At 43.1% G+C, this 288,358-nt stretch overlaps 5 protein-coding genes and 3 long non-coding RNA genes across 16 annotated transcripts in view; 5 read left to right on the forward strand and 3 right to left on the reverse strand.

Annotated features, from left to right (window-relative positions):
* Positions 1-2,714, forward strand: part of CNRIP1 (cannabinoid receptor interacting protein 1) — an 11,403-nt gene extending 8,689 nt beyond the window's left edge. The window contains exon 3 of the mRNA XM_065589675.1: positions 1,207-2,714. Within this exon, the coding sequence (XP_065445747.1) occupies positions 1,207-1,371 (165 nt within the window). The 3' untranslated portion in view covers positions 1,372-2,714. The remainder of the gene's footprint in view (positions 1-1,206) is intronic.
* Positions 2,715-61,195: 58,481 nt separating this feature from the next.
* LOC101950556 (uncharacterized) lies at positions 61,196-80,334 on the reverse strand. Of its 2 annotated transcripts, none has more exons than XR_006176088.2 (3): positions 80,205-80,334; positions 71,353-71,567; positions 61,196-66,868 (listed from the first exon to the last, which is right to left on the reverse strand). It is a non-coding gene; the product is annotated as an uncharacterized LOC101950556 (long non-coding RNA). The 2 variants fall into 2 exon arrangements; XR_006176087.2 differs by having other exon boundaries at positions 61,197-66,512.
* Positions 80,281-169,152, forward strand: PPP3R1 (protein phosphatase 3 regulatory subunit B, alpha). Its single transcript, XM_024110190.3, has 6 exons — positions 80,281-80,515; positions 131,019-131,058; positions 156,857-157,033; positions 161,213-161,272; positions 162,533-162,717; positions 166,966-169,152. The coding sequence occupies exons 1-6, from the start codon at positions 80,513-80,515 to the stop codon at positions 167,011-167,013; spliced, it is 513 nt and encodes a 170-aa protein (XP_023965958.1). The 5' UTR covers positions 80,281-80,512; the 3' UTR covers positions 167,014-169,152.
* On the forward strand, positions 110,554-122,976 carry LOC135982551 (uncharacterized). The gene is made up of 2 exons (XR_010599951.1): positions 110,554-118,086; positions 118,140-122,976. It is a non-coding gene; the product is annotated as an uncharacterized LOC135982551 (long non-coding RNA).
* Positions 169,153-173,997: 4,845 nt separating the features above from the next.
* PNO1 (partner of NOB1 homolog) lies at positions 173,998-183,904 on the reverse strand. 3 transcript variants are annotated; one of them, XM_005308223.5, is made up of 7 exons: positions 183,680-183,904; positions 182,289-182,438; positions 178,732-178,815; positions 178,158-178,218; positions 176,413-176,530; positions 175,105-175,175; positions 173,998-174,324 (listed from the first exon to the last, which is right to left on the reverse strand). In XM_005308223.5, exons 1-7 carry the CDS (start codon positions 183,902-183,904, stop codon positions 174,257-174,259), a joined length of 777 nt encoding a protein of 258 aa, XP_005308280.3. In that variant the 3' UTR covers positions 173,998-174,256. The 3 variants fall into 3 exon arrangements, with proteins under 3 accessions (XP_005308280.3, XP_042713128.2, XP_042713129.2); XM_042857194.2 differs by lacking the exon at positions 178,732-178,815; XM_042857195.2 differs by lacking the exon at positions 175,105-175,175.
* Positions 179,950-182,282, reverse strand: LOC135982550 (uncharacterized). Its single transcript, XR_010599949.1, has 2 exons — positions 180,593-182,282; positions 179,950-180,337 (listed from the first exon to the last, which is right to left on the reverse strand). It is a non-coding gene; the product is annotated as an uncharacterized LOC135982550 (long non-coding RNA).
* A 227-nt stretch (positions 183,905-184,131) lies between the features above and the next one.
* On the forward strand, positions 184,132-200,402 carry DNAAF10 (dynein axonemal assembly factor 10). The gene is made up of 8 exons (XM_024110189.3): positions 184,132-184,320; positions 187,545-187,645; positions 190,815-190,945; positions 192,627-192,728; positions 195,533-195,648; positions 196,173-196,307; positions 198,079-198,176; positions 199,445-200,402. Exons 1-8 carry the CDS (start codon positions 184,132-184,134, stop codon positions 199,650-199,652), a joined length of 1,080 nt encoding a protein of 359 aa, XP_023965957.2. The 3' UTR covers positions 199,653-200,402.
* A 38,386-nt stretch (positions 200,403-238,788) lies between these two features.
* C1D (C1D nuclear receptor corepressor) lies at positions 238,789-259,719 on the forward strand. 6 transcript variants are annotated; one of them, XM_065589680.1, is made up of 6 exons: positions 241,769-241,890; positions 243,147-243,227; positions 252,294-252,440; positions 254,370-254,436; positions 254,888-254,943; positions 257,472-259,719. In XM_065589680.1, the coding sequence occupies exons 3-6, from the start codon at positions 252,294-252,296 to the stop codon at positions 257,646-257,648; spliced, it is 447 nt and encodes a 148-aa protein (XP_065445752.1). In that variant the 5' UTR covers positions 241,769-241,890; positions 243,147-243,227; the 3' UTR covers positions 257,649-259,719. The 6 variants fall into 6 exon arrangements, with proteins under 6 accessions (XP_005308277.1, XP_005308278.1, XP_065445750.1 ...); XM_065589677.1 differs by having other exon boundaries at positions 241,774-241,928; XM_005308220.5 differs by lacking the exons at positions 241,769-241,890; positions 243,147-243,227 and adding an exon at positions 238,789-239,067.
* The last annotated feature ends 28,639 nt before the right edge of the window (positions 259,720-288,358 follow it).

Below are 288,358 nucleotides of genomic sequence, written 5' to 3' on the forward strand. Positions count from 1 at the left end.
CCTCATACCCACATTTCAAAGACAACCTCCAAGGTCATTTGTGCTGGTGAAAATCTGCAGGACCTCAGTTGAAGTCAGTGGAGTAATTCCCACATTTACACAGGTGCAATTAAAATGATAATCTATCCTTGTACCTCTCATGCGAGCGTATTCTGCTGGTGTCTTGCAAGAGGTTGGGGGGAAAACATGAGATATTTCCTACTGTTGGAATTCCAAGTTATTATTACTGTAGCCCCATTCATTTCTAAATAACATGTTTAAAGTAATGTTAGTTCATAGACAAACGCCAAGTCCAATACAACTTGAAATCAATTCTCTTTCATTGTAATGGAACGTACCCAATCACTCATACTTCGCTATCTCCTAAGCAACCGCTAGAATATACTTTGCTATCTCCTAGCTTCTGTCATTTGTCCCTAAATTATGATTCAATAGCACATCACAATGAACAGTGATTATAGCAAAATGTAAGTGGGAGCCTCTCTCACTCTTGTTTGGTATAAAAATGTGGAATAGAAGCCAAGGAAAGTCTACAGATAGCTCACATAGTAATAACTTGCATTAATCTACAGATTGAATGGCACCGCAAATGAAAAAATAAGGTAACACTCGAGACTGCAGGCAAAGCAAAAAGGAGGAAATTCATTACGGTTAATTCTATGTACAGATCAAAGTACACAGGTAACCCACTAACCTCAGATCTCCTGGCAAGCACAGTACATTGCACAATGCTGGAAAACCACATCTCATATGTTGGCGATATATATTTCACACAATATGTATTTGGCATAATCACCTGCTTTCATCACCTCACCAAGTGTTGCAGGATCCTCATTTAAAGCATTATAAGCCTGATTCTCCACTGCCTTGCCCCCAGAAGTTACTTGCACTTACAGAAAGTGGGTATAAAATGGTACCTGGTCAGAATGGTATCACTTTCACTCACCTTGCACAAGTATAGATGAGTGGCAGAGGGACAAGGCAGGGGAGAATCAGGCCCTGTATGTACTACTAATTATGCTTAGGCACTAAAGATTGCATGAAGGATACTATGGCAACCTTGAAAGATCTTTGATTTTGCTACTTTGGGAATAACCCTTACATTAGTGTTTCACACGCGCAGTTTAGTTGGAGGGCACATTGCATTGAGGAAGAGGGGGAAAATTTAAGCTGCTTACTAACAACTTTATTCCCTGTCCTTCGCAGTTTAGTGACATCGGCACTTTTGAGACAGTCTGGCAAGTCAAATTCTATGACTACCACAAACGAAATCATTGCCAATGGGGAAACGCCTTTGGTAGCATCGAATATGAATGCAAACCCAATGAGACACGCAGTCTTATGTGGATCAACAAAGAGATGTTCCACTGAAGATGAGCAAAGTGGACACTGCTGGACAATCTTTTTTTTAAAAAATCTACCTTTAAACCAGCACAAAGCCTTAACAAAGGCATACTATACAGTTGCTTTGTCCCGCGTGGTACAAATAACATGCTAAATTATACATACAGTGGGTGCCATTAAACCTTGACACTTGCTACTCACAGTATTTGAACTTATCATGGCATCTGCAGTATTCTTCATCCTTGCAGTAGGGAATTCTGCAGGCACCTTGGTAAAGTAAACACTGTGATGCCAACAAGATGTGGATAATACCCACTAAACAGTATCACTGGATGTAATACCCTTGGTGAAATACCTTGCATTAGTAAAATTCAGATCCAACTTCATATTAGTGATGATTTCTGTATTTATATTTGTGTTGTCCCTAAAACATGCTCCATTGTGCAGTTTGTCTACGTCTTGTCATGGTAGACAGCAGAAGTGCAAGTTCTGGATGTTTGGACATTGGCTACTGCACTGTTGAAGTTGCGTTTTCATATTGGGAGACTCGGACATACTGAGTCTCCCTCTTCTGTTAATGTCGTAAAATATGCTGTGACTGGCTTTCCTCTTTTGTGAAATTTGGTAAAATGTCATTGTTTTGCTATGTTCCCCAGTTCCTGAAGTGATTTTTGAAAAACCAAGAGATACCATGAAAACCATTAGCATAACAAAACATACCGAAAAGCAATAAATCTGTGGTCTTAAAGGCATAATTGCACATCTATTGATGTTGCTGATACATATCTTTAGAGCATGTACACTGCTCTAACAAAATATAATGGTCACACCTAATGTTCTCTGAGTTCGTCGAGATTATCAGTTCCAGTGGTAGTCTCAATTTTTTAAGACTAGGAATATTGCTCAAACCAGTAGAATCTTTCAAAAGAAATGAATTTTTTGAGGTGTGATCACTGTACTGTACTAAAACCTCCAGACTTTCATATCAGCCAGAAATACTCATCTCTGAAGAAGGGCCCAGATCCTGCAAATGCTCACACATGTGACAGCAAAAGGACAGTCAAGTTGTAAGTAAAGTGCATCAGTGCACACTTGTGCATGAGTGTTGCAGGATCATGACTTAAGGTGCTAAACATGTAATTTCCAATGTTTACAGCTGAGAGGCAAAGGGGAACGTAGATTCAGATTTCTTCTTTCAATAAATAAAGCAGGTAAATTACTATACTGTCCCACCTTCGATCTCTGCTGGGTTAAGTTCTCTCTCTGGTATATTAGTTGTTCCTGTAATCCTTTGTGAATAATTTTTAAATCATGTCTGTAAATTGTAATCACAACTTTTGACCTTTTTAATAAAGGACTTGGAAATAATCTATATTTTTCTGAGCATGTGCCATCTAATTGGCTTCTCTTACTTTTGACTTTAAAGTTGAGTATAGGAATGAAGGCCAAGATTTTCAAAAGTGACTAGTGATTTTAGGCACCTACCTTGAAACATCTTTGGAAAGGACCTGACATAGAGGGTTGGTTTTAACATGTTCTGAAAATCAGGCCCCTTTAAAATGTCTCAAGTTGGGTGCCATAAATCACTAGTCACTACTGAGAAATTCTGACTCCACATGCTAGAACCCAGGCAGCGAGGATTGTCTTAGTAGTATGTACAGATACAGATTCCATATGAAGTTCATAAACAGAAGACAGAATTTGTCACCACCATATTGTGACATTACCCAAGGTACAATCTGTACTGATGAACAGCTTTATCACCTCAGTTCTCCAACCTGGGGTGCCTTTTACACTGCTTCGCTGTGAGAGTTACCACTCATGGTCTGCTCACACACAGCCTCCAACATATAAATGATTCCCAGTTACAGTGTATGAGTGCTATAGCCAACCACTGATGAATTACACTGCAGAGCAACATCAGCAAATTCCCAGTCCCATACTTTCCCCCAGAAATGTACATCTTGTAGTGCCGAGCTCTCTCCTGGAGTATACAAGCTCATATAAAGTCTGTCATTTTATTAATAGAAAATGATATGAACAAATCCTGTTATCCCAAATGGAGTTTCCCAAATACTTCAATCCAAACACACTAGTTTAGATAAAACAGTAAAACAAGCTTATTAACTACAAAAGATAGATTTTAAGTGACTACAAGTAACGAGGCATGAAAGTCAGAATTGATTATAAAAAAATAAAAGTAAGACGCAACTAATGCCTAACTTAACAAGTTAATTGAATTCAAAGAAAAAGTCTCTTTTACCACAGGTTTTAGAAATTTTACTGGTTGAATGTCTCTCAGTCAGGATCTCTCCCCCAGTCCAATGTTGCTTCCTTTGTTCGTCAAGTGTTGTTGATGCCATGGGTAGAGAGAAAATGAGGACTCAGTTGGGGCATCTGCTCTTCTTTCTTATAGGTCTTTCTTTTCTTTGAGAATCATCTCCAGCTGAGGTTCAGGAGACTGAAAGTCTGTGTGGACGGGAACCACCAGCACTTTCTTTGTTAAGATGTAGATTTTCACCTCACATCTTTTCTTGCCAAAGAATGGTTACTGTCCATTTGATTTTGTTGATTTTGCTGACACCTGGCTGAGGCGTTGGTAGCCTTTTGTCTCTAGAGAACTGGTTTGTGACTGCTCTCCAGATGTGGAATATGCCTTAGAAATATCATAGAGTAGAATCTTATAACTTTACATACAATGTTGTAACACATAGTTCACCAGGACAATTATGATTAGCAACTTATGAGTTTTCAAATGATACCTTATAAGACATACTTTGTACAAAATTGATCATAGTCCTGTAAAAGGGGTGAACATAGGGGTACAGACTGTCACACAAATAATTTGGGCAAGCCTAAATTAAGGACAAATTAAAAAGGGACATGGAAAAAGTGTTGGAGAGAAGGCTTTGGATTATTTGACCATGGGATGGTATTCCAAGAAGAAGGAGTGCTAGGCAGAGACGGACGCCACTTAATGAAAAGAGGGAAGAGCATCTTCGCTAGCAGGCTGGCTAACCTAGTAAGGAGGACTTTAAACTGGGTTCACTGGGGGAAGGAGACCAAAGCCCTGAGGTAAGTGGGGAAGTGGGATGCCAGGAGGAAGCACGAGCAGGAGAGCGCAAGAGGGGAGGACTCCTGCCTCATATTGAGAAAGCAGGATGATCAGCGAGTTATCTTAAGTGCCTATACACAAATGCAAGAAGCCTAGGAAACAAGCAGGGAGAACTGGAAGTCCTGGCACAGTCAAGGAATTATGATGTGATTGGAATAACAGAAACCTGGTGGGATAAATCACATGACTGGTTTACTGTCATGGATGAATATAAACTGTTCAGGAAGGACAGGCAGGGCAGCAAAGGTGGAGGAGTTGCACTGTATGTAAGAGAGCAGTATGACTGCTCAGAGCTCCAGTATGAAACTGCAGAAAAACCTGAGAGTCTCTGGATTAAGTTTAGAAGTGAGAGCAACAAGGGTGATATCGTGGTGGGAGTCTGCTATAGACCACCAGACCAGGGGGATGAGGTGGACAAGGCTTTCTTCCGGTAACTAACAGAAGTTACTAGCTCACAGGCCCTGGTTCTCATGGGGGACTTCAATCACCCTCATATCTGCTGGGAGAGCAATACAGCGGTGCACAGACAATCCAGGAGGTTTTTGGAAAGTGCAGGGGACAATTTCCTGGTGCAAGTGGTGGAGGAACCAACTAGGGGCAGAGCTCTTCTTGACCTGCTGCTCACAAACAGGGAAGAATTAGTAGGGGAAGCAAAAGTGGATGGGAACCTGGGAGGCAGTGACCATGAGATGGTCGAGTTCAGGATCCTGACACAAGGAAGAAAGGAGAGCGGCAAAATACGGACCCTGGACTTCAGAAAAGCAGACTTTGACTCCCTCAGGGAACTGATGGGCAGGATCCCCTGGGAGAATAATATGAGGGGAAAAGGAGTCCAGGACAGCTGGCTGTATTTTAAAGAATCCTTATTGAGATTGCAGGAACAAACCATCACGATGTGTAGAAAGAATAGTAAATATGGCAGGCGACCAGGTTGGCTTAACAATGAAATCCTTACTGATCTTAAACACAAAAAAGAAGCTTACAAGAAGTGGAAGATTGGACAAATGACCAGGGAGGAGTATAAAAATATTGCTCAGGCATGCAGGAGTGAAATCAGGAAGGCCAAATCACACTTGGAGTTGCAGCTAGCAAGAGATGTTAAGAGTAACAAGAAGGGTTTCTTCAGGTATGTCAGCAACAAGAAGAAAGTCAAGGAAAGTGTGGGCCCCTTACTGAATGAGGGAGGCAACCTAGTGACAGAGGATGTGGAAAAAGCTAATGTACTCAATGCTTTTTTTGCCTCTGTCTTCATGAACAAGATCAGCTCCTAGACTACTGCACTGGGCAGCACAGTATGGGGAGGAGGTGACCAGTCCTCTGTGGAGAAAGAAGTGGTTCAGGACTATTTAGAAAAGCTGGATGAGCAGAAGTCCATGGGGCCGGATGCGCTGCATCCGAGGGTGCCAAAGGAGTTGGCAGATGTGATTGCAGAGCCATAGGCCATTATCTTTGAAAACTCATGGCGATCGGGGGAGGTCCCGGATGACTGGAAAAAGGCTAATGTAGTGCCCATCTTTAAAAAAGGGAAGAAGGAGGATCCGGGAAACTACAGGCCAGTCAGCCTCACCTCAGTCCCTGGAAAAATCATGGAGCAGGTCCTCAAGGAATCAATTCTGAAGCACTTAGAGGAGAGGAAAGTGATCAGAAACAGTCAACATGGATTCACCAAGGGTAAGTCATGCCTGACTAACCTAATTGTCTTCTATGATGAGATAACTTGCTCTGTGGATGAAGGGAAGGCAGTGGACATGTTATTCCTTGACTTTAGCAAAGCTTTTGACACGGTCTCCCACAGTATTCTTGCCAGCAAGTTAAAGAAGTATGGCCTGGATGAATGGACTATAAGGTGGATAGAAAGCTGGCTAGATCGTCGGGCTCAATGAGTAGTGATCAATGGCTCCATGTCTAGTTGGTAGCCGGTATCAAGCGGAGTGCCCCAAGGGTCGGTCCTGGGGCTAGTTTTGTTCAATATCTTCATTAATGATCTGGAGGATGGCGTGGGCTGCACCTTCAGCAAGTTTGCAGATGACATTAAACTGGGAGGAGTGGTAGATACGCTGGAGGGTAGGGATAGGATACGGAGGGACCTAGACAAATTAGAGGATTGGGTCAAAAGAAATCTGATGAGGTTCAACAAGGACAAGTGCAGAGTCCTGCACTTAGGATGGAAGAATCCCATGCACTGCTACAGTCTAGGGACTGAGTGGCTAGACAGCAGTTCTGCAGAAAAGGACCTAGGGGTTACAGTGGACGAGAAGCTGGATATGAGTAACAGTGTGCTCTTGTTGCCAAGAAGGCTAATAGCATTTTGGATTGTATAAGTAGGGGCATTGCCAGCAGATCGAAGGACGTGATCATTCCCCTCTATTCGGCATTGGTGAGGCCTTATCTGGAGTACTGTGCCCAGTTTTGGGCCTCACACTACAAGAAGGATGTGGAAAAATTGGAAAGAGTCCAGCGGAGGGCATCAAAAATGATTAGGGGTCTGGAGCACATGACTTATGAGGAGAGGCTGAGGGAACTGGGATTGTTTAGTCTGCAGAAGAGAAGAAAGAGGGGGGATTTGATAGCTGCTTTCAACTACCTGAAAGGGGGTTCCAAAGAGGATGGATCTAGACTGTTCTCAGTGGTAGCAGATGACAGAACAAGGAGTAATGGTCTCAAGTTTCAGTGGGGGAGGTTTAGGTTGGATATTAGGAAAAACTTTTTCACTAGGAGGGTGGTGAAGCACTGGAATGCGTTACCTAGGTAGGTGGTGGAATCTCCTTCCTTGGAGGTTTTTAAGGTCAGGCTTGATGAAGCCCTGACTGCAATGATTTAGTTGGGGCTTGGTCCTGCTTTGAGCAAGGGGTTGGACTAGATCAGGGGTCAGCAACGTTCAGCACGCGGCTCGCCAGGGTAAGCACCCTGGCGAGCCGGGCTAGTTTTATTTACCTGCTGACGCGGCAGGTTCGGCCGATCGCAGCCCCCACTAGCCGCGGTTCGCCGTCCCGGGCCAATGGGGGCAGCAAGAAGCGGCGCGGGCGAGCGATGTGCTGGCCGCGGCTTCTCGCTGCCCCCATTGGCCCGGAATGGCGAACCGCGGCCAGTGGGGGCCGCGATCGGCCGAACCTGCCGCGTCAGCGGTAAAGAAAACTGGCCTGGCCCGCCAGGGTGCTTACCCTGGCGAGCCGCGTGCCGAACGTTGCCGACCCCTGGACTAGATGACCTCCTGAGGTCCCTTCCGACCCTGATATTCTATGATTCTATGATTCTATTCTATGAAAAAAACTTTCTTCCAATGAAGTTCTGTTAGGAAATTGATAGTTGTAAGACAACTTCTGAATAATATACAGTCTGAATATTGAGCTATATTCGGCTACTAATCTGTACTTCTACCGTTAGGCAAGACCTCATGTGTTCCATGGGTCTGCAGCAATGAAATTTAACACAGAATCTGCCTACCCAATGCCACAAAACTGCCCCAAAATCAAAGTTTTCATTAATTTTTAAAAAAATCTTTAGTCCTTTGGGTTGTGAAAAACACCTAAAAATCACTAATTCAGTGTCTCCCTGAGTTTTCAGAGGGCCTCAACCCACAGTACTGAGACTTACTAACTGCCCTATTCATCTCAATGGCTTAACCATGAAACTTACATTTTAGATGGCGATATCCCTGTCAGCATTTAAAAAAGAAATCTCTAGCTAACATGCCCCACATAATCTTTAACTTCCATGAGGCAAAAGCCTTAGCTGTCCCCTCCCCATGCTACTAAAACCTCCATCTTAACCCCACCCCACCCCAAACTATTTATATGGTGCAGTTCTGTCAGTACAAAAATCTACAATGTACTGAAAATTGGAAGTGTGAGAGCAGCATGAAATAAATGTAATATACAAATTAATAGAGACACTGTTGTACTGGCAGAATTAAAATGCATGCAATAAGCCCCTCCAATTTAAATAGCTGACATGGAATTCTCAACCTACCACCCCTAGTGGCAGAGAATCCAGGGACTGGTCAGAAACTTTAGCTCCAGTTTGCCATGGAGTACATTGCCCTTAGATAACTGGAAGTGCTCCCAGGGCAGAATCCTGGGTGCATGGCAGCAAAGTATCCATTTACCATAACATATTCTGGCTCAACACAGCGCTGACCACTCCTGGGCATACTCAGCTACAGTACAATGCACCAAGGGATCAGGGAAAGGGCCCCACTCACACTCGGCCAATGGGTGATACGAGCTGCATTAAGGGGTGGAGGGCTCATGCAAATAAACCTCCTGGTCCCTTCAACAGCCCTCTGTGGTACTCATGTTCTCCCCATCTGCTTCTGGGGCACTGAAGGCTACTGAGGCCCTTGGACTGCAGTACCTTCCACAGACCTTCTCTGGGCAGGCAGGGGTGAATGGGTTGGCTCTGACTGGGAGGGCGCAGATAAGATCACTGTATTCTGTCTCCCGCTCCACTGCTTGCCATTTAAATCTGGGGAAATTTGGCCTGATGGCCTTGCCCTATCCCTGTCTAACAGTGGACTAGTTTATGAATGTAGAAATGAAGAGCCTACCGCCCCTTCATGTCAACACAGAATAGGCCCAGAGCCTCAGCTGGTGTAAATCAACACAGCTGCACTGACTTTGGCTTTACAGAATGACTCAAAACCTAACAAGGGAAAAAAATGCTCCTGGTGAAGTAGATACACAAATTCTGCAGCTTCCTCTCTGAAGTTGTGATTTAGTGCATCCAAGACAACTCTGATAAAGGATTTTTTAAATCTTCCCTCATAGGTCATGCTTTTTAGACCTTTAATCATTTTTATTGCTCCTCTCTGGACTTTCTCCAGTTTGTCCACATCTTTCCTGAAATGTGGCACCCAGAACTGGACACAATACTCCACTTGCAGCCTAGTCAGCACTGAGTAGAGTGGAATAAATACTTCTTGAGTCTTGCTTACAACACCCCTGTTAATACATCCCAGAATATTTGCTTTTTTTGCAAGTGTTACACTATTCACTCATATTTAGCTTGTGATCCACTATGACCCCTGCCCTCCTGACTGCTGTACTCCTTCCTAGGCAGTCATTTCCCATTTTGTATGTATGCAATTGATTGTTCCTTCCTAAATGGAGTACTTAGTATTTGTCCTTATTGAATTTCATCCTATTTACTTCAGACCATTTCTCTGGTTTGTCCAGATCATTTTGAATTTTTATCCTATTCTCTAAAGCACTTGCAACCACTCCCAGCTTTATATTGTCCTCAAACCTTATAAGTGTACTCTCTATGCCAGTGGTTCTCAAACTAGGGCTGCCGCTTGTTCAGGGAAAGCCCCTGGTGGGCTGAGCCGGTTTGTTTACCTGCTGCATCCGCAGGTTCGGCCAATCGCAGTTCCCAGTGGCGGCGGTTCACCCCTCCAGGCCAATGGGAGCTGTAGGAAGCGGTGCGGGCCGAGGAACATACTGGCCGCCGCCGCATCCCGCAGCCCCCATTGGCCTGGAGTGGCAAACCGTGACCACTGGGAGCTGCAATCAGCCGAATGCGGCAGGTACACAAAGCGGCCCGGCCTGCCAGGGGCTTTCCCTGAACAAGCAGCGGCCCTAGTTTGAGAACCACTGCTCTATGCCATCATCTAAATCATTGATGAAGATATTGAACAGAACCAAATCCAGACCTGATCCCTGTGGGATCCCACTCAATATGTCCTTCCAGCTTGACTGTGAACCACTAATAACTACTCTCTAGGAACGCTTTTCCAACCAGTTATGCACCCACCTTATAGTAGGTTCACCTGGGTTGTATTTCCCTAGTTTGTTTATGAGAAGGTCAGGTGAGATAGTATCAAAAGCCTTACTAAAGTCAAGATAGACCACATCTACTGCTTCCCCCTGGCACCTATCCATAAGGCTTGTTTCCCTGTCAAAGAAAGCTATTAGGTTGGTTTGACATGATTTGTTCTTGACAAATCCAAGCTGACTGTTACTTATGCTGACTGTTACTTATGCGACATAACCCACAGCTATCTAATGCACTTAGTCATCATTGACTGGAAGCAAGGACGCCACAGAATCAGGAAAAATCTGGCCTTGGCTTAGGCAGACAGAAAAAAAACAGCTGAATCATATTACTAACAAGCACAGATTCATGAGAAGGGCAAGGGGTGGAAAACTGACCTTGGTCTGAGTACCTGTGTTTTCTAAGTTTCTTGCTGGAAGCTGCTTTGCTGATAAATAAAAATTATGAGTTCTTTTCTGTTGCTAGGGAAATCCCAGCCTCTTAGCAGATACTTTGAGTTATGCTTTGTTTTAAGTTAACTATAAAAAGATTAGAGAGTGTACTTTGAAGAAGTTTGGATTTTCTGCAAGCTAGGAGACTGGCATCAAACTCCCCAGCAACTAGGAGAAAGGCTGACCACCAGAATCCTGCTGCTGAATCCCTCAACATCTCCTCAAACTTTAGGTAACTATTTTTGCTCTAAGACTATTGCTATTTTAGGTATATGCGTCCTACTCAATAAAAACAAGGACTTTTTGGGTGGAAGCACTCATGTGTATACCAATCATTTATGAGATGGAGGTGCTGTGTCCCCCCCACTGATTTATTTCCTGACACCACCTGGAAAATAGTTACCATAGCTTTGGGTTCAGATAACTCCAGGTAACACACTGACATCACTAGTCCTGATCATACTACTAAGCACTTTGACATTGGTGGATGGAACGTACTACAGAAATGCAAAGTACTGTTCATTAGTTATGTGGTCTTGATTTTTCATGGGTGCAGGTTTTTGGGTGCAGGAAGACATGCTGTGGTGTTGGTTTTGCAAGGTTCATGCATGGTTCTGTGTGTAAAAGGATCTTCAGGAGTGAGGGAGCTACATACACAATGGGAGAGTTTCTTCTTTGCCATGGGATCTGATTAGAGTCAATTCTAGAGGCAGAGTTGCTCCCACGGAGCCAAGCTTTAGTGTTGAGCTGAAAGTCCCAGAGGAAGGGATTTACCTGCATACTGCTTGACCATCACAATTCAGGACTGGAGCATATGTGTAAACATGTGAGTGATTTTTCTTTCAGTGGGAAGCCAACATGCAGGGCCCTGGACTTCTCTTACCACTTGGCAAAGGAGCGACACAGATATCAGAAGAAGAAGCAACAGTTGTAAAGTCTCCACCCCCCAGCTAGTATAAATTAGCCTGATTTCTTTGACTTCAAAGCAGCTAATCTGATTTACACCAGCTGAGGTACGTATAGTCATACATCTTTAAAATGACAGGATGCAAAGTGAAGCTGAGTGATTCTGGAACCCCACAAAATGGCAGAAAGACAACTTTCTAACAAAGACTGCTCCCCTGAAAGACAATGTCATGAATATAAATGAGGCATCACTATATCCTTATTGTAACTAAAATGTTATCTGTGCACAAGAGGCTCAAATTTTTACATGCATGAAGAGGCTTGTTGCATTTGGTTAGCGGCATTTGAATGACTTGTTGTGGAGTACGTTGAAATGCCGCTACAATTCAAAGCTAAGTTATTTTGATCTTCTAGAATCTCTGTAAAACTGTAATTAGGGAAGAACTTTAGTGCTGTAAATGCTCATGTCTCCCACTGAGGATTTCAATGAGCATGACAGTTTTTAGAATCCTATCTTGACCCTGATTTTGTGGACACTTATGCACATAGAATCATAGAAATGTAGGGCTGAAAGGGACCTCAAGAGGTCATCTATTCCATCCTCCCACACTGAGACTGGGCCTACACCTTCCTTGACAGATGTTTGTTTAATCTGTTCTTAAAAGTCTCCAATGATGGGGATTCCACAATCTCCCTTGGTATCCTATTTCAGTATTTAACTATCCTTACTGTAACGTGGGTGGACAACGGAAGCGTTATAAGGACTTGCTGAAGGACAACCTACAAAAAATGTAATATTGGCATTGATACTTGGGAGACACTTGCCCAGGATCGCTTAAAATGCAGAGAAGTCCTACGTGCTGGTCCCCTGCATTTTGAACCTGCTCGCCAACAAGCCGAAGAGGACAAGAGGCGCAGGAGGAAGGAGAGACTGGTCTCCAGGCATGGTCAACAGCCTCCTGCTGAGCCTGAAAACATCTGCCCTCATTGGAACAGAACTTGTGGTTCAAGGATTGGCCTTATTAGCCACCTGAAGACCCATAACTCCCATGGAAGATAATCATACTCAGTAATGAGTGATTGCCCATCATCATCATCATCCTTATAGTTAGAAAGGTTTTCTTAATATTTAACCTAAATCTCCTTTGCTGTAGATTAAGCTGATTACTTCTTTTCCTATCTTCAGTGGACATGAAGAACAACTGATCACCCTCCTCTTTGTAACATCCCTTAAAATATTTGAAAATTTATCAGGTTCCCCCTCAGTCTTCTTTTCTCAAGATTAAAATCTGCCCAGTTGTTGTAACCTTTCTTCAAATTCAGGTTTTCTAACCCTTCTATCATTTCATCTAGACCACATTTCCCTGGTTGCTTTATGGGGGACTACGTCAATAGCCTTACTAAAATCAAGATATATCATGTCTACAGCTTCCCCCCAAACTCTAGGTCAGTAACCCTGTCAAAGAAGGAAATTAGGTCGGTTTGAAATGATTTGCTGAACTTAAAGTCAATGGGGCTACTCACCGGGATAGATCCTTAGCTAGTATAAATTATCATAGCTCCATAGACTTTAAAGTTTTAACTTGAAGTCAATGGTGCTATGACCATTTATACCTGCTTATATGGAGGATGTACGTGCTGTTCCATTAATAGGCTAAGTGGATAATTCCATTAATTGAGTGAATTCAGTCCAGACTCTGTACCTTGGTAGGTAGAGGACTTTGAAAACACTAAGGGCCAAATTTTCAAAGGGTGCTCAGCACCTACCATTGAGACTGTTAAACAATAATAGAATACCATTTATTTAAATATTATTGGATGTTTTCTACATATTTTCTACATATTCTATATATTTTCAAATATATTGATTTCAATTACAACACAGAATACAATGTGTACAGTGCTCACTTTCTATTATTTTTATTACAAATGTGTTCTCTGTAAAAAAGATAAACAAAAGAAATAGCATTTGCTTCGATCACCATTCTAGAGAACACACTTCCTTGAGGGTGACAGATTCTCCTCGATAACGATCCAAAGCAGTGCAGACTGACGCATGTTCATTTTTATCATCTGAGTCAGATGCCACCAACAGAAGGTTGATTTTCTTTTTTGGTTATTCGGGTTCTGTAGTTTCTGCATCGGAGTGTTGCTCTTTTAAAACTTCAGACAGCATGTTCCACACCTCTTCCCTCTCAGCTTTTGGAAGGCACTTCAAATTCTTAAACCTTGGGTTGAGTGCTGTAGCTAACTTTAGAAATCTCACATTGGTAATCTTTACATTTTGTCAAATCTGCAATGAAAGTGTTCTTAAATTGCACAATATCTGCTGGGTCATCCAAGACTGCCATAACATGAAATGTATGGCAGAATGCGGGTAAAACTACAGAACAGGAGACATTCAATTCTCCCAAGAAGTTCAGTCACAAATTTAATTAACACTTTTTTTTTTTAACGAGCATCATCAACGTGGAAGCATGTCCTCTGGAATGGTGGCCGACACGAAGGGGCATACAAATGTTTAGCATATCTGGCACATAAATACCTGGCAACACCAACCACAAAAGTGTCACATTCTCAGTTTTTGGGGGCTATATTGTAAATAAGCTGGCAGCATTATTTCCCATACAGGTAAACAAACTTGTTTCTCTTAGGGATTAGCTGAACAAGAATTAGGAATGAGTGGATTTGTAGGTTCTAAAGTTTTACATTGTTTTGTTTTTGAGTGCAGTTATGTAACAAAAAACCCTATGTTTGTAAGTTGCACTGTCACGATAAAGAGATTGCACTACAGTACGTCTATGAGATGAATTGAAAAATACTATTTCTTTTATCTTTTTTTACAGTGCAAACATTTGTAATGAAAAATAATAATGTAAAGTGAGCACTGTACATTTTGTATTCTGTGTTGCAATTGAAATCAGTATATTTGAAAATGTTGAAAAACATCCAAAATATTTATAATAACTTTCAATTGGTATTCTACAATTAAAGTGCAATGAAAACTGCAATTAATCACAATTAATTTTTTTAATCAAGTTAATTTGTTTTGTTAATCGCCTGAGTTAACTGCAATGAATTGACAGCCCTAATTTTAAAATATACCAGCAACACCCCCAATCAAACAGATCCGACAAGCCTCTCCTGAAACTTGCCCTCTGGCAAAAGTCTATGTAACAATATTGTATTTATAGGTGGGGCTGGCAGCATCACCTGAATAATGTGATCCCATTACAAGAGCCTGTTTACAGTTGTTTATAACTTGCCAAATTTTAACAGTTTGGGTTGAAATTTCCCATAGTGGCTGTCTGCCTCAGGTTGAGTTTGTTTAGGCTTTTATGAAAACGTCAGCCAAAACAGTTGAGTCATTTCCAATAATATGGATGGGAGGAAATACATTGTTTTAGCCATATTAAAAAATTCTGGTAACCTTTTCTTTGACATAATCCACTGCCCCCATGCTTTGGAGCAGGGTTTTGAAATCTGGGAGGAGGCAGCCTTTGTGTTACAGATGTGTGTTTTGCTGTCCCTATGAGAATCCAACAAAATTTGGCTAAATTCTAAGGAGGCTCAGTAGAATTCAATTTTTATATATATTCAACAGATCATATTGTTGTTTATTTTTAAGCATTTTTTTTATATTTATCAGTTTACATTTTCACAGTTGTGGGAAATTGAGAGAGGGGACCAGACAATAATTAATGATAATTATGAATAACGATTAATAATAATCATGTCAAACCAATCTAATATCCTTCTCTGACAGGGTAACAAGCCTTGTGGATAGGGGAAGCAGTAGATGTGGTATATCTTGACTTTATAAATGCTTTTGATACTGTCTCACATGACCTTCTCATAAACAAACTAGGGAAATATAGCCTAAGCGAATCTACTACAAGATGGGTGCACAACTGGTTGGAAAACTGTAGCAGAGTAGTTATCAATAGTTCACGGCCAAGCTGGAAGGCCATAACAAGTGGGGTCCTACAGGGATCTGTCCTGAGTCCAGTTCTATTCAATATCTTCATAAATGACAGAGAGTACACTTACAAAGTTTGTGGACGATAGCAAGCTGGGAGGGGTTGCAAGTGCTTTAGAGGACAGGATTAGAATCCAAAATTATCTTAAACTGGAGAAATGGTCTGAAATAAATAAGATGAAATTCAGTAAGGACAAATGCCAAGTACTACACTTAAGAAGGAATAATCAGCTGCACAAATACAAAATGGGAAATCACTACCTAGGAAGTACTGCAGAAAAGGAACTGGGGGTTATAGTGGATCACAAACTAACTATGAGGAAGAAATGTAACACTGTTGCAAAAAAAAGCAAACATCATTCTGGGATATATTATGAGAAGTGTTGTAAGGAAGACACGAGAAGTAATTCTTCCACTCTACTCAGCACAGATAAGGCATCAAATGGGGTATTGTATCCAATTCCAGTTACCACACTTTGGAAAAGATGTGGACAAATTGGAGAAAATCCACAAAAGAGCAACAAAAATAATTAAAAGTCTAGAAAATATGTGTAAACAGAGTCTGAATAAGCTCTCCCCTGACATCTAGTGGTGAGCTGTGGAAAAGGACTTCAGGAGCTGATCTCCAACCTGCCTAGGTGTTCAGCATGATGTGATTGCTTGCCCAAATGATCACTTGTAGCTGGTGTTGGAGCCCCTATCTCCTTGTTATTGAGGCAGGAGTAATAAAGAGTTGTTATCCTTGTTGTGTGAACCTAGGGCAGCAGAACTGTACCTGGCATACCCCAATGGAGGGACTCACCCTCAACTGAACAGCACTCGCTAGGCAGGGGACCTGGGTTCCACAGCCCAATGAGTAGAGAGAGTGTGAGGATAGGTACTTGGGTGGTGTGACCCTGTCCCTGTTTAAGGGCCCTAGACACCATCTCTCAAAGGTATTATAAAAGAGCCAATTTAGATGCAATTGAGAGTTTTACACACTACCGAGCTGAAATCACTAATACTTAGATCTAAGTATTAGACCTACTTTCAGACAGTGTCTCTGTTGCAAGAGACTGCCCAGCATGCATCAGCAAGAACAGCTTGTCAAAGATCTGGGTTCCTTCCATGCAGTTTCTACTCAAAAGACAAAATGCCACTCAAACAGGGCAGCAACTAAATCTCCCAACACTCCCTATGTTGGCAGCCAGACAGCACCATCCCTTCCCTCTTCATCTGCAAGGACTTATCCACTCCTCTTTAAAGTGTGGAACTTAAATAAGTTCAGTTCCCAGATGGGAGTGTCAGCAGGAGATACCTCTGAAGCCTGACTGTGAATTAACCTCAGAAGTCCCAGGTCAATGGCCAACTCATCAGGGTCTGGTCCTAGGGACACCAGTAGGTGGGGGGCAGAGTGTTTTGGAGGTTTCTGTCCAGTTTCTAGAGTTCTGGGTGGGTATGTCTACATTGTAATTAGATACCCCTGGCTGGCCCATGCCAGCTGACTCGGGCTAAGGGTCTATTTAAAACTGGAGCCTCAGCTTTGGGACCCCTCCACCTGTAGCCCAAGCCTGAATGTCTACACCACAATTAAACAGCCCCTTAGCTCAGCCCCTCACCCCTGAGCCTGAGTCAGCTGGTATGGGTTTTTAATTGTAGTGTAGACATATCCCTAATCTTCATCACAAAAACCACCAATTCATTTTGCACAGGATAAATAGCCACCAGGCAGCAATACATTTCAGCTTACACACACACATACGCACTCTGTATGCCTGCCTCTATTTCTGATCTGGAAAGAAGAAAATTAATGTAGTCCCTGTAGAGAAAACTGCTGCTTATAGTAGAGAATTAACCCTTAGGCCACAAAAGATCAGCATTCTGCACTGAGATCATGCCTGTTAAATGTCTTTTCATTTTGAGGGACACCCTTCTTTTTCAGACCCAAGGTCTTCTACACCCCACCCAAACTTGGGGCCCCTTCTAATGCTGAAAATCAGTCACCTCAGATATGAAGAATCGTGAAACTGGGGTTATAGAAAGAGTTACTGATGCTAAAGAGATGAATCCCACAGCATGCATGAATAATTCATTCTGCATGAATAATATCCCTTCTGCATGAAGAATATTATTGTGTTCATTCTGAGTCTTTGTCACGCACGGCATCCCACATTCGGGCCTTGGCAGTTTGAGATACCCAAGAATATGCCTCCTGATCCCCTCCCTCAGACACACACTCCGACCACAAGGCTTACTCCCGCCTTGCTTCAGTAACCTTCATCTCCCTGCCATTGCTAGAAGTAGAGTCCACCCGCACCTCCCTGAGCCCATAATAACCCAACTGCAAGCTGCAGGAGAGAAACCTGCCCCCCAGTCAGCAGAGCACCTCATGCTTCATGGCTCAGCAAAGAACGACTATGGGCTCCATGTCAGTTTCTTCCTGGCCCCTGCTGCTTCTGAGCCTGGATGAGGAGGCAGGAAGGAAGGTGCTGGTTAATATGCTTTTGACTAGTGTTTGCCATGGTACTAAGCAGGCTGAGGGTCTCTGTATATCAAGCCCCAAGCATTGTTTAACACTGGTTAATGTTGGACAGTGACAGAGTCATGTTAACACCTTTGACCTTTTGGGCCCATACAGTTCATCTAAATTAATACAACAGGGCCTAGAAGGACAGGCCCTACAGGCCTGATTGTTTCCAAATGTTCAAGTATGTTATCAGTCCTGGTCTTAGTAAGAATGCAGCCATCAGAAAGCAAGTCAAGGATTTAGCATGGCTGCTCCTATGACTGCTTCTTGGAGCAACTTGTCCTGGAACCCACCAGGGGAGACGCAACTCTTGATTTAGTCCTGATTGGAGCACCAGATCTGGTCCAAAAGGTTAATATAGCTGAACCACTCAGTAATAGTGACTATAATGTAATTAAATTTAACATCGGGGCGAGGGGGAAATGCAAAAGAAAACCCACCAAGGTAGCATGTAACTTCAAAAAAGGGAACTACACAAAAATGAGGAAGCTAGTTAGATGGAAAATAAAATGAACAGTCAAAAGCATGAAATGCCTGCAAACTGCATGGAGACTATTGTCAAACACCATAACAGGCTCAAACTAAATGTATACCCCAAATTAAAAAAAAAAACAGTAAGAGGGAAAAAAGTGGTTAAACAGCAGAGTAAAGGAAGCAGTTAGAGGCAAAAAAGCATCTTTTAAAAATCGAAATTTAAATCCTACTGAGGAAAATAGAAAGGACCATAAGCTCTGGGAAGTCAAGTGTAAAAGTATAATAAGGCAGGCCAAGAAAGATTTTGAAGAGCAACTAGATAAGGCCCACCAAACTGACAATTTTTTAAAAGTAAATCAGAAGTAGGAAGCCTGTAAAAAGTTGGTGGGGCCACTGGGTGATCATGGTGCTAAAGAAGCACTCAAGGAAGACAACGCCATTATGGGGACTCTACATTCATTTTTGTGTCAGTCTTCACTGCAGAGGATATGGGGGAGATCCACACATATGGGCCACTCTTTTTAGGTAACAAAACTGAGGAGCTGTCCCACACTGAGGTGTCAGTAGAAGAGATTTTGGATCAAATTGATAAATTAAATGGGACCAGATGAGATTCACCCAAGAGTTCTGAAGGAACTAAAATATGAAATTGCAGAACTACTAACTGTGGCATTAACCTGTCACTTAAATCAGCCTCTGTACCAGATGACTGGAGGGTAGCTAACTAAATGCTGATTTAAAAAAATAAAAAAACTCTGGAGGCAATCCCAGCAATTACAGGCTCGTAAATTTTATTTCAGTACCAGGCAAATTGGTTGAAACCATAGTGTAGAACAGAATTATCAGACACACAGATAAACACAGTATGTTGGGGAAGAGTCAACATGACTTCTGTAAAGGGAAATCACGCCTCACCAGTCTATTAGAATTCTTTGAGGGAGTCAACAAGCCTATGGAAAAGGGTGATCCAGTAGGTATAATACACTTGGACTTTCAGAAAGCCTTTGACAAGCTCCATTACCAAAGGCTCTTAAGTAAAGTAAACAGTCATGGAATAAGTAGTAAGGTCCTTTCATGGGCTAGTAACTGGTTAAAAGATAAGAAACAAAGGGTAGGAATAAACAGTCAGTTTTCACAATGGAGAGGGGTAAACAGCAGGGTGCCCCAAAGATCTGTGCTGTTCAACATTCATAAGTGATCTGGAAAAGGGGGTGAACTATAGGGTGGCAGAGTTTGCAGCCAATACTAAGTTACTCAAGATAGTTAAATCCAAAGCTGACTGTGAAGAGTTATAAAGGGAACTCATAAAACTGGGTGACTGGGTAACAAAATGGCAGATGAAATTCAATGTTGATAAGTGCAAAATAATTCATATTGCGAAAAAATCTCATTTATACCTATAAAATGATGGGGTTGAAATTAACTGTTACCACTTAAGAAAAATCTTGGTGTCATCCTGGATAGTTATCTGAAAACCTCTGCTCAATGTGCAGCATCAGTCAATAAAGCTAACAAAATGTTACGAACCATTAGGAAAGTGATAGATAATAAAACAAGAAAATATCATAATGCCACTATATAAATCCATGGTACGCACACATCTTGCATATTGCATGGAGTTCTGGTCACCACATCTCAAAAAAGATATATTAGAAATGGAGGGAAAGCAGAGAAGGGTAATGAAAATGATTAGGAATATGGACCAGCTTCCATACGAGGAGTGTAGGAATTTGTGGTCATCCCTTCCTATCAATCTTGGAGGGAGGCCATGCTCCCTAACTCTCAGGTCCCTCTCTATGCAAGGATTATCAGGGGATTAGTTGTCTCTAAGGCCCTGGCCTTCTAGGCAGGGCCAAGTGGCAGGTAGTCCAGGGACCTGGCTACAGGAGAGCAGAACATTATGGGTCTAGGGCCTCAGGCCCTTGAGCAGGGTGGAGCACCAAATGGTCCGTCATCCTAGCTCTGGTGAATGACAGACAAATGCAGGCCTCTTGGCTTAAGGTGGGGAGGCTGCCATCCCATGGGTGGTGTTGGCAGCAGATGGTAGGGAGACCCAGGCCCAACCTACTCCACCAGGTCCCAGCTCAGGGACTTAACAGTGGTGGATGGTTTCACCACTGGGTCAGCAGGGATCCAGCCAAAACACGCTGATCTGGATTCAGGTAACAACACAACCGAACTATAGTCTGGTGTCCCTAGGCTACTTCCTACGCTCCCCTCATGGTGTACCTATGTCTTGTAGTCATCCTCCGTTTCCCCAAGGTGCATGGCGAGCAGCAATCCCAGCAACTCCTTGGCGTCCCTGGCAGCAGACAGTTCTGGCAGCTCCTTCGGGTCCTTGGCACTGTAGAGGTCTCCATCAGGTTCAATGATGGAGCGGGCAGGAGGGCAGGAGGCATCTGTCTCCTCCAGCAGCTCCAGCCCAACTGAGCTGTAGGGCCTGCCTTTTATACTTCCTGTCCCAACCCTCTGCTTCCGGCAGGGCAGGTTTGGGTGTCCTGGATCCGCCCACCAAGGGCTGAGCAGGGGTTCCTCCTCATCAATCTTGGAGGGAGGCCACACCCCCTCACTACACAAGACATTAAAAAGACTGGGACCGTTCACCTTGGGAAAAAACATGATTAAGGGGCAATGTGATAGAGGTCTATAAAGCCATGAATGGTGTGGAGAAAGTAAACAGGGAAGTTGTGTTATTTACCCCGTCACATAAACATAAGAACTAGGCATCACCCCATGAAATGAATAGGCAGCAGGTTTAAAATAAATGAAAGGAAGTATTTCTTCACACAATGCACAGCCTGTGAAATTCATTGCCAGGAGGTGTGGTGAAGGCCAAAAGTATAATTTGTTTCAAAAAAGAATTAGATAAATTCATGGAAGATTAGTCCATCAATGGCTATTAGCCCAGATGATCAGGGATCTAACCCCCTGCTCCAGGTATCCCTAAGATTCCAGCTGTCAGAAGCTGGGACTGGCCAACAGGGAACAGATCACTCGAAATTCCCTTTGAAGCATGTGGCACTGGCCACTCTCAGATAGTTGCAGATATGCCCAGATGCTTCAGCAATTGATGAGTCTTTTTAAACAGAGAAATATACATAAAATAAATCAATACAGGGACTTTTTTATTATGGGTTCCCCAGCAAGAGCACAGAGTCAGCCAAAGCACAGGAGATCCCCGTGACTTTCTACATAGTAGCAATTTATGAGACCATTGCTAGCGTCTAGCATGAAGGTTTTAATATACATTGATTTGTTCCAGGTCTAATTTACATACCATCCACTTTGCTTCCTCCTCCTCTGACTAAGCAACAAAAGTTCATACAGAAAAAGGAAAAAAGAAGTAAAACAAAAGGTTTCAAAAGCAACAGATGTGTCAACTCCTAGGGAATGAGGTGACTGGAGATCCCCCAGCCCAAAAGAGCCCTGGGGTGACAATCCAGTTTCTTTAGGGGTTAACTTGAACAAATAACGGGTTCTGAATGCATAACTGGACCTCTCCATAGGGAGAACATGGGATGAAATTTAAGGTCTCCTGGGAAGTCTCCTGGTATTGCAGGTGAAAGTGCGTTAATCTCGTCAACCAAAAGATGTTGAAGGGAATTCACCTAATGGGCAATTTCAATATTTAGGGGACTCTCCGGTCAACACTTTGTAGTGTTACAGGCAATAACTAGGGCTGGTGTGGTGATCCTGGAAATTCTACTTCTCAGAAAATGGATGGAGGTGGAGGGATCCTGGGTACTCCCTATAAAAAGCAGGTGTAAGTGGGGATAAACCCACTGCATGGCCAAAGCCAAATGTGGTGGGACCTCTTGTTCCTACTGAAAAAGGAAAATGGCATCTAGGAAAATCTGTTCTTTTAGAAGAAAGGAAACTCATTAGTGTAGGGACCATGTAGTGAAAGGGGAAATGCTCACCAGGGCTTCCATTGGGGAAGTGTAGTGACTTGCATTGGTTCCTCTCTGTCAGCCTCAGAGGGAAGCTACTATGCCACCTAGCAACTGATAGCCAATTGACAGGGATTAGCATGGTAAGTGTCAGCAAAGAGTCTAGGGCCCTGGCCCATTGGGGTGAGGCAGGTCAACTGGCAGTCTTTAGCTCAGCTCCCTGGCTGGGGAAGACAGCAAACACAGTCAGGCTCCAGTCTTCTGGGCAGGGCAGAGCAGTAGCAGTCTATACCCCAGCTTCTCTGGCTGGGGCAGAGAGCAAACACAGACAGGCCATCCGGCCTAAGGCTGCCCCCAGGAGTGGGGTCAGTAGCAGGGGGACCCAGGCCCACCCATTGGGTCCCAGTCCAGGGCCCTACCAGTGGCAAATGGTCCTACCACTGGGTCAACAGGGATAATTCCAAAATCCACTGACTCTGGTTTCAACAACACAACCTGATTTATGTCTGGTTCCCCTGGGCAACTTCCTACCCCTACCTGGTTGTAGGGTTCTGTTGCTCGTGGGTCCTCAGTCTCCTCGGGATACTCAGCCGCCCCTGCAGCTCCTCGGGGTATTCATCTAGCAGCTGTCCTGGTAGTTTCTTGGAGTATTCAGCCAATGACAGCCTCAGCAGCTCTCCTCCCCGGAGATCCTCCTCCAGGGGAAGGGGTGGGCACACTCGGTCCCTGGTCCAGAGCCGAGCAGCAAGGCAGAGGCACCCAACTCCTTCTCTGGCTCCAACCCAACTGAGCTGGAGGCCCTGCCTCTTACACTTCCTGTTCCATCCCTCTGCTTCCGGCAGGAGCCCCGCCTGGCTCCGCCCACCAGAGGGCGGGTACCAGAGCCCAAATGAGTACGGAGGACAACTACTGAAAAACATCAGAGGGGTAGCCGTGTTAGTCTGGATCTGTAAAAAGCAACAGAGAGTCCTGTGGCACCTTTAAGACTAACAGATGTATTGGAGCATAAGCTTTCGTGGGTGAATGCCCACTTCGTCAGACGCATGTAATGGACATTTCCAGAGGCAGGTATAAATATGCAGAGTTTCTTGTCTGCATATTTATACCTGCCTCTGGAAATTTCCATTACATGCATCTGACAAAGTGGGTATTCACCCACGAAAGCTTACGCTCCAATATATCTGTTAGTCTTAAAGGTGCCACAGGACTCTCTGTTGCTTTTTAATGAAAAACAGGGACAGGACTGAGGTCATAGGGTCAAAAGCAGGGAGCCACAGGGGGACACCGAGCAGAGAACCCTGGAGAGCATCCATTGCTCCTTGAAGGCATCTAGAGAACCAGTGGACACAGCCTAGAGGAAGCCCAGATAGGTGACCTAAGGGAAGAGCAGAAATAGGCCCCACAGTCGCAGAGTACCTCCCCATCCAACATCCTCCTCCTGGTATGATGGACAGGAGAAGGTTGATGAGAATGTTGCCGGCACAGAGTGCCCGAGGACAGCAACAGTGGGGTCCGTTGCCCGGTGTGCTTCGCGCCAATGAACACACCAGGGTGGAGAAGCAATCAAAGTTTATTTGAGATCTCAAAGTGGTGCAAGGACACAGGCACGTCTCAAATCAAGCACACCAACATAAGCAGCCTTTGTCTTTTATACAGTTTGTAACTAAGCCTTTCCCTTCTTCCCCCGTCCTTTCTCACCCCCCCTCCATTCCCACCTCTCCCCCCTTCTCCCTCTGGCTACATTACACGACCTTGTCTGTGCAGCTTGTTCTCACTGTTTCTTTCTGCAAGTAATCTTGTCCCTCAGCTAGAAGCATGTAGGTTTCCCTTATCACTACTGCTTCCCAGCTGCTGGCCTGTGAGGTTAGTAAAGTTTAACATGCAGGGGCTTTGATTCACTTTGGCCTAGAGTGGGGGGGGCTTCATCGACTCTCAGGTCTTCCAACCCCCCAAGTTACCTAGGGTGATGCCTAGTGACACCAACAAGGAGGTCTCACAACTTTATGGGGACACGGATGGGGTGAGTGTAGATCAGGAGGTGTGTGAAAAGTGAAGCCAGAATCTAAGAGAAGGTTCTGGAGGAGCTGGAAAAGGGGCTGCAGCCTGGTGCACTCAGTGTAAATGTGCTCCAGGGTCTCCCTCGCGCTGCAAAGGGGCATGTCAGGGAGGGAGGTGAAGTACACACCCGTGCTCATGGCTCCGTGAAGGAGTCACCAACTAATATCCCCAGCAGGCCACAGGACCAGGCTGGAATATAGACTGGCCCACCGAAGCTCCTCACCCTCCAGAGGCCCCGCCACTTGGTGTTGGGGTGGGTCATGAGGATGAGGAAGTAAAGGGTATGGAGCATGAGCGTGTACAGCTGTTTCCTAGGTGTGGCTCATAAACTCATTGCTGGTCACGCAGCCGGCTTGAGTGATGCGGAGGGGGTAGCTGTGGGGGCTCGCGGGGCAGGGTCCTGATGGCGAGGTCCAGAGGGGCAGGGGTATGGGGCAAGCAGGGAGCACACTCCCGCAGGGCCCGCTCGAGAATGGCCTAAGAGGTGGGCGGTAAGTCTACTCCTGGAGTACGCGCCAGGGGACACCAAGAGTGCAAAGCCCCATGCAACAGCTGAGTACCAGGGAATCCAGCCAGTCCTCCCAGTTGTAGTCCAGGAGGTCTCCGATCCTCTCGCTACAGGAAGGCAGCTGCAGAAGCAGTTGACCAGAAAAGAGAAAGGCAGAGTTCAAATCAATATACAAAGGCAAAGTGTGTCAGAGTGGAAATTTTCTGTAATATTCTATATGAATACTGTGTGTGCCTCAGTTTCCTCTATATGCTGCATGGTTAACTAGGTGGTGGGCAAAGGCTCTTCACTCTCAGGCAAGCTATGACAAAGGTGTGAATGGCACCTAGCTGTCTTGGGTTTGGGGGTTCAGGTCAATGGAGGGTCTGTGAGGACAAAGGCAAATCCAGTGACATTTACTACCTAGCAACTCATGACCCTGGAGGGCCCATCCCCTCCACAGGAAGCCAGACATGTTTGACCAGCTGGACAACAAAGGACGGAGGAGAGGTGAGGTGGAACTGGTCTGGGAACTTGAACAAAATGGACAGAGGGGCAGAGCAGGAGCCAAGGGGGGGATACAGCTTGGCTGGGGCTCTAGGCAACCAGAATGGACCATGCTGTAACTGTTTTTTCCCTCCAGGCTACCCAAGGACTTTCTATGCTGTGTTCCAGACATCTAATTTATTTATTTAGCATTTGTATATTCGCTGAGCCAAGCAACAGCATTTTTAGTGGCCAAGTGGAGCTCTTGGAAAATTTGACTAGCAGGCACTCCTCAACAATATGTATCATTGTTGGATCTGTGTTGCAGCTTGGATTGTCTCAAAGACCTCAATGGTGCTGGCTGGCTGTACAGAGGCCTTGCTCACTCTGAAATCGATTAAGCAGGGCCCACTGATGACGCGAGGCAGGCAAGCAAACATCTAATAAACCCTGCTGTTTTCACAATGCTGGCTGAGAGTCACTGCAGCTGCTGAAGGTGAGAGTGGATTGCTCAATTTGGGTGTACAAGTCTCTCTCAGGTGTCCAACTCAGATCAACTCACTGAAGGGAGCTCACAGTATTATGCAGGGGTGCTGAAGGCTCCAAGGAGGCAGTGAAGCCAAGTGATTGACCCTAGTGAAAGAATGAGACCCTAAGGGGAGGGGTCTGGCACACTGAAGGGGTCCCCCCAGGGACTGTTCCAGAGCTGTTCCAGGGTACCGGACTTGTGGATCTGTGTTACAAAGGGAGATACAGAAAACACACAGGACACCTCAAGTAGGATTCACGGCATCTCTGTTCTATACTCCCCACTCTACTCTTCATTCAAATCCACCCTTGACACTCAAGGGCCGGCTCTAGGCACCAGCATTCCAAGCATGTGCTTGGGGCGGCACTTCTGAAGGGGCGGCATTCTGGCCCTTTGGGGGCAGCTCTTTTCAAGGGGTGGCACTCCGTTTGGGGGGGGGGGGTTGTTGCTTCAGCAGCAGCACTCCGTTTATTTTTATTTTTTTTGCTTGGGGCGGCAAAAAACCTGGAGCCGGCCCTGGACACTCATTTCTTCCATGAAACTACTAACAAACACCTAAGTAAGAAACGCTGCCATCCACCAACCAGACAAAAAACCCGGAAGAATTCTAAGGCAGAACAGATTTTTGATCTGGTTTGTGTCCACTTAGCATGTAAGCTCTTTGGGGAACGTCCTGTGTTTTGTACAAGGCTGACCTCACTAGTGGTGCTTGGTAAACCCTCTCCCTTACTGAAGAATGGGCAGAATGGGTCTTTTGAATTACGGCCATCTACTAGGAGAGGCTCAGGTGCATGAAAAGGCCAGCCTTGCCTTGTAAAAGAACTTGCTTACCAGTGCTGCTGCTCTGAGGAACCCCACTCACTGCAGTTGATGGCTAGGGTGGAAAATAAAACTTGCATAAGAATATTAAAGACACTTTAGAAATGGTGGGAGGGACTCAGGGGCCCCTTCTCAGTGAGTTGCCTTTACCTCCAGGAGCAGGTTTGGTTAATATGGATTTGTGCCTACAAACCTGCAACTGGTCATGTGAGAGCTCACTATCTGCTGCCTTTTGTCAATAATTAGGTAGATTTTCCAGAACATCCCTAAAGGATTTGCACCAAAGAGAAAATGATCTGGTGATGGCAGAAGCATGAAACCTGAGTACAGCGAGATCAGCCACTATGTTATGGTCAAATGTATATGGCAGAAGCCAGGGCCGGATTACTGCAGGAGCTTTAAAGGCTGCAGCCCAGGGCCTTGAGCTAAGGGGGTCCCGCAGGATGCGGCCTGCAGCTTCTTTTCATCCGGCTCCTTGAGCCTGTCACTGTAAGGCATATTTTCTAATCTCATATTTTCTAGTCTCATGTCTCTTCTCTCAACCCTATCCAATCCTTCTTTAATTGTGGACCTCAGAAGTGGACATAGTATTCCAGCAGCTGGGGAGGGCAAAACTGCTTGTTTGTCCAGTGTCCCGACCGCACATCGGTCAGGACGCGGGACAAACAAGCAAATATCGGGACAGTCCCGATAAAATCGGGACGTCTGGTCACCCTACCAGCAGCAGTGGCACCAGCGCCAGATACACAAGTCAAATGATGTCTCTATTGCTCCTTGAGATTCCCCTGTTTATGAATCACATTAGTTCTTTTGGCCACAGTGTCACATTGGGTGCTCATGTTCAGCTGATTATCTATCACAACTCAAATCCCTTGTTCAGAGTCCTTGCCTCCCAGAATAGAGTCCCCAACCTTGTAAGTATGGCCTACATTTTTTTGTTTCTAGATGAATACGTTTACATTTAGCAGCTGTATTAAAATGAACGCTGTTTGCTTACGCCCAGCTTATCGAGCGATCCAGACTGCTCTGTGGCTTGACCAGGGTTTAAATTATTATAGAGCATTTCCCGGAGCCCTGTGTCCTCTTCATTATTTACCACACCCCAATTTTTGTGTCATCTGCAAACTTTGTCCATGATGATTTTATGATTTCCTCCAGATGACTGATAAAAATACCAAATAGCGGAAGGCCAAGAACCAATCCTTGTGAGGCTCCATTGTAAACATACCCCGCTCAGTGATGATTCTCTATTTACAGTTACATTTTGATACTTGTTATCCAGCCTTTAATCCATTAATGTGTGCTGCGTTCATTTTACATAGTTCTAGTTTTTTAAGCAAAATGTCATACTAACTCAAATGCCTTTCAGAAGTCTAAATATATTGCATCAGCACTGTTACCTTTATCACCTAAACTTGTTGATCAAAAAAAATATCAAGTTAGTTTGACAGGATCTCAAGTATCAGGGGGTAGCCAAGTAAGTCTGTATCCACAAAAACAACAAAGAGTCCAGTGGCACCTTAAAGAGTAACAGATTTATTTGGGCATAAGCTTTTGTGGGTAAAAAAACCACTTCTTCAGATGCCACCAGACTTCTTGTTGTTTTTGACAGGATCTATTTTCCATAAAACTATTTTGATTGGCATTAATTATATTACCCTCCTTTAATTCTTTATTAATTGAGTCCCATACCAGCTGCCCAGGAATGATGTAGTCTTCAGACTGTAGTCTTCAGCCTCACAGACCCATCCCATTTACCATTTTTAAATACTTTCACAACATTAGCTTTCCTCCAGTCTTCTGGAACTTCCAAGACTTATTGAAAATCAACATTAACGTCCAGTGAGCTCCTCAGCCAGCTCTTTTAAAACTCTTGTTTGTGAATTATCTGGACTTGTTGGTTTAAAAATGTCTAACTTTAGTAACTGCTGTTTAACATCTTCCTGAGATACAAGTGCAATGGAAAGAGGGTTATGATCATCACATTCTATGTCCACATCATTTGTTATTTTCCCAAATACAGAACAGAAACATTTATTGAACACTTCTTCCTTTTCTGCATTATTATTAATTCTATCATTTCCATCTAGTAATGGACCAATACCATTTTTAGGATTCTTTTTGTTCCTAATATACTTAAATTACTTCTTACTGCCCTTAACTCTGTTCGCCATAGATATCCCCTTGTGTCCCTTTGTTTCCATTATCAATTTTCTACAACTCCTACCTTCTGATTTATATTTATTACTATCAACTTCCCCTTTCTATCAGTTCTATATTTTTAATTCTATTTTACAGCTGCCTTCACTTCCCCCTAAAACAGTTGTTTTTAACCAATATGGCCTTCTTCCTCAATTGTGAGATTGTGGCTTTTGGGGACATCTGGAACAGTGTTCTTAAACTCATTCTCAGTTATTATCCACATGTTTCTGATTGAATTCTTCCTCTCAGCTGATTTGGCTCATAATTGACTTTGGCTTTGTGAAAATGGCACTTTTAAAGCACCAAGTAGATATATTACTGGTCGGGACTTAATTCTGTTTTCACAGGATAAGCGTGATCAAGTCATGGTTGCTCGTACCTAAGCTGCCATTAATTTTAGTTCTGTGATCAGTTCCTCTTTATCTGTCAAGACAAGGGCTAATATAGAATTCCCATGTTGGATACAACACTTTTGAGCCAGGAAATTGTCATCTATAGAATGAGGGGGTGCTGCTGATGGAAACAATGTATTTTGCAGTACATTGGCCAAACTGGACAGTCTCTACGCAAAAGAATAAATGGACACAAATCTGACATCAGGAATCATAACATTCAAAAACCAATGGGAGAACACTTCAACCTCTCTAATCACTCAGTGACAGATTTGAAGGTGTCAGTTTTGCAACAAAAAAACTTCAAAAACAGACTCCAAAGAGAGATTGCTGAACTCGAATTAATATGCAAATTAGACACAATTAACTTAGGTCTAAACAGAGACTGGAAATGGTTGGGTCATTACACCAATTGAATTTTTTTTCCCCCATGTTAAGTTCTCCTCACACCTTCTATGGGTCATCTCGATTATCACTTCAAAGTTTTTTCTTCTGCTGCTACTGATAGCTCATCCCAATTGATTGGCCTCTTACAATTGATATGCGTACTTCCACCTTTTCATGTTCTATGTAGGTATAAATATCATCCGTCATATAATATTATTGTATTACAAAAGTGTATTGAATAAGGTCTTTATGAAAGCTGGTGACATGTTAGTCAGGAATATCATAGTGGGATATATGTATGTGTTGTCTGTAAAAAGTTATGTATATTGTGACAGACCCAGACCAGTGGGGTACAGGAGTCTGGTAGAGGGCAAATATACTGGTCACTGGATGAGTAGTTTTCTGTTCCCTGAGTGACCAGAGCAGGGACTCCACTAGAGTAATCAGGAACCTGCTAGAACCAGTTAAGGCAGGCAGGCTAATTAGGACACCTGGAGCCAATTAAGAAGAAGCTGCTAGAATCAATTAAGGCAGGCTAATCAGGGCACCTGGGTTTTAAAAAGGAGCTCACTTCAGTTTGTGGTGGGAGTGTGAGGAGCTGAGAGTGAGAGGGTGTGCTGCTGGAGGACTGAGGAGCACAAGCGTTATCAGACATCAGAGGAAGGTCCTGTGGTGAGACTAAGGAAGGTGTTTGGAGGAGGCCATGGGGAAGTAGCCCAGGGAGTTGTAGCTGTCATACAGCTGTTAAAGGAGGCACTATAGACAGCTGCAGTCCACAGGGCCCTGGCCTGGAACCCGGAGTAGAGGGCGAGTCTGGGTTCCTCCCAAACCTCCCAATTGACCTGGACTGTGGGTTCTTCCAGAGGGGAAGGTCTCTGGGCTGTTCCCCAACCCACATGGTGAATCTCTGAGGCAAGAAAATCCGCCAATAAGCACAGGACCCACCAAGATAGAGGAGGAACTTTGTCACAATATGTACTGGAAATATGTTCTTATACTATGTTTTGGTGGCAAAGAATAAACTAGCCTGCCTTGGAAAAAGGAATGTGGATTTATCTGTCTGGGTCAAGCTTTGTAAGCCATAGAGAATGAAAGTACATTTACATATAGGTTAATCAAAGCAATCCAGTTAAAAGGTGGTGGAGGAGACAGCTTAGTGAGCATAGCAGGGGACAGAGTCTGCACCGCTGGGAAGTCTGGCTCTTGAGGCAAAGACAATGGACTTTGGAAAATATAAGGGGAGCAAAAAGACAGTTATCCATCACTTATGAAACAAAGGGAACTGCACCTTCTCATTCTGCGAATGTTAGATCTTCTGACCAGGAAGGGCTGGGTATGCTGTAAGTGAGAAAGCTATTTAGGCAAAGACATAACTCACTAGAATTAAGTTTTAGTCACTCAAAAGCGTGTGTTTGTAACCATACCCCTCTCTTTTTCTTGCTTAGTATCACCGAAATCTCTGTTCTTTGTGAATAAACTTAGTTTTATCACAAAACCCTCTCAGTTCTGTATATTAAAGTTAGAGAGAGGCTTCAGCTGACAAACTATCGTGTGCACTGTCTCTATGGGGGCAGCAAACTTAATAATTTCTATGAGTGTCCAGTGAGAGGGACTGGACACTGCGGATGTCTCTGGGGAACCCGGAAGCTGGGGTTCAATGATTCTTATCTGCAAGGCAAAGTTAAGACAGGCAGCGTTTGCTGGTGTGGTGAACAGGCTGGTATGGCAGGCAGCAGACACACAGTTTAAGCCCCAGCAAATCTCATTCTTGCTGATGCAGAGCAGTAATAGTGGCTTATAGTTCTGGATGTCCTGAGGAGAGGGTCACGCTGCTTTATATAAAATAATTATTACAAAAGTGTCTGAGCACTTCTTTGTGGGGGAACTTGCATTGTACATTTATCATCTGTAGACTGTAACAATTCCCAAACAACTAGCTTTCCTCCAAAACTTTAGGAGTCAATAATTTGCAACCAATCTCAGAGATGAAATATTAATTTCCATCTCCAATGACCCTTTTTTCCTGTATTTTCACTATTTCAGTTCTCACTAGCTCCAGTTTAAAACATTACTTTTTCTAGCAGCAAAACTTCCTACACAAACTCTAGAAGCAATGCTCTTCTACCCCCGCCCCAACCATTTCCTAGCCCCTGCTGCTGTCTGTACTCCAAAAACAAAGTGAAAGCTCTGAAAATGCTTTTGGTTATACAGGTCTGTCGCATCTTACGCGCATTTAACATGCGCAATTTCAACTTTACACGGTCAACAAAAACAAAAAAAGAGAAAAATAACAATTTTAATACTATACCTGTAGTGCGGGCGATTTCGCCCGCCATTGAACTCAATGGAATTTTGGCTATACGTGGTTTTCGTTTTACGCGCTAACCACGGAACGGAACCCCCGCATAAGATGAGACAGACCTGTACCCAGTTCTCATCGGAAGGAACAATTCAAAACAATGAAACAAAAATCAGAATTTATTCTGGGCCACCACTAGGTGGCGATTATAGAAGGAGAGAAATCTCAAGCCAATAGGAACCCTGTACATTATTCCAAGGGTTTTCAAACTTTTTCATAGTGTGGATGTGGAGCATGTAATAATAATAGAGAGACCAGAACACCCATCTGATTCAGGATTGTGGGACTACTTCTCCTTCCACACATGATCACATAACATCCCCGTGGCAACTACAGTAATGTTACTTTCTTAAATGCTTTCATGGAAAAGTATTTGATGTCTTTGTAAGTTTATTTTAATTCAATTTAACAGCCAGAAAGGAGAAGCCAGTACAATGTGACCAGCCAGCTCTCCCCAGACCATCAGTGAGTGCTCCATGGCCCACAAGCAGCCTGCGGGACATTTTGAGGACCAATGAATTATTGAAAGAGCTCCCTATGCAGAACTCACACATTAATGAACTGTTTAACAGAATGCTTTCTCCAGGGCTACCAACTCTCATGATTTTAGTCCCTGCCACAGTGCTTCCAGCTATCACATGATTTCAGAAAAGAGGAGGAGCAGGGGTATCTCTTGTGGAAGGTAATATGTTAAACTTCAATGAATTCTAAGCCCAGCTTTTCTATTGACTGCTATTAATATTTCTGTTCCCTTCACAAACCTTATTATTAAACAAGGCTTCATACTGCTATTTTAGGTGAGGTTACTATTGTGCACCCATTTCACGGATAAGTGAGAGCTTGCTAACACACTGTGGCTCTGTCACCTTCTAGCAATGAGAGCACATAGAAATTTCAGCTTCTGCTTTGATACGGAGATCTTATTTCTTTGCTCAAGTGATAGCAGTTCATGTTTAGACATCCAGACGTGCCTGATGACCCAAGCAGCGGTGTTATATGTGACTAGACCACAGTTTGCTCCCAGAGCTAGAAAGAGAAACCAAGAATTCTGATGCCCAGCATTCCATTGCTATCTGACAAATGCTTGTGTAACATATACTTCTATAACAAGTGTATGTAACATGTCACTTGTGTAAAATAACTGGCACTGTGTGTGTTGTGTTGCCTTGTTTGAGTTGGTCCACAGAGAGAAAAAACACCATGCTTTCCCCTTCCCTCCTAGTTATTCCTATAGCTGATCTGGGTCTGGGCTCTGGATCTGCTAGTGTGAGTTCAAACCCTGCTAAGAAGGGGGGGAGGAGGTAGAATACACATACATGGATAAAAGCTCATGTAAGATCTCTGGCGTAGTTGTTGGAAAATACTATATTGCAAAACATCATATTTAGAAGTGTAACTTTAGCGTCCTCGTGGCCAAGATGGAGTCTGCTCTGCAGGCAGCTCTGGCCAAGAGAAGGCATGCGCAGGAATGCAGCAGGAGAAATCCCTTCCACCCCAGGGGCACCAATTCCAAACCCCCCAGAGTGAATACACCCACCCACAGGAAAAGTACAATAGATATAAGAAAGGGAGATATTTATTTACAGAGGGATGAGAGGAGAAATACAACAAGGGGAAATATAGGGGGAGCAGTAGAACAGGGTTGCATCCAAACCAAGGCCCCAAGGGCCCAGTGGTAGCACAGTCTGGAAGGGCAGACACTGAGCAATGTTCAGGAGTCCTGAGCAAAGTTCCAGTTCAGGGGTGAGTCTTGGGTGCTCCTGGTCATCTTCGGCGCCAGTGAACTTTCTCCCAACAAACCCCTCCGGTGCCCTCTTCTGCCGCTCTCTGCAAAGCCACACAGAGCGAGCACCTCCCCACTTAACTAGCTAGCAACCTCCCTCCTTGTTCCCATTGCAGAGTTACAAGCCCCAGTACTCACAGCCCCATGCAGCTCTGGGCAGCCGTGATACTGAGTCCAGATCCAGCCTGTCCTTCCCGGGTGATTCCTCCCTGGCACAGTGCTCCTCCTGGCTCCTGTCCTGGGGTGTCCCCGATCCGCCGCCCTGGCTTTCCCAGGCTTCAAGCGGGTTCTCTGCTGCTTCCTTTGCAAGGGCCCGCGGGCTGCTGCTCTCTCTCCCTCGAGCTCCAGAGCCACCCCCTGGAGATTCCCTCCTTTTTTCTCACTCTCCCCCTCCCCTCTAGGAAAAAGATTTAAATGGGCCATGCTCTCTAAACCCCAAAGGGGTTACAGAAGTGAATTTGAGTATCGTGTTAATATATGCTTTATCTTTGCATTGTTTCAGAGTAGCAGCCGTGTAGTCTGTATCCGCAAAAAGAACAGGAGTACTTGTGGCACCTTAGAGACTAACAAATTTATTAGAGCATAAGCTTTCGTGGACTAGAGTCCACGAAAGCTTATGCTCTAATAAATTTGTTAGTCTCTAAGGTGCCACAAGTACTCCTGTTCTTTTATCTTTGCATTGTTACTGTTCGTATTTTGATTAATGGGAGCTGTACCTCTAAAACCAGGTGGTCGCAGACTGAAGGCATGTTTGAGTTTGAGAGCAATGAGCAGGAGATTTTGCCCTGTTTCCAGAGTAGAAAACTTAACTCTAAGTTCCAAAAAGATCAAACTTGATTTAATAAACACTTCTTTCCAGAAGACAAGCCTCATTCTTATTATTTACAGGACTAAATGCCTCAGGATATTGCTAAGGAGCTATAGAGACTTTCACCTATCGGTCATCAATGTCAGTGACTGGGACATGGGCAGTCATGTCTAGTGACTGGATCAAGTGTCAATGCCCAGCGTCATAATCAGAGCCAAGGGTCCAAATCAGGTTACCTGGAGCAAAGCAGCAGCAAATGCTTTGAATAGCTGCTGACCTGCTGCTGGGCTTAAGAGTCAGTCTGGTGCCTCTTCCAGCCAATCAGGCAGTGTGATCAATTCAGCCTACTACAGGCCAGCTGCACTGGTTTGGTTTCCTGGAGACTGGTTCTGTTGCAGGCTCTGATTCCTGACAATCAGTGTTTATCCTGTTCAGTTTAGCAGAGATTACAAATTGTTCCTGTCTAATATGGAAGCTATCAAACATCCATGAGATGAGGTTAGTGAGTTCCAGTTCTAGCTCCCACATCACAAATTCACCACTGTGCTTTGCTCTAGATTAGAAGCTCTTCAGGGCGGGACTGTCTCTTATTATGTTTTGTACAGTGACTAGCGCAATGGAGTCTTGATCTCAGCAGGGTCCTCTTAGAAGAACTTCTGCAGTTGGGGCCAAAATCACCTTAATATAGATTTGCAAGAGTTAACAAGACTGTAATTGTCACATACTTACATATGTTGACCGGGGGAATTTAAAAATTCAAAGACAATTTAAACTCTCCTCTAAAAATCATAATTTTGGGACCAATCTTAGGGCATTTGGGGTCTGATTTATGACTTTTTAAACTTTTGGGTTTGGCAATACTGTTTCCCTACATCTCAATTAAATAAAAGCAGATGACTTTGAATCTACACAAGATATGATCTTGTCAATAAAGTAGAAGGTTAGGAGTCAAGAGACTTGGGTTCTATTCGCCGCTCTGACACAGACTTTTTCTATGGCCTGGGCAAGTCATGTAACCTATATTGCCTGAACTTCCCCATCTGTAAAATGAGGAATGGTACTTCCCAACCTGAAAGGGATGTAGTGAAGCTTAATTCATCAATGCTTTAAGAACATTTTAAGATCTCTGGGGGGAAGGGGGAAGGCACTATAGAAGACCAAAGTTTGTACAAACTTTAAAAAAATGTTTTGCTTACACAACTCATAAAGATCTGGTATTTTATATGTGAGCTTTTCAGGTTAGATAGTGCCTGTCTGTGGAATAGGCCCCCTTCATTATTTATTTATTTATTTTAAAAAATAGACTATAAACGTATCCACAGGATAAGCATTTAAACCCTGCGTTCTGCTTACACACTTTGCTAAATAGGCCTAGCGCCATATTAGCACCATACCTAATTTTTGTTAGAACGATTTCAGTGCTGAAATCTTAGTGCTGTATTTGGAAATTTTCAACAGAGAATGTGTTTCTACTTTGAATTTTGAGATGCACAAAATGATTATTTCCCAGCTGCTTTAAAGTCACAGAGGGTATGTCTATACCACAGTTAGACCCCAGTGGCTGGCCCGTGCCAGCTGACTCAGGCCTGTGGGTCTCAGGCTAAGGGGCTGTTTAACTGCAGTTAGATGTTTGGGCTCAGGCTGGAGCCCGAGCTCTAGGACCTTCCCATCTCCCAGGGTCCTAGAGCCCGAAATCCAGCCCGAGCCCAAATGTGTACACTGCAATTAAACAGCCCTTTAGCCAGGGCCCCATGAGCCTGAGTCAGCCGGCATGAGCCAGCCGTGGGGTTTTAATTGTAGTACAGACGTCCCCAGAGTTGGACTTACACTGCCTCAACTCATTGCAGAGGTTGTGTCTTCCACAGGAGGGAGCTTTTCTACGGCAAAAATGGCTGAAATTTTGAAAAAGTCCAAAATTTTTAGACTTTGTGATGGTCATCGTTTAGAAATGGTCTCTGAGTTGGAAATGGCTCAGAGGGTCTCTATTAGTGACAGTAGGGTTACCATATGTCCTCTTTTTCCCAGACATGTCCGGCTTTTCGGCACTAAAACCCCCGTCCAGGGGGAATTGCCAAAAAGCCGAACATGTCCGGGAAAATGCCAGCCAGGCACTTCCCCTCCCGCGGCAGCTCTGCTCCTCCCCTGACTCTTCAGCTCTGTTTAAGAGCCGGGCTGCCCGAGCGCTACCGGCTTCGGGCAGCCCCCATGCCTCCGGACCCTGCGCCGCCGGAGCCCGGGAGGGGAAGTGCCCGGCCGGGGGCGCAGGGTCCGGAGGCAAGGGGGCTGCCCGAAGCCGGTAGTGCTGGGGCAGCCCGGCTCTTAAACAGAGCCGAAGAGTCAGGGGAGGAGCAGAGCCTCCGGCCGCGGCGGCTCTGCTCCTCCCCGACTCTTCGGCTCTGTTTAAGAGCCGAGCGCTACGGGCTTTGGGCAGCCCCCATACCTCCGGACCCTGCGCCGCCGGAGCCCGGGAGGGGAAGTGCCCGGCCGGGGGCGCAGGGTCCGGAGGCAAGGGGGCTGCCCGAAGCCCAAGCGCTACCGGCTTCATGGTTTGCCGGGCAGCCTCCAGACCCTGCGCCCCTGGCTGGGCGCTTCCCCTCCCGGGCTCCAGCTGCACTGGGGAAGTGCCGGCCGGCGGCGCAGGGTCCGGAGGCAAGGGGGCTGCCCGAAGCCCAAGCGCTACCGGCTTCATGGTTTGCCGGGCAGCCTCCAGACCCTGCGCCCCTGGCTGGGCGCTTCCCCTCCCGGGCTCCAGCTGCACTGGGGAAGTGCCGGCCGGCGGCGCAGGGTCTGGGGGCTGCCCGGCAAACCGTGAAGCCGGTAGCACTCGGGCAGCCCTTTCCGCATGGCTGGGAGTGGAAGGGGGGAGGGGGCGAAGTTAGGGCGGGGAAGGGGCGGAGTTGGGGTGGGGCTGGGGGGTGGGGAAATGGGCAGGGCCAGGGCCCGTGGAGGGTCCTCTTTTTTTATTTGTTAGATATGGTAACCCTAAGTGACAGCCTGGGTCATATGGGAGAGGCCTCTGGTTTGGAAAGCATGAAAAAGACGGTTACTCACCGTTGTAACTGTTGTTCTTCGAGATGTGTTGCTCATATCCATTCCATTAGGTGTGTGCGCGCCGCGTGCACGATCGTCGGAAGATTTTTACCCTAGCAACACCGGCGGGTCGGCTGTGGAGCCCCCTAGAGTGGCGCCTTCATGGCGCTGAATATATACCCCAGCCGACCCGGCGCCCCCTCAGTTCCTTCTTGCCGGCTACTCCGACAGTGGGGACGGAGGGCGGGTTTGGAATGGATATGAGCAACACATCTCGAAGAACAACAGTTACAACGGTGAGTAACCGTCTTTTCTTCTTCGAGTGCTTGCTCATATCCATTCCATTAGGTGACTCCCAAGCCCAACTTAGGCGGTGGGGTCGGAGTGAGACATTGCTGTGTGCAAAACTGCTGATCCGAAGGCAGCATCGTCCCTGGACTGCTGCACTAGTGCATAGTGAGCTGTAAACGTGTGGACTGACGACCAAACCGCAGCTCTACAAATGTCCTGGATCGGAACTTGCGCCAGGAAAGCCGTCGAGGAAGCTTGGGCCCTCGTGGAGTGAGCGGTGAGGTGTGGTACTGAGACACCTGCCAGGTCGTAGCAAGTCCGGATGCAAGACGTAATCCAGGAGGATAGGCGTTGTGAGGAGACCGGTGAGCCTTTCATTCGGTCGGCCACTGCAACGAAGAGTTGCGTCGTCTTTCTAAAGTGCTTTGTGCGGTCAATATAGAAGGCCAGGGCCCTTCGCACGTCCAGGGAATGCAAACGTTGATCCTGGCGAGTAGCATGTGGTTTAGGGTGAAAAACCGGGAGAAATATATCCTGGTTGATATGAAATGGAGAAACCACTTTAGGGAGAAAGGCAGGATGTGGACGAAGCTGCACTTTATCCTTGTGGAAAACTGTGTAAGGGGGCTCGGATGTAAGCGCCCTGAGTTCAGAAACGCGCCTTGCTGAGGTGATGGCTACGAGGAAGGCTGTCTTCCAGGACAGGTACAGAAGTGAACAGGTGGCCAGTGGCTCGAATGGAGGACCTGTGAGCTTGGAGAGAACCAGGTTGAGGTCCCACGTCGGAACGGGGTGACGTTGTTGTGGGTACATCCGGTCTAAGCCCTTGAGGAATCTAACGACCATCGGGTTAGAGAATACCGAGGACGCGAGTTCCCCTGGATGGAAGGCCGATATAGCGGCCAGGTGAACTCTAATTGAAGATATCGCCAACCCTTGCTGTTTTAGGGAGAGGAGATATTCCAAAATGAGAGGGATAGGTGCGTGCAACGGGGACGTGGCTCGCTGTTCGCACCAACAGGAGAACCGCTTCCACTTGGCCAAGTATGTGGTCCGTGTTGAGGGCTTCCTACTGCTCAGCAGAATCTGTTGGACAGAGTGAGAACACTGTTGCTCTGCCTGGGTGAACCATGGAGCAGCCACGCCGTGAGGTGGAGTGATTGCAGGTCGGGGTGACGCAGCCGGCCGTGGTTCTGCGTGATGAGATCCGGATACAACGGAAGCGGGATCGGTGTCCGAACCGAGAGTTCCAACAGCGTGGTGTACCAATGTTGTCTCGGCCACGCTGGAGCGATCAGAATTACCTGTGCCTGGTCTCTGCGCAATTTGAGCAGTACCTTGTGGACCAGAGGAAACGGAGGGAAGGCATAAAACAGGTGGTCTTTCCAGGGAAGGAGAAACGCATCCGAGAGGGAGCCCGGAGCTCGACCTTGCAGGGAGCAGAACACGTGGCACTTCCTGTTGTCTCGAGATGCAAACAGGTCTATGTGGGGAAACCCCCACTTCTGGAAGACGGAATGTATAATGTCCGGACGGATAGACCACTCGTGCGTTTGAAAGGACCTGCTGAGCCGGTCCGCCAGAGTGTTCTGGACTCCAGGGAGGAACGATGCCGTGAGATGGATTGAGTGGGCGATGCAGAAGTCCCACAGGCGAATGGCCTCTTGGCATAGAATTGACGAACGTGCTCCTCCTTGCTTGTTGATGTAAAACATGGCCGTGGTGTTGTCGGTGAGAACTAACACACAGCGGCCACGTAGGAGATTGAGAAATGCCTGGCACGCCAGGCGCACCGCCATCAGTTCCCGAACATTGATGTGTAGGGCTAGCTGAGGTGCAGTCCACAGGCCCTGGGTATGGTGCTCGTTGAGATGGGCGCCCCAACCCAGAGATGAAGCGTCTGTGACCAGGTGCAGAGAGGGTTGTGGGGCGTGAAACGGCATCCCCTCGCAAACCACATTGTGATCTAGCCACCATGTGAGGGAGGTCAGGACCGAGTTCGGGATTGTGACCACCATATTCAGGCTGTCCCGATGTGGGCGGTATATTGATGACACCCAGGTCTGGAGTGGGCGAAGCCGAAGTCTGGCATGCCTGGTTACGTACGTGCATGAAGCCATGTGACCCAGGAGGGTAAGGCACGACCTCACCGTGGTAGTTGGGAAGGCCTTGAGTCCCTGGATGAGGCTCGTGATGGTGCAAAAGCGATTGTCTGGCAGGACGGCTTGTGCGCGTCTGGAGTCTAGAACCGCACCGATGAATTCTATTCTCTGGGTAGGTTCTAGAGTGGATTTGTCCTTGTTGAGTAGGATACCCAACTTGTTGAATGTGCGCACTATTATGTGGACGTGAGCGCGAACTTGTTCCTTGGTACGACCGCGTACCAGCCAGTCGTCTAGGTACGGGAACACCTGTATCCCTTGCCGACGAAGGTACGCTGCCACAACAGCCATACATTTCGTGAACACTCTTGGGGCCGAGGATAGGCCGAAGGGAAGGACTGCAAATTGATAGTGCACTTTGCTTACTAGGAATCGCAGGAAGCGTCTGTGAGGCGGGTAAATTGCGATGTGAAAGTATGCGTCTTTCATGTCGAGGGCGGCAAACCAGTCTCCAGGATCGAGGGAAGGGATAATGGCCCCCAGAGAGACCATGCGGAACTTCAACTTTACTACGAATTTGTTGAGTCCGCGCAAGTCCAAGATGGGTCGCAGACCTCCTTTGGACTTGGGGATGAGGAAATAACGGGAGTAGAATCCCCTGCCCCTTAATTCCACTGGAACCTCCTCTATGGCCCCCATAGCGAGAAGCGTAGAAACTTCCTGTATAAGAAGTTGCTCGTGAGAAGGGTCCCTGAAGAGGGACGGGGAAGGGGGGGAGGAGGGGGGGATAGAAGAAAACTGGATAGCGTATCCCCTCTCCACCGTGCGGAGGACCCAACGGTCCGAAGTTATAAGGGACCAAGCACGGTGGAAGTGGGAGAGGCGATCCCGAAAGGAGGGGGCTGGATCCTGGGGGATGACTGGGGCGCCGTCCTCGACCGCACCTTCAAAAGTTCTGCCTGGGGCCTGAAGGTGGTCGAGGTGGCCCCTGGTTCTGGCCGGGTTGAGGGCCGGTCCACCTTCTTCTACCACCTCGCCCTCGCCTCCGGGCCGAGTCTTGTCTCTGACGAGGCGGGGGGGGGTAGAAGCGCTGAGGTTGCGGCCTAAATGGCCTGCGCTGGGGGCCCACAACATGCATCCCCAGGGAGCGCATGATTGTTCTCGAGTCCTTGAGGCTCTGCAGGCGGGAGTCCGTCTTATCCGAGAACAATCCATGCCCCTCAAAAGGCAGATCTTGTAGGGTTTGCTGCAGCTCCGGAGGCAAACCCGAAACCTGAAGCCAGGAGATCCTGCGCATAGCGATGCCCGAAGCCAGGGTCCTCGCCGCTGAGTCTGCAATGTCCAAGGAGGCCTGCAAGGAGGTCCGAGCCACCTTCTTGCCCTCCTCTACCATGGCTCCAAACTCTTCCCTGGACTCTTGGGGAATCAACTCCTTAAACTTCCCCATAGAGTTCCAGGAGTTGAAATTGTAGCGGCTCAGTAACGCCTGTTGGTTCGCCGCTCTCAGTTGTAGCCCTCCGGCTGAGTAGACCTTACGGCCAAACAGGTCGAGCCGCTTAGCCTCTTTTGATTTAGGCGCTGCAGCCTGCTGGCCGTGGCGCTCTCGTGCATTCACTGATTCCACCACCAGTGAGCACGGTTGGGGGTGGGTGTACAAGTACCCATAGTCCTTAGAGGGGACAAAGTATTTTCTTTCCACCCCTCTCGCTGTGGGTGGAATGGAGGCAGGAGTTTGCCATATCGTATCCGCATTCGATTGGATCGTGCGGATCAGAGGTAACGCCACCCTCGATGGGGCATCTGCTCCAAGGATGTTCACGATCGGGTCGTGCACCTCCACTATCTCCTCCGCCTGCAGGTCCATATTACGGGCCATCCTACGCAGGAGATCCTGGTGAGCCCGAAGATCTATCGGAGGGGGACCCGTACATGAAGTGCCCGCCACTGCCTCGTCCGGAGAGGAGGAAGAGGATGCCTCCGGTGGTACCGGATCCAAGGGGGGGTCCTGATCCCCTTGCTCTTGGGCCGGGGCATCACCTGCACTTGGGTCCCTGGTGTCGGGTGGCGTGGACACCGAAGCCTCCATGCCTCCTGGCGGAGGCCGAGAGATGGTGGATTCTGGGGCCCTTCTAACCGAGTGACCCGAGCGAGAGGTCGATGGTATTGGAGCCCCTTGTTCTTGGTGGTATGCCCACGGGGTCCAAAACGACCAGTGAGATGGTCCATGAGATTGGTCCTCTGCCATCTCCTGCCAGTGGCCGAAATTTTGTTCATCGGCGCGCCCTTGAGGGGGGTATGCCGATCTCGACAAGTCCTCCGAGGAGCGAGACACCGATCTAGACGGCCATGGCGGTGCCGAGAGAGATGAAACCATCCCGGTGGGCTGCGGTGCCGCACGGTGCCGGTCCGGAGATGATCTATCTCCGCGCGGTGCCGGCGATCGGTGCCGGGACCGCGACCGGTGCCGATGACCTCGTCGGTGCCGGGAGTCGGATCTGGACCTCGACGAGGACCTGGAGTATGCCCGGTGCCGGGAGCGACCCCTCGACGTCGAGCGCCGACCGTAGCGGTGCCGAGAACTACGTCTCGACGTTGATCGGTGCCGACGATCATAGCGGTGCCGAGACGTGGAGCGGTGCCGCGAAGTAGATCTTGGCCGCGAGTACGACCGGTGCCGAGACGATATTCGGCGCCGGGACTGCGAGCGGCGTGGGGACCTGCTTCGGGACCTGGACCGGTGCCGAGGTTCCAGCCCTTGTGATGGTGGGCGCATCAAAGCAGGTTTCCCCCTCGACTGGACCGGGCGAGTCAACGGTGCAGTCGGTGCCGGTGGCTGAGGCGGTGCCGGCTCCGTGAGAGCTATTAAGTCTCTCGCCGCCGCGAAGGTCTCTGGAGTCGACGGGAGGCACTGTATCACCGCCGGCCTGGGGGGAGACGCTATTTGCACCGGACTCAACGGCCTCGGCGCCGGAGTCGACGGTGCCGGAGGCAACTGTTTCCGTTGCTCCACCGGTGGACGCGGCTCTACCCCCGACACTGGGGGAGCTGGCGTCTTCGGCACTGATGTCCCCGTCTTATGGGCTTTTTTATGCCCTGGGGATAAGGACCGGCGCCGAGGCACTTGCTGTGTCTGCGGTGCCGACGAGGTCCGGTGCCGGGGAGGCTTGTCTGACGCCACTCGCGTGGTCGTCGCAGCCGGTGCCGCCGGGGCACTGCGCACCGAGGTGCTAGGTGCCGGGGCCTTGCTCGTGGAAGGAGCGTCCGGGCTAAGAGCCGCCTCCATCAGAAGTTGCCTGAGCCGAAAGTCCCGCTCCTTCTTCGTTCTCGGACGAAAGGCCTTACAGATTTTACACTTGTCTGTCTGGTGTGACTCTCCCAGGCACTTCAGACAAGATTCGTGCGGGTCGCTCGTGGGCATAGGTTTAGCGCAGGAGGCGCACAGCTTGAAGCCGGGAGCGTTGGGCATGAGCCCGGCCCCGCGGCCGGGGGAGAAAGGGGGGAGACGACCCCCTTAACCCCCTGGACTATTTAGAACAACTTTACAACTACTTAACTAACTTACAACAAACTCTAAGACTATAACTATAACTACAACTATGATACAACAAGAAAAGCTAGGGAAAGTGGAGAACAGCTAAGCAGCGCTCCACAGTTCCAACGACCGTCAGGGGCGGTAAGAAGGAACTGAGGGGGCGCCGGGTCGGCTGGGGTATATATTCAGCGCCATGAAGGCGCCACTCTAGGGGGCTCCACAGCCGACCCGCCGGTGTTGCTAGGGTAAAAATCTTCCGACGATCGTGCACGCGGCGCGCACACACCTAATGGAATGGATATGAGCAAGCACTCGAAGAAGAACCAAAGAACTCCGTCTCAAGGAATTTACAAGATACACTGGTGACTGTTTCTCTTTCTTTAAAAAAACCAAAAAAACAAAGGCTCTGATCCAGTAAGGCACTTAAGCACATACTTAATGTTTTGCTGGATCTAGGCCAAAATGTGGAAAATCCATGCAAAACCCCCTCCACTAATGAGCTTGTTAATACATTGGAGAAAGCATTCTATCTATCTAATGGGTGTTTGATACCTGTATAACCTTTATAGAGAGCTTAAGTACTCAAAACTCAAGAAATATGAAAGTTGAGATTGAACATGCAACCTTAACTCTATCTTCTTGCATGCATGTGTTATGCTACCTCTTTAATATTGTGATCATACACTTTTGTAACACAATTGTTATGCAGGGGAGAAGCCTTTGGAATTTCAGCTCTGACACCTGATCCAGACAAATCTAGCACTTTCAGCTTAGTCACTTGAATCAAATTAATCTATCCAGAATCCAGATAACTAGCTGATTTTTTTTTTAAATGCTAACTCTGAATGGTAGAGCATGTCCTGAGGAGAAATTCAATTTCAAGTAATGAATCAAAGAATTAATGTCTGAATGGATGAAGTTTAACAAAGACAAATGCAAAGTGCTCCACTTAGGAAGGAAAAATCAGTTTCACACATACAGAATGGGAAGAGACTGTCTAGGAAGGAGTACGGCAGAAAGGGATCTAGGGGTTATAGTGGACCACAAGCTAAATATGAGTCAACAGTGTGATGCTGTTGCAAAAAAAGCAAACATGATTCTGGGATGTATTAACAGATGTGTTGTGAGTAAGACACGAGAAGTCATTCTTCCGCTCTACTCTGCTCTGGTTAGGCCTCAGCTGGAGTATTGTGTCCAGTTCTGGGCACCGCATTTTAAAAAAGATGTGGAGAAATTGGAAAGGGTCCAGAGAAGAGCAACAAGAATGATTAAAGGTCTTGAGAACATGACCTATGAAGGAAGGCTGAAAGAATTGGGTTTGTTTAGTTTGGAAAAGAGAAGACTGAGAGGGGACATGATAGCAGTTTTCAGGTATTTAAAAGGGTGTCATAAGGAGGAGGGAGAAAACTTGTTCACCTTAGCCTCTAAGGATAGAACCAGAAGCAATGGGTTTAAACTGCAGCAAGGGAGGTCTAGGTTGGACATTAGGAAAAAGTTCCTAACTGTCAGGGTAGTTAAACACTGGAATAAATTGCCTAGGGAGGTTGTGGAATCTCCATCTCTGGAGATATTTAAGAGTAGGTTAGATAAATGTCTATCAGGGATGGTCTAGATGGTATTTGGTCCTGCCATGTGGGCAGGGGACTGGACTCGATGACCTCTCGAGGTCCCTTCCAGTCCTAGAATCTATGAATAAGTGAAAATAAATTTGAAATGGAATAAAAAGAGAGGCTTTAACTAGGATCAAACATAGCTTGAAATACTTTGACAGTACAGTAATCAGCCATTGTATTAGTTTTCATAGTAACTACTGCTACTGCCGTCCCTTGGTGAATCTCTCTTTACATCTCAAAAATCAGTGATGCCAAGTCAAGAGGGAATAAGGCTTAAGCTGTACTGTTCTCAGCATCTATCAGCTAAGGGGGTTTACCTTCCCTTTGGTCTAGGTTCTATTCTATTGGGTATATTCTCTTCTTGATGCATGTGGCTCATTCTCATGATCACTAATGGGAATAACACCTGCACACAGAGGGAAGACTAGACCCCTGAGGTTTGCTATAGTAATAATTTCAAAATATCAGAGTAAACATATTTTGTATGTGAAGTAAAGTATGCCAGGGCACTAGCTTCCCATGTTGTTTATGAATTCATCATGAGTTTAAATATTTATAACCCCTTTTGGCTTCAAGCTGCCAGAGCCTGCAGTTTTCAGTTTTGTAAGAATTTAAAGCATGGCTCTACTCTGAATAGCAACGCTGTTGTTGTTATTCATTATTTATATATCCCCATTCAGGGATCAAGGCCCAATTGTGCTGAGCACTGTACAGACATGAAATAAAAAGACAGTCTCTGTTACCCGCACAAAATTCTCTGTCACTTGCACACTCTAGGGCATCCCACCTCTACCTAGTTCCTAGGGCTCAAGGCAGCATAACCTGGTTAATTTAGGCACCCCCACTCTTTCCCAGTTCCTAGGGCTCTAGGCGAAAGGCACTAACTTTACCCCTCTCTGGGCTCTGTTCCTCCGGGCTCTGGGTAAACACCCATTCCCTGTGGACTCGAAGCAAACACCCATTCCCTGTGGACTCAGGGTTTAATCTTTTGCAGGTTTACAGGGTCTTTTACCAGTAAAAGAGCCTGACACAGTAGTATCCTACTTAACCTCTATTTATTAACAATTACCCCCCAAAAATGCATACACTAAACATACAGTGCTCACCACTCCCAGTCCCAGTAAGGCAGATGAACTTGTCTTGATGGCCAGTCAGGATCAGGTCATCTGAGGGACTCCAGTTTCCGCACAGTGTTGAGGTCTGGCAGCTCTGATCATGGGGCCGTGTCCTGGAGTTGGTTCACAAGAACTTCCTTTTGGACCCCAGTTTATATAGTGAAACTTGAGTCCTGCGTAGCTGAACCTTAACTAATCTTTTTACTAAAATTTTACTAACCAATCCTAACATTTTGTAATAAAATTCTCTAACCAATCACACCCCACCACCTTAATTAATTTACACCTAGCAAAATTAATTATGTAACAGACAGAAACAATCAAAGAAACAGACAGAGATCATACAGACAAACAATAGAGAAGTGGGGATCATAAAGATAAAACAATAAAGAAATGAGGATTTCACAACCACAACTATTGATCAGGGCTGCCCAGAGGATTCAGGGGTCCTGGGGCAAAGCAATTTTGGGGGCCCCTTCCATACAAAAAAGTTGCAATACTATAGAATACTATATTCTTGTGGGGGCTCCTGCGGGGCCCGGGGCCTGGGGCAAATTGCCCCACTTGCCTGCCCCCTCTGGGCGGCCCTGCTATTGATAAGTGATTTCTTGCCAGACGAATGCTATCAAACTAAGGCTAGGTCTACACTACCCGCCTGAATCCTCTCCTTTAACCATCTTGAGATCTGTTTATTTATCTGATGATAGTGGGTGCTATTAGGACAGTGTCTCCTTCTTAACAGCCTGATATTACAGTGTTTTAATGTCATTTAGATGGAATGTGAGGATGTGACTTCCTCTTAGTTAATGGCTGCTGCTCTCTTAACATGGCTGCAGACAAAGGCCTTAGGCCTTACAATATGGCTACAGGAAAAGGCCTTATCCTTATATCCCTGCTCCCAAGATCTTACAATCTTGATTTATTACAAGTTGTGTAAAAATAGCACCTTTTTACACAACAGAGCTGTTCCCTGTGTGATGGTTGGAGCCCTTGGGAAGTCACCTGATGTGCTGAGCTACCACTGAGTCTACCCGTTCTGCCAGCATGTGCCCCCTTTTACCTGTCTTGCTGAGCCAGGCTCGTAAAACCTCGTCTAACACACACACAGGTAGGGCCACACCCAGCTGCAGATCAGCTCTGGGAAGACTCAGTTTAAGGGACTTGCTCCAGCACTCAGATGTCCACCTCCCTTGAAGTAGAGACCCCTGTGATATATTATATTCGCCTCTTCCCTCAATGTGGAAGAGGGTATGCATAATTCCCCCCCCCCCCTCCCCCAGTTAGAAATCACAAACTTGGTTGTATTATAAACCGGAAATAAATTTATTAACTATAACAGGTGTATTTTAAGTAGTTAAGGAGGTAGCAGACAGAACAAGGCAGATTACTAAGAAAATGAAACAAAGCATGCAAACTAAGCTTAATACACTTAAGAAACAGTTACATGTGAGTTCTCACCCTAAATGTAGTTCTAATAATCTTCTTCACAAGCCAGATGCCCTTCCAGCCTGGGCCCCATTCTTTCCCCCATTCAGTTTTAGTTGTTTCCAGCAGTCATCTTCGGTATGGTAGCAGGGGAGAACTCACGACCTCGGATTACCTCACTCCCCACTCTTGAATAGGATTTGCATAAGGAGGGAGTCCTTTGTTTCCTAGTTTGACCCCTCTTCCCTTACAGTGGACAAGTTACAAAAAGTCCCAGGTAATGTTTTAGTATCAGGTGACAAGACAACCTGACTCTGTACGGCCCTTTTAGCCAGTGTTCACAGGCTGACCCACACGTTCACAGGAAGACTAAGCTCTTTTACAGTCCACTGTCCTTGCTGATGGGCCATTCACCATGTCTGGCTTTTCCATTATTGTACCTGAAGTATTGGCAGTGGGCATCACCCAAAATAGTACTTTGGGTGATGAAATACAGATACATAGTCAATATTCCTAATTTCAGATACAGAAATGATTCAGGCATACAAATTGGATAATCACATTCAGTAAATCATAACCTTTCCAATAAAAAGCAACAGAGGGTCCTGTGGCACCTTTAAGACTAACAGAAGTATTGGGAGCATAAGCTTTCGTGGGTAAGAACCTCACTTCTTCAGATGCAATAACCTTTCCAATGATATCTCACATGAGCCATCTTGCATAAAGTATATCTTAGTTATGTCATATTCATATCATAAACATATTTTCATAAAGAATATGGAATGACCCATCACATAAGAACATAAGAACGGCCGTACCGGGTCAGACCAAAGGTCCATCTAGCCCAGTATCCTGTCTACCGACAGTGGCCAATGCCAGGTGCCCCAGAGGGAGTGGACCAACAGGCAATGATCAAGTGATCTCTCTCCTGCCATCCATCTCCATCCTCTGACAAACAGAGGCTAGGGACACCATTTCTTACCCATCCTGGCTAATAGCCATTAATGGACTTAACCACCATGAATTTATCCAGTTCTCTTTTAAACGCTGTTATAGTCCTAGCCTTCATAACCTCCTCAGGTAAGGAGTTCCACAAGTTGACTGTGCGCTGTGTGAAGAAGAACTTCCTTGTATTTGTTTTAAACCTGCTGCCTATTAATTTCATTTGGTGACCCCTAGTTCTTATATTATGGAAATAAGTAAATAACTTTTCCTTATCCACTTTCTCCACATCACTCATGATTTTATATACCTCTATCATATCCCCCCTTAGTCTCCTCTTTTCCAAGCTGAAGAGTCCTAGCCTCTTAATCTCTCCTCATATGGGACCTGTTCCAAACCCCTAATCATTTTAGTTGCCCATTTCTGAACCTTTTCTAGTGCCAGTATATCTTTTTTTTAGATGAGGAGACCACATCTGTACGCAGTATTCGAGATGTGGGGCGTACCATCGATTTATCTAAGGGCAATAATATATTCTCAGTCTTATTCTCTATCCCCTTTTTAATGATCCCTAACATCCTGTTTGCTTTTTTGACCGCCTCTGCACACTGCGCGGACATCTTCAGAGAACTATCCACGATTACTCCAAGATCTTTTTCCTGACTTGTTGTAGCTAAATTAGCCCCCATCATATTGTATGTATAGTTGGGGTTATTTTTTCCAATGTGCATTACTTTACATTTATCCACATTAAATTTCATTTGCCATTTTGTTGCTCAATCACTTAGTTTTGTCAGATCTTTTTGAAGTTCATCACAGTCTGCTTTGGTCTTAACTATCTTGAGCAGTTTAGTATCATCTGCAAACTTTGCCACCTCACTGTTTATCCCTTTCTCCAGATCATTTATAAATAAGTTGAATAGGATTGGTCCGAGGACTGACCCTTGGGGAACACCACTAGTTACCCCTCTCCATTCTGAGAATTTACCATTAATTCCTACCCTTTGTTCCTGGTCTTTTAACCAGTTCTCAGTCCAGGAAAGGACCTTCCCTTTTATCCCATGACAACTTACTTTACTTAAGAGCCTTTGGTGAGGGACCTTGTCAAAGGCTTTCTGGAAATCTAAGTACACTATGTCCACTGGATCCCCCTTGTCCACATGTTTGTTGACCCCTTCAAAGAACTCTAATAGATTAGTAAGACATGATTTCCCTTACAGAAACCATGTTGACTATTGCTCAACAGTTTGTTTTTCTATGTGTCTGACAATTTTATTCTTAACTATTGTTTCAACTAATTTGCCGCCTGGTACCGACGTTAGACTTACCGGTCTGTAATTGCCGGGATCACCTCTAGAGTCCTTTTTAAATATTGGCGTTACATTAGCTAACTTCCAGTCATTGGGTACAGAAGCCGATTTAAAGGACAGGTTACAAACCCTAGTTAATAGTTCCGCAACTTCACATTTGAGTTCTTTCAGAACTCTTGGGTGAATGCCATCTGGTCCCGGTGACTTGTTAATGTTAAGTTTATCAATTAATTCCAAAACCTCCTCTAGTGATACTTCAATCTGTGGACAATTCCTCAGATTTGTCACCTACAAAAGCCAGCTCAGGTTTGGGAAATCTCCCTAACATCCTCAGCCGTGAAGACTGAAGCAAAGAATCCATTTAGTTTTCTCCGCAATGACTTTATCGTCTTTAAGCGCTCCCTTTTGTATCTCGATCATAAAGGGGCCCCACTGGTTGTTTAGCAAGCTTTCTGCTTCTGATATACTTAAAAAACATTTTGTTATTACCTTTGGAGTTTTTGGCTAGCCGTTCTTCAAGCTCCTCTTGGGCTTTTCTTATTACATTCTTGCACTTAATTTGGCAGCGTTCATGCTCCTTTCTATTTGCCTCACTAAGATTTGACTTCCACTTTTTAAAAGGAAGTCTTTTTATCTCTCATTGCTTCTTTTACATGGTTATTAAGCCACAGTGGCTCTTTTTTAGTTCTTTTACTGTGTTTCTTAATTTGGGGTATACACTGAAGTTGGGCCTCTATTATGGTGTCTTTAAAAAGTGCCCATGCAGCTTGCAGGGATTTCACTTTAGTCACTGTACTTTTTAACTTCTGTTTAACTAACCCCCCTCATTTTTGGCATAGTTCCCCCTTTTGAAATTAAATGCCACTGTTCTTCCCACCACAGGGATGTTGAATGCTATTGTATTATGGTCACTATTTCCAAGCGGTCCTGTTATAGTTACCTCTTGGACCAGCTCCTGCGCTCCACTCAGAACTAAATCTAGAGTTGCCTTTCCCCTTGTGGGTTCCCGTACCAGCTGCTCCATGAAGCAGTCATTTAAAGTATCGAGAAATTTTATCTCTGCATTTCATCCTGAAGTGAAATGTTCCCAGTCAATATGGGGATAATTGAAATCCCCCACTATTACTGGGTTCTTAATTTTGATAGCCTCTCTAATTTCCCTTAGCATTTCATCATCACTATTACTGTCCTGGTCAGGTGGTCTATAATAGATCCCTAATGTTATATTCTTATTAGAGCATGACATTTCTATCCATAGAGATTCTATGGAACATGTGGATTCACTTGAGATTTTTACTTCATTTTAGTCTACATTTTCTTTCACATATAGTGCCACTCCCCTCCTCCCCCCCCCCCCCCGCACAACCTGTTCTGACCTTCCCATATATTTTGTACCCCGGAATGATTGTGTACCATTGATTGCTCTCAGTCCACCAGGTTTCTGTGATGCCTATCACACCTGTATGCACTCAAAGTAATAATTTCAAAAGTAAAAAAGAGTTTTTACTACTTTTCCCTTTTGTTATTACTTCAGAGCTGAAGCTATGAGAAAGAGCTGGATTTTATTATGTCTTGTGCTTCATCAACAGAATGAGGGCAGGTCTACATTATGGGGAAAAGTCGATCTAAGCTACACAATTTGAGTTACATTAGTAGCGTAACTCAAGTCGACATAGCTTAGATCTACTTACTGTGGGGTCCACACCGTGCTGGGTTGACGGGAGAAACTCTCCCGTCGACTCCCCTTACTCTTCTCTTTCTGGTGGAGTACCAGAGTCGGTGGGAGAGTGATCGGTGGTTGAGTTAGCAGGTCTTTACTAGACCCGCTAAATCAACCCTGGTGGATCAATCACCGCAGTGTCGATCCCACCGGTAGTGGAGACAAGCTCTTAGTTTCAACTGCAGGCCAAATGCTCTCTTAATTTACACCTGTGTAACTGAAAGCTGAATTTGAAGTCAATACAATCACAAAGATGCAACTAAGGAAAGGATCTGGTCTGCTGAAACTGAGTGTTGATATGTGCAAATAAGAGAACAGTTTGACTTTCAGATCTCAGGTTGGGTTTGCAAGGACTAGCAATTAAGGGGGAAAAGTGCTTGTAAACTGAATACATTTTATATAAATATAATTGAGACATATGAAACATGGAATCTCACAACACCATATTCAAAATCATTTTTCAGAGTAGAACTGGTTGTTTAATGTCCCATGTAATTTAGAAAACATGGAACTCATGGGCATCTTTCCCTAATTTCTGATGATTAACATTGCAAAATCATTATGTAAAATGAATTTAAACTGTGGCATGCTAAAAGGATACAAAAAACCAAACAAGGGCAGCATAGTTCCAGACATCACCATGTGAGCCCATCATATTATATTAAGTCAAGCTAAGCACCAAAGCAAGACTGCCTTGTTTGTATAGCTCTTAATAGGTCCCAGTGGGAAAAGGACAGCTGTGTAAAGCTGGATTGGTTATCCAATTGTTTTCCTCCATAATTACATCGGTTACTGATATTTCATAAATTGAAATGTCCAGAGGGGCAACAGAAGTTCAATTTGATTACTGATAAAGCGTGAACATCATAGTAAGCATATACAAATTCATCTTCATTGGTGGGATTTTGGTCTTCAGCTAAGCCCCTGTCTGAAGTGTGAAATGACGCCAAGTAAAATCCAACCCCAAAAGTCCATTTTGTGAATAACATTAATTTTTTTGTACAAAATCTGTTTGAACTGACCGAGTACAAGGACTTCTAAAAGAACCCCAATCAACTCAACACAAAGTTATCCATTGTGGCTTGTGATTTACAAAGAGCTTGTTTTGCCAAGCTATTGAACCCTGTTATAATTGGTTCAGAAGATAGAAACTAGTCAAACTGATTTTGTTTCTTAGTTGAAAAACAAAAACTAGGATTTTCAAAGCTGCCTAGGGGAGTCAAAATCTCTTAGGTGGCTTTGAAAATCTCAGTCTAAACCTACAAATACTTGAGTAGATATTAACCACAAAACAGAAAAAAATCATGACTGAGACATGATGTAACAATGAGAATTCTTTGATTTAATCCCATCTGTAACATTGACTGGCCAAGCCAATTAGGACATAATGTTCCAAATTGTTTCCTAAAATTAGGTATCTAAATATATAGCCTGATTTTTTGAGGTGCTGAGTATCTGCAGCTTCCATTGACTTGAATAGGAACTGCAGCTACTTTAGTGCCTAGGAAACTCAAGCTATATCCTTAGGAGCCTAACATGAGGCACCCAAACTAGAAAATTTCAGCTTTATATTCTGTACGGCAATTTCCCCACCTATACAGTGGCGATTATTCTTTTTCTCTTTTTATATATATATATATATATATATATATAGTATTTCTAAGATATCTATAAAAAGAAGAACAGGAGTACTTGTGGCACCTTAGAGACTAACAAATTTATTAGAGCATAAGCTTTCGTGGACTACAGCCCACTTCTTCAGATGCATATCCGAAGAAGTGGGCTGTAGTCCATGAAAGCTTATGCTCTAATAAATTTGTTAGTCTCTAAGGTGCCACAAGTCCTCCTGTTCTTCTTTTTGCGGATACAGACTAACACGGCTGTTACTCTGAAACCTAAGATATCTATTAGAGTTGGTTGAAAAATTATAATTTTTCAAAGGAAATTTAGGGGAAAAATTCAAAATTTCCCATGAAAATGTTTCAGACTAAAAACTGAAATAAACACCACAAATAAATAAATACATAATTTTTTAAAAATCAGTTTTCAAAAATTGTTTTCAGTAAATAATTTTGGTTTTCTAAAACCAAAGCACAACATTTTACTGAAAACCAAATTAAAACAATGAAATTTTAAAAACAAAACCCAGAATTTTGTACTGGAAATTTTTGGTTTCTGGTTTTTCAATTACAAAAATGGAAACATTTGACCATCATGCAAATTTTTAAGCAAAAATTTTATTTTGGTCAAAAAGTCACTTTTCATTTAAAAAAATGATTCAGAACAAAATCTGACAAGGTCTAATGTCTATCAACTTGATATCTAAGGGCTTGTTTACACTGGCACTTTACAGCACTGCAACTTTCTCGCTATGGGGTGTGAAAAAACACCCCCCGAGTGCTGCAAGTTTCAGAACTGTAAAGTGCCAGTGTAGACAGTGCACCAGTGCTGGGAGCTATTCCCCTTGTGGAGGTGGGTTTTTATAGCGCTCTCTCCCAGCGCTGGTGCCGTGACTACACATTGCTAGTGAAGATGTGCCCTAAGAGCCATATCAGTTTCATAAGGATGCCATAGAGAAAGCTAATTAATGCTGTAAAGTGCTTTGAAGAAAAATGCTGTATAATTTTTAAGTATCTTTTTTAACTATATACAATTTTAGAAACATAAACACTCAATTTGGCTCCTTTAAAAAACTCTCCCTGCTCTCTACCCTTATCCATATCCCACATTTGTAAAAACTGGTGGCTGGCAGACAGGACCCTAAATAAACTATATGTCCGTTCCTCACAAATGATCCAGAATACAAATTAATGTATTTAAATGTGGAGAACCAGCTCCTATGCTCCAATACAGGAGGCATAGGAGGCATAATGGAGTCCTGATTCAGGGAAGAGGGTATGGCAGAGCAGTACAGTAACCCTAAATGGCATGATTTAACCAGTCCCTACCAGCCCTGGTGGTGGTGTGGGGAAGAAGAGGATAAAGCTCGCGTACAACTACTTTTGCCTTTTTCCTGACCTTCAATTCCCCCACTCAAGTCCTGCACCAAACACGATTAATTGGGTCTGAGGATGACAGCTGGATGGGGGGAGGAATTGAAGGGGGGAAATAACCCAAAAGATCAGGTTAATGTTATTAAATTCAAGGTGCACTTGAGGATATGGAGAAATAAAACTCTACATATAGACTTTAGAACATAGAGATCTGTTCACTTTTATACATAAACATTCACATTATGCTTTAACATTATAACCACATGCATGATGCTTTGCAGAAGACAGCGCTTCTTATATTTTGAAACTCCCCAGCCGCTGAAACCTTCTAGTGTTTTTATAAACCAGTGCAACTTTATTTACGATATTTGACCAGCATGGCGAAAGAAAGTTTATACTACACTCTATTTGATCTTCCGCCATCCCTAGTTAATTTGCATCTGTGAAATATCAGTGTAGAAGCTAAATTATTCTGTAATTACTGTACTTTAAAATGTAACATTTACATATAAACAGAGGACAAAAAAGACTGTGGACTAGAGTGAAACTTAAAAGTAGGCAGTTCTACAAATAGAAGACAATATTAAAACATAGGTAGAATTAAAAAAATGCAATTAAAAAAAATTAATGGAATGCTTTTAAGTTCTGGGTATGCTATTGAATAAACTTGAAAATTATGTTCACAATCTTAAAGCAGAGAGGGCAGAAAATTAATTTTTTTTCGCTGTTTTCTCCCCAAGAATTCCCCAGACCCTCCCCGCCATGGTCTGACCCAAATTTCCTAGAAGCCAATGGGAGTCTTTCCAATAACTTCTATGGGCTTTGAATCAACTCTCTGAAGAACAATATTGAAACAAAATAACCACCACAAGGTCATTTGGTAACTAAAAAGGGCCATGTCCAGTACTGATGAACGGCTTCAAATCCCATTGACCTCACTGAGTAGTCAGTAGGTACTTGACAGGAGCAGGTACTAACTCTTACTATCTCTTAAATTCAAAGAGTGCTCAGTGTGCGTTTATCCCTCACTGGGTCAGAAATCTGGCACATTTTACCCACACCTCAGGTTTTTTCTTTGAGGCATGAAGGATTGAAGATTGTCTTATTACTGTGCCAATGGGTGATTTCCCCCCCCCCCTTTTTTACGTGCATAAAGGCTCACAATGGGTGACTTTGTGATAAAATTTGAGACTGGAACTATCTATCCACAGACCACGTAGATTGACAGGGCTAGGTGCGCCACAGCTTCCTGCCAGTGTGCCTTCGCCCTAATCTGATAGGACCACCTTAGCGGTTAGAGTGTAGTGCAGCCTCTATATCCATTCAGTTGTTGTTGGCCAATGAGATGGCCAACAACAACATTATTCTTGTTTGTCAAGGGTGCCAATGGTTTGTGATCAGTGGTGCAAGTAGAAATCGTTTCTTGCCAGTACTGCACTCATGGGAGGGACACAAGGGGGGGGGCACATGACCTCCCCACGTGACCCTCGATGTGACTCCTCCCTGCCCTGCCCCCAGCCCGGGGCCCCCACGCTCTCCCCATCCTTTCTAACACCCCTCTTTGTATATACAAACATCAATATACTTAACTACTCACTTTCCCCCCAAATATGTAGTATTCAGTCTGTTTATATGGAAGATGGGAGTTGGGTGAGGAGCCATTTCAGCATATGTATGACTTTTTAAAAGACAAATTTTAAATAGAACTGTATCCTAAACTGCTTTATGGTATTGTACCCAAACATTACATTTCAATGGGGGATTCAACTTCCTTTATAGGAACAGACTCCTGAAACTCTTACCGGCCCACAAAAGTGGTCCATAGTCATGCAAATAGTCCCATTGTCTTCAATGGGATTGGTCAAATGATTAAGGGTTTACAGGATTAGGTTCCAAGATTGTAAATTGTTCTGGATGAAACTGACAATGCCTGTGCTGTCAGATCAGAAGGAGCTTCGTTCGAATAAAGGTTGTCAGATATATGATAAGTCTTATCTCCGTTGCTAAGATGAGGAACATACTTTCAGCAAAGTTCTTGGCAGATTCCTGAGGCAGCTGGTTTAAGGCTGTCAGTGTCCGGCATTATAATCGTCACTTATAGTTCTCTCAGCCACAAAACTGGAAAATGAGGCATTTGTTTTCTTTGTTTTGCTGCTCCAGTTAACAAAATGCATGTTAGACTAGTTTGGCTGCAAAGAAGAATTCTAGGTACACTGGAGACAACACCTGATTCCCATCAGGCTGCCGAACTGGGCTGACATCAGAATCCAAACATCCTTTGGTCAGTGCAAGCAGAGGCATTCCTCTAATGATTTGGACTTGATGTGATGCAGTATGTGTGTCATGGATAATTCAGACCGATGGGGAGAATAGGGTGACCAGATAGCAAATGTGAAAAATCGGGACGGGACTAGGGGGTAATAGGAGCCTATATAAGAAAAAGACCCCAAAATCGGGACTGTCCCTATAAAATCAGGACATCTGGTCACCCTAGGGGAGAAACAGAATCAAAACACTGTTTAAACACCTTTCGTCCCCCCACCCCTCCCCTCTTGAGGACTCCTGACCAATGTAGCAGCACAATACATATGCTAACAAATTTAAAGCCTTTGTTTAAGTTTGTTAGCATATCTATTGTGCTGTTAAAGCCATATAAAGAATGAATGGCCCTCCATAGCCGCATTCTGCTCCTTTAAGGAGTGGAGTGTAGCTCCACCCCCCCGTATCCATTAAAAATCTCTTGCCGGTAATGCGTACTGGAGGGTACCGCCCTACTTGCACCCCTGTTTGTGATGTATAAACTTTGCCTACTGGAGCTGGACTGAGACAACCAACTCATTTCATATTGGCTACCACAAAAACTTACAGGCACTACTAGCTTCAAATTAATACCCTAGATGAAAAAAGAGCGGTAGAGCCCCATTCCCTGTACCAGTCTCTAATGGAACAGCATGAGAATGACATCTATTTTAAAATCCACACTGTACATTGTGACTTGGGACTGCAGTTTGTGGGTGTGAATAATTGTAGAGGCAGTATTTCACCTGCAATGTTAGGCAGATGCTGTGTAGGTAATTTAGATGTCTAAGCACTTGACTGTGCCCATAAATCAGGTACTGGCACAGGAAAATAGGCCCATAAATAAATGGGACTACTCACAGTGCACATACTTAAGCACAGTTATGTCTTTGCAGGACCAGGGCGTTTAATGTTAAAATGACCAAACTATACCTGAAACTAACACTGCATCATAATTTTACAGGAAATAAAATTAAGCCCTTCCTGTTAACATTTGAGGATAAATATGTTTTATAAGCTTAATCTGTAGAGTTTTGTTCAATAAAATGTAGTTATAACTCAGCTAAATAATGTACTATATTATAGTATTATACTCAATTTTAATACAGTAGTCCAGGAATGTCTAAATCTATTACTTGCTTACAAACATGCTACAGAAATAATTAAATATTGCAAGCGCTTTGTTGTAAAGGAAAGCTACATTCAAGGCTTCTCTGAAAGCAAATATTTTGGTGTGGGTACAAGAACATAAAAACACAGACAGAGTTGCAATGACTAACTGATTGGAGCAAAGGAAAACAATCTTTTGAAAGTAATGTCCTAATTTAAATATTATGTGGCCATAGTCACTGTATATAGATATCAACAAAAGCTAGATCAGAGTTTGAGAAGGGACATCAGTTGATTGTACTATTAAACAACGGTTTCCTTCACAACAACACGACTTCAGACTAGCCAGTGAAGTTACACAGCTCAGGAATACACTCTCTGGAGTCACAGAAATTAACACTATGAAATTAACCTGTTATGATCATCTTCTAATTCTGAAACTGACTAAATACTTGATCTAATGCCCACTGAAGTCAGTGGGGATTTTTCCATAGACTTTGATGGGTGTAGAATCAGGCCCTAAATGTTCAGTTCAGATAGGCACTCAGGCCTTGATTCACCAGAACACGTGTTTAAGTCAATCCCTGTTCAGCAAAGCATGCTGATTCAGTTACTAGGGTGAGAAGCATGGTATAAATGCCTAATTGGATTATCTCTTCAGGAAAAGAGTTGTCCCTGTTGTGGGCAGATGTTATTCATATTTTTAACTTTGTAAATGTCAAAAACTTATTACCCCTTTTAAAATATAAATGATCTTCACTCTATTGCCCATTAGCAAATTAATAAACATATTAAAACCTAAGGCCAAAATTGCCAAATGTGAGTGTGTCAAGTTAGGCACTTAAGATGAAAACTGAACCATTTATTTAGGTCTCTAAATATGAATTGAGATGTGTGGCTTTATGCATCCATTTTTTAAAGTGTGGGCCTAAGAGAATGTGTGAAAGAGATTACTGCAACTATGTTGAAATTTATGCTGGTTATATTTTAACACGGTTTCTATAAAAGCGAAGATAAATTCTGATACGAATAAAATCATCACACCCTTTTGATCATGATGTCTCTCAGTTGTAAATTATCATTATTTGTCATACACAAGCCAAATATTTTGCAACTGTAAGCTCTCACATACACTAAAGAGGAAATTCTCCAAAAACCCAAAGGGAGTTAGAGAGTCAATGGGACTTAATCCTTTAAACTCATTGGAAAATCTCGCCCGAAGTCATTAAAGATCTGAGGCCAGATTCTCAGCTGATGTAAATTGTTGTAGCTCCATTGATTTCAATCAAACGATGTCAATTTACACCAACTGAAGATCTGGCCCACAAACTCATATAGTACAAGTGACTCTTCTGTTTGCTGGGTGAACTGCCTGCCAATAAGCTTGTTATCTAGTATTTTCTTCTCTTTTGGTTCCTTTACCATGCCCTTCGCCATGGTATTTGTGCATGGAGTGGTTTGGCTGAATTTATTTATTTTTATAAAAAATACAAGCAAATCCAATTTGAAAACAGGACAATTTGAACCCAGGCAACCGTTCACCAGAACTATCTAGAAATGGTTTAGTTTAGGGAAATATTAAGTTAAGATTACACAGGGAAATGATTTCTAGGGCCGAATGTCTGCAGAGAGGAACTGCAGTGACAGAAGTCTTATACAATAACACTAAGATTATGTCTTTTAAGCAACAACAGGAGGAATATACCTTACAAAATAAAGCTCAAATATTGCCAGCTGATGAACTGCCTTATTTTATTCCATCATGATGTCACCTGAGAAGGCTTCTGTTGCAACTTTATTTTTTGCTAGAGTATATGTAGAATTTCACCTAGGGCCAGATTTAGTCCTGGTTTCTAAACTCTTTCACTTAATGTATTGTTTTACCCTATGAATGTATGTAAACAACTAATGGATTCACTGGTAAAGATTTAAGGTGAAATCTTGGCCCTATTGGCTTGGATTTCATCCTTAGTGTGAATTCCTCAAGGCAAAGACTCTATCTTCTGTGTCTTGTGTAGCACTGAATATGCTACCAGTATGCAACAGGTAATAATAAAGAACTAGTTGTACAATTTTGCACCAAGAAGTGGAATGTAATTGTGAACTTCTACAACAGTATGTCAAACTCTGTTAAGTGTCAGCATTTATACAGGGCCACATGCTGCCACCCTTATTCAAGTTGAATAGTACCTTTCAGTCAAGTAGTCCTAGTTTCTTCAGTGGGACTACACAGGAGTAGATTACTGCTCAGTGTGAAAAAGAATGGCAGTATGAGGACAATAAGAATAATGTCCACACATTTTTTCATTTTGTTTGATCCAAAGCAAAAAGTTTTATTTTTTTCAGTTTGCCAAAAAAAATTGTGGTTTTTGAATCAAACCAATTCCACCATCCCCACCCCCCATTTTTTGGAATTGCCAGCAAACTGAAAAATCAGTGTTTTGCCCAGTTCGAGCTGTGACTTGACCATTTTAAACTCCCATTCTATCCTACAACATGGGGCAGAATCTGTGACATAAACAGTAATACATGCAAATTTATGTATTCATCAGTCAAAATACAGGCTCCTGCATATTTGTCAGGCCTTCAGAAAACACAAAATAAGATTGGGTGATCAATACATATGCTGGGATGGGTTATTGCCCTAACTTATGGATTTATGATTGGTATTGCAATAGCACCCAAAGGCTCCAAATCAGTGGCAACCAATGCTTTAAACATTGATATGAAAGACTCCAAGAACTGCTGTTTTGATGATGGAGGGTTTTATTTTAATACCTCACTTGGGTCGCTTTCAGCCCAGGCTCTTCTCCTGTTAATATCCTCTATTGCTCTCTAGCACTTTCAGGCAGCTTGATGTGCTAAGTAGCATTTCCTCTTCAAAGGGCTGTTCCCCGGGCCACTCAGATCCGTTCAGGAACTGGAAGGCTTTGACAATGATGCAGCTCCGTGATCTGGGAGGATTTTTAAATGCTTATTATTCTCTGATAATCAGACAGATTTCATGCTCAGCTGCAGTTTTTGACCTGAGTTTAAGGATCATCTTAATCATAGTTTGGAGTCTGTCTTTCCAGGACACTTCCTTATTCAATTTCTCCACACCTGTCACAATTTTAACACCTCTATCATAGCACCTCTTAGTCATCTTTTTTCCAAGCTGAACAGTCCCAGTCATTTTAATGTTGCCTCTTAAGAAAGCTTTTCCATATCCTGAATCATTTTCGTTGCCCTTTTCTGTACTTTTTCCAATGCTAATACATCTTTTTTTGAGATGGGTGACCAGAACTGCATTCAGTATTCAAAGTGTGAGCATACCATGGATTTATATAGTGGCATTATGATATTTTCTCTCTCATCTATCTGTTTCCTAATAGTTCCTAACATTCAGTTAGTCAGATAGCTTTTATGACTGCCACTGCACATTGAGTGGATGTTTTCAGAGAACTATCCACAATGACTCCAAAATCTCTTTCTTGAGTGGTAACGGCTAAGTTAGACGCCATCATTTTGTATGCATAGTTGAGATTATGTTTTCCAATGTGTATTACTTTGCATTTATCAACACTGAATTTTATCTGACATTGTGTTGCCCATTCACCAGTTTTGTGAGATCCCTTTGTAACTCTTTGCCGTCTGCTTTGGACTTAACTAGCTGAGTACTTTATTATCTGCAAATTTTGCCACCTCACTGTTTACCCCTTTTTCCAGCTCATTTATGAATATGTTGAACAGTATTGGTCCCAGTACAGATCCCTGGGGGGATACCATTATTTACCTCTCTCCATTCTGAAAACTGAGCGCTTATTCCTACCCTTATTTTTTCTTTAAACCAGTTACTGATCCATGAGAGATCCATCCCTCTTATCTCATGACTGCTTACTTTGCTGAACAGTCTTTGGTGAGGGACCTTGTCAAAGGCTTTCTGAAGTCCAAGTACACTATATGCACTGGATCACCCTTGTCTATATTTGTTGACCTCCCTCAAAGAATTCTAATAAATTTGTGAGGGATGATTTCATTTTACAAAAGCCATGTTGACTCTTGCCCAACAAGTTCATCTATGTGTCTCATAATTGAGTTCTTTACTATAATTTCAACCAGTTTGCCTGGTACTGAAGTTAGGCTTACTGGCCTGTAATTGCCAAGATAGCCTCTCTAGCCTTTTAAAAAAAAATTTGTATCACATTAGCTATCCTCCAGTCACCTGGTACAGAGGCTGATTTAAATGATAGGTTACATACCACAATTAGTAGTTCTGTAATTTCATATTTGAGTTCCTTCAGAACTCTTGGGTGAATACGCCTGGTCCTGGTGACAATTTGTTCCAAAACCACCTCTATTGACACCTCAATATGGGACAGTTTCTCAGATTTGTTACCTAAGAATGGCTCAGGTGTGGGAATCTCCCTCACATCCTCTTCAGTGAAGACCAATGCAAAGAATTCATTTATCTTCCTTGCAATGGCATTATCTTCCTTGAGTGCTCTTTTAGTATCTTGCTCGTTTAGTGGCCCCACTGATTGTTTGGCAGGCTTCCTACTTCTGATGTACTTAAAAAAAATTTGCTGTTAGTTTTTGATTCTTTGGCTAGTTGCTCTTCAAATATTTTTTTGGCCTGCCTAATTATAGTTTTACACTTCACGTCCCAGACTTTATGCTCCTTTCTATTTTCCTCAGTAAGATTTTACTTCCAATTTTTAAAGGATGCCTTTTTGCCTCTAACTACTTTTTACTGTTTAGCTATGGTGGCACTTTTTTGGCCCCCTGTTTTTTTTAAGTTGGGGAATATATTTAATCTGAGCCTCTATTACGGTGTTTATAAAAAGTTTCCATGCAACTTGGAGGCATTTCACTTTTGGGAGTGTACCTTTTAATTTCCATTTAACTAGCTTCCTCATTTGTGTAGTTCCCCTTTCTGTAGTTAAATGCTACTGTAGTGGACTTCTTTGGTATTCCCCTCCTCCCCCAGGATGTTAAATTTAATTATCTTATGGTTGCTATTACCAAGCAGTTGAAGTGGCTGAAATTTAGTATTTGTTTATGCACTTCAGTTCCATTATTGCCCATAGATCCTCTTTTCTTGTGGTATCAGGAAGAAACAGATGTAAACCATTAACCCCTTCCTGCTCTGGGATTTCCCCTGTGGCTCGTATGTGAAGGAGAGACACAAGTTCAGCCTCTCATAAGAGGGAAAACTCTTCTCTATAATCTAAAACCTGTTGGTCCCCAGTAATTCCATTTTATGCCAGTAGGGAAAAGGAAAGGTAGTTGCCAAAAGGGAAAAGCATTCATAGGAAGAGTTAGTTTGAGGCTCCCAAACCTCAGATATGGTGCAACGCATCAGATTTGGTGAATTTCTCCAGACATTATGGAAGCTGAACAAGCTGAGGCATAGCCCATCCTGTGATAAAACCTGCTCTTTTGTTCAACTATGTCTGCTTCCAAGTAGAATCCAAGAGCTGTCAAAAGAGTCCCTGCCTTTGGGAATGGAAGATGGTAGAACATCTCGTGGCAGAGGGAGTATATAGATGTAGAAATCTTAAAGTAGCCGTAGAATCCTTCACTTTTTGGAGTCGGTTGTCAGTTTTTCCACTATATAGGTCTGAGTCTTAAAAATGCAGATCATCAATTATAGTCTCTACCTCTGTAGGAAGAGAAGACTTCAGCCATTAAAAATCTTGTCATGATCACAGCCTTTGCCTCTGATTTTGGAAACATTTTAAGTGTCCCTAAGTAAATGTTTTGCAGCCTTGCTTGCCCCTTGTTACATAAAATAGCCTTGGCCTTCTTGTTGGGTCTAGTCTATATAACAAGGTTTGGTTGACATAAGTTGCCTTGTGTCAACCTATGTGTGCATGGTCTACCCTTGAACTTGTCTCCTGCTGGCATAAATACCCTACATACAGTGACACGGTAATACCACTTCGCCGAATGGTGTTGAGCTATGGTCTACACAGTGTGGTTGATGCAGTTGGAGGTGACCGATGACAACCCTAGCAATCCTTTAGCAGCTATCCCATAATGACAATGACTGTTCTGGTTATGCTCGTGAACTCCACTGCCCAGGGGTTACACAGACTAGAAGCCATCACCCCATTTCAAGCCCCTGCATATTTTTGAAATGCTTTTTACTGATTGCCCATCTTGGCAAACCACACCAAGCAGCTCTCTCCCTTGTTGTATGCAACTGCCCAACCGACCATACCAGCTACATGCTCTAGCTACACCCCTGTCTGGAGTACAGGTGGCATTAGATCTCCTGGGCTGTGGGGAGAAAAGGCTGTGCAAGCACAGTTATGGATCAGTCATAGAACAGAGAGGAGGAGGAGGGACATGTGCTGGTGAGGATCCGGCTGTGCCACAAGCCAGGATCTTTTTGAGACTCCACCATAGTCTAGATCAGAGGTTCCCAAAGTGGGCAATACCGCCCCCTGGGGGGCTCTGGAACGATTCAGGGGGGCAGTAGTAGCCTCGGGTGCAATTGGGGGGCGTTGAATAAAAATAAGGGGGCAGTGGAAGCATAAAGAAAGAATATAAGAAAATTTTGAAAAACCATTCGTACATGTTTCATCTGTTGTGTAACATAGAGTTAAAGTTGTACTGATTACTTTATTTTCCAAATAAATTCACAAATTATAACCGATCAGGTGTCAAGTCCGCCAACAGCTCTTAACAAGCAAGTGTTGGCAGGCGAGCGTGTCGCGCATTGTCGGGAAGTCCAGCATGCATCGGCAGGAATATGTGCGTGTAATGACTTGTTTACAATACGATACTATAAATAGGCGACATGTATGAAATCTAATTTAGATTGTTTCTTAATTGTGTAAAAAGCAGTTAACAATACTGCAATAAGTATTTAAAATTTTTTATTCATATTCAATACCTTCGATCTTTACGGATTACGGATCACATACAAAGCAAATTGTATTATTGTTGTTTCAATAAAACAGCAATTTACACGTGAGTATTTTTATACATTTTCTTACATATCTACCGTACGTTTCTGTGTCTCTAGTGCTTACTAATAATAAAATCGTAGCAGGCTTGTGTCGGTACAGTACTATTTGAAGTGTACAGTCAATCTATTTGTCATATTTTTTATTACAATATTAACGAAAACGGGAATGAAATCGTAAAAAAACGTAACTATTAACATTTATATCTATCGAATCATCTGTGTTAATTGGTAAATAAGGCGTGTGTTAATAAGGAACAATTATTTAAATAAGGGCAAACTAAATTAAAACTATTAACTGATTTTTAATTGCATATTGATTATTTTTTAAATTAATTATTTCTTGATAAATTTAGTTTGATATTTGACAATTTAATATCAAATACATATATCTAATGCTGAGCAAAGAACAAAACCCAGTTTATTAGTTTCATTAGTATTTTAGTTTGGGTGTCTTTTGCCATCTTATGCAAAAACCACTGTATACCTGATGTCATGGGCGATATTCTAATAACACATCTTTCTTTACTATATTGTAGGACATAGGTAGAAATATAGATACATAAAAGAACGCAAATTTGTCACTGCATCTTTCTGTTTGTTCGCTTAAAGAAGGTAGATTTCCAGGGGGGCGCTGAGTAATTTTTTTTCTGAAAAGGGGGCGGTAGGCCAAATAAGTTTGGGAACCTCTGGTCTAGACAATCCCACCAGTTGAACACAGACGAGCCCAATCCAAGGGAAGGAACCTCAGATAAATGTGTGCAACATTCTCCCTTATGATGTGTAAATGTAAAGATGACACCTAGCCCAACCCCAAGTTAGTGGACACAAGTGATAGCTCAGTGGTTTGAGTATTGGCCTGTTAAACCCAAGGGTGTGAGTTCAATCCTTGAGGGGGCCATTTAGGGAACTGGGATAAAAATCTGTCTGGGGATTGGCCCTGCTTTGAGCAGGGGGTTGGACTAGACGACCTCCTGAGGTCCCTTCCAACCTTGATATTCTATGAAGTATTTACTTTTCATTGTTTTAATTATAGAAGAAGAGGTAGTGCTCTAAGAAACAGAGGTAGACTTGTGCGCTCTTCATTTCCGTGTAGGATTAGGCAGTTTATGTACAGAGGGACGTCCCTTGTATCCTCCTGAGAGACCTTGATGAAATCTTCGAGGTACCCTGTAATCCTCTCCCAAAGGCTTCTAGGGATGGCAGCCTTATTTCTTCCTCCATAGTAGGACACTTTCACATGCCCCTGAACAATGACTTCAGCAGGCAACATGGCAGCAAACGGGCTAATAATGGTTTGGGCAGCTTTGGGACACCAGCAGCAGCTGTGTTCTCTATGCCTTTGTGACCTGCAGGAGAGAGATACCAGCTAAAACCACCACCACCTTGGGAAAACAGTGCCAGTCCTCAGTGCTATTGTTCTCAGACCCAGGGAAACCAGGGCCTAAATTTGAACAATCCCCCCATTTCCCTGCTCCTCGGCAGCCATACACACCATGGCTGTCGCTGGAGAGTGGTGCTGTGCAGAAGTGCGCCAAAACTGAAGTGTCAGCCTTATTAAAAGCTTTGAGAGAAATAAGGTAATTCTGAAACTTATCTTTCGCTTTCCATTGTGACTGTAAACACAATATATGTCTGTTTTAGCTGTAGCTGGTGCTGTTGCAGCTTAGATGGGGGACCCTCCAGACCTGCAGAACACCTGACCCTGATGAGGAAAAAGAAGCTGATTAGGGGAGATATGCTCACAGAGCTCCTGCAAGCCAGTGCTGCATCAGACTGAAGAGAGAGCCCAGGGAGGGAATATAGCAGACAGCCTAGAGAAGGAAAGAGCACACAGGAGAAAGGCACAGGAGCGTCAGCAAGAAAAGGAGACGGAGATGCACCAGAATGTAATAGGGCTTCCTCGGGCACCAAACACAAACGCTGCAGCCTGTTGTTGACCTACATGTCTAACTGTTGCTGTCTCACCTCCCTTTGCAGTCAATAGAAAACTCCATTTCAGCAGCTCCCTACAACCCCCACCATTTCAGGTGGTGTCATGGGTTCCATCCTTACCACTCCATGCCATAGGACAGTAAGGAATCATACAATCAGAGTTAAAAGGGACCGAAAAGATCATCTAGTCCTGTGGCTCTGAACCTTTCCAGACTACTGTACCCCTTTCAGGAGTCTGATTTGTCTTGGGTACCCTCAAGTTTCACCTCACTTAAAAAACTACTTGCTTACAAAATCAGACATAAAAATGCAAGAAGTGTCACAGCACACCATTACTGAAAAATTGCTTACTTTCTCATGTTTACCCTATAATTATAAAATAAATTAATTTGAATATAAATATTGTATTTACATTTCAGTTTATACTATATAGAAAACCATTGTCTAACACCATACCAAGATACAGGATTTGTTGTGTCTAAACCATCCAAGACAGAGGGCTATCCAGCCATCAGAAAACCATAGCTTTACATATGCTGACATGTGACAGTTGGTATGTTTCGCAGAAATGGACATGAATGTCTTCTACAATTCTATTTTTAAAGTTCTGTTAGTTTACTTTTTACCTTCGCACTGTATTGTTTAATTGCATGTTATTTTGCACTGTTTTTAGTATCCAATATATTTTTATTTCTGGAAATAAATTCATCTTTATTACTTCATGTCATACTACCGAATGCTTAGCCCTATTCAAAGCACACATTAATTATAATAGAACAGGACCACACAACTCATAGGTTCAGTGAAAAACCATAACAAGTATAAATGTACAGTGAACAGTGCATAATGCATAGGTTCATTAACAGAGTGTGATATTCATAGAGATATACCAAGTAATACACAACTTCTAATGAAACTTCAGGGCCAGGTAGAGCACTGTTCAGCACAACGAATTGCTGTGGCTGACTGCTAATGTACTCTTCTGAGGCTGCTGTCATCTGCATAACTCCACGCTGAGCTCTTCTAATGGCCTTTGTGGCTGGCTGTTCAAAGGCAGCAGACAGCCGCTCCACTTCTGTTCTCTACCCCAGCAGCAACTCCCACTCCCCGTTGGCCTCATAGATATTATGCAGGACCCAAAAGGCAGCTGTAATCACTGGGATATTTTTCCTCACCAAGATCTATATTTAGTGAGTACATACTGCCAGAATCCCTTCAACCTACCAAAAGCACATTCAACAGCCTTTCTGCATCTGCTGAGCGAGTAGTTGAATCTTTCCGTGGAGCTCTCAAGGTGGCCAGAGTACAGCTTCATGAGTCAGGGGAGGAAGGAGTAAGGCTGAGTCCCCCAAGATCACCACTGATATTCAACATCAGCCATCTCTGATGGTAATCCACTGGTTGTGGAAAAAAGTGTCCTTGCCTGTAGCTACCTGAACAGTCCTGTGTTCTTAAAGATGTGTCATACACTTTCCCTCACCAGCCCACACTGACATCAAGGAAGCATCCCTAGTGATCCACCAGTGCTTTCATGATCATAGAAAAGTAGCCCTTTCTGTTGATGTACTCTGGGGCAAGGTGTGCATGCTATCTATCACCCCACTGCTACAAATCCATCCACACTGTCCTACATACTTCCAAGAGTCACAGTCCTACTTAGCAGTATACAATTAATGGTCCTACATACTTGTATGACAAAGGCTGTTACTGTGGATTTCCCCAACTCCAAAATGATTTCCCACGGACTGGTAGCAAAGTGGCATTGCAAGCTTACACACTGTGATCGCCACTTCCTTCTCAAATGTCAATGTAGTTCTCATTCTGGTGTTCATTCACCAGAGAGCTGGAGCCAGTTCAGCACACAGATCCAGGAATGTGGTCTTTTACATCTGAAAGTTCCGCAGCCACTGCTCATCATCCCAAACCTCCATTATGATGCAATCCCACCAGTCAATGCTCATTTCTCAGGCCCAGAAGCAGCATTCCACCTTCTGCAGCTGCTCTGTGGCCACCAACCTTGAATTATTTTTTGCTGTATCTCCTAACAATTTGTCCTCAAAGAAATAGTCATGTCCTGTTGTTGTTGATATACTTCATGTGGCTCTCATCCTGTGTTTGCAACATTCATGACAATAGTGCAGAGCTGTGCAGGCTCCGTGCTTCCGTCAGATAGCAGAGAACGAAAAGTACCACAGAGATTTTTTAAAAAAAAGCAAAAAACATGTGGGATATGGATGGCATTATGGGATCTTGACCTCTTGCTCTCAGCCCCTACCGCATGGCTCATGTGTACCCCACAATGCATTGTGAAAATTCCCCAAAAGTCATTGTGCCAGAGTGTGGCATACTAGAATACCTACCCATAGTGTGCTGCACTCTGCATCAACACAAGCACTCCTGGTGAGTGTGTGAAGCGCTGATGGAAACAACCAAGTATGCATGCAAATGAACCATATATTAACTGTGGAGGCTTTATTTTAATGTAACTTGCATCAACCAAAGTTTGTAGTGTAGACATGGCTCTGACCTCTTCAGCCAACTGGTCCAACTCAAGAGTAAGTTTATCCTGGATGGTATCTGAGGAGTATGATTTCTTGCCCAACAGACTGTCTTTTAGATATTTAATGAATTAGAGAGATTACCATAGAACCTATGATAGGATGTGGATAAATCTAACACCTTCTTTGGAACTTGATAGATGTGGTCATCTCTCTTGGAAGTGGGATGGATAGATTCAGTGCCAGCCTTGCTCTGGCTCCAGAATGTAATTGTTGATGGTCAGAGCCACCCTATGTGGTGGCTTGAACTGGAGAACAAGGCACAATGACAATTCCGGGTCAAGAGCTCCTGTCAGCCTCCATAGATTTGTGCTTATCACAGCATCCAAAAGACACACTGCTTTGTGGCTCCTCTGCCTCTGAGCCCCAGGGAAGAACCATGGTGCCAGGAAGATGAGTCTTTTGAGGACTCCTTAGGTCTCCCAGCTGAGCTTGGGGCCATGGGCAGCATGGAATTTAGTGACTGAGTCTACCCCTTCTGATCTTCAGAGCCATCTTGGGAGAACAAGACCTGGGTATCAAAGAGCATCTTGATGACAGCTCGCCCTTGGTGCCTGAAGCTGCCTTATGGGGTCTGGATGCAGAGTCCCTCCATATTGGGCCCTTCTATGCTGTTGAATCCTCGACTAGGTACTGACACTGACCAAACAAGACTGTAATCTCAACAGAATCCATCAGATGCTCACCACCAAAGAATGACATCCAGATTGCTCCCACAGGGTGACGAAGTTTGAGACAACTCTTAGGTCCAACAAATCTGACCGGTGAATGCTGCACATATTGAACACCTCTCTGAGGCAAAAGCAGTATCTGGTACACTCATCCATCACAGATATGGTCACATCAATAAAGTAGCACAGCTTTGAGCTGGTAGACTTAGCCTCCACCATCTCAAGAAAGAAAGGGGACTCTGCAGAGAATAGGATCTACAAGGACTAACGAAGCTTAAAACTTGGCAAAAAAATATTAAAAGTAAACTAAACTATAAAAAATAAAGAATTCCCTGTGCTGGCACCATCACCAAAAAGGGAGACTTATGGGTAGTAACAGACACCTTCTTACTGGCTATTGCAGTTAGAAATAAGTAAGTGGCATTTGGAGCAGTATTCCCATATAATTCCCTGAGCTGGAACTGCAACGACATAATGGGTGCACATGCAGCTCCAACATACAGTTCTATCTAGAAAATCACCAACTTGCACACCAGACCTAGAGTTGGGATCCATACAAACAAAGTTCAAAGAACAATGTATATTATTTTCTTACCACTCATTTTGGTCTCAAAAGTGAGATGCAAATATTATCTTTGAATATTTGCATGGTAATCACAGAAATAAGCAAGGTCATGTTGTCACGTGATTGTTGTAATGCTTTCAAAGAAGGTGAAATACTGCATTTTTAAATGGAAATGATAAGAATGCTGGCACTATGAATGGCGACTTGTAAACTATATAAGTGTTGAGGCCTTAGCAATCAAAATTATGGGGGAATGGAAGACTAGCATAGATTCACAAAATAGGCATGCAAATCCAGGATATTTACTATACTATATAATGGACAGCATTCATTAATGGGCATTTTAATATATTTCAATTTTGCTAATGAGGATTGCTACTATATTATACCAAAATGCCTTTTAATATTTCTCTCTAAGTCAATGCAGTACTTATTTTTCATTGATTTCCAATTAAGTTACCTGTTGGTATATCTTTATTGAAGTCAATGGGCTTCCATCAAATCAAATTTATTTTTACTAATTTCCATTATTTTGAATCAGTGCTAATCCACTGCTATTCTGGACATCAACTGCCTCTTCTCTATTTTATATTTAGATTGTCTATTCACTGGGTTCAGCAACTGATCACTCTGCATTATTCCACTTCAAATGGTTTCCAACTTCTCGTCCATTCCCTAGAAAGCAAAAGAAAGGGTTTGTTTGTTTGTTTGTTTGTTTGCAGTCTTAATTTTCTCCTTTTGGAATAGCTTCAACTCAGCTTCCATTGTGTTTCACAATAAACCAAAACTAAATGGTTGGTATTTGTCTCACTATCTCCTCCATAATTTGGACTGTCTGGAATTTAATCAGTCAGCTGATACAAGTAACAGTCGCCAGATCCTAAGAAACAAGATGAAAAATGCCATTTTAAAACTCAAATTGTTTTTTTTGGGGGGGCACAAGACTGTTGAGGAGCATCTATTGAAAGTCCACTAATGGTTTGCAGTGCAAGAGGCCTATCTCTGCTGTGTGGCCAGTTGTTGAAGGCTAAGATTTAGCATCTTGTGACTTACACTCAAGATAAATGGTTTATCACAACCAGAGTCCAAACACAACCACAAAATACGAAAAATAAGATGAGCCTCTGCAGGTAACACCTAAGAGCCTGGCTACATTAGCCAAGCACATTGGTGAAAGGACAAAGAGTGAATGACTGACGAAAACATTTGTCCTATCAATTTTAGAAAAACGCTTATGTTCCCTTCCTCTGTGATAGTACTAGGGTATTGAGAGACTCCCACAGTTCTTGGCACAGCTCTCCAGAACAGGTGCTTTTTGAAAATCAGCAAATTATAACTGGCTTCCTACCAAAGATGTGCAATCAATTACCTATTATTATAAGCTGATAGGCAAGTGAAGTGGTCACAATATTAAGCCACTATGCCACCAACAACCCAGTCTCAAGTTTCATTGAAAAACTCAATGGTTTCTCCAAAGGATTGTTTCCATATGTTTGTTCTATGGAACCAGCTATATATCTTGAGGTCAGGGCCGGCTCTGGCTTTTTTGCCGCCCCAGGCAAAAAAGCCTCCCGCTGCCCTCTCCCCCCCCCCCCCCCAGCGAGGCAGGGGAGGGCGCCGAGCCCGGCCTCGGGCCGCTCTCCCAGACCGGCCGGAGCGCCGGGGGGGAGGGCAGCAAGCCCACCGCGGCTCCGCTGGCGGCCGGAGCCCCAGGAGGAGGGCGGAGAGCCAGCCGCGGCTCCGCTGGTGGCCGGAGCCCCGGGAGAAGGGCGGAGAGCCCAGCCGGGGCTCCGTTCTCCCCGGCGGCCAGAGTGCCGGGGGAGGGCGGCGAGCCTACTGCGGCTCCGCTCTCCCCGGCGGCCGGAGCACCACGCCGCGCTGCCCCCCTCCATGTGCCGCCCCAAGTGCAAGCTTGGTGGGCTGGCGCCTGGAGCCGGTCCTGATTGAGGTGCTATACCCACACACAGCTATGGGGACAGGAGCGGAGGGTGAGAGGAGCACTTTTCTCATCCAATCGATTTTAGGCAATTTTGAAGTTGTGTTTAGGTTAGATACCTGCAACAGAAGCTGGTTAAAGGTTCTAAATAAAGATTCTTAAGATTAGGACAGGAAAAGGAGAAAGTGGGGGGTAGGTAGAGGTAGCAGGATGGATTTAGTGAAAACCCTGTGCAGCTAAGCCAAGTAATAGTTTCGTTAATATACCCCCATATATTTGGAACACCTATGTCCCCAGCATCCACTATGGTTAAATGAATCTGGAAAGGAAACTGAGTTTCCCCATTTTAAAAAAAGACATTTTAACAATGACCCTGACAACAAAACTGGGATATGTACCGTAGTCTACTAGCAGGCAACCTGTTGTAGATTAGGGTTGTCTCAACCTTCCTCTTCCCAAACTCTGGATAGAATTTACACAACCCAAAGACATTCACAGAGCAACCAGGAAAATATTAGGACAGACTAAAATTTTATTTCTTTCTGCCAAAAAGAACAGATAAAAGCTGATATTTGAGATAAATTTGAGCAACCTTTTATTTTCAAGTCCATTTGTGAATGCATTCCAGTCAGCATTTATACTGTATATTTAGATTTGTTTTATAATCTATTAATTTCACTTATCTAAATTGAATTCGTAGAAAAATGGCTTGTCAGTTTTGATGACTGAATGCATGGGAGCCGCTTTCTAAATGCACTGAGCTGTGGCTAACAAGCCAGCACCAATGTATACACCAATGTAACACCAGTGTCATTTCTCACTTCAATTAGCATATGCTCTTTCCCTGGGAAAATGCTGCCTTATATTTTAGCTGGTAGATAAAGAACAATTTCCTTCAAAGCAGTTTGCAGTAAGATGACTAATTGTTTCTTATACAATGGTAAAGGTGAACAGTAATGCTTACTAAAAATAACTGTAACAAGCCTTAAAAGCCAGTTACTGAGAACATGTATATTCTTTAAAATGACAGATATTTTAGAACATAACTGCAATGCCTCAAGAGTTCACCTGCTTCGCTGAGGAAAGCTGCTTATAGCCCTTTAAGGGTTGGAAGAGAAAATTATTTAATTAAATGGAGTCCCAGGCCCTGGGTTAACTGACAAGTGAATCCTCCAAGAGAGGCAGTTAGTGACAGTTGTGGTTGAGGTGTGAAGAGACAAGGTACAGGGTAAGATAGATGCCCTATTTTTATCCTGATTTTTGTTTTTTAACTGATAATCAATAAAACACCACAAATACCAAAAAACCCCACCCCAAAACAATAAATCAGAAATTGGTGTTTAACCAATAAACACAAAAACACTGGAAATATTTACTAGTGTCTAACTGCTTGTCTACACAGAACCATAATGCACACTATGGGGGTGCGATTTCTAAAGTGCACTAACATATTGTGCATTAATTAGTCTGTGTAAACTTTCCTGGTGTGCACTAAATGTTCCCTAGTGCTCTTTAATGTGGTGCTGTTTGAAACAGTACTACATTAAAGTGCACTAGGGAACATTACAAATACTGCTCCATTACAGCAGTGTATGCTGTAATGAGTAATGTATAATATACTATACATTACTCATTTCACTACAAAGAGAAAGCCCCCAAAAACATGAATTTTGACATTACATAAAATGTAAAAATTGCTAAAAAATAACCCCTCAAAAATGAAATACACACAAAAAAAATAGAAGCCCAAGATAAAAAGGATCTGCTCAGAACACAGAGGGACCGGTGTAAACAATGGATTTTATTAAAAGAAATTCAAAATCTATATACTGAAAAAATACCCCAAAGGAAGTTAATTAAGGACAAATTTCAGTTATGTAAGGAAAAAATAGTGCTAGATTCTAGTTAGATAAGCAGTCAGAAAGATTTATAGAGTAGTTTTAATTAAAATGGATATCCATGTTTTTCTGTTGTATAATTTATTAAGTTAAAGTTTAGTAGGCAACCTTTCTGCAAACTGCATCTTCACTATTAATGTTGCTGAGGAACCCCAGTGAGCACAAAGTTAACTTTAATTTTATCTGTGTGGATAGACATTTTGGTTAGAGGATAAAATACATACTTATTCTAGTTTGAACTGAAGTAATTATGCTGCAAAGAAAACTTACTCAGAGCCAAACAGAAAGTGTTAAGCAATGGAATTTTCTGAAGCTTGTTCTAAAAAAATATTTTAAAATAAATACATTTGCAAAAATACTACCCCAGACTGACATTCAGGCACAAAGGAACAATGAGGTGAAAAATATTAATGAGTACTATTCAGTGTTTAGTACAAAGTGTTACAAGTACCTGTACTACCAGTAAACACTGGTATTGTATTTTTAACATCTTATAAAAGAATGGTAAGTACACCAGAGAAAAGAAAACCACTAAAAGAACTGTAGGAAATAAGCAGGTAAAAATAGCCAGTGTGGCTCAATACACAATAGCATAATAGAAAGATGGTACTTCACAATTAGTTCATTTTAGTGTGTCCTCCCATTTGTCTTTGTGATGAAGAGCTTCTGAACTATTAGCTATGGATAAAAATGGGGGGGGGGGGGGGGGGGAAGTTGAGCTGTTTTGTTAGCCTTACTTGAATAAGGTTAAGAATTTTAACTTTAGTGCACTCTTCCTCATTACGCCATTTGCTTCTCTCTCATTTCATTCAGGTTGGGCAATAAAATTAGACTAATCAGATTCATTTTCAGTTACAGTCAGCATCTAGTCAATTTCAATTCCTGGTACTCACATACTATGTAGGGTTGCAGCATTAGGGTTGCAAACAGCAGAATTTTAAATTGAAGCTAATTTTTTTCCTTTGGAATTTTTAAGAGAGTCATGGAAACATCTCTACTGATCTTAGGTTTTGTAAAACAAGTTTGAGGCCTAAATTTACATGGCAATGCTGCCCCCGAGAAAGCTGTATTTGGAGTGCTAGCATCACTAGTAAAATCTAAGATTGTTTTATTATCATCTGTGTTATAGAGTTTGGATTAGTTTACAAGAGCACAGTTACACAAGCATACAGTATCTATAATCATGGCACAATGAATGTGTGACAAAATATGAACACAGTAACTCCCATACCAGATCAGACCAGTGATCCACCTAGTCTAGTACTGATGTTTGACAGTGGCAGGGCCAAGATTCTTTAGTCATTAAAGTACTTCTTGATTGTTTGCTGTTAATTTAGCATTCAGAAATGTGTGACTTTTTAAAAAGTGTTTCTTTCAATGTGCATTATCTTTCATTTATCAACAGTGAATTGTGTGTGTCACCATACTGCTCATTCACCGTTGTTAGGTCTTTGTCAGTTTCCTCACAGTCAACTCAAGCTTAGACTAACCTCCAGAACTGAGTCATCTACATTTTGTCACCTCATAGTTCACCATCTTTCTCAGATATTTCTAACAAATATTTAACATCATGCCTACTATGGAACCTACAGTACTCCACTGTTCATCTTTTGCCATGTTGAAAACTGTCCATTTATTCTTACCCTGTCTTTTAGCCAGAAGTTTCTAATCTGTGATAACACTTCATGTTTCACCCAGTGATCTAGTTTCCTCAAAAATGTTAATAGCCTCTTACAAGGGACAGCTGACTCTTAGTTCCTCTTCACTGCCTTTGCTCACTAACACCTGATTTCAAGATTCTAGTTACTTCTTGGAGAGTTGACAAGATGGCCCCAGGCACAAGCAGTAAGAGTGACCATGCGGGGCCCACTGTTCTTGCACTGAGTCATCAAGTCGTAAGCCAGCTCAGTCTCCCACTCAGATAGCAAGACAAGAGTGGGGGACAATTTACTCTTTTGATAACAGGCTAGAAAGGGATGAAATTCACAGTCCAGTTTGGGGACCTTGCTCTCAATTATAGTCTTGGAAATGATTAGCTTAGCCCTAAATTAAATGATTCCCCCTCCCCGCAAAAAATAGCTGTCATCCTGAATTTGGTAGGATTGATTTGCATTATCCCTGCAGGACATATGCACTGATCTGAAAGTCAGATGTCATAAAAAAAATCAAATGCCTGCAAAATGACATCAGTGTAACTGTTTCTGCATGACTATTCTTAAGGGATATCAACATGGTAATAGTTTATATTTATTCTCATATCTCTACCTCATTTATCAGAACCGTGTCATATTGTATTGATAGTCAACATAAAAAGTTCTGATCTGCAGAGCAAATGCCATAAGGTGGCAGCTATAACCTACAGCAGCTAAAGGAATGCAAAGTAAAGCCACTTTTACTTAATATTTCACTTTACCCTTCATAAAGTCTTTCCTAATAAAGCATCAGCTGGCCTACTTAGCACCTTATAGTATAAATAGATCATTTTCTGAGGGCCAATCTTATTCATACCAGCAGTCACTGTCCTAAAAGCTGGCCCTGAAAGGTTATTAAGGCTCCATTCTCTGTATTATAATGAATGGTGCTATATAAATGCAAAATAACTAATTTGTAAGCTCTTCAGGGCAGGGAATGTCACTTTGTAAAATGCCATATAAATGATAGTGCTATATAAGCACTTTTAGGCAGAATGCCACTAGTTAGATGATCCCTCACTGTCACAGATCTTGGGAGACAGACCTGTCCTTGCTTACACACAGCCCCCCAACCTGAAGCAAATACTCACCAGCAACCACACACCACAGAACAAAAATACTAACCCAGGAACCTAGGGTGACCAGGTTCAGGACACGGGACAAACAAGGAAATGCTCCGGTGCCTGGAAGCGCTCGCGCCCCCCCCCCCCCGCCCTGACTCCACCCCCTCCTCCCTCCATTGGCTCCCTCCCTGAATCCCCGCCTCTTCCCCAGGCTCACCATTCCTCCTCCCTCCACAAGTGCTGGAGGGAGGCCCGGGAGACGCAGGGGGAGCGTGGGGCCGGGGTGAGTAAGAGTCCGGCCTGGCCCCGAGCAGGCAGGACTCAGTTGGGTGGTAGGGAGAGGAGGGGGACGGCCCGCAGGGCCAGGTAGCGGCTGTTCTCCCCCCCGGGTAGCGGGACTCGGGAGCAGCCGCTGCTGCAGCTCCCACTGCCGCTGGGGGAGGAAGTGGCTGATGGCCGAGCTCGGCGGCTGCGGCTTTGGCGCCCGGGCCCGAACCCCCGGAGCCTGGTCCTGTTGTGGGGACCCAGCAGCGCGCACGCTGCGCGTGCCCAGCCCCTGGCCAATCGCATCTGGGCTGCTGCCCAGCTGGTGCAATCCCGTGGCGGCCCGGGGTGGAGGCATCGGCAGCCCAGGCCTGTTCGTTCCCCTGCGGGACCTGAGCAGGACGGGGGGGCTGATGCCTGCTGCCCCCACTCCGGGGCTGCCGTAGGATAGCACCAGCTGGGCAACAGCCCAGATGCGACTGGCCAGGGGCTGGGCGCAGCGTGCGCGCTGTTGGGTCCCCGCAGCAGGCCCAGGGGGTTCGGGACTGGGTGCCAGAGCCGCAGCCGCCGAGCTTGGCCATCGGCCACTTCCTCCCCCCGCGGCAGTAGGAGCTGCAGCAGCGGCTGCTCCCGAGTCCCGCTGCCCGGTGGGGGAGAACAGCTGCCGCCTGGCCCCGCAGGCCGCCCCCCTACTCTCCCTACCGCCCGAGTCCTGCCTGCTCGGGGCCAGGCCGGACTCTCACTCACCCTGGCCCCGCGCTTCCCCTGTGTCTCCCGGGCCTCCCTTCAGCGCTTGTGGAGGAAGGATGGTGGTTCTTCTTTTTTGGCCACGCCCCCCGGGTCACGTCCCCCCCGCGTCCAGATATTTGACTTGGGTGATCTGGTCACCCCACAGGAACGTATCCTTGCAACAAAGCCCGATGCCAACTCTGTCCACATATCTATTCAAGCAACATCATCATAGGACCTAATCACATCAGCCACATCATCAGGGTCTCGTTCACCTGCACATCTACCAATGTGATATATGCCACCATGTCCAGCAATGCCCCTCTGCCATGTACACTGGCCAAACTGGACAGTCTCTACGCAAAAGAATAAATGGACAGAAATCTGACATCAGGAATCATAACATTCAAAAACCAGTAGGAGAACACTTCAACCTCTCTGGTAACTCAATAACAGACTTAAAGGTGGCAATTTTGCAACAGAAAAGCTTCAAAAACAGACTCCAACGAGAAACTGCTGAACTTGAATTAATATGCAAACTAGATACCATCAATTTAGGCTTAAACAGAGACTGGGAATGGCTGAGCCATTACACACATTGAATCAATTTCCCCATGTTAAGTATTCTCACACCTTCTTGTCAAACTGTCTGAAATGGGCTATCTTGATTATCACTACAAAAGTTTTTTTTCTCCTGCTAATAACAGCACATCTTAATTAATTAGCCTCTTAGAGTTGGTAGGGTAACTCCCACCTTTTCATGTTCTCTGTATGTATTTATAAATATATCTCCTTGCTACATGTTCCATTCTATGCACCCAGTGAAGTGGGCTGTAGCCCACGAAAGCCTATGCTCAAATAAATTTGTTAGTCTCTAAGGTGCCATAAGTACTCCTGTTCTTTTTACTAGTTACCCAGTAGCTCAATAACATTAGCTTTGCATAATTAATTGTATTAAACATCAAGGACACACTGAAAGCACTTGGGTAGAAACAATACAGGTAAAATATTATTTGGGTGCATTTCAGCATGAAGACTCCATTGAAGTGTTACCATAACTGGTGGAGGGTGGCAGCCAATAACACAGGGGGGGGGGGAGGGATAGCTCAGTGGTTATCCCTCCTTATGTGCAGCTAGTGTGTGGCAGGGTAACCACCTCTGCAGCCCTTTTTGTTCATTGGATTCTCCCAGAAAAGGCAGAAGAAGCAAGATAAACCATCAAGGGGGCAGGTGGTGATGGTTGTAGAGACCGTCACTCTGTGCGGAATAGGGATTAGTCCTTCCCTCCCCCACATTAACCAGGACATAAAACAGCTCAAAAGGCAACGGCTTTAGCCTCAGGGTCTCTAAAGGGCCCTAGGCAGATCTGGGCAGGGACCAGGAAAGCCTCCCCTTAAGCAAAGAGGGAAAAGGGGGCAAAACAGTAGCACAGACTTCCCTGCCTGCAGGGGGCTCCTGCCCTCCAGCCGAGGGGGAAATGAAACTTGGGAAGGGGAGCTGGGTGTGGAAGAGGATTGGGGTCCGGATACGTGCCCCACCACGGCCCCTAGAGCGCTGCGGCACCACGTGGGGCAACAGGCCCAGGAGAACCAGCCCCCAGCAGAAACTCCCTCCACTGGCTACAGGAACCAGTGGCCGAAGTGACCCACCTTTCCCCCCCCCCCCCCCCCGTGAGGGCTAACCCAGATCCCGCCCGCAGCCTCCATTTTATACACCCCCACGTGACCAACCTCAAACCTCCTCCGGCTGAAAATACATGACGTCCCGCGCAGTCTCCCCCCCCCACGTATGTATGCAAATTAGCCCCTGTGGCGGGGGTGCCCGGATGTTGGCTGCTCCGCCCTGTGCTGCCGCTCTTCGCTCGCTCTTCTTCCCTCCCTCTCGGTGAGGTTGCGGGTCAGCGCGAGCCACTGCAGCGAAACCGTCGGCGGCAGCGCGGCGCGAGCGGCGGGAGTGAGCGGGCGCGGCGCAGGCGGCCACTGAGACCGGCACTCGGCGGATCCAGCTGCGGGGAGACTCCCAACACCCACCCGCCACCATGGTGAGCAGCCCCCGCTTCCCCTCCCCCGCCCGCCGAGCCCCCTGCACCGGGCCCGGCAGAAAATTCCAGACCCAGCCTCGTCCTGCGGCTGTGGGGCAGAGATCGAGAGGGCGCGGGGACGGCAACGGCCCTTAGGAGCCGCCCCCGTCCTGCTTCCCGTGGGACCGCCCCCCCCCCGCCGCTTATTCCCCCCCCCCAGTGCCTGGGCCGCCTTCAGATACCCCCGGTCCTCTCCCCGCCCCTGGGCCGCCTCCAGCGAGCCTCCCCCGCGCAGCCTCCAGAGACCCGTGTCCTCGCCCCCTCCATACCGCCGTGCTACCCCTGTCCCCTCCGTGCCCGTCCGCCTCCGGATTGTCCCTCCCTCCAGGCCCGCGCCGCCTCCAGGTACCCCCGTTACTCCCCCCGCCCCGGCCGCCTCCAAATACCTCCTGTTTTCTCCCACATGACCCCCCCCCAGTCTTTTCCTTCCACCCTGTCAGTAACAGCCCATCCCCCCGCCCTCATACCCCTGTCACCCCCCCCCTACACTCTCCTTCCCTTCTCAGCCCCTTCCCCTCGTTAGCGTGTATCCCCCCCTCCAGTGCTCATCTGCCTTTGTCCCCTCCACTGCCCCCAACCTCCGTGTCCTCAGGCCCCTTCCCGGCTTTGAACCAGCATTGAATCCTAGACTGCTGTTCATCTGGTTCCCAGATGTAGTCCTGCGTTTCTCTGCCATTGCTCAGTGGTGCTGTTCCGTGGTGGTGATTTTGCAGTCTTGCAGGGTGTTTTTTTTTTTTTTTTTTTGCTTTGGTGCAGCAGCGTTTGCTTTTCATGTGCAGACCCGGAAGGCTACAATGTACGTCGCCCATGGCAGGAGACTTGCTAGATTATACAGACTTTATTGCTCAGAGTTGGAAATCTTACAGTAACTGTAATCTATATGTATGTTTTTGGATGTCGTAAGAAGGTTCACAATATATCACGGTGTGCGTGAAGAGGTTGTCTTTTTAAAATTATAGCGATTTAAATTTCCCTTTTACTGCTGTAAAATTAATCCAGACATATGGTATCCTGTGCTGTAGTATTTTACGTCGACACTAGGGGTATCTCCCGCTTACCACTGGTGCCAAGAAATCAACGCCCTTTTTAATAAACATTTATTTTATCCTAAAATATCCGATACCCCTGGCTGCAGGGTGACTTCTGTCAAAGTTTCAGTTTTGGAATTGGGAAATGTATATAATTGGAGCTATTCATTCCCAGTTCTTCTTCCATTATGTGCAAAACCAGCTGTTTATCACCATTGCATGTTAAATCTAGCAGTGCGTGTGAACCAAAAATGGATTTCCTTTTGTTTTTATTTTTAAAAACACAATTGCCAACTTTCCTGTATACAGCAAAGCTATGGTAGAAAATTATGCTGCATGTTTTGTCTGATCTTGTAATTGCGCCTTTACCTTCTGTTAGAAATATTTTGTTAGGGAAACATTTTGAAATATTTAGAGGCTTGCTTTGTTTTGAATTGTGGTTCTGGAAAGCTACTGCTAAACATTTGAAATAGATAGGCAACACTAAGGCTATCAAATGGTTATCCCTTCTGTGTTCTGAAAAAGTGGTAGTAAAATCAGTACTTAAAAACAAAACAAACCTTTACTACTTGAAGCCATGTTACCACTGCAGTGCTTCCAGTTGTTGTACGTACAGCTAATAACTGAATGATATGTAGCTTTCATTACATTATAATTACAGTAATACATTAAAGCCAAGGTTATATTAGAAGAATTTCTTGAAGGTTTCTCTGATGCTTATTAATGTGCACAAATTGCAAGAAAGTTCATGAATGGTGAGATGTATTTTAGTGTGTCTGTGAAAGGTCTTTATACTCATCCTAACTTTCACTGCCTTGCTAGAAACTTTTGCCAGCATAGTCATATTGGGTGAGGGTGTCTTTTTTACGACATTTCTATACCAGCAAAAACCTTAGAGTATACATAGCTATGTTGTTAAAAATACTTTTGCTGGTATAGTTTATTTTGCTGGGGGAGCTAATATTATACACTGTACTAGGCAAAAGCACTTTATCATTTTATTTGATTGATTGATTGATTGACAGGATAAGCTGCATCTACACTAGCAGTCCCTGCAAACCTTTTCTGGTGTATACCTGACCTTTAAGTTTGAAATTTGGATAAAATTTAAGAATAGATTAATTTGAGAAATCAAGATCAGCATAATTTAAGCTGCCTTTCATTTTTAGGAGAAAAATGAATATACTTTGTGGTAATTTAGATGCTTTCACTCCAAGAGACCAAAGTCTTAATTTATATAAACTAAGATCATAACTTATTTTTCAGTTCTAACTTTTACTTTTTTTTTTTTTTTTTGTAATAGGATGATGGTTTTCGGAGTTTGAAGTAACATTTCTCTTGTGTTCCTGCAGGACCAAAGTACTGGCAGTTATAGTAAACGAGCTGAGGTGAATGTATTGTAGTGTGCTTGATAGGTAGATTTATTCTAAGATTTCATAGATATCCGGCCAGAAGGGACTGCTGTGATCATTTGGTCTGATCTCCTGCATAACACAGGCCATCAGACTTCCTTTCACATTTGACTTAGACTATATCTTTTAGGGGGAAAAAATCCAGTTGTGATTTGAGATATATTCTGAATATAAACATTAGTGAGAGTGAAAATAGAACCACAATTCTGAGGTTCATTGAATTTGTTAGTATAGCAGCTTATTTAAATATTTTTCTAATGGGCACCTAAATACTAAGGTGATGGGTGTATTACAGATTGCTTGAAGCAGTGTACACACTTTATTTAACAGAGTTTGATCTAGACAATATGGTCTAAGGGAAAAATTACTTTAATCAGAGGGAAACTTACTGGGGAGTTCTATAAAAGTAAACTATGTTGGTTTTGGGCAAACATGTTGTTGTGACAAGTTATTTTTGATAGCTCCTTGCCCACGGGGACATGGTTTTTCTAGCTAGTTTTGAGCTTTATACCCGGAGAACGGGAAACATCAGAATTATCCAGAAGTCTTTTAACTGGATGTAACATAATATATACATGCGTTTAGTGGGGAAAAAAAAATTCAGGGCATTGCAGCAGATTATTAATTTAACTCTTGCTTTCTGTAAAATCTGGACCTCATGATTGTCTACTCAGGGATTTTGCCTACCTTTCCACTGGAGGTGATGTGTCTACCATAGACCATCACTTGAATATGCTGGCTACCAATAGAAGAGAATCAATCGGGCGGGGGTGTGTGGGGGGCGTGTCTAGAGTTCATGCAGTGAAAAATGGTAAGTTTAAGTTATTAAGCAAAATAACCTTAGATTTGTGTGAAGGCAATTGCACTTTTTATCAGAGGATTCTTATTTTGAAGATTGCCTTTAAAGGGCATATTTTCTGAGTTTTGTGACTAGAAAGTAAATTTTGCAAAGGAAAGAAAATGAGGATTATGCTCTTTACATCATGATGTCCAGAAAAGGTATAAAGGCTTGACATTAAAAGAAAAAAAAGTCAGCTTGTTTTTTATATTAGAAATACGGATCCTTATCTAGACCAGAACATTTTAATGACTGTAGAGCTAACAAAATGGTGACATCACAAAACCAAGGAGAGTAAAAGCTGAGCTATTGAGGGAGAGGGATTTTAAGTCATTGTTTGAAACTCGTAACTTTTAACACTTATTTAGCTTCGATGGCTGATAAACATTTTGGATAAAGGAAGTCTTTGTGATTTAAACCGCTCCTTCAGTTAAGGTGTTAGCGGGCACAATAAACATCGGACTTCCCATAGGTTCTGCACCAAAATCAGGAAAGGACAGACTTGACCAGGGGTTCTCAAACTAGGGGTCGGGACCCCTCGGGGTCGCACAGTTATTACATGGGAGGTCGGGAGCTATCCGCCTCCACCTAAACCCTGCTTTGCCTCCAGCATTTATAATGGTATTAATTAAAAACACTTCTTTATATATTTTATAAGGGTGGGGTCGCACTCAGAGGCTTGCTATGTGAAAAGGGTCACCAGTACAAAAGTTTGAGAACCACTGGACTTGGCACTCCAGATATTTCTAAGGCTCAATGGGTATTTTAACATGAACCACAGTAATGTATGTTTCTGTAATGCATTGAGCCAGGCACTGTTTTCTTGCACTGTAGTATGAACCTTCTCATGATCGCTGTGTGTGCAGTAATGAAACAGTGCAAATGCACCTATTGGCACTGTCGACTTACGTTACATCACTATTCATCCACCATTGTAATTACTCTGCAGTTGCATGTCCTCACAATGCTCCTTGTGACGGTGGAGCGTGTCCACAATAGGTATTCTTGCATTGACAGAGAGAGCAGTGCGCCCTGGGTAGCTATCCCACTGTGCAACTTGCAACCATCTGCCACTGGATGTTCTGGGAAGGGTTTGCAGTGTATCATGGGGGTGGGCTAAGCGTCCTATGATGCAGTTTTCTCCGTCCCATCAATCCACGGGCTTCCTAGTACATTTTGCGTCACTTGTTAACAGATCCTGTAAACACATGGCTGCCATCTGTCAGAAAGCATGAATCTTGCAGTGCTCTCCCCCATATTTTGGTGAGTGTTATGAACGCATCGCGCCTGATCCTGCAGGATTTAATGAGCTGTGAATCTGATGATGACACCATGGTGTCTGCCCTGCTGCGTGCACCATGGACCGAAACCATTCAGGATTGCCATTGGCATTCATGGAGCATCTGCACACAGTGGACTGTCAGTTCTGGGTTCAAGAAACAAGCATTGAGTGATAAGATCACATTGTTACACAGGTATGGGATGATGAGCAGTGGCTACAGAACTTTTGGATGCGCAAAGACACCTTCCTGGAAGTGTGTGCTGAGTTCAGCCCAGCCCTGCAGTGCAAGGACACCTGAATGAGAGCCTCCCTCTCGGTGGAGAAGTATGTGGCAATCGCAGTGTGGAAGCTGGCAACGCCAGACTCCTACTGATCAGTTCCGAATCAGTTTGGAGTGGAGAAGTCCACAATGTGGGTAGCAGTGATGCAAGTGTGCATGGCCATTAATCGTTTCCTGCTATGAAGGACTGACACTCTGGGCAATGTGCGTGAAATAGTGGATGGGTTTGAGGCAGTGCGATTCTCTAACTGTATGGGGCAATAGATAGCACACATATCCCCATTTTGGCCCCAGACCATGTTGCGATGGAGTACATCAACAGAAAGGGCTACTTTTCTATGGTATTGCAAGTGCTGGTATATCATCGGGGTTGTTTCACTGATATCAACATGTGCTGGTCAGGGAAGGTGCATAACACATGCATCTTCAGGAACACTGGCCTGTACAGAAAGCTGCAGGCAGACCAGAAGATTTCCATTGGGGATGTTGAAATGCCAATAGTGATTCTGGGAGACCAAGCCTACCCCTTGCTCCCATGGCTCAGGAAGTCTTACACCAGCAACTTTGACTGCAGCAAGGAGTGCTTCAACAACAGGCTCAGCAGGTACAGAATGACTCTTGAATGTGTGTTTGGCCGCTTAAAAGATCGCTGGCGCTGCCTCTTTGGCAGGTTAGACCTCAGTAAGGAAAATATTCATGGTCATAGCAACCTACATTTATGAAGCTAAGGAGGAGAAGTTTCTGTAGGGGTGGAGTGTTGAGGTGGATCAGCTGGCTGCTGCTTTTGAGCATCAGATACCGGGGCTATTAGAGAGGCTCAACGGGGAGCTGGTCGAATCAGGGAGGTTCTGAAGAAGTATTTTGATAATGAGCCACAGTTATGTATGTTTCTGTAATGCATTGAGTCAGGCATTGTAATGATTGCTGTGAGTGCAGGAATGCAACAATGCAAATGCATCTTTTGGCACTGTCTTTGAATTTTAGCAGCAATCATCATATGTAAGAGACAAATAAAGATTCATTCACTTTCTATAAGTATATTTTTATTCAACAGTCATGCAAACATTTCTATCTTCTGGAAGGAACAGGAAAATTGAGCACATTTGCCAATGAGGCTCTCACAATTGGGTGTATGTCCAGCTGTCATTGTGAAACATCTCCCTTGGGGTGGAGTGCCCGGGGTACTGCAACGACCCTGGAATATGCGAGGAATGTGTGGGAAGAGCCTGGAAGGCAGTTCTGTATGGGCTGCAGGGGGAGGTGAGCACGGATGTGTTCCACCTGAAGTTCAATCAGGGACCTCAGTGTCAGTTCCCTGAGCTGCTTTATCATCTGCTCCTGCCCGTGTTTCCGATCCTGACTATCCATCCGCAGTTTGTCATTGATAGCATCTCTCCATGCTCTCTACTTGAAGTAGTTGCCGATTGGCACAGTAAAATTTCCTACAGTGGCGGAAAAAAGCAGCCCTCCCAAGAAACCTTCAGCAGAGGATTGCAGATTACTTCCAGGAAAGTTTCCTAGAGATCTGTGTGAAGGATTCCCGGAACATGCCGGTGTGCATAAAGAAACTTCCACAGGGCTCCTTCTGCCTAACTGCACAGGGGAATGAGAAGCAGGAACAGACTTTACCTATGTTGGTTATTTCAATCCCTCTTCTACCCTGATTAAAAAACAGAGCATTACCACATGTGTCCCTGTAGTATTGAAGCACAATGAGAACTTACCGGAGCTTCCCTCTCCTGCATCAGGTGTGCCCAAGCTGGAGTGCTGGGACTAGGTATATCCCTCTGGAGTCAAAAAGAGGCCCTGGCTTGCCACGCCACTGGATATCCCTGTTACCTGTCCCCCATCCTCCTCCAGTTCCACATCCTCATCCACCACGTCATTCTTGGGGTTCACTCCGCCGGCCACTGTCTCTAGACCCCCCCCTAACTATCCACAGGACTTGTGGAGGTGGGGTCACTGCCGAGGATGGCGTGAAGCTTCGTATAGAAGCAGCATGTCTTTTGTGCCACACACGAGTGACTGTTGGCCTGCCTTGTCTTGTGGTAGGCCTGCCTCAGCAACTTGATTTTTTTGCAAGCACTGCTGCATGTCCCTGTCATACCCCTTCTCCTCTGTGCCTCAAGCAGTTGGCCGGTATATACCAAAGCTGGAGTGGAGCTGTGACTGCACAGCCTCCTCTCCTCCACAGACCCAACAGATCCACCACCTCCGGTGTATTCCAGGCAGGAGCGTGTTTGCTGCGGGGAGCTGGCATGGTCAGTTGGGCAGGTGATATGTGAGCTCTCTACGCTGAGAAAACAGAGAGCAATTTCAAAAATTCCTACTGCTTTAAAAAGGGAGGAGTGCATACCTGTGTACCAGGGTGCAAGGCAGCAGAGTTGAAACCAATGACCAAAGCAGTCACGATAGGCATTTTGGGACACCTCCTGGAGGCCACTTAAGGCAACTTAAACAATGCAGTGTCTACGCTGAGACTGCGTCGCTCTAACTATGGTGCCCTAAGCTCTATGCCTCTAGTTGAGGTGGTTTTATTACGTTGGTGTAGCAGGAGAGTTAAACTGGTGGGAGGAGCATTGCAGTGTGTACACTTCCATAGTTAAGTCAATGTAAGCTGCCTTATGTTGACTTAACTTTGTAGTGTAGACAAATCCTTAGAGTAAAAAATTAGCAGAAAGTAACTACTTGTAATTCTTCCTCCTCACTCTTGCTTTTCTAGTCTTTATATATCCTAAAGAATCATACAAAAAAGGTGTGCGGGGAGACATGTCCAGTTATTTAAAAATCCTTTGCAGGTCACCTTCAATTTATGTACTGCAAATTTTAAAAGGAACTAACTTGTAAAAATGAAAGTTTTGTATCTTCCATCTAACTTCAGACATTAATTGGATGTCTGAGCAACACTTGTCTGGAAGGATTGTAGAAATGAGAGGGTTTTTTTGTGTGACTAGCATCCACGAAGCACAGTATTTTGTAACTTTGGTATGACTCACTTTTAGTAAATTTTTTTCTGTGGTTTTCTCCTATGATTCGTTGAGTGTTGCTGAAGAAAATAGCAAGAGAATAGTGAGTTAATGCAAATATTGAATGTAGGTGATAGGCAAGCTTTTTATCCATTACTCAAAATGCTTACAGGTTTCCTTTCTAGTGAAATAAAGCAAAACTTTTATCCATAGTTAATTTAAAAAAAAAAAATGGTTAAAAGCACTGTCCACAATTCTAATTTCAGTTTGGGGAGTCCTGCGTTCTTGATTCTCCTGACCCCTTTCTCTCCTTGACCCTACTTCTTGTGATCCCATTTTGTGAATTTCTCATGTAGGAGAGTTATAATTGCTCTCTATGATCACACTGTTCTTTGTTGTTTAGCAACCAGTTCACTTAGTGGTATGTGTCCCCATTTTTCTACCCTTTCTCTTGTTGGTTTATATGCATTTTTCCCCCCCATGCCTATTTATTTCTGTGCATTAGCTCTCCCCACAGAAAGACCCCAGAAGCAGAGATGGTTGATTGTGCTTTGCTTCCTACACACTAGTCCTTCCTCAAAAGCATCAGCAGGAGCAGGGAAAGCACTACTTTGCATGAAGCACAGCCATGATCAAACTCCTTTGCTTCTGGAGGAGTTCTGGGGGTGGGAGAAAAGATTGAAATGAAGGTTGAGGAATACACTGAGGCAGAGATCTATGTTAACTAAAAGAGAGAGAAATAGAAGTGCTGCTGCTCATTGGATGTATAGTTGAAAAAGTTCAAGCAAAATTTCTTGATGAAACAAATGGACTGTATTAAATGCGGATTCTTGATGATAAAGGTAAAAGGATGGAGAAGTAGTATTTTAGTAAATATCACAAAAAGATTTGTATGGAGTATAGTTGTAGCTGTGTTGGTCCCAGGAGATATTACTTCACCTACCTTGTCTCTCAAAAAGGTTTGACATTTATACCACTGGAATTTGAGAGATCTAATGCACTAGTTTTAACAGCTCTATTTCTCTTCCAACTACCATACAAACTAATCTCACAACACTCCTCTCATTTTGGTAAAAATTGTCCTCATTTTGTAAATGAGGAAACTGAGACAGAAAGGCTAAGTGACTTCTCCAAGTACATGGAAATAACTGTTATTCTTTAGGTGTTAACATTGTTATATGATCCTGGTGTTGAGATGCATTCCTAGCTCTGGAGGAAAAATAGCAATGCTAAACCAAATGGCCCAGTAAGAATTTGAGGTCTCAGAATTTACAAATCATGAGGACTAAAAATGCAACTTTTGTACCATTGGAAACCTCTTGTTCTCTGCTTTCCAGTGGGCAGGTGATATGTGAGCTCTCCACGCTGAGAAAACAGAGAGAGCAATTTCAAAAATTCCTATGGCTTTAAAAAGGGAGGAGTGCATACTTGTGTACCAGGCTGCAAGGCAGCAGAGTTCAAACCAATGACCAAAGACATGTGACAGGCTGTCAAACTTTAAAATAATATATTTCATACTACCATCTTTTTTCATTTTACATCCAACATGGCTACCCCGTAAAGTGACCACTTTCTTGAAAGACAAGATGTAGAAACTAGTGTTTTAAATTGTGTGAAAGCAATTTTGTATCCAAGTTGTCAGTAACCTAAAGAAATGATAACTCTGGAAGTTTAAGAGGTCTGTTTAAAAAAACAACAAAAACCAAAAACACCTTACTGAAGTGGGGAAAAAGCAGAGCTAGATGAAAGCCAAAAAAAGGTCTGATGTTTTGTGACCACCCATAGCTAGATAGACTTCAGTTGGACCAGTGACCTTTGCTGTTGTGAACCTGGAACAATGACTAGAGAATTTAAGTTCTTTCTGTCATAGTAGGATTAGATTTCATGATGTCATGGCTTCCAGTCTTGTGCTTGGATCACTGGGTCACACCATATCTTGTAGAGAATTTATGGATTATTTTGGTAACCAAAAGAAATAGATTGCATGATAGCGATAGAAATACTGAATATCAAGGCAAATTTAATTGATAAAAATGAATAAAGAGCTAAAGTGCAAATATTGTACCTTTGTTTTTACCAAAGTCTGTTAACATACATAATTTCCTAATGGGACTAAATTTACTTTATTCTGTGTGATGAAGTGAAAACAAGCATTTTTCTAGATTACAGCCAGAAGTGTCTTCATGAACAGATCAAGATTACATTCTAGGCATGGGCTGTCTGGGAGTTCTTGATGAAGATATAGGGCTAAAATACGTTACATAGGAATGAAAAAAGCTACCAAAAAAAGAAAAGAAAATATCTGTGCACCTCAATATTAGTGAATTAAAAATACTTTAAAAGTGTTAGCTGCCTAGTGTCTTAAGGTGAAAAAAAATTTCAAAACAAGCAAATCTTATGCATAATAAGAGAAGACAATATTTGCAGATTTGAGATATTGCAGTTTTCCTCTTTCATTCATGCTAACTTTAAGACCATAGAAATTCTCCTATCCAGTTGCCCAGCTTTTTGTCCAGTGTAGCTCCATAGTAGTTTCTCATATCAACTTGCTTCACACAGTTCCTTTTCCTTCAGACAAGAAACATTTAAAGTGGTCACCGTGTTCTTAACTGATCTGGAAATGCTGATATGCATAGCATAAGTATTCTTTCGCTTCTTCTGAACCTCATTTTTAACCATGTATTTTCTAAAACTTTCATCTATGGTTCATTTTTTCCTGTTCTTAGTGTTTTGTGCATGCAAAGTTTAATAAACATGGTTAATCTGTTTTTGAGTAAGAATGGAAAAAATATTCCTCCCAGCTAAAATGGTTGTTTTTGTAACAACTGGACAGCCAAAATTGTTGGGGTTAGAAAGCTAATTTTGGTGTTTATGCATTTCGCAACAAAGATAATTATTTTGATTTTTCATTCAACAGTTATAACCCATTAAATTTCATACTATGGATGCACAATAGAGATTGCACTGGACTTTTAATTGCACTTTTAGACTATGCAGCTAAGGAAGGCAGTGCTGTGGGTTAACATGGCTAATTTAACTGTGGGTTATTGACAGTTGCTTGACTGTATGGTTAGTTAAGGCTCTGCATCATGAATAGAGAAGAATCCTCACAATTATAAATAATACTTAATAACCGATAACCTCAAGTAATACTTCTATAGCTCTGTTAAAGAAATCTTGGAAACCCTTTGAATGCCTTGGATAACTGGCCAGTATTTCTCCTTAACAGCCAGCAAAAATCTTAGCTCCCAGGCTGCAAACAGGTTGTGCTAATTAGTAAATCAAATTTGTGAGGTATTTTGTGTGGATGGTTATTTTTAAGCCAAAATATTAAATGTAGCTAAACAGCCAGAGGCTAAAAACCCAAGTTAAGTAGGCATCATGACCATTTACAAAACTTTCAGCACGGTCAATTGGAAATTTTGACCTATGTAAGCATTATAGCATTGTGTCAGGTAAGTAAATCGTGAATTGAAAAACTCCAATTCCTATAAGCCACTGCCGTAGAATGATAAAGTTAGCTAAAAATACAGTGGTGAAAGGCCCACCAGCAAGGTCCATGGGCAAATGTCCTGCTGAAAAGCCCAGCTACTGGAGAAGGGATTTTACTGGGATTTCTTCCAGAATATAGTCTTGGGACCCAGTGACCCAGATGAGGAGGTTCATCTTTTACATCTGCCTTTGGTTAGATATGAGTATATCTCATTTAAATTTAAAACTCCACTTCTTCCCCCTCACCCATGTTGGATAGGAGGAGACCCTTGTCTCTTCTCCCTGCTTCCAGAACTTCCTAGCTGCTATGAATGGGGCAGTCCTCTGCTACTGTATCCACTTTCCATTTTCCCCACTTCCCAATTAATAACCCCACTGCGCCCCACTGATGTTTTTCCTGGCCTTTCCAGATAGCTGTGGCAGCAAAAGACTGACACAACTCTTGACAGTTTCAATGGTGACTGAACAGCAGCACTGAAACTCATTAAGTCTAGTCAGTTGTGTGTTTTCTGCTCAGCAAAGTTATGAACAGCAGCAGCAGTGCTGAAGTTGTCTTTCTAAGTCTTGCTGCATTCATTTTGATGGGATATATGGGCCCAAAGAGTCAAATATATTAATGTGACCCAGTCATTGTCCAACATTAAACAATGTTAAACAAGGTTTTGGGTTTGGTATACAGAGTGCTCCTGAGGGAATTGTGTGCCAAAAAAATAAAAATTCTGTACACAATATTTAAAAATTTCTGCAAATTGAATAAAAGGTGGAGGCTCTAGCATGGCAGTGGGGAGCACAGTCTATTGGCTGCACGGAGGTGGGAGATCACTCTGCAGGCTCATCCCCCTCCGCCCTCCCCGGACATAGACTTGGCTGTGAGGCTGAACCTGACAGTGCAAGGGCCAGGCCTGCCTCAGAAACACTCTGGGGCCCTGCCCCTCCATACCAGGTGTGAACAGGCAGGCTCAGCCCGGCAGGATCTTACTGTGGAGGGAGAGGATTCTGTGTGGGGGAATCTGGATGCACAAGAGCCCGTGAGGGGTTCCAGGTGCAGGGGCAATGCGACTCTGAAGGGGGGTCTAGGTGAAGGTGGAGCTTGTTGGGCGGTCTAGGTGTGGGGGGCTGGGCAGGGGGGGGTTCTGAATGCTGTTGGTGTGGGTCCAGGTGCAGGGGGCTCATCGGGGTGGTCCAGGTGCAGGGGGCGCGGGTTGAGTGTGGAGTGCTCAGCGGGGGGTGATCTGGGTGTAGGGGTTTGGATGCAGGAGGTGGGGCTCAGCATGGTGTGGATTTGGGAGTGGAGTGGTGAGGCTCGGCAGGGGGTTCTGGGTATGGGGGGGTCTGGGTGCATGGTGGCTGGGTGCATAGGCGCCGACTCCACAGGTGCTCCAGGGCTGGAGCACCAACTGAAAAAAACGAGTGGGTGCTGAGCACCCTCTGGCAGCCAGCCCCTCTCTACTCCCGCAGTGTTTCCTCCCTGCTTGCTGCCTCGCTGATCAGCTGCCTCCCAGCATGTACCACCTGCTGCAATCAGCTGTTTCGTGGTGTGCAGGAGGTTCTGGGAGGGAAGGGGGGGATGGGGCACGCTAGGGGTAGTGGGGCGCTTGGGGAAAGGGTCGGGTGGGGGTGGGGCCTGGGGCGGAGCAGGTTGAGCACCCCCTGGGCCCGGAGGAAGCCACCGCCTTTGGTTTGGTGGATGGGGGAGCAACTACTCATACAGTGACCCCTTCCCTTGTGGCTGAGGGGTGATGGGGGCAGGAAGTGGGGGTGGAGGGGGAGTGGAGAGCTTCCTGCAGCCAGGGAAGGATTTTGGGGGTCAGTCTGAACTGGACACGGCTGCTCCTTGTATGGGAAAAGGAAGTTCTGTCCTCCCCAGCCCAGCCAGGACTAGCAGCTGAGCTCAGTGCAGGATAGGAGCCACCAGATTGGGTGTCCCCAGCCCACTTCCCTCCCCCCTGGAGTGATTTACCTCTCTGCCGGCTGCTCCGGGCACCCAAAAGGACATGGTCACGCTGCTGGGGAGGGGGGCATGACCACTCTTGCAGCTTCCCTTTGCTTCCTCATCAGAAAGTCATATTTTTCAGGGAAGCAAAGAAATATGTGGGGGACATGAATTCTGCACATGCACAGTGGCGTAGAATTCCCACAGGAGTAAAGAGACCTCTCAGCTGCTTTAGTACTGTGGCATACACACCATTAAAATTGTTTTTATTCCTTCTATTTAAGATGCCGAAAAGATGGGGGGAAAACATTTGCAATGTAAAGTATTAAGTAAAGCTTTCATTTTAACAACATCCCTTGTTCCTCTTCCGTTAGCTGGAAAGAGATTTTATTAGGAGCCCCTTCCCTCGTTTGACAGTCTCCTAGATGATTATAATTGTCCATTTTGGGGAAAAGAAATTAGTTGAGCTGGCCTCTAGCTGCTGCTGTTACTGTTAAAAGTCAATCCTGTTTCATATTCGGTGGGTTTGGGATTTAGCCAAAGCAGGTGGAGATGGCAATGTCTTCTTGGCCTGGTCTGATCAGGGACATTTTTAGGATGAGGATGGCAAAGACCAAATGATGTCATGGTAGATCCCACAGTCCCAGGTGACAGAGAGGTTGGCATTCATGACATTAAAGTTTTTTGTAGTCGTTGTTGGCAGACATCTGCTGACTGAAAGAAGTTGTGTTCGTTTGGCCTCCGTTAATTTTTACCCCCAAAGTCTTTCTTTGAGGACCCCAAAAGAGAAGTGGTGGGCAGAATAACCCATCTCCTCATTATTTTCTTCTAGGCCTAATTAAGCCTAATTTCTGACACACACTAATGTTTTATTGATTTCTGGTCCCACACTTATCTTACCAGGCATGATCTTAACACATAGTCCTTAAATTTTATTAGTGGCCCTTTTGTTTGGACTAACCTAGTCTTTTTGTTTCCTCTTTCCCATTAACATTTATTGTTAAAAGTTATTGTAATCAGGGTGGATTTGTTTTAAATCAAATTGATTTTAGATCATGATTTAAATCACTAGTCAGGAAGACTCAATTTAATCATGGAATTCTATATAAAAGTGCTGTCTTGTTGGTTGTTATAACCTTAATACATATTCTTCACAACTCAGATGCAGGTTTCATTTTTAGAAAGTACACACTACATTTTTTAAATGATTTATTTTTAAAACTTTTCAGATTAATTTTACAGGTATATCAGAAAATGAATGATTATTTGGTTTTTTCATTTACGAAAGGTAGTTGAAGGAGGCATTTATGAAGTCATTGGGAGGTGAACTATCTCCAATTCAAAAGGTTGATCATTAATATTTGGAGGATTTTCTGGTCATGCTCTATTAGGAGGAGAACATCACCAGACAGAAATTTAAATTGTTTTATTTAACTAAAACAACAACGTTATGTATTCTGGATTTTTTTATTCAACAGCAAACATAATATTTTAACAAAACAAGCACGAGAATTTTTGAATTTACTTAAACATTCAAGTTTTTTAAAATCAGGGTTTTTTTTGGTTAAAATTGTTTAACTAAAATAGTTAAATGAAATATTTAACAAAAAAATTAAATTGACTGTCAGCCAGGCCAACATGAGAAACTTAAAATATTGGCTTCTGCAGCTAACTCAGTCATCTTCACCTTCGTTTTCCTATTTGTTCAATATCTGGAAATGAAAAACAAGCTTTCCTGCTTTTTCAGGTCCCAAACGATTTCTCAGTTTGGAATGAATTAGTCCAAAGGAAGAAAATATTCTTTCTACACCAGCAGAGGAAGCTACTGCTGTTAAAAGTGAGATTATCACTTCAACAGTCTCTGAATCCAAGTGCTTAAGTGACTTCCACCAGTTCACTGGTGTGACTCTGGTGACTCACTTGACTAGTGACTTATTTGCTACCGAGTGGGTGCAAAAGAGTTAACAAGCTGCTGTTGGGGCAGAGCAGGAGGCACAAGGGCTGTCTGTGTCTTTGATGTAGCTGTTTAGGTGGTATGAATGGGTCATTAAAGGACTTGCTGAAGCCAACCAGTATCAATGAAGGATTCATAAAAACAATGGGAATTCCAATGGCTGGGATATTCATGCCTTGTAACAAACAGCCAAGAGGAAGAAGGTTTTCCCCCACCTCTCTGCAGGGAAGCGGAGCCAAGACCCTGAGCTGGGAACAAAGGGAAAAGGAGACAGGTGGCTATGTTAAGAGCTGGCCTTTGGATAGATAGAGCTGCTCACGTCTGGGACTGAGAGACAAAGAGCATGTCTATACTACAAAATTAAGTTGATTTAAATTACGTCAACGTACAGCCACGGCAGTAATTAAATCCGTTTTGTATGTCCACGTTAGCTCCTGTCAGCGGTGCACGTCCTCACCAGAGGTGCTTGCACCAACTGTCATTGTGGGGCACGGACAGCTGGAGCCCCGCCGCTCCAGCTCTGTGGTGGCAGGGCTCCGGCTGTCAACTGTCAGGGGCTGTCAGCCAGAACAGTCAACACTGACACTGCATTGACCAGCTACACTGATCTAAGCACTACATTTCTCGCAGAGGTGGAGTTATTAAGTCCGTGTAGTGGGTGACTTACATGGGCGAGAGCAACGTTATAGGGTAGACGCTTACCGAGTTAGGTCAACCTAATTCTGTACTGTAGACCAGGTCAAAGGGACAGATACAGAGAGGAAACCAAGATGATTAATATAGCAACATAGCTCAAGGGAGCCCTGGTTTGGTCATTATTGGACTATTCTTCACCTTTGCTTCTGTGTGCTAACCTAAGAACTTCCCAGTGCTGTATTCCGTTTGACTAGGGCCAGGTATGTACTTCAGAATTAGATTGACCTAGCGATGTTGTTCGGGACTTGGAAAAATTTTGTACCTTGTCTGATGTAGTTAGGTTGACCTAACTCCCGTTGTAGACAATGGTAGGTAGACAGTAACTGCCTCTTGGAGATATGGATTAGCTACATTGACAGCAAAACTTGTGCTGCTATAGTGTAATATAGACATACTCTAATAAACCCTACTCTGTTTTGAAAATGCTGTTTGCTGTCACTGCAAATACCTGCTGAAGTGCATTGATTCCTGAAGGGGGCAGAAAGTCTGAACAGGCATCTATTTCAGTTGGACTCACTGGGCAGAGGTCACAGTGAAACAGGATTGTTGGAGCCTAGAGGCTCAGTCTTGGAGATGTTGAGGCCACATGGCCCATCCTTGTCAAAGAGTGGGATCCCTTGGGGGTCTTTCACACTGAAGGGGTTCTTCCAAGCTACTGTTTAAGAGCTGGTGGGTAGCTTTTTAATAGCCCTGTTATACAAAGCCACTGAATCAGTGTTAAGTATCAGAGGGGTAGCCGTGTTAGTCTGAATCTGTAAAAAGCAACAGAGGGTCCTGTGGCACCCTCTGTTGCTTGAATCAGTGTTGTATATAAAATGATACTCTTGAGCAGTTTAATTTAATGTTTAGGAGCTATCTAAGGTGCTTATCACTTTGGTATCTCAGTGTTTGTGAGGCAGGCTTCACTGTTAAAACTAAAGGGGCACCTGTGTGGTTCCTCTGGGATTTCAGAGATGAAAACTTTTTTGGGTCTGCTACTGAATCTAATGTCTTCCATGGTCAGTTCAGTATCTAGTGGAAACTAAAAAAAACTATTAGAGTTTGAGTCTCAGTGTGAATAAATTTGAGGATATTTCATCAAAAGGAAAATACACAGAGATGAAATACTAGTGTTTCCATAGAAAAACTTAAGTACAACCTGCAAAACTTTTGAAATATGTAATTTTGAATGCTGCTTTTCTTTTTGACTCAGGAAAGGAAAAGGCATTATCTTACTTTCTATGACAACCTCTTACTTGAAGTGGGTCTGTTAAAATGTCTTATCAGGACTTGTTTTTATAAATTTCCAATTGGATCTCAAACAAATGGCTGAAGGAATGTATAAAGTAATTTACCAATTTATTTTGAAACATAGATGTTCCAGATAATAGTTACAGAAGTTTGGACCTCTCAAATACTGAAGTGTATCAGAACACTTAATTCTTATTACCATTTGGAGTAGACTTAGAATGTGGACAGAGTATTGAAAATAGGATTAAGTATATGATTTCAGATGGAAGGAACATAATTTGGGTTAATGGGCAACTTTAATCTTGTAGTAGCCTGGTACATTGAAGTTCTGCTGAAACCAGGCACTCATTAGGTTTTCAATAAGAGTTCTAGATAAAGCATTTATATTTGATTTTCAGTATTAAATATTTAGACCATTACACCCAGAGACAAAAAAATAAGTTATAGTAAACCTAGGTTGTAAATTCTTTGGGACAGGGACCATCTTCCTGTTTGGGGTCCTGATCTTTGTTTACAAAAACAAACAAACACAAGCTGAATTTGTTTTAATGATAAAGATTAACTGAGAAAAAATACTGTTTCAAGTCTCAAGGATGCATATCCTTCAGTAGGAAATTTTCATATGAAAGCAATCTATTTTTGTGGTGTTTGTCTTTATGCAGTTCTTTGAATTTTAAGATTCTGGTAATTATAGTAACTGGAGCAATTTAGAACTTTGCAATGAACTCTTTTTCAGTACATTTAAAAATAAATTTAAAACATCGGCTTGCTTAGGTACAGTTACTGTTAAAAATTCAGTCCAAGAGTTTCTTCAAAACTGAGGATTTTGTTGCCTTGAAAAGGCTCTTGGAGCATTTTATTGGTTCCATAAAAGGTTGCAAAGCTCTTGTTTGAAATTTTAGATTTCTATAATCTTGATCCACCTATACTATCTCACTTAATGTCAAGGACTGTTTTCATACCTTGTGACTTAACTTTATCCTTTGCAGACTTAATTCTTCTTGCATCTTCAACCTGTATTAACTAATCCACAACTTGTTAGAGTGACTCTGCCCATGAAAGCTGATGTCCAAATAAATTTGTTAGAGTCTAAGGTGCCACAAGGACTCCTCATTGTTTCTGCTGATACAGACTAACACGGCTACCACTCTGAAACTTGAAATGGCTGACAGCTTTAGTTCCGATGAATTTATTTTCTCTTTGCAGAAAGGAACTAAGGCCTGGTCAACACCTAAAACTTGCGTAGCTAGATCAGCCTAACTCAGGGCTGTGAAAAATTTCACACCCTGTGCTATGACCTAACTCCCACTGTAGCTGCAGCTAGGTAGGTGGTCTTCTGTCAACCTAGCTACTGCCTCTCAAGAGGGTGGATATAACTTAGAGAATTTTTCACTTGACCAGAGCTCAAAGAGCCGGGAAGCGATGGAAAAACCCCTTCTGTCACTGTAGTAAGTAGTGCTTACGCTACCTTGATGTAGCTGCAGCTGTGCCTCTTAATGCTTGTAATCTGGACATACTCTGGGTGTCAAATCTATGTTAGCTGTTATGGAGAGCTTAGTTAAATAAATGTTAGAATACACACTCAAGCTCTCCTTTTTGCCTTTCATAGCTTCACTGTGCATGTCAGCCATTCACCTTTAGGATAACCCACTTATGCTTTCTGATTTGCTAATTCACATCATGCTCATGTCTACTCATGTGACCTCCCAAAGTCTTTCTTGAGCTTGTGTGTACCGGAAATCTTGTCTCTGTGCTGACAGACCTCTGCTGGCTTCCTGTCCACATAAGTTACCCTTTGCAAAATTCTTTGACATTCTCGGTAGGGCCTTAGTGCCAATGTTTCTCAACTACCTCACTGATCTTCTCTCTGTTAATCCTGTGTTGCTTTTTGTGATCTGCCTTTTCTGACTTGTGTACCCATTTTGTACCCTCCAGTTATAAGACTCTATAAAGCTTCTTTCAAAGAGAGCTCAAAATCCACCTTTTCTCTGCCTAATGTTAGTAAGCAGTCAACCATTTCCTTAAATAGGCACTCTCCATTATCAGCCCTTCACAACTCTTTCAGTTATCCTCACCTTCTTTTATCCTCCTCTTATAATGCTTTCATTGTTCTAACTACCGTGCATTGAAATGTATGAATTCCTGAATCTTAATTGTATCATGAATCCTGGGAAACAGCCTATATAAGAGGTGGGCAAACTATGGCCCGTGGGCCACCTGTGGCCTGCGTGACCCTCCTGCCTGGCCCCTGAGCGCCTGGCCCGGAAGGCTAGTCCCCGGCCCCTCTCCCGCTGTTCCCCCTCGCCTGCAGCCTCAGCTCACTACACCGCCGGCGCAATGCTTGGGGCGGCAGGGCTGTGAGATTTTGCCGGGCAGCGCAGTTGCAGAACCGCAGCCTGACCTGGTGCTCTGTGCGGTGGCATGGCTGGCTCCAGCTGTGTGGTGCAGCTGCCAGTCCTGGTGCTCTGGGCAGCGCAGCTGTAGCGCCGCCAGCCACCGGTGCTCCAGGCAGCGCGGTAAGGGGGCACGGAGCAGGGGGGTTGGATAAGGGGCAGGAGAGTTTGGGGTGGTGGTGGACAGGGGGCGGGGGTGTGGATAGGGGGTGGGGCGGTCAGAGGGTGGAGAACAGGGGGGGTTGAATGGGGGTGAGGGGGCAGTCAGGAAGGAGGGGGGTTGGATGGGGCAGCGGTGGGCAGTCGGGGCAGGGGTTCCAGGGGTCGTCAGGGAGAAGGGGTGGTTGGATGGGGCAGGGGGCCATCAGGAGGTGAGAAGCAGGATGGGTCAGATGGGGGCAGGGGCCAGGCCACGCCTGGCTGCTTGGGGAGGCACAGTCTCCCCTAACCGGCCCTCCATACAATTTTGGAAACCCTATGTGGCCCTCAGGCCAAAACGTTTGCCCGCCCCTGGCCTATGTGAACTGGCAACAGTAGGCACTTGACTCAAATGCCTGTAGGAGGTGAAAAAATCATATTTGCTTTAGATTATTGCCTGACAGTTATGTGTAATAGGGCTGCATCAATTTCATCTCTTTTCTCTCAGTGGTGCTATTTAGGGTCTGTGAGACACATTGGAAAATATCTATGCTGCCATGCCCAAGAAAGCCACAACCCTTGCAATTTAAAGGGATAAAAGCTGTGAACTATATTTAATACTTTGTCAATCAACTGATTTAATACCCTTTTAAAAAATGTAACTAACTAGAACTTATCAATTACCAGAAAGATCAAATTGGATATATTTGATTAATTTCACTAGTATTGTCTAAATATATTTGTCAAATAGTATTTTACAAACTATTAATTTTTTTAATATAATCAGTCAAATGTACACATTGATGAATTTCACAAGTATTCAGAAACAACATAATCAGAGAATAATTGAATGCTGTGCAACCAGACCTACTTAGTAGTAGTCTCTTACTTCTTTCCTTTCTTGTATTCACTCCATTTTTTCTTTCCTATAAATGGTTGTCCTCAATTGTCTGTTTTTTCTCTCTCCCTCCTCCCCTTATATCTAGCTAATGAGCTCTTTTCTTCTCCTACTGCTTTTCCTCTCGCCCTAAAAGCAGTTCTACCATACTTGTTTCCAAACTTATCAAATCAGCCTTCCTCTCTCTACTGCACCGGTCAATGCAATACTCTTTCTGCTTGGAAACTTCAACGAATACTAGACAGGATTAAATATACTTGATTAAGATTCATTTGAAAGATTGGGGCACCACTGTTCAAGGATACCACCTTGGTGATTAGCCTCACTCCTCTTCAAGCATCTGGAAAAGCATGGAAAGTTTGGTAGAGTTCCATCTAGCCTCTGGCTAGTAGGTATCTGATCAGTGTGGAACCCTCTCCCACCCCTCTGAGGCTGCAAGAAAGAAAATTTTTGTTTTGTTCTCCCCACCCAGAGCCCTATGGCTGCCATGAGTATGATTAGTGCTGATTAGGAGAGATCTACACTTCCTTCGAGTAGTGTCCCTCTGGGTGCTCCACTGTAGGTGCGCTTGCATCCCTGTACTGCTGATTGGAGAACTTTGGTAGTACTGTCTGTTTAGCCTGCACACGTGCTGTCATCCCTTGTGCCCTGCCATGAGGCTAACGGCACCCGCAGGCGAAACCCCCCTCGCCCCCAGTTCCTTCTCAACTGCCGCTGGCTAGAGATGGAGCCATTAGCAGTCTGTGATGGGTTGGATCACAGAAACCCCCTTGGGAGCTGCCACCCGATGTGCAAAGACTACCCCTGCTTCTGTTTTCCCTGCCAGCTCAGGACTCCAGCACCCCGTCTTGCTGAGCCAGACACTCCCATCTGCTCCAGCACAGACCCAGGGTCTGAATCACTTGTCCCAAAGCTGCAAGTTTACCTGAAAACAGCTCACAGAAGTGTGCTTGTCTTTAGCACTCAGATGCCCAACTCCCAATGGGGTCTAAACCCAAATAAATCCGTTTTACCCTGCATAAAGCTTATGCAGGACAAACTCATAAATTGTTCGCCCTCTAGAACACTGATAGAGAGAGAGAGACATAAATAAATAAATAAATGGAGATATCCATCTTCTAGAACTGGAAGGGACCTTGAAAGGTCATCGAGTCCAGCCCCCTGCCTTCACTAGCCAGGACCAAGTACTGATTTTGCCCCAGAGCCCCAAATGGCCCCCTCAAGGATTGAACTCACAACCCTGGGTTTAGCAGGCCAATGCTCAAACCACTGAGCTATCCCTCCCCCCCAATATGCACAGTTGTTTGCTCCCCCAGGTATTAATACATACTCTGAGTAAATTACTAACTAAAAAGTGATTTTATTAAATACAGACAGTAGGATTTAAGTGGTTCCAAGTAGTAACAGACAGAACAAAGTAAGTCACCAAGCAAAATAAAATGCGCAAATCTATGCCTAATCAAACTGAATACAGATAATCTCACCCTCAGAGATGCTTCAGTAAGTTTTTTTCTCAGACTGGACACCTTCCAGGCCTGGGCACAATTCTTTCCCCTGGTACAGCTCTTATTCCAGCTCAGGTGATAGCTAGGGGATTCTTCATGATGGCTTCTCTCCCCCTATGTTCTCTTCCACCCCTTTATATATCTTTTGCATAAGGCGGGAACCCTTTGTCCCTCTGGGTTTCCACCCCCCCCCCCCACTGGAAAAGCGCCAGGTTAAAGATGGATTCCAGTTCAGGTAACATGATCACATGTCACTGCATGACTTCATTACCCACTTGCCAGCACACACATATACAGGAAGACTAACAGGTAAACACAGCCATCTGCAGACAATGGTCCTGGTTAATGGGAGTCATCAAGATTCCAAATCATCATTAATGGCCCACACTTTACATAATTACAATAGGCCCTCAGAGTTATATTTTATATTTCTAGTTTTAGATACAAGAGTGGTACATTTATACAAATTGGATGATCAAACTCAGTAGATTATAAACTTTGTAATAATACCTTACAAGAGATCTTTTGCACGAAGCATATCCCAGTTGCATTATATTCACTTATTATCAAATCTTTATAAAATTATCCCAGTTACATTATATTCATTTCTTATCATGTTTTTCTAAAACCATATAGACTGCACAATGTCACACAGTCCACTTGTGATTGTTATCTTCGTTAGCATTTTAGTAGCTAGTTAATCTTCCTTCTTTGTAGTTGTAGATTTTCTTTTCTTTTTTTTTTCTCTTCAAAAATCAAACAAAAAAAAAACCCCTTTAATTTTCCCCCTTTGTCAGGGACCCCTTTTCCCAGCGGGGTATGCCTCGCACTGGGGCTTCAAGAAGTGCCCCTTCTGTAAGGAGGCCATCCTTGTGGCAAATAAACATTCTCGCCGCATACACTGTCTTGGGGAAGGCCACGTTCCTCAGAAGTGAGGTCTCATTCAACAATTTAAACCCATGTCTCAGAAGGACAGGGAACTGAGACAGAAAATCATCCTGATGGAGGCAGCCCTTCAGCCTTCTCTGGATCCGCATTAAGAGTCACCCAGGAGGCACAAATCTTCCCCACAACCCTCAACATCCTGGGACTATGTGTCAAAGAAATCAACCAGAGACCCCCCCCCCCCATGTAAGGCATCAAAAAAGAGAGCTGTGAGCCCCGAAAAAGATTGCCAGCATGCTCGTATTGTCAGTACAGAGACAGTCCAAGTATGGTACCCATAGCTTACAAGTCTGCAGTGGCAAGGTATGGTTGGTGCGCCTAAAGCCCTGATGGGCACAGGCACCAAGCCAACAGTACTGGGGGATAAGGACAGGAGCAGGGAGCATATCGTTAAGATGATGCTGTCGGTATGAGCGGGATCTTCGGCACTGTCAACTGAGAGCCACCCTTCACTAGAGTGCTCGGTACTGGTGAGATCCCAGACTCCCTTTGTACCACCATTAGCACTGGATCAGCCAGCATCAAAGGAGTTCTGGCACTCGAGAACTCAGGGTATCAAATATACCAGAGTCTCCCCTTCTCGGCACCGGGGCTCCGGTACCGAGTCTCTTCCAGAACAGGAGTCTTCTCCAGCACCGTGCCATGCACCTCCACTTTCTAGTGGTGACTCAGACAGTGAGCCAGAGGAGGTCGTCTCTCACCACTCCTCTCATGCTCCCTATAGTGCCAATTATCAAGGGGCTCCTCAGTCATACCCTCAGCCTCCTTCACCACCACCATAGTATGGCTAGCCATGGGCACGACCACCAGGCTCTATTCCATTGCCCCAGAGGCCACGGTATCCAGAACCTTTGAACCTCCAGAGGAGATCATGAAGGAACAGGAGGGTAGATTAGAGGAGGAAGTGACACCAAGAACCAACAGCTCTTCTTCCTTTCCAGACAAGGCAGTGATGCTCCCGCTCCCACCCCCCACCCCCTCTCTCTCTCCCCCCCCGCCCCCCGGCTGACAATTTTTAGCTTTTCCAGGACTTAGCTAAAAGTGTAGCAAACACCCTGCAGATACCCTTGGAGGAAGTAAAAGATACCAATCACAAGCACCTCAACATGTTACTCTCTTCTTTGTCCTCCAGAATAGCCCTTCCCATCATTGAGCCCTTCAGGACCCGGCCAAGACTATATGGCAGACACTTGCAAATGAGCCAATAAAAATATTATGTCCTGGTTAGGGAGATGGAATTCCCTTTTTTTGCCCTCCCTCTTACTCTATTGTCATGGACAAGGTAAATGCCCGGAACCAGCACCAAATGAGATACACCCCATGTGATAGGGATTGGAAATGCCTGGACCTCTTTGGGGAAAAAAGGCTTACTTCTCTGCCACACTGCAATTTAGAATTGCAAATTATCAAGTATTAATGGTGAAATATGACTATATTAATTATACAAAGCTCAACAATTTTATTGATCAGCTCCCAGAGTTACACTGTGACCAGTTCCAAGCTGTTATCCATGCAGGACAATTAGTGGCCAAAACAGCATTCTAATCAGCCCTTGACGCAGCTGACATAGCAGCCTGCTCTTTAGCCACTGCGGTGGTTATGTGATGAGCATCTTGGTTGCACCTATCTGGCTTCCCTAAGGAAGTGCAGATGACCGTAGAAGACCTTCCCTTTTGAAGGCACCAAATTGTTCCCCAAAAAGACTGACTCATCCCTCCATACCCTTAAAGATTCTATGGCCATTTTCCACTCCTTAGGGATCTCTACTCCTGGACTAAAAAGAAAGTTTAGTCCACAATCTCAACACAAATCCTATACTTCACAATTCCCAACCCAGCATTTCTGTAAGTTTCAGAGAGAGAAATCCAGATTCTCCAAATGTAAACCATCAGGCCCACAGCCTTCCACATCGCAACCATCTACTTCAAAACATCAGTTTTGAGGTGTCAACAGAACATTCCCCTCAGCCACTTCAGCTGACCAACCCATTACACTTATTTGGTTACCGACTTGCCCCATTCTGCAGCTGCTGGGAACATATAACATCAGACTGATGGGTTCTGGAAATCATCCACAATGGGTACGCCATTCACTTCCCCTCCCTGCCCCTCTCTCCCCGACAATATGCTTATCACAAGAGTCTATTATGACAAAAATAGATTTCCTCCTCTGGTTAGGAGCCATAGAACCAGTTCCTCAACATCTGCAAGGCAAAGGTTTTTATTATTATTTCCTGATACCCAAGAAGAAGGGAGTTTGGAGACCCATACTGGACCTTGGAACTCTGAGCAAATTTGTCAAAACTTAAAAATTCAAGATGGTCACACTATCAGCGAGTATTCCATCTCTGGAACAGAGAGATTTCTTTTCAGCCCTCGACCTACAGGATACCTATTTCCACATATTGATCCTACCTTTACACAGATGTTTTCTCAGAAATACCCAGAGTCAGGACCACTACCAATACAGAGTACACCCCTTTGGCCTCATTGGCCCAGAGAGTTTTCTCCAAGGTCCTCTCCGTAATGGTGGCTCACCTGTGCTCTCGGGATCATGATTTACCCCTACTTGGACAGTTGTCTCTTCAGAGCCTGCTTCTTCAGTGAGGCCCACTGGATTACCAAAACCACAATGGACTCGTTCATGGAACTGGGTTTACAAATCAACATTCAAAAATCAGCCTTTGCCCTTGTACAGCGCTGTAGTTCATAGGGACAGACCTAGACTCCTTACGGGCCAAAGTACTCCTTCCACAGCACAGGTTCCACGCCTTGAGCCATGCTCATAGAGACAGTCCAAAACAGTCCTTAAATATCAGCCAGACACTGCCTCCAACTCCTGAGGCATATGGCAGTGGGCACAGCAGTGATACCTCATGCCAGACTTCACATGCAGTGCCTCCCGATGTGGTTCAGCTCCGTCTACAGACCAAACAGAGACAGATTAGACAAAGCTCTGTCACTACCCACTAAGGTCAAAGACTCCCTGGACTGGTGGGAAAAATCCAACTACTATTTGCAAGGGGAGTCCCTTTTTGCCAACTTCTCCATTGTTACTTCTCACCACCAGCACATCCCTTATAGGATGGGGCGCACATCTAAATGACCTGAGAGCATTTGTCCCGGGGAGGCAAGTGGCCAACCATGGAGAATGTCCCACCACATCAGCCTCCTCAACTCAGGGTGATCAGGAATGTCTGCACCCGGTTCCTCCCACTGATCAAGGGAACATACACAGAAGTCTTAACAGACAATATGTCACGAATGTACTATGTAAATTGGCAAGGAGAAGCCAGGCACCCTCTTCCCCTCTACTTGGGAGTTCTTGTCAGGGATTCTGCGGTAGAGAAGGAACTGAGGGGGGTTTGCCCTCCCATGCTGGTTAGCCTCATGGCGGAGCACGAGGAGAGACAGCACATGTGCAGGCCTAATGGATACTGCTGCCAAAGTTCTCTGATCAGCAGCGCAGGGACACAAGCATGCTCACAGTGGAGCACCCATAGGGGGACACATCTTGAAGAACCATCATTACTGCACAAGGTAACTTCTTACCATCTCTTGGAAAAATTCCAGATTATTATACGGGGTGGGGGGGGAAGGATCAACATGTTTATATAATGAAAGTGCTTTTCCTTATAATACAGTTTCTCCTGCATTGGATCCGCTACTCTGAACAAAAATCATAATTAATCCGAATTTCTATCGCATCTAGAGGAGTGGAGGAGAGTTTTTTTCCTTTTGAAATTGAAAGTTCTTCCTGCTGTTACCTTTGCAGAATTTACCGCATCCTCCCATTGTGTCTATTTTCACAGAGGAGAGCATATGTTCTCTCTCTTGCTCTCTTAGAGCCCTTTGCAAGAGGTTTGTTTCCCTTGTGAAACAGTTCCCTCCCCCCTCAGGAGCTCTGTATTTGCAATAAAGTGCAGTGTTTGGGCAGACTCTTGCCACCAGAGGTTTTATCCTCCACTATCAGTATTCAGTGTCTTCTTTCTTGTTCATACAGCCAAAAGATTGGTGTCACTCCAAGGGGTATAGCAAGACACTTAACACAGACTTCTCTCTACTTCATCGTCATCGGCCCTACGTTAATCTTCAGCACTGCCAAACTGCTCCCCGTGAAGTTGCATAATTCCACAAAGCCTGCAAGCAAGTTCCTTGGGTGGGTTCCTGCCCAGCCACCATAAACTTCCATTTGTTCTGAGGTCTTTATTTTCACAGGTGCTCAGCACCCTAATTGGGGTCAAGTTATTAGGAGAGCTAAGATCCCATTTATGCACTAAGTGAAGTGGACAGATTTTCAAAAGTGCCAAGCCCCTGGTAGCCCTCATTGAGCTACTTGGTGCTGAGCACTTTTGAAAATGTGGCGCAAAGATTTTAGAATATCATGGTTACGCTAATTGGAGTGATTCATATAATTTGCAAACTGTCGTGGCCAGAATGTGCTGTCATGCTGTCAGATACAACTATTTGTTATAAACTCAAGTGAAGTGCTAGTCTGAATACTAGTACACTTGCCTCAATAAACAGAATTCATGTCATCCATTGAGATTAATAGAGAAACTTGTCAGTTCCCTGCTCAAACTTTGAGTTATCCTGTTGAGTTCAGTAGAAATCTTGAATGTTTTTTTGAGAAGGCAGCAGTTGCTTGCACTTAAATTAGTGCTTTAGCATAGCTGTTTTTCTCCCTCCACCTACTGTTTAGCACTGTTTTTTGGATTGGGATAAAGAACTGTAGCAAATAACTATTCTGTGATTTTGTGTACTGCAAAGAATTGGGTGCTGTATGTAGACTAAAGATGAATAAACTAGTTTAGGGAATATTTCAAAAAGCTACCAAAACTACTGTTAGGATCTGTTCAGATAATTAATCAGCATTTTTATACCATTTTTCACCTGAGGATTTCCTAGATCTCTACAAACACTAAGCCTCAGCACTCCAGTAACTCTCCTCTTACTCCTTTATCCCTTCTCTCTCTAAGGCCTTGTCTACCCTACAGGGTAAGTCGACCTAAGTTATGCTACTCCAGCTATGTGAATAACATAACTGGAGTCGACATAGCTTAGGTCAGCTTATCGCGGTGTCCTCATTGCGCTGTGTTGACAGGAGACCCCATAGGCACCAACTCTGTGGGTGCTGCGGGGCTGGAGCACCCACGGGGGAAAATTAGCAGGTGATCCACCCCCACCCCCTTCTCACCTCCTCCTCCCCAGAGCGTGCCACGTCCCCACTTCTCCCTCCCTGCACTTCCTGCCCCTCCCCCCGCCACCTAACAGCCGTTTGGTGGCACTTAGGACTTTCTGGGAGGGAGGAGTGGTGACGCGGTGCGCTCGGGGGGGGGGTCGGTAAAAAGGCAGGGAAGGGGGTGGAATTGGGGCGGGGATGGGTGGGGCTCGAGCACCCACAGGGCAGAGAGGAAGTTGGCGCATATGGGAGATGCTCTCTGGTCGACTTACCTAACTCTTCTTGGGGAGCTGGAGTACCAGAGTCGACTGGAGAGCACTCTGCTGTTGGTTTAGCGGGTCTTCACTAGACGCGCTAAATCCACACCTGCTGCATTTATTGCAGCAGCGTCTATATCCCTGCTGGTGAAGAGAAGCCCCAATTCTGAAGGTTGAGGGTCCAGCAGAAATGATTACCTCTAAGTTGAGCTCAGGTCATACTCGGCTGCTTTGGGGCTTTCTTGTGGCTTCTTAGAATAGCTACTTGACTCAGATGGCCCAAAGCCATTCACATTTTGCTTTTGAGTGCAAGTAGTTTGGTGGTGGAAGAGACCCCTGAGCAATGTAGGATGTAAATAGAGCATGGCAGAGACTACTGGCCAGCTGCCAGCCAGAGGGACATGCAGCTTCTCCCTTATGTTGACTGCTAAAGCCTAAGCACAGCTATGACTGAACTATGGATAATGACCAGGGAGAGAACTGGAGCCTTTATTTTTAGAGAAGTGTTAGAGGAGGAACAGTCCCTGTGGTAGTGCCACTAGGAGTGAGGAAACCCTAGAGCAGTGGTTCTCAGACTTTTGTACTGGTGACCCCTTTCACATAGCAAGCCTCTGAGTGCGACCCCCCCCCCTTTATAAATTAAAAACACTTTTTTTGTATATTTAACAGCATTATAAATGCTGGAGGCAAAGCAGGGTTTGGGTGGAGGCTGGCAGCTTGCGCCCCCCCCCCCCCATGTAATAACCTTGTGACCCCCTGAGGGGTCCCGACCCCCAGTTTGAGAACCCCTGCCCTAGAGCTTAATAGGTATTCAAAAGGCTAGATGCCTATCAGAACCGCCAACTATTTTGGCACATGCCAATCACTCTTAATAGATACATTAAAGCTAATAGTCTAGTGGAGGAAGCAAATAGATAGTCTTGTTCTGTGAGATGAGCTAAAACAGCTGTAGCATTTTTTAGTGCACTTGCAAAGAGCAACAATGCCAGAGTGCTGTAACAGCTTTAACCTGACTTGATCCTGACTATAATCCTAAATCCTGCAATCTCCTTTGCCTTGGTTCATTATCTGTGATGTCTGCAGTCTAAATGCTCTGTTCAAAAGGTATTAATCTTTAGTTGAATTCCTTCAGTACTGAAGGTCACTATTAGGGGTTTCATTTATAGAGAGCATAATAAACAAATTTAGGGTACTTTGCAGATGGTAACCCTTTGACAGCTGAAATCTTATATTACTAAGGATCAGTTAAAAACAAGCTTGTCTTTCCTGACAAAGGTTTCCTTTTTGCCCCCAAAACGTTTTGTAAGCCTCTTTGATTTTTGCTTCAGAGTGGTAGCCGTGTTAGTCTGTGTCAGCAAAAAGAACGAGGAGTACTTGTGTCACCTTAGAGACTAACACATTTATTTGAGCATAAGCTTTCGTGGGCTAAAACCCACTTCATCAGATGCATGTGGTGGAAAATACAGTAGGAAGATATATATACACAGAGGACATGAAAAAATGGGTGTTGCCATACTAACTATAACAAGAGTAATCAGTTAAAGTGGGCTATTATCAGCAGGAGAAAAAAAAAACTTTTGTAGTGATGATCAGGATGGCCCATTTCCAACAGTTGACAAGAAGGTGTGAGTAACAGTAGGGAGGGAAAAATTTCAGTTTGCAAATTAATTCCAATTCTCCAACTGGTTTTTGAACACTTTAACCTCCTTGGTCACTCGATTACAGACCTCAAAGTCTCAATACTCCAACAAAAAGCTTCAAAAACAGACTCCAACGAGAAACTGCAGAATTGGAATTAATTTGCAAACTGGATACCATTAAATTAGTCTTGAATAAAGACTGGGAGTGGATGGGTCATTACACAAAGTAAAACCTATTTCCCCATGCTAATTTCCCCCCTCCACACACACTGTTACTCACACCTTCTTGTCAACTGCTGGAAATGGGCCATCCTGATTATCACTACAAAAGTTTTTTTTTCTCCTGCTGATAATAGCCCACTTTAACTGATTACTCTTGTTATAGTTAGTATGGCTACATCAATTTTTTCATGTCCTGTGTGTGTGTGTATATGTGTATATATATATATATAATAATATATCTTCCTATTGTATTTTCCACTGCATGCATCCGATGAAGTCAGTTTTAGCCCATGAAAGCTTATGCTCAAATAAATTTGTTAGTCTCTAAGGTGCCACAAGTGCTCCTGTTTTTTTTATTTTTGCTGTTACTCAATACTAAGAGTTGAGATCCACATTGTCTCATGTGAGAGACCCTTGAAAATAAGTGACGTCTCCAAAAAAGGGAAGAAGTGACTGTTTATATGGAATGCTAACAACAACAAAACTATATTTTTAACCCATTCCTTGTAATTTTTTAGTTGTTAGCTTGCAGCTTTGAGATAAGATTACAGATAAAAGCTATTCAAGGAATGAGAAAACAGCTTAATTTAGACTTGTGTGCTAAGAAGAAACTCAAAGGAAACTAGATTTACAAATATTACAGAAAATGTTACAGCAACAAAGAATGTAGGATCAAATCTTCATCAGCTCTGTGCATGCATAGAGGAATCTACATGTTCATGCTTTTTTGTGCCCTAGAATGGGGTCTGTTATCCAAAGTTCTGTGGTTATGCGAGCAGGCTGACGTTGCAGTCTGTTTTTGGCTCATATGCAAATTTTGGATGTGGTCACAGTGGAGGTTAAGAGCCTTGGGTGTGCCATGCTAGTCTGTTTCATCTTCTAGAAAGCCCTGGCTGGCCAGATTGCAGCAAAGGCATCCCTTAGCTCTGTTGAAATGCATCATAAATAGGTTGGACAGCCAGACATCTTAACTGAATAAATCTCTACTAACCATTTTTTTTAAACAATTCACAAACCAAACTACCCATTATCCCCCATCTCCTAAAAAAAAAAAAAAGATAAGCAACATCTTGGTCTCACAGCTGAAAAAGTAAATAGGGGAAAGAACCTTAGTGAATGTTTAAACTAGTGACATTGTAGCTAAATAGATACATTTCATTATGTTAAACTTCCATCTTCCTACCCCCGCTGAAGAAAAAAATCCAGTTTACGCTTCTGTGGAGCTTTAAGTACCACTGATCCTACCTTCTCTGTTTTCTCCAAGGATCAGTCCTTTAGAAATTACTGCTATATAAGGAACAGAGAGGATGGGGAAACTGGCTAGGCAAGCACCAGTTCCCTTCACAGTTTGGCTCTAGTCACATCCATGAGAAGAAAAATGTTAATGGTGAGAAAATTTTCTCCGTATCCAGCAGCTTCAGACATCCTTGACCTTTTTTTTTCCTGGGTATCGATCTGGTTTGGTAAAAAGACCCCTTGAGTTTGTTGATCATCTCCTAGTGATGGCCAACAAACAAGTGTCCATTCTGATATTCCTAGATCTGGTGATTGCTTTCAGTACTGTTGATCACAGAGTGTTGCTTACTCCTTTGTGGTCACAGGCAAGAGTGGGTCGAGCTGTTTTTGAGTGGTTTTGCTCTTTCGTAGCTGAATAGTCCCAAATAATTGTATTGGGCCATTGCTTATAAATATCAATCTTGTGGAGTACTGCGGGGTTCCAGTTTATTGTCCTTGTTTCAAGTATATGTGAGGCATGGGAGCAGGGTTCAGTGATGAGACTTGGGCTACAGTGCTTTCAGAATGCTGAGTTCAGCTTTGTCACCATCTTGACTGACCCAGGAGGAGCAGCTGAAAGTTTGTCCCAGTGTCTGATGGTGATTGGGTGCTGGCTGAAGCTTAATCCAGACAAGACAGGTGATTTTTATAAACTGGAGAAAACAACCAGAAAATTTGGCAGAAGTTATATTTGCTCCTAAAGTTGATGGCATTCAGCTGCTATTGATAATCCAAATTTATACTTTGGAGGGTCTGGCTAGACAAACTGCTGCCTTTAGGAGATCAGGTAGCGGTCATGGTGGAGAATGTATTTTACCATCTGTCCCTGTCCAGAAGGATACAGCCTTATATTTTGAATGCACTGTATGTGCATTCAAAATATAAGGCTGTATCCTTCTGGATGGGACAGATGGTAAAATACATTCTAGGTTTAGAAGGTAGAGCTAGTCCAGAAGGTGGTTGCTAAGCAGAGGAATCATGTATAGAGCAAATGACACCTATTTTCTGATATCTGTATTGGTTACCTGGGAGCTTCTGAATAGATTTTAAGTTATTTTATGTAAATATAAAGCACTAAATTGTCTGAATTATCTGAAACTCCTCTTTTCCTGTGATTATAATACCACATATTCAGTCAGGGGGCACTGAAGCTAGATCCTGCTTGAGATAATAGAGAGGGGGCTACTGTTCTTCAGAAGGCTCTCAGGCTTTGGTATGTCTTACTGTCCTTGCTTCAGGATAGTGGATGGAAGGCAAATCTAGGCTCAAGATATTTACAAAACAATGTATTCCCCAACTTCTCTATGAATTAGGGAAATATAGTTGTCTTCTATCGATGAGAAAATTGAAGTATGTAATAATGACTTGCCTGTCTCACACAGGAAATCATTTGCAAATCTGGGAATAAAGCTAGGGTCTCCTGATGCCAGCTGTGCTTCAACTGCTCTTAGAGCAAATGTGGTGCACTGCCGGTAGCCAGTCTGCCCTACCTTCAGCCTCAGTGTGAAGACCTTTCAGGTGTCATTCTGAAGCCATGAATCTGAAGAATAGACTCTATTGTGAAGAGAAGATAATGTGGCTAGGATTAATTGGTGGTCAAACCTTTTCAATGCCATGTCCAGATGTAGTGTGGCACCCTCAGCAATCCTGTCGAGATTGTCAGTACTGTAGATGGATGATTGCCTGATTTCAGCCCCAGACTTCAATTTTATGCACTCATGGTATCCTCTTGTTCACTCACTTTTAGAGTCTACCACTGAAGTTACGGCTGCATGAGCATTTACTGCACAGCAAGTTAGGGAGTAAACCTAGAACACTGTATGTGCTTTGCACTCTGTCCACGTGGACCCTGCTGCTATGCACTAAAAATGGGTCACTGACATTCTGTTAAAGTAATGTGCAAAGTGTTTGCTTTTAGTGAACAGCAGCAGGGTCCACATGGACACTTAGTTTGTGTCACGCAGGAGTGCTCTAGATTTATACCCCAGCTTGCTGTGCACTGAGTTCTCATATAGAGAAAAAAATATAGTATTAGAATATAGAGTACACTCACTAAGTTTGTTACGTAATACTTGACAGGAAATGGGATACAATCTTACTCCAAGGATGATCTCGCGATCATTCTTCACAACTGACAGAAAAGGAAGAAGCAATGTCTTATTAAATCCTTCAAAACCATAAAGTTATAAGACTTTGTCAGAGAAGTGTACAAACATTTTTTTCAAGGTCTTTGATGGAAAATTGGAATTGTGGTAACAAGTTATTCTGCCTTTTGGTGACAGGATATTAAAAATAATACCAATTTTAAAAATACACCTTCAAACTTTTGTAAAATCCTTTTGTAAAATATGTGGCACATACAGGATAGTGTGGCAGGAATTTTTTATTGGCACTCAGCTGGGGCGATTTCACATGTGGCTGCTTCATCCTGAAATGGTGCTTGCACACCATGGGGCAGATCCTCAGCCAATGTGTAAATTGCCTAGGTCCATTGAAATCAATTAGCAACTTACGCCACCTGGGGATCTTCTCCCCTATGCTTTCTCACTCTGTCATGAGACTATGGACATTTTGTGCTGACGGTCTGGATGCCCCCACATGCACTGTACTTGTAATGGTAAGCAGCACTAAGTGAAATGTTCCGTAGGGAACATGCAAGTAGTTTATTCATTTAATAATCATTTAAGATTTTTGCATTCTTGGATATAAAATGTACTGCTAGGGTGTCTAGAAGAGTGGGGTTTTTAAGATGAAGGTCCAGCTATATCCCTGAATTTCTAATACAAAGGCATGAAAACATGATTGAACTCTGATGTGGGGATCATCCCTCAGCTTCTAACAATTGAGATCCGTTTCTTAAACATTTATATTTACTCCTTTTAGAGATACTTGGGCCATACTTACCAAACAAAGGGTACGTCTACACTTACCTCCGGGTCCGGCGGCAGGCAATCGATGTTCTGGGATCGATCCCGGAAGTGCTCGCCGTCGACACCGGTACTCCAGCTCGGCGAGAGGAGTACGCGGCATTAACGGGGGAGCCTGCCTGCCGCATCTGGACCCGCGGTAAGTTCGGACTAAGGTACTTCGAATTCAGCTACGTTATTAACGTAGTTGAATTTGCGTACCTTAGTCCGAAGTGGGGGGTTAGTGTGGACCAGGCCAATGACACTGTTATTCCAAAGTTATAGGTACTCTGTTAGATCGGCCAGATCAAGATCGGCCAGATCTTGAATTTTGGTGCCTCGATGGCTATAAATAGCATGTCACAAGTAATTGCTGTTCAAGTTAAACGCCTCACTCAGCTGTGCAGCTCACTTTTTGCTCGTTGCTCCTTGTGGATTTTGACACAAACTACATAAATACAATAAATTTCTTTATTTTAGCAGGCTAATGGGACACTTTACTGGCGATAGGTTGCTGTTTCTGTCCTTGCCTCAGCAATCTGCCAGAGCACCAGAAGAGAGAGTGGTATTAAGACAGGTTAATTTTGTATTTTCTGAGGCCTGCAACCCAGAGGCTTCAGGAAGGTTTTCAATCTTGTTTGATGTGGTTGTTCTTGCCTGTCAAGATAGGCCAGTCAAAAAAACTGAAAGGTTGTTTTTTTTAATTGGTTTATAAAACTGATCTGACTTCCTACAAAGAGCCTTTAAGAAGTTGGGATGTCTGAGGAAACTAAAGGCACAAACACTTATGTAAAACAATGTTGTTTTTTATTAATATGTAAACCAAATTTTTTAGTGCAGGCCTCCTTTTAGGCACTATAGTGGGGTCTGTTTACAAAAGCTACCCATCTTTCCAGGTGACTAGTGAATTCCTTCTTATTTTTAGGGAGACTTCAACTAATTTTGGCCTCACATGCAGATTTTGTAAAATCTGGCTTTTGCAAAACATACCTTCTTTAGGTGATATTTCTCTCAGGCAGTTTTCCTGTGTTCTATTTGGTAATGTATCTTTCACGTGCCGTTCTAACCTGAAAAGTGACTCTAAAAATGGCATCACCATGGGTGTCATGTTTGTGATTTTTCAGCTCCAATTTAAAAATAAAAATATTTTTCAACTAACACCGTAAACTTAACATAGGATCTGAAAGTCAAGATGTTTTTGTTACTTCCCACACACAATACAAATTGTGCAGGCCAAATTATGCCTTTGTTTACATCCATGTCACACCATTACTCTTCAGTGCAGCTGTACGCTGTACTTACTACTGATTTAATTTGAAGGCAGTTCAGCTGAGCTGTACAGATGTTACTAAGGACATAATTTGGCCTTTGAATATTTTTATGGAAAAGGGAAAGAACACAATTTGGCCTTCAATTCCCCATGGTGAGTTTGCAAAACTAGTAGCCTGATGAAAACAAATGTGCTTAAACATAGAACCCCAACAGATGGTCAGCATGCTTAAACCATTCCTTTTCTTCATTCTCTCAATCTTTACCCTCTCCAAATATGTCTAAATATTCAAACTGTAGAAGGGGGCCTTTGAGTCGCAGCAGGATTTTTCTTCCTCGTTAAACTGACTTGAGACTGCCTGCTTTCAAGAAGTACACACAGCATTGAGAATTAAGAAAATTAATTCCAAACTGGAGACTCCAATAGGGATCTCTTTTTTGGTTTGTTTTTGTTTGTTTTTGTATTTTAAATGAAAAATCTTAAGGGGGAATGACCTCCTAGAATACCATTGAATATTAATAGGTTCACTCTGTGAACCTGTAAACGAGTCATATTGCAGTTTTTTTGTAAAGATTCGATAAGCATCAGGGTTTCAATTTACTGAAGTTATATCAGTGCTCTTAAAAAAAAAAAAAAAAGCATAATCGTCTATTACTTTCTATGTAGTCCCTGTGGTAGCAGGATTAATTTAATGGATTAATGATTTAGCTTCCAATGGCAAATCCACATCCAAAGATCATAAATGTACGCACACTACTCTAAGATGCCACATATAATAATTCAAACATTCCTTTCCTATGTATTAGTCATATGACACTTCTGGTTTAGGGTCTCTTCCCTATGCCCTGTCATGTAAAATTCTTCAGTAACCTTTTGATGATGTTGAACCTTTAAGGGAAGCCCTTGAATGAAACTATTACAAAAATTTGAACCTTAAATTCAGCTTTCCTCTCAGAATAAACAGCCCCCTTTCATTCCTTTTATAACTTTAAGCCTAAGAACTGCTTCTCCTCCTAGTCCCATCGAATTGAGTTTGAAGATCAGTTTCTCCAACCAGTAGGAATAGTTAATTGGTTAATCTGCTGGTTAATGCATCCTAACAATCATAGGTGAAAAACCTGAGACTAATTTTAAAGGTGTAGATTGAAGGAATTCAAAACAAATTTGCCTTCCAGATTATTTTCAAATGTGCCTGATAGTTTACACAATGACTCTTAAATCCACTCCTTATCTCTGAGTACATTAGAAACTTGTTTATTGATACTGCCTTGGAACTGTGGACCATAAATGCCATTACTACAATGCTTAATATATGGTGTAACTTCATCTGAGTATAGGAGTACATTTATTATCTGTCTAGGTATTCATGGTACACCCATCACCATGGCATCCACCCACATTTCTTTGGTGGACTAATGAAACGGAGGAGGGAGAAACCTCTGTAGTTAAAAAGTGCCTGAGTCTGACCACTTCCTAACACAGGGCTGTCAAACTTACTTAGAGAGGGCCAAGTTTCATGTTTAATTATGATCCATGGTCTGGAATATAAACTCAAGACTTTGTATTCCCTTCAGTCTACAGCATTTTCTGCCACTGATGTTAATGGGAGAGCACAAAGAACAAGGGGAAAATACAGTCTTTAGGTAGTAACTAAAGGTTTGTTACTTGAGTCCTTTATTGTCATGTTGAAATTGTTACTTCTCCCCTTGGGCCACTGCTAGCTACTGCTGTCCTCTTTCTTCCCCACTGTCTTTTCATGATCTCCCTGTTTCCTGATTGTTATAAGGGCATGTCTACACTGCCCACGTTACAGCACGGCCATGGCAGCACTGAGACGTGGGCAGTGTAGTCACGCTTTATCGTTGGGGGAGAGCTCTCCCGGCAATAAAAAATAACCACCCCGAATGAGGGGTAGTAGCTTTATCGCCGGGAGCGATAAAACGACTAAAGTTTTAGCACTGAAAGTGGCAGTGTAGACACAGCCAAAGTCGTCTTTGTTCTCTCCTCTGCAGCAATTCTCACCACCCTGAGGGCTTCCCATCTCTTCCATCATTTCATCTGCTAAAATGATTAAATAGTTAATGCTGACATGATCATCGAGCTTCCTAGTTGGCACTTTAGGTAGTTCTCCACCCTCAGTGGTATTATATTGGGCTGTCTGCAGACTCAGGCAGACATCCATATGTTGGTTTACGCTAACTTTCACATTTGGAAGACTTTCTTCACAACCATGAAAGCTCAACACTTCAACAAAATCAAAGCTGAGATTTGGAAAAATATGAAAGTCATGTGAACCACATAAATATCTATCATGTAAGCTGGATCCGGATGATAGGTCATATATTTGGCACCCTTGTACTAACATCTTGGTTTGGGGGATAGAGAGGAAGGGAAACATTTTTGGAAATGTACTTTACAAGAAAAGGATCAGGATTTGCTGAGGGTGCGTATATAAATGAGAAATATGAAAGGACACCAAAATTGTGAGGCTGGGTAGGTACACCGGTAGAGAAGTAGTATGAGATGTCTAAATCAGTGATCTTATTGAGTTTGAGGGGATGATAGGGAGATATTAGAGATGACTTTATTCATTGTTTACAAGTCTAAGATGTAGCTTGTCAAGCAGTTTGTTAGCCATTCCCCTTAATTCTCCCCCACACTGTGTAATTTTAGAAGCAAGATTCAGGGCCTGGAGCCTTTCCTCTGCTTCTACAAATTGGCAGGATAGCAGAGAAAATAAGCTCCTGGGACAGTCTGTGTTTCATAGACCTATATTGACTATGCAGACCATAGTTCTCACTTCATTGACGTCAACACTTACGGCTAGAAAAATTCACTCGCCAATCTGGTGTGTGGGTAACTTTTCTGAGAGAGCCTGGGGCGCCTGAGCCATCAATTTCTGCAGATTTTTTTTTTTTTTTAAAGTGAAGTCTGTAGCCTTTATGATTGCAAGGATAATCTTCCAATGTGAACTGAAATTAAATTGATGCAGTGTTCTCTTCCAGAATCTGCAGACAGCTCCAGTGCTGCTTAAACTTTGCAAAGCAGTAACAGACCAAAACTAAGGCCTGGTCCACACTAACCCCCCACTTCGAACTAAGGTACTCAAATTCAGCTATGTTAATAACGTAGCTGAATTCGAAGTACCTTAGTTCGAACTTACCGCAGGTCCAGATGCGGCAGGCAGGCTCCCCCGTCGATGCCGCGTACTCCTCTCGCCGAGCTGGAGTACTGGCGTCGACGGCGAGCACTTCCGGAATCGATCCCAGAAGATCGATTGCTTACCTCCGGGTCCGGCGGTAAGCAAAGTGTAGACCTACCCTAAGAATACTACTACTATTCAGAACCTTGTGGTCAAGTAGGAAAACTGTCAATGTCAGTCTGATGCTTCTGCGGCTGCTTTGGAAAGACAGTGAGAAACAGCAGAAGCATGCACTAGTTATTGTGGGGGAAGAGGACCCTAGACAGTCTGGAGGAGATGTGGAATAATGAAGATCCACCCTTCATAGCAAAGGGAAGGCTTTTAATTTTAAGAGAGCAGGCAAAGTTTTTCTCTATTCCAGGAGCTAGAGTGTATGAGGCTTCTCATTTATCAGACATCTGCTAGCCAGAAGTTGATACAAAAGATGGCGTCCTCAGGTAGAATCAAGGGTAGAGAGCTCTAGTGGAAATCCCTGTCACTGGGAGTGGCAAGGTGACTGTGCTTCTTACGAAGGTGTAGCTTCTGGGTCTCATTAACAAAGGGGTCTTCCTGTGTAAACCCTCCCACCCAAAAGATTTCATGGTTTATCTGACTAATACGTGTCCAACCTTTTTGATCCATGTCTTATTCAGTATTCTAGCTCTGGATATGTAATACATGCTCTGAAGGCTCTCTCATTTCTCCTTTGTGTAATAGCTATTCCCATTTTAAATTCCCATGTGATTTCAGAAGGACTGGGATGGCCAAGCTTGATTAGCTTTGTTTGATTTCACTCCTGGGGAGACTTTCAGAGATCCAGATACGGTTGAGGTTCATAATATATTGGACTCAGTGTAAAATAGTCAAAATGATTTGGTACATATTTCACCAGAATCAGGAACCTAATTTCCTCAATAGTGTCTACAGGGTAATAAATAACATGCAAAAGTTAAATATTAAACATTGCAAGGCAACACAACACAAAATGTGTGGTATGAAGGATGGCGTTGTTAATGCATTGGGCTAGGAGGGTCTGCTTCCTCCTCTGTTACACAACTCCTGATGTCATTGGCTAATTATATTTAATCTCTCCATGTCTCAGTTAAATCATATGAATGTTGTGTGTTTAAATTTATTAACAAATTTATTAACACTGGTATGGTTGAAAAGTGTCACAAGTGCAAATGATTGTTACACTAACATTAATTTACAATTAACATTGATCTCTTTAAAACTTGTGCTATGGAATGTCTCTCAAAAAACTGGCTCTGCCCACATCTGTGTCCAGAATTACAAAAACCTTTAGCAACCTTCTGATCTGGATATTGCAAATAGTGGATTAAGCATAGATGATCTTTACATAGATATAAATATGGAATGGATGTTTTCAGATGTATACAGCCTTGTCTTCTAAGCATTTGTGTAAAACTGTCTTGTGGATCTGACATCTATTATGTACCTTATGAGAGCCATGATAACGTCAGTATACCAGTTGTAACAGCAGAAATTGAGGACAAACCTAAACTAATTTTGAGCAGATTTTGTTGAATATGTTTGTGATACAAATACTATATATATATAAATAAATGTAGCTAGGTGTAGGGCAATATTGCCTAATATATGTTGAGAGCATAACTCTTTATCAACTATAGAGTACAGTTATCAAACTGGAACAGAAAGCCTTGACTCGATATAGATATAAATATATATGGAAAGACCCAAAATAGGTCATGCTGACTAGTTAGTAATATTCAGCACAAAAACTGAGATGACTGACAAACCGGGGAGTGGATGAGGAGGGAGGAAAATGCCCTATATGCTGCCTGTTTCTCCCCAAATTATAGAAACTACACTCCCACTGAATCACCAACAGAAAACTCTAGAATAAAGCTTTTATAATTAGTGATAAGAAATAGGGAATGTCTCTGCATAAATCAAATGGATTTGTCAGCCTTCCCTTAATTGTACTGAGAGAAAATGCAGAAGGAGATAGCATTTGGGGCAGCTTCATTTTTCCCCACATTTGGAATACTCTTTATGTGCAGGATGTATTTATAGCCCTTTTTCTTGGAAAGCATAGATACTCTGCTAAAACTCCTCACCAAATAAAATTGACTGAATATACAGTTAAACTTTTTTCTCTGATTCAAACGATTGGTAATCAGCTCATTCCAAAAATGGTGGTGGTTTTTTGTTGTTGTTTGATTTTTTTTTTTATTTTTTTTATTTTGTGAAGTTCCAGCTCCTGGAATAGAGTGATTAGATGAGAATCATAACCTTTTTTTTTTTCTTTTCAAGAAGCTAAGTTTCTAGCCCTTATGGTTGCGGTGGAAAACTTGAAATGTAACCCTAAAGGGATGGAAACTAGAGGACAAATAAAATGAAACCATTTTTGAAAACTCTCAAGATTTTTGGGTGCTTTGGGTTGGCAATACCAAAAATGTTGCATTGGGACTTTCCCTATACAAATGCATTGGCACCCTAGTCACTCCATCTCCAATACAAGTCTGGTATATCATGGTATAAATTATACATCCACATTGGTATCCAATTTGTGTCTTACATGGTTTGTATTAGGAATAACAGCTCTCAGATCACTGGAAGCCTGGATATTTCTAGGAATTGTATTCTTATGGATTATTGATATCATGTCTCCAACTTTCCTCAGGTCAGACTGTGGCTTCTCTGTACTGAACAGTTTGTAGATTTTGGAAACCATATGATCAGATTTACCTGTGCTATTTCTGGGTTGGGTGATCAGAAATGTTGCCTAAAGATTTTCATTTTTCTTCCTGCAACCTCTTAAGTGCATCTTTACATCTGATGATCCAAATTCACTGTGTACCTTCTAGAATGACTTTAGATGTCCAGGTCTACTTACACCTTTTTTCTTTTCACTTTTGTGTGAATCATAATTTCCTGTTTTTAACTGCTCCATTAACCCACATGAGTGTGTGGGCAAATTACTGTGGATAGGACTTCAGGATATTGATATTCTTTGTAGTAATTAGTACCCAGTAGTTAGAGTACTGAAACTCGGTATAGCTCAGGGGTCGGCAACCTACGGCACGCGTGCCAAACATGGCACGCGAGCCGATTTTGAGTGGCATGCTGCCTGCCCGGTGAGAGGAGGAGGAGGGGCCGGAAAGCGCCACGCTGGGGGAAGAAGCGGGGGAGGAGGGAAGCTTGGCTGCCACAGGACCAAGCTTCTGCCTCCTGCCCCTGCCGGAGAGAGCGGTGGTGGTGGGGGTCCCGGCCCCCCGCCCCACTCAGCCCCGAGGGGGAGCGGAGCAGAGCCGAGCGGCAGCATGCTCGCTGCTCCGTAGGGCAGGCAGAGAGAGGTAGGGACGGGCCTTGGGGAAGGGGGTGGAACAGGGCATATCCCTCCCAGCCCCCTGCCATGAGCCGCTCAGGGCAGGGGGCTGGGAGCTTCGCCACGAGCCGAGCACCCCAGTCTTTTGCCCTGCACCTCCACACGCACCCCAGCCTTCTGCCCTGAACCCCCCCCCCAACACCCAACCTTCTGCCCTGCACCTCCACACACCCCCCCAGCCTTCTGCCCTGACCCCTGAATCCCCCCACACCCCCTTGCCAGCCGGCGTCCCGGCCACACACCCTGCTCAGCCCGCTGCAGGCCTAGGTGAACAGAACCCCAGGCTGGACGCGTAAGATCAGCATTTTAATTTAATTTTAAATGAAGCTTCTTAAACATTTTGAAAACCTTGTTTACTTTACATACAACAATAGTTTAGTTATATAATATAGACTTAGAGAGAGACACCTTCTAAAAAACGTTAACATATATTACCGGCACGCAAAACCTTTAAATGAAGACTCGGCACACCACTTCTGAAAGGTTGCCTACCCCTGGTATAGCTTTTAGAGGTGCTGTTGTAATTTTGCAGATTATCACTGATGTCTAGTTCACTTCTTGTCAGTCTGCATATAAATAATTTTTAAAGTTACCAAATTTTTATTCAAATTGTGACATGGTTCTCTCCACTCTTCATATTCACACACCATGGTAAACACATGGTTCCTAACTATGCAGGTGTTTGACTTCGCTTGTGATCAAGGCTCAAATACGAATGTTATGAATCGGGCAATAATGTCTTCACAGCAGTAACCAAGTCCAAGCTTTTAAAACCAGCCTGCCACTTCCTGCTTAACCATAGCAAGCCTCATTATGCCACTTTAGTACATGTTTTGCTGGAGAGTAGAAATCTTGTGCTAGTTATTACTAGACTACTTATCTGAAATGGCGAGCTCATGAGCAAGCAAAGAATATCCAAACGCATCTTGACTTGACATATCAAAATCTGAAACTGTTAGTGTGACCTGGATCAGTATCAACCATTGCCAAGGAAAAAAGGAGGCAGTCAAAATCTGGTATTGCCATGTGCAAGACAACCAGAGTCCTGGCAATTGTTTGGATCACCTGCTGCTTTTGTGAAAAATGTACAAGTTTCACAGCACCAGATTGGCATTTTGGTCCACTTCATAGTTGAAAGCTTTGATAACTACAACATATGGAAGATGAGATCAGAGGAGAAGAAAGAGGACTTTGACCATGACAGGTAGTGTGTTTAATCTTTAATTTGATGCTGTGGGAAGGGAGTTCAGGAAATAGAATGGGGAGGGGAAAACAAGTATTTTGCATTGGATTTTACATGTTTGTTGGTAGGACTACTAAGGGGGACTTGCCTGCAAGACTCATCCTTGATACTGGGCTGCTAACCTCCACTCTCCCTGAAACACTTGTCACTGCCATTGTTCTACTGGCAGTGGTGATGGGTGATGTCAGACACCTTTCATGTGGACCTGTTTATTGAATTCACCTGGAACTACAACCCTGCTAATATTGTAATACAAGATCCCCAGTCCTATTCCCCAAACAATGACATTGACCTGGTTTCCTGCCTCACTGATTTGTTGCACTTGCCAATGTTGCCTTTGGGAAGTGTGGAGATATATGTAGGATGTATTACATTCTGTATGTTGATATGGCCCCATGACAACATCCAAACACTACACATGAAAAAATTATAAACATCGATAGTAATATATTTCATTTATTTCAGTAGCTTCAATACAGTATATAAAAGTAGCAGCCCACACTGCTGTATTGAAGCAGCCAGTAATCCCAAGACCATTTGCTACTTGGTAAAGTAAAGATAAACTCACCTTGCTTTGGATCAATCTTTAAGCTGTTGCAGAGCCCATACTGAATCTCAGACCCCTACTCTTTACTTCATGCATCAAACTAATCTTAAAAGCCTGCTTGCCACTGGTTGAGGTAATTCACTGTTCTGGCCCATCAGTCTTAGGGCATGAACAGTTGTCAAAGCATTTAGTAGGGTGCCAGTTTGTATATGTAATCTGTCATACTTAACACCATTTTGGGGACAGAGAAATTTGGGATGGGGCAGCCTAAAACTTGCCAGGATGGTTATCCTGGTTTGCCTGCATTAAAAGGCATTAAGGTCAGAATAACTTTCATAATAGCATTTATAAAAGGAGAAAACTAGTTGAAAAATACTAGTCCATTAACATTTTATTTAAGCTTCTGAATAGTTTACACAGAAACTTGATGGTGCACGCAGTACAGTGCAGTAGGATGCAATAAAATATACGTACAACATTTTTTACAACATATGTTCTCTTGAAAGATGTGTCATACACAACATTTTGAGATAATCTTTCCTAGTTAGGAGACTAGATAACTGCCTATTGTCTCGGGAGTTTAATTTTTACCATTGTACCTGCCAGCTGTAAGGTTTTGCAGATTTTTTTTTTTCTCTTTGCTTATCTCTCTAGCTGTATGGGTGGAGTCTTTTCGAAAAGTCACCCGCGACTAACCTGCCTTTGAGCAGCATGTGCCAAATCATTTCCAAAAAGAGAGCAACTTGGGTGCCAACTCCAAATAACCACCTGAGGAAAGGAAAAAATCAAATAAGTTTTTGTAGATAATGTGCACAAGAGGAACAATAAGTGGGATGATTGAATGTCCTCCATAGGGAGAGAGGCCCAGCTGCAGAGGGGAAGAGAGACTAGAGAATGCATGTGATGTTTTAATTTATTCTTAATACTACACCTCTACCCCGATATAACATGACCCGATATAACATGATAAAGCAGTGCTCCGGGGGGGCGTGGGGGGGGGGCTGCGCATTCCAGTGGATCAAAGCAAGTTCGATATAACACGGTTTCACCTATAATGCGGTAAGATTTTTTGGCTCCCGAGGACAGCGTTATATTGGGGTAGAGATGTATTTTAGCCATGGTTTACAAAGCATTGGTTCATCAGAACATATTCTACCAGTTTGTCTACTTCCTTCATTCTTTCTATTGACTTCGCTTTTTGTGCTGCTTGTTACTCTCCCATCTTTGTACCTGATGAGCAAGACAGTATACTTATGATATTCACAGCTGTGAATTGTTCACATATGAATTGGTTTTATATTTTTTTATAAAACTGATTTGTCCTTTTTTCTCCCTGTGACAAGTTTCAAGCTGTATTTTATGGTTCAGAGATTTGTCACCTGTTGGAACTCAGGCAGTTGGATAAATAGTTGCACCTGGGGGCGTGGGAGTGAGCCACCCTGTGGATATATTGAGCTGTATCAGTTGTCAGGCTGGCATATTAGAACCCAGCAGGGCCGTCCTTACCCATACGCAAACTATGCAGCTGCGTAGGGCACCAGGAAATTTAGGGGCACCAAATTGCCCCAAATTTCCTGGTGCCCTATGCAGCTGTGTGCTGCTCCAGCAGCAACCCTGATCCCCTGGCCAGCTGAACCGGCCAGAAAAGCTGCCCCATCTCCACCTCTTCCCCATAGCCCCTGCTCTGCCCCAGCCCCGCCCCCACTGCAGCCCTTCCTCAAAGCCTCTGCTCCGCCTCAGCCCCGCCCCACTCCACCCCTTCCCCTGAGCAACATCCTGGGGGACTGCACCAGGAGTCGGGCACGGCCTGCACTCACCGGGCAGCAGGAAGTGGAGTGACCCAACCCGCTCCGCCGGCTCGTGCTGGGTAGTGGTTTCCCCCCTGCCCCCCAAGCCTGCTCCTGGTCTCTGCCCTCCCCCTGCAGAGGCCTGGTGCTCCCCCCCCACGCGACCCCCTCTCCCCCCCCCCCCCCGGTGGGGGGGCTGTGTAGGGCACCAAAATGACTAGGAATTATCCTGGAACCCAGTTACACAAAACATGGTTCTAGTGTGGATGGGACTCATTTTAAGCTAAATATTCACATTTTTGATAAACTGGAAAATCTTGCGCTGTACTGTACTGTAAGCATTGTCCCTTGTACTTGGTGGTACATTAGCCTCGAACTGTGGTAAGAGCTCCCAATTTATGTAGCAGTGTGTATGAAACAAATGAAGTGTATTAATAGAGCTGTCAGAGTACCGTAAGTTTGCTCAATACCTTTCTGCCCTTTTTTACTTGCATCATTTTAATTATCACCACTTTAAGCAGCCTCCTCCAAATACCCAGTTTTAACGGCAGTGGACCTAACGCTGGTAAATGATGTAGAAGAAGCTCCACATCCTGGGGTACTAGATGACTTGAGAAAATGGCAAAGAATTAGAACAATATAGAACAATAGTGGAACAGCTGTTCATTTGCCGATGTGAAAAATGTTGATGGTCTAACCCCTAGTGGCCAGGTGTCCACATAACAATGTGTAATATTTGTTGGTAGTCTTAGCATGAATAATTCAATTTTGTATTAAAATATGTAAAATTATACTTCTAACAATAACAAGTTAACCATTAAGAATACTGACAGTATGAATTTCTGATTTGACTGTTAAAAATATCAGACACTAAAAGTAGACCAAGCAAATTTGCACAAAGGACATGGATGCCCCATTGGAATTATAAACCTGTGAATTAACAAATGAAGAAAAGAACGCTTGCCACATTTTATTTAGATTTATAGTTCAGAATATTCTAGTAGTGCAGTATATTTTATAAAAATAGACGTCGTAGTAATATTAAATCTTACTCTAGCATCTGCCATTAACTCTTTGAGATGGAGAGAGCGCCTTTTTTTATACAGTGTATACAGTATGTAGATTAGCAAGGTTCCAGTGAAAGTGTTCCCTCAAGAAGAAAATATAATACCATGTGAAAAAAGCTCTACATTAATCTAATTTTCCTCTTGTGAAAGGTGCTCAATAGTATAGTATCTCATTCCAACTGTGAGGATGCCTTGCCTGATGCCAATAGCATCACACTTGGAAATTAGTCACAGCAGGGATTGAGAGAGAGAGAGAGAGAGAGAGAGAGAGAGAGAGAGTTTATACCCTCCATCCATGGACTAAAAAGCATTGACTCCATAATTCACTTTGCACTATCTGTGACTCCACAATGCTGAGTCTTGCCTCATCTGCACCTCTGCATATTATTGCTATGTTGTTTGATGGATAAAACAGAAAGAACTACTTATGTTATTGGCAGACCACTTAATAAAAATATATTTTAAAACCATTTCCTTTTGCATTTCAATATCAAAACAAGCAGCTATATTTGTCTTCCCTTTTTGGTTGAGGGAGAGAAGGTTAAAAAGTTGTCTTGTTTCAGCCCTAATAATGAGTCCGATTTAATATTTAGATTCTTGTAAGCACTTGTAATAAGCACTGAAATCGTATCTTATGGACCGAAATCCCCCCTCTTTTCCCCAAGTCATGAAGGAAGAAGTATGCACCTCAGCACCTGTTACATACAAGTTAGTTTAAAGGCTCCCCCCCCCCGAAGAAGAGGGTAGTTAGTTTGAAGGCCTTCTCTCCCCCCCCCCCCCCCCCTTGAAGAAGAGGGTATAAGGGAATAGAGTGACTAAATACCAAATGTAGCAGAAAGACCATTTTACTAGAGCTGGTCAAAAAATGCCAATTTTTCACAGGAAATTTTGTGAATATATGAATTGAATGGTATTTGCGCATTGGATATTAGCAACAATTAATTTTTAAACTATTACTAATAAGAATTAAACAATTAATTTTACTGTACAGTTAAAATCAAATTGATTAAAAAGGCCTGCTCCCAAGAGGAGAGAATTAATTTTCATTGTTTAGGCATCAGGTATTCTGGATTGGGGATCCCCCCACCTTTGTATTTGTCCAAGTCACAGGCTTACTGGGAAGAATATGAACTTTGGTATGAATAGCTTTTGCACTTACTCCTGAAAACCAAGATGAAGGTTTAAGATCTTTTTAAGAATGCACTAGACTTTTGGATTCTCTCAGGGAATGAACACTCAACACAGCATTAACAGATAAGTAATTAATTTTTAACTACCATATATTTTATGACATTTAGCAAATATTAGATATAAACTTTATATTGTGATTTACAATGTCTCTTGTCTTTTTCTAGATACAAAAGTTCCAGTTCAGGATAGGTAAGCACTCTTCTCTTTTCTCAATAGCAGTACCAGTTTCACAGAACATAACCTTGCTTAGTTGAAGCTCGTCTCCCCGCCCAGTCCCTCCAAAGTTTACCATACTTCTTCATGAAAATAATTAGTAAATATTTTTCATTGCAATTAGAATATGCACTTATATTATATTTACTCAATTTATGAATTCAAATTTCTCAGCACGTTATGTTCCTTTATAATACTTCCCTCTCATGTCTCAGAAATGTTTTATGTTTCTGTTGCCAGATTGATTTCTGTTGTAGATACCAGGAATGAATTTTGTCCTAATCTATAACGGGTTCAGAACAGTCTTTTAATGCATGGGTATATTATACCTAAAAGTCCACTGTTTTTTAATGCAACTTTCTCCTTTAATTTGCAGCCTTCCGGTCTGATGTTTTCTTACCACTTCATGCCTCATCCTTTAAGAGTGGCCTATCCGGATCCTCTGGTTCCTGTTTCTGCCTGTGTCGAGATTTTCTTTGGTTCTGTTTCCCCACATTCCCAGAGATCTCTTCTGCATCTTTTAGGCTTTGATTACTTATATTTTGCTCTTCACTTGTTTTCCCAAGTTTTATTGTGGTTCCATCAATGGTCTCCCATGTAGCACTGACAGTTCTGATGTTCCTGTGTGGTCCTTGCTAGTGAAAAATTTTTCTTCATGGAAGCTTCCCTGGAGTATGAGTCGCACTTCTTAAATTGTTTTCCCGGACCTAACTATCCCTATTTAAATTTTTATTCTGGTTCTTTACAGTATAAGCTTTAAATAGACATTTAGGGAGAAAATGAAGGATACATGTTAAACTGTTCTATAAAAATTAGATGGGCACAGAGTGCTTTCTAAGAAGACAGAGTGGGGAAAAATAGCAAATATATTGCTACAAAAAGGACTTATCTTAAGGAGGACACTCAGTATTTGTGAGATGTTTGATCCACCCCTTCCTCCTATTATTGACATGCAGTCACATTCCCAAGCCACTTGTAGGATTTCTTTTTCATGAAGAATTTTTGTGTGGCCTATGAGTGATCTTAAGTAGCCATTCTCTGCCAGAGTGCTGAACTGGTTGACCCTTCCCAATCTACACTATTAAAGAACACTAAGTAGACTAACTTTAAATTTATTCCATTTTCTGATAGAGAGCTCTTTAAAAACGCTGTCCTGAAATTATTTTTAAAAATCCCTTAAGTTTTTGTATATGGTTTTTTGTTTGTTTGTTACCTAGTTTGTTTATTAAAGCTCTTTACAGTTATCCGATTTCTCTCCTGCTAACTGACTACTGAAAAACACTGCACACGAGTGCTCAAATGCATGAAGTATACAAACTGGAAAAAAAAAAAAAACCCTTTTGATTTAGTAATCTTTGGTATTCTTGTTACAGTAGTTACATAATTTGTAAATATTTTTAAGTTGAACATTTCTAATATTGTTATAGCAGTAAGAATTTAAAAAAAATTAAATAAGTTTTGTATTCCAGTCTCACTCTGGTGTTACATAAGTAATAATACTTTGATGTGTTTAAATCCCAGTATTTTAAGACATTTCCAAAGAGAATAACAGTTTGTGTGCTTTATTTCTCCTATGAATGGATTTTGTGTGTGTGTGTGTGTGTGTGTGTGTAGGATGTGGGTGGGGCCTGTTCTGGTACTATCCCATTGTTCAGCAATGTAAGGTTCTCCATGTTAATACATTATAAGGACATGTATTCCTTTTTGTGAATCTAAAATAAAACTATAAAGCACCTATTGTGTGAAATTTGAATCATTTTAATATAACCTGTCATAAGCACTTGCACAATTAGCATGTAAAATGTGACTTAATGCTTAAGATATAGGTTTGGTGTTACTAGTCGCTACAGACCTCTTCTTGATTGCTGATATTTTCCTGGAAATAATGTTGCTATCCTTAACTGTTAGAAGTTCTTCTCTGCTGCATGGAAAACTTAACTTTTGTACCTGTTGGTAATGCAGAATTATGTATATAATAGTACACTGACAGTAATCTGTAATTAAAAAAAAAACAACAAAACACACTATACTGTTTATGGCCTCGTATTTGAACTTAAACGTTGTTAAAATTAGCTTTTGCTAACCTTACTTTATCACTAATAAAACTTCTTTGTATTTCAGGGAAATGAGGCAAGCTATCCTTTGGAAATGTGCTCGCACTGTAAGTTGATTATTTTTTTAAGTTATATTGTTGCAGCTAGAGGGGTGTGTGTGAGAGAGTGTCTGACTGAAGTATAGTTGTTGTCAGTCCAGGGATATTAGAGAGAGAAGGGGGTGAGGTAATAATCTTTTATGCTCCTTTTCTCACCAACAGAATTTGGTGCAATAAAAAATATTACCTCACCCACCTTGACTGACTGACTTTTCCCTTGTGTGGAAGGCTTGATAAAACCTTTCCTTCTGATTCTTTGTTGTTCGCTAATATTTTGTCTTAATCAGGGCGGGGACTCTGTGCTTGTACAATGCCTATCGTAATAGAACTCCAATCGTGACCATAATATACATGCTAACTAATAATAATTTGGCTGGTCAAGATAACCAAGCATAGAGAAATTATTTTCCAGTTATATTTTACACTAAGTGAAAAGTGACTTTAAAAAAAGGCCTCTATGCTAGTGTCTTTAACATGTTAAAAGAAATTCTTCTTCAAGTGGTAGTACACAGGTTTCCACTTGGGTGTGTGTGTGTGTGTGCGTGTGTGTGTGCCCAGCCTAGCTATACCCATAGGGGCTGTGCTCACACACTCTGGACTCTTAGCCACACCCTTGCTTATTTAAGGGCAGTGCTGCCCAATCCGATCAGTTGCTTCTCAATGCCCATGGCTTGAGTTGGAGTGCTCCGTACAGTTTTTATGTGACGTTTTGTTTCGCAGTGTCATCTGATATATTTATTTATTGGGTAGAGGAGTTAATTGCAGTTGATTTAGGTTTAGTTAGTTAGGATTTGCCTGGTGTGGTGCCCCCACTGGTGTTTAAACACTGCCCATTGTGTGGAGTAATTATCCCCAATAGTGATCCCCACACTCTTACTGTTTGTTGTCCCTTTTGGGAAGGGCACATTAAAGAAGGGTGCTTCATCTGCAAGAAGAGAAAGTTGGTGGCCAGAGACTTGCACTTGAAGCAGTATCTTCTGAAGCAGGCCATGAGGTCTGCTGTTGGCACTGGGGACCTCCATAGATCATCAGGCCCTCCAGAAGGCATCTAAGCCAGCAAGGCTGGTGGTTTGGCCAGTTTTGGATTCCTCTTCTGGGAGGAAGAGAGACCGTTCTTCTTCTGGTCCTTCTAGAAAAAGATCTCCTACAGTGGACTGGGGCCATTCCAAAGCTAAGAGAGATTCCTCCTCCTCCTTCTAAGGTGAGTGCAGACCAGCACTGTGATTGATCTGATACATGAGCTGGAGCAGGGCCATTTACCTGCTCTCTACTAGTGAGGGGAGAGTAAGTGGACTCAGTATCATTCACTCTGGTACCATTTGTGGGACTTCTTTTGAGTTTGGCACCTATGACATGGGTGTGGGCACCAATTGTTTCCATGCAAGTGGTATATCAGGCAGCATTGGACTTGCTTCCCTATTTGTTCCTGACTCTCCACTAGTTCAGAAACGTTCAGTTGTGGTGGTTTCTTCTGTGTCCCCGGCACTGTTTGGATTGGTTGCAGACTTGTTGTTACTGCTGGCACTATCTTCTGTGCCTTTTCCAGTTCAGGTGCAGAGTTGATATCTCATGCCTTTTTGGTACTGAGGGGCTTGTCAGTGCAGATGCTGTCTTTGGTGCTGTGATGACTCTGGTGCACGCTCCATCTGTGGGACTGATGCCAGCTTTGATTTCAGTATCAACATCTGCTCTGGTACCAAGTGTGAGGCCCCTATAAGTACTTGACTGCTTTACCTTTGTTGGTACTGATGCATCCTGTGTTCTGGACTTCAGATGAGGCTGGATACTTACTGGCCCTTCCAGGGGGAGGCTCCTCCATTGCCTGTGGACTACTTGGAATGTTCTTCAGGGTTGGGCTCCTCTCCCTCACCTTCTCGGTATCATTTTTGAAAGTTATCAAGACCTTGTGGGGATTACCATTAGTACTGAGATCAATACTGCTCCCATAGCAGGGGTAGCTTGGAACCCCTGGGATGTTGTGCAATAGGCCAGGTCTTAATCCTCTCCTCAGTCCAGAATGAGGTCACTTATTCTGCTAATAGCCTCCCCTCCTGAACCCTCCAACACTGCAGCCACAGATGCGGGTTGTTGCTCCTGCTGAACTGGTTCAGCCTGAGCCATTGTTACAGGCACCACAGGAGATGCAGTTGGCTCAGCTTCCTTCCTCCTCTTCATCACCAGACAACTCTGTGGTGCCAGATTTCTTCCTCCCCTGTATCTGAGGATTTTAAAAGGTATCAGGACCGCATAAGGTGCATGGCTTCAGCCTTGAGTGTATAGGGTGTATGTTCAGGAGAACACTGACAAGTTGCTGGATATTCTCCAGTCCTCAGCTTTAGGGAGAGTGGTTCTCTCCATAAATGAAGTGATCTTGGAACCTGGAATCTTGGAAGACGCTATGGAACACCCAGCGTCCTTACCACCTACAGCGAGGTGTACTCCTAAGACATACTGTGTACCTATGCACTGTTTTGAGTGCTTGTTCTTGCATCCACTGCCTTACTCTTGCCATAAAGGCAGCTAATGAGAGGTTAAGACAGGGGAGATATAAGGATACCAAAGGACAAGGACTCTAAAAGATGGGACTTTTGGGGAGGAAAAATTATTCTACCTCATCCTTACAAATCCGTATTGCCAAAGTATTACTCTGTAACTTGGGAAGCTATGGCAAAAATTACAGGTCATTTGCCAGAATCCTCCAGGGAAGAGTTCAAGGTTTTTGTTGCAGAAGGCCATCTAGTGGTAAAGACGTCACAACAGTCAGCTTTGGACATGGTGGATGCTTCTAGAGTTATGGCCTCTGCTATACAGGTCTTCATGATTGCAGAACTCTGATACAGCTCCTGATGTCCAACAGACGGTTGAGGATTGACTTACCCATTGATGGTAGATTTTTGTTTTTGGACAAAACTTACAAAACACTGCATTCCTTTAAGGACTTTTGAGCTACATTGCATTCATTTGATGTTTTTAACCTGGCAATAAAGAGGCGTCACTTCACGGGGCAACAGCAGCAATATCACTCCAACAGCTCTTTAAGTTGAATTATCCCTCTAAACAGCAGGATTTCTCCAGAAAGGGAGACGAGTCATGTAGGAGAAGGTCTTGTGGTCTCAATTTCAACCAGTCAGCCTGTCCTTCATTAGTGTCATGCAAGCAGTGAACTGGACAGGCTCTCCGTGGTAGACATTCCAGTCATCAAGCTTTGTCATTTTTCTCTTGTTTGGGGACAGGCTATCCCACTTCTACAGGTTAGAGTAATTAACGATGTACAAGTGTTAATCACTGTTGGACTGGGTTATGTTACTCAATTCCTGTTCAGTCCCCCTTCCCACCCTCCTACCTCTCCCTTTCCAGAGTGCCCCCTCATGAGTCTCAGCGCCTGCAGCAGGTTCCAGGCTCTCTAGGCTTCGGGAGCCATAGAGGAGGTTTCCCTTCAGAATTGAGGAAAGGGATCTACTCTTGGTAATTCCTCATCCCCAAGCCCAAGGGAGGGATGAGACCTATCCTCAATCTCCATTGTCTTAACAAGTACATCAAAAACAAGATTCTGCATGGTTACCCTAGCTCAGTGGTACTCAGACCTCAGTGGTTCAGGAGCTAAATTAGCAATCAACATTACCCAAAAGAGCCACAGTAGTGTGAATTCATTGTTTCATTTACTCCATTACTATATTATTCTCACAGCAAATAAGTTAATAACTTAGTGCAAGTTGATAACTTAGTCGGTTCATAACATAGCAAAAGTATCCTGATAGGTTAATAACGTAGATTGGTTAATAAAATCACACAGTGTTTTAATACCATGTGCTGCAAAGAGCCACTTGCGGCTTGCAAGCCTTAGTCCCTATCACTGACCTACCTACTGTTCTCCCTGCATTAAATCACGACTGGTTTGCCACCAACCATCTTCAGACGCTTACTTCTGTGTGTCTATTTTACCAAGGCACAGGAGGTTTGTGGTGACAGGTCAGTATTATCAATACATAGTGCTTCCCTTTGCCCTGTCCTTTGGCTGTTTACCAAATGCATGATGGTAGTAGCAGTGTGCCTCAGAAAAAGAGGACTTTATGTCTTTTCGTACCTGAACAATTTGTTAGTGAGGGGCAAGTACAGAGACCAAATAATCGGTCATGTCCAGTACACATTGCATCTCTTTTGATTGTCTGGGTCTGATTTTTGAACAAAGGGAGATCAGCATTAATACCAACATGTAAAATCAAGCTCATTGGGACCCTACTGGACTCTACAAGTTTGAGGCTGTTTCTGCTGAACAAACTATTTCAAACAGTTTGTCGCCTGTGCTTGTGTCCATTCCCACCCTTCAACTACAATCTGTGTATGTCTGAGATTGCTAGGCCACATGGGGGCATGCATTTATGTGGTCCAGCACACGACTGGTTTGTCTCCCTCGATCTTCAGGACTCTTACTTCCATTTGGCGATTTTTCCCAAGGCACAACAGGTTTCTGGGCTGCTTGAAGTTGGTATATCATCTGAATTGTTAGTCACTGGATGGCCTAGTGGGAATGCCGCCACTGCCCATCTTTGAGTCCTTAGGGAGGTAGACAGATCAGATCGATATGGGTGAGGGTGTTCCCTTTCCTCATCCTTCTCCAGTCAGGACCATAGGTACAGATGCCTCCATGCTAGTTGGGAAATTCATCTGAGGACATTGAAGGTTCAAGGTTTGTGGACAGAACAGGAAGCTTCCCTTCATATCCCTATCCTGAAGCTTTGAGCCATTTATAATGTGTGCAGAGCTTTTCAGGCACAGATAAATGACACAGTGGTACATATAGTCATCAACATCTCCACAATGTATTTTATGTAGGCCCTACCAAATTCCCGGCCATGAAAAATGTGTCCTGGACCGTGAAATCTGGTCTTTTGTGTGCTTTTACCCTATATGATACAGATTTCACAGGGGAGACCAGCATTTCTCAAATTGGGGATCCAAAACGGTGTTACATGGGGGTCACAAGGTTATTTTAAGGGGATTGCCACCCTGACTTATGCGCTGCCTTCAGAGCTGGGTGGCCGGAAAGCAGCAGCTGTTGGCCAGGCGCCCAGCTCGGAAGGCAGCACCCCACCAGCAGCAGCGCAGACGTAAGGGTGGCAATACCATACCATGCTACCCTTACTTCTGCGCTGCTGCCTTCAGAGCCGGGTGGCTGGAGCGTGGTGGCTCCTGACTGGGGGCCCAGCTCTACAGGCAGCAGCACACACGTAAAGGTGGCAATACCCTACTATGCCATCCTTACTTCTGCGCTACTGCTGGCGGTGACTCTGCCTTCAGAGCTGGCTCCCAGTCAGCAGCTGCTGCTCTCCACCTGCCCAGCTCTGAAGGCAGCTAACGCAAGCAGTAGCACAGAAGTAAGGGTAGCAGTGCTGCAACCCCTCCCACGACTCCTTTTCGGGTCAGGATCCCTACAATTGCAACACCATGACATTTCAGATTTAAATAGCCAAAATCATGAAATTTATGATTTTAAAATTCCTATGACCGTGAAATTGACCAAAATGGACAGTAGAGTCCTAATTATATGAACAAGCAGGGAGGAGCCTGCTTCAACCAGCTTTGTCAGGAGACCATACAATTTTGGCAGTTTGGCATCAAGGAAAGCATCATTCCCACAACCGTTCACTTATCAGTGGTCCAGAATCACTTGGACGATCACCTCAACAGGAATTTCTCACAAAATCACAAATTGTGTCTGAAAACCAGTGTGCTGACGTCTGTCTTTGTCAGCTATTTTCCTGTTTGTAACCAGAGATAACAAGAAGTGCCATCAGTTTTGCTCTCAAGTGGGTCTCAGTCTAGGCTCCTTAACCGACGGCTTCTAGCTGACTTGGGAATGGGCACTGATGTATATCTTTCCCTCGCTCCTACACATTCCTCAGCTTATTCTCAAACTAATGCCAAACGAATTTTCGTTGCCCCAGCCTGGTCAAGACAGTGTTGGTTCTCCAACTTCCTCTGTCTGTTGGTTTGACCCTCCCTCTGTTCCAAATATCTGTTCCTCTTTATCCTGACCTACTAACTGAGAACCAGTGTCAAGTTTGGGATCCAGCGCTAAGCAATCTGCACTTCACAGCTGCGTGGCTAGATGTGGAGAAATGCTGTTAGACAAGTGCTACTCTACAGTAGAAAAAACTCCAGTAGCGTGACCAATTTAAGCTCTTTTCAATTTAATCACTTGCTCAGTGGCTTCAACTGATGCTAACCTGCATTCAGGACATTTTGAAGTATCTGTTGCACCTTCAGTCCTCTGATCTATGCTTCAGCTCCTTGAGGGTCCACTTTGCTGTGATCTCCGTGTTCCATACTCCAATCCCAGGGAAGTCAGTTTTCTCAAACTCCATGGTATTGATATTTCTAAGGTGAATCATTCATCTTTTTCCACTGGTGAAAGCTGTGGTTCCTTTGTGTGACATTAATACTACCCTGGCTGCCGTTATTGGTCCTCTGTTTGAGCCCCTGGCAATTTGTTCTTTCTCCTGTGCCAAGATAGCTTTTCTTGTTGCTATCACATCTGCAAGAAGAGTAAATGAGCTGCAGCTTTAATGGCAGAGCCCCAGTATACGCAGTTTTTCAAAGACCCAGGGGGCCCTAAGACCTCATTCAAAATTTTTGCCTAAACTAGTTTCATGGTTTCACCTTCACCAAATAATATATTTAGCAGTATTCTTTCCTGAGCCACATTCAAATGAAGATGAGCAGTGGCTTCATGAGTTGAATGTGAGACAGTGCTTGGTGTTTTATTTGGAGAGGACTAAATCATTTCATTTATCACCTCACCTTTTTATCTCCTGTGCGGGTCTGGTGGTCTCTGCATAGACGATTTCCAGATGGATAACTTCCTATTTCACAGTGGTATTTGGAGTAGCTCAGGTCACACCTCGACAAAAGCTATGGGCTCATTCAACTAGGGCCCAAGCAACATTGATCTAATTTCTCAACAATGTTTCAATATTGAATATTTGCAAGGTGGCCACTTGGTCTTCCATACATACTTTTACCAATGTTATGCTACTATAGCTGTGTCTAGATTAGATGCAAACTTTGGGAATGCAGTTCTGCAGTCATTCCTTAAGTGGACTCCGAACCTACCTCCCACTGAGCCACCAGAGTTAAATACACATCTGCAACCACTCGAAGAAAAAACGGTTACCTACCTGTAATGGTAACTGTTGTTCTTCAAGATGTGGGTGCAGATATGTATTCTACACTCCACCTTTAGTCCCCTCTGTATTGGAGTCTCAACTCTTGACATTTGCTGTGAAAGAACTGAGGGGGGTTGGGGCGGCAGTACCCTTAAATAAGCAGGGGAGGGACTAATGTGGCCAAAAAGGGCACAAGTGCTGCCCTTACTGGTACTGCTAGACAAAGTTCTCCAGTTTTGGTGCACTGGGCACTCACACACCTGAGTGTAATATGCATTTGCATCCACATCTCGAAGAACAGTAGTTATCATATAGTGTAGTTGTAGCCTTGTCAGTCCCCGGAGATTAGAAAGATAAGGTGGGTGAGATAATCTTTTATTGGACCAACTTCTGTTGATGAGGGCTTGTCTTCACATACAGCACTACAGTGGTGCAGCTGTACAGGTGTAATGCTTTAGTGAAGACACTCCTGCGCCGACAGGATAGCTTCTCCCATCAGCGTAGTTAATCCACCTACCTACCTGAGAGGTTGTAGCTATCTTGGTGGGAGAAGCTCTCCCGTCAACACAGCACTGTCCACTCAGGAGTTTAGGTCGGTATAATTGTCGGTTAGGGGTGTTGATTTTTCACCAGTGATCTCTGATCCCTTTCTGACAAACGACCAGGTGCTGCTTTAATTCCTTTTGTGAAACTTCCAGTTCTTGTTTTGGGTCTTGTTTTAAATCCACCTGGCCATTTTTGTTTGTTACAAGCACCTCAATTATTCCACTTTGGGTCATTAAGAATACCAGCTCCCAATCTGTCCTTGGGAATGGGATCCAGTTCCAACACCAATGTTGCCTCTTTTCAACCCGAGCAGCTAGTCAATTTTTGGAGCCCTGGAGCCGTTCCAGTTGGAAGTAGAAACTGATGGAGTCTTGTATTCGCTTTGAAGCAGTCTTCATTATGTTCAAGGCATGTACAAAGTCCTTCTCCAAACACAGGAGGAACTAAGAGCAAAAGGAGCAGTTTCTTAGCTTGCCGCCCCAAGCCTCTTTAGCCAATACCAAACCCAAAAGTGCTCTCTGTAGCTTTCCTGACAGTCACCCGGTGCTCACAGGCTCCTGCTTGGCTTTCTTGTGTTTTGCCTCTGCCTCTCTGTTCTTATCTGTTCTTTGTGTTCCCACCCCAGTCCCACACAAAGCTCCTGGGCAAGTTTACCAATCCCCTTGTGTCTTTGATGGGGGGCTTCTAATTAACTCACCTTGACAGTTATGTTAACTGAAGGGAGTGTTCACACCCAATCTCAGATATTTGTGAACCAAGCAGTCCCCAGTACATTTCAGCATAACCGTATGTGTGAAAAACAACAACAAAAACCAGCTCATCTAGGGTATAGGTCAAAGGATGGCAAGCATTAACTAGTCGAGAAGGATTCATTTAATTCTACCTTCCATTTTGAAATATCGGTATTTTCAGCTGGTAAATGAGCATAGGATATAACCAGGTTCCTAATATTTGGCCTTTATTCAAAAATGAGATTTTTCTGCCTGAGAAGAAGCTACTAAAACTTAATACTAACTTATACTTTGTGAAAATTTTATTTGAATCGGGGTATATCAGGATATCAACATGAAGAAAACCTAATTTTGTACAGTACATTTTATTTCAGTATCTGAGACTAACATCTATTTTCTATACTTAAAAATTGTAAATGGCACATCTGAAACCATGAAAAGGATTAAACCATCTATGTGTAAGCATATGCAAGACAAGTGGTTGACTGCATTCTCAAGGGCATTGTTTTTTTTGACATTTGACCTCAGAATGAAATAGAGGCTGTCTTGGTTGCTCACTCTGAAACATTATATTTGTGCATCAGACGAGACTTTGTAGAGGTGAGAGCTTTGGTTGAAGGTCTCCTTTATTCTGAGATCTCTGCAGTCCATTCTAATGAGAAACTTCTATCTTAAATTGTTTATTTTTAAAATGAATTTCAGGGTATATTTTGTTCTCCGCAAAGCTGTCTTCTAGCAATGTTTTTGGTAAGATCCATGTTCATGTTGACAAATTTGAAAACTACAGAAATTAAGATTTTTTTGCAAAACTGCAAAACCTTATAGACCATTTAATGCCATTATCTTTATGCTGATATTTAAGAATGTGAAATTTAGGCTTCTAAATCCTTATTTAGGCACCTTAAGTGTCTGGATTTTCAAGTGTGGAGCACTCTTCAGTGAAGAAGTCATAGAATATCAGGGTTGGAAGGGACCTCAGGAGGTCATCTAGTCCAACCCTCTGCTCAAAGCAGGACCAATTCCCAACTAAATCATCCCAGCCAGGGCTTTGTCAAGCCAGGCCTTAAAAACCTCCAAGGAAGGAGACCTCCACCACCTCCCTAGGTAATGCATTCCAGTGCTTCACCGCCCTCCTAGTGAAATAGTGTTTCCTAATCTCCAACCTAGACCTCCCCCACTGCAACTTGAGACCATTGATCCTTGTTCTGTCATCTGCCACCACTGAGAACAGCTGAGCTCCATCCTCTTTGGAACCCTCCTTCAGGTAGTTGAAGGCTGCTATCAAAGCCCCCCCTCATTCTTCTCTTCTGGAGACTAAACAATCCCAGTTCCCTCAGCCTCTCCTCATAAGTCATGTGCTCCAGACCCCTAATCATTTTTGTTGCCCTCCGCTGGACTCTTTCCAATTTTTCCACATCCTTCTTGTAGTGTGGGGCCCAAAACTGGACACACTACTCCAGATGAGGTCTCACCAATGTTGAATAAAGGGGAACAATCACGTTCCTCGATCTGCTGGCAATGCCCCTACTTATACAACACCATCCTCCAGATCATTAATAAAGATATTAAACAAAACCGGCCCCAGGACCGACCCTTGGGGCACTCCGCTTGAAACCGGCTGCCAACTAGACGTGGAGCCATTGATCACTATCCGTTGAGCCCGACGCTCTAGCCAGCTTTCTATCCACCTTACAGTCCATTCATCCAGCCCATACTTCTTTAACTTGGCGGGAAGAATACTGTGGGAGACCGTATCAAAAGCTTTGCTAAAGTCAAGGAATAACACATCCACTGCTTTCCCCTCATCCACAGAGCCAGTTATCTCATCATAGAAGGCAATTAGGTTAGTCAGGCACAACTTCCCCTTGGTGAATCCATGCTGACTGTTCCTGATCACTTTCGTCTCCTCTAAGTGCTTCAGAATTGATTCCTTGAGGACCTGCTCCATGATTTTTCCAGGGACTGAGGTGAGGCTGACTGGCCTGTAGTTCCCCGGATCCTCCTTCTTCCTTTTTTTAAAGATGGGCACTATATTAGCCTTTTTCCAGTCATCCGGGACCTCCCCCGATCACCATGAGTTTTCAAAAATAATGGCTAATGGCTCTGCAATCTCATCCGCCAACTCCTTTAGCCCCCTCGGATGCAGCGCATCCAGCCCCATGGACTTGTGCACGTCCAGCTTTTCTAAATAGTCCCGAACCACTTCTTTCTCCACAGAGGGCTGGTCTCCTTCTCCCCATATTGTGCTGCCCAGTGCAGCAGTCTGGGAGCTGACCTTGTCTGTGAAGACAGAGGCAAAAAAAGCATTGAGTACATGAGCTTTTTCCACATCCTCGGTCACTAGGTTGCCTCCCTCATTCAGTAAGGGGCCCACACTTTCCTTGACTTTCTTCTTGTTGCTGACATACCTGAAGAAACCCTTCTTGTTACTCTTAACATCTCTTGCTAGCTGCAACTCCAAGTGTGATTTGGCCTTCCTGATTTCACTCCTGCATGCCTGAGCAATATTTTTATACTCCTCCCTGGTCATTTGTCCAATCTTCCACTTCTTGTAAGCTTCTTTTTTGCATTTAAGATCAGCAAGGATTTCACTGTTTAGCCAAGCTGGTTGCCTGCCATATTTACTATTCTTTCTACACATCGGGATGGTTTGTTCCTGCAACCGCAATAAGGATTCTTTAAAATACAGCCAGCTCTCCTGGACCCCTTTGCCATTCATATTATTTTCCCAGGGGATCCTGCCCATCAGTTCCCTGAGGGAGTCAAAGTCTGCTTTTCTGAAGTCCAGGGTCCGTATTCTGCTGCTCTCCTTTCTTCCTTGTGTCAGGATCCTGAACTCGACCATCTCATGGTCACTGCCTCCCAGGTTCCCATCCACTTTTGCTTCCCCTACTAATTCTTCCCTGTTTGTGAGCAGCAGGTCAAGAAAAGCTTTGCCCCTACTTGGTTCCTCCAGCACTTGCACCAGGAAATTGTCCCCTGCACTTTCCAAAAACTTCCTGGATTGTCTGTGCACTGCTGTATTGCTCTCCCAGCAGATATCAGGGTGATTAAAGTCTCCCATGAGAACCAGGGCCTGCGATCTAGCAACTTCTGCTAGTTGTCAGAAGAAAGCCTCGTCCACCCCATCCCCCTGGTCTGGTGGTCTATAGCAGACTCCGACCACGACATCACCCTTGTTGCTCACACTTCTCAACTTTATCCAGAGACTCTCAGGTTTTTCTGCAGTTTCATACCGGAGCTCTGAGCAGTCATACTCCTCTCTTACATACAACGCAACTCCACCTTTTCTGCCCTGCCTGTCCTTCCTGAACAGTTTATATCCATCCATGACAGTAATCCAGTCATGTGAATTATCCCACCAAGTCTCTGTTATTCCAGTCGCATCATAGTTCCCTGACTGTGCCAGGACTTCCAGTTCTCCCTGCTTGTTTCCCAGGCTTCTTGCATTTGTGTATAGGCACTTAAAATAACACATCCATCGTCCCTCTTTCTCAGTATGAGACAGGAGTCCTCCCCTCTTGCGCTCTCCTGCTTGTGCTTCCTCCCAGGGTGTTCAGCATGTTTGAAAATCCAGACTCTCATTTAAGGTGCCTACATAAAGACTTAAGGCATGCTCCGAAGCTCATTAAAGTTAGTGGAGTCTTTCTGAAACCTGATTTCAGTTAGGTTTGGATCAAGTCCTTAGTAACTTAACTTTAGGGCACACTTTTTTTAACGTTGGCCTTACCTTTTATGGCCATGTAATTACTGGTGCTATCGATGTCTAGCAAAATATCATTAACACAAGTTTTTTGAGAGACTTTTTATTTTTAAAAATATACAGATGTAAAATTCTTTGTGTCTGCATTTCTGAAGCGCCTATCACTGATTGGCATATGTGGACAGACTGCCAGCAATAAAATTGCATCTTTAAAAACATCATGGATTGGAGTATTGATTTTCCTCTCCTCGCCAGGGTGTTAAGGCCAGTCAATATGGCAAGTCACTGCACGGCAAGCCAAGATGTGAATCTATATCACAGTAGCTTGCCACGCAGTACTGTCCTATGTGGACACTTCTATAGTACCCTGAGAGCACCAGAGTGCAGTGTGCGGTAGCAGTGTCCACACAGGACAGTACTGCGTGGCAAGCTGGTGTGCTGTAGATTCACATCATGGTTTGCCATGCAGTAACGAAAAGCATTTAGTTGTCAGTTTTTTTGAACCACTATTCAGGATGGCCTCTAAGGGGCATATAGTAAGGGGGTAAGAGCCCATAGTATCCTGGGCCTCTGTAATCTCTACACTCCCTATCGCCATTTTAGAGGGGGAACCCATGTATTCTGCAATACTTACTAAGTATCTGAAAAGAGTATCAACCCCAAGTGTCTAGTACACTTCCATGGAACTAGATAATTCAAATGTTTTTGAAAAAGACATCTTTAGCTATTTATGGTATTCGTTCTAGGGCTAGCTTTAATTTTAAAATATCAATCCAAGAACATGCATTCCATTGCATTTCCATGGATTTATGTAAGAGCTTAGAATTCCCTGCAGCATTACATGTTACTAGCAAGACCTGTTTAATAGTTGCTTCTGGAATTTAACAAAACAGCTGCTTGGATGAATGAGGAGGCATTTAGTAATAATGTCTTTCTGTTAAGAAATACTTGAAATTGGAACTCTATTTAAAAAAATCCAGATGGTATTCTCAATGGCATATGAAAATAAACAGAAATGAATTGTTAATTTTTTTCTTTGCCAGCAGACTGCCTTTTCAAGATATCCATTTAAAATGCCAATATCTCTGTATGTGGAAATGCATCTCTTGCAATCTTAGAGTAGCAATGTGCAACTGATGGGTGGTACCCTTTCTGTGATGACTAGTAGTTAGGGGAGTCAGTTAAAGTTCATAGGGTTGGCATCGGCTGTACCTCCTCTCTTCACATGACATTCCTACTCTTCACCATTTCTCGATGCCTCTTGATGACATTTTGTATCAGAAAATGGATTTTACCTAGACCGGATTATTTCCAAAGAAAAACATTTGATGCTACTGTTAACCCACATTTTCTGCTTTTAAGTTTATGTGGATCTTCACTTCAGCTATGTAAGGAAATCTGGAACAACAAAGGTTACCTCTCCAGTGTGAGAATGCTGGCTCCAACCAGCACTCAAGGATACTCAAATCAATCCACTGAGGTACAGGCAGACTCTGCTTCAACTAATATAAATAAAGTTAATTTCTCCCTTACTGTTTCAGTTAGCTGTGGCCCAGCTTACTATTGTGGACCTTGGGCCTACCTGCAATAGCAGTGCCTGGAGCTGGATATTGCTCGCTTGTCCTTAGTTCAGTCAGCAGGCTCACTGGCAGCTACTGCCCCCATGAATCTTCATAGCTCCGAGTATCTTTTCCTCTGTCTCTGAATGGCCCACAATTCGTACTTTATCCGCAGATTTATGTTCTATGTGGTTGAAATGGATGACCTTTCTGAGTTAACTTCTAGGGATCTAGAAAACAGCTGGTAAAGATTCCATTCAGGCTCCCCCACTTAAAGGAGTCAAAAATGAACCTTACGGGAGGGAGCAGATTTCTACCAGGTATATAGAGAGGTTTTTTATAGGAAGGAGCAGTATGTGGTAGGTGAGAACCAGAAATACCTGTATATCTGTGGAGGAAGTCCAGGTGGGTGAATCTAGCCACATGGTTTCAAGAAGAATGGAGAAGAATATACCTTCATCGAAAGAATGAATAAGAATAGCATCTCAACTTTCTGGAGAGTGGTTTCGTTTCTACTGCTTGTGCAAAACAGGTTACACCACTTAAAATCTAATATGAAATGTGTTTGCTACCTAGTTCTATGACCTTTTCTTTTATGTAAATAGTAAAAATATGAAGTTAAACTGCTGGGCAGAGAATACTGTAACAAGCAGATGGCACCAAGAATTAAAGACAAACAGACCTGAAAATAGATAAAAACACACTTGATCTAGAACAAGTCTTACACTCTGCATTTTTTTCCCTTCTGTTTATTTTTTAAAAAGAGGTGTTGTTTAAAAATATTTTTTAGAATGTAAAAGCATTTCCAAGATGAGAACAAATTGATATAAATTGGCCATCAGGAAGTTTAGACTTGAAATTAGACAAAGGTTTCTAACCATCAGAGGAGTGAAGTTCTGGAACAGCCTTCCAAGGGGAGCAGTGGGGGCAAAAGACATATCTGGCTTCAAGACTAAGCTTGATAAGTTTATGGAGGGGATGGTATGATGGGATAGCCTAATTTTGGCAATTAATTGATCTTTGACTATTAGCGGTAAATATGCCCAATGGTCTGTGATGGGATGTTAGATGGGGTGGGATCTGAGTTACTACAGAGAATTCTTTCCTGGGTGTCTGGCTGGAGAGTCTTGCCCACATGCTCAGGGTTTAGCTGATCGCCATATTTGAGGTTGGGAAGGAATTTTCCTCCAAGGCAGATTGGCAGAGGCCCTGGGGGTTTTTCGCCTTCCTCTGCAGCGTGGGGCACGGGTCACTTGCATCATAATGGTCCCTTCTGACCTTAAAGTCTGTGACTCTATCTATGACAATTCATGAAGATTAAATATACCATTGGAATTTTCTATCACAATGTTGAAGAACACTGTTTTTGAATTTTCTGTATGCAGTGTTGTATCTAAATGAGGGTTAGGTCAGTTTCACAGCATTGCTCAGGTGTGGATTTTTCACCCCTAATTTCCTAGTGTAGACTAGGCCTCAGTGTCACAGCTAAATACAGGTTATTTAGCACAAGTAGTTCACACACATTTCAAGGCACCATTCGTATTTCAAGTGGCTGGTTAACACTTCTCCAGGCATAGTTGGCCTGTGGTGGTGGAAATACGTTAGATTTATGGCTTATTACAACAACCTATAACCCACTAACCTCACCCCATTCCCCTTCTTTCCCACCACCCGCCCCGCCTATGATTAGAGAGGTATTAACAGGAGAGTTCACCTTGAATGGTCTCCTGAAATGTATTAGCTACTTATGCTAAACAATCTGTTCCACCTTCTATTTAGCTGTGAAGAGTACATTTCCCAGACCTGAAGAAGAGCTCTGTGTAAGCTGGATTGCTTGTGTCTCTCATCAACAGAAATTGGTCCAATAAAAGCTATTACCTCGCCCACCTTTGAATTTTCTGGCAGTTTAAGCATTTTTTGTTAAATTTGAGCATGTGGAACAGAATTTTTTTATTTTTAAAAAACACTTGCTGAGACATGCAGTGTATAATTAACCTATGAACTTGCTGCAGGATATTATTGATGCAAATAGCTTAGTAATTAAAATGATTAGACACTTATATGAATAAGAATAGCATGTGCAGTTACGCTAACTGGGAATGGCAGTTATAAGAGTTTTATGCTTGAGGGCGTAGGCTGATCAACAGTTAGGATAATGAAGAAATTTCTCCACTCATATGGTTTAGTATTGCTCATTTGCCATGAGCAAGTACTGTATGTCATTCTCCCCATGCTTTCCTCTGAAGAATCCAGTATAAGCCGATGCCTGAATGCTAGACTGAATGCTGATTTGGTTCTGATATAGCAATTAATGTATTCAACATGGCACTTTAATCTATCTGCATTTATTAATCAAATTTTAAAATATAGCTTGAAAAGTTTTTCAGTTTAGGTTATAATCTCTTTGCTTCACAACTTGAAGATAATTGTTTTGGAACTGAGATTGTAGTAGCTATTTCGGGTACTAGCCCTATTGTTCAGCATCTGTAATTTAACCTGAATCCCAATTGAACTGAAATTTACCATACAATCAAACAACGCATATAGAAAAGGAAGTGGTATAGAACCTGTATAGAAAAGGGCTCTACACTCAGTAATAAGAAAAACATTTTTCAGAATGCTTCCAGGAAGGATGTTCCTGCTACTCCAGGGATCAGCAACCTTTGGCACGCAGCCCGTCAGGGAAAGCCCCTAGTGGGCTGGGCCGGTTTGTTTACCTGCCATGTCCACAGGTTCGTTCGATCGCAGCTCCCACTGGCCGCGGTTTGCTGCACCAGGCCAATGGGGGCTGTGGGATGCGGCGGCCAGCACATCCCTCAGCCCGCGCCACTTCCCACAGCCCCCATTGGCCTGAAGCAGCGAATCATGGCCAGTGGGAGCTGCGATCGGCCGAACCTGTGGACGTGGCAGGTAAACAAACCCGCCCGGCCCATCAGGGGCTTACCCTGATAGGCTGCCTGCCAAAGGTTACCGATCCCTGTGCTACTCATTTTTTTTCATCACAGGTTCATGGTATGTATAAACTATCCAAGAGAAAAACAGGTTCTGGTCACTCTCAGAAAAATTTTGGATCATATTTCCTTTGACAATAAGTTCAATCCCTTTATTTGATTATGGAAAGCAGACATCTCTTTTATGCAGGATGTCCCAAGGTACCCATCAGACATCTTGCTGGCTGAAGTTGTTTAGTTGTTTCAACGTGCTTCATTTAGCATTATCTGATAGAATTTCCTTTAGTTTTTTTCTCTTCCCCTGGTTTTTTTTTTTTTTTTGCTTTACCATTTTTTTTCTCCTAAACTGGGGATTGCCCCCAGGAAAGGGCATGCCCGATTCACCCGGGTTTAAGAGGTGCCTCGCCTGCAAGGAGTCCGTTCTGATAACGAGCGGGCATTCCCACTGTGTCCATTCCACAGAAGTATACCTTCTGTCATGAGCTAAACACCAGATCCCCCCCCGAAAAGGGAACTGAAACTAAAGCTGCTTCTCATGGAGGGAGCTCTGCAGCCTACGTCTGACCCGCAACACGAGTCTTCTCCGCAGCATTCCCTCTCCAGGCCAGTGTACCGAGGAAGAAATCCTCAGATTCTCCATGCAAGACCTCTAAAAAGAGAGCTTCAAGCCCTCAAACCTGAAACCAGAGGAGGTTAGGTCTCTTCGATACTAATTGCTCCGAAGGCATCTAAGCACAGTACCCACAGATTGCCAGGGTCCATGAGACAGATACCACTGGTATGTCTAAGGACCCCCTGGGCACAGGTATCGAAACAGTGGTACTTTCCGGTCAGGGACAGGTTTGGAGACTGTGCCACGTCTGGGAAGATGGTGTGGGTATGGATGCCCTCAGTACCGATGACTGTGAGGCAACCAACATCGGATCGCTCAGTGCTGCGAAGGTTGCCAGATCCCTTGGTACTACCGACTCAGTACCAGCAACCAGTGACTGTACCGATTACTGGGGCACCAGAGGAATTTAGGATCTGTAAGGACCATGGTGTCTGAGGTACCAGTCTCTCCTCTAATTGGTACCAGGGCTCATCATCAGTACTTGGTGGTGATTCCGCGGCTTGAGATGTACCCAACACCGAACCATGTACCTCCAGTCTCCGTATTGGCTCCACGTTTTCCAGTGAAGAGTCAGACAGTGACCAGGAGGAGGTCCTCTCCCATCACTCTCACTGTGGTTCCTCTTGCTACCAACCCCGGCCTTCCCAGTCATACCCTCGCTCTGGACTTAAGCCCACCTAGTATGACTAACCCTGGATTCAGTCCACCCATGCCTTTTCTACCAACTCAGTGGCCCTACCAAATTCATGGCCATGAAAAACGCATCACAGATCGTGAAATCTGATCTCCCCCTGCAAATCTGGTCTTTTACCCTTTTACCCTATACTATACAGATTTCACAAGGGAGAACAGTGTTTCTCAAATTGGGGGTCTTGACCCAAAGGAGAGTTGCAGGGGGTTGCAAGGTTATTTTAGGGGGGTTGCGGTATTGCCATCTTTACGTTTGCACTACCTTCAGAGCTGGGCAGCTGGAGGGGGCGGCTGTTGGCCAAGGGCCCAGTTCTGAAGGCTGCACTGCTGCTGGCAGGATGCTGAAGTAAGGATGGCAATACCATACCATGCCACCCTTACTTCTGCACTGCTGCCTTCAGAGCTTGGTGGCTGCTTACCGAAGGCCCAGCTCTGCAGGCAGCAGCGCAGACATAATGGTGGCAATACCATACTATGCCATGCTTACACACCTCAGCAACCTCATAACTCAGGGCAAATGGTTGCCCACAAAGGCAACTCTCTACATCAACCTCCTTCAACTCAGGGCAGTCAGGAATGCTTGCGCTCACTTTCTCCCACGGCTCAGAGGTACACACACAAAGGTTGTGACAGACGTCACATGCATGTACTACATAAATCATCAGGGAGGTGCCAGATCGTCCTCTCTCTGTGCAGAAGCACTAAAGCTCTGGAACTGTTGCATTTGCCACAATGTTCTAATAGCAGCAGCCTGCCTACTGGGAGTGCAGAACACAACAGCAGACAGTCTCAGTTGCAGGTTCTCACAAGACCATGAGTGGGAACAGAACCCAGCAGTACTTCACAATACTCCACATTCTGTCAATGGGAGACATAGACAATAGATTTGTTCGCTACTTACCTGAACAGGAAATGCCCATGCTACTGCTCCAGGGATGGCCTCAGACAGCACTTATTAGATAACGCTCTCCTCCTTCCATGGGACAAGGGCCTTCTTTACACCTTTCCCCCATTCCATCTGTTGTTGAAAGTCCTGTTAAATAAAAGAGAAAAAGCAAACATCATTCTGAGTGCTCTCACCTGGCCGAGAGAATGGTGGTACCTGTACTTGTCAGAGCTGGCAACGTGTCCACCAATCCCTCTCCAACCCACTCCTTACCTCCTCTTGCAGAACAAAGGAGACACTCTCCATCCTAACGTGCAGATACTCCGACTTAAGGTTTGGCTACTTTATGGGTCCAACACAGAGAGAGCACCTGCTCCGAGGAAGTACAGGAAGTGTTACTATACAGTAGGAAATTGGCTACCCATCGTACTTACCTACAAAAGTGGACTAGGTTTTAGGTTTGATGCAATTCCAGGCACATTATCCTGACATCTGCTACTCTCCCTTCAATGTTAGCTCTCAAGAAGACATTTTCTCACACCCGACTACAAAGAAATTCCTCAAAGGTATAATGAACCTCTTTTCCCAACCTAGATGCCCCCTTTCAACATGGGACCTAAATCTAGTTTTAAAGAGCCTGGCTAGACTACTGTTTGAACCTATGGCCATTTGTTCGCTTACACATCTGTCACTGAAGACATTTCTGGTGGCCATGACCTTGGCGAGAAGAATAGGGGAAATAGCACTTATGGCACACACACCCCTTTATAGTCTTCTTTCACAACAATGTTACTCTCAGGCCACACCCAAAGTTTATTCCTAAAGTGTACTCATCTTTTCACATGAATCAACCAATTCACCTCCCAACCTTTTATCCTAAGCCTCATCGTGATAACAGCTAGGCCATCTTGCACATGCTAGACGTCAGGAGAGCCCAGGCCTTCTACCCGGACAGGACAAAGACTTTTAGGAAATGTCCTAAGCTCTTTCCATTATTGAAATGTCTAAAGGCACAGCAGTATCGTCCCAGAGACTCTTCGAATAGATCTAAAACTGTATTAAGTGCTGTTATCATGTTTGCAATGCAGTGCCTTCATGTGGAATTCACACACACTCCACTAAGTCTGTTTCCTTCTCTGTCGCTTTCGTCAGGAATGGTCCCATCTCAGAAATCTGCAGGGCAGCCACCTGGGCATCTTTACATAGCTTCACAGAACACTATGTGATTAATGGGGACTCTACTTCCGAGGCTAGTTTTGGCTCTGCAGTATTATCCATAACAGACTCAACTCCGAAGCCCCAACCTTTCATTAGGGATACTGCTCAGGAGTCATCTACAGTGGAGCACCCACAGGGACACTACTCAAAGAAGAAGAGGAAGTTACTCACCTTGTACAGTAACGATGGTTCTTTAAGATGTGTGTCCCTAGGGGTATTCCACAATCCACCCTCCTTCCCTCTACTTCAGAGTTCTTGTCAGGGAGTCTGCAGTAGAGAAGTAACAGGGTGGTTTGCCCGCACCGTGCTAATTAGCTTCGAGACAGAGCACGAGGAGGGGAAAGCGCATGTGTGGGCCGAACGGACAAGGCTACTGAAGATCTCCAATCAGAAGCACAGGGATGCACATACATCTACAATGGAGCACCCCTAGAAGGACGCATCTCGATGAATCATCGTTACTGCACAAGGTAACTTCCTCTTCTTATTTCTAGGCCCTCTTAGAGGATGACTGCACTGAAACCACAATTTCAAAGAAGCTAGACTGTTTGGAGTGATCTTACCCTTTAGTACATCTCCTATCAGAAGATCTTGGGATGCTTCACTGGAACAAGGGAAACTGGTGGAATGACCATTCCTATCTGTCTTCATTTGTGACATAGTTCTACACTTGATTATTGATTATGTCACTATAACTATCCTGCTACTATAACTGATGACTATCCCATCTCCAGAATTATGCTGATATTCTGGATCAGACTATTTGCAGTTTTGCCTTACATCCTTGGGGGAAGGTGGGGGACATTGTTGTGTAGACTCAACTTTGTCTTGAGATTTCAGTATATGTTCAAGTTAAATGTATCAATTTCTCTCACCAATTACATTACATATTTTAGGGAGCATGGGATATGAAACTAGTTAGTTGCGTTGCATTTGATATTTTCCTGCAATTATAAAATAATTATGCTATTGTAATAATTGCTGCTTGTGGTAGTTGGTTCACTGATGTTCACACACCTATTTGCAGCCTGGCTTGGCAGTCTCTTCCTTATTTTTCACTTCTGTCTTAGACTTGCTCTTTGAAGGAGAACTCACTCAAGCATTTAACTTTCCAAGAACGGGGATTTATTGCAACTATTACAGATAAGTAATTGCCTTTTCTCCAGAAAGAAACTGTTCTCTCAAGGTACAGATTGCAGTAGATCCACACTTTTTTTCCAATCTTTCACAGAGTTTGGGTAACGTGTGTATTGGTTAATGCTTTGCGGTTTTCAATTGAAAAAGGAACTGAAAATTATGGACCCTAGAGGTTGTTGCAGCCCTTCTTTAGAAGTGAAATGTGTCACTTCCTGGGAGGGAGGGAATAGCTTGGAAAACTCCGTAGAAACCCTTGGAGAGTTCTGGCTTGGTTTAGGCTGGGATCATGGATTTAAGCATGGGGATTTACTACCACTTACACCTCTGGTGAGCAATTATATGCAAGTAATTACCTCTTTTCCCTTGACTGTACTTTTTAAGTCGTGTTATACAGGAGGTCATATTAGTTAATCATTATGGTCTCTTTTTGGCTCTAAAATCTGTGAATTTCTCTTCCATTGAAATACAGTATATTGTATTTCATTGGTGCATTGCCCTTTTTTCCTTACAAAAGCTCCATGATAATTTTCTCTGTTAAGAAATTTTGAAACAAGCCACAAGCATGAATGATGATTTTTTACTTTTAAAATAGTTTTCCCCTTCAGTCTTAGAAGGTCTATCTTGATGCTACTATAGTTAATACTTATCAAGAATGATTTTCTGGAGGGGAGAGAAATGGTTAGGTGGTGTCTGAATCTGCCAGAATTTTAAGAAAGCATGGAGGTAAATGTTATCAGATAGACAGTATTTCTTTGCACATTTTCTTCCCACCTTTAAGTGGACTTTTATAATACAACTGTTTTACTTTCATCCCTTCCCCTCTCTAAAAACTGTGCCTAACGTCTGTCACTTTAAGGTAAGTTTTTTGTTTTTTAAAGAAAGGTAGAAGGCATTAGTTGTTTCTCTGTCTTTTTTTCCTTAACTTTGCTTATTCAAATATTCTTTTTAATTTAAAATTTCTTATCACCCTTTCTGTCTGTATATTTGTTCTGGAGTTTCGAGGTTGTATTTACACTTTCTAGAGTTTTTCTTTTTCTGTCCTTTCCCCCCCATTGATTTAAAATCCCAGTTCTTGTATTTAGCCCTTTACCTGTAGCTCAGCATATTTTAGTGTTGCCAGTCTTCATATACAGTGGTTTCTTATGGGATTTTCTCTTGTGCTTTGTCAAGTATTTTATTTGGCTTTGAGGAATTTTACAGTTTAAATCAAGAATAGGGTGTGCACTTGTATGCTCATGAACTTTTTGTTATGAGTCAGTTTGTGCAAAATGTTTAAATGGATGTTCTTTCACATTTATTTTTTTGTTCTGGGGTGCCCCTTTCAGCACTTCAGATAAGGTTGAGCCAAGCTTTTTGTTTGGAGTCAATTTTTCAAAGTGCTGTAGATACATTCTCAGATTGGCCTGAAAGTTGCTGTGCCAGTTGAAGTCCTGGGATAGAGTTAGTGTTACAAATTTAGAGTCAGTTGGTCAAGGGGTTCCCAAGATACAGCACCCTCCCTCCCCTCCCTCGGCTTATTTTTAAACTGTGCTGGTTCTTATAACACTTTATTGCCCACAGATGATGGGGAGGGGCGTGCGGTTGGAACTATAGGCAGGAGCTAAATAAAATATGTATTGCTGTCTGCCCCGAGCTCAACTAGTGACTGACATTCCAAATAATTGATATATTGGTATATACAACATAGTTATTATTTTCTCTGAAAACCAAGCGGAACTTCTGTTGCTAGAAGCAAAAAGTTAGGGCTAGTCTACACTACCGCGCTCCATCAGTGCAGCTGCACCGCTGTAGCACGTCCTGGTGAAAATGCGCTATGCTGACGCTCTCCCATTGGCATAATTACTCCACCTCAATGAGAGGTGGAAGCTATGTCGACAGGAAAGCATCTCCCGCCGACATAGCACGATGTGGACGGCGCTTTAAGTCTGTGTAGCTTGCATCACTCAGGGGGTGACTTTTTCACACCCCTGAGCAACATAAGTGGCAATGTAGACAAGCCCACTATGAACAAAATATTTGATATACTGATATGGAGTGGGAACGTACAGTCATACCTTATCTGTGTATTTTATCAGAGGAATTGTTTTCTGTAACTTGGCCAAATGCCAGGAGTATTTTGCTTCCCCTTCCTAATCTGTTAAGCACCTTCTGCATAAGGGTTAGCATAAAGTGATCCAGGCTATTTGTGAGGTCCAGAGGGGTTTCAGTGTAGCTCTGCCAGCATTGTTTGCACTGTAGAGCTGATGAATAACGTGGTCTTGGCACTACTGTGAGGTGCTTTACTGTGCACGCACACACCCTAGATAGTGTTCATTCTAAGCAGAAGATCATGTGCAAGGGGGAATGCAGCATGCTAACAATCCAAAGCGTAATTAAATGAACTGGTGCTCAGAGCTGCTGTATTTACTTTGTATCTCTTGCCAGCTCCATGTGCAGGCAGCTGAGGAAGCAATATTCAGCATAGATAAGTACATAGATGCTAAAGTGGGTATTTAGCATGCTTTGGCAGCCCTGGAGGCAGAATCAGAACTGAACTGACAGCAGGGGGAAAATTCTATTCTTGAAGAGCCTGCCTTTTTTCCCCCCCCGTCTCCATAATTGCAAGCAGTTATCCATACTTACTGCTGCAGAACTTCACGATAAACTGTTAAATAAAAAAACCTTCGTTAAAATTCTGATCTGGCCAAGTTGGTAGGGACACCAGGTTGCCTCTCTGGACCTTGTTCTCACCCCCCCAAAGCCACCCCACACCTTGGCTCGGAGGTGCGGCAGCTGTGTCTACCCCAGCTACGACTGTCCTCTTCCAGGACTCGTATTGCTGCTGATGTAGTGACGCCCCTGGCTAAGTTGTCTGTGAAGATTTAAACTGGGATCTCTGGCTCTAAGAGTGTGGGTCTTTACTGCCTGAGCAAAAGGACCATATCTCTTGGCTTGGAGGTAGTAGTAGCCTCAAATCTCTACAGCTGGTCCAACCAATCGGGACACAGAGCTACACTGTGTTGGTGTATGGTACAAACTCCTTCAAATCCCCATACAGGCATCCACTTGTAATGATAGTGCTGGTTGGATTGTCTTTATGGATTGAATCCAAGACCTCAATCTAAAAGCATGTCCTTGTGCTAAAGGAAACCAGAAATTAGCAGACTCACAAGTCCTTTATATGGTACAGCCTCTAGATGGGACAAAGAGCCATATTTACTGTGGGTTATGCTGACAGGGCCGACAGGCTGGTAGATTGGAAGTTTTGCCTATTCTGCACACAGGGAGAAACCACATCTGTATGGCTTCAGAAGGAAGCTGTAGTGTGCCTAACTTGGGGAAAGGGAAATCATACATCTCAAAACTCTGCATTTAACTACAAAGAGATTTTAAGTGAGTACAAGTATAAGGCATTACAGGCAGAAATGGTTAAAAGAAAAATAAAGATAAAACACTTTCTAAACTTAACAAACTAGACTTGTTTCAAGGTACAGTTGTTACCACATGCTTCCAGCAACAGGGCTGACCAAATTTCAGTCAGGGTCTGCTCTCAAAGTTCATAGGCCGTTTCTTTTGTTGTCTTAGATGGAAAAGAGAGAGAGAGATCGGGAGAGAGAACTTGTGTTTTTGTCCCTCACTTTTGTAGTTCAGTCACCCTTTGAAATTGCATTTTTCTGAAGGTTACCCTGCGATAAATTTCATTCCCACTGTGAGCATGGAGACAGTCATTGTGAAAGAGGTTTCATGCTGTGCTTTGCTAAAATGCAGATTTTATCCTGAGTCTCTTAAAAGTCTATTGCAAGATTTTAGGTGGCAAAATTGCAGTGGCTTTGCTGTGGTCATCAATCTTTTTAACTTTCTATGGTGAAAACACCAAACAGAGTTCCAGTATGCTAGTAAAATATGACGAGTATGTTTTTTGGCATAACAAAATAGCACTACTACTTTCTGTTTTACATAAACTAATAAAAGAATAATTGCCTTTCTTTAAATATTACCATTAATGCTTAGTTTAATGGTAACTCTTAATAGTTTACTACTACGTATTAAAAATCATTCATGATTTTTTTCAGCTGTTTAAGGATTAACTATAAATGAAAGAAATGGCTGTGCTTTCAGATGGAACCAATGAACACCCTGCTAAAACCCCCTCCTCGAAGGTTCCTTGGTGTCAGATGCTGATTGGGAGTGCATCAGGCAGGCCCAGGCTGGGGGTTTCAGAGCTAGGAAGCTGCACAGCCAGCTGCAGTCATTGGTGCCAGAACACACCACGTGACCATAAATAAGAATTAGCTTAACATTATCAATCCTTTAAAATCTTGAGTCAGCATACAGTAGTTATACAGAGTCACAAGGTTGTGTGCTATGGCTGGGGCGGGGACAAAAATTGGTAAGTGGCTTTTGATAGTTTACCATAAAATTACTTTTTGAAAAGCTTACCATAAAAACGTTTCAATATAAAAAGTGTCTGCGATCATGGCTGTAGTATATAAGCTTTGCAGAGATGTATAACAATTGTGATACTGGAAGAGAAATATTGAATTAAATACATCAGAGCAAACATTATAATTAAGTAGCAAATTTGTACAGTGAAATCTTTCTGAAAGCAGTTTTTTTTTCCCCTTTAGTTGACGCAGATGAGATTAAGCGGCTAGGAAAGAGATTTAAGAAGCTTGATTTAGACAACTCTGGTTCTTTGAGTGTGGAAGAGTTCATGTCTTTGCCTGAGTTACAACAGAACCCATTAGTACAGCGAGTAATAGATATATTTGACACAGATGGGAATGGAGAAGTGGACTTCAAAGGTAAGATACAATGCTCTATAATACATGATGGCATTTTCTTAGAAGATCTAACTCTTGGAAACTGTTAATTTCAGCTCTGATGTAAAAAAAAAATAGAATAAATTTTGTAAGAGCAAAATAAAGTGTGAAATCCACTTACAGATTTAAGGGTGAAACACACTTATAAGATATTTTTATATATTAGAAATAGATACTAACAATTCCTGTGAATGTGTATATAAAATAGACTTAAATTTATTTATTCCCTAATGCATAACCCAATATAACAATTTCTGTTGGTTTAACTATTTTGTTTAATAATCTTTCTTACTATTCATATTCTTAACTTCACTTTCATCCTTGATATCCATTTTAGAGTATATTAGTGAAACAATATTAATCTAGGCATTCTAAAAACTATTTTCCTCATTAACATGAAAAAGACCTGATGGGTGGGAGAGAATTACAAATGTGTGGGTTCAGTTTTACTTAACTAAACTTTTAAGAGACATGTGGAACTAGCTGTAGCAATCTCGGAACTATTAGCAAGAGTCATAGAAGATGGGTAAGATCCCAGAGGATTGGAGAGGGGCAAACAAAGAGGACTCGAGCAATTATGGACCAGTAAAATAGTCTTGATGAAATTACTATAAGGTGATTGCAGAGCTGGTTGAAAAAACATACTTAACAAGTAGTTATCAATGGTTTGCTGTCAAAGTAGGAGGGAATATCTGGTGGGATTTCTGAAGGGGGTCAGTCCAGGATTTGGAACTATTCCATATTTTCATTAATAACTTGGATAATGGAGTGGAGAGTGTGTTTATAAGCCTTTCAGATTACACCAACCGGGAGAGGTTGCAATACTTTTGGAGGACTGTATTGGAATTCAAAAAGACCATGACAAGTTGGAGAATTGGTCTGAATTCAACAAGATAAAATTCAATAAAGATCAAGTGCAAAGTACTTCACTTAGGAAGCAAAAATCAAATGCACATGTACAAAATTGGAAATAACTGGGTAGGTGGTAGTACTGCTGAAAAGGAACTGGGCATTATAGTGCATCACAAATTGAAACGTAGTCATCAAGGTGATGCTGTTGCAAAAAAGGCTAATAGCATTCCAGGGTGTGTTAACAGGAGTGTTGTATGTAAGACATGGCAGGCAGGTAATTGTCTCGGTCTACTCAGCACTGATGAGGCCTTAGCTGGAGTGCTGTGTTCAGTTCTGGGCTCCACACTTTAGGAAAAATGTGGGCAAATTGGAGAGAGTCCAGAGGAGAGCATCAAAAATGAAGAAAGGCTTAGAAAACTTGACCTATGAGGAAAGGTTACAAAACTGGGGAAATTGAGTCTTGAGAAAAGAAGACTGAGGGGTGACCTGATAAGTCTTCAGATATGTTAAGGGCTGTTATAAAGAGGACTGCGATCAATTGCTCTCCATGTCCACTGAAGGTAGGACAAGAAGTCATGGGCTAAAATCTGTGGCAAGGGAGATTTAGATTGGATATTAGAAAAAACTTTCTAACTGTAAGGGTAGTTAAGTTCTGGAATAGGCTTCTAAGATGTTGTGGAATCCCCATCATTGGAGGTTTTTAAGAACATGTTGGATAAACACCTGTCATGCATGATTGAGGTCCTGCCTCAGTGCAGGTGGCTGGACTTGATGACTTCTCATGGTCCCTTCCAGCCCTACATTCATTTCTGTGATTCTATAAATATTTGGATCTAAATAGTTCATTTTTAATGAGAAATAAGTTCCAATTTTTTATAGCCTCTTAATAGGATTTTTTTCTTGGAATATTTCCTCAAGATTAAGGTATTACACAATTACTAAGATTAAGACTCTGTCACGGGTATTTTTAGTAAAAGTCAGGGACAGGTTGTGGGCAATAAACAAAAATTCATGGAAGCCGCGACCTGTCCCTGACTTTTACTAAAAATACCCTTTGGAGGGGACAAACAGCGCTGCTGGGGCTTGCAGCTGCTCCAGCCTCACTGCTGTTCCAGCCCCCAGGGGACTGACCTGGACCAGGATCAGGACCATCACTCCAGCAGGCCTGGGACTACTGGCAAGCTGTTCCAGGGGCCCCTGCTCTGGGGCTGGATGCTGCTCCGGCAGCCCTGGGCTGATGTCCCAGCCAGCTGCTTCAGTCCTGTCCCAGCAGAAGTCACGAAAGTTCCATAAAATAATGGAATCCCTGATCTTTGTGACAGAATCGTATCTTGTGTGTACATTACATCAGTACTAGACCAGGTTTCTTAGACTGGTGTGGGAATCTTTCCAGGATAATTTGCAACACCTTTGGGTTCCATACAACAGTCTCTTCTGTGACTAAAATACCTTGTATCTGATATTTTTCTATGACAGTTAGTTTAGATTGAAAATTGTTTTTCTCTGTAAATTACAGAAATTATAGAAGTATTGTATTTCTATTTAATAGTCTTTTTACCTGTAGTTTGCCACTTTTTCAAACAAAAAAGAGAGAATGCTGATATGACAAAGCAAAATCAGTCTCAATTGAATTCTAAAGTAAGTGTTAGAGAGCTACATTATTTAAAATGTTGCTCATTTAGAGGGTCAGGGGCTGAGTTATTCCAATGCCAAATTATCAGATTTAATATTTCTTTAATTTAGGGTCCAATCCTCAGAGTGGCAAGTTTTCTTTAACTCCCATTGAAATTAATGTAGGATTTTTTCAGGATTAGACTAAAAAGTCTTTTTCTAATTTTTCCTGTCTGATTAGAATTTACCAAATTTCAATGATATAGATATTTTGATCAATAAAATTTGAAGAAAACAGTAAACATGAAGTACATTCAAGCTGTTATAGCACAAGAGCAAAAAACAAAACCCAACTAAATTGGAATGTTTGAATGTTAAGACTATTTACCTCAACAGTGTCATCCTCTAAAACTATATAAACATTGCACACAATAATTGTCAAAGTACACTTGTTAAAGCGAGGGTACTATATTGTTCATGAGATTATGAACTCAAATAATGTGATTACGAAAAGCTGTAACATGATTTAGCACTAGTCTGATTTTTGTATCATAAAATGATGCAGTCATAATGTGTTTTGTGGCAGTGAATCTACTGTTGCCATCGGGCCATGTTTGGTGACTTACGTAAATGAATGGTAGTCTCAATCCAGTTTTTGCTGAACAAGTGGCCACCTCACAAAAAATATCATTGCTGGCACGCGTGTGTAGACACTGCAGGGAAACTTGCATTGCTTCTCCTGTTTTCTACCTACTTTTTTTTGTAGAGAAACGCATTTTCTGATATCCATCTAACATCTTTCTCAAACACAGGAAAAAAGTCACTTAAATCACATTAGTACAGCTGTATCAGATCTTCTGTTCACTCTACCTATACATTTACAAACATATTTTATTAAACCAGTTTGGTGATTTTATTGTTAAAATGAAAACTGTTGGGGATTTTTGCCAACAAATGGTAGTCAGTATTTCCATTCTAATGGTAGCCTTTGTACTTTTTTCTTTACTGTATTTTAACTACAAAATTCTTATTAGGTCAGCATCTTACCTTCCAGGACTTCAGAAAGTCCTGCTCTGGAGTCTGATCCTATGTACCTTATATCAGTAGTTCTTTTGATTCTTTGCTGTTACACATGTGAGTAAAGGCTGCAAGATCTGGCTCTGGGAATTGCATGGTTTTGGAGTTTGTTATAGTTTGAGTGTCATTTTGTTAATATTCACATTTATTTATAACACCCTTCTAAAAAGACTATTTATGTGCCTGTTTTATTAAAAATATGGTCACGTTCATGTAATCCAAGATGAAATTTAGGGCTTGATTTGAGATGAACTGAACACACCACAACTCAAATTGAAGTCAATAGAGTAGGCGTTTCAAGTCCTTATTTATATAAATTGTATTTCTTTGAAAGTCCAAGCTTTTGATTATTTTAAGTAAATTTTGATATATATTAGTACATTGGGCATGGTGTTTGGTTTGAGATGCTTCCTGCTGAAAGGAGCTAGAAATGCCTTCATAAGGATGTGGCGACACTATTCCTCCTTGAGGTAAGCTGTGTTCTAAGGACATTCCCAATAATACAGACTTTTTTTTTTTTTAATTTCTAAATATTCTGGTTTCTGTTTGCAATAAACAGGATTTTGAAAATATATATACACTACTGATTTGTAAATGCTTTTCCTGCCCTGTATTCTTCAGAATTTATAGAAGGAGTCTCCCAGTTCAGTGTCAAAGGGGATAAGGAACAGAAGTTGAGGTGTAAGTACTTCGATTTTTTTATGACCGCTTTTCTGATATTTTTCAAATGTAGTTTGCTTTTAACAAAACATTTTTCCTCCTGGGGTGCATGTTCTCTGACAGAAGTCTACATCAGGCAGGACAGGTGGAGACTATCTTGAAGGAGTTGGGACTCCATACCTCTTGAGGAGGTCACTGGCATCTTCACAAAAAGGCCTGAGCATGCTGCCTCTGCAGCATTGTTGCATTCCCTACTGAATGAACAAAACGAAGTCCACATCCTTTTTAGATTAAAGGAATTATGAGCAATGCACATCATTTTGCTTTTGACAGTATGGAAATCATTTGATTTTTGCTTATACAATAAAACAAAGAAATACTAAACTGTTCCTGCAAAATTTTGACAATGTATCTTTCAGAAGCATAATATGGTCAAACCTTTGCTTTTTCTTTTAATCCTTATTGCAATAATTAAAGATATAATATGGATGTAGGAAGGAAAGTTGTTACCACGAAATATTAAAAAACAACACTCCACCACCCCAGATTTAGACCATGTCCAAATGGCTTGCTGTAAACTGACCAATTGGGGTGTTGATTAGCCATGCCACAGAAGGCCATGGTTATGTCTGTAATGTGAGTGGCCCAGCTTATGATGCACTTCTTGTTTGCTGAATTCTTTTGTTGTTTGCTTAATGTTGTCAGTGTTAATGGAATACTTTTACACTCAGGGCTTGTCTACACTTCAAACATTACAGCGCCACTGTAGGACTTCAGTGTAGACACTACCTATCCTGACAGGGAGGGATGCTCCCATCGGCTTAGGTAATCCACCTCCCTGAGAGGCGATAGCTAGGTCGACAGGCGGATTCTTCTGTTGACCTAGCACTGTCTACATGGGGATTTAGGTTGGCTTAGCCACACCGGTCAGAAGAGTGACTTTTTCACATCCCTGACCAATGTAGTTAAACCAACCTAATTTTTTAGTATAGACCAGGCCTGAGTGTTAAAAAATCTCTCATACTAAAGGGTTAAATAAATTATAGTAGAATTGTTCACTGTTCTGTGTCTGATATAGTAGGATCCTTGTCTGCCAGGATTTATAAATTCATGATTAAAAATCAATGTGACTACAGAAAACACTGCAAAACCTTTTTTCTCAGTTGTATATATAAAATACATAGTTATGTATCTGCCTTCTGAGAAGTGTTCAGTCTAGTGGAAATTTTTGTTGGCAGGTCATATTTACTATTGAATTTTTCTTTAACTCGTTTTCTGCAGTTGCTTTCCGGATTTATGATATGGACAAAGATGGCTATATCTCCAATGGGGAGCTCTTCCAAGTCCTGAAGATGATGGTTGGGAACAATCTCAAAGACACTCAGTTACAACAAATTGTAGACAAAACCATAATTAATGCAGATAAGGATGGTGATGGAAGAATATCTTTTGAAGAGTTCTGTGCTGTAAGTATTCTCTAGGGAAAAATGTTGATATTTAGATTTACTAAAATTATATCTAAAATACAGTTTGACCTAAAGAGACTGGTTTTACCACAATTACAGTAACTCCTCACTTAACGTTGTAGTTATGTTCCTGAAAAATGCGACTTTAAGCGAAACGATGTTAAGCGAATCCAGTTTCGCCATAAGAATTAATGTAAATGAGGGGGTTAGATTCCAGGGAAATTTTTTTCACCAGACAAAAGACTGACTATCTATCTACAGACACACACACACAAACAATTTAATACTGGTACACAGTGATGATAATTGTGACGCTTGGTTGAGGTGGTGGAGTCAGAGGGTGGGATATTTCCCAGGGAATGCCATATTGCTAAATGATGAACTAGCAATTGGCTGAGCCCTCAAGAGTTAACTCTCACACTCTACAAGGCAGCAGGAATGAAGGGAGGGGAGACAGCATTGCAGACAGAGACACGCACCGTGTGTGTGTGTGTGTGTGTGTGTGTGTGTGAGAGAGAGAGAGGCGCATTTCCCCTTTAAGTACGCTGACGCTACTCTTAAGTACACTGCCTTGTTAATTAGATCAGCTTGCTGAGACCGCAGCTGCTGCCAGCAAGCTCCCTCCGTCCTGAGCCCTGTCATGTGTCCCCCTGTTCTATGGAAGATGGGGTAAGTGGGGTGCGGGGGGAACACCCTGACATGAGTCTCCCCCCTCCCCCCGCACAGCAAGCAGGAGGCTCCTGGGAGCAGCTCCAAGGCAGAGGGCAGGATCAGCACATGGCAGTGGGGGCAGGGACAGCTGAATTGTGGGCAATTGGTAGCCTGCTGGGCAGCTGCTGCACGGGGAGCGGGGAGCTGATGGGGGGGCTGCTGGTCCACCCTGGTTCCAAGCCCCCACCAGCTAGTTGCAACGGGCTGCTCTTCCTGCAAGCAGTGGACGAAGCAGGCGGCTGCCAAACAGTGTTAGAAGGGAGCATTGCACAACTTTAAACGAACATGTTCCCTAATTGATCAGCAACGTAACAACGTTAACCGGGACAACTTCAAGTGAATTGTTACTGTATATTTAAAATATGACTATTGCTCATATCTTACATGTCTAAGTAAAATTAATCATAAAATAGCTGACTGCATTATTCAGGATTCAGATGTTTCAATTTGACTAAGACCTGTCTATAGAAAAAATTATCAAAATATTGTGCTGCAAATACAGTGGATTAATTTTTGCATCCTTTTTGTTGAGATGTATAAAAAACGATTGAAAACTACCCATGCCTGGGAATTGCTGTATGGCAAAAGGGAACTTCTAGATCAGCGGTTCTCAAGCTGTGGGTCATGACCCCGTTTTAATGGGGTCGCCAGGGCTGGCTTAGACTTGCTGGGGCACAGGCTGAAGCCCAAGCCCCACCGCACAGGGCCAAAGCCCGAGGGCTTCAGCCCTGGATGGAAGGGCTCAGGTTACAGCCCACTTGCCTGGGGCTTCAGCCCCTCTCCCCCGCCTGGAGTGCTGGGGCTCGGGCTTTGCCCCCTCCACTCCCTAGGGCAGCGGGGCTTGGACAGCCTCAGGCTTCTGTCCCCCGTCCTGGGGTCAATGTAATAGTTTTTGTTTGTCAGAAGTAGGTTGTGGTGCAATGAAGTTTGAGAACTCATGTTCTAGATTGAGGAACCAGAAACGGGTGCCTTGGATTCCAGGCTTTCAAATGGTAGAAAATAGTGGTTCCTAAACCGTTTGTAGACCATTAATGGTCCATGGAAATTGACTGTCCTTGTTTCCAGCAGCAAAATTCATTAAAAGTAGATTTAAAATACCCAATACTTTTCTATAATTGCTTTTTCATCTAAAAAGTTATTATAGTAGCCACAGGGACAGTCCATGATCATGGATGGGAAGGGAGGTGCTGTTTATAAAAATGAATAAATGGAAGAGGTGCTCTGAAAGAGACTCTCAAAGATGTCATAGAGTTTAAGGCCAGAAGGGACCACCAGATGATCTAGTCTGACCTTCTGTATATCCCAGGCCACCACTCACAGACTAAACACAACAGCCAAAATGAGATCAAAGTAATACATCGCACAGGAGACTAGAGTATTATGTGCCACAGGCAGAGAAGAGGAGGGACCAAGATGCAACAGTGCTCGAGGCCCCTGCAATGGCAGGGAAATGATCAAGTGAGATCTATCCAGATAATCCTGGCAAGTGCCACAACCATATCCTGCAAAGGTGAAAAACCCATAAGGTCACTGCCAGTGTGACACGGGGTGAAATTTCTTCTCATCCCCTCAGTCAGACTCTGAGCATGTGAACAAGAATCAGCCAGCCAAGCACCTGGGAGAGAGAGAATGCTTTTGCTAAAAATGTCACAATTGAAGGTGTGGATGGAAATAATCATCAGAATAACTTGATTTTGTGGGATAGATACTTCATGTCCTGCAAGAGCTGGCGGTGCTATCTGTTTACTTGGTTGGACCAATATGAACGCATTCAGGACCAATAAACTATTCTAAGCACTGGTCCTAAAAAGTGATCAACAAAAATAATTAATTGAAGTCAGAATTTTAAAATTTATGTAATATAAAGCTGCAGTGCATTTGAATTATCGTGTGTCTGATAATCATGCCTTTGTAATTGGGGATTTTTATGCATATAACATGCTCACCCATGAGACTGAATTAACATGAGAATGTATATTTCTTTTTAAAAGGAAAGTAGTAAATGATACACTGAAATACAAGTGCTTTTTACAAAAACGTGCTGAGGAAAAAATCAAATGATCACACATGACAGTAAATATGTTATGTGTATTTTGATTTTATTATATTTAAATTGATGAGTATGGAGACATGTAAATCTGGATGGCTTGATGTACAATGCAAAAAGTATTGCGTATATGTATGCTCTTTGTATGAGATTATAGCTTCAGTTCAATAGAAATCATTCATTCCTCATTAAGTGTGGTGTATGGGTTGAGTGCAGATTTTGAAAACCTTTTCTCTTATAGTACTTGGAAACTTTCTTAAAGGATTAAAATCTCCATTTTTCATGCTCCTTTAATTAAGAAATGGCCACATGGAATTTTACCAAACTTAAAATATAAAATTTTTGTATTCTGGACTAAGACCAGCATTAGAAATACAATAAGGAGTAAATTTTCTGGTAATTTATTTGCATTAGTGAACAAGAGCTTAGAATGAATTCCCTTCTCAAGCATGACAACAGCAGTGCTGCCAATACATATTTAAATAGGTGATGTCTTTGTTGTTCCCTAACCTTTTTCACACTTGTATTGTCTTGTTCTCTACTCCTCCATTGTATATACATTGTCCTCAGCATTTCTTTTACAGTTTTTCTGCCCATTTCCCCTCTGCTGTTTGTTCTCTCTCTCCTTTCTTCAGTTTCCAATATGTGTGGGTTTCTTCCATGTTTGTTTGTTCTGGTTTTGTTCTGCTCCATACCTCACCCATTCCTTTCATTCCACCTCTCTCCATCTCTGCCTCCCCTCATGCCGTTGTTCTTTGATTTCCCCTCATTGATTTTTCTCTCACGTTTTGTTGATTTTGATGCGTCCTTTACCTCCACAATCATTTTTCTTTGAATTTCTTTCCCTTGTTTCGGCTACACACCTTTCCCCACTTTTCGTTTGCACACCCATTCCTCCCCTGCCTCCTTGTTTTTGCATCTTCCCTTAGTTTTCTGAACATGTGTATCCTGCTGTTTTTGGAAGCTCCCAAATACTTTTTGGCTGCTCCCCATATTTTTTGTGCAAGCCCCTCCTTTTACCAAGGATGCCAGTGGGCTTCACTGAGCTCCTGGTTCCTCATGTTGACTTCCAGAGATTTAATTTTCAATGATAGTTTTCCTATTCAGGAGGCTTGTGTGTATGAAAATCATAGCTGACAAATAAATTCAGAGGTCAGTATAAGTGGATCTAAGAGAGAATAAGCTGGTATGATTTATTCATTCTTCTGGGTCCCTCAGTATGTGAGTTGCACTAACATAGATTCTGTTACACGTAACCTACTTGCCATAACTTACCCCCCTTACTTGTGAATTTGGCCTGTTCAGTCTATGGAGTGTAAGCTGGTGTGGAAAGGCCAGAAAAGAGGGGCGCAGCAGAAAAAGCAACTGACTGGAGGTAGCAAGTTATTAAGAGGATGCAAGTAGAAGTATGTTTATCTGGTGTGCTGTTTAATATAATTTTACTAATTCTCAGTTCTCTTAACTTTAAATGTTTTTCATTGCCATTTCAGGTTGTAGGGGGCCTAGATATCCACAAAAAGATGGTGGTAGATGTGTGACTCTTTTTAGGGCACCACCCAACACTTTTGCTTTCTTCTCCATCTCTGAAGATCTGCTCAAGACGTCCAGCAACGCTCTCTGTGTATTTAAATGGAAGTATTTTTCTCTGTGAAGCCACATTTTCCAACATGAGCCTCATGAAGCCAACTAAGTGTTATTGAACTTTATTCTCTCAATAACTCAGTGTAGCACTTTAAAGTCTGAAGGACAGCAAGATGGAAAGAGCATATCAGTGTGGTGGAGAAAGGGAAGGGGTTGGCTTTTTAATTTATTTTTCTTCATCTTTTATAACAAGGAAATATCTATCTATATATATATGTGTGTCTATTTATATATAGATATATATGTAGCTTTCTATATGTAGTAGTTAGATGGGCTTTAATTTAATATACTTGATTCAGAAACAAAACTAGAGTACAAAGTGCCAAGCAGAACATTAACAGTTCAATATATGGATATACATCCTTACTTTTATTTCACACAGTTTTATATTATATATATATATAATAGAAGAATGTAAAAATTTAACAGGGTGTTAGGTCAACTGTTTTCCTTTTCCTGTGACTGTTCAGATGTTTCTATATATTGACTGGCTGACAAAGCATTGCTTCCTGTTAATTAACCTTAATTACATTTTTGTAACACAGGAGACTGTTTATTTATACCTGTTAATATATTACCAGGGACTGTCTCTCTTTGCTAAATAACTTGTAGTACAGCTCTGCTTAATAGTATGAGAAAATATAGTTTAATGCTAATGCCAAGAACTAGTCCTTGTATGCATATAGTAACTGCAGCATGCTTATATGGTCACTTCATTCTGTCACCTACTAACTGGGAGCAGTTGCATCTATTAAATAGCCCTAAGGATATATAAATCAGCTGTGAGATTCATTTCAGATACAACAGCTGAAGATGTTTGATGCATTCATGATTTCTCTTGCACTTAGCTTAATGAAATTTAGGATTGATATAATTGTGCAGGATTCCCATTTACTCATTTTATACATTACTTAGTGCGATTATAAAATGTTTCTTGCCACTAAATTTGTTTCAACCATAACAGTTTCCCCTCTGCATTTTAAAAAAGTACTACAGGTAGCATAAATAACTGGTAATATTTTATATATATCCCTATATCTATAGAGAGATATATGTATATAGGATTCATACGGGGGGGAAATCTTGTTAACCTATGCCATAGAGAAGGAGGAAAACTTCATGTTATCTAAATTTATACCTCTTCCTCTTCTCCAGTCCTTCAGTTGGAGAATTTTTTTTTCTTTCCTAGATTTGTCCATATCATGATTTCTAATGGATGGTAACTTGATATATTTGTGTGATATAAAAGTAGCGAGCCATGTTTTACAACTTTATATCATCCCTTCCCTTTTCTGCAATGGTACTATTGGCTGGAAGAAAAACACATTTACTAGATTTTTAGGATAGTACATCTTTGCTGTATAGCAGTTTTTCTATTAAAAATGTTTTATAATCAACAGTGGAAAGGACAGGTTGTATGAACCTACTTAAATGGAGCACCTGTCTGCCATAGCTGTTCCTTCAACTGAGTGCTGCACATCATGGGCTCTGTCTGTGAGAGAGAAATCCAGGTGCTTGGTGTCCTTGCATGACATGAAGTTTTGCATGTAGATCGAATTGAAATGTTCCTCTTGTTTACATAATTTGCATAATTTAAAAAGATAATGTTGCCAAACTTTGGTAAATGTTAATGTTCAAACCGAAAATCTCCACTACATGTAACTTTCTTCCTCTGGATCAGTACGTGGCTTATAATCCCAGCCAGTGGTTGTATCTGTTCCATTGTCAACTGCCATGTGCTCTGCTTCAAGGGGGAACTAGTCTTTTGTGAATTTTTTGTACATAAGTATTTGTTACAAACATTTTAGCAAATGCTTTCTATTTCTCTTACTTGCTTGTGCATATGTTGGCTGGCGTTCTAGAAAATAGTGCTATTGTTATTTCCTTATCGGGGGGATAAGGGTTTTTTTTAGTTTGTGTGGGGAAAATGGTTTATGTTGAATGTTTAGTTTTTCCTCTGCATGCTACATCATATGTTGTGGGAACTATAGAACCTTCATACTATATGAATAAAAAAATAAAATATTTGAACCTTGCCATAGTGTTCTAAATGTTTTTGTTGAGCTTCATGTCAGGTGGCTTTATTTTACCTTTTAAAAAATTAATGTTGCAGAACTAATTCCATAGTTGCTGTTATTCTAAAGAAATTGGTTACTAGCACTATAAAATTCCTATTGAAAGTGCTTTGAGTGTTAGAAGATGCAAGCTGTTAGTGGGAACATTGCCAGTGTTTCAAAGCCACCTGCTTTTTTTTACTGGGGCACATGACTTTATAAAGGTTATTTTTCTCCTATATGTTCATCTGCCAATCCAGAAGACATTAGGGAGACAAGGTGGGTGAGGTAATATCTTTTATTGGACCAACTTCTGTTGTAGAGAGAGAAGCTTTCAAGACCCACAGAACTCTGCCTCATAGGACCCACCTACCGTCATGGAGACAGCTCAACTAGCTCAAATGTTTTTTGGTGGTAAAAGGAAGCTCTAATTTAAATGCAAAGATGACAGGCATTTTGGAATGATCTTTGTCCTCAGAGGCAGGTGCACTATCCTCTGAAGAAAGCAGAGGGAAAACGCAGTTGTCTAGTTTCTCAGTACTGAAAAACACTCCCTTAGTCTGGGAGTGTTTTTATTTCAACCAAAGCCTGTTTATTTCACTGCTTTTGATGTCCCACTTCAGAAGAAGCTTCTTTTGGGGGCTAGCCCAGTATGGGAGGGGAAGGAGTGTTTTGTCCTTCAGTGTAGCACCCAATGCTAGCTTTACAGTAGCTTCCATTCACTGCACGCTTACCTCAGGAAAACTCCTGTGCAATGTAGCTATTTCTACTACTCTCAAAGTTAATGGTGTGTAAAATGGCAGGACTAAATTAGTCTAGCGTAATGCTTTCTTCCCACTTAACTAGCCTGCATTGGTTTGGGGCAAAGATGTCTGAGCCCTCCCCCCAAAAAGCAGTAGAAGTACTAATGTGTATAAAAGACAGTTGCAGGACAGACAGGATTGGGATGATGATTGACTATACAAGCCAATCTTCCGACTGCAACTTTAAATCACAACTCACCTAGATATTCAAACTATTAGTAGAGAAGGGGGAAACCCTAGTACACCTCTACCCTGATATAACACGAATTTGGCTATAATGCGGTAAAGCAGTGCTCTGGGGGGGGGGGGCAGGGCTGCGCACTCCAGCGGATCAAAGCAAGTTCGATATAACATGGTTTCACCTATAACGCGGTAAGATTTTTTGGCTCCCGAGGACAGTGTTATATCGGGGTAGAGATGTACAAGTTTGGTAGTGTTTTGGGAACGTGATAAATGGAGCAGGTGCCTGAAGTACAAGAATCTGCTTTTTCAGAGGTGCGCACACCTGCTACTAAGCTATTCAACAGGTTACAGCTGTTCATTTCTCTAAACATGCAGCAGGATTAACACCCCCAGCAGAGAGGGCTTTGCGTGATTTAAAACTGCCCCTCTAGTTGAAATTTTTGAGGGGAAATCTGCTGCTGTATTGATGTTGATGTGCTGAGCACCAGCAACTCCGCATACACTCAGTACCACTTCAAGCAGCATTTATTGAACTAAACCTTGTACAGTAGATCGGTTCACTGCTCTAGTTAAATTGAGCTGGTTCAATAGTACAACATTCACATATACAAGATTCAGGCAGGTACACGTCTCACTCTGTATGTCCATTCAGAAGGATGGTATAGGCCTGAAATCCCATTTTAAAATGTGTAAATCTTAACATGGAAGTGGTGTCTCTTTAGGATGCTCCATTTAACAGAAATCTCTCTTCAAAACACTTTATCACAATGAGTGACCTGTTTACATTGGGAAAGTATTTAGCAGTCTGCTTAAAGAGGAGGTATTTGGCTGGTTCATTGTAGGTATGAAATTCTAAGTTCTTCATTACAGGTAGGACTGGTAGCACTCCATTTGAAGTTTGCCTGACACTTCCCCATTTAAGACCTTAGCATCAGTTGTTTATATCTTTTCAGCCCAAACAGCTGAAGTTTGGCAAACTCCAATGGAATTATTTTGGAAGGTTTCATGCAAAATGGTTCAGCAGGTTTTGAGAACAAAGTTAGGGGGAAATACATTTTTCCCATATTTAAATTTTTTAGAATTTCTTTGAGAAGCCCTTGTACCCCCATACTTTGAGAATGGAACTGAAATTGGACCCAGTTATAAGCCTCTGAAAAATCTGTTTTCACATGGTCTGAGTGAAACAGCTAAAATCTTATCTGCACCCAGCATGCTCTATTTCCCCTGCTCCTACTGCTGACTACACTAGGCTGCAGGGGGAAAGCCACTTTCTTGGCAGCGTGGACTAGGGTTGAGCTAGGGCAGTGGTTCTCAAACTTTTTGTATGGGTGACCCCTTTCAGACATCTCCCTATCTAAATTAAAACCACTATTTTAAATGCTAAATTTATAACCCTATTTAAAATTAATGTACCTTTTCTCACAGCTTTTAAATTAAACATTGAATTGTTATAAGCAGAAAATAGAGAGCAGGGGAGTTTGGGGTGCTGGTCAGGGGGAACAGGGGGTTGAATGAGGGCAGAGGTCCTGGGGGGCAATCAGGAAGGAGGGGGGGTTGGATGGGGCAGTCAGACAAGAAGGGGTAGCATCAGGAATGAGAGGAGGGGGTTGGATGTGGCAGTGGGGGTCTGGAGGCAATCAGGCAACAGTGAGCCAGGGGGTGTGTGTGTGGATGGGGCAGGGTCCCATCAGGGAATATGGGGGAGGTTGGATGGGGCAGGAGTCCTGGGGGGAGCAGATAAGAGGTGGGGGCTGGGCCATGACCCTCTCCCCTAACCAGCCCTCCATACAATTTATGAAACCCAATGCAGCCCTCAAGCCAAAAGGTTTGCTCACCCCTGATCTAAAGCTTCCAACCCTGCTGATGGCCTGGTGGGGTAGTTAATATACCACCACTAGAAAAATCAAATTTGCTTTTAAAAATATTAAACATGAGTTAAAGCCAAGCACTCAAGTTAGGAAATTCAATAATGAAGCTTTCCACCACATATGTCCTGGTGGTCCCAGGGATCTTTCCTGCACAGTTGTGGGTCCCAGGAGATTGGTGGGCCCAACTGTGCCCCATGTTACCCCACTGTCTTCATTATAGTAGCTGGAATTTTCCCCCACATCTTAAACCAAGCTCTCAAAGTTTAAACATCAGAAGGGTCTACTCTCTGCCTCAATCTGTATTATGGGGATAGAGCCCCATCACCCCACAGGGGGGGGTTCTAAAAATAAGTTGTTTGTGAAGCACTCAATACTATAGCAAAAAGCCCATGAGGAAATTGTCTTTGGTGCCGGGTTTGAATGACATGCAGTAAATAAGGCTGCAGCAAACAGTGAGGAAACAAGTTATTGAATAGCTGCTCAATCAGACCCATTCATCATGTGCACTGAAGGAGTTCTGTGAAAAAGATTGTGATGTAATTAAAGGCATCATGCACTCTCACAAGGTAAGTAAACAATCCCCTTTTCAATCATGAGTTTGTGCCCTTTATTTTAATTCTTCCCTAAACACACCCCACTTCTGCCATATGCCTCCTTCAGGGGAGGTCTCCAGTACTGTACAGGTGTATTTTCCATCCTCTTCCTTAAATCACATTTTCTTTGACTGCAACTGCACACTGATGTCTTTATTAAGATGTCTACATCACCTGGGTCACTTTCCTGCATTGATTGATACTTTAGCATTCTGGAAGATTCGTGAGTAGTTTGCATTTACTGACACTGAACTTCATCCATTGTTACATATTCACCTTGCTTGGTCAAACGTCTCAAGTTCTTCTGGTCCTGACTAATTTAAACAACATCTAAATTTTGCTTCCTCACTACTTATCAGTTTCCAAGCAATTATTTATACAGTGAACATAAGTACATAGAGAACCTTGGGCCACACACCTGTTGTGCTTTCACTATGAAAATAGATTAAATGGTCACTTTTGTTATCTCCTAAACAGTTTTTGATCCATGGCACTATTTTGTCTTTCATCTTATGAGAAACTTATTGTTGGTAGCCTCTGAGGAACCTTATCAAAAGTTATTTTCCTTTGTAGACACCATGCTGGTTAATCTATGATTTTCCAGATAGCACTACTTTACTTGGCAAATTTGGTTAAAATGATAATTACAAGTACATACAGAAGACTTACTAGTCTATGATTTCCCACATATTGCCAGAGCTTTTTTTAAATACAGATACAACATTGTTACATTCCAACCTTCTGGAATAATAGCTGTCTTTAAATAAGATTATTAGCAGCTCAGCCATTTCATAGAAATATATCAGAAATCTCAGATATATACCACGTGGGCCTGGTGACTGCTTCACCAGTTTGCTCCAGTACCTGACACATTACAAGAAAGAAAATGTCCCCTGGCCATCATCATCTGCAGTAAAGACTGAGTCAAAGAAAGCCTAACCCCTAGACTCAAGATGGATGACACTATCCAGCAAGGTGTGTCTAGAGAACTGTACTTTTCCTGTTCCAGAATGTAACTAGGGCTACTAAACACTTGATACAGATCATACTGTACAGAAATGGCAACAGCTCATGTTCTGTTCTCTGATCACGTATACTATACTAAGTATCATGACAAGATTTTGGTCTGCTGCGACTATGCACAGGCCCTGCTTCCCCCTCCTCTCGGAATTGTATAAATAAATCAATGAAGGTGATGTACAACCAAATGAGTCAGACTGTTGCCACTGGTCCAAGAACAAAGTTAACACAATTTAAGAAATCTGAATGCATGAGTTTACGATGCTTCCTAACCAGTCACTTCCTTCAGAAACCAATGGTCCTGTTAGTCAGTATGCCTGCTTTAAGTGAAAGAGTCAATCAAATTAACCATACTTTTGATTAGTGATAAAGCATTAATCTTTAATGAACATACGAGGGTTTACATTAAATTACTTAAATATTGTGTCAAAAGATCAGACATTATGCCTGAATGAAAACAGACTGCAAAAGCAGCCCTACTTTCTTCTGAGCTTCCCAATCAAGTCGAAGGAGGCTGAGTAGAACTGGTGTTATTTCTATACACATTAGCTGTGTATTAAGATCTCCAGCCACAATATCTGTATACTGGATACAGAGTCCCAAATTAAAGTCCTGGGTCTTAGAATCTTTCAGCTGCTCTGCTCGCCACAGCTCTAATATTGCCATAGACTTTTGATGGAGGGCTTCCTGCAGAGAAGAAAGACAGACATTATAAAATGGTATTGACAGATAATCATTAGTACAAACTCTGCTGTAAGATTGAGGCTGCTTTTGAAACCTCAAGGTGTCTGCCTTACTGCCAAGATAATTTGCCGTGACTGACAAGAGGCTCGAAAAGAAATTATCAGCTTGTCAACAGATTATTAAGGAAACATCTGGGTAAAATATATCAGATTCCAATATAAAGGAGAAGATAGCCACTATGCTTTGGTAAAGCTTTGCAATTAGTTGCAAGTAGTATAAGTTTGCTGTTTACAAGTGATTTTTCTGCAGAAATCATTCCTAGCTGGAGATGAGTGTCCAATATGTAATTTGGCAAAGCTTGTGCTAACTTTTCATTTGATAACCCAATATTGTAAGAGTTTCAACTCATCTGTTTTAGCTAGTTCTAAACAACAAAAGCCAGAAACAGGAAGTGTCACTAGTGAGCGCAGCCCTCTGTGGATGTTCAACACTCCATTCCCTGCTCTGCTTAACGCACGAAGTTGAGAGGTACACACGCAGGGAGCGATTCTGCTATCTTTACTCTGCAACAATTGGAGTACCTAGGAGCAGAAGATCTTTCCCAAGAGCAGCAGTCAAGAACGAGGTGAGTAAATCTATGAGTTCAGATTCAGAATAATCCTCTGGCAAAAAAAAGTTAAGCCCTACTTAAAGTAGCAATGATTGCAGTTTCCCCTTAAATACAAATCTTACAACAAAGCAGTGTTTTTGCACAATGGACTGAGGTTAGTTAACAGGGCTTACCTAAAATGAGATTGCAAATGGCTGTTCGTGCCATCTTAATATTCTGAAAAGATCCTAAAATATGAATTTTCCTGTAACAAGGAACCAAAACAGTGTTATTTGGGAAAGGTTTTTGCCTTTAAGCATGTAGTTAATGTTGCGGTATTCAAGTGAATTTGAGATTCAAGAATTAACGCACTAGATCTTTGGAATCCATTTGTACTTTGTTGCCAGTCTTGCATTATTAATTACAACACTTGTAACAAGTATGACTGAGATGGTGTTTTCCTTTCACTTCATGCTACCAACAACGGGTGGAATCTCTGTCCTATAGTCTTTTCGGATACATAATTTATTTCCAAAGATGTTACGATTAGCTCGCTTGACGGTGCCAAGCTTGGAGAGGTCAAGATTTTGAATTGTTGTGTGATGAGAGTAGTTGTAACCAAGTTTGAAAGCAGTGACTGGAGGAGAAACTGATCTGGAAGTCCAAGACCACACTTCCCATTTAAAGACAGTAAGCATTCCAAACAATGAATAACTCATTGCTATCCTCTACCCTTTTGAATGCAACTTGTGCATGCTCACATTTGTAGACGCAAACTATATATCTGCACTCCAGCTATCACATGAAGATGCACCTTCCCCTGCATTTTATTTAGTGGGTACAACTTGCATCTACAAAAGAGAAGAGGCTGAACTGCCCTCCCTCTGGAAGCTTATCCTTTAAAATCTCCTCAAACATGGAAGCATTAGAACAAGTCCCCATCAACTTCCCTTCACCAGATCATTCCACTGAATAGCTCAAATTCAGCCATAGAGGGGGGCTAATTTGTGCTTGACTTTAAACATGTATTTTCATATTTTGAGCACCTTCCATCTTTATAACCAGAACATGGCTACCTGTCATGTGTACATTCTTTCAAATTTCATACCTCTTCACTGATACTGTTTGAGCTTCCTGCAATTTAGGAAACGTACAATTCTGGGGACACCATTCAGCTACCATCGGAACATATCTCCCCAACCCATTCAGCTTCCAGTGATGTTGCCTTAGATGCTGATCCTACTATTGGCTCCTAAGGAGCATTCCTCTTTCATTACCATGTAGGCCAAGAATTCAATCACTTTGAAGATGTTAGCATTCATTGGTTTGGAGAGCAAGAATCTTGAACGATCCCCATCATGTAGAACTGTCCCTACATTTACATGCACAACATGACATTCTGGGTTATTGCACAGAAGGAAAGAATCGATAAAGGATCAAATACAAGTTTTAGGAACCGCACATTGCCTAGAAATTAAATGTGAGAAGGAGAGTCTACTTACGAGTCAGCAAGAACTATTCGTGTCCTGGTTACATTTTCTATAGTGAATTTGGTTTTTCCACCTTTTCCTGCTATTCTTCCTATTGCTCTAGAAAGGTGATCTCCTTTCAAAGGCTTGACTAAAGCAGAAGGGAAAAAACTGCATTTCATTAGCCAATAGCAATATGTATTTCTATAGCAGCTTTTAGGGTCTTTCAAATCACTTTACAAACAGGAAACAGTTTTAAAATTCCTCTATGGTGATAGGGAAACACTACACAGAGATTATTTTATTCATTACAGTGGGACATCAGCTCACCCCAGAGGTAGCAGTGTTTCAGAGAGGAGTAATAAAGTGATCTCTGTGTAGGACTAACAGGAATCACTCCTCAAGTGGTTGGGGAACAAGGACCAATTCCTGAGTGAGTTGGGAGAGGATCAAAACAATTAACATGCTCATGTAGAACAGAACTGAAATTAGAAACATCCAGGGTCTTATACCACCCATATTCCTTTGTATCTGTGCACCTTCCATTAGTGCATTCAGCAATGTAACTAACATCTGTCAGTTGTGGTTCGTGTTCTCTCATCCTCTCCCCAGGGGGAGAACTACACATGCAGCGGAGTGCTAGGATTTATTTTGTTTTTTGTTTGCTGCTCCAATCGGCATTCGATGAGTGGAGTCAGGTGTGGGGCAGATGGGCCAAAACACAATTCTACTCCCCAGTCTAAAACCCAGAGCTATGGTATTCCCTAACAAACACCCAGAATGTCACTTTTCAAATTCACTACACACTTCCTCCTTTTGGCAAGGAGAAGGGTACCTACATCATTATTTGTCAGAAATAAGCAGCAGAGATTAGGCATACAGGCTTTCATAAACCAGATGAGAACTAACTTGACAAGTCTGATACACTGCTTTTAACACTGAACAAAGTGTTGATGTTTTAGGAGAAATGCAATTGTGCTACCACCACACACCTAGACAATTTTGTACCACTGTATGTAGGAGTAAAAAGTTCTTTCCTGACCCATAAGGTGAGCAATGTACATCCCCGAGGAGAATTACATGCTTTTTCAAGACTGCGCAGAGTGTTACTGATCATGTTATCCAACCTTTTAAAAAAAGATTGACCTCCCACAGCAGTGAACTACACTGGCTGACTACTTACTACAGGAAGCAATATTTCCACTACATGATTTTACCTATCCTAAATTCAAGTGAAAGGTGTCACACTTGCCTTTGAATTCAGAATCAGTTTTGCAATGCTGCTTATTTTTGCTAAATACCTCCATAGCAGATGTCGATTAACCCACGCAATGTTTTAAAAAATGCAGCACAGGTTTGCTGATTCTCACGTTCCTATTTAGACGCTGAACTCCTTGGGACAAGGTCTGTCTTATTTTGTACAGCATCAGGCATAGTGCCACTGCTCAAACACTACATGAGCCCAATAATCCTCATGACAAACTAGAATCACCCTACTTTTCAGCTAAGAAGTAACAGGGAGTGCTGTATTGAGGTCTCATTACTAAGGCTGCTGCTTTTGCAAAATACACTAGAGTAGTATTATCATAAATACGTGACAAATTCAGTTATACTACTGTCCAGTATCTCTGATTCATGCTGTTTGCTTATATACACTAAGCTGCAAAACAACTCATAATGGATCTCAAGTTCTACTGAATATTAAAGGCAATTTTCTTTTGGGCAGAGAACATGACACCTGATGCACTATTGAAAGTTTTGCAACAGAAGACACTTACCATCTGTAACTTCAAAAGATTCTAGAAATAGGTCATCTAACCTAACGAGAGCAAGAGCATCCTAAAATATTAAAAAGATTTTGTTATAACACTGTAGCATACAGATAGGAAAACATGTTTAAGGAGCTGCATCATAAACTACTACTTTTTTTTTTTTTTTTTTTTTTTTTTTTTAAACAGACACCTCTAAAGCTTAATTTAAAATGCATCAAATGGTCTGATGCTTCTTCAAAAAGTGAATCTTACTAAAAGTACATGAATATAAGCAAAATAGTGAATTCAAACAAACATCTATGCAAATATAGATCGATAGCTAGACAGACAGACAGAGACCAGAGATTCAACATATCCCTTCGGAGTGGTTTTGAAATAAAATGTTTACACAACACACACCCCTCCAGCTTTATAAAGGCAAGCTTACTGTACCATTGTGTTGGGAAACTAGAGAAAACCTATGCCCCATAACCAGCATCCCTGTAGCAAGCCTGCACAGAAGCCAGCAGGTTTCTATTATCCCTACTTATATCACAATTTAGACTAGGTGACCAGGACCACTTGGCTGCTGAAGACTCACCTCAACTTGAAATCCAAGAATAAATGCTTTCACAAAGTCAGCTGCTTTCGTCAGAGCACTTACATCTTTTGTCTCTTTACAAGTCTACATGATAAACAAATTAAGTTGCACATGAGAGAGAGATCAGGACTTGAGAAATTTACCAAACACCTTCTAGTCCAAGAACTAAGTAAACTCACCAGGCTGAAATACACCAGTTCCCCAAGCCAACCCCCTCCTGTCTGATCTATTGCTTGGGTCCAAAGACCCTGGAGTTCTGCTGAATTAGCACTGCCTTCAATTAATGCTGGCCCGCCACCATGAGAATTTATGTTGCTCCCCAGACCACTCAATCAATGCTGGGCAGCCTCTGTCCCCACCAAGTCAGTTTATGACCAAAGTCCTCTGCCAGAATGGTGGGGGACTGAGGTTTTCCTTCTCCTGGAACAAACCCCATGCCATCCTAAAACAGAGCTGCAAAATAAGAAGCAGGGAGGCACTAGACAGTTTGACAACCACCAGCAGCAGGCCCCATCTACCAGAGTATTGAGAACTTGTATGAACGGAATCCTCGCTAGCATCTCCTTCCAACACAGGGATGTGTGTGTTGGGATTCCTGCCAACAGCTGCCAAGGACTCGGGGGGGGGGGGGGGGGGGGAAGAGGAAGAGCCCACAATTTTGGCCAGACCAGATTGAGATTAAAGTTAATGATTGGACAACTATGAAATCTAACCTAGGGGATGTGGTGGATCTTCCATAATTTGAAGTCCTTAGATCAAACTGGATTTCTTTCTAAAGATATGCCCTAGATCAAATAGACATTATGAGCTTGATACAAATGTTGCTGAGTATGCTATCCAGGAGGTCAGACTAGCTCATAGTGATTACTTGGGGCCTTATCTACAAATTTATGAGACATCAGAATGATATGCAAAAATGCAGGTCTGGACAAGGAGATAGGACAAGGAGAGGCAGTTGTGAGTCAGCAGCATAAAGGAGATAGTCAAAGTCATAAAATATCTTAACGAAAAAAGGTGACCAACAACGAAGCCTTGTGTGACCTCCACCAAAATTTGGAGAGGAGACTAAGAGGAGGACCCTCCAATGAAACACTAGAGGCAGAGTAACACAGGAGGATAACCACAAAAGTCAAGAGCAAACAAAATTTCAAGAGCAATAAATTAGACAGCAATGAAGTCAGACAACTGGTCAAGAAAAATGAGCGAGGAGAACCTTGACAAATCTCATGGCTTGAAGTGCATCACTAAAGACTCTGGTGAGAGTGGAAGCTTTGTATTCTGGAGGCTTTTTTTCAAATCTCCTCCCTCTAAAGCATCAGGGATGGTCATGGCTGGAGATGGGCCAGTGGACAGGGTGGGCTGTGCTTGGAGGTGTACTGAACATTCCCTCTCAGGTAATTAGCTGGATGGTTTTTGCTCACTTGATCAGGATCTAACGGTTGACCATATGAAGGAATTCTCTCTCAAGTAAGACTGGCAATGGCCTTGCAGGTTTTTCCACCTTCCTCGGCAGCGTGTGGATGTGGGTCACTTGCCAGGATTATCTGGCCATCTCAATCATTTCCCTGCCACTGTAGGGGCCTCAGACATTAGGACAGACTAAGGCCTGGTCCCCACTAAGCCCCCACTTTGGACTAAGGTACGCAAATTCAGCTACGTTAATAACAAAGCTGAATTCGAAGTACCTTAGTCCGAACTTACCGCGGGTCCAGACGCGGCAGGGAGGCTCCCCCGTCGATGCCGCGTACTCCTCTCGCCGAGCTGGAGTACCGGCGTCGACGGCGAGCACTTCCGGGATCGATCCCAAAACATCGATTGCCTGCCGCCGGACCCTCCGGTAAGTGTAGACGTACCCGAAGACGCAGCTCTCTATGGTACATGGTCTAGGCTCCTATGGGCTGTAATCATAGAATATCAGGGTTGGAAGGGACCTCAGGAGGTCATCTAGTCAAACCCCCTGCTCAAAGCAGGACGAATCCCCAACTATTTTGGTCTAACTTCGATTGTTGGTGTATGCAGGGAGGTGTCAATGGCCTGTGACATAAAGGTCAGATTACATAATCTGGTGGTCCCGCCAGGTCTTAAAACTCTATATTAGAGTTTAGTGGGCAGAAACATGACTGGTGAGGGTCTACGATGGAAACAGAAGAACCCCACGCAGTGACTGCAAGGGAGAGCGAGTTCAGAGATGTAGGGGGAAGAGATTGGACAATCATTTGAAGGGGATATGGGATTAAGGTGGGCTTTTTTCCGATTTATATTTTAAAATTGGGGAGACCAAATCACGTTTGTAATGAGCATGGAAAGAACCAAAGTACCTGTTGGCAGGGTGGGGGGAGATAAGACAAAAAGGGCTGGGGATTCTGGAGCAGGTGGAGGAGGAAAGCAAACAAAGTCTCAGTGAGAAGCAGAATGTGCTAGGGGCTGACGGAGGAGATCATGCTGGATTTTAATCAGTGTTTCCTTTGTCGGTGGGAAACATTCAGTTTTTTAAAAAAAGGAAAACGGACTACATTTGTATAACATTTCAATATTGTTATCCTCAAGAGGGGATACCAAAAAGGTTAGTAATGCCTTCCTCTAATTGTTCAAACACATTCTACAGTCTCAAAAACCAGCAGTTTATAAATCTCCAATTTTCCAAATTAGATTTTATGTATATTACAAATAAGATCTATGACCAAGTCACAACTGTCAAAAACAAGACATTGTATAATGAAGACATTTGTGCAGGCTTATCTACTGTAAGTCGTGTAGTGGCTACTGTACTTGGAATAAGATTTACTGATCAAGGAAAAGTTACCAGTAGCTTCCACATTTCAACTCTTAAATTTGAAAATGTGGCTTTTAAAAATTAATCTAGAACACATCTTAATAAAAGTATTACAACATGCTATAAATATAGTTACCCACATATCAGGGGCTTAACACAAGCTTTAGACAGGCTGTTAAAAGTTGTTAAGCTGCGTAGGCAGTCAATAAGAATGTTAGTTATGGCTGCAACTATCACTTTCGATATCCCAAGTGACTTGAGCGTAGTCCATTAGGCAGAAGGAACACATGAGCTAAGTAATTATGGTTGCTTGTCTGCTATGATGAATAAAAGTCATTATGAGATTTCGCAGCCCAAAAAACATAACTAAAACCAATTACATATGTGTTATACAGTCTTAACTATTTACAAAGCATTGCATTCTGCAATCAGATCTAGTGGCTGGGTCTGTTAAAAAACTGATTTTCCCCTCTCCTTACAGTGATGTCGAATTAGAGCGATAAACAGCCTCTGGGTCAGTATTGCTAGGGGGTTAATGCCTTTCTCTAAGTTTTATTTATTGCTTTACGAGTAAAGTACTTGAGGATACAACTGTTAAGTTTTAGTTTGATCCCATATGTTTTACAGGGCTCCACTTTAGTTTCCTATAGCTCGTAAGTGGGATCTAGATAATTAATAAGTTTTTGTGCTACAAACAAATACAAGAGATAGCAAAAGATAAGTTTTCTAACTCAGCTGAACTGAGGTGCTGCATGAAAATGCCAGGAAAGAGCTTTCTCCTTACCTTGATTTCTACATTTCTTGTTTTTAAGTTAAATCTGATTTGAAGATGCAGGTGTTCTACAATAGGTGTGAATATTTTCATCCAGTTTTCTTTCAAAGGAGTATATCTGTTTGCTGGTACAGGAATTTTCCTCATTTCATCTTTTCCACTCTAGAAAGAAAAAAAAGTTTAAGCAGCACTAACCACCACTATGATCATTCTTGCCAAAAGACAGCCTATCAGAGTGCTCAATCATCAAATCATGCTTTTGCCTTGAAGTCACTATAACAATGAAAGAAAAAAGTGGTAGAGAAAAATATCAGAGAATCCAAAATTTATACTGCCAGAGCACTGAAAGAAGTTTTATAGCAATATTTTACTTATGATGGATGAGATTAAATATCAGTATTTATTGGGAAGAGGCAATGCCAAGGAACTGGAGAGTTATTATCAAGTCCTTCAACTTTTAAAAGGCTGAAACTTCTTGCTGCAAATGTTTCCCCATCTACTCCTGCTTAGTTTCCAGTGTTCTTCAGCTCCAAGTTAACAAGCTCATCTTCACTGGGGAAAAAGTGTGTGTGGAGATTAAACTTACTATATAGCTAAAGGGACACAGTCCACTAAAAAGGTCACACTTCTATCTAAAAGTGTCTGCCTATCATTCCTAATATTACTTTAGCTGAATGATAAAACGTTTGCTTTTTTCTAGTTTGTTTACTTTTTGCATCAGACAGCACACTACTTACTGGTCTCATTGTTTCCCCTGTATAGTCAAGGTCTCATGTTTGTGAGCAGAAACAAAGGAAACAAACCATTACAAAGGTATATAGCCGCAAAACCACAGAAGTTTGCCGGTGGACTCAAGACCGTATCTAGTACCTACAACTACTTTTTTCTGTCTTTTTTAAAGCTGATTGGCTTTCAAGTTAACAACGCCCCTTTAACAGGACCGCTTCTGCCGGCAGGGAGGTGAAATCTAACAAGGTCTCAACCATCTCCCCCCTGCCACACACACACATAGCGCCCTTATTTACCTTGCAAAAACAGCAGCACCAGGGCGACAGGGCACCGCTCAAACCTACTTCACTCACGTTTTATCCGGGTCCCAACCCCGCTACAACCCGGAGTGCTGCGCTGCCACACGGCTGGAGGACACAGCGGCGTGTCACTCTAGGAGCTCAGCCTACGGGCTCTGCACCAACAGGCCGGAGCCCTCGGCACGGCGGAGCTTTGTCCCCCTCAGCAGCCGGCTCGCTGACAGCGAACGGGAAATCGGTGGCAACGGAACGGGCAGCGCGGGGGCTCCGGGCAGCGGCTGACTCCGCCCGGCTGGTTCTAGCTAGACGGGCAGGGCCTGTCCCCGCCACAGCACCCCCGGAGACCAGACCGGGGCCCGGCACGTCCCGGCTCACCCTGAGCGCGTCCCCGGAGACGGGCGGGAAGTTGGGCCTCTTGCTGGGCCGGGGCTGCCCCGTGTCCATGCGGCTCCCGCCGCCCCCATCCAGCTCGGCCGCCCGCCGCTTCCGTTTGCTCCGCTTGGGGACCCTGATGAAGCCCCCGGCCTCCGTCGCGCTCTGGGTCTCCGGGGTCGCGCCGGGGGAGCCCCTCCCGGTCCCTTCCTCCGCGGGCTCCTCCATGCAACACTTCACACGTGCGGGCGGAGCCGGGCTAAGGGCTGACGCAGTCCGGAACCGCAGAGACGTCACTTCCGTCCTCAGGCCCCCATCACGGAACTCCCAGGAGCCCTCCGTGATGCCTGACCAGGAGGGTGCGCTGAGCCCCGGATGTGACCGTTGGGCCTGCGCACCTGGCATGTGTGTAGACACCACAGGCCGCGGCGGTTGGGGCGGCGCCGGCGCGCAGTATGTCGGGCGCGGGGCTGGAGAAGCCGCAGCTGATCACGCACGTGCAGCAGTCGCTGAACTACACCGTGTTCGAGTGCAAATGGGTCCCGTGCAGCGCGCGCCTCCTCTGCCTCGGCAGCGTCCCGCGCGGCACCGGCGTCATCCAGCTCTACGAGCTGCAGAGCGGCCGCCTCAGCCTGCTGCGCGAGGTGAGTGTCCGGCCGGCCCGGGGCCGCCCCCGGGGGCTGCCGCTCACACACTGACACCCCCCGCCCCACGGGAACCGCTACGCCTGTTTCCCTCCCGCCCCGCGTCTGTGTCTCTGCTGCTCTCAGGCCCATGGCTCTCTTATGGGCCCTTCTTTGTGGCCCCGTCCCCCGCCCCGTGAGCTGCTCTCTGTCCCGGCGGCTGTCCGCAGGCCCCAGGGCAATCCTGCTCCTCCAGCACACACGGCCCCGGCTCCGCGAGGCGTGGTTGCTATAGCAACGCGGGGGCACGCGCCAGCCCTGCGTGGAGTCCGCTGCGGAGCACAAGCCTGTGGCGACACCGGCCCGTCAGCCATCCCGGCCCCGTGCCGCGTGGAAGCACAAAACTATCCCCTGACTTTTTAAAATGGCCCCACCATGTAGACGTGGCCACTGCAAAACTGCAGAGAATGGGCCCACTTGTCTCTCCCCTCCAGACAGACGAAAGATGGAAAAGTTCTGGTCAGGCCATTCAGTCCGTCCCCCTGCGGTCATCAATCAGGGACACGAATTTCACTTCAGATGCTACATTTTAATGGCACCTTTTGGGTTTGTCTACACTGGCACTTTACAGCGCTGCAACTTGCTCAGGGGTGTGAAAAAACACACCCCTGCGCGCTGCATGGTGCTAGTGTATACACTGCACCAGCTCTGGGAGCTGTTCCCCTCCTTGAGGTGGGTTTTTTTATAGCACTGGTAGAGCTTTCTCCTAGTTCTCTGCCACGACTACACAGCCACGTTAAAGCACTGCTGCAGCCAGCACTTTAATGTTGCTAGTGAAGACATGCCCTCAATCTCAGATGACCCCAAAGTCAGCTGGTAAAACATATGTAGCAGTGAAATGCAGTCATCACTGGAGTGAAGGGCGGCAATCAAATTGCACACAGGATGCTTCTAAATGTGGATGGGGGAGGAGGGAGAACATTGCCAAGGTAAAAATGTAAACAGTAACCTTTCAGGCCAACTTTGTGTCATAAAAAAGAACATAAACCCAATTAAAAAACCCAAACTTTTAAGGGCATCTTTAAAATGCATCTACGTCAGTGACAGGTATTACATTGATATTTCCTAGAAACTGGTTAGCTTCATTTCTCACTTTGTGCTGCTGCCACAACAGCATACAAGCTATATGCATTGTGGGAGGGTGTGAAGAGATGGTGAAGGAGTTGGTACCACTGAGGCTCTTTTAAAATAGGTTTAAAATTTTCTTCCAAGCAACTTCAATGGCATTTAAATATCCTAGCTGTATTGTATAGAGTTCTTTTCTCCCCTCCCCCCATTAAACGTAATACATTAGAAATGTGAAAGGAACGTTTTAATTTTTCTCCTTTTAAAAATTAGTCTGACTTCTTGCTGTTCAATTCAGGATGGCAAAAACCTTCTGTCTGTAACATTTTTTTTTCTTGATTTGAGGCAAAATATTTGTTGTTGTTGTAATTAGAGTAGTATCTTCTTGCTGCATTTGGGGATCTCAAGGATTTTAACACACACCTTGCAGTAATGCTGGCTGCTAATTTGCTTTCTAAAATCAGCTCAGGTAGCTTTTTCTGCTGTATGTATATATGACTGTATTATCCAGTGCACTGTTCCTAATCGAGATTTTACAAATCAGACTATACTTTATTTGGATTTTAGACCAGGATGTGCTGCCAAAATTTTAACAAGAGCTCATATATTTCCACTTCAGCCATGTCACCTCCATACAAGAAAAAAAAACAATCCATATTCCTCCCTTACCCCCAAACTATAATATGCATCCTCCAGCCCAGTACTCTTTGACCTTAAATGCTTCTCACTAACTCGCTGAGGTTCCTCTGACTGGGTCCTCTACCTGTCATCTTTTCTGTTCATCAGTTGTGGGGGTGAGGGGGAAATGCTACCTCCTCTCTAAATCAATTTCTCTCCATTACTGTCTCACAACTGTGCACATAGCCAGGCTAATGATTTTGGGAATGTTATTGGGAACATACCCACATTTATCTGCTCCTCGTTAAAAGGAATTGGGGTGACTGGGCATCGTTAGGTTTCAACAGCCTCCTGTTATGGAGATGTAGCCTAGTTACACTGTTGCCTGCTCTCACGTTGGGAGGGTGCGATTTAAAGCTCCAGCTCCTGGATTCATGTGATTGTGGGAATCTCATCTTTAATTTAAAAACAACAACAAAATTCCTAGTGCTCTGGCTGTGGAGAAAAGTTTCAAAATGTGACCCTGAGTGCTTAAAACCCAGAGGGCAAATAAAAATAATAAAAATAATTAAATTTTTTTTTAAATCTCATCATTTTGGGAGTCTAATTCATGATTTTTGATCCATTGAGTTTTAATAATCTCTTCGCATCAGTTTATTTTAGTTAGACTTGAAAATGATATCTTTTCAAGTAAAATTCTCAAAACTTACTGTTTGTTTTAAAGGAATGCCGAAATTTTCCTTCATAAGGTCCACTGTTTGGCCATATAACTAAGGACTTTCATGAGTCCTCTCCACGTTGAGTGGTTGTAGGTATTCAGTCAGTAGCTACATGTATACATTGTTGATGACACTAGTTATACAAGGTTTCATCAATTTTAGGCACCATGATGTCTTTTTTAGGTGCACAGACTACTACATGGAGCAGCTGTTTTTTAAATTGAAGTAACCTTTGAGGATTTACTAATCTGCAGTAACAATAGTGCCTCAGTTGTATAAAGCGAGTTTAAGATCTACAGGGACAATAGTACATAAACTTTCTCAATTTATAGGGTTCTGTAGGGATGCAAAATAGAAGGCACACAAACAGTGTTGCTCCAGACTAATAGAAAGAATGGCTTAATTATCTCTTATGTTCATGCTAGCAGATCTCTGAGAAGAGCTAAAATTCCCTCTGCTATATATTTGCAAATCAGTAGAGACAACATCCTTTGAGTATCATTAGTGAGAGGGGTAGAGAGAAGGAGAATGAGTGATTATTTTGTTAGAAGCTCATTAAAATCAAATCCACACTCTGCAGTGATATGAAATTTTAAAATCATAGAATAAACTGAAGTGTGGTATAACTTTGTCAAATAATATTTCATTTGCATTTCATACTAAATATCTTATTGAAAGTTCACTGAAGCCTGCTAGTAGTGTGGCTTTCAAGCAGCTGCTTATCCATTGTGTGGTTTTGTTGAGATTTTTTTAATATGCTGACAAAAAATTTACCCTTTTTAGATTGAAAAGGCCAAACCTATTAAATGTGGAACTTTTGGTGCTACATCTCTACAGCAGAGATATCTAGCTACTGGGGACTTTGGTGGAAACCTTAATATATGGTAAGAATACTAGCTCCTCTCAGGATACCCCTTACTGTACATGATATACTTGAACTCACAGTTCGGGCCTATTGTATTTGCCCTATTTTTGTGTGTTTATCTGTTTTATAGTTGTGCCTAGGGACCCCAGTCATGGATCAGATCCCCTTGAGTGCTAGGCACTGCATATACACTCAGACAGAGACAATCTCAGTCTGAAGAGTTTACATCCTAAGTAAAACTATTGAACAAAATTAAGACAAAACACAATATTGTCGATTCATTTAAATCTTCTATCTCCAGGTAGCAGAAAGCTGTTCCTATTCCTAAAGGTTCCTCTTGTGGAAAAAGAACAGAAGTACTTGTGGCACCTTAGAGACTAACAAATTTATTTGAGCGTAAGCTTTCGTGGGCTACAGCCCACTTCATCAGATGCATATAGTGGAAAATACAGTAGGAAGATGTATATATACACAGAGAACATGAAACAATGGGTGTTACCATACACACGATAAGGAGAGTGATCAGTTAAGGTGAGCTTTTATAGCAGGAGAGAAAAAGAACTGTTTGTAGTGGTAATGAAAATGGCCCATTTCCAGCAATTGACAAGGAGATATGAGGAACTGAAGGGGGGGGGGGGGAGTGGAAAATAAGCATGGGGAAATAGTTTTACTTTGGGCCATTTTCATTACCACTACAAACAGTTCTTTTTCTCTCCTGCTGATAAAAGATCACCTTAACTGATCACTCTCCTTATAGTGTGTATGGTAACACCCATTGTTTCATGTTCTCTGTGTGTATGTGTATATATATATATATATATTATATATCTTCCTACTGTATTTTCCACTACATGCATCTGATGAAGTGGGCTGTAACCCACGAAAGCTTACGCTCAAATAAATTTGTTAGTCTCTAAGGTGCCACAAGTACTCCTGTTCTTTTTGCGGATACAGACTAACACGGCTGCAACTCTGAAACCTGTCTTGTGGAAAAGAGGCTTTTGGGTAAAAAAAAATAACAGCCATATATGTTCTAGCAGTTTTTAAAATTAGGTTTATTTTTAACATTCAATTTACAGTTCAGATTATGAATACTTTTTTCTTAATGCTTTGGATATTGTCACCAACAGCCCGATTCAGAGAACATGTTCAGATTAATACAAGTAGGTAAATTTTTTGAAAATATAAAAGGAAACCTTTACAGACTTTCAAACTAGATTTTATTTATCTGATACAATTTATTAGCATTCCACCAAGACATTAGTGACAGATTCCATTTCATTGGAATATTAAGAATGGTATTGATAGAGAGTGACTGTTAGTTTGTATGGTTGTTCTTTAAATGACAAGGAATTGAGGAGAGACAAAGCAGAATTGGAAAATTAGAAGAAAAATAAGAACCTGGGAGGATTCCAAATAGACAACCAGTATTAAAGCACAAATGATGGACTTTCCTTTAAATATGAAGCGCTTCAGGCAGAGAATTGGTTAAAATGCATCCAAAGGGTCATCTTAAATCCCCACTGAAGATACAATTAGCTACAACATTTTGTCCAAGTCCATCCTAATAAACAATATTAAAAGTTTGTAATGTGGGGATTCTAATTTTTTGGAGTTGTCCTAGACTAAAATACTATTCTAAAATTTTTATACCAAATATAAATGTGAGTAGTACGATGTCAGGCAACTTGTAGGACAGTGAGAAGTTTAACATAGAAAAATGAATTGAATAGCGTGACGAACTGGGACTGTTCTTACTGTGGTCTGTGAATGCTGACAGGGCAGTGTGGCGAGGATAGTCTGCATTGGGGGATGGGAGACTGACTGATGGAGAATACCTGAGCATGTAACATGAGAACCCAGGAAGGGGTTAGAGGCCAGGTGACACCTTTGCCCGGGAAACTGAGCAAAGGCCGTGGGAGGGGTCGCTGAAGGCAGAGTTTCAGGAGCTGGCTGGTGATATGGCTGGGAGGCAGACGGGGCTCTGACCTCCTAAGGGGGCTGGGGTGCCCTGGGACCTCAAGATGGACCTAACTGAGGGAGGGTCCTGTTGTCTGTGCCTGCAAGACCTGTCTTGGACTGTATTCCTGTCGTCTAAATAAACCTTCTGCTTTACTGGCTGGCTGAGAGTCATGGTGAATCGCAGGAAGCCGGGGGTGCAGGGCCTTGTGTCCCCCCACACTCCGTGACAAATAGTAAAGCAGATATCCTCAATAGCGTGTTACGTGGCTCTTTGTGTTTGGGTGGATTGAGATCTGTATGCACTGTTCCCTTTAACCAGTATTGTTGTAAGCTTCCAGCTGCTTGGCTTCAACATGCTTTTTCATAAATGACATTCAGTACCTAGATGTAGCCATCAGGGAAATAACCTACTTCCTTCCCTGACGAACCAAGGGATAACCCCGCCCCCCATGTACTTATTCGCTACACTGATACTGACTTGGACTCTTTAATACATTCCATGGGTGGCATACCCGAGCCCACTTATCCACTGACGCTTTAAAAACTCCCGCACCCCAATCTGGGTCTATGCTGGTTATATGACATGTATGTATCTCATGATCCTTGTAACCGATACCTGTAATCCCTCTTAACTCAAGCCTGACCCCAGATGTACAGTACCTTCCCTCTTAACTTGTGTATATTTAATTTTAAACGTTAATAAAAAATGTAAATCTGTTCTCTCAAAGAAATTTCTGCTTCACAGAATTTAGCCAGCTTTAGTTGCAATCTGATCCCTAATTGAGGGAAATTATTTTCTTGCTCATTCTGACCAGTGATTTGTGCAATACTGACTGAGACTAGCTGATTTTAAATGATTGACTAGTTAAGGCACATAGCTGCCAGGGCAGATTCATTTGCATGGTAAGATTGAATAGTCAGATGACTATTACAGATCCATACTTTTTTTTTTTTTTTGAGGCAATAGAGCAATTCTGAACAGCCTCAAAAGTAGATTAAATCATACACATGAGTGGGGAAACAGTTTTACCCTTTTCCATTTTAGACATTTCTAGAAGAAAGCTTCATGGTTGTAACTTTGCAGTTTTGTTCTCAGCACAAGTCTGAGACATCATGTTGCATTTGTAGCCTACATTCGGATACAGCATTCCCTCCCTTTTGTACGGTAAAGTAGAGCACCATGGAACACGTATACAATATACTGTCTGTTCTTTTCTGTTGTCTAGGAACTTGGAAGCTCCAGAGATTCCAGTATACTCTGTGAAGGGCCATAAAGAAATCATAAATAGTATAGATGGCGTAGGTGGCTTAGGGATTGGAGAAGGAGCACCAGAAATTGTGACTGGGAGCCGAGATGGTGAGTTAGCAAGCCTTAAAGTTTTTAATCTTTGCCAAGAAAATACTATTTAGAAGATTTGATTGGAGTTTGTGGGCCCAGTCCACATTGACTTTACAAGAAACTTTAAAAACTGGCCTAATCCTGTTGTGAACTTGGTTATAGCCAAACAAGATAAAATACAGTTTAGCCAGCTCATGTGGGGCCTAGAAGGAATTGGTTAGCAGCAGCTTATCCAGTTGGGAACATTCACTGCCTTAATTTACTTTCTTCCATGTAAATCATAGTGCCACATTACTGGTGCTTTTGAACTAACTCCCCTTCTAGGGTCTGGCTTATCAACATAAATAACAATTCAATTCAAAGCAAGTCTTCTAGCTCACTCTCCAAGACTTCACAGTCCTTTCAAGCCCTCCCTAGATTCAAACAGTTTTTTCCCTGATGGTGCAGGGCCAGTGAATGGGCTCCCTCCCACACTCTTCTTGACTGTTAGTCCAGATCCAAGGCCTCCAGTCTGGCCTTTCTTATAGACCCTCCTAACTGAGGTTCCCTTGCCCAGCAGGCTTAGCCTCCTCAGGGGTCTCTCTCTTCACTAACTGACTGAGCCATAGGTGTTTCCTATACTGTAGCCATGTCAGAGGACTTACTTTAGCTTGGCATGTCCTTCCTACAAGTCCCAGAATGCCACTTCTTAAAGCAGCCAAGGCTGGCTGACTCAAGGTCACAGCTGCCCTTAAAGGGATAGAGGCCCTGTTACACATTGTCATGCCTTTTGGTGTTCATGTATAAGGTGGAATCTTTTAAAGCCATTTGCAACTTTTTTTAAGCAGCTGCTGATAGCTATAACAGAGGTATCTACAGGTGGCTCCTGTGACTGCTGCTATTAGCCCTATGGTATGTTGAAAATTGCCCAGTGAGGACTGAACTTTGTTTCCAAAAAAAAAATCATGGTTTTGAAAACCAATGCAATTAAATGTGGGGGTGGGGAGGAGATGGCAGTTTACACTTGAGTGCCAGTGGGAAATCTGGTTTGCTACTTAAGTTTTGTTGATTGCCAGAGTTATTGATTGCTCCAATCCATTACCACACCTTGGCAGTTATTTTTCTTTGCCTAGTGAATTTGGCAGTGCCGAGGTTGGTCTCTTCAACTATGGGAACCCTTGGTTGCCATCAGATAAGGTTACAATTATATTGCAACCAGATCTATATGCTGTTTGTTCTATTTTGAGTCCAACACGGGACAAAGTTTTCATTTAGAGGCTGTAGCAAAAAAACAAAAACAAAAAACAAACATCAACATAATGGAGAGTGGGAGGGAAAGAATATGAAACAAGGTAAATACAAACTATGGCAAATGAGCTGTGGAAACTGTACCACTTCCATGGAGTGATGATAGGGTTAGAAAGAAGGAAGAAAGCTAGAACTTAAACCAAACTATATACAATTCTGTTTATCAATGTGAATCATACTATTCCTTAGTTGAAATTGGATAGACTGTGTATCAGTGAACTTTTAAAGTATTGAAACAAATCCTTTTCCTCATTTCTGCTCTGTTTTTTTTCCTGTAAATGCAGTCAGCTTTGTTAGAGAACAGACATGCAAATGTTTGTAATGTCTTCCCTAAAGCAAGTTGAAGAGTGGAGAATGCATACAATACGCGACTGTATTAGTAATCTAAAATCCAGTATAATTATTATTACAGGAACCGTGAAAGTGTGGGACCCAAGACAAAAAGATACACCTGTTGCTAATATGGAACCAGTACAAGGCGAGAGCAAGAGAGACTGCTGGACAGTAGCATTTGGTAAATTGATAAGCTTTTCAGTCTGTAACTTGCAAGCAACAAAATATCTATCCATCTGGTCTGCCACTGGAAGCAGGGGGGCAATAATCAAGACAATCAAAACAAACAAATCGTGACTCTTTCTGTTAAACTTTCTGAGGCAAGAAATGTGATAATGTCCAACTTATACTACTTTCTGTACTTTTTAACCCATGCCATTCTTGCAGTGCCTTTTGGTTCTGGGAAATGGCCAATTACTGCTTTTCCTTCCTCTCACATGGCTCTTCTGTGTTCAGCTGTGTATGGGGGAAATAAACTGGGATTTACCCTGAAGATATTTAGTGCATCTTTCCCTTTAGTTGTGCATTTTCATTCAGAAATAATCTGATCCTTCTGCCTTTCCTGATGTGAATAGTCTTTACACATGCAAATGGCACTTCAATGGGATAACTTGCATAAGTAAAGACTAGATAAGTACCTTAGTACCTCATACAGTAATTAAGTTTTGTATGGAGATCGCCATAGCAGATGCTGCTTTTCACTGCTCTCGTGTTCCTTAGCTTTTGCTTACTACATAGCATTGTTATTCATTGTCTTTTTGCAAAAACTTTCCCAAAACCATCAAAGACAAGTCTTGCAACATACTCTGAAAAGAATCAGGTTTGGACCTAATTTACAAAAAGACATAAGGCTATTCCACAGACAGTGGCCTCCTGCAGTGAAGGTCTTATCTCTGACTCTGGAAAGATTAATCCCAGTACTTCTAGCTGCATTGTCCAGGAAGAATTTAGCTGACTCAGTGGATTGAGCGCCTGTGTCTGATGTAGCACAGCTCCAACTTAAGTGCTTTAAATATTAAGAGCAGAGTGTTGAACTGGGAACTAATGGAGTGAGCAGAGTATCCGTCTGTGTTTTCAGCATTTTTCTTGCTAAGGAGACCAGTTGCCGTGTTCTGTACAAGCTGGTGTTTTTGGGTTCCTCCATCATTGGCCAGAAATTCAGTGAGTTAAATTGATCAGCCTAGTGATAAATGCTTGGATTACTGTCATTAAATCCATAGTAAAAGCTGTAGTTTTCTGGTAAAATAATGGAAGGCATTGCTTATTACTGAAACAGGTGGGAGTTGTCTGTTTATGCTCTCTGTATGTGTGTGTATATATATCTCCTCAATATTTATTCCACTCTATATGCATCCGAAGAAGTGGGCTGTAGTCCACAAAAGCTTATGCTCTAATAAATTTGTTAGTCTCTAAGGTGCCACAAGTACTCCTGTTCTTTTTGCGAATACAGACTAACACGGCTGCTGCTCTGAAATCTACATGTACAGTGCTGCTGCGCCTCTGTAACACTTAGTGAAGACACTACCTATGCCGAAGGGAGAGCTTCTCCATTTGGTGTAGGTTCTCCACCTCCCCAAGAGTTAGCAGTTATGTTAATGAGAGAAGATCTTCCGTCGATATACAGCTGTCTACATCGGGAGTTAGGTCGATATAACTGTGTCATCCAGGGGTGTGGATTTTCCATACTCTTTAGTGATGTACTTATATTGACAAAAGTTTGTTGTGTAAACCAGGGCTAAGACCCAGAGACTGTGTACTGTATATATAGAGAGCTGGAAGGGACCCTGAAAGGTCATTGAGTCCAGCCCCCTGCCTTCACTAGCAGGACCAAGTACTGATTTTGCCCCAGATTCTCTAAGTTGCCCCCTCAAGGATTGAACTCACAACCCTGCGTTTAGCAAGCTAATGCTCAAACCACTGAGCTATCCCTCCCTCCTACTACCTTGACAAGTGATGTGCAGAGCCTTCACTAGCTTCTCATTAGTTCCTTTTCCCTTCAGCATTGCTTAAATCTTGCCTGAGTTCAGTCTGAGCCATCTGCTCATCACCCTGCTGCTAATTTCTTTCAGACAGTGATGCATAGGTGATTGTGTCAGCTGAGAAGGCATTACAGAGCTTGGTGTCACCAATATATTTTTGGCAACAGCTCCCATATCTCTCAGATCCTTTCCAAGAGTTCTACAGATACTGAAGATGAGGGAGACAGTTTTGATCTCTGTGGAACTCCATATGCGAGGGCTCTTAGAGATGAGCCGCTTTTTGTCATAATTTCTTGGGTCCTGTTTGAGAGAAATGATTCATAATAGTGTTGCATCATCCCCTACAGCTAGGTCTTGTAAGCAGGTCAGTAGTGCTCTATGATGGAATGTGTTGAAGACTGCAAGAGAAGGTCTACTAAAGTTGTCTCTGTGCTGTGCTGTACTGCAAAGCCTGTGTATGGTTCAGAGTATAGTCAGATGCCGCATGCTTTTGGATTACGTATGTGAGTAGGAGTATCAGGATCAGGCACGTCATCTGCTGTTTAGAGAATATTGTATTTTTAAATTGCATGAATTAAATATATTAGAATATTTTCTGAAAATTCATCATATTATATAGGAGCAGAGAGAAGTTGTCTATAGTTTTCCAGGCACCAACATCTATTTGAACTGATATGCAGAAATTGGTTATTAGACCCAGGAAGATATATTGGTAAGAAGACGCATCCATTTCTGGAGGAGATGCATACATGTATGAGGTGGTGTATGCAATTTAGGCAGAAATCAGGGGGTGAGCAGTTGGATACTTTTGTTTTAAGATGTAGAACTAGCTATTTTGAAGACTACTTGAAAATCAGATCCTTCACCTAACACATTCATTACAAACATTCCAATTACGTTTCTGGCACAAATACAGGTTAAAATTGCAGACGTTCGTTCATGACTGTTTTACAGTGTGATGGGGATAATTTTTTATACATCTAAATAGTTGTCTCTCTATTTCCAGGCAATGCCTACAATCAAGAGGAGCGTGTTGTGTGTGCTGGCTATGACAATGGTGACATTAAATTATTTGACCTAAAAAACATGTCATTGCGATGGGAGACCAACATTAAGAATGGGGTAATGTGTCGTAAAGGCATGTTTTAATTTATATTTGTTTGTAATGTGGAAGAATTAAAGGGTCACTGTATCTATTTGAAACCTACTCAGATTCTCACCAGGATAAAATCTACGGAGGATTTTTTCTCCACTGGGTCAACAAATCCTAGTTCATGGATTCTTAGGTTGGGGATCATTCTTTTCTTTATGGCTAGATGGACAGGCCCTGAAACTCATTTCTTTTGTAACTTGTGCTCACAGCAGGGAAGAGGTTGAGAACCATTGTCCTATTTTGTTTGTTTTCAGAGTATGCTGCAGGTCCTATCAATTTATGCAGGTATTTTGAGAGCATGCTGTTTGAGTGGGTTCAGGTGTTTTTAGATGATTTTGTTGAATCTGGTTATGTCTTAAGTCAGTTGCATTCTTATTACCATTGTAAATGTACCTAGAGATTATGATGGCCCATATTTTACAAATCTAAAATAAATCCTTCTTCGTTGATAAGCTGACTTTCAGAATGAATGTGTGTGTGTTTATATTTCCAGGTTTGCAGTGTGGAGTTTGACAGGAAAGATATAAAAATGAATAAATTAGTGGCCACATCGCTCGAAGGAAAGTTTCATGTTTTTGATATGAGAACTCAGCATCCAACCAAAGGTTTTGCCTCCATTTCAGAGAAGGTACAGTATAAGGGAAGGCTGTTCTTGTTAAGGGAGAAATGTCATACTTACTCTTGCAAAGCTGCTCTGGACACCTTGCAAGCTTAAAGTTATTACATAGGAGGTGTGAGGATGGGCAGATTGAATGTTCATTGGCAGTCATATGATGTGATGAGCACCCCATCATCCAACTGACTTCAATGGGATTTGTGAGTGCTAGGTACCTGTTAACATCTGACCTTAACTTCAGAAAACATGAACCAACCATATGAAAGGTAACATACATCACTTCAAGAGGTGGAAAGTGGGGAAGGCTTTCTGTATATTGCTGTGTGGGGGACTCAGGCTCAGCTTCTGCTCCTGATCTACTCACTGAGGAGGAGGGAGTGTTGTCATTCAGCAGAGTTTCCTTTTGTCCATTTAAGGCCAGGGTTTTTGTGGGTGGACTTGGCCAGAAGGATGCTCACCACAATATGAGATATTGAGGAGGATGTAAAAGCAGAGAAATGAGATATGTGGAGGATGTCCACTACTTGCAGGCCAGCGGGACATATGTGAATATTGAGTTCTCTCTAGATGTGATAGCCTATCCTGGAGCACACCACTTATTAGCTATCAGAGATGATGGTCTTTTCCAGTGCTTTAGTATTCTTATTTATTGGTCTAATAAGTAGATGTGTACCCTGGAAGTTTAATGTAAAAGTGATTGCAATCTAAAGTGATGGGATTTGAATCTTAATTGTATCCCAAGATAAAATGAGTTATTCTGAGTCTAGTGCAATGGTAACAACAAGGAGTCTGGTGGCACCTTAAAGACTAACAGATTTATTTGGGCATAAGCTTTCGTGAGTAAAAACCTCACTTCTTCGGATGCATAGAGTGAAAGAAAGGTTCCCAGAATGAAACACTAAGGGTCCACAGAAAAACAAGCAGTTTGTGACTGGGGATATAGGGAGTGGAGGTAGGTCCAGAGAGAAGATCTTCTATACAGTGGTCTACAGAATGCAAAAGATGGAGAATCTTTGCCCTAGTGGCCTCTCTCTTCCTCCCCAATATCTCTTACCCACCATATTATTTGGTGCAGTTCCTGTATGAGTAGCAGTCTGACAGAGTAAAATTCACTGGCAAGACCGGGCATTTTAATGATAAATTTACTCATGTGACTGTTTTGAATAATAATAGGTCAATGTCAATCTATTATCCTTAATTTGCTTCTTTTTGACATCATCAAAGCTTGTAATAGATGAAACTTATTAATTTATTTGGTGTTCATGGCAATCAAAACATTAAAATGAAAATCCTATCATAATTTGTGTTAATTCCTTTTGGGACATATGCAAAAACTTGCTTACTAGCAGAGATTTATAATTGAAGCCTTTTTTGGTTTGTTCTGCATCTTGCTACATGACCTGCTTACATGATTTAGATTTGAATTTTATATTTACTCATTTTTTCATGGCTTTTGTGATACGTGTGATAGCAAATTCTGGTAATTGTTGAAAAGAGTCATAGGCTAACGGTAATAATTATCTTTATAATGACTACTTCATATCTGAATATGGAAATCCAGTAGTTACATGATTTTTGTATCTGATTATGGCCTTGCAAGCACATGTGCACGTTTAACTTTACTTACCTTACTAGTCATACTGAAGGTGAATACTCCCTTGAAAGCAACTACTAATATGCTTAAAGTTACTCTAATCACTCACAGATATATTTATCAGGGCTTAAGTCCTTACTTATAAGACTAATCTGTAACTAATTTTTGTCTAACTCTGGTATTTATTAGGCTCACAAATCCACCATGTGGCAAGTTCGGCATCTGCCACAGAACAGGGATATCTTTATCACTAGTGGAGGAGCTGGGAGCCTTCATCTCTGGAAATAGTAAGTGTTCACTATCCACTCTAAATTAGGTGAAAAAATAACAAAACTACCATGTATTGTAAAAAGTCTTCCTGGAAAATGAGTATGGAGCCCATGTTCAAACCAAAAATGTATTTAAATTCATTAAATTACAAACAATAGGTAATTTCTCACACCATGGCAGGACTCGATAATAGAGACTGAAAAAGTCCCTGCTGTAACTTGATTGGCATTGTGGGTTTACGACAAGGATGAATTTGGCTCTTGATCTTTAACCTAATATAATCAAGATCTAAATTATATTGTCAGTTAATGAGATGTTAAACTGAATAATAGATTTCTTAAAATTCTTGTTGTAGCAGGTATTGCTGAGAAGTGTATAAAAACCTTTGGACTTAAATTATTTAATAACACTTAGCATTTTACATATTAGAAGCTCTGTGCAAACATAAGTTAGTCATCATAGCAACTCCATGAGGTAAGTTAATATTATCCTTATAGTTATATATAGAAAGCTGAGAGACAGACGTTAAGTCGCTTGCCCAAGGGTAAAAACTAAACAGCTAACAAGTGACAAAGGGTATGTTAGAATTTGGGTGTTTCTGTCTCACTGCTTTATGCTCAGTTCACTAGACAATGCTGCTTTTCACATTTAGGATCTAATCCTGAGAGTCAAGGGGAGTTCATGGAGGATCCCTAGTCAGTTCCTCTGTGCAGAATGAGCTGGTTCCAGAGGACTGTACTTGGGGTGTATGTTCTCTACATGGCACAGAGCACTGCTCTGCGGTAACACTTCACATGGTAACAAGGAGTGGACACAGCCAATGGATCCTTCAGTTTCATCCCCTGGCCACCCTCTCTTACTCCTGTGTGTGGACTTTGTAAGCACCAGTGGAGCCTACTTCAGATGGAGTGGCTCCATAGCCTGGAAGTGAGAGATGCCTGGCTTGGTTACTGGCGCTTGGATGTTGGGGGTCTGAATTTGTTCCTTAACGCAGGGTTCAAATGGTGCTGATGGCCTTGTATGGATTCCCTGAACTGGGGTGAACTTTATCATGTAGCATTATATCCCTTATTCACTTAAATTGACTTAGCTGGATTAACTATGATTCAGTATATTTAGCACAGATGTTTTCAGTGTCTCTAGGAAACCCGAGACACCTTCTAATTGGACTTGTGAAAAACAAACAAATATGTGCGTTTGTGGGTGGGTATTTCTTGTAGTGTTTGTCTATGATACATATTCTAAAACCATGCTTGTCTGGTTTTGTTTTATTTCTTATTGGCAGTGAGTACCCTGCTCAGCGCTCAAAGAAGGATTCTGAAGGAGTTGAGATGGGGGTTGCAGGTTCAGTCAGTCTCTTACAGAATGTGACTTTGTCAACACAGCCCATTTCTAGCCTTGATTGGAGCCCTGACAAAAGGGGTCTGTGTGTCTGCAGTGCTTTTGACCAGACTGTGAGGGTACTGATAGTTACGAAGCTCAGCAAAATTTGACAAACGGATTTTCAGGACGAAAGCGACATAGTCTGAGGGGTGTATATAAAAGAGACTTTGTTATTTATAACTTGAATGTCTCCTTTAACAAAGCTGGTTTAAAGAATTAAAAAACAGATCTTTCTATTGAAAGTTCAGATAAATTGAGTTACAGTTGTTTGACTACATACTATGCTGCTGTTAGTTGGAAAAAGTTGCCTAGGCTTAACTTTTTTACCTTCTAATGTAAATTTACCTTTCAAATAAAATGTGCCTTCTGCTTAGTGTGTTTAAAATATCTGCAAGTTCAGAAATTATTTTAAACTGTATCTTCTCAATGTAAATTGCTTTTTTTCTTCAGTAGCACTATTCTGTTCACTCTTGTTAAATTGTTTGCTTTGTATGTTTTTATCATATATTTTTCCATTCTTAGTTATTAGGAAAACTATCCTATGATCCATCCTAGAAAATACATTGAAGGGATAGTAAATTTCTCTGACCTTACTTGACCATATTTGGCAGAGTATGTTTGTTAAAGTGACTCAGATTACTTCAATACATTTAAACACTTATTTAAAAACTAAGGATTTTTAAACTGAGGATTTCAGATTTTAAACATGTTTAATGAATGACCCTTTTCATGGAGATGGTATTGTAATTAAGATGTTCAGCAAAATGAGCAGTTTTTGTTATGGATCACTTTATATTCTTCTGTTCATTTTTAATTAATTTGTTACACACTATCCTACAATAAAAATATGTCGTGTGTTATTGTAATGTGAAGTATATTACCCAAGAAACAGAGATGTGGGGGAAGAATACATTTAATTAGGTTTGCAACAAAGGAAACAGTTTGTAGCAAGAAACTGGATTTGCTGCAGAATGATGTATTTTTTCCTGGTTTCTTCATTTTTGTTGTTTCTACCTTTAAAAGCTTTGTACAGCAGCCAAAGTAGTGGGATTTTTGATCAAATTAACCATAATAGCCATCAAATAGAAATCTAGTCAAAATCCAAAAAAAGAATTAAGTAATTTCAAGTACTGTATCTTCTCTGAGTCTCTGCCAATTTTTCCTTATTTTGTAAGTGTTTTTCTCCCCTTTTGTAGTTGTGTGAAAACATAAAATACTAGGTGAAACTGACTGCAGGGAAAACGGAAACATGAATATACACAATCCAGGCAAATTCAGAGTGAAAAAACTGGGCATAAGACCAATATTATGTACATGTGTGCATGTATAGTAATGTTTTAGATGTTACTAATTACAGCAATTACAGCACTTTCACAGAAGTGGGAGGTGTAGTTGGTGTCCTTCTTGTTAATCTAAACTTTCAAAAAAACAGATGTTCTGTCAGTGAATTGCTCCCTGTCTTCCCATTACTTGGAAATGTGCAGCAGTAATAAATTTGAGCCACTTGTGATTCCACGTATGTTTGCACTTGTAGTGGATCCCAACAGTCGCAGCATACTGCGGAAGATGGAGCTGTGTCAGTGAATTCTCCTGCAAGATCTAAGGTTCCAATTTACTATAAAATGAAACCGGAGTCTGGTGACATTTACATTGCAAATTGGTCATAGAAGTTCTAGGCGGAGCTGGTCTTGATGCTTATAGTTAAGGTTGCCCAGCTCTTCCCATTATTAGTCCCTGTTTTCAATTGCTTTTAACTTTGCCAAATTTAAACCATTTGGTCTTTAATTTTCCATGTCGGGTGTTTGCATCAATTTGTTTTGGAAAGCTTCAAGTAAAACTATTCAGCTATTTCTGAGAAAGAGATTAGAGAAAAAAATAACACTTTTTTGCTCATGTTTATTAAAAAAAAAAAAAATCGTACAGCTCTTCCGCTGAGAAGCTAAGCTCCAGAACCTCCTTGCTTTGGAGCAGGGATTTGAACTTCGACAAGGAATTTGCACTGGTGTCAGGGATGTGCCTTTTGTCACGCTGAGCAGGACTTTCCCTGTATTTGCACCTTTCCTCAATGTGACTGCTTCTTCCTCCTCCTCTTCCATGATGCTTAGATGGCAGGAGGGGGCCATTAAGAACACAGGAGAGCCAGTCTCCCTGCCCTCTGGTCCTGTGCCTGGTGCCAGAGCAGCCCCTTCCTATGTAATCTTAATTCAGCCCCCTCATGTATATGCGTAATGAAACAGTCTTTAATTACATGATTGCACAGTATTATTTCCACAGGACCCTAGACATATTCACCATCCAGCCTATGCACTGCTTTGGGAATGCCCCAGTGGTTCCCTGTCACTTTCTTCTTGCCCCGTTCAGCCCTGAGATGAGTGTCAGAGATACTCCCCTACCCACAGCAGGATGGAAGAGGAGCATAAATGAGCCCTGACTTCCTTGTTGAGCATTGGCTGCATGCTGCAGGAGCTCAGCACCTCTTCTTTTCCTTCTGATTAGTGCCAGGCTCAACCTCAGTTCTGCTCCCACTGCATAACTGGTCCATAGGTGTGGCTGCAAGGAAGAGGAGCTGCTACTTCCAACTTCATAGGGTTATGTGCTGCCAGATCTCCAGTTGTAGGCCTGGGCCACAGCTCTTGGCTATTGCTGCCTGATGGTAACTGTTTTTTTTTTTTTTTTTTTTTTTTTAATGGATTCTAAACACAATGCTGATAGCACTTTTCTAGTTCTTACTTGCAGAGAATCTCAAAGCACTTTGCAAACAGGGAATTCCAGTCCTGTGACATAGGTAAGGGTCCCCATTTTACAGAGAGAGAAGTTGAGGCACAGCCAAAGGTCGAAGCCTACCCCCAGGTCAGATACTGAACGTCAGCAGCACTGAGGCAGTGTCAGAAAATAAAAACTTCTACACTACTAGAGATTTTTGACTGTTCCAAAGTTTGTGGATAACAGAACAGCACAGAGAGATTCTGTTCCTTCCATACAAGTCAGCTCAGGTAAGGTATGTATCAGCCCAGGACTGTTACAGCAAGAGCTCCATTATACATCCCCAGATCTTTTTTGTATTGCTTAAATAGTCCTGTACCAACTACAGTGCTTCTGCAGTGTTTTTTCATTATGCAAATGTGTTTAGTAATGATAGGTCTGCAAATACCACATAAGCCACGTGGTTTCTCAAAACAAAACCTAGCATCAAGAATTTTATTGATGTTCTGTGGGCCTGACTCCTCATCTAATGTAAAGTCAATGGAGTTTCATTAGTGTGAAAGGAAAATCAGGCCCTATATATGGATTATGGATTAACCCTTTCTGAATGCTCTTAACATGATTTAGATACTGTTTGAAAATGGGAAAATAATCCCTTCCTACCATAGTTCAAAAAGTGTTATGACTTATTGGGTTTTGAATGTAAAGTTGACTCATTTTTGCAAGACAAAGCCAGGGTTTTTCCAATTTTATGCAATAACAAAGAATTAGCCTTATTTGTGAGTCATCCCTCTCACCCATGCAGAAACAGCCTGAGGGTTGGCTTGTGCAGCAAGGATGTACCATTTATTCTAAATGGGCTGGCAGAAAAAATACCTTTTTACATGTAAAGTGAGCACGTTTGATCCAGAAGCCATTGAGAGTATTCACAGAACTGCCCGATGCTATTTTTACTAGCACAGATCCAGGAGGCATGGATCCCTCCCCCTGTCTGGCACAGCATTTTGTTGTGACCTTGGCCAACAAAGGCGCAAACTCTCAAACAGCCTTTACTTTTGGGCACCAAAAATGGGGGCAACCAAATGTTCGATCCCAAAATTTGATTTTTCACAGTACAAAATGCTGACAACTCCGGTTCATTAGGAGCTGCACATTCTCAATTTCTCTGAAAAATCAGGCTCTGCGTGTCTAAAATTGGACACCTACAGTCAAGGCACCACAGGTTACAGATCACTTTTTAAAATGTGTCCATAACCTCCTTGTGCCTCAGTTCCTTCTTCTGGGGATAATGCAATCTACCTGGCAATAGTGTTACGAGGCTAAATTCATCAGTGTTTGTAAATCACTTTAAGGTGCTCTGATGGAAGGTGCTATAAAAGTTGCAATATGTTGTTCTACTATAACTAGTGTAACACTCTAAATGTGACTCCAAGCAAAAGGAAAGGAGTAATCAGAATGTATTTAGTGCTCTGATGATTAGCAAATATAGCCTGTATTTTGTAAATCATAATCTTTTATGTTTGCATTAATACAGAAATTCAGGAGAGCTTCTTTAGGTTCAAAAGCATTATGGATATACTTTGTGTCAGTGCTTGTCACAGGATGACTAATGAGATTAATAGCAGTGTAAATATATGTGATAGTTGTAAATGATGAAGCAACTATAACAGAATTTTAATTCTCGAAGGGCAGCTGCAGGTTTTACTCCTGCAAATCCCCTCCTCGTTAAGGAGAATTCATTTGTGACTTTACAGTTAGAAAGCATACTGCCTGCATGGTGGTTGCTGCTGAAGACCCTGGACAGCCCCGTCCCCTGGTGGAGAAGCATGTGCACTGCAGATATTTGTGCCAGACTTATGTTTTTTTAGCAAGTCATAAAGGATGGATGAATTCACAGACTATTATTTCAAAGTTTGAGTCAAGAATTTAAAAGTTTAGTAGAAATTAAGGGCTGAGACTCTATATAAAATGTGCTGTGTTAACCTTTTGTGTGCCACCAGGGTAGGTCCAATGATTTCACTCTAGTTATAGTGTAGCACAGTGCTTTTCAACCTTTTGTCATTTGTGGGCCCCTACAAAATTTCGAATGGAGGTACGGACCCCTTTAGAAAGTCAACCTGTGGCCCATGGCCCCATACCATAGAAGTCTTAGATTAAAAACCGACTGAACAGAATTCAACTATAAATGTTGCACGTGCTCGGTAGGGCATTTGATGCAGCGTAAGAAAGGGCACTGAACTGTGGACTTCTATGGTAAACTTCCAGGGTTTGATCTGTAGATGGGTCTGATTTTGATCAGAAAAATGAAATGCCTTTGCTGGGATCTGAAACTTTATTTTCATAGTCACTTTTTGCAGACCCCTTAGACATAGTCTGTTGACCCCAGGGGTCTGCGGACCACAGGTTGAAAACCACTGGTGTAGCACATAGTGCAGTAGTGGGCAACCTGCGGCCTGCAGACCAAACGTGGGCCATCAAGGTAATCCACTGGCGGGCCGCGAGACAGATTGTTTACATTGACCGTCCATGGAAATGGCGAACCGCAGCCACTGGAACCACCACAACCTGACAGGTCGTAGGTTGCCCACCACTGACATAGTGGATACATATAGTCATGTAAGTGCTTCTTCAAAGTATCCAAACTACTACACCGGGAGAAAGTAAAGGCTAATGAGAGCAAACTGTCTTCCTAAGGTATGAACGATTTTTGTGCAAGGATAATATTAGGTGTTTTATGTCTCTTAGACCCAAATAATCCCCTCCATTTGCACGAGTAGTATGACAGTGAAGAGCACATGCCCTTAAGTCATTTTAGAAGGGGACTTCCTTCTACTTGTAAATCCTGGATGTAGCCCTGCTGTTGAAGCTGAGAGCATGGCGATTAAAAGAACAAGCTAATCTAATTCTAAAATCTGCTATTAGAGAGATTAATACTCAGAACATTTGATCATAAGTGAAATGTAATAATTGAAAAAGTAACAGAGGAGTTTGCTTAGGTCATTAACCAGTGGAAATTTAATCTATTTCTAATTTGAAATGCTTTTGTATCAATTAGGCACATTGTGAAACAGCTCAGAGCAGAGAGACCTGGAAAAATAAATAAAGTGAGTTACAACGAGCTGGTTTATTTTTCTGCGGGACTAGCTGTTGGTCGTGTTTTCATATATGTGTCCCCCTGCATCAAAGACAATACTTTATCCACAATATAAACAACTCTAGGCAAAGCCTCCTGTGAATTCAGGTTATTGCAGTCATGATTAGAGCAAGAGCTGGTACATTTTAACATCTGCAGCTGAGGCCTAGACTCCTCCATAAACTTCCTGGGCTTCATGGGGACAAGAACTCGTCTTTCTTCTTTGTCCTTAACACCTTGTCTATTTCTGGATTATATTCAGGGAAGTCACTTGTTTCGTAAGAGCTCCCTGGAAATAGGGAATCCTCCTCTCAGGGGCAAAGTTTGCCAAAGGTCTGGGGGAAAGCACAACAGAATGATAATATTTTTATTAAGGTTTCCTGGATGGCTTTACTTGCGTATTTAAAAAGTTACTGGCTGGAATGGAGAGGAGTTGCTGCCCGTGCAGACACAGCCTGGTGTCTCCTCCTGATTGGATTTCCCCCTCCCCCTCCTGCTGGCTTGCTAAATAAGGAACTCCAGCAGACCAAAAGTGGACTTTAGCAGCTTAGCCTGCTCTATTTATAATCACAGCCCCTCTTGCTAGAGACTGGCTCTGAGCCTTTGCAGCAGTGAGTCTGTAACATTCAAGCACGTTCTAAATAAAATAGTAACTGGTATCAGAGATGAAAGGCAGAGGGCCAAATTCTCTCTGGCACAGCGCAGCTGCATGTGCCAGAAAACCTCCGCCCAGCCCCAGATCATGGAGCAGAAGTTAGCCACCTAATTTCTGGCCCTTCTGAAATGCTATGGCTCTACAGCAGAGGGCTTCATTTATTAAATGTACCTGACTGGTCACTATCCATGGTTCCCTGTGCAAATTATTCCTACTCTTAGTAGGATCACATCAGAGAAGGGGAACTTTTTCTAGGCGTGATCTCAGCCATGCCCAGTTGGCTTTTCCTGGGTCTGGAGGACATTCTCAGCTGGCATACATCAGCATAGGTTCACTGATCTCAATGGAATTAGCTTGTTAAACACCAGCTGAGGAGCTAGCCCTAGACATGGAGGATGTATCCTGCCTATTTCTGTGCACTAGTCGGAACTTGGTCCACACTGTATATTTTTCTTCCTTGAAAAATGTTATTTAGTACTTAATCATGACTGAATTTTAAACAAAATAGACTCCCACCATCACAAGTGATTATTATATATGTGGCTGCAATGCGGGTAGAGATGTCCAAGCTATTAACTATAATAACACCCTCTCTCCCATCTGTCCAGCTATAATAGAAAGGTTATATAAGCCAAGAAAAATAGCAGCCACCCAAAAAAAGAGAAGACAATACTAAGGAAAAAGCAGAGTGGTATGCCGGGCTCAGAGGACTTGCATTGCAATATCAGAATTGCTTGCTGAAGAACATTTATTATTTGCATGGTGGTAGCACTTGAAGAACCCAATCCGGGAACAAGATGCTACTGCATTAGGTGCTGTATAAGCACATAGCAAGAAGTCATTTCCTGCCCCAAGAAGCTTACACTCTGAGATGAGAGTCAACAAGTAGATAGCAGAAAGGTAACTACGATTACTACTAGTTATGTTTAGTGGTCACAGCACGCCACCTAGCTAGTGGGATGAGTGATTGCAAGAGATGGCCCAGGCTGTAGGCAAGGTGTATTGCAGATATATGGTACATAGGGCATAACATATATTAGGTGGCATGCCTGTGATTCGAAGAGGTGTGTTCTGCCGTAGCACAGAAGCAGCAATGGCGTGCAGGGTGGAAAGGACAGTGTTGATGGGCCCCCCACCATGCTCTTTCACTGTATGAATGATGACTGTAACTCAGAGCCTCAGTGACAGAGGGATTGGGGAAACCAGAGCATAAACAAGGGGATCCTGGAAGTGCAATGAGTATAAGAAACTTGGGGGCAGCTGTTCCACTACCTCCCACCACACTTAGCGTTTCCCGGGTTGACTAATAAAAAGGGGATGATGGGGAACAAAGTGAAGAGAGACACTTCTGCTGCGTTGGTACTAAATACAAGCGCTGCAGGTACAGTCCGCCAAAAATGCTCCATTCATCAGCTATAAATGATGGCCATCTTATTTATTCAATAACACATATGGATTGTTTGGCTAAACCAACTGTATTTCAGAAAAAAGCAGTTACTAAATGGTGCCCGAGGTATTCATCATTGTAATAAAGTTGTCTAATTGAAAAAGTCCATATTGGCAAACTGACAGGAAGTTCATTGACCTAATAGTTGTTTTTGAATTATTTAGCCTGCAGTTTCTTACCCCTCATGCTGTAGCTGTTATATTTTTAATATATTCTCTGAAAGAAGCAGATGTGTGCTCCTTAGACCAGTGTTTCTCAACTAGAGGTCCGGGGCCCCCTGGGGGACTGTGAGCAGATTTCTGGGGGTCCTCCAAGCAGGGCCAGCGTTAGACTCACTGAGGCCTAGGGCAGAAAGCCGAAGGCCCACCGCATAGGGCTGAAGCCAAAGCCTGAGCAATTTAGCTTTGCGGGGCCCGCTGTGGCAGGGGGCTCCAGGTAATTGCCCTGTTTGCCCTTAACGCCGGCCCTGGCTTTTATATGCAGAAAACCAGTTATTGTGGCAGAGGTAGGCTGTGGAGTTTTTATATCATGTTCGGGGAGGGGCTCAGAAAGAAAAAGGTTGAGAACCCCTGGCTTAGACAATCTCAAAGTTGCAGTTGCTCCCCACTCTGTTTTTTGGGCAGCCATATCTGGAATCTTTGTGTGACCTGGATATTTTGTAGTATCAAACACAGACCCTACGAGCTTGTGCAAGAGCCAGCTGGTTTTCTCAGCCAGGCACTTAATTTGGCTAATGGAGGAAGCTGGGAGATGGTGTTATGTGTGATGTAAAGGAGATGCAGAGCTGGGTGTGTCAGCTGCATGCTGCTGGCTTTTCAGCCTGTGATGTTGCATCTGCACTTCCAGTGGCTTCATGGATAGGGAGGTGCTGAATAATATGTGGTAGAGGATTGAGCCTTGTGTCAGACTCTGTGTGAAAACTTTGGCGGTGGAGAAGTTGTCTATAATGACTGTCTGGGTTAGGTCTGAGAGCAAGGGCCTGAGAGTATTTCCATTTACCCCTGCAGCTTTACAGAGGGGACAGAAATATTTGGTGATCAGTAGTATCTATTGTCACAGACTGGCCAGCAGGATGGGTATGGATGTACTTCCCTTTCCTTTAGGCATGAAGAGCTAATCCATCAGAACAAATGCTGTCTCTACCATACCCTGGCCTGAAGTCTGTTTGAGGGGAGTGCTGGGCACTGCTAGTTAATAGGTGGCATTGGAGACATTTTTTGCTAACATCTCAATTAGCTTGTTTAGAAAAGGGAGGTTTTTGAAAAGGGAGCATAGGGGAGACAGTCCTAGATGAGGCGGGACTAGATCGGACCCTGCACAAGGTACTGCATGGTGAGCCTCACAGAAGATAGGGCTGGCCCTGTGTATAGTGATTATAATTCCAGATCTTACATGTTCTGATGAAATAAGCATTTGAAAGGCAAAGTGACATTTTAGGAAAAGCGTGATAATTGCACTCTCTCTGCAGCTTCCTCCCCATCTCCAGCCCAGCACGGTGGAGAGGTGATAGAATGCTGGGAATCGTTAAGAAAGGGATAGATAATAGGACAGAAAATGTCATGTTGCCGCTATATAAATCCGTGGTACGCCCACATCTTGAATACTGTGTGCAGATGTGGTCACCCCATCTCAAAAAAGATATATTGGAATTGGAAAAGGTTCAGAAAAGGGCAACAAAAATTATTAGGGGTATGGAATGGCTTCCGTATGAGGAGAGATTGATAAGACTGGAAGTTTTCAGCTTGGAAAAGAGATGGCTAAGGGAAGATATGATAGAGGTCTATAAAATCATGACTGGTGTAGAGAAAGTAGATAAGGAAGTGTTGTTTACTACTTCTCATAACACAAGAACTAGGGGTCACCAAATGAAATTAATAGGCAGCAGGTTTAAAACAAATAAAAGGAAGTATTTCTTCACACAACACACAGTCAACCTGTGGAACTCCTTGCCAGAGGATGTTGTGAAGACAAGATGGTAACAGGGTTCAAAAAAGAACTAGATAAATTCATGGAAGATAGGTCCATCAATGGCTATTAGGCAGGAATGGTGTCCCTAGCCTCTGTTTGCCAGAAGCTGGGAATGAGCGACAAGGGATGGATCACTTGATGATTACCTGTTCTGTTCATTCCCTTTGGGGCACCTGGCACTGGCCACTGTCGGAAGACAGGACACTGGGCTAGATGGACCTTTGGTCTGACCCAGTAGGGCCATTCTTGTGTTCTTATGTTCAGCAATGTTCTCCCGTCTCAGAGATGAAAGGCAGCTTTAAACTCAGTGGAACCCTTCTGAGGAAATGAAAAGACAGCTGAGAAGCTGTCCTAACCCCCGGGGAAGCATGTCTGCCCCCTGCTACTATGCCTGGCTCCTATTCCTGCTCATCCAGGCCTGGATAACGCCTGACACGATATATGCATGTCAGCAGTTGGAAATGTTTCCCAGCAGCCATTCAATAAATCAGTAACAGTTGATTTTTAAGGGGCACCTGTAAACAAGTACTAAATATTCTTATTGGCACCTCTAAGTGCACTGCAGACTTATGGGTGCTTACTGGGGGCCATATTGTACCCACCAGTGGGAAACAGCCACAAGAGAGGCCTAGGAAATTAAGGCAGACCTGGCACTGGGTTTCCTTCACAAGTATCCTGCAGTGGGTGAGCAGTTTAGGCACTGAAACTGCATGAGTTACTGCTGCTTGATGCAGCATTAATTCCCACATGGTGATCTGTGGTGTCTGGAGTGCAGGGAGCAGCTGCCCCCTCTCAGTCCAGGCCACAGCCCCTGCAAATCCCTGATGATGGGGCAGAGGCATTTCAGTGGGTTTGGCAGCAGAGGGGAGCATATCATTGATCAGCTGCCTCTCCTTTAGCACTCCCTGGCCTGGATATGCCTGACCTGGCTTCCCTCTGCTCTGGTTATATCAGGGGAATATCAGGCCCTGTTGACATTCCGGTGTGTGAATGCCATTTTGCAGGAGCTACTACAGTAATAAGAGGGAGTGTCTCCATGTCCCAGGGGTGTAGGAGTGGTGCACATCCAGAGAAGTGGCACTTGATGCTGGAAGTGACTATCTACCTACTGGCCTGTGTGAAATGGGTTGATGGGCTCAGTTCCGTTCTTAATGGAGGCTCATACCGGCAAAAGTGCGCAGATAAGGCAAGGCCCAGTTACTCAGGCTTTGAGCTGATGGAGTAAATTTCACCCCAGATGATGCACAAGGCTGTTGGGTTTGGACCTGCAGGGAGAAAGTTACATCTAACTACAATTTCACTGAAGACTATTTGGAGGTGGATTTACATTTAGGGCCCAAGTTGAAACTGTTCGCCTCCAGGCTGCAGCACAGTAGCCACCTACACTTAGACGATGTCTACACCAGCACTTTTGTCTGTCAGGGATCTGAAAAAACCACCCCCCTCAATTCATAGCCTCAGTTCATTTTCAGGGATACCGCCATGGCAACACGCCCTTCTCTGTGACCTCACAGATGCACTTCCCCAGCTGCTGTGTAACCGAAGGGCTCTGTGGAGATTTGAGGAGGAGGAGCCCCTCTCCACTGCATCATCCCCTGAAGACTTAGCTGATTTCCAAATAGAAAGCAGACAAGGAGTTAGTACAGCTGGAAGCTGCTACCACAACTCCTGTAGGAACCACACTGCTAGAGGGAGGTGAGTCATGTGGAGGTAGCTCCTTTGTACCTGTATCTGGGTGTGGGAAGATATCATTCCTCGTAGGCCCCAAAAAGCCATAGGGTTGGGAGGCTTCTTCTTATCCAAACTCTACAGCCACTCGAGTGCATTTGTGCAAAGAATTCCAAGAGTTTTCCTGTCCCTCTGGCATGCTGGACCTTGGTCAGAGTATTCTGCCCCGAACCTCCCAAATGTTCAGTTTCTCTGGAAATGAAGCTGTATGTGTTTTTAATCACCATGATAGCCCAGCAGCAAGATATAAAACACAAACTCAGGCAAGCGCTCCTGTACTAGTTGGGTTTTCTAGGCATATGAAACATTTAACAGGTATTTTCTGCACATAGACTACATCGGGTTCCAAAGCATTACATACACGACGTAGATAGGGTGGGTGGAGCATTTTGTTGTTTTAATAACTGTAGTGCTTCAGGACACAGTAGCTCAGTCTGTTTATAGCATTGAGCTATTGCTGTTACAATGATGAGTCCGTCAATAATGGGACAAGGGTATTCCCAGCTGAGGAACTACAGTAGTTTTTACCAAATTCTGATCTTTTCATCTCAGTTGCTTGGTTAAGTCTGAAAAGTTCTAGCTGTTTCCAGCTCTTCTCTCAGTAGGCAGAGATTGCCCATTCTCGTGGATAATTTCTGTGTTCAAGAAACTTTAAAGTCAGAGGGCCTGGTTCTCCTCTGTCTTGCTCTCTGTGTAGGCATTTACAGCAGTGCAAAGTGAATGTAAGAGACTCCTAGATCAGAACTCTTCCCTCAGAATCAGGCCCAGAGTCCTCATAATTCTACCTGTGTCCCCAACCCCTCTGTCTCTTCTCCACCAAAAACAATTCAATATTAACAATGTCCTCCACATTGTAGAGCATTTCCCTCTCTCTGTCTGCATCCACCTTTTGTCTTACACCTAGACTGTAAGCTGGTGGGGCAAGAACCATCGTCTTGTTCTGTGTCTGTACAGCACCTCGCGCAACGGGGTCCTGGTCCATGACAGGCAGCTTCATAATATAAATAACCATAATAATTTAAATGCAGCCAATAAAAGTGTTCAGCTCAACTGCATCCTATGCTGGGCTTTCTGTTCAGGTAGGCAAGTGACTCATGCATTTTTATTTTGGCAACGTTCTACAGAGCGTGACTTTACAGCTTCTATGGTGGGGAGTGGGAGGCTCTCTGCCTCCCTCACTGCAGTGCATAGATTTAGGTTTGCAGAAATTCCTTGAGTCTGACTGTATCACAGCATGTTTTCTGTTGTCTGAGAACCATGGCAATCTCTGGCGGGAGGGAAGGGGTACTCTGGTGCAAGAGTAGTAGACGGAGTGATCAGCTGCTTCATTAATACTCCCACACCTTAACGTCTTGGATAGGGAGGGTTATCTGTAGGGCTCCGTGTCTGTCAGGGAGGTCGCGGAAGTCACGGATTCAGTGACTTTCTGAGACCTCCGTGACTTCTGCAGCGGCCAGTATGGCTGACCCCAGGGCCAGCTGTTCAGGTGGCGCCAAGGACAGCCACACCAGCCGCTGCTGGAGCAGCTCCACAGCCAGTCACTCGGGCGACCCCGCAGCCAGCCACACCGGCCCCTGCTGGAGCTGCCCCGGGGCCAGCCAAACCAGCAGTTGCTTGGGCAGCCCTGGGCAGCAGCCAGTGCCGCTGGCCCCGTGGACTGCCTGAGCAGTGGTCAGTGGGAGCAGCCGTAGGGTGACCAGACAGCAAATGTGAAAAATCGGGATGGGGGGTGGGGGGTAATAGGAGCCTATATAAGAAAAAAAAACCAAAATCAGGACTGTCCCTATAAAATCGAGACATCTGGTAACCCTAAGCAGTCGTAGCTCGGTGGCCCCTGGCAGCTGGTGCTATTGGCCCTTGGTCCCCCTCCCCCCCCCAGAGCAGCAGCCCCCCAGTTAAAATTTAGACAGGGGTATTTATAGTACAAGTCATGGACAGGTCACGGACCATGAATTTTTGTGTATTGCCTGTGACCTGTCCATGACATTTCTTAAAAAGACCCATGACTAAATCATGGCCTTAGTTATCTGTAAGTCAGAATTTGGCAGGGCCCAAAGGGCTTTTGAGGGAGGTGCCTGCAGGTTGTTTCTCCTTGTCTTGTGATTGGGAGAGTCCGGATTTCCATCTGGAGGAGGAAGTGGTCTGACCTGGAATTGGAGGTGGGGGCAGAACTTGCATTTTTGTCAACATCCGGTTCCAGGACCCAGCCTAGCATATGGCCAGGTGTGAGTGTGGGTCCGGAGATTACCCATGAAGACTGTAAGCTAGAGTTTGAACAGGTTTTGGGCTATCATATTGGGAGCACTCCACTAGGAAAAACTACCTGCGCTCCCTTAGGTGAAGTCTTTCTTCGCCCTCCTTTAATTTGGAGGATTTAGATGACTAATCGTGTCGTTCTACACATTTTCTGATCTACTTACATATCTGGGTTTCCAAATAAACAATTTCTAGGTATGATTCTGATGATTTTCATACCTGGCCTTCAGCTTCTCACAGCATAACTGCTGCCCTGTTCCTCTCTTCCCCGGAGAACAACAACCGACACAAAGGGGGGAGGCTTGTTTCAATTTTAAAATGTTCTAGCCGTCCCATTGGCTTTTTTGGTCAGATGCCCACTCCCTTTCTTTTACCTATGCAGGGAGAGACTTTTTTAACCCTTTACAGGTAAAACAAGCAGAGAACAACCACCAAGAGGGACTTTATAGCTAACTGGCTGGCTGGGTGTCCATAAAAAGGGAGCTCCCCCCCCCTTCATTTATCACATCCCCAACTGAACCTCTTACTACCTGCTCGCTACTACATCTATCAATGAAAGTAGTGTTCCTTGTAACAGTCACAGCGGCACACAGAGTGGGTGAGATCGGGGCCCTGATGGCCCATCCACCTTACACTGTATTCGTTAAAGACAAGGTGACTTTGAGACCACACCCAAAGTGACCTCAAAATTCCATATCAACCAACCCATACATCTTCCTGTGTTCTACCCTAAACCACATGAATCTGCTCAGGAATCTGTATTCCACATGTTAGATGTTAGACGAGCAATAACATTCTACCAAGATAGAACAAAATTGTTCCTTAAGTCACCAAGACTTTTCATATCCACTATGGAATGATGAAAAGGCATGGCCATCTCAAATCAGAGATTGTCTAAATGGATTGCAAACTGCATAAGAACGTCCTACCAACAACAAAATATAGAGCCCCCGCAAGGGGTTAGAGCACATTCAACTAGAGCCATTTCCACCTCGACCGCATTTTTACATATGTACCAATCACAGAGATATGCAAACCTGCAACCTGGGCATCAGTACACACATTCACAAACCATTATGCAATGACAGAAGATTCTAAAGCTGATGCAATACTCAGTCTGACGGTATTATCCTCCACTATTCAACCAACTCCAGAGCCCAGCCTACCTTAATGGGGTAGTTCTCTACAGTCACCTAAAGTGGAGCACCCACAGGGACACCACTTGATGAAGAAGAGAGGGTTACTCACCTTGTGCAGTAACTGAGATTCTTCAAGATGTGTGTTCCTGAGGGTGCTCCACCCACCCTCCTCCCCTCTACTCCAGAGTTCTATAGAGGAGCTTCACGGTAGAGAAGGAATGGGCAGCGGGGGGTGGGGGTGAGTGCTAACACCACACAAGGCGCCTGTTGCGCATGCGCGTCCCGACCAGGCACTGCTACAAAAAGTCTCCAATCAGTGGCGCCGGGACGCACCGACACCTAAAGTGGAGCACCCACAGGAACACACATCTTGAAGAATCTCAGTTACTGCACAAGGCGAGTAGCCCTCTCTTCTCATAGCCCCAACCTGGCTCCATCGGCACTGGTTTGCCACACTGGTAGGCCTTTCCATAGCAACTCCGATACCACTCCTTCTACTTCTGGACCTGATCTCCCAGGACCACAATCAGCGCTCCACCCAAACCTCAGTGCCCTCCACCTGATGGCCTGGAAGCTCCATGGCTAAATACTGTGGAATTGACCTGCTCAGAGCCGGTGTGCCAGGTCCTATTAGGTAGCAGGAAACCCTCTATCAGGGGTACGTACCTCTCCAAATGGAAGCGGTTCTCCATTTGGGCATCCCAGTGCAGAGTCTCACCCACACAGTTGTCACTGCAGGCTGTTCTTGAGTATTTGTTACACATGAAACAACAAGGCTTAGCGATTTCCTCAGTTAACGTTCACCTTGCAGCGATTTCAGCATTCCGCCCCTGAGTGCATAAACAATCCCGTTTTATGCACAAGATGTCCATTTGTTTCCTCAAAGGCATAGAAAGACTATAACCCAGATGGGAACCCATGCCCCTGTGGAACCTAAACCTGTTTTTTTAATCAAAACTTATGGGCCCCCCCATTTGAGCCACTGGTGATGTGCCACTTGTCATACCTTTCCTGGAAGGTGGCCTGTCTCGTGGCTATTACTTCAGCCAGGAGGTCACATCGGAACCCCCATATATGATCTTCTTCAAGGATAAGGTGCAGCTGCACCTCACCCTGCTTTCCTCCCAAAGGTGGTTTCGCAGTTTCACAGTAATCAGACAGACAATCTTCCTGCCAGTTTATATGCAAAGCCACACATGAACAGGGAGGAGCAATGTCTCCCCACTCTGGACATCAGACATGCCCTAGTATTCTACATTGAGAGGACCAAACTGTTCCACAGATCCACCCAACTTTGTAGCAATTGCGGAAAGGATGAAAGGTCTCCCTATCTTGGCTCAGAGGCTTTCATCGTGAATTACATTGTGCATTCGCATCTCTTATGAGCAGGCCGGTATTCCGCCACCAGCTATCCTGACTTCCCACTCCATGAGCGCGCAAGCTTCATCAGCAGCATTCCTGGCTCAGGTCCCTATTCAGGACATTTGCAGAGCAGTGACTTGGTCATCAGTGCATACATTCACTGCTCATTATGCCATTACTCAACAGGCAAGGGATGATGCCAGTTTCAGTCAAGCTCTTTTACAGTCAGTACATGTCCATGAACTCCAATCCCACCATCATGCTACTACTTGGGAGTCACCTAACATGGAGTGGACATGAGCAAGCACTCAAAGAAGAAAAAACAGTTACTAACCTTTCCGTAACTGTAGTTCTTCAAAATGTGTTGCATGTGTCCATTCCACCCGGGGGCACAGAGCTGACCCGATGGGTACCACCAAGAGAAAAATTTCCAGCGACTGTGCTCGGAGCATGTACACATCTACAGTGTAATGGACATGTGCAACACATCCTGAAGAGAACAGTTATGGAAAGGTTATTAACTGGTTTACAAGAAGTCAACTTACTTCCTGCTTCAGCTAACATCTCTATTATACTTCCTCCTATCCTGGTTGACCTAACTGGTATTGCATGTAGTCTGCGTGAAGAGTTCTCAACATTGTCTATCTACTGTAGGTGTTTCTTATTAGCTGATGACAGGCAAAAGCCTTGTAAGGTGACCCATATAGAAAAGATATGCCATCCAAATTAAGGGGTGCCAGAATGTGGGAGGGTCAAAATATGACCCTCCCATATTTTGAAAGTGGATGGGCTGGGCTCCGCCCCTGGCCCTCCTCTCCCCCGCCTGTGGGCCCCCACCCAGGGCAGATGGAGGGTCCGCAGCTCCTCACAGCTGCTGGGTTGGGATAAGAGCCCCGTGGGCAGTTGTGGAGGCACGGGCCCTCCTTTTTCCATTGGACGCAGGGGCAGCAGAGCGTTCCCGAAAGTGGGGATGCCAGAGGCCCTGCCCCCTCTGTGGCCTCACCTCATCTCTTCCACCTCAGGCCCTGCCCCACCCCTCCTCTTCCGCCTGAGGCCCCACCCAACCTGGAGCAGGCTGGGAGCCACAGCCCCTCCATCTGCCCAGGGTGGGGAAGCCAAGAACAGCTCGCGGCGGGGAGGGGCCTGGGCGTAGGGTTGCCAACTTTCTAATTCCAGAAAACCGAACATCCTTGCCCTGGCCACTGCCCCTTCCTTGAAGCTCCGCCCCCTGTCCCTTCCTTGAGGCCCCATCCCCTGCCCCTTCCCGAGGCCCCGCCCCCTCCCTCCATCACTTGCTCTCTCCCACACTCTCTCACTGCAAGGCCCAAACAGGCATATTTATTGTTTTGACTGATGTATTATGCTAAGTTCAGGTTTTATTACAGGATGCTAGAGCTGGCAGCAAAATAGTCAAAAAGGATAATTTAAAAAAAAAGGAAATTTCAGAAAGGTTTTCATGATTCTTTCCCTCCCCTCTTCCCATTTTTCGTAACCAGCTCCATGTTTTTTGTTCACAAAAGTTGTTGTAATTTTAGGTGTGGAATTATGATCACACATTATCACAGCTGCAATGGGTCCAGGCCCACTCCTGAAGCCCAAATACAAAACCACGGAAATGCACACCTGTCCAGATACCTGTATAAATAAATCTGCAGAAACTGACTCCCACACCTACATGCAGATACACACGTGTATTCATGTGTACACATCTAGCATGCGCTAACACATGTACTTCCACATGATTTAATATTACAATTGTTGTTTAGTGCCTAGAGACCCCAACTAAGCTCAGGGCTTCAGGGTGGTAGGTGCTGGACATACACATGAAAAAAGAGAGTCTGCAACAAAGCGTTTATAATGTAGCTAGACAAAGGTAGGGAGAAATGTCTGATCCACTGGCTCTTCTGCAATTACTAGTCAACAACATTCACTTTTTAAGAAATAGTACATTTCTTGTAGAGTTCCCTTCTCTTTTAAAGTGAATCCACACATATTTTATGTCATCAATTTTTTTGCGCGCAAGCCAGCAAAAGGAAAAAAAGTCAACAGAGTTAGACTGTAAATTTTATTCACACAGGTATACACACATGCAGCAATACACACACCGCTTTACACAAAGACACACAGTCTCTTACATACATACAATGCATGCATGCACACACTTGCCTACACAGAGACACTTTTTCATACACTTTTCCATGGGCTGCCTAAATCACTCAGCCAGGAAGAGAGGAGGGTGGGCTGGAGCAGAAAAATGGGGGAGTGGAGGTGGAGGAGAGAGGATGGGGAGGGAAAGAGGCCAAGGACAAGAGCAGGGTGGCGGTGAGGGGGCAGTGAAGGAGAGAGGAGGGGATGTGGGGTGGATGGGATGCAGGGGGAGGCAGAAGGCTACAGGTGCATGAGGATGTGGGGGGGCACGGGTGTATAGGGACATAATGGGAGTGCAGCAGCATATGGAGGTGAATGGGGTGCAGGGCTGTGGGAGGTGAGGGACATGGGGTGGCGGCTGTGAGAGGTGGACAGAATGGGTGGGAGAGCGCTGTAAGGGGTACAGGTCTGGGATGGGTAGGTGTGGGGGGCAGGATAGGATGGGAAGGGGGAGGGGTGCCATGAGGGGGATGATGGGGCATGGGGTGGGACGGGGAGGGATGCAGTGAGGGGGCTGGGGGGCTGGGGGGTTGGGATGGGGAGGGATGCAGTGAGGGGGATGGGGGTGCAGGCCCATTCCCAGCACTCAGAGACAGGGATACACACCTCGAACTCCTGGGTGCCGGCGATGGGGCGACAGACAGACCGCAGTTTGCTGCAGGGCACACGCCACAGCCACACGAGAAGAAGAGGGCTGGGCAGCAGCGGGAGAGGCGCACACCACACGACCCCTCAACAGCCGCCTACTGAGCACTCGTGAGTCGCACTCGCGCTAGTTCCTTCGCTGCCCTGACCCAGCCAATGGGAGCTGCGCCTGCGCGTGGGGGTAGGGCAGCATGCAGACCCCTTTGGTCTCCCCTAGGGCTAGGAGCCAGACATGCCAGCTGCTTCCCGACCCGGAAGCTGTGCAGTGCGGTGGCTAGCAGGAAGCCTGCCAGCCCCGCGGTGCAGTGGCACCGCCAACTGGGCAGTCAATGGCCCGGAGCCACCAGGATCCCTTTTTGACTGAACACCTGGTCACCCTAGCCGGGGGCTGCTCTCTGCCCCCACACCCTGAGCAGGTGGAGAGTCCGTGGCTCCCCAGAGCTGCCCATGCGGCTCTTACCACCGACAGGGCCCTGGGTTGGGACCTGGTGGAGAGGGCGGGCCTGGGTCCCCCAATGCTGGCCACTGCCCACCCCAGGGTGGTGGCCCAGCTCACCTACACTATAGACTCTGGCCACTGGGCCGCACTGCCCTGAGAGCAAGGGTCGGGCTATTGACTCTCTGGCCACAGGGTCACGCAGCCCCAAAACCGGTGGCAGCCCTACAGACTCATCCATGGGGCTGTAAGGCACCGCTCCCTCGCCCTCAAAGGGTGATGGGGTGTATCAGCCCTGCTACAGTCCTCTGCCCCCCTCCCACAGTTTTGGGAAGGGACCGCCGCCTCTGTGTCCAATGGAAAAAATGAAAAATCACAAGAAAGAATGAGGGTTTCAAACCCTCTGCGGAAAGGATGAGAAACTACCTTGTGGCAGGAGACTGGATCATTTTATTTCCAACATGGTGTTTATATTCCCCTCTTCATTACTGGTGGGGAAAACAAGACCCCCTGTCTCCACTGATGATCTCTGTCCCCACTTCCACAAGTTCCCTTGTGTCACCACAACCCCAAGCCACTATGCCTGCAGGGGGTTGGACTAGATGATCTCCTGTGGTCCCTTCCAGCCCTGATATTCTATGATTATCATTGGTGAAATCCTGGCCCCAGTGAAGTCCATGGGAGCTTTGCCATTGATTTCAGTGGCAACCGGATTTCATCCCAAATACGTGACTAAATTCTCAAATAAAATGATGCCAGGAAGATATTGTCAATGAAGCTGGGGAATATCAATGTTCAGTTATGTGACACGTCCTATCACCTATTGCACATGTCAGCTAAGGATGATATGACATTACATAGTACCATAAGGCCCACATTGGGAAAGAAATGTTACTACAGTACTTAAAAATCAAGTACCAAAGTGCTTTAAAACAATGTAAAAAGACTTTTAAAAGGTCCAGAAGAGGAGATATCTGCATTCCAGGCCCTTTAAATCTACCCCTAATCTTATCATGGGCTTCATGTTAAAAGGAGCCTGGGAGCAGAGTCAGAGAATGAAATATTTAAAATTTTTCTTAAGATAATGTTAAAAAAAAAAGTGAACAGAGTTTGAGCATAGAAGTTTCTGGTTATCAGGGAATAATGTACAGATTATCGAGGGTGCTACTACACTACCAAATTTATCCACAGGAGGTAGTGAGTACCTAGAATGCCGATTCACTTGGAAAAAACAACTCGGGGTTTCTAATGTAATTTACTACCACAAGTTTAGGAAAACAGCCAGCTATAGAAAATTACAGCGATGCACTAATTAGAAGAAATATGGTCTTGGAACAATATCAGAACAAACACTAACCATTATAGATTGCTTTCAATTTAAAGTGTATATAATCTATCAGAAGTATCTGCATTCAACAAATAAGCTCTTGTACATAAAGTTACCGGATACCATGCCCAGCACTTCACCACATCCTGTCATTTAATCTAGCTGACATGTGTTCGAGTCCTTTTGATCTATACTAACTACCTTTATCTCAATGGAGATCTCAGCTGCCCTATCTGTTATTTCAAAAAAAGCTTTAATCAGAGGGCATGAGCTAGTCTTATTGAATTATATTATTCCTCCTCCCCCTAAAACAAAGCGATGTCATGCTTGGTCTCCTTCTTTTTGTTTATTTTTGCATCTACATTTTGATTAGAAATGTTATGTTTGTAAAAGGAACAAGAGGTTATGTAAGTAGATTTAGAATCATTCTAATTTAATTTGAGTACAGAAAAAAACAGACGTTTCCAGAGCATTTTAACTGAAAGGTGAGTGTAAGTTCATGTAGGCCTGGGGCAGCACACAGTCAAGAGGGTTGACACACAGTTATCACTACTCTATAGACTAAGAAAAGTCTCGAAGGTAGCACTTTTAACTTCCACTACGCAGAGTGCCACAGTTACGATGCCTTTAGCCCTTGATGATGTGGGAGAGCCCTGTAGGTTAGCCTCAACTTTAAGGTTCTGTCTATACTTAAATGCTACAGCATAGATATTCACTACAGTGACGGGAGATGTTATACCCCGAGAGGTGGTAGCTAAGTTGACTTTTTCTGTCAACCTAGCGCTGTCTACCCCAGGGGTTAGGTCTGTAGAGCTACATCTCCTTGGAGTGTGGATTTTTCACACCTCTGAGAGATGAAACTATGCTGATGTAATTTTTCACTGTAGACCAGCCCTAACCCTCCTTTCCAAATGCGTGGTATGGTTAGTGGCTAGGGTACTAGGCTGAGAACCAGAAATCCTGGGTTCTGTTTCTGACCAGCCATGTGATTTTGGGCAAGTCACTTCCATTTCTGCTTCCCTTGCCACTGCTTGTCTATTTAGATTGCAACTTCTTTGGCATAGGAAGTGGCTCTCACTATGTGTTAGTACTTAGCACAGCAATGGGCTGATCTGGTATGGGGCTGTAGGTGCTACTGTAATACAAATAATACTATCTGCCAGACTAGTTTACCAGTTCCTTCCCAACATTTTAATATGTATTTGTAGATATTTAGGCTTATCAGTGCCTTTGCCTATAACCTGAGGAGAACACATTGAAACAAATCAGATATTTCTTAAAATGGTTTAAAGCCCAATTTTACTCCAACTCAGACTAAGGATAAGTCTACACTAAAAACTATATTAGGTCGACCTACAGCCTCTGCAATGATTTCTGTGGTTGTGCATGTCCATACTACCTTCCTTGGGTCGGTGCTGCACCTCCTCACCAGGAGCACTTCCACCAACCTAAGAGGGGTAGTGTGGGGAGCAGAGCCTTGTCTCTCAGCTCCGACGGCAGCTCCTTGCTGGGAGCCTGGCTGCCCCATAGACTCCTCCCCGTTCCCCGCCGGGAACAGTGGGGAAGCCGCCTAGGGCTTCTTGGCCCCCACCCCACCTGCTCCCCGCCGGGAGCCACTCCTCGCAGGGTGCAGCTGCCCAGGCTCCTTGCCCTGGCCTCCAGCTGGAAGTGGGGGCCAGCCACCCAGATCGCCGGGGGAGCAGCTGGACTCTAACTGCCTGGCTTTCTTGTCACTTTCACAGCTTGGAGAGCTAACAGCAGATGTAAGTAACACAGTGTCTATGCAAACACTGTGTTGCCCTAACTACACTGACATAAGCCCTACGCCTCTCGTGGAGGTGGAGTTATGATGTCGGTGTAGTAGGGCACTTACATCAGCAGTACAAGTCAGTAATGTAGACACTGACATAATTGGGTTGACATAAGCTGCCTTACATCCGCCTAAATGTGCAGTGTAGAGCAGGCCTAACTCAATTCAATTTAAGGGTGGGGGGGACAATCAGACCTAGGCTAAAACACAATTTCTAAACTTTGCTCTGTTCACGCTGCCAAACTTTATTTAAGTTTGAATTGGTTCAGCACAATTTGCTGACTCTTTTGAGGTTTAGAACCGAGACTGTTAGAAGTAGAGGAAACGTTCTCCCAGATCAATCATATTTGTTTGTCTATTGATTTATATTCAGGCTTCACAGTGGACACCCCATAAAGGTATTTACTTAGAAAGGTTGAATTATTTAATAGAGTTTCTGCTGCTGTTGCTAAAACATACATTAAAAGGCCAGAAAGCACAAGTTGTGCCAGACGAAGCTGGACTCGGGAGACTAAATATTATGTTGTTGTTTACTTCATTGAAATGAATACAGCTGCCTATTATGAATACCCTTGGGTTTCTGCCAACTAGTTCTAGCAGGAGTTAACCCGCAGCTAACAACGGAACAATATAGTCTCCCTTTTAGCATTAATAAATCCATATTCCTATCTTGCCAACATCTCAAATATTTAGTTTGACACATTAATGACTAAAGAGCTATATAATTTTCTCACTGATACCTCTCGTGTACTTTATTTGCAGGACACTGCAATCCATCCATCAATGAAAACCAGCCAAAGAAAAGCTGAAATAAAGGCAACAGAACATGTGGCAGAACCAGCATATTGGTAGGATTCTCCCTTTGTCTACCCCAGTTTCCCACTAGTGCAATGCCCCGACCTTGGTAATTACTCCTGGTTTTCACCCTTAGACTCAGGCCCATTGTTTTCTGTAAGCTTCCCTTCTCCGTCAGAGCATCTGCAAAATTTCATTCAGATCATCAAGGAAGGATACTCCATCCCATTCCTATCTATCCTGCCCACCCTCCCTCCCTGTACCCTCGTTAGGGACCCCACTCCAAATTCCTTTGTTGTCAATGCTGTGCACAAAAAGGGACAGCAATACCAACCCTTATGACAGGGACTTAAAGCAATTGACGTATTTGGTCACAAGGCTTATTCATCCTCTACGCTCCAATTCTGCATATCCAAGAATGAGAAGGGAAAGAAATATCTACTGAACTACACTAAAAGCTAACAGGTAAGGCATTATCTAGCAGTTCTAAGGAGAAGCAGGCTCTGCTGTGGATTCTTTCCCATACCAAAGGCAGTCAAGAAGGAACTAGGGGGATGGTTTGACTGCATGGCACTATATATGCATTCTGCTCACAGCGCAAGATGGGGAGGTGCGCATGTGCTGTCCAACGGGCCCCATTGATGAAGATCCCAGGTGCAGGGGGTGCAGGGACATCATTTAGAGAAGAATTGTTGATTATCCCCTGGAAAAATCATGGAGCAGGTCCTCAAGGAATCAATTATGAAACACTTAGAGGAGAGGAAAGTGATCAGGAACAGTCAGCATGGATTCACGAAGGGGAAGTCGTGCCTGACTAACCTAATTGCCTTCTATGATGAGATAACTGGCTCTGTGGATGAGGGGAAAGCAGTGGATGTGTTATTCCTTGACTTTAGCAAAGCTTTTAATACGGTCTCCCACAGTATTCTTCCCGCCAAGTTAAAGAAGTATGAGCTGGATGAATGGACTGTAAGGTGGATAGAAAGCTGGCTAGATCGTCGGGCTCAACGGGTAGAGATCAATGGCTCCATGTCTAGTTGGCAGCCGGTTTCAAGCGGAGTGCCCCAAGGGTCGGTCCTGGGGCCGGTTTTGTTTAATATCTTTATTAATGATCTGGAGGATGGTGTGGACTGCACTCTCAGCAAGTTTGCAGATGACACTAAACTAGGAGGCGTGGTAGATACACTAGAGGGTGGGATCGGATACAGAGGGACCTAGTCAAATTGGAGGATTGGGCCAAAAAAAACCTGATGAGGTTCAACTAGGACAAGTGCAGAGTCCTGCACTTAGGACGGAAGAATCCCATGCACTGCTACAGACTAGGGACCGAATGGCTAGGTAGCAGTTCTGCAGAAAAGGACCTAGGGGTCACAGTGGACGAGAAGCTGGATATGAGTCAACAGTGTGTTCTTGTTGCCAAGAAGGCTAACGGCATTTTGGGCTGTATAAGTAGGGGCATTGCCAGCAGATCGAGGAACATGATCGTTCCCCTTTATTCAACACTGGTGAGGCCTCATCTGGAATACTGTGTCCAGTTTTGTGCCCCACACTACAAGACGGATGTGGAAATATTGGAAAGAGTCTAGCGGAGGGCAACGAAAATGATTAGGGGGCTGGGGCACATGACTTACAAGGAGAGGCTGAGGGAACGGCTTATTTAGTCTGCAGAAGAGAAGAGTGAGGGGGGATTTGATAACAGCCTTCAACTACCTAAAGGTGGGTTCCAAAGAGGATGGAGGTAGGCTGTCCTCAGTGGTGGCAGATGACAGAACAAGGAGCAATGGTCTCAAGTTGCAGTAGGGGAGGTTTAGGTTGGATATTAGGAAAAACTATTTCACTAGGAGGGTGATGAAACACTGGAATGGGTTACCTAGGGAGGTGGTGGACTCTCCTTCCTTGGAGGTTTTTAAGGCCCGGATTGACAAAGCCCTGGCTGGGATGATTTAGTTGGAGATTGGTCCTGCTTTGAGCAGGGGGTTGGACTAGATGACCTCTTGAGGTCCCTTCCAACCCTGATATTCTATGATTCTATGATTCTATGATCCAGGTCTCTTTACTGAGGGTTTTGGCTGAGTAGGTGATCTAAAGGGTATGGTTGTATTTACAGCTCATTTCTAGGTTTTGATGTTGTTATATTTAAAGTGACACCATTCACTTCATTTTGCATGCTTTTAAAGAGATTCTGTGGAATTATGCCAGGGAAAGGTCTGACAAGTGCAATTTTAAAAAATTAAAATAAGTGTCCAGTTAACATGCCTGGGGAGAACCCCATTTGGCATGAGTCCACTTCACAACCACCACTGCTGGCAGTCTCAGCAGAGGGGTTACATCTTCATTGGGCATGGAGGATGACCTTATTCTCTCAGAAAACAGATCTTTTTAATAAGGTGACATTTTTTCAATAATCACTCTTCTGAATATAGCCAAACTTAAATGGGGATGGGAAGAGCTAGTCTGTATTTGACCAGAGCCAGCGCAATAGGGTCCTAGGATATGATTAAGATCCCTAGCACTCCTGCAATACAAAGCATCATAGACTGAATGCTCCTTGTAGCTTGGAAAGTGGGGTCATTCAGCCAATATTTTAACTGTGTGTATATGAAAGAATGGGAGGAGGGAAAGGGCACCTTTTTTCAGCCATCACACCATACCCACCCAGGGCCGGATTAACTTTTTGTGGGCCTGGCTCCAAACATATTTATGGGCCCCCCTGGGGAATGATTGTAAAAGGGGCCGGGGGCAAAAGCACAGTGGGGCGGGAGTTAGGGTTGGTCCCTGGAGCAAGGGAGGGGCCAGGGGTAAACTGCAAGTGCAGTAGGGCTGGGGAGGGGGTAAACAGTATCTCCCCGCCCCCGCACACATAGAGGGGGTACCTACCTTCTCCCTGGTTCTAGCCCATTCTCTTCGTCTCTCTCTGCACTGAGCTGCCCCTCCTCCAGTGTGACAAAGTGGGAATGTTCTTAATGTTTTCTCTGAATACTGTGTGGGTGCCTTAGTTTCCCCTATGCATTTTTTAAGTATCTAGGTGGTAGGATAAGGGTGTGTGATTGTTGCAGAGCCCTAGAGGGCAGGTGTGATGCTGTCTGCACAGAGAATGGCTGACACCCTGTCTCCTGGTAACTGATGGCCTGGGCCCCTCCCCTGCAAGGTGCCAACTGAAGGTGTTGGAGAACAAAGAGATCAGGTGGCCTCCTGGCCTGGGAAAGAGACAAAGGACAGAGGAGGAACTGGAGGGGGTTGCAGTTTGGAGCTGGCTGGGGAAATGGTGTCTGGGCTCCCTACCCGACAAGACGGACCTGACTGAAAGGTCTTGTTTTCCATACCTACAAGCTCTGCTTTGACAGTGTTCCTGTCATCTAATAAACCTTCTGTTTTACTGGCTGGCTGAGAGTCATAGTGAATCGCAGGAAGTGGGGGGGTGCAAGACCCTGACTCCCCTACACTCCGTGACATCCCGCAGCAGCAGGACTGGTTCTCTCCCAGCCCTCTGGGGTGGGTATTGGGAGTGGGAGGAGCGGAGGTTATATATAGCCTATAACCGGACTTTTAGTTTCCAGTCAGCACTGCTAACCGACACCCAGGTCCCATTTTCTACTTGAGTTTCCAGTCTAAAACTGGATACCTGGCAACAGGGGTGCCAGAAAAGCCTGAGGGGGGAGGAGGGGCAAGCAATCATTTTTAAAAGTGAGAGGGCTAAGGCTTAAGCCTTAAGCAGTGGGAAGCAAGGGGTGGGTGGGCTAGGGAGTGGAGAAGAGCTAATGGGCAGGGCCATGTCTGCTGTACTGCCCAGGTAGGTTGGAGACTGTGGGTATCAGCTGACACAGTATCCCCAGCCCAGGTGATGTTACAGCCAGTGGTGGATTTAGAGTTAGTGGGGCCCCCGGCCCTGTGCTCAGCTTCATTTTTGGGGCCCCTCCTTGGAACCCAGCCAAGAAAAAGAATTCTCTCTTATCTCCCCCCGCCCCCGTTTTTCATTCTTTTTTTCTTCATCCTCCTCCTATAATAGCAAGTAAATGAAAATAAAGTGAGGTACCTTGATTGTTCTTGTAGTCTAACTTATTTTTCCACAGACCACTTGAAAATCACGGAGGGTCTCGACGGACCACTTAATGATCTTTCCAAATATTGTAAAAAAAAGTTGGGGTGTGGGGTCTGGCCAGGAGCTAGGGTGTGGGAGGGGGCTCAGGGTTGGGGCAGGAGATTGGGGTGTGGAGCACTTACCTGGGGCAGCTCCCTGTTTGGTGCAAGGGGTGCAGGTGGGAATGGGGTGGGGTGCAGGAGCTCCTGTTTGGTGCTCAGGATGGGGGTGCGGACGTGGGGAGGTTCAGGAGTCAGAGAATGGGGTGTGGGGAGGGCTGGGTATGTGGGGTGGTGCAGGGGTCAGGGCAGGGGGCTTGGGAGGTGTGAGGGGGTGCAGGGGGCATGTGGGGGGGTGGAGGAGTCAGGGCAGGGGGCTAGGGGTGTGAGGGGGTGCAGGGATCAGGGCAGGGGGCTGGGGATGTGTGAGGGGGTGCAGGAGTCAGGGCAGGGGATGTGTGAGGGGGTGCAGGGATCAGGGCAGGGGGCTGGGTGTGTGTGGGGGGGTGGAGGAGTCAGGGCAGGGGGCTAGGGGTGTTAGGGGGTGCAGGGATCAGGGCAGGGGGCTGGGGATGTGTGAGGGAGTGCAGGGGTCAGGGCAGGAGGCTGGGAGTGTGTGAGGGGGTGCAAGGGTCAGGGTGGGCAGGGGGCTATCTATTTCTTGTAGTTATTTCTAGATCACCTATCACTAGTGTCTACTTAGGGGCTGTCTTGGTACAACTGGCTGTGTGTTATTGTAGCTCAAACCCATATACAGTTAAAACATGCCAGTTTTTCAGTTTACCCTTCTCTCCTAAGTGTTTATATGGGCATGTTAATATATGGCCTGATCCTGTTCTTACTGAAGTCAATAGCAAAGCTCTCATTGACTTCAAAGGGAATACAATTAGCCTATAAATCCCAGCAGCAGTATAGTTATTCCTTTCCAGTTACAACAATATTACAGTTACATTCAAAACCAGCCACACAACCTAAGTCACACTTTCTATATAATTCAGCGTCTAGCCAGCCTGTTACTAACCCCCACAAAAATAGAAATCCGAGTGATTTAAATTCCTTGGGTGAAATCTTGACTCTACTGAAGTCAATGGCAAAACTCTCATTGACTTATATAAAGCCAGGATTTTACCCCTCTTGAGTCCACTATTCTCAGACTTCTCTACTGGGAACACCCGAGGGCAGGTATGATACATATAGTGGATGAAATTTACCCTTGTGCCAATGGCCCACTACAAGGGCTATGCAACACGTAAGTCCCACTTAAGCTGTATTTTAAGTTGGATTTAAGTGGTACAAAAGCCTTCTGCTGGCATAAGAGTGAATTTCACCCAGCAAGCACAATGGCCCTATTGCAGAGCACCCTCAACATTCATTGATGATGGGAGCTGAGGGCATGCAGCATCTTCTAGGCCAGGGGTGGCCAACCTGAGCCTGAGAAGGAGCCAGAATTTTCCAATGTCATTGCCAAAGAACCACAGTAATACGTCAGCAGCCCCCCATCAGCTCCCTGCCCCCCACCCACCGGCAGCCCTGCCAATCAGCGCCTGCCCCTCCCTCCCCGCACCTCCTGATCAGCTGTTTTGTTGCGTGCAGGAGGCTCGGGTGGGGGGGAAGGGGGAGGAGCAAGGGCATGGCTCAGGGCTCAGGGGAGGCGGGTGGGAAGGGGTGGAGTGGGGGCAGGGCCTGTGGCAGAGCTAGGGATTGAGCAGTGAGCACCCCCCAGCACATTGGAAAGTTGGCGCCTGTAGCTCCAGCCCGAAGTCGGTGCCTATACAAGGAGCCGCATATTAACTTCTGAAGAGCCGCATGTGGCTCCGGAGCCACAGGTTGACCACCCCTGTTCTAGGCCCTATATTTGGGAAGTTCGGGGTACAGCAGCTACCATATATTTACAGGAAGAGAGGGAGTGATAGATTGTGCAATTTTTAAAATACATTATCTAATTACTGTTATTAGAAACTCTTCTTGACTTCTTTCTGGGTGAACTCTGACTGCATTGAAGTCAGGGGCAAAAGTCCCATTGACTGCAGTGTGGCCAAGATGTAAACCTCTGTATTGAATCAGGGGAACCCTTTAATTTTTGTAATCCTGAAAACAAAATAAGTTCTAGCACAGAGAGGAGTCAGTTGATAAATCTGAACAGTGCTCAATGAGTTAGAAATGAAATTATGAACATACAGTGCAGACATTTGAAAAACAATAGTTCCCAGACAGAGGAACTGACAGATTTGCATGAGTTCCTGCATGGAAATCACATTCTGCAGGTGAACAATGAATTTTAAGACCCACAAAAACACCCCAAACTTTTTCAGTAGTCAGCTCTATACAACATGGTTTGAAAGAGATTAAAAAAAAATCAGAACGCAAACATACCACAAATAAAATTTTGGATTTTGGATTTGATACCAGAAACATTTTTCCTTACTCCAAATCTCTATTAGAATTTAATCTAACTAGAATGTCAGATTGGATTCACTGCAGAGCTGGTTACCTGAAAACCCCATCAATGTCACAACCCTTGATATACTGTTTAAAGTGACCTTGTTTCTCACTTTTTAATATGATGAAAATGCTCACAATGGCTCTTTGTAAGCATACCTACCAAACTTGCTCTGTTCATTTAGTTATGGTATAATTCCTTATCCTTTGCTATATAGGGAAACAGGAGACTTTCCTGATAACAAAAATCTTTAGGCCCAGTCCTGCAAGGTGATGAGTTGAGAGTGTGCAACACTTCATGGGATCAGGCCTTTTAATAGCATACAGTACTGCTAAATTGTTAAAAGAAAATCTTGTATAAAATAAGCCTGCCTATATTAAGAATATAAAAACAGCCAAATCCTTCTGTCTGTGTATGGGCAAAACTATTGGAGTCAGGACTACAGGCCCAAAATATACTGTTGTGCTAAGAACTACAGTAATCTATGTGAGTTAATATACAATACCCACGATGAATGGAATCTATGGAAAGTGTTAATTTTTCAATATGCTTGTTACTTTGAATGTTTCATAAGAAATATTTAGGAAAGTTTTCCAATCATTCTGGAAATGGTAGGGAAAAAAAATCAATAATTATTGATAATCCTCTGAAATAAAACAGCTTTCATTTAACATTGGTTTGCATATTGGCTTTTTCACTGATAGATTTCAGGCAGACATACACATAAAATAAAATCATAAAATATAATTTGAAGGAAGTGTGAGAGGCATAAAAGTTACATCATATGAACTTTGCACCAATCAATCTAGGGCAATTCCTTATCTTTTCATTTGGTAATCTTGGAAGCAAAATGTGCAAAAATTGCCATGGCAAGCAGGGAATAAATGCTTTGATAGACATGTAACAATGCCTCTGGATGGGCTGCCTGCAGGGACTGAAACCAGGACCTTGGGATCTAAAAAGCACAAGCCTCTGTTACTGGAACTATAGGACCAAGGTCTTAGCGCAGAGGCAATAGCAAACTCATAAACTTCTATAAACATCTGAGCCACCAGAAGGGACAAAGAGCCACACAGGCAGCATGGGTTACACATAGCTGAAAAGCACTACATTTATGCTAACTCTTTATAATTTTATAAATAAAATTTAGTTAAACCTGAACATTCATAAGAGCTTGTTACATTTCCCTTTGTTCTTGTAGTTAAAGCATCACTAGAACCAGGAGATCTGGCTCTGGCACAGATTTTCTGTGTGACCTTAAACAAATCAATCAGTCTCTCTGTGCCTAATTTTCCTTATCTGTAATATGAGGCCAGTAAGGTGAGGATTAATTAACTGTTTGTAAAATGTTCAGATATCCTTTGTCTGAAGGCAGTCTGAAAGAGCAAAATATTATTATATTTAAGGATACTGATTTCAGTTTCTGTTTTTACTTTTTGGCCAGTAAACTGCATTTTCACTTATCAGTCTCTATACATTCCTTTTTAACTTTGACTGCATAATTCTGCAGTTTGTTCCAGTACGAATGCATGAGAGAAAATCATGAGGCTAAGTCTTTTAAAAAGCAAAGAAATGCTCAGGAAAGCTTCAATGAGACAAAACTACTTAATACTACTATTAAACATTAGCTACTGCTGTGCTCTGCTAACGGACACCACTTCATATCCCAGTGCCCAGGCTGCTGTTATGTGCAACCAGGATACTATTGGTAGTTTAAAAAAAAAATCAAAGGAACCTTGCATTTTTTATTTTTATCATTCTGTTATAAAATTTGGATTGGTATTAGTCTATCAGTTATTTTTAGTTGAAATTGAAGACCAGAACCCCAATTCTACCGAAAACAAATACTGTATATACTCATTCATAAGCCGAATATTTTTGGTAAAAAGTGATACATCAAAGAGCAGGGGTCGGCTTATAAACGGGTCTACACCAAAATTTGATGATTTTAAACTTCCCACAGCTCCTATTGGCTGGGAACGGCGAACCGCGGCCAGAGGGAGCTGAGGGGCTCCATGCCTGCAGACAATCCAAGTGGCTTACCCTGACGGACTGGGAGCCAAAGTTTTCCAACCCCTGAAATATAGGGTCAGCTTATGAAAGGGTCATACAGTTTTTGCTATTTTTACCTATCTATTTTGGGGGGTCGGCTTATAAACGAACGGGCTAATGAACGAGTATATGCGGTAACTACTTGATCAGAAAATCTCTTTGCTTCAGAGCAAACTGGAGGTAGGAGGTGTGATGGGTTCGGTCAGAGACCCCTTTGGGACTGTCACCTGACATGCTGGAATTACCTTTGAGCCCGTTTTCCCTGCCAACTTGGCACTCCAGAACCCTGCCTTGTTGAGCCAGACACGCTAGCCTGCTGCAACACAGACCCAGGTCTGGTCCATGCCCCCAAAGCTGCGGACTTTAACCAAAAACTGCTCAGCAGGTCTCCTATCTCCAGCACCCAGACACCCAGCTCCCAATGGGATCCAAACCCCAAATAAATCTGTTTCACTATGTATAAAGCTTATACTGGGTAAACTCATAAATTGTCCATCCTCTATAACACTGATAAAGAGATATGCACAGCTGTTTTCTCCCCCAGGTATCACTTACTCTGGGTTAATTAATAAACAAAAGTGATTTTATTAAGTATAAAAAGTAGGATTTAAGTGGTGTCAAGTAATAACAGCCAGAACAAAGTAAGTCGCCAAGCAAAATAAAGCAAAACCACGCAAGTCTAAGTCTAATACATTAAGAAACTGATACAGATAATATCTCACCCTCAGAGATGTTCCAATAAGCTTCTTTCACAGACTAGACTCCTTCCTAGTCTGGGCCCAATCCTTTCCCCTGGTACAGTCCTTGTGAGTTCCAGCAGACATCTTAGGTGGAAACTAGGGGTGTTCTCATGATTGGCCCTCCTTTTGTTCTGTTCCACCCCCTTTTATAGCTTTGGCACATGGCGGGAATCTTTTGTCTCTCTGGTCCCCACCCCTCCTTCTAAATGGAAAAGCACCAGGTTTAAGATGGATTCCAGTTCAAGTGACATGATCACATGTCACTGTAAGACCTCCTTCTTCATTACCTAGGAGTTGGCCGACACATACACAGGAAGGCTTGCAGGTAAACAAACCCATTCACAGTTCATTGATTCTGAAGCACCCTTAATGGCTTCCACTTAATATGTTTACATAAGTAATACAAGTTTATATCTTATTTTCCTAACTCCAGACATAGAAATAATACATGCAAACAAACAGGATGAACACACTCAGTAGATCATAAGCTTTGTAATGATACCTTACAAGAGATCTTTTGCATGAAGCATATTCCAGTTACATCATATTTACACTCATAAGCATATTTCCATAAAACATTATGGAGTGCAACGTCACAGGAGGGAAGCCTCCTATTGACTGCCTCATATTGGCTTTATTTGAATACTGATATTTTCTTATTTAGAACTCAGTCAGTTACCTTTCAGGAAGCATATTAACTCTTTTAATGCAACACTTTAAATTGCACTAAAGGATGGCATTGATGGATTAAAGTTAAAACAGGACCCAGATGCACTCCAAAATATGTGTGCCTTTCCCCATCCCAAAGAGACCTGCTCTCAACTTACTTTCCCCCAGACACTTCTTCCCAACCTAGCCCACTGTAGAGATGTGTTTATGAAAGATTGTGATGTGGAGATACTCCCTCATGAGGGACAGTATTATGAACATAGGAATTTGGAGATGTGCCCTGGAAGCAGGGGTTGGAACACCACATGGCTGCATGCAGCAGCTCACCAGCGATGCTCTCCCATTCCTTTTATTAAAGTGTTATTCCTTTCTCATTCCCTGGTTTGTTAGTTAATGAACCCTAAGATCGTTACACTCCCCCATATCCCTAAGCAGACTTTTCCTGATTCCTCCCTTCTCCAGGCTGGACTTGTCTTCCTCTTGCTCCACAGACCTTGACCCCACATGAAGCAAGGCAAGCACATCCCACCAGGTAGCCAGTACTAATCAGCTGGGTGCTCTTCTGTCTCTGATCAGTGGGTGAGACCAAGCTGCCTCCATCTACAGAGACTGAATTCCAATGATCCTATCTGAATTTGCCTCTGAAGAGCAAGGCTGCAGTTTTTATGTACAGTAAGTTTCAAAGGAACACGTGAGCATAGGGTATGCCAATGAGGCAGTGAGTATTTTCAAGGGCTTCTCATGTGGTACTGCATTGGTGACTTTCTTAACTAGGGTTGTCAGGTGCCTGGTTTTTGACCGGAAAGCCTAGTTGAAAAGGGACTCTGGCGGCTCCAGTTGGCACTGCTGACCAGGCCATTAAAAGTCTGGTTGGTGGCACAGCAGAGGCCTGGGGCTAAGGCAGGCTATCTACCTGCCCTGACTCCGTGTTGCTCCTGGAAGCGGCCACCAGGTCCCTGTGGCCTCTAGGTGCTGGGGAGGTCAGGGACTGGGAGGCTCTGTGCGCTGTCCCCACCCCGAATACCGGCTCTGCAGCTCCCATTGGCCAGGAACCGTGACCAATGGGAGCTGTGGAGGGTGGTGCCTGCAGGAGCAAAGGCCGTGTGCACTGCCCAGAGCTGCCTGGCCACCCATGTGCTTAGAGGCCACAGGGACCTGGCGGCCGTTTCCTTGGAGCCACAGTAAGTGGTCCAAACAGGTTTAAACAATATTTTTTTCTTGCCCGTAGGAACAGGAAGAGGGGGAAATGGGATGACCTTGTTTCGGCCAGGAATGGAGGTTAAAATATGGGTTCCTAACATGTCCCTTTATGTCCACAAAGAGAAGGAGGCAGGGAGGAGCCTCTTATAACATGGTTAGGCACAAACTAGGTATTGCAACAGTTTAAAACGTATACTGTAGCTAGGAGGGCCTTTGGGTTTTCAGACAAATGATAGTTCTGAAAAAGCCAGTGTGAAAACACAACCACGTGCCTCACACTGGGCACTGAAAACGTTTCAAAGCGGGGTTGATCAGAGCGCTACAGAACTTTTAGTACACAGCAGCAGGGTCCACATGAACACTTATGGTGTGGCACGCAATGCAGATTTATACCCCAGCCTGCCATGAACTAGGTCTCCGCTACAGAGCCACAGCTCCAGTACTGCAGCTGTGATGCCGTAGCGTAGGCCCTTCCTACATCAATGGAAGGGGTTTTCCCATCAATGTAGGTAATCCACTCCTCTGAGAGACGGTAGCTAGGTTGATGGAAGAATTCTTCCATCAAACTTGCTGTGTCTACAGTGGGGGTTAGGTCATCCTAACTACATTGCATGAGGTGTGAAATATTTCATAGTCCTCCTAAGCAATGTAGCTAGGTCAACCTGAGTTTTAGGTGTAGACCAGGCCTACGTATTCCTATAGACAAGCCATCAAATACTGCAACAATGGGAATGGTATTAAAATCCTATCACTTTCTGACCCTAAAAGACCAGCAATATATCACATTCCTCTTGACATGGGTTACACTGAGAGAGAATGTGGTGGTAAACTGTTGAAATTTTGTGTCCACACACAAAGCTAGTCCAGCTGGTTTCCATGCATTCTAAAAACTGTTTTGGTAGTAGGTCTAGGAACCTCATCAGTCTGAACCATTTCAATCTGAATTATTTTAGTGCCAGTTTGGACGTGGTCTAGCTGAAACAGTTCAAGTAGTCCTCTCACATGTCCCACAGCATATGCGTCACAGAGCAGGTATACCCCATCACCCCTTTAGGGATACTATGCCCCAGCAGCCAAGTTCAAATGACTGCCTCTTCTCAGGGTGGTACAACCTGATGGTCCGAGTCGGGACGGGAGCTGCTCTTAGATTCCAGGCAGCACGGACTACTGGCCTAATTCTGTGAGGAGGGCCCTGTAGCTCAGGGACGTCTGGCAAAATGTCCAGCATCAGTGGGCTGTCCCTAGAGTCAGGGCATTCTGGCCTAGTGGCCAGACACCATTGGACCGCCCTTCAGCGCAAGTCTGTATGGCCTAGCCCCCAGGGTCTGTGGGGCCACCCTCCCGTGCAAGGCATACAATTCAAATAAATTTGGAATTTTTAATGTATTCTTATTTTAATGACACACTTGATATTTTTCCTAACAGTATGTAAATATCATTAGAAATTTAAATCAATTTGCAATGTATTCTATTTATTTATTATATTAATTCACACGATTAACTCTAAAAAAAATAATCGTGATTAAAAAAATTAATCTTAATTAATCGCAGTTTTAATTGCACTGTTAAACAACAGAATGCCAATTGAAATTTATTAAATATTTTTGGATGTTTTTCTACTTTTTCAAATACATTGATTTCAATTACAACACAGAATACAAAGTGTACAGTGCTCACTTTATATTACTTTTGATTACAAATATTTGCACTGTCACAAAATGAAAAACAAAAGAAATAGTATTTTTCAATTCACCTCATACAAGTACTGTAGTGTAATCTCTTTATTGTGAAAGTGCAACTTACAGATGTAGATTTTTTTTGTTACACAACTGTACTCAAAACCAAAACAATGTAAAATTTTAGAGCTTACATGTCCACTCAAGTCCTACTTCTTGTTCAGACAATCACTAAGAGAAACAAGTTTGTTTACATTTACAGGAGAAAATGCTGCCCACTTCTTATTTACATCACCTGAAAGTGAGAAAAGGCATTTGCATGGCACTTTTGTAGCTGGCATTGCAAGGTATTTATGTGTCAGATATGCTAAATATTCATATGCCTCTTCATGGTTTGACCACCATTCCAAAGCACATTCTTCCATGCTGATGACGCTTGTTAAAAATAAATACATTAATTCAATTTGTGACTGAACTCCTTGGAGGAGAATTGTATGTCTCCCGCTCCATTGTTTTACCAGCATTCTGCCACATATTTTGTGTTATGGTAGCCTCGGATGACGACCCAGTATATGTTATTTGATTTAAAAACACTTTCACTGCAGATTTGACAATACACAAAGAAGATTCCAATTATCAGATTTTTAAAAATGCAGGTACAGTTTTTCTATTTTGGTATTGGTCTAATATGCTGATTCCTGGCTAAAAAGAATGTATATAGAAGTTAATATTTTTTCTCCCTGATTTCCTGTTATTTCTGAAAATGTCTGAAACAAATCAAGCCAATACGCAAGGAATGAAGCGGGTGACCTGTGGGGAAAAAAATAGCATGAATCATAGAATATTAGAGTTGGAAGAGGTCATCTACTCCAACCTGCTCAAAGCAGGACCAACCCCAACTAAATCATCCCAGCCAGGGCTTTGTCAAGCCGGGCCTTAAAAACCTCTAAGGATGGAGATTCCACCACCTCCCTAGGTAACCCATTCCAGTGTTTCATCACCCTCCTAGTGAAATAGTTTTTCCTAATATCCAACCTAAACCTCCCCTACTGCAACTTGAGACCATTGCTCCTTGTTCTGTCATCTGCCACCACTGAGGACAGCCTACCTCCATCCTCTTTGGAACCCACCTTTAGGTAGTTGAAGGCTGTTATCAAATCCCCCCTCACTCTTCTCTTCTGCAGACTAAATAAGCCGTTCCCTCAGCCTCTCCTTGTAAGTCATGTGCCCCAGCCCCCTAATCATTTTCGTTACCCTCCGCTGGACTCTCTCCAATTTATCCACATCCTTTCTGTAGTGGCAGGCCCAAAACTGGACGCAATACTCCAGATGTGGCCTCACCAGTGCCGAACACAGGGGAATAATCACTTCCCTCGACCTGCTGGCAATGCTCCTACTAATGCAGCTCAATATGCCGTTAGCCTTCCTGGCAACAAGGGCACACCGTTGACTCATATCTAGCTTTTCGTCTACTGTAATCCCCAGGTCCTTTTCTACAGAACTGCCGCTTAGTCAGTCGGTCCCCAGCCTGTAGAAGTGCATGGAATTCTTCCATTCTAAGTGCAGGATTCTGCACCTGTCCTTGTTGAACCTCATCAGATTTCTTTTGGCCCAATCCTCCAATTTGTCTAGGTCACTCTGGATTCCATCCCTACCCTCCAGCGTATCTACCTCACCCCGCAGCTTAGCGTCATTTGTGAACTTGCAGAGGGTGGAATCCATCCCATCATCCAGATCATTAATGAAGGCATTCCACTGGATACTGGCTGCCAACTAGACATTGAGCCGTTGATCACTACTCGTTGAACCTGACAATTTAGACAGCTTTCTATCCACCTTACAGTCCATTCATCCAATCCATACTTCTTTAACTTACTGGTCATGCAATTAAAGATGGCATCATACTCGTCGTGGCCAAAGAGGATAAATTAGCTTGTAGGCCCAAAAATAAGCTGTCAGTTAAGGACCCCAAATTGTATTTATTCTAAACAATTTTGTTTTTAAAGTCAGTCACTTTGGAGGTGGCCTGATCCATGATTTTCAAATGGCTCAGCTTAGCAATGCTAAAGCTCACCGGATGTTGGGGGACACGCACCAACAAACACCCTCTGTGTATGTGAGCTCCTGATCTGTGAGGGGTGCCCCTGCCATCATCCCCTGCCTGGGTGGGGGGAATGAGGAGTCACTTTCAGGCCCCTCTGGGTGGGGGGAAATGAGGAGTCCCTCTCAGGCCCCTCTGTGGGGAAAGTCCCTCCACGGCCCCTCTGTATATGGGGCTAGCTGTGTAAGCAGAATGGCGACAGCCCTGTAGGGCTGCCCCTGTAGCAGCTGGGGCCGCACTTTCTTGGGTTCAGGGTCCCTGCCCTGCAAAGGGATAAAGCCCCCCCGCACTTCCAGCAGTACTCGCGTCGCCCCCGCCGCAGCCCCTTCCCCAGGGCGCGCGGCCTCAGGCTCAGACTCCACTGCGGCTGCGCCAGGTGGGTCGGGCCAACAACCCCCAGCGCGCGGGCCGCTCTCCTCCTAGGCCCCGGCCGCAGTACACCCCTCCCACCCGCAACGGGACCAAGCCCCGCCCTCTCCGATTCTGATTGGCCAGAGCGCCAAGGCCCGCACTTATTCACCTCCTGACTAGCGGACGCTGAACCCCTACCCGCCCCTTCCCTAGCTCCCTTTCCGGATTAGCCCACGTCACTTTGACACCGCCCCATAAAGCTAGCGTCTTCCGCGGATTGGCTCCGGCTCCCAGAGCCTCCTCGGCTTCAGTCCCTTTACGGATTGGTCACGCCCCACAAGCAGAACTTCCATTGGCTTCTCGCCCAGTCACTCAGGCTGGACTCACCGCCCATCACCCCGTCCCCGGACAGAGCGCTGAGTGTCCGTAACTGCTGCCGCGTTCCGCCCGGGCCTTCCTGACGCGTCATCCACCCGCGCCCGTGTTCCGGCCGGACCCCGGGCTCCCCTTCCGGCCTGAGCCGCGCCCCCCCCCCCCCGCGCCGTCTCGGTAACCGTCTTATTTTCCGTAGGAGCCCAGAGCAACAACGTGTGGCGCCTTGGGAGAGTTCGTCAGTAATTACTGCGAGACACAGCTGGGTGGGCGTTTAGGACGGGACGGAAAGCCGGCAAGTATGGGCCACGCGTAGTTCAGAGGCCGTTCTTCTGCGCTGTGATTGTACCCGAAAGGAGAGCAGCACTTCAGCTAAGCCCGAGTCGGCTCCCTAGTAAAATGGATTACAGCAGCGCGCACAACTCGTAAAGTGGGAGGGCCATATTATTCCAAAGAAAACAGCTGAGGGCCAACCCCCCCCTCCAGCCCCGCTGAAACCCCACCCCAGTGCCACCCAGTCCCCCCGAAACATAACACCTTTCCCCCCCCCCGTGCTGCCTGTCCCGCGGAAACAACCCCTCCTGCCTCAGTGCCCCCCCACCGGTAATACATTATAGCGGGCCCCTAAGGTAGTATAATTAAGGTAAAAGAAAAATGTCTTTTTGCTAGAAGTAGAATAAGATCTTCCCCCACTTTGTAATCAATTGCCCTGTTGACTGAATGAGGTAGGCATGGAAGGCAGGCACCTCCAGACAGCTGCAACCCTTGGAGAGGGAATGGGAGCCAGACCAGATCAGTAGAACAGGTCAGCCACTGATTCCCAGCTCGCCTCCTCAGCCCTCATCCCCTGGCTCGCCTACTCACCCCCCTGCCACTGCCTGCCCACTTGCCTCCGCAGCCCCCCACCCCCGCCACTGCCTGCCCGTTCACCTCCTCAGCCCCCCACCCCCCAGCTCGCCTACTCACTCCCCACCACTGCCCGCCCGTCTACTCAGCCCCCCTCCCTCACCCGCCGCTTGCTTACTCACCCCCCGCGGGCCGCACAGTGAGCCCACGCGGGCCGCATGTTGTGCAGGCCTGGTTTACAGTCAGACTAGCTCCTGCTGCTGTGAAACACAATTTGAGTGTGAGAGAGAAAAATACTGATACCTCGTTACAGTTTTGAATTGCAAAATTAACTGCGGTTGCTAGTGTGAGGCAGCTTAATTGGCAAATCAGTCCTCAGTTTGCACACTGTTTTAAATATGTTTATATAAAAAGCACATCGTCCTGGTTAATGTTTTTTTGTTTGTTTGTTTGAAATGAACACTTTTTGGTTAAAAAAATAAAATCTGCCTGAATCAGCAAAGAGGCTGGATACTATAGTACTGCAGTCCCTTGGCCAAGAAAACATGAAGTATGTAGCACAGAAGAGTGTGCTCGGGATTATGAGAAATTTAGGGCGAGTCTACACTGGCAATGGTAAAGCACTGCTGCGCTTTAACGTGCCTTGTGTGGTTAAAAAAACCCACCTCCACGAGGGGCGTAGTTACCAGCGCTCAGAGCTGTCTACACTGGCGCTTTACAGCGCTGAAACTTGCTGTGCTCGGGGGTGTTTTTTCACACCCCTGAGCCAGAAAGTTGCAGCACTGTAAATTGCCAGTGTAGACAAGCCCTCAGATATAAATGTGCCTACCAGAATTCACAGGTATTGTATCTGAAATGTGACCTGTTTGGGGTACTTTGCAGAAAGCATGCATAACTTTCTCATAAAGGTGTTCCTCTTTTCAATGCTTGTAAGATGTTTAGAATTTGTTTCCTGCACATGCAGGACTGTTTTGCTGCTCATGTAAAATGAAGGCTTCTGCCCAATGTGCAGTTGCAGTCAAAAATGCTAACAATGTTAGGATGCATAAAGAATAAGATGGTGAATAATACAAAGAATATTATAATTCTTTTATATAAATCAATGGTGTGGCCTCATCTGGTTTCTGTGGGAAGTTCTAGTTGCCCTATCTCAAAAAGGATATTGCAAAACTAGAAGAGGTTCAGAGAAGGGCAATGGGAATGATGAAGGGTATGGAAAAACTCAGATGAAAGAGAAGGTTGGGGTTGCTTACCTTTGAAATGTGTCAAATAAGAGAGGGTATAAGAGTATATAAAACTGGGGGGGTCACATGCTTTGTAACTTGTTTAGGATGAGGTTATTGCATGCATGAGGGGCTTCTTGCATTGCTCCCTTCCACAAGCTCCCAGTGTGCCACCCTCCCATCCCCCTCATTCCACAGCTCCTCCATCCTTTCCTCTTAACAGGGTCTCTGTGTCCCCCCTTCCCCTGTAAAAGCCCTTGGCATGGGGAACAATGTGCTCCCTTTCCCTATGTGCCCCGGTCCACCATTCTCCCCATCAGGGTTCTTGTGTGCCCCCAATGCCTAAGTTCCCCATTCTCCCCACAGTGCCAAGGGCTATGTCCCCTCCATTTCTCCTTTCCCAGCCCTTCCCAGTCTTCCTTCCCCCTATGCCAGGGGCTGTGTGTGCTCCCAATTCCCCCTCCCCCCCATTCCTACCTTCTACCCATGCCAGGGGCTTGTGTGCACCCTCTTCCCCTACCTTTATAATTTCTCTTCTTTCTTTCTGGGAGATAGGGTGACCAGATGTCCCGATTTTTATAGGGACAGTCCCGATTTTGGGGGATTTTTCTTATTTAGGCACCTATTACCCCCCCACCCCCGTCCTGATTTTTTACACTTGCTATCTGGTCACCCTACTGGGAGATAAATCATTCAGGGTGTCAACATGTTAAATTGCATTGGGAGGATGGGCAGAGATGGGGGGTATTGTTACGGTTTGATTTGCAGAGGTGGTTTGATTTGCAGAGGTGCTTCAAACTGTGGCTCTATTAAACAGATGACAGAAGTTCTGTGTTCCCATGTACCTATGTGGAAGGAGGAAATGTCATTTTGTGCACAAGAAGCTCTTGTAACTAGATTGTTCTCTAAAATGCACATGCTCTTTAGGAAGCATTCCAGATATACATAAAGAAAGCCATCGCTGTGATTGCTGATGGATCCATTGACAGGTCTGTAGCTGAACAGCAGTCGGTGTATGTCAGATTTGTCCAGGAGGGAGAACCTACTATGTAAGCAAAAAGAGCACAACATGTGGAATCTAGGACAGGTAATGATATCACACAAGGAATAAAAACAGTTTTACGAGTCATAAGGATCAGGTTGAAGAGCTCACCTGAAAGCCGGCTGCATTGAATGTAGGTGGTGCAGCAATGATGGGGCTGTCAAGCCAAGTTTAGACACTTGCTTTTTTATGTTCTGCATTGTGTCAACCACAAGATTGACATTTTCTGGGTCTCAGATAAAAATCGTTAATAGTTTGAACTTAGGTTGAAAGACATCCTTACGTTTTACTACTTCGTGCCGAAAGACAGCGGCAGCTTCCATCTCATTGGCATCAGCAGGATCTTGCTGATCATGAGCTCTTCTGGAAGTATGCATTATATACGCTGGGCTGCTAATCGGGCCAGAGCTCTGATTGCAGTGATGAAAAATGATCCTTTGTCTATTTCCCAACTTTGCAGAAAATGAGTCAGGAGCATTGTATCTTTTTGGGGATATTCTTAAGGCGATCAGGACAGGCAAATTTGTGAAAATACTGTATTTCGTGGTGGTTTAATTATTATTGTGATGGCAGTCATTCTCTCAGAAAGGGTCTCTAGTTTGTGGAGGCTCTGCAAAAGCTGACAAGTGCTATGCTGGAACTCAGAACAGTTGTATGTGCTTTCCAGCTCTACCATGTTTTCTCTGCTGGTCTGACGGGGATTAGGAGCAAAACATTTGTGGACACGGTGACAATGAGTTATTAACTGCCAGCAGCAATGATGATTATTTGATTTATTTTTATATTACAGTAATGTCTAGGAGTCCTAGTCATGGGCCCCATTGTATTAGATACTGTATACACACGTAGGAAAAAGATAGTCTCTGCCCCCAGGAGTTGACACTCAAAGTAGAGGACTAGGTTACTACCATTCTGCATGATCAGATCTCCATTTCAAACCAGATGTTATACATGATATTATGTAGGTATTAAAATTATACTCAAATTTGAGATAATTGTTCAACCTACTAGGTTTTTTACATTTTGATTTAATTTTATTAAATATTTGTCTTGTAGGGAGGTTAATCCTCTATTTGTTAGGGAATTCATTTGGCAAAAGTGAAATCTCATTTGAGAAGGCAGTGGAAATGTCTAACCCGAGAGCTGGTAGTGCTTAGAAATATAGATAAATATTGAAGTGAACAGTGAAATATACTAAAATATTGAAGCAGCAGAATAAAGAATATTAAGTGCTTTTTTCTTTTCTGTTTGAATATTACGTAGAATACAAACTTTGCCAACACCTGGGTTAGTTACTGCAGGACAACCTTTCAACAGCGATTTAAAACCAGGATCCTGTCTACTGTATGTTGATATTACAGCACTTATGTCACATTTTTCATGAATAATAGTTTGCCTCTGTGTCCTTAGCCAAAATACCCCTGCTCCTCTTTACTGTGCTGAGTACCATGTGTGGGATGCAAACATTCCTCTATCCCAGAAGTTGCTGTATTCACTGTTGGATTTTTCAGTGCCTTGTATTCTATTGAGATTAAAGGTGGTATAACGATAAAGTATTATCAGCCACAAGTTATCCTTCCAGCAATATTCCAGCCCCATTTATCCAACACTCATTTGCCTGAAGTACTGTCTTATTCAAATCTCTTATTCTCCTCATCTTCTCCTGAACTACCCTGAACTCTTCTTATGAATTGCTTACCCAATAGTTTTATTCTCCAAACTATGCAGATCCTCATTTAACTAAATGTTTTATTGGCCCGGTAATGTTTTGGAAAAATGGAATTGCTGTGCTTAACTAACAAACAAGAACAGACTGAAAGTTGGCAAATCCAACAGACAAACCTATACAGCAAAAATCCAGGACAGGAACTAATCAAGTCTGTGATAAGTTTCTGCTTGTTCTAAAAGTGGTTGTCTGTGTATTTTGAACTTTGAGGTAATTGTGTTTGTGGCTTAATAACTGAAATGTAAGGATTGAGGAGGTCACAGGATCGCCCCTAAATATATGTAGTCATCTATGTAGTCTTATTTCCCCTTTGGTGTGATCTATCCTGTAGGTGTGAACATGCAGCCTGCATGTTGATTTTGGCCAAGACCCCCTCCCCCCCCAGCTCCCCATCCAAAAAATACAAACACCAGTTTTGTGAAGATGTATGTTTTCTAAAGTAGTGTGAGTTTTTTTTTCTTGTGTATTTAATGTTATCAAAACCATTTAAGCTAACTGCTGCCTTATTGTTGGCATGTGCCAGCACTGTAACATATCCTGTGTAGTGATTAGTTACACTGAAATAACAGTTTACTGAAAAGAGAGAGGTCCCCAAACAGCAGGAGTAGGAACTTGCAAGTTCCCGTTGCAACAAATAGAAAACACGTAGGTTCAACAAATCCATTCCCATGCTGAGGAGGAGGAGCACGCTTCTCCTGTCAGTGGAGGGTACTGTGTTGGTGTTAATATTCAGCTTTGTTCTAATGTGTGGTTAATTTTCATTGTATGCAGTTTCCCTGTCCATGCTGCATGACAAGGTCAACTAAATCATTAGTAACTTCATTCTTGGTATGTGTGATACCAGAGTTAGCAAAAAATATTTTTGGTCTGTCCCTCTTCCCCGTTTCTTTTCCATTTTTCTGTCTTCTGTTCTTTTGGTCCAGATTGGGTTATGGAAAAGTATGTATCTATGCTCCTTTAATAGAGGTATTTTACCGATGGCAACTGCAATCATGTGATCCTAGCCAGTTTTAATCAGCAGTAGAATGCCCCCCCCCCGTACATCAGTCTCTGGACAGGTCCAGCGTGCCTTCGAGGGGGAAGACTTGGTAGGGCTCAGGGAAAACTCCAAAGGAGAGGTGCTCGGTCTCTCACCAGAAGGAGCCAATTCCCAAAAGGCAGTGATCTCGGGCTAAGTCTATAGTATCAGAGGCCTCAACCTCTTGACTCAGTATTGTGAGGACAAAGGACTCTTCCTTTGGTACCAGTGGGGTCGGGAGATCCCAGAGTGCTTCTCTGAAGCATGGCTCCAGCAGGCCCCCCAATACTATCTAGGAAGGACAGGGAGGCCCAGGACACATACACTCCTTTAGAACGGCACCATTTACACCACACTTACCATTGGTGCCTTCTCATTCAGCACTGTTGGTACTAGCAAAATCGAAGCATGGGACACCTTTGGCCCTGTTGCCTATGTATTTCCAGATTGACAGTACCATCCACCTCAACTGCTGCATTGATACCAACCCACTCAGTACCACAGGAATTCTGCTACTCTAAAGACTTGTCCGTTTTAGATGAGCTGGAGTCCCCACTGTTTGTGAATACCAAATGACTTTCAGTACCAAGACCTTAATCTCTGGATTACCATTGCTTCCTCGTACTGCAGGATTCTCTGCCTTTGTCTACTGGAGCCACCCCTTTGGAGGACATTGAGGCGGATGAAGGAGGCAGTTAGTCAGTCTCCTCTTTATCAGTATAAGGTTCCCCTCCACATAGGTATAGGAACCCATACTTTGACAAGGATCCTTGTCTACTACAGGAATGGTTGGATCAGTCCTGGGTACCAGCCACTCTCGCATATGGACCCCCCTCCCCACTGGCCATGCTGGGATGCTTGGGTGGTGTATCGGCAGCAATTTGCCAGACCTCTGGCTCCATTGCACCAAGAGGCTAGAGCTACATAATCTCCTCTACCAAATCCCCAACATGAGGAGATCTTTGAAGAACAGGAGACTAGGGCGGGTAAGGAGGCCACCCCTCAAACTTCTGTTTCATCCTTGTCTCCAGATAAGGCAGTCATGCATCCACCACTATCAATGGCCGATGATTTTTGCCAATTCTAGGACCTTCATGTGCCTTTTGAAGAAGTTAGATTCACAAGGCTTACTTGTTCGTGACCCTCCAATTTCAGATCACAGAGTGTCAGGTGATCATGGCCAAGCATGACTTCATGAGTTACAAGTTTGCAGCCCTTTATGGAACATCTTCCACAGGAGCATAGGGAACTCTTTCAGATCATCGTCCTGAAAGTTCAGGTATAAGCCAGAACCGCTCTCCAAGTCTCATTCGATGCCATGGACACCCCCACCATATCCATCTCCACGGCGGTTATGTGTAGAGCGTGTCAGTTCCAGCTGTTGGGGTTTCTGAGAGTTTCAGAATACTGTTGAGGACTTCTCATTTGATGGTCAGAAGCTCTTCTCAGGGACTGTGGATGAGTCCCTTCACACACTGAGGGACTCCGGGGCCTGTTGAGGTCTCTGCGTACATGTACTCGTACAAACAAGGAGATTTAGCACATCTCAGACTGTCCAGAGATTGCACCCTGCCCAGTTCTCTGGATTTCACAGAACCACCAAACCCTCTGGAAAGAGACAAAGATTCCAGAGGAAGAGAGCTTCTCACACTCCTTCAGAGAGAATCCAGTCATCATCAAAACAACAGTTTTGATGGGTTTGTTGAGGGTTCAATACTTTCCTCACCTGTAGCTTGCAGGCTAACTTTTGCCCACCTTCCCATTTTTGGAGACCGCCTTTCCCATTTCCAATAGGGTTGGCATCATATTACCACAGAAAAGTGGATCATGGGGGTTATAACATTGGGCTACAACATCCACTTTACATCCCATGCTCTCTCCCACCTTCCTTACCCGTTCCTCTTTAGGGATCTCTCTTATGAGACTACACTGAGTCAAGAAAGGGAACACTCTCCTTCATTTAGATGTGAGAGAATGATCCCATCTCCTCAGGGGGAAAGGGTTTTACAAAAGTATTTTCTCATGCGAAAGGAGGACAGCGGGTGGAGACCAATCTTAGATTTGAGATGACTGAACAAATTTATAAAGTCTCAGAAGTTCATGATGGTGACTGTGGCAGCTGTAATTCCTTTTCTAAAGGCAGCACATTGGTTTTCGGCTGTCAACCTACAGGATGCCTATTTTCATATAGAGATACATCCCCCACACAGGAAAAAACAATTCTACGTTTTACCATGAGCCAGGATCGTTTTCAATACCAAGTTCTTACCTTCAGTCTCTCTTCATCCCCAAGGATATTCTCAAAGATTCTAAAGATGCTTAACTTCATCAATAAGTGAATTTAGTCTTCAGATGCAGATCTCAAATGTTTACCTTCCTGGAGTCCAGAACGTTACAGCCGATATGCTCAGCAGACACTTTTCCCATGACTCTGAATTGGAGTTGGACTCAAATTCTTCAAGTAATATTTTAAAAGTGGACTTCCACAAGTGAACCTATTCAGCAACAAGAAGTTCCCCCTATTCTGCTGAAGAGGAGGCCTAGGTCTCCACTCTTTGGGGGATGCCTTTCTCTTTCTTTGTCTGAAGGGCCTTCTCTATGCATTCCTTCCAACACTGCTAATACTAAGAGTGATGAACAAGATCAAATAGGACAGAGCCAGGGTTATTCTTATAGTACTGACCTGGCCGAGACAGACTTGGTATCCTTACCTGCTTCACCTATGTGTCCAACTGGCATTCAGTCTTCTGACCATTCCTCATCTCTTCTCCCAGGATGCAGGTTGCATCTTCACCCCAAACTAGGGTCCTCTGCCTCTGAACATGGTTCCTAGATGGTTCAGGGGATTAGAATCCACTGCGCAACAGGGGTATAACAGGTATTACTAAACAGTAGAAGGAAGTAAACGCAAATTACTTATGTTCAGAAATGGAAAAGGTTCAACCACTGGTGTACACTGTCAGTATCTTGTGCCTGTATCATCTTTGCTCTCAGCCATCTTGGATTACCTGCTGGATTTGAAGAAATCAAAGTTATCAATTACCTCTATTAAGGTTTATGTGGCCGCAAGATCAGCATTTTGTTCCACACTAGAAGGGTTTTCTGTATTTGCTCACCCTGTGTCTCAAGATTTAATAAGGGTTTAGTGAACCTCTACCCCCAGGTTTAGGGTCTTACTCATTCTTGGGATCTCAACCTGGTGCTAGATACCTCATGGGACTTTTGTTTGAACCTATGGCGACCTGCTCCTTGTTTCACTTATCTGTTAAGACAGCTTTTCTAGTAGCTACCATATCAGCCCATGGGGTTGGGGAGATTGGGGCCTTGATGACTGACTCCCCTGTTTATGGTGTGTGTACATACATATATATATATATAAAACTTTTTTTAAGGATAAGGTCTCTTTATGGCCACACCTTAAATTCTTACGTGAAGTGCTTTTGGATTTTCCTCTCAACCAGACCATCCATCCACCGGTATTTGTCACTAAACCACATAAATCTCAACATGAGACCTCCTTTCATACTTTAAATGGGAGACAGGCTCTAGCCTTTTATCTAGTTATAACCAAGCAATTTCAGAAATAACCTAGACTGTTTTTCTCCATTGCAGAAAGATCCAAGGAGTTCACAGTCTCTCCACAGAGACTTTCAAAGTGGACCTCTGGGTATGTTGTTGCTTGCTACAACGCAGCTGGTGTTCTACCTTCCCAAAGGATAACAGCACACTCTGCCAGATCACAGGCAACTTCTAGTGTTACTCAAGAACATTCCAGTGTCTGAGATATGCAGAGTTGCTACATGGGCTGCAGTGCATACATTTCTAAACTATGTGTTGGTACATGTGTACAGTCTTCAGTCTTGGACTCAATTCCAAAGCTGTAGGGAAATCACTGAGGAGTCACCTGAAGTGGAGTCCCATAGGGACTACTCAAAGATGAAAAGAAGGTTACTCACCTTGTGCAGTACCTGTGGTTCTTTGAGATGTCTCTCGCTCTGGGTGCTCCACCACCTACCCTACTTCCCCTCTGCTTTGGATGGTTTTTTGATAGACATTTCGATAGAGAAGGAGCTGAAAGCAGTTCGCCTGCACAGCTCTATAGGCCCTATACACGCGGGATGAGGTTGTATAGAGAATCATGTGCAGGCCAAATGGACCCTGCTAAAAGTAAATCTACGATCAGGGCTTGAGACGCATGCATACCTGAAGTGGAGCAGTCACAGGGGGACACATCTCAAAGAACCACAGTTACTGCACAGGGTGAATAACCTCCTCTTCCTTTGCTGGTTGTCAACCATGTTCTATAACTTTATTTAATTAGGAAAGGCCAGGACAAAATAAACACACAGAAATATAAAATTTGACTGCATACAGATATTTGATACTTTGCCTTTTCCTGTGCATGCAGCTCTGCTCTCTCCCAGGAGCCTTGCAGTTGACCTAAATGCCCTGTAAACATGTGGTATGATACGTAGGGGAGCTTGAACACTTTTAGGGTTAGTTCAATATGTAGAATGTGATCCGATGCAGACCTGAGAGGTGTGAATGGCCATCATTCATCTCAATGGGGTTGTAATTCTGAAGACTGCAGATGACCGTTCCAATGTTAGCTTTCTTAACTATTTCATGGTTGATCATTTTAGCAGAAACATACTGCTACAGTAACTGGAATTGTGGATAGAATTTGAGTAGAGTACCACCCCAACCTTCCTCCCATGTGAACCCAGCAGGACTTAATGAATAAAAAGAAACCTCTCTCTCATAAACCACACTCTTGTCAGGAAAAGGGAAAGATCAAATCTTTCCTCTGAAACAAACTCCAGGGACTTCACAGCTGTTTGCTGTTACCTTGGCTTTTCTGCTGGCTTTGCGGGTGGTGGTTCATAGATTACATTTACAAAATACAGTTTCTGAAACTTATGTGGCCAGTACCATTTTCAAAATGTGGTAAAGAGTTTTTCTAAAACATTTCTCTCTCTTCCCTAACCCTCCACCCCCCCTACCCCAAATCCTCCTCCTCTTATCTTGTTTGCCTAACTGTATCACTTGTTTATAATTGCTGATTCCATTTTGCGCTGTTACTTCCCCCCCCCCCCCCCGATAGTCTTTATTTCTACTACTCCATTACTATTTTCAGGACACCTAGTTTCAAGTACAGTCCTATAAACAAATGTGGGAGCAGCAAAAAGACTCTTTCCCTGACAGTGGCTGAACTGCCTCAGAAGCCAGTGAGGAGATCCCTAGCGTAGGACAAACTTCAGGGTTCCACAGTATGTCAGTTGGTAATCCCAGCTATCACCAGAGAGGAATTAATGGTATAAATGTAGGCTTCGTCTACACTACGCAGCTTTTAGCAACACGGCTGTGCTGCTACAGCTGTGCCGCTAAAAGGTGGGCAGCGTAGCTGCTGTTTGTCAGGAGGAGAAAGCTCTCCTGCCGACAACAAACTTCCACCCCCAACGAGCGGCATTAGTGTTGTCGGCAGGAGAGTGCTTCTGCTGACAAATCACTGTTCATACCAGAGCTTTTCATTGACAAAACTTTTGTCTTCCGTGTGTGTGTGTGTGTGTGTGTGTGTGTGCGCGCGCGCGCAGTTTTCTTTTTTAAACACCTCTGAACGACAAAAGTTTTGTCATTCACCTGCCAATGTAGACAAAGCCTTAGTGCCCAATCATGTCTGTAGTACAACGGGGCATAGTGTACTCCCAAGTTCTTGCAAAACAGAATCCTATGGGTCCAAGACATGGTCCTTCAAAATGCAGTCTGACGTCCTTTTAAGGTAGAGCAAGGCAACAGCTTGTTAGAAAGTTGCTCTGGGGATGACTCAGGGTTGTGTAGTGAAGGAAATTGTTGTCTGTAGGACCCCTGCTTCATCCAATTGAAAGGCGTGTAATGAATGAGGCAGGAGATGGAAGGAAGAGAAAAGATGGTGTCATGGTTAACACAGTTGAATGCTGACCTACAGAATTGGATTCTATCCCTGCCTGAGTCAGAGTTCCTATAAATCAGACTTGCTCGTGGTTTTAGGTTTCACAGCTCCTAATTGTGTGTTCCTCATTTTCTGGGTGCCTAACTTGAGCCCTTGAGGTCTGATAAGATCTCTGGAAAAAATGAGGTCCTGGGCATCTCAGATTGGGCGTCCAAAATTAGTGAAAACTTTGAGCTTAATCTCTGTGTGCCTAAATCCCCATCTGTAATATTACCTCTCATCTCACAGGCGTGAAAATACATTAATAAATATTTGTGAAGCGCTTGAATACTAGAGTGATGAGCATGACAGAAAAAGCCAAGAGGAAATTAATAATTGTATATTCAGAGTACGGTTTGAATAGTGTGCAGTAAGTAAGGGATAGAGCCACCCATTGAAAACACTGAGCAGAAAACAAAACATTGAGTAACTGCTCATTACATGAGCACCATCCATTCTGTGAACTGAATGAGGAAGGGGTGCTGTGGAAAAAATATGTGATCATGTAATTAAAGACTATCATAATGCACGTGCACAAGGGGACTGAATTAAGGTGCACAGACAAGCTTATCTGGGCCTAATGCATTGGAACACTTGTTCATGAAGAATTCGTCTTGTGAAAACATGGTTTCAGTAATGATTACAGCTGGTCAAAACTTGGAATTTCTATTTGGTGGGAAATTTTGACATTTCAAAATTTTTCATTCCAAATTGGAAAGAGAACAAATATATATTTAATTTCAAAAATTTTTGATTTGGGATTTTGGAGTTTGACTTCAAATTTTACATACTATGCATTACTACTATAAAAATGAAAAAAAACCTTGATAGAATAAAATTCAAACAAAATTCTGAAACAAAACTTCAAAATTTTCCAAAATACAAAATTTCCAAAATGCAAATTTTTTTCCTTCAGGTTTTTCTTTTTCAGGAAATTTTGTTGAAAACAATACAGTTTAGTAAAAAATTTCAGTTTAGTCAAAATAGCTTTTTTCTGACAAAAGACGGGATGAAAATTTTCTGACCAGCTGTAGTAATAATTCCATGGGTCTCTGTGCTCCTCCTCTTTCTGTACTGAGCAGGAAAGAGCAAAAGTGCCAGAGGGCCCACATGTAAAGGAACTGCAGCTACATGGGATGCTCCTGCTTTCCTTTTGCAAAATAGTTGATACAGCCCTGCAGCTGTGCAGGAAAGGGGTGTTGTTGATGTAGCTCTTTAATCTCTACCTACAAGATGATTAACAGGGTACCTTTTTTTTAAACAGACAAATATTTCTTTCCATTATTGTTACACAGACCATGGAGTCAAATATTTGGTGTGGGGTAAAGATGTGATATTTCTATGCATCCGAAGAAGTGAGGTTTTTACTCACGAAAGCTTATGCCCAAATAAATCTGTTAGTCTTTAAGGTGCCACCAGACTCTTTGTTGTTTTTGTAGATACAGACTAACACGGCTACCCCCTGATACTTGAATGATGTTCATGATGGATCTTCATGCTGTACTGCATTTAGGGCAGATACTTGAAACTGCCATATGATTAGCTAGATAATTGTTGACATTACTTCTGCAATGAACTAATTGGCTACACACCTGTTAATCGAAAATTTCATGAATTCCCTTCCCCCCTCCCCATATTTTAAAATACAATCCTGCTACCCCTAAATATTTGGTTAAAATGATAATTGTTTCTTTGTAGATGGAGATGGCAGAGGAAGATAATAGTGGGGAAGAATACCCAAATGAAATTCATGATTATCTGTCAGCATTTGAAAAGTCTCTTGGTTCTGTAGATGACATGCTGAAGACTATGATGTCTGTTTCTAGGAGTGAGCTTCTTGAAAAGGTAAACAACCGCCCCCACCAGCAACCTTTATTATTCTTGTTTTGTTGTTAATTTGTATTACAGTAGCACTTGGGACCCGAGCCTTGATTGGGTTCCTAACTGTGCTAGGCACTGTACAGACACATAATAGACAGTCCCTGCCCCAGAGACCTAGTATTTAAATAAATATTTTCACGTTTATAGAACACTTCTTATTTCAAAGTGATTCACAAGCTATATACATACAAAATAACACTGAAATGTAGCCAATGCATTAGCCAGCTAGCACAGAGTAGTGGGTCAGTAGGGTCATTTAGGCCAAGGATGTGAGGGCTTATCCCCACCCCTATGAAAAAGGCCATAGAATCTTTAATGTCCCCCAAGAGTACAGAGGCGAGCCATTTTTCAATAGTTTTATGTGAAAGACCTTCACGCAGTAAACTTCCTTGTTCTCAATTTATATATTCAGGAAGAATGAGTTGACGCTGGGATTTGAACTTTTGGTTCCAAGGAATAGAAAACTTGATGCTTAGTCTACTGCGCTATCCCTTCCAGCACTATTAAGAGCAGATCTAAGGGAGTCTATAAAACATTTTTTTTTCTGCATGTAGATTCAGTGCAAGGAGTACTGCCAGAGGACTTCATACAAGCAGCTATATATTTTTAACATTTAAAACTGAATTTGTAATTTTTCTTTGGGGCAAAAAAGCTCATACGTGAGAGGACTTGTTTATCCATTAAGGATTCCTAACATGAATAAATTATGAAGAAATCAGTCCTGACAACACCAGTCTTTCGACAGTATCCATGTTAGAGCTGGTGGTCTGTATGATGTTATCAGAGTTCCTGGAAATCCTATAGGACTAAAACAATAAATTGACTTTGACAGTCCAAAAAAAAAAACAAAAAACCTCATTACCCGTTTTTTCTTCCTTCGGTGTATAGCCTAAAGTGTTCCAACATACCTAGAACACATCATCTAATGTGTACAGTGTTCGTGTTTGTTAATTGTCTGTGGCATACTAACCTTCTATTATAACTTTAAATGGATTTCAATAACTTTTTCTTGCATTCTAAATTTCTGTGCTGTTTTATTTTGGGGATAGGGAGAGTTATTTTGAGGAAAAATCCTGGTGATGAAATGTGAGCTTTATCCTGAGAGGTCGGCATAGCAGGTGCTCAGTGCCTCTCAGCAACCAGACCCATCACCTTTTATTAGCCTGTGGCATTTAATGTTAAACTGGATAAAAAGTGAATAAATATACACTGAGGAACAATCCTGCAGAGAGAGACTTTGATGATTTAGGCATGGTCTACACACACTTTTTGTCTGATGTAACTATTTCTGTTGTGGGTGTGAATTTCTCTACCAAAATTAAATCCCTAGTTGTATCAGTATAAAGGTGCTTTATACCACTATAGCTTAAAAAAAATAGGTATATCTTCTAGAACTGGAAGGGACCCTGAAAGGTCAAGTCCAGCCGCCTACCTTCACTAGCAGGACCAAGTACTGATTTTGCCCAGAACCCTAATTGGCCCCCTCAAAGATTGAACTCACAACCCTGGGTTTAGCAAGCGAATGCTCAAACCACTGAGCTATCTCTCCCTCCAACTTATTTCCCCTTCTCTTATGGGAATAAGCCATCCTGGTTAAAACACACTATATTACTTTAAATGTCCCAGTAAATTTAAAGTAGTACAATTCTTGTGTGTAGGCAAGCCCTGAAAAATATTTTCCATCTCTAGTTTCTGTGATAAAAGTTCTCCTCGTAGCTAAATTGCCTGTATTAACAGCATATTTAAGGACAATTGATTGCAAAACAATGTACCATTGGTTCTTTGTCACAAATATATTCATATGGAATTATACTGTGTATATTACTGAAAGCTACTATACATCTTAGTTAAAAACAATGCAGAAGCAAATGATCACCTTTGTTTGTTTTTAAGTTGGACCCTCTTGAACAAGCAAAATTGGATTTGGTTTCTGCATACACGTTAAATTCGATGTTTTGGGGTAAGTATGCTGGAGGAGGGCGATAAGAGGAAGCAGAGTTTATGGTGGCCATTTTAACTCTTTTTTGATGGCTGTAAATTTTAAATAATCAAATTCTGCAGTCAAATATCTATCCAGTATTCTTTCAGTTATCCTAAGAACCCAAGTTTGCTAATGTCCTTCAATCAGGGTAAGCAATGCTGAAATTCTAAATTAAAATTGGTAATTACATAGGCTAGCCTCAGATATGTAAATGAGGATATTGGTTTTTTTTGGCAGCCTCTTTTGGTTAACCATATTAGATTGGTACTGGAGTACTTGATTAGAATATTTTTAAATTAGATATTTGAACAGAGCAGCTAGGCTCTAATCCTGCAAATTTAATCAATTCATCTGTGTATTGTCAGCTACAGGATTGGGACCTTAATCATTCCTGCCCTTATGTTCAACAGAACGCATTTTCTTCTTGCAGTATACCTGGCCACTCAAGGAATCAATCCCAAGGAACATCCAGTGAAACAAGAGCTGGTAAGATTTCAATATAAAATGCATTGCAAAATCAGACTTGCCTAGGGCAAGTAATTCTTACATAATTTTAACTCTGCATTTAAAAATGTAATTTCAGTCTCCATGCACTGGTGTAGTGTATGCACAGCATTGTATAACTGTTGATATAAGCTGCTTAGCTCTCCAAATTAAGAAAGTCATGATATTTTTAGTTCAAAACAGTATCATCTGTGGAAAGCAAAGTTGTCAAGCCTGGTAAAATTGGAAAAGCAGAATAAGATTAATGGTCTCATCCTACCTTCCCCTTCTCTCCCCCCCCCCCCCTTTTGTTTGAGAATTGGATTCTGAGCAGACCAGCTTTTCACTGTATCTGTTGAACAGAAAAATGTTACATGTCTAATAGTAATTTATAGTTTCCAGTATGGTGTTTTTTCCTATAAATACTTGGAATCATGTTAATCTCCGAGACTGCCTTTTCTGACTCTTGTATGACTAAAAGAATAGTGTGGTTGATTTACTAGCAAAGACGGGAAAGATGCCCCCCCCCTTTTCCAGTTCCTCCATTAATTCATTTTCTCAGCAGTAAAGAATCCAGTTCAGCAACAAAGCTAAAAGCTTTTTTGGCATCAGTTGTATGTGTACTGTCCAGTAATTCTGCATTAGTGACATATTTACAACCTATAATAAATCTTTTAGGTTTGTCTTTATATTCCATTTAGATACATGAGTACAGTATATAAGGTCTGCTATCTTGGAAATTCTGCTGACTTCAAAAATCAAATCATTTAGTTTGAAGAAAATAATAGAAATATTATACTAATACCAATATTAAAAATAGAAATTATGCCCATTAGAAATGCTTATGTAAATAATAATAATAGATCGCTGCTGTATGAATATATTTTACTTATATGTATTATTAGAATACACATAAAGGTAATTCTACATAATCAAGGTAATAGTGCTTATGGTTGAAGAATACAGAAAACTACTCTGAATATCAAAAGAACGTGTTCTATTTATAATTTGGATTTTGCAGTGTGTAGTGGATCATGGAACAAAAATTGGATTGCTAATTTTTCATGGTGATTCAATTTCTGCTCCCTCTTACGCTATATTGGTACAAAAGCATTGCACTATTTTAATCTATTCTTTAAAAATATACAGCATAAAAATCTAAAGCAAGTGATATACTGGTATTTACTTAACAATTGCTGATGATTTTAGTTGAAAGTAGATTATCTTCTAGTTTCTCATCCAATTTCTTTTTACAAGTAGCAATGTGAATGAATAAATCTTTCTTGTGTCCATGAGTAATGTGATGATCTTATCACTCATGTGGAAAGGGCAATCAGAAAAAGTTACTCTCCCACCATTTGTTTTGTTTTTAGAACTCTGCTCAACATGTACCTATCGGTAATACTTGGGGTTTCAAGTGATATTAATAAAACTCTCCTTCCGGCTGTCAGAGTTCATTTTTTCTGTCACCTTGTTGCGATGTTTCTGTCAACTCCTTTCCCTTGCTGATTTGTGTTGGATTGCCATCTGTTCTGATTAGCAATCTCAATCATACTAGAGAAATATTACAGCGTACCATAAATTCATACCCTGTAAAGCTTAACGAGTTAAAACTACACCTTTTACATTGGAATATTGGCCAACATTTTCAGAGATCAGTTTTGAGATGTGGGTTCTGATCATCCTTGAAAAACAGGTAAATGATGTAGGTGTCTGACTTTAGAGACCCAAGGTAGAAAATGTTGGCCATGTGCATATATAACACATACGCTGTATGTTGATATATGTATTATCTGTGTACACGAAATGTATATATTTTATTTATTGTCTATAATTCAGGGAATATGTAAAGTGCTACATAATAGCTGTTCATTAACTCTTTGTCTAAGGTCTCATGGGATGCCTGTGGGAGAGCTGTCAATTGAACTAGATCTCCTGAGTCCCACAGGACCATACTTCCTCTGTGTGTGTTTGTATAAAATACACATCACAGAATAATCGAGAGTTTCTTAAAAAAAAAAAATGCTTTCTTGGTTTTGGTTGGGCAGATTAATATTTTGGAAGTAGTGAGATTTGAATTTCAGCAGATATATATTTTATATGTATATAATGCACATATGGCTTAATTTTGCAGGCTTTACTTGTGCAAAATTCCTATTGACTTCAGTGGGTGTATGACCTTTTTAAGGATTGGAAGAGTAGGCCCCTAGGTTGTAATAGTATTAGACAAAATACTATGGGAATGAGGACCATACGTATGCCTAGATATATAAAGATGTTTGAAGTTGTACTACTAATGGCCTCATACACTTATTGGTACAATCACCATGTGTTGCAGAAAATCTGCTAAAAGGGCAGTCTTGAGTTTGCAAAGAATCCACTGGAGTTTGAACAGAGATGAAATATTTTATTCTGCTGTATATTATGGAATGCGTCATGTTCCGTATGCTTTGTTCTCACTGATCTCAATTTTAATAGTACATGTCTTCACAGAATAATATTGGGTGTGCTTTTTATTTAATATCTTCCAGGAGAGAATAAGAACGTACATGAACAGAGTCAAAGAAATAACTGACAAGAAAATGGCGTCCAAACTGGATAAAGGAGCTGCAGCAAGATTTGTAAGAAACGCATTATGGGAACCAAAACCTGAAAATAATCCTAAAGTGAAAGCTTCTGCTAAGACAAAAAAGAGGAAAACAAACTAGTTTTTTATTTTCTTTTGGTTGTATTTTTGTTTATCAGGTAGGGAGATAACTAGAAAATTATTTTTTAAATTGTGTTTTGTATATATATTTTGCATCACATAAATGATGAAGTAAAACGACAATTCGGTGAATATATCTTTAGCAAAGATCTAAACTGTAGGGTCACGTTGAACAGCTGCTACTGAGATCACACCTGTATATACACATGTATATCTGAAAGTGAAAGTTGGTCCTTGGAGATTAACTTTAAAGCTTGGCTCTTTAAATGAGAACAAACTAATCATTTTTGCCAGCTCTTTGTAATAATGTGCTATTTCATGATTTGCTTCTAATTCTAATAATTTTTTGGGATAATTCTGGCTGCTTGGAACTCTGTTTTCTTAGTTACTGCTAAATTTAATCTCTGAATATTCAGACAGTCACAAGCGATGGACATCTAGTCTGTGTGAATTGTTTATGTAGGAGCCACTGGTTTTCAAGTACATCTGTGTATGTAATGCTTAATTTGTAGGGCATACTATCCTTTGTATTGCTTGTATTAAATATACATGATGCCTCTTTTTTTTTTCCTCCAATCTCTCAACTTGAATTAAGAGCTGTTTATGGTCTTTAATGTTTCCATGGCCTTTAAGTATGGATGAGAGCTTAGTGCTGGCACTGCGAGATGGACAGTTTAGCAGGGATTCGCTCTGGGAATGGTGTGTTTTGCTGTTCCCTTTGATACTGAGTGTGGAAAGTATTCTCTAGTACGGTAAAAAGTATTGAAATACTGGGCAAATACCCTGCTTCATATATGATTAATTTGTACTCTTTTAAGGAGCATATGCATTCTTAATCTGTTGGGAATTTGTTCAGGAGAACCTGTTAGTTGATGTTTCAGTACACTGCAAGCTCACAAATTAATAATACAAATTTGGTTTTTTTGGTGGAGAAGGTTTGCTGTGTTGAAGGTGGCGAGAAAATGCCTGTGATTAGGCGTGCTCTGATTTGAAAGATGGAAGTGCTGGTATTAGTGATGGGATGAATATAAGGGCTTGTCTATACTTACGCGCTGGTTCGGCGGCAGGCAATCGAACTTCTGGGTTCGATTTATCACGTCTTGTCTGGACGTGATAAATCGAACCCAGAAGTGCTCCCCATCGACTCCGGTAATCCTGCTTGGCGCGAGGAGTACGCGGAGTCGACGGGGGAGCCTGCCTGCCGCGTCTGGACTGCGGTAAGTTCGAACTAAGGTACGTCGACTTCAGCTACATTATTCACGTAGCTGAAGTTGCGTACCTTAGTTTGAATTGGGGGGTTAGTGTAGACCAGGCCTAAGTGAAGTATCACTACCTGCTTGTAAATGGAGAACCCAGTATCAGACATACTGGGTTAAATTTACTGTTGCCCTGCACCTTGTATAATTAAATTGCAAGATTGAGGTCTTACAATGTACAGGCATTAGGGGCATTCCTGCACAGAGTCCATTGCCTTAAATGGGGGCTTCTTGGGCATACAGGAGTCTGCCCTTACGTTGTAAATTGCAGGATTGGGGCCTCGAACTGGGGCAAAGTGAGTGTAAAATTCCATCAAATCAGAATGGGTAGCATTTTACACTTGCTTTTTACCAGTGTAAATGACAATGCAAGGTACAGTGCAATGGTGAATTGGGCTCACTGAACCAATCCTAACAATCTGAGATTCACCTGTAATTTGCATTAGGTCTCTCACCTGTTAATGTGAATAAACAAGATTCTACTGAATTGTTCATTTGGAGTTGAGATACATTGAATTTCTCTGTTACGCATAATTGAAAGCTATTGGATATGATATGGAAAGTTATTGTTCACCTAGTTATTCCGAAGAATTACACCACCATGTGCTTACATGTAGTCTAGACTGAGTAGAATGAGATGCTGTAACTGAAGCTATATCACCGTTGACCATTCAGAAATGTATTTTTAAAGAGATGTTTTGATAAACTGTCCAGTTGTTCATTAAGCACAAATGTTAATAGCTTTGTATGTTTAGAAAATGGCTCTGTGAATGTTATGATGAAGAATAAACAAGCCTAAGCTAATATGTAAATATATTTTACGCTGATTTCTGGAATAATTGCTACTCTTTGTTCTAACAAAGGATTTTCCTCCTCCAAATGCTCATTCGCGGGCATAATTTTACTGCCACAAGTAGTCTCGTCGATTTGTCCATGGGGCCACTCACATGAGTTATGTATGTTAAAAGTGCATAAGTGTTTGCTGGATCAGGGCCAAAATAAGGACACTCAATTCCCTGTGGAAACAGGTATACTTATGTATAACTGAAGAACTCAAAGTTGCATGACTCATCTTTGGGCTTAGTTTTATTTTTAATCTTAAAATATTTTCCCAACTATTTAAGCTAACATATAATACAAATCGATGGTGTAAATCAGTACTGTTTGTGATAGGTGTGGGGGGGAACTTACTCCCTTTGGAAGTCTGTTTGTCCTTTTGAGGGCCTCTTAGGTCCTGGTCCTGCAATGTCCTCCATGTGGGTGGACCACTCTGCAGGGACCCATTGACTTCAGTGGGGTTCTGTGTGGGTGCAGAGCTCAGTATGTACAGAATTTATTGCAGGATCAAGTGTTAGTCTAAAAACGTAAGTTCTAACGCTGGCCTGAGGTGTTATAAAATATGCTTAACATATTGATATTGTGTGCTTAATGCATATTAATATATGTGGTATCAATAATACATACTGATAGTGATTTTTATATATACACATTTAAAAATCCTATCGGTATGTATTATTGATACCACACATACTAATATGCATTAAGCACATAATAGCAAAATAACATTACATTGTACATATATTTCTAGCAGTTACATGGCTAATTCAGGCCATAGTTAATTGAGACTATTCAGCAGTTACATAACTAATTCAGGCCACTCAAGCCAAATACTGTGTGCTTAATGTAGATTAATATATGTGGTGTCAATAATACATACTGATGATGTGATTTTATATGCATATAAAATCACATCACTATATATATGTACATAAAATCACATCAGCAATATGTATTATTGATACCACATTAATATGCATTAAGTGCACAATATCAAAATAATATGTGCATATATATTTCTAGCTGTTACATAGCCTGAATTAGCCTATGTCTTTTTATATCCCATGATGCTTCACAAAGCTGAAGTTCAGCTCTGGCATTAGAAAATAAGAAACTTGTCAAAAGGCAAAATAGCTTAATGTTCTACCCAGATATAAGCTGAGGAGAAACCTTCATGGACTGTACCTCAAATGTTAGTATCCAAAACAAAGATAAGGAAGGAGCAGAACAAGAAATTAAGGAACTGGGCCAAACTGGTGGACTGGATTTTAGTGACGGGTAAAGCATTTCATAATTTGTAAAATTGTCCGTCCTATAAATACTCCTAGCTAAAATGTGTAACTTTGGGAGCACACCTTCTATGCAAGGTGAATGTAACAACTGTGCACAAGACAACTTCCTGGAAATCGGTATCATATTGAACCTTTCCTCCTGTACTATATTATTATTGACTTTTAGCAGTAATCCTGACATTGGTTTTTAGGCTCTTGAATGTATTTCATACGAAACCAAAGTGTGGTCAAGCAATTGACTATACAGTTTATCAACAGAGACATGGGATAGTCATGCAGGAGATCAGATTTCTGGGCCAGACCAATAGTCCTAAGCACAGAAACTAGGCCTATGGTACAGTGCACACAGCCTTCAAAGGGGATGATCATTAATGCTCTGTTTATTCAATTTTCACCTCTAGTCAGCCTGTGTACAGTAGTACTTCTGGGGGAATTCTGTGCCATTGCACATGCACAGAATTCATGTCTGGTGCAGAATGTTTTTTCTGCAGAAAATACATTCTGCCCAAGAAGTGCTTGCGCGGTGGCACAGAATTCCCCCAGGAGTATAAGTTCTTCACAGCACAGTCGAGCCAGGATAGAACAGGCAGAGTAGGGCACACAGGGCTGCTGGGGGTGTGTGTGTGTGTCACAGACTGGGGTTCAGAATGGTTAGTGCAGGGGACAGACTGGTGCAGATTCAGGAGCTAGTGGGATAACACCATTGAGCCAGAGGCTGAATGGGAATGGGGGGTGCAAGGTCACATGAGGGTGGGAGCGGGTGGGCTGCAAGGACACATGGGGATGGGGGGCGGCATACAGACAGGGGCAGATGTGCCTGACTCAATGGGAGAGGCTTGGGATCAGCCAGGGTCTGCATGGGGGAGGCTCCCAAACTTCCTAACAATCTCTTCTCCTCCTCCCTTCCCCCCCCCCCCCCCCCGAAAAAAAAGAAACTTCCATACTTCTCCCAGCCACACCCAACAACCCTTCAGGTTCACTCCAGGCTCCTTCCCTCTCCCTCAGCTCCTCTGTTACCCCTCACTCCCCCAAGCTTTTGCATTGCTTCTGATGGGTGCAGGAAATATGTTTCTGTATTGTAACTTAAATGAATTACTCAAAGTTCTGTATTAATATGCCTAGTAAGGAATCTATTTGTAAAAAAAAATTACTAGAATCTTTTTTAGTCTGTATTGTTGCTAACAAGTATTTTGAAATAAATTACCAAAATAATTGAAACTGGCTTGATTATATTGTTGTTTTGCCAAATATGCAGAATTTTGCTGAATTTTTAATTTTTGTATGCAAAATTCCCCCAGGAGTAACAGTAGGGAGCCAGACGTTCTTTTCAATCACAGGGAAAACAGCAGGATAGCAGCATTCTGAAAGGGGCGTGGGGGCGCGCAGGGGAAGAATTAGCTAGAGAAAGTTTTGAGAAGAAGCCTCCTGAAGTTTCAGCTATCTAGTAAAAGCAAGAGCGGAATAGTCTTGGGAAAACAGGATTGGTTAGCTAAGCACTTGGCAGCAATTGCTTAATAATGGCTTAGAACCATAGACGCATAGGATTGGAAGTGACCCCAAGAGGTCATCTAGTCCATTCTCCTGCCCTGAGACCATAGTCCCTGAAGAGTGTCTAACCTGTTCTTAAAAACCTCCAATGACAGAGATTTCAACCCCCCTTAGTAATTTGTACCAGTGCTTAATTACCCTAACAGTAGGAAGTTTTTTCTAATCTGTAACCTAAGTCTCCCTTGCTGCAGTTTAAGCCCACTACATCTTGTTCTGTCCTCAGTGGTTAAGGAGAACAATTTTTATCACCCTCTTTATAATAATCTTCTATGTATTTGAAGACTGCTATCATGACCCCCTCTCTGGCTTCTCTTCTCCAAACTAAACAAACCCATTATTTCAATATTTGCTCATAGGTCATATTTTCTAGATCTTTAATCATTTTTGTTGCTCTCCTCTGGACTTTCTCCAATTTGTCCACATCTTTCCTGAAGTGTGGTGCCCAAAACTGGACAGACAACTACAGACAAGGCTTTAACACTGCTGAGTAGAGTGGAATAATTACTTTTCATGGCTTGTTTACAACACTGTTAAAACATCCCAGAATGATGTTCACTATTTTATTTTATTTTTTTTAACAGTGTTACATTGTTGACTTACATTTAGTTTGTGATGGCTATAACCCCTGGGCCCTTTTCTCTCTCTAGTACTCCTTCCTATGTCATTTCCCATTTTTGTATTTGTGTAATTAATTATTCCTTCCTAAGTGAAGTACTTTGCATTTGTCCTTATTGAATTTCATCCTATTTATTTCAGACGATTTTTCTAATTTTATCAAGATCATTTTGAATTCTAGTCCTGTCTTCCAAAGCGATCGTAACCCCTCCTAGCTTGGTATTGTCTGCAAACTTTATAAATGTACTCTCCATGTCATTACCCAGATCATTTGTGAATATATTGAATAGAACTGAGGACAATATAAAATACTACCTGTAGGCCCTGGTAATCACAGTAGGGTTTATAGTTTCATACGCAAGTTTAGCAGGGAGATTTCACTTGAATACTGAAGTATTCAAAAATATCCCAGTGAAGTGTTAATCACTACTGAACATTCCTGAAGGTTAAATATCTCCACAGATAAAATGTAAGCTCTGTACCTTCCCAGGCAATAGATGGTTGTAATAATTTCATTATCAAGAAACTCACAAATTACCCTTGGAAAGAACAGAACAGGCATTTTAAAATGAACTTTTCTGTGTAAAGGCTTAGTAACGTCATTAAAAACTGAAGGACACTTCATTCCTCTAGAGTTATGTTGTGGACATTTTCTTAAACTCCTCTTACAACATGATTTTCTGAATTTTCCTTTAACCCTTTTATTATAACTCTCTGTGTTATAAAGGGATAATTACAGGTAGGGACCATAATTCAACCTTCAGCTAGGTGCACAGTGTGTACAGATAAATGTTTAATAGGAAGTAACAGGACTACTAACTGCCAACTCCTGCATGGGTAGCAGATAGTCAAGTCAGTTCTTGGTGCAGTAAATCACCTTTGTAGACCAGTAGTTGACAGTCAAGCACATGTGCCATGGTAAGTGATGTTGCCTTATTATATATGGGTAGGAACCTACAAAGTTTTGTGTAGGTCTGTAATACTCCCCCCTGGAGGCTGAGATTGGTTTGTGTGGATGTTTTAAAGTTGCCAGCTGTGGGTTTTTTAATCTGTTGAGTATTGGACCTGCAGAAGTGCATCTTTCCTCACATTTTCTGTAAGTAGGACTTAAGGAGTAGCATTACAGACAGCGTACATTTCACTCTTGTGAAATAGGCTGTGACATGCAAGACAATAAAAAGACTTTTTACTCATGGCACCAAGGATCTCAAAGCAGTTGAGCCTCAAAATAGGTAGTTAAATTTACTGGAGGGTAAACCTGAGGCAGGAAGTGTTAAATGACTTGCCCACATTCATCTATTCTGTTAATGATGGTGACAGAAGAGAAACTGAGAATTCTGGGTCCCATCCACCATAATCAGGTATTCTGATCCTCCTCGCACAGCCCAGTTAAAGGGGCCTTAAAGGGGAAAACTACAGGGGTACTGAAGGTAAGAGACTCTTCACCCTTCTCCCTTCCCAAAACAGGAGGCAGGGCTAGAAGAACATGCAGACTTGCTGTAGCTGAAATAATAGCCCCTAAGGTGTAGTTGAAGATACAGCGTGTTTGTGGACCCAGTAGTCATTCAGCTGGAACTGCCCACAAACCATCTCTTCCTTCCCCACAAGCTCCTTTGGAGTGAGTATGTCTAGGATGCTGCACAGTTTCAAGAAGGCTGCTAAGTTCCACTGCATCTCCTCTCAGAAACCCCTGTCCTGCATGTACAGTAGAAATACAGCACTTACATGGCAGGTTAATGGCTGCCAGATTTTGCTCTCTAATTTCACTGGGTGTAACTCTGGAGTAACACCATTGACTCAGTGGAATTCCTCTAGATTTATGCCCGTGTAATGCAGAGAAAACTGGCGCTGTGTCTCAGGATTGGTCCTTTTGTCTCCCCCTGACCTGCTAATAACAGGCAATAACTACTATCTCAATTGTCATATTGGGCAATCCAAACAAGTAAACTGCTGCCAGTTTAAAAATCTATTTGTAATACTTATTAGTGGACTAGTGTTAATTATCTGTTTTTTAAACTATTAACACTAAATACTGGAAACATTGTGGTGCACTGACTTTTGAGCATCCTGAGAGGTTAATAACAAATAGCAGTAACTTACGGCTAACCTGTTCCCAGATGCTACAAATGTAGGATGAGCTTAATTAACTTTAAGTGGGAATAGAGATGTTTCTGCTCTTAATTTACTGTGCTGTAATTACTTGCCTTCCACACAATCTGCTGTGATTGGCAGGGTCTACACCAAATAATTGTTGCAGTTAACACAGAGTTAGACTTGGTCTGTCAGAATAGGTCTATCCTGAAAGTCTGAATGATTGTAGAATTTAAAGAGACAGCAGACAGCCAAACCTACCTCTTGTTACTGTCCAAGGCAAAGAAAGCATTTAATTCAGTAAGTAGTATACAGAATTGATATTCGGTTTAAAATCAAACACTAAGACTTTGTTACATTAACTGTATTTAAATGCCTTTGTTACCTCTGCTGCAGGATAAGGAATTGCCATTCATAGTGACTACAAATGAAATGGTTTATTCTTGATACACACCAGTTTTTATTCATTCCGAACAGGAAAATTGTCAGGTATTAATTTTGCTTATTTATTTAAATTAGAATGGGTTCCACTGAAATCAATGGCAACTCGCCCTTTAGTAAGTATTCCAAAACCTGAAACAATTGATTTCTGAAACCAATTAGGATTGCTAAATGGCAAACCATATACTTCGCTATGGTGTTATCTACAAAAACAAGCACTTAACAGCAAGGACATTGCTAATTAAGGTATCATAAATCTTATACCGCCCACATAATAAACACACACATTTACGCAGTATAAAGAAATGCATGTTTTATCTCAATACAACAATCTTAACTATGGCGCATGGGTGTTTTTCTTTGTGTTATTTTGTGGAGTGTTTTTTCTTTTTAATCTTGATTTTGCTATTCAAATATTTACTTTTTAGGAGTAGTATTAAGTGTTAAGTATAAGTGTAAGATTACTTAAGTGTTAAGTATAAGTACTTTTTAGGGATAGTATTAAGTATAAATATAGTTCCCAACAAGTTCTGCTATCAGTTGATAAAGTACTTATAACTGCTCTTTCTTGATGATATTTTTTATGTAGTGTAGTAGGAAAAGTGTGTAACACTATTGATTTATGGTAAAATTATGTATGTTTATGGACTTATCATTAACATGCATATATATTCTCTTTCAGTGAGTTTTGTGTTTATATTCCGAAGTTACTGATGAGAGAATAGTACTATTATTTATTTTGTGTCAGTTAAGATTGTGTTGTGATAAAAGATGTATTTAATGTATACTTGATAAGAATGTGTTTGTTATGTGGGCAGTGTAAGATTTAGGATCCTTCATTAGGAATGTCCATGCTTTTTAAGTGTTTGTATTATGAAGATTATGTGATAGTTTAGTATGTAGTAGGTTAGCATCTATAACTTGTTTTGAAATTAAGTTGTTTGGAAATTTTAAAAAACAAAACCTTTGCTTTTTCATTTGTGTAGATAAATGAAAATGCAGCTTTTAAATTAATGGGGTGGATGAGTCACCAGATTATTAAATTAAAGGAATTGAGTGGTAGGTATATCTCCATATATTATCACTATCTCATAGAGTTGGAAGGGACCTTGAAAGGTCATCAAGTCCAGCCCCCTGCCTTCACTAGCAGGACCAAGTACTGATTTTGCTCCAGATCCCCAGGTGGCCCTCTCAAGGATTGAACTCACAACCCTAAGTTTAGCAGGCCAATGCTCAAACCACACCCTGCTTTTTCACCATGTGCCTGACATAATACCATGTCCAGTATGTATCTAAGGACCTGATTCAAAGCTCACTGAAATCTATGGGAAACTTTTCATTGATGTCGGTGGTCTTGGGATTGGGCCCACTATTAGCCAGGCACACTACAGCCTTCTTTCTCTCCAAACTTTGGTAAAAAGAAATAACTATTCAAGTATTGGACCCAAGTCTGAAAGCTAGGTCTCTTGATTTCACAGTGATGGGTTCCTCACGGAGTGCCACCTGGAACTAGGGTACCACTCAGCCTCCTGACCCAACAGCCTGGGCTCCCTCTCACACTGTACTGCAGTGACAAGCTGCAAAGTCCTCCCAGCTCCTCAGGCATGCACCCCCCTCTGGAGTATAAACCCAAAATTATACCGTCTTGCACTGCACAGGGTACTGTACAGCGTAAGCTCATAAAATGTGCCCCCTTCCTCAATGTGGAGAGGAATATGCAACAGCCTTTTGCCCCTGAGTTATGATTCCCACACACTTCACTCCAACTCACTGGTTTAGATAAAGCAAAAACAAGTTTATTAACTACAAAAGATAGATGTTAAGTTGTTATAAGGGGTAGCAAACAGATCAAAGCAGATTACTTGGCAAATAAACAAAAAATCCCAAACTAAGCTTAACATACTAAATAGATTGGATATGAATAGCAGATTCTCACCTTAAGAGATGATATAAGCAGGTTGCAGATTCTTAAGGGGCAAGTTGCACTTGCTTTACAGCTTGGAATCCTCAGGTGTTTCATTCACCTGCTAAAAATCCCCTCCCCCCAGCACTTCCCCCAGTTCAGTCTTTGTTCCTCAGGTGTTTCCAGGAGTCTTATTGTGTGGGTAGCGGGGAACACCAGATGATGTCACTCCCTGCCTTATATAGCTTTTGCATAGGGCGGGAATCTTTTGTTCCCAAAGTTTGGTTCCCAGACCAGTCTGTGGAAAAATATTGATATACCAAGATGGAGCCTAGAGACATATGATCTCATCACATGTCCTTGTAGAGTCATAGCAGCCATTACTTAGAAGCTGTCTGTAGCGTTTTCAGGAAGGCTCAGCAGGTGTGGCATAAGCTACTCCTAAGGACTATTGTTCTTCCTAATGGCCCATTGCCCTGATAGGCCCTTCCCCACCCACTATCTAGACTGACAGCATCTTGTCTAGTGGGCATTACCCACGTGTAACTACATTGGAAGTATAGACACAGTCAATATTTATAATTTCAGAAACAAAAAGGATACATGCATACAAATAGTATAATCATTCAGCAAATCATAACCTTTCCAATGACCCCTCACATGACTTATCTTGCATAAAATACATCATAATTAGGTCATAATCATATAATAATATCACTATGAAGAATATGGGGTACAGTGTCACAGTGACTAACCTACTAGGCCAGAGTATATTTCAGCCAAGTCATAGTACCTTTCTGTCTTTTAGATATTCCACCTGAAAAGATGTATTTAATAAAGATTTTTTTTATTATCTGTAGATCTCAAAGCACCTTACAAGAGTGGATAGCCCAATTTCATAACTGGTTTAACTAACTAAAGAGATTTTGATCAACTCAAGATAAGCTGCAGAGTCTAGCACCTCAGATATGAGGGCTCTGTTTCCAGCTGTACCACAAACTTGCTGTATAACTTTTGGCAAGATACTTAAAGTCAGTTCCTGGAAAATGGACCTGTGTGCAAACCCTGAAGGCCAAGAGAAATGTAGGAGGAATAAATTGATCAGCACCTGGAATTTGCCTTCTCTTTTGAACAGTAGCCCTGACTACTTGGGTGGCCAACCTAGAAAATCTTCTCTTATCAACATGGGTTTTCTTTCCCTCCATTAGCTTTAATGTCAGAAAATACCTATAGTTTACTCCAATAGGAATTTTCATAGGGCTTGTCTTCACTACTGTGCTACATCGGTGCCTCTGCATCAGTGCAGCGATGCTGATGTAGCACGTCTGGTGAAGACACGCTATGTTGACGGGAGAGTGCTCTCCCATCGACATAATTACTCCACTTCAACGAGAGGTGAAAGCTATGTCAGTGGGAGAGCGTTTCACCCCGCCATAGCACAATGTAGACACCACTTTAAGTTGATGTAACTTACATCGCTCAGGGGTGTTTTGTTTTTTTTCATAACCCTGAGCGACATAAGTTACATCAAAGTAAGCGGTAGTGTAGACAAGCCCTTACATTCTTTTTATTCTTCCTGCCCTTGAACGCTGCCTTTTTCATGTGCCAAAGTCAAAAATCTACTCACCTGACATGTTTTTTGGTGTAATGTAATTAAATTTGATGCTCAGAAACATTAGACACCAATCTCAAAAATACTTACCCCATTTAATCAAAATTCTCAAAAAATGTTCTAATTGTCCATGAGACACTTACCCTCAAAAAAGGCAAAGATTTTCCTTTTTCTTGGAATTACAAGGGGGATCAAAATCAGTTTTATAATGGCAATTTTAACTACGGAGAGGCTACCCACTTTCCATAGTAAACTACACCCACTGCAGAAGTAGGATGAGAACCCTGGTTATACAGCTCCAGCAACAAAGGCTTCTGCCACTTGGACAGAAGTAGGTGCTTTATTAGCTATAGAAGGGCTTCATGGTCATTGTAAGTTGCACCCAGTCACTAGAGAACAGCAGACTCACATAAGCCCCTATCCTGCAATTGGATAAGCATGCACAAACTCTTATTGACTGAAGTGATGCTCTTTGTGGGCACAAGGGGCTCTCTGTGCACATCTGATTATAGAATCTGGCCCATAGTTCCTGCTTCCCCTGAAGCCAATGGCAAAAATGAAAACCAAACTTTCTATTGACATCAGTGGGAGCTGGATTGGGCCCCAAAATATCCATCGCAAAAGTAATTTGTAACTTTGCTTAATTACAATATTTTTTTCCAACATGGCTGGTGCACAAACCCCTCATCCCCAGCCTGCTCTCCCAGCCCAGAACCCTGACCCCCTCCTGCACCCCAACCCCTGCCCCAGCTCTGAGCCCCCTCCCACACCCTGAACCCCTCATTCCAACCCTCTGCCCAGCTCTGAGCCCCTCCCACACCCCAAACCCCTCATCCCGTTGGGTCGCAGGCATCAACAATTTTCTTCAACCGCGTCGCCAGAAAAAAAGTTTGAAAACCACTGACCTAAAGTATGGAAGTACTATACCAACTGCAAAACCGAGATACTGAAATAGGTCATTTGCAAAAAAGATACTTTATAGCATCGCACACCCTTGGTTACTCTGCAGTTTACCTGCTATGCTAAGCCTTTTTCTAAAACAAAAATTATTCTTGTTCAGACTTTAGCAGCTTAGGGGACCAAAGTCTTGTTTGCTTTTTATATTCTCATTTTATAGTCATCAATGATAAGTGTATTAGAAAAAAACACATTAGGCTTCTGCAATTTCACATTGTAGGTTTTCCTCTTTTTGCTTAATTTGCTCTGAATAATATTGCTTACAAGAAGAGTTCCAATGTAAGGGTCTGCCTGAGCGCTCCTCCTTGACAGAGCACTTTCAATCCCTCTACCAGGGCAAGAACAGTGTACAGTACTCATTTTTTGGTTTCATTTCCGCTTTTCAACCAGACACACTTGTAGAGAATGCTTCAAGCTACCACTAAAATGATGCCTCCCTGCTGAATTACATCCCCTCTGTAGGGGTGGGTCACAGAGACGTGGAATAGTTATTGGTGGTGATGTAAAAAGCAGAGCTTATGTTGCTCAGTTTTCATTAGCTGTGCTGAAGAGGAAAGAGCAAAGCCTTATGTTTACTACTAAGCTGCATGAATGTGTCATGAAAATCTTGGAGGAATAACTGCTATATGCAATGGCAAGGCCTCAATTTTGTTAAGTGATATATTTCGGAGTCTAGGATACTAAATATTCAACTGTGGATAAAAAGCTTTATAAAAGGAACATTTAAGAGGCTATCTTTTACTTTTCAGTGTAGTGTTGCCTTGTCATGCTTCATTTCAATTTGGCAGCCTCCAGGGAATGGAGGAAGAGATTTCAGTATGATGATTCAGCGCTCCAAGAGGCTTCTCTTCAATCTAGTGTGGACAGATTCTGTGGTAGACTTTGAAGCCTGTATTAAACTCTAGCAAGTCGGCCTGGTTCACCTTTCTGTTTCTCCAGGTTTACGCCAACAGAACAGCCTTGATTTCAAGGGAATCATGTAAATATGCAAGAGTGAAAAAAATCTTGGTTCTGATGCAATCTATGAACATCGTCAAATCTGAAATAATGTGCTTCAGAAGAGAGAGAGACATGAATAATGCTCACCGGCGGACACTTGCAAACAGACAATATTAAATACACAAAAATGATAAGGCCAGATCCTCAGCTGATGTTAATTGGTGCAACTCCATTGATTTCAAAGGAGATATACTGACTTACACCAGTTAAAGATCTGGCCCATAATGAAATGAACGTGGATGGTGGCCATTGTGGTATTAATTACATTTTTCCTGAACATGTTTAAGCTTGTGTTTTCTCCCAACTTTTTTCTTTATCAAGTTTCTGTCCCCTTAGGAACGAATTAGTCATTGTTTAAAACCACACAGTTACCTCCCCCTTATTAAAGCTGAAAGATACAGTGAACAGTGTTTATACTATCTCACTTGACAATCTGTTTAATTTGTTGCCTTGAGCTGATGAAACCTACTCCCCAAGCACAAGCAAGAGAGAAAACATGTAATGTTTCCATGGAAAGGGATTTTCATGAAGGCTGTTACACAGAGCGCGCCTTATGATGCTAAGAAACATATATCCTGGTAGTATATTGCGGTAAACTCCTCCCTCAACATAGATCGAAATCAGAGAGTGTATTAATGAAATGTTTGTTTGGGAGATAGTTTGGATAGGACCAGTTCTCCCCTCCTTTATGCCAGTTTAACTCCTTTGATTTCAATGTAGGTACATTGGAAAAAACAGAGTATAAAAGAGTGGAGAAGCAGGCCCAATGTATGTATGTACCTGCATATATAATCAGCTAGTATTTGGTGGCCTTTGGTGGTGTTTAAATCAGATTTCCTTTTATTATAGGTGGAACCAGTGGCAACACCTATATTAAGGTTGCCTAACAATTTCCATTGTAACACTCTGTTTTCAGTTGCTTATACCTTTGTCAAACTTTAACTACTCGGACTGAAATTTTCCATGCTTGAACTGAGAGAGGCGACTTCCACTGTCCTTGTGAAAATCTGTCTAGATTTGGGCCACACGTAATCCCTGAAAATTGCCATGTGCACGTGCACAGTAGAAATTGTCCTTATTTCACTGAACATTCCAATTGCACTGTGCATGCTCTCAAGCCCCCCTGAGCCTCCTGCAGAGTTTTGAAAAGCCCCACACAAAAGTGGGGGAAAAAATCAGTTTCATAGATACCAAGGCCAGAAGGGACCATTGTGATCATCTAGTTTGACATCCTGTATAACACAGGCTATAGAACTTCCCCAGAATAATTCCTAGAGCAGATCTTTTAGAAAAACATCCAAACTTAATGTAAAAATGTTCAGTGAGGGCGAATCCACCACAACCCTTGGTAAATTGTTCCAGTAGTTAATTCCCCTCCCTGTCAAAAATGTATGCCTTATGTCCAGTCTGAATTTGTCTAGCTTCAGGTTCTAGCCTTGGGTTGTGTTATACCTTTCTCTGTTAGAGTGAAGAGCCCATTATTAAATATTTGTTCCCCAAAATAGTGTGGGATCTAGTAATTGAGGACAGATTTATGCTCTGCTCTTTGTGCATGTGGCACAGGGCCAGATCTACAGCTGGTGTCAATCAATGTAAACCTCAATGGAACTGCAGCGATTTATACTTGCTGAGGATCTGGCCCTGTATCATAGGCACGAAGAGCAGAGCCATAAATCTGGCATTACCTAACTTTTGATGCTTGACTTTGCAATCTTAATAGCCTTCTTTTACCATATTATTTTGGAATATAATTGTTTCTACTTCATACTTTTAAAATGTACTGGACTGCTTTATGCCCTTAGATGCATCTGTGCAGCTCTCACTGGTCTCAGTGACACTGGTCTCAGGTTGGAATAACTTTTATATCAAATTTACGCTGGCCTCACTAAAATCCAAATCTACCCTACTGGATCCCCTTTGTTGCAACTGAAGCCTAATGATTGCCACGGGTTGGTCTTTTGCATACATTAAAGAGATGCAGAATCTTTTAAGTATTTTGCCACAGCTCAAAACGCAGAGCTCCTACACATGCCAGAGTCTAATGATCTCTACTCCAGATTCATAATGCTATAACTGAGACCAGTAGTAAGCTGAGTGGTACTCAGCAATACAAAAAGAAGTGTTCTCATAGAGTATGCCCAACCCATTAACAAAGATCCCAAACTCAACTTCCTAATTCCAATAGGATTAAATGAAAGATCGTGGTAGATAAGTGAGTCACTTCTGGGAAGAACTTAGTATTTCTAGATATACCTGTTCCCTATAGTGTAATTTTTTAAAAAATCATGGCAAACTTCCCAGATCCAGACCAGATCCACTTATTTTGTTCTTCTTAAACATTCTAAGCATGCAAAAACCTTTTCTTCTTTGCCTTATGTCCCCAAATCTCAGGAAAAATTGTACAGTCAGCAAATTAAGGGCCAGATCCTGCCCTCAGATATGCATACACTGACTACAATGTAATGAGAGTTGGACCCAGATGGTCACACAATGAGAGTGGGGGACAGAACCTTGCAATGCCCACTTCCTGTTGCTTGCTCTAACCACGAAACCACACTGAACCAAGCAAGGTTGTGGACACCAGGCATGTTTTCCTTCCAATATATCCCACTATAGGCTCAGTCCTGGCATCCTTACAAAGGCAAAAAGTCCCATTCACTTCCATGGGAGTTTTAGGTACAAAGGGAAGATAAGAACAGGTCTTACATTATCCACCAGGGGCTCGTCTCTGCAATGCAATAGGGTGCCAACGTGACAAAAATTTAAATGGGAACCTCTGTATTTAGATTTGCTACAGCGTATGCTACAAAAATAAATATTAATACCGAGAGCAAATGCTTAACGAAGCACTTCCCCAATCAAAGGTACCATGTGGTAATGTTGGGCGCTTTGTTATTCAGGACTCCATGCTGTGTCTTTTTCCAATACAATTTCCCAACAGGACAAATCTATCATTGGTAGCATCACCGGAAGCTACAGTGTAGACAGGCTTCTGGCATTTTAACCATGTCGTCTCCCCTTGCTCAGAACAGGTGTAGACCGTACAGTGGTTAAAATGGCAGCAGCTGCCAATGCCTCATCTACACTAGAACTCCCACGAGAGGTAGCACTAGTTGGACCTTTTCAGGAAGGAAGGCTACGATAGACAAGGCCTTTTAGTTCCATCTTGGATCAGCTCTCCTTATTTCTGGCTCTGTTAGACATTCTATTTCCAAGCCTCAGTCTATTTATATTTCTCTACCACTGGGTGGCAGCAAAGGAACACTGAAAATTCAGTAGCCAACAGTGAGGCCTTATGCATTTTTAAAGCATTAAAAGAGATTCTCTTTTAAAAATAGAGGGAGTTAAAAATACAAAACTATTACGTGCATAGGGTAGGTGAGATCCCTACCGCTACCTTTCCCACCTACTAGGTAGTCATAATTGCAAATCCAACTTCTTTACCAAATTCTTTCTTTTTAACAAGGCCACGGTTATTGTAGTAGACAGTACTATGGCTGGTAAACTTCAGCAGATTTTAGCAGCTTTTATGAGCAAACAGTTATACACCTCTACCTCGATATAACGCTGTCCTCGGGAGCCAAAAAATCTTACCGCGTTATAGGTGAAACCGCGTTATATCAAACTTGCTTTCATCCACCGGAGTGTGCAGCCCCGCCCCCCCGGAGCACTGCTTTACCGTGTTATATCCGAATTCGTGTTATATCGGGTTGCGTTATATCGAGGTAGGGGTGTATTTCCATATGCTCTGCTTACTTTCTCTCCAATGTCTGAGAGGCTTTAAAAATGTGTATGTGTTGGTATCTAATCAGCGCATAGTTTGAAGGTAATACATTGATTGGTAAATTCATCTGAGATCATGGGTCTGTTTCTCCCCTCACCTACACCAGTTTTATGCCAGTTCAATGCTATTGACTGGATTTGCTCTTAACCTACATTGGTGTAAGTGAGAAGAGGATCAGGCCCTATCTGTTCATTCATTTTTACTCCTTCACTTGGTGTTCTATTTGACCAGACATAAACACTAGCAAAAATGCAGAATTTCCCTGCTACAGACTTTGAGACCTTAGATCCTCAGCTGGTGTAAATTGGCGTAGTTCCATTGACTTCATGGAGATGTAACATGTTACTTCATGGAGTAACATCAGCTGAGGATCTTGCCCTGTTTGTGGGGGTGCATGAGAGGAAAACAGTCAAGCACCAAATCCCGAGCTAGTATAAACTGTTATAGCTCTGCTAAGGTCAACGGAGAGACACTGATTTATAACAGCTGAGGATCTGGCCCCAAATGTCTCCAGGCCTCTGTTTCTCTTCCTACCTCTGTCCTGAGGATGTAGATGGCAAGCTGTTCAGAACAGGTGCTGTCTCTTACTCTGTGTTTGAACAGTGCCTAGTGCAACAGAGCCCACTCATGGCGAGAGCCTCTAGGCACTGATATATTAATTATTATTTATTTTGATTATTACTTGTATAGGACCATGGGTGCACTTGGCATTTAACAAACAGCTAGTCCTGACCTGAGGAACTTACATTCTAAGGCTCAAATTCTGCTTTCATGTATACCACTGTAAATCTAAAATAGCTCCTTTGATCCCAGTGGATTTATTCCAGGTTTACACTGGCATAAATGTGAATAGATTCTTGGCCTCAGTTAAGCCCTGTTTTAAGGGCTTCTCTGGAACGTAGGCCTGCGGGTCTGATTCTGCTCTCAGCTACCCTGGTGTAAATCAGGAGTGACTCCACTGAAATCAGTGGAATTATGCTATTGTGAAACCTATGTGGGGAGGAGAATCAGGCCCTATTTTGTGTCCTACCCTGCATTCCTTGTGCACCCAAAACTCCCAGTGACTTCAGTAGGTGTGGAAGGAATGCAGGGTCAAGTCCTTTATTTTTCAGAGGCACAGTCCATTGACAAATGCAGTCAGATGACTATCGGTGATTTTATCCCCTCAGATTTTCAGTAGAATGAGTCATTCATATAAAGTTACAATGGCTTAGTTCCAAGCCAAGTACCCTATTATAATGCAACTCCTCAAAGTGAAAATGCAAAATACTCAGCTCCCAAAGACAACCCAACAGAGACTGAACTCTGGTTTCCGGTCTCTCCAGTGGGAATCTCAGCACCTTTTGGAAAAATCTAAGGGACAAAATAGGTTATTATGCACACACAATTTTTTATTCTATTTCATTCTCAGTTTTTAGATAGAATACGTTACTGACTTTTTCTTTTCCTTCCCCTTTTCTGTTAACTCCTATGGTGCTCAGATACCACAGTGATGGGAGAAGTGTCCGAACCAGAATAGAAGAGAGAAGTGAATTTAGAATATAGGAGAGAATAGAATAGAAGGGCTGCTTCTCCTGCTCCAGTTGAAGTCAATGTGAGTTTTGCCATTGGCTTATATAATTCATTCATTCCCCTATGTATTCATTCTAGACTTGCCTTCTGGTGCGAGATGACATTCTGAACACACAAGGCAATGGGCAGAATCTTAGAACTGGAAGGGACCTCGAGAGGTCATCTAGTCCAGTCCCCTGCACTCAAGGCAGGACTAAGTATTATAAAGCTACAGGAGCATGAAGCTACTGTAAACAGTACTTTCCCATTCTATGAGATATTGCACAAGGGTTCTGAAAGTGCAATGAGAGGATTTTCCTTGTTCCCACTGAGGGCCTCAGCAAAGTTTCCATTGACTTTGATGGGTGCACGCTTGCAGTGATGTTAATTTCAAAATCTTCCTGTTCTCTGGACCGGAGTCTCTTCTTTGAACATAGACCCTTGTGTGTGACAGCTCAGCATTCTGCTTGATGGGATTTTTGGCTGGTGGAAGCTAAAGTTGTTGGCCCTTCCCATGTCAATGGAAAGATTCCTATTGACTTCAGTGTGGGTTGGATTGGGCCCATTGTCATAAATGATTGGAAGTAAGGGGCCTTACAAAGCAGATGTTTCTCATGAGGGAAACAGCCAAAGGGGGATAGCAGTTTACCTTTCCATGAGTGTTGCAAAGTGAGACATACAAACATTATCTACAGGTGCAGAAACCTGGAACCCACATCTGAAACTACAGCAATCAGTCCTCTTGGGCTTGGCTTTCAGCCAGTGGCATATGCTGCAAAGAAAACAGAAGGGGGGGGCAAAGAAAAATTAATTATTTTGTACTTTATTTCCCTTAGAACAAGTAGGCCTGGATCCTGTACGAGATTCCCCTGAGTTAGACCCCTTGATCTGTAGGGAACCCCATTGACTCCCCGTGGGCACGGTTGTCCACCTGGATGGAGCAGCTTGCAGGACTGGAGCCTTATTTTGTCTTTTCTTACCCCAAAGTGTCCATTGTTACTACTGCTGTCCACAAAGGATTTGTATGGAGCTATTGCAGAACAAAAAGAGTTTATTAAATTAAATCTGTTGAGGACAGACTGGCAGCAAAAGTTGAAGTTCTATCATTTTGATTATAGGTTTATTATGTCTTGATGATGGATGAGTGGAGGAAATTTACAAATTTTTCACAATGACACAAGGTTAGTTTGCTGGTTGTGGCTAAATATAATTTTCTGGCTGTCTTTATTGATTATGGAGATAAGTCCTTTAAGATTTAGGCCAGATCTTCAGCTGGTATATATCAGCGTCTCCCTCTTGACTTTGGTAGAGCTATGCTGATGTACGCTAGCTGAGTATATGACCCTTAGCATTTAATGTTTCGTCACAGATATGATATTTTTATGGCTATTCTAGGTTTTACAGCACGTAATTTAGAAATGTCACTTAAAAAAGACAAGCACTTAAATCCCCAGGAAGCTTAAATCATCTCATCAAAATAAACAGAACATCTTGCTGAATTATGCAGTACATTCAAGATTGTTTGACACGTGCATCATGTCATATGCTAATGGGACCCATGCAATCTGAAAAAAAAGATGGCAGATCTGCCATTGTAAGTGGGAATACAGTAGATGCCAGATGTGGTTTATTTGCCATTGGGACCTTGTCTAGACTAGGATTTTAGGGTTTGTTTTTAGAATATGTTATGTAATGCTTGCTAAAGGTCTAGCGTAAACAAAGCAGGGTGTAGACTTTGAAATGGGTTAAGCTGTTTGAGTTAAAACCTAGGTTCCCCACTAGGGTTTAACTCGACCAGTGTGGAACGTGTCAAAGGCTCACTGCCTTGTCTATACTAGGCTTTAAAAAGTGTTAGGGTTTGTCTACACTACAGAGCCTTTGCTGATTCAGCTATGCCAGCAAAGCCCCCTAGTGGAGGAACAGCGTATGCTGGCAAAAGGAGTTCTGGCATAGCTACAGCGCTTCCCTGAATGACTTCAGCTATGCCAACAAAAGCACGCTTCTGTTGGTATGGTTGTGTCCACACCAGGAGTTTTGCTGGGAAAGGTATGTCACTTTGGGGTGTTATTTCCCCCCCCACACTCCTAGCCAACATAGCTATGCTGGTAAAACTTTGTAGTGTAGAGCAAGCATTAGTGTAACCCACTGGGCAGTGTGTGTTATGGCCCCCCCTCTGTGTCTGATCAACAGATGATATGTGTCAGTCACAGTTCTAGCTAGAGAGTTTTAGCTCAAGCTGTAACAGCTCATTCTTTTAGCTCTGGAGATCCTCCATTCACTCACTGGCATATTGGCCAGCATAGTGGCTAACATATTCTAACCACACACCTTTATATCTTAGTTTAGACAAGGTCTGCAATGTAAGAATTGCTTCTGAGGGCCTCAGAACTCATGTATCTCTCCATGATGTCCCAGGGATGCAGGTTCTATAAGCATTTTTGGGGGTAGAATCTAAGTATCTGATTCTATGGGACACTGAGCGCGTCTTGAGAGGTGCTGAGTGCCTGCAATTTTCCGTGAAGTCAACGGGAGCTGATAATGCTCAGTGTCTTGCAGGAGGCACACAGCACCTTTCCAGATCAGGCCCTCACTGCTTGCAGGCAGTGCAGAGCTGGGATCCTTACATGGAGGTTGGCTGTGGGGTCACAGATTCTGTGTCTGGAGACAAGTGGTGAAAACCATACTGGAAAGGAATGTGCTGTGCTTTGACTTACTGGTTGGAATCTATGCTGGAAGCCAGACCAAAGCGTGCTTTGGTTGTCCTATCGCTCTGAGGCAGGCAGTAGAAGAGACCAAAGATAAAGAAAAGGGTTTCCTGAAGATTCTCAGTCCCGTCATTGCTGAAGGACTGAAAGGGTGAGAGTTCAGATATCACCCTACCTACAGGAAGTCATGCCCAGTGGCTGATTGCGGGAAGATCTAGTTCTAGAGGAGGCTGTTGTCAAATCCTCTGGTAGACAAAGTTGCAGAGAAGGACTGGTGATCTCTGTAATCTAATTAATGTTATTTTTGAGGGATTTACTTGTATGTACAATCACAATGTTTGTTCTCTTGTATTAGTGTATGCTGAATCTGACTCTTGTTTTCTGATCCCTGTCTGTCTTAGGGTTATATCCTGCCACTGCCCATCTCTGTTAGTATCTGAGTGCCTTCCAGGTAAAATCGATAGCAATAGTGAAGTTCTTTGTGGGCTTCATGGAGTAGCAGGCTCTTCTCCCTTATCGGGGTAAAAATTCCGCTTGGGTAAGGAGATTGTGGTTTAGATTTGATTAATTTTGTTTGTTTTTTTCTTTTGCTTTGGGTTTCTTTCATCGTTGTTTGCTAGGGGTTTAGGGGTAGCAGGGTGTATCATTGCTGAGGTTTAAGGGTGGGTCATTGTTGAGGTTTATAGGTAGAAGGGTGGGTCAGTGTTATGAGTGTCATGCTTATCCAGGAAAGGCTTTTTTCCAGACACTACTGAGTCTGCAGCTTTGTGCCAGTCCTTATGAATAAATGTTTGTTTTCTTTCACTTTCGCTCACCTTGGCGTTTGCTTTCTGTAATTCCTTAGATGGGGAGGGAAGAGGTCTACCATGTCTGCCTTTGAAGCAGGCTACTGTGTCATCCCAAAGGGGTCAAGGAGGTACCAGTCCCTGAGCTCTATATCCACATAATGAAAAGGTTCACTGGGTAGCAGCAGAATGCAAATGAAATGGTAAAAGTAAACCACCAGCATTTCCTTATTGTTCCCCATTGTTAATGAAGCTAATAGGACTGCTGGGCTGAGCCCTGCTTTTCTAACAGTTCCAATTTTTACATACAATACATTGGGAAAAAGCTAATGAACAGTGTAACTGACAGGAATTCCTCAGTCTAGAGTCTCTTTTTGCCTCATTATCCTCACTGTAACAAACGCAAAGCCCACTACGGCTTCTTTCTAAAATCCAATGGAATAAGGCAGAATCAAACAGGAAAAGAGATTGGCCTAAGTCTTTAACTGGTGTAAACTTGTGTACTTTTATTCCCTTCAAGAGCTATGCCAATTTGCCTCATTGAGGATATGGCCCACCATGGGCAGATGTCACCACCTACAGCACTACAAACCTCAGGACCCTTGGGAAGAGAGCTGGTAAGTCAGGAGTTGTGTTTTCTGGCTTGTGTGTGTCTCCTACAATTATGAGTTCCATGCAAGCAAACTTTTGGAAAATCATAGTTCTAATACTTCAGTACTTTGCATTTTAATAACACCTTCCATCTGAAGGTCTAAAAACATTTTGGACTGAATTCTGCTGCCCTTACTCAGACTGTGAAGTACTCACACCAGGAGTTTCACTGAGTTAGTAGGAGTAGTGGCGTAAGTGCGAGTAAGGGTTGCAGAATTGGACTCTTTATAAACAGTCATTCTGTGACAGCACTTCTTAGTGAGCAGGGCACTGAGAACAAGAGGTCATCTGCTGCCAGCAAACTCCCTGACTTTCTCCCCCACACCATAGGCATATGTGCATACCTAGCTTCCTACCCCACCATGACTCTGCTAGTAGCAGATCATTTGCTGTTGTGCCTTGGGGACAAACTGTGCATGCAGCTAACTGCATCGAGAGCCGCTTGCATGGAAATACTAACGAAGTATTTCCTTGATAGGTAGATGAATTACAATACCATTTTAGAGATGGGGAGGCTGAGGCTCAGAGAGATTAGTTGATTTGCTGAGATCACATGGCAAGTCTGTGACAGATGCAGGATTAGAACCCAGATCTCCTGTCTGCCAGTCTTACACTTTAACTCCTACACAATGCTTTCTCTCCTCAGTTGGCGGGTGTGGTTATTATTTTCTGGTTTAAAGCTCTAAAAAGCCTCATTATGGTTTAAAAAAAACTAAACCTGGGACCATAAAGAAAACTAGAGAGAGAGACCTTTGATCAGCCACCACTTTACTTAGCTCTCCTTCCCAGAAAACACGGTGGCCTAGTTTCATCTGTGGGTGAAACTCCATTGGTTGAATTTGACCTATCATGGGAGGTAATTCAGTGCAGTGAGTGGGCAATAATCTTACATATAAGATCTCTTTCAGGAAGTCTCAGTGAGACTGTTTCTTATCAATTCCAACCCAGTGCACCACACACAGACGTGTCGCTCTTTGTCTTCATCCTCCATGATAATTTGTTATTCAGAAAAGTGTGCTGGGCATTTTACAAACCTAGCACTAAAGGTACTTACAATCTCAATTCTTATTGTTGTTACTTATATACACCTAGCAACCCCAACTGAGACTGGGCACCACCGTAGAAGCACACAGAAATAGCCAGCCCCATCCTAAAGGGATTACAATCTCAACAGAGACAACAGACAAAGGGTGTGAGAGAAAACAGAGACATAGAGAATAGGGCTGGACAAAAATATTCCCTCAAAACTGTATTTCAATGGAAAATTAGGGTTTTGAAGAAATGAAATTTTTCACCAAAATGTGTCTGTTTTCTGTGGAAAATTTCAATAGTTTCTTGAGAAACCTAAAAAGTAGATATTTGCCAAAATGTCAAAAAAATTCTCATAAAATGTTGATAAAATGAAAAAAAGTTTATTTTTGTCAACATTTTCTGTGGAAAAACCTCCTGTTTGCTGACCAGCGCTAAAGGAGGGATGAAGTGGCTTGGCCACGGTGATGCAGCAGGGCTGTGGCAAAGCCAGGGATCCCCTTCTCAGTTCAGGGCCCTCGCCACTGGCCCACTCTCATTCATTTGCTTAGCGTTCATATTGACACTTTGTTTAGATCAGCTTCCAGACCTGGCCTCAGTGGAGTTCTCCAGATATTTATCACTTAAGTCTACCAGTGTTGCAATTGTTAGCCCCATCATGCAAAGCTCTATATCTGGGATGTTGCCCAGACACCACAAGAAACTTAGTCATAATAATGAAGATATTTTGTGACAGGACAAAAAAGAAAAAAATAAATAAAGAATTTAGCTTGGAATACAGAGGAAGAAAATGCATAACCCCTCCTTCCGCACGCACACTTATCCTGGAGCCTTCCCCTCTGAGCCTCCTATAATGTCAACTCTGTTTACTCCTTGAGTAAATGTCTGGTGTCACTTTAATAAATCAAATGAACTGTGTTCAAAGAGATATGAAGTCTGTCATTTGATCATTTGCATTATTTCCTGTACGGTACATGATGGAAATGTAGTTCATCCCCACCCCAACAATACGGTAATACATCTTAAAACTTGCACGCCTCAAAAAGGAAGCTGTTGGTTCAGAACTATGTGGGTGCCGTTTGTAGAAAGCTGGCATACATTGTGAGGTAAAGGGGCATTTTCGTTGGGTCAAATTTTCAAAAGTGCCTAAGTGATTTAGGGGCTTACAGCCCAGAATTTTAAAGGCATTTAGGTGCCTAGCTCCCATTGATTTCAATGGGAATTAGGTGCCTAAATACCTTTGATTCTGTGGGTCCTAAGAGCTTAAGTCTTGACAGTTCTAAGTGCCTTCTAAGTCATTTAAAAATTTCACCCCTTGTCTACTCACAAAAATTGTACCTGTTTAACTAAAATCATGTTTTAACCATGAGACGACAGACTTAAGTCAGTTTACACCTGGCTTAAATCAGTTTAGCTGAATTCAGTAAGGCAAGCTAAATGAATCAAAATCAGCTGTAAACTTATTTAAGTAGGTTCCTAGAGGGGTTGGCGCCAGTTGAACAAAATCAATTAAAAACCCAGTTGTAGTTAAATCATTGCAGCTTGTGTGCATAGACCAGCCCTTAGGCCAGGTCTACTCTAGAGACATCTGCCGGCATAGCTATGTTGGTTGGGGAGAAGAGGTATGATCTCTGACTGACATAGTTGTGCAGGTAGTAGCCCTTAGAGTAGATGCATCTATATGGGCAAAACTGGTATGGCTTGTTTTGGTTTAGTTTTTTTGGTGGGGGCTGGTTGGAAAAGGCTGTACCAGCAAAAATGCAGTTTTCAAGGTATAAAGTTGTATCATGCTAGGAGTGCTTTGCCAATACCGTGTACCAGTATTCCTATATCAGCAAAGCACTCTGGTGTAGCCATAGCCAGCTATGGGGGGAGAACTGGGACGGGGGCAAATGAGACACTAACCAGGCTCTCTTTCAGGCTGCAAATAGTTCTCAAGTGCACCGTAGTATAGGCCGGCAGTATTCTCTTCTGCGTATCCAGCAAACATAGCTGCAGATTGGGTTGTTACAGGGATTTTGTAATTTACACACTGACCTCTGGACAAAATTCCTGGACGGCTGGGCATGATACAAGACAATGGAGGAAGGATCCGATGCCTGCACATGTAATGGGAGCAAGGGAAGATATCTCTAAGCAGTCTGAGCACGGTACAAAGATATTTTCTGGTCTATTCTTTCTTTAAACCATTTATCTTTTTTTGTGTGGGGGGGGGGGAAGAAGGGAGGGCTGTTAGCTACAATGGTTTATTTAGCTCCATCACTAGAGACCCGTAGGGGCAGATCCTGAAGCTCCTGCCCAGTTCTCAGGAGCGTGCGTGAGTAAAGACTGATCAAGCACTGAGGAAATATTAACAGTCAGATTGTGCCTCATATAGTCTCCTCCAGGTGCAGATCCACCACCAGTCACACAGACGCAGGGATCAGCTGCATCTGTAGCACTTTCGTGCTCATCCCTGGAGTAGGGGAAGGCTCTGAGTAGGTCTCAGGATCCATGAGTGGTGTGAGTATGGCTGCAGCTGCGGGGCAAGAAAGGAGCTGGGGTGAATGTGCATCATCCTCCCTGGCATTCTGGGTGGGATTTTGTTAATTCTCTGTAAGCCCCAATCATGTTGTTGGATTTATGCAGGTGGATCCTCAGTCCCATGTGGATCTGATTGCAGGACTGAAGCCTTAAATTGGATTAAGTTTCCCGTGGAGCTCCTTCCGTGCTGGGGAACCCACTTCCTTTTAGGCTTGTGCCCTGACCAAGCAAATCACTTAAGCATGTGCTTAACTTGATGCACATGAGTAATCCCCCTGTAGTCTTGCAAGAGAAGAGGTGGAAGCTCCATCATTTGGGACATTTAAAAAGTGGTGTGAACAAAGAACTGGAAAATATACTGCAAAGAACTATTTTGCACCATCGTGGGGATGGATTTAGATTATAAACTGTTTGTGGCAGGAATAATCTTTGTGTTCTGTGTTCGTACAGCATCTAGCACAGTGTGGTACTGTTCCATTACAATCTGGTAATATAAATAAATAATAATAACTAGTGTCCTAATGCATTGTTTACATCTCTAATTTCTATCATTTAAACAACGCTGGTTGTTGTTACTAAGCTAAGGCAAGTTGGGGGAAGAATCCTGTTTGAAAAGGAAGCAGCGGAGGAGTTACATCTTATGTTCTTCTGTTGACATTTTCATGTTTGCAAAGTCTCACAGCTTGATTTGTTGATCCCATGAAATCATCAAGGGAATGAAATAAAAATACCTGGAAGATTGTTTGACATGAAAGCACATTGTGTGAAATGCACTAGTCCACTCTGCTCGGCACGTGAAGCATTAATAAAAAAGGAAAGGGGAGTGGGGAATGATACAGCGGGCAATGGGAAATACCATTCTAAATCTGTGTGGCCTAGGGTCTCTAATGATAGGCTTTTATCCTGTTATGTCTAATTGCCACGGAACTAATCATTAATAAATGGAGACATATTTACTCCCTGAAATGTTTTGGACAGTATACCAACTTTTCCTGTTGGGCTGTTGAAAGCACTGTTATTCCCTACTCACATATAACCTGGGAAAATGATATGTCTTCAAAGTTAATGAAATGTCATTTGTCATAGGATTTGCAGGTGTGACTCGGTTCCTACATTATAATACATGATGAAAGTAAGTGGCTGGATTGCAGGCCTGTTGCCAACCCTAATGTACATTCTGTAAGTGTCACTAGTGCAGCGTTCCATAAATCTTGCTAATAGTGTGAAGTCTTGAAATGCGTGATCTTTCTATTCTAAGGTCAAGTGAGACTACTTCACAACTTAATTTTAGCTTTGCTGTCTCTGCAGATGGTAATTTACAAGGAGGCTTCATTGTTCTGTGCCCCATTTTGAAGATGTGGCTCAAAGTAGATATTTTCTGATATGGACAGAACTGTGTGTGTAAAAGGCCACTTGTACCATGCTGCTCATTGTGAGGTTCCGTTGGACTCCTCACACACCACGTAGAGCAGCATGTTGAAGTTGGAGAAGTGTGGTTTATCCTCGCAGCGTAAACACTAATGACAGCCAACAGTAGCATCAACCTGAGATTTTTGCTAGGATACTGTGAAGGTTAGGACATGAAAGCTGCTAAAGTTGTTTGTTTGCAGGAGTGTGTTGTTTTGAAGAGTCCTAATTGCAATACATTCAGCTGCACTCTTGCGTTCCTTTCAGGTGCCAGATGTTTAGCTGACAAAAAAGCCAGCAACTGTTCAGCTCAGAGAGAAACAAGAAATAAAGACTTAGGGCTGATCTACGCTACTGCTTAAGTCGATCTTATGTGTGTCACTCAGGAGTGTGAAAAAGACAGTCCCCAGAGCGACGTAAGTTACATTGACCTAAGTGCTGTCCACACTGGTGCTATGTTGGTGTGAGATGCTCTCCCACTGACATAGCTTCCGCCTGTCATGGAGGTGGAATAATTATGCTGACAGAAGAGTACTCTCCTGTCGGCGTAGAGTGTCTTTGCCAGATGTGTTACAGCGATGCAGCTGCGCCAATGTAGCGCTTCTAATGTAGACCTGCCCTCAGTCTCACTGTCTTTGCGGACAGTTCATCCTGCCTCCTCCTAATCTGTTACTCAGTCATACCCACAGCTTTGTACCTTACAAGGCGGAAGGGTCTCAATATATAAATGTATGTTGAACACCCAAAATCATAGAATCATAGGACTGCAAGGGATCTTGAGAGGTCATCTAGTGCAGGCCTCTGCACTCATGGCAGGACAAAGTATTATCTAGACCAGTGGTTCCCAAACTTGTTCCGCCGCTTGTGCAGGGAAAGCCCCTGGCGGGCTGGGCTGGTTTGTTTACCTGCCGCATATGCAGGTCTGGCCAATCGTGGCTCCCACTGGCCGCGGTTCGCTGCTCCAGGCCAATGGGAGCTGCTGGAATCGGAGCGGGCCGAGGGACGTACTGGCCGCCGCTTCCAGCCGCTCCCATTGGCCTGGAGCAGCGAACTGCGGCCACTGGGAGCCGCGATTGGCCGAACCTGCGGACGCAGCAGGTAAACAAACCAGCCCAGTCTGCCAGGGGCTTTCCCTGCACATGCGGCGGAACAAGTTTGGGAACCACTGATCTAGACCATCCCTAACAGGTGTTTGTCTAACCTGCTCTTAAAAATCTCCAATGATGGAGATCCCACAACCTCCCTAGGCAATTTATTCCAGTGCTTAACCACCATGACAGGAAGTTTTTCCTAATGTCCAACCTGAACTGCCCTTGCTGCAATTTAAGTCCATTGCTTCTTTTCCTATCCTCAGAGGTGAAGGAGAACAATTTTCACCCTCCTTCTTATGACAACCTTTTATGTACTTGAAAACTGTTATCATGTCCCCTCTCGGTCTTTTCTTCTCCAGACTAAACAAATCCAATTGTTTCAATCTTCCCTCCAACATCATGTTTTCTAGACCTTAAATCATTTTCGTTGCTCTTCTCTGGACTTTCTCCAATTTGTCCACATCTTTCCTGAATTGTGGCGCCCAAAACTGGGCACAATACTTCAGTTGCAGCCCAATCAGTGGGGAGTAGAGCAGAAGAATTACTTCTCGCGTCTTGCTTACAAATAGATCCCAGAATGATGTTTGCTTTTTTTGCAACAGTGTTACATTGTTGACTCATATTTAACTTGTGATCCACTATGAGTAGGGCTACGATTTTGTCATGGAGGTCATAGAAGTCACGGATTCCGTGACTTCCAGAGACCTCCGTGACTTGAGCCCCCAGTGCCTGGGAGCTGTAGGGTCCCCTGCTACCCCTGGTGGCTGGGAACTGCGGGAGCCAAGCTCCCAGCTGCAGAGGACAGCAGGGGTGCCCCACAGCTCACAGCTGGGGTGGGGGGGCAGGGATGCCCTGGAGCTCCTGGCCATTGCGGGCAGGCGGGCTGCCCTGGAGCTCCCAGCTGCCGCGGGACACCTGGGTGCCCTGGAGCTCTGAGCCACCGTGGGCAGTGGAGGGACCCTGCAGCTCCAAGCCAGGCCCCCTGGGTGGTGTGGGGAACCTGCAGCTCCCCATTTTGTCATGCATATTTTTAGTAAAAGTCACAGAAAGGTCACGGGCAATAAAGAAAAATTCATGGAAGCCCGTGACCTTTCTGTGACTTTTACTAAAAATATGCATGATAAAATCTTAGCCTTAACTATGACCCCCAGATCCCTTTCTGCAGTACTCCTTCCTAGGCAGTCCTTTCCCATTTTGTATGTGTGCAACTGATTGTTCCTTCCTAAGTGGAGTACTTTGCTTTTGTCTTTATTGAATTTTATCCTGTTTACTTCAGACCATTTCTTCAGTTTGTCCAGATCATTTTGAATTATAATCCTATCCTCCAAAGCACTTGCAACCCCTCCCAACTTGGTATCATCCACAAACTTTATAAGTGTACTCTCTATGCCATTACCTAAATCACTGATGAAGAGATTGAACAGAACCGGATCCAGAACTGATCCCTGAGAGACCCCACTTGATATGCTCTTCCAGCTTGTCTGTGAACACTACTCTCTGGGAATGGTTTTCCAACCAGTTATGCACCCACCTTATAGTAGTTCAGTCTAGGTTGTATTTCCCTAGTTTGTTTACGAGAAGGTCATGTGAGACAGTATGAAAAGCCTTACTAAAGTCAAGATATACCACATCTA

Source organism: Chrysemys picta, chromosome 3 (assembly GCF_011386835.1).
Source record: "Chrysemys picta bellii isolate R12L10 chromosome 3, ASM1138683v2, whole genome shotgun sequence".
Lineage (NCBI taxonomy): Eukaryota > Metazoa > Chordata > Testudines > Emydidae > Chrysemys > Chrysemys picta.

What these genes read in the sequence shown, in the direction of transcription:
- PPP3R1 (XM_024110190.3), top strand. An exon ending in TTTGGAAATGTGCTCGCACT is followed by an intron (nt 131,059 to 156,856) that starts GTAAGTTGATTA and finishes TTTCCCCTTTAG; the next exon opens with TTGACGCAGATGAGATTAAG. An exon ending in TGGAGAAGTGGACTTCAAAG is followed by an intron (nt 157,034 to 161,212) that starts GTAAGATACAAT and finishes TGTATTCTTCAG; the next exon opens with AATTTATAGAAGGAGTCTCC.
- PNO1 (XM_005308223.5), bottom strand. Translation starts at nt 183,904, where the DNA reads ATGGAGGAGCCCGCGGAGGAAGGGACCGGGAGGGGCTCCCCCGGCGCG. An exon ending in TTCTTGGATTTCAAGTTGAG is followed by an intron (nt 178,219 to 178,731) that starts GTGAGTCTTCAG and finishes TTAATATTTTAG; the next exon opens with GATGCTCTTGCTCTCGTTAG. An exon ending in CATTTGCAATCTCATTTTAG is followed by an intron (nt 174,325 to 175,104) that starts GTAAGCCCTGTT and finishes TCTTCTCTGCAG; the next exon opens with GAAGCCCTCCATCAAAAGTC.
- DNAAF10 (XM_024110189.3), top strand. Translation starts at nt 184,132, where the DNA reads ATGTCGGGCGCGGGGCTGGAGAAGCCGCAGCTGATCACGCACGTGCAG. An exon ending in GCCTCAGCCTGCTGCGCGAG is followed by an intron (nt 184,321 to 187,544) that starts GTGAGTGTCCGG and finishes TACCCTTTTTAG; the next exon opens with ATTGAAAAGGCCAAACCTAT. An exon ending in AGCCTTCATCTCTGGAAATA is followed by an intron (nt 198,177 to 199,444) that starts GTAAGTGTTCAC and finishes TCTTATTGGCAG; the next exon opens with TGAGTACCCTGCTCAGCGCT.
- C1D (XM_065589677.1), top strand. Translation starts at nt 241,857, where the DNA reads ATGTCAGATTTGTCCAGGAGGGAGAACCTACTATGTAAGCAAAAAGAG. An exon ending in AAACCAGGATCCTGTCTACT is followed by an intron (nt 243,228 to 252,293) that starts GTATGTTGATAT and finishes GTTTCTTTGTAG; the next exon opens with ATGGAGATGGCAGAGGAAGA. An exon ending in GGAGTGAGCTTCTTGAAAAG is followed by an intron (nt 252,441 to 254,369) that starts GTAAACAACCGC and finishes TTTGTTTTTAAG; the next exon opens with TTGGACCCTCTTGAACAAGC.